The 285,332-nt window shown below is 49.9% G+C and overlaps 5 protein-coding genes and 2 long non-coding RNA genes across 23 annotated transcripts; 5 read left to right on the top strand and 2 right to left on the bottom strand.

Moving 5' to 3' along the window:
* The first annotated feature begins 18,575 nt into the window (after positions 1-18,575).
* On the top strand, positions 18,576-33,864 carry Pvalb (parvalbumin). 2 transcript variants are annotated; one of them, NM_013645.4, is made up of 5 exons: positions 18,576-18,639; positions 20,824-20,891; positions 22,323-22,455; positions 23,641-23,750; positions 33,282-33,864. In NM_013645.4, the coding sequence occupies exons 2-5, from the start codon at positions 20,831-20,833 to the stop codon at positions 33,308-33,310; spliced, it is 333 nt and encodes a 110-aa protein (NP_038673.2). In that variant the 5' UTR covers positions 18,576-18,639; positions 20,824-20,830; the 3' UTR covers positions 33,311-33,864. The 2 variants fall into 2 exon arrangements, with proteins under 2 accessions (NP_038673.2, NP_001317615.1); NM_001330686.1 differs by lacking the exon at positions 18,576-18,639 and having other exon boundaries at positions 20,739-20,891.
* A 17,030-nt stretch (positions 33,865-50,894) lies between these two features.
* Ift27 (intraflagellar transport 27) lies at positions 50,895-65,516 on the top strand. The gene is made up of 7 exons (NM_025931.3): positions 50,895-51,207; positions 56,984-57,063; positions 57,847-57,906; positions 58,943-59,002; positions 59,712-59,829; positions 60,677-60,786; positions 65,268-65,516. Exons 1-7 carry the CDS (start codon positions 51,174-51,176, stop codon positions 65,364-65,366), a joined length of 561 nt encoding a protein of 186 aa, NP_080207.1. The 5' UTR covers positions 50,895-51,173; the 3' UTR covers positions 65,367-65,516.
* Positions 65,517-76,414: 10,898 nt separating this feature from the next.
* Positions 76,415-106,181, bottom strand: A730060N03Rik. 9 transcript variants are annotated; one of them, XR_875458.3, is made up of 3 exons: positions 104,556-105,388; positions 100,105-100,231; positions 76,415-82,242 (listed from the first exon to the last, which is right to left on the bottom strand). It is a non-coding gene; the product is annotated as an RIKEN cDNA A730060N03 gene (long non-coding RNA). The 9 variants fall into 9 exon arrangements; XR_875453.3 differs by having other exon boundaries at positions 100,105-101,988; positions 104,556-104,664; XR_875459.2 differs by lacking the exon at positions 104,556-105,388 and having other exon boundaries at positions 76,415-79,071; positions 79,190-82,242; positions 100,105-102,087.
* On the top strand, positions 104,756-233,057 carry Cacng2 (calcium channel, voltage-dependent, gamma subunit 2). Of its 2 annotated transcripts, XM_006520371.3 has the most exons (5): positions 104,756-105,887; positions 106,150-106,295; positions 211,580-211,663; positions 227,985-228,125; positions 229,292-233,057. In XM_006520371.3, the coding sequence occupies exons 2-5, from the start codon at positions 106,154-106,156 to the stop codon at positions 229,825-229,827; spliced, it is 903 nt and encodes a 300-aa protein (XP_006520434.1). In that variant the 5' UTR covers positions 104,756-105,887; positions 106,150-106,153; the 3' UTR covers positions 229,828-233,057. The 2 variants fall into 2 exon arrangements, with proteins under 2 accessions (XP_006520434.1, NP_031609.1); NM_007583.2 differs by having other exon boundaries at positions 105,696-106,295; positions 229,292-231,353.
* Positions 172,879-212,580, bottom strand: Gm46520. The gene is made up of 4 exons (XR_003951457.1): positions 212,496-212,580; positions 180,767-180,846; positions 177,793-177,954; positions 172,879-173,068 (listed from the first exon to the last, which is right to left on the bottom strand). It is a non-coding gene; the product is annotated as a predicted gene, 46520 (long non-coding RNA).
* Positions 233,058-254,151: 21,094 nt separating the features above from the next.
* Eif3d (eukaryotic translation initiation factor 3, subunit D) lies at positions 254,152-265,978 on the top strand. 2 transcript variants are annotated; one of them, NM_018749.2, is made up of 15 exons: positions 254,152-254,293; positions 256,387-256,519; positions 256,755-256,800; positions 257,537-257,673; positions 258,209-258,294; positions 258,766-258,838; positions 259,961-260,073; positions 260,824-260,956; positions 261,651-261,798; positions 262,406-262,536; positions 263,045-263,130; positions 263,233-263,362; positions 264,880-265,022; positions 265,181-265,464; positions 265,854-265,978. In NM_018749.2, the coding sequence occupies exons 2-15, from the start codon at positions 256,397-256,399 to the stop codon at positions 265,865-265,867; spliced, it is 1,647 nt and encodes a 548-aa protein (NP_061219.2). In that variant the 5' UTR covers positions 254,152-254,293; positions 256,387-256,396; the 3' UTR covers positions 265,868-265,978. The 2 variants fall into 2 exon arrangements, with proteins under 2 accessions (NP_061219.2, XP_006521255.1); XM_006521192.2 differs by having other exon boundaries at positions 254,162-254,517; positions 265,854-265,975.
* Positions 265,979-266,472: 494 nt separating this feature from the next.
* Positions 266,473-284,454, top strand: Foxred2 (FAD-dependent oxidoreductase domain containing 2). 6 transcript variants are annotated; one of them, XR_003951391.1, is made up of 9 exons: positions 266,474-268,409; positions 268,887-269,387; positions 271,442-271,693; positions 272,415-272,681; positions 272,840-273,006; positions 276,457-276,622; positions 277,717-277,958; positions 279,100-279,397; positions 279,798-284,454. XR_003951391.1 is itself a non-coding variant. In XM_017316602.2 (9 exons), exons 2-9 carry the CDS (start codon positions 268,888-268,890, stop codon positions 279,927-279,929), a joined length of 1,833 nt encoding a protein of 610 aa, XP_017172091.1. In that variant the 5' UTR covers positions 266,474-268,409; position 268,887; the 3' UTR covers positions 279,930-284,454. The 6 variants fall into 6 exon arrangements, 5 of the variants coding, with proteins under 5 accessions (XP_006521008.1, XP_017172091.1, XP_006521006.1 ...); XM_017316602.2 differs by having other exon boundaries at positions 279,227-279,397; positions 279,862-284,454; XM_006520943.4 differs by having other exon boundaries at positions 279,227-279,397; positions 279,798-279,884.
* Positions 284,455-285,332: the final 878 nt, after the last annotated feature.

The following is a 285,332-nucleotide window of genomic DNA, read 5'->3' as shown; positions in this document are numbered from 1 at the left end:
TCAGGAGGGGTGTTGAACATCCCTAGGCAGAGGAGTCTAGCTTCCTGGGAAAAGATATCAGGTTAAGCACACACATGTCCTCTGGAATAAGATAATCTTTCTGATCACACACTATACACACACAAAAGCCTGCTCAAAGAAAACACTTGAAAACTATAGATCGGTCACAGGAGAGGAGCCCAGTGGCTGGCAGCAGCTTTGATAACAAAGAGGGGAAAGTGAGTGTCTTAGTCAGGGTTTCTATTCCTGCACAAACATCATGACCAAAATGCAAGTTGGTTTATTCAGCTTACATTTCCACGTTGCTGTTCATCACCAAAGGAAGTCAGGACAGGAACTCACACAGGGCAGGAACTCACACAGGGCAGGGACTTGGAGGCAGGACCTGATGCAGAGGCCATGGAGGGATGCTGCTTACTGGCTTACTTTCCCTGGCTTGCTCAGCTTGCTTTCTTAATAGAACCCAGGACTATCAGCCCAGGGATAGCATCACCCACAATGGGCCCTCCCACCCTTGATCACTAATTGAGAAAATGCCTTACAGCTGGATCTCATGGAGGCATTTCCTCAAGGGAGGCTTTCTCTGTGATAATGCCAGCTTGTGTCAGGTTGATACACAAAACCAGACAGTACAGTGAGCATCCCAGGATTCAGCTGTGTCCTTTCCTGTTGTTCCTTGAAAGCTCACTTCCCCACTTACCCCAATTACCCTCCACAGTGCAGTCTGAACTAGGCTTGTTGACCAGATGGGCAGACACCCAGAGGAACCAGGGAAGAAAGAAAAGAAAAGAAGAGAAGAGAAAAGAAAAGAAAAGGAAAGAAAAGAAAAGAAAAGAAAAGAAAAGAAAAGAAAAGAAAAGAAAAGAAAAGAAAAGAAAAGATAAGATAAGATAAGATAAGATAAGATAAGATGAAGGGAAGACAGGGCCTCTTCAGCTCTCTTGGGGAGTACGGCCATCATAAAAACAGAACGCAGCCTCTCAAAAATGTAAACTGGAGCCGGGTGGTGGTGGCACACACCTTTAATCCCAGCACTTGGGAGGCAGAGGCAGGCGATTTCTGAGTTTGAGGCCAGCCTGGTCTACAGAGTGAGTTCCAGGACAGCCAGCGTTACACAGAGAAACCCTGTCTCGGAAACAAACAAACAAAAAAAGTAACCTGGGAGGCACTGGATGAGGAGAGTGCCCACTAGTGAGTATGGTGAGTATGGTAGCGAAGGGAAGAGCTGTGTGCTGAGGGGATATTTGCATTCTTACCGCCTTGGCTGCATTAAGCACAAGTTCTAGGAGGCTGCACCAACCTGCATCTGTGGATGGATAAGGGACATGTGGTCCAGACATACAATGGAGTCACCCTGATGAAAGTATTGAGGAGAATGGTTACTGAGAGCTGGGTGGGTTTGCAGGCTGAGGAGGGGTGGGCACTAGGTGCACAGATAGTGACAGAGGAAGAAAGTCCTCAGGTGTGTATCTCGCAGCAGGCTGGCCGTACCTCGCACTAACCAGTGCGGCATAGCTTTCAAATTATTTGGAAGAGAGGTTTTTGAGTTTTCATGCCAGAGGGGAGATGAGCACAGGAGGATGTATCCATTGCTTTTCTATTGCCATGATGAAATGCCGTGACCAAGGCAACTTTTAAAAGAAAATGTTTAATTGAGCTTAATGGTTCTAGAGGGCTAGAATTCATGATGGTGGGGTGAAGGCACTGTGGAAGGAGCAGCCGAGTTCAAGCTCACATCTTGAACCACAAGCATGAGGCAGAAAATGGAGAGTGGCTTTTGAAACCCGAAAGCCAACCCCTCTAACAAGGCCACACCTCTTAAGGCTTCCCACACAGTTCCACCAATGGGAGACCAAGTAAATATTTAAACATATGAGCCCATGGGGAGGGGGGTTGTGACTTTAATTCAAACCATCACAGATGGAAATAGCACATGCCCTTACTGACAGCTACAGAAGATGAACACATGCCAAGCATCACCCCATGCCCCAGAAAGGTGCACATTTGTTGTGCATAAATAAAATATAAAATAGAGGATGTGTGTGAGATGGTACATGCCTGTAACCCCATCACTCAGAAGAAAGAGGCAGGAATCTCTGGAGTAAGCTGTCTAGTGAGACTAGCTGTTTGGGGTTCAGCTGGCAGACCTTGCTAATTGAACAAGGTAGAGAGTGGCTGGGAAAAACTCACATGAGTGTACAAACTCATATACTCACACGTGCAAACTCGCATACCTGTACTACGCACATGAGGGGGAACACATGCCAGTTGGGTCAGCATGCATGTGTAATCCCTACACTGGGGAGGCAGAGCCAGCCAGGCAGGTTGGGGGCTGCATGGCCAGCTTAGCCTGGTAGACAGGCACTAAACAACTCTGCCCACTTTGCTCCACTGCTCTGTGGTGCCCTCCTTCAAGGATACTTGTTGCGTCTGGGAACAGCAGGTGCCAAAGTGAGTCACAAAAGATGCCTCAGTAAAAAGAGAGAGAGAGAGAGAGAGAGAGAGAGAGAGAGAGAGAGAGAGAGAGAATATGAATCCAGAAGAGCAGTAAAACTGAACACCCAAGCTCTCCTGTCCCCTTGGAGAGAATCCCAAAGTCCGGGAAGCTGCCTTATCATTTCTTTTCCCATGATGCATTGCATGTTTATTTGGCCTTGATGCTAGATCCATCAGCATCTATATAATGACAGAGAGCTACTTCCACCTGTGCGTGAGCTAAAGAGGCAGGACGGGAGCTGCCCAGTGTTCCCACACCCCAAGTGAGAGTCTACATGCAAGAGTTTCTGCAAGCGTCGTACAGTGCACCCATCAGGTTTCATGGCCATTGTTCACGAGTTGTTCAAAAAGCTGGAAGAGAAGACTGGCTGGAAGAGCCAGGCTTGGTTTTTCTATACTTGGCTCTGGAGCACCTAGTTGATCTAGCAAACAAGAGTGTCAAATGCAGGTTTGATAAGTGACCCTTGGCTTCTCCTTCTCTGTAATGTATGAAAAAAGATAAAGGGAAGAAACGGGGAACTTGGAAGTTGAAGGTAGTTCCTTAGAAGGGTGTTTTGTTTTGTTTTGTTTTGATAACTCCCAACTCCAAAGAGAAACTGGTGCATATATCTCAGCTCTCCACAGGAAGAAACATTCATTCCAAGATGACTGATGAATGACTCTCTCCTTCCTCTTCCTGTTCCTTCTGCTCCTTCTTTGTGCGAGTGTCCATGAACAGGCATGCAAACACATGTGCACAGGCATGTAACTGCAGAGAGGCAAGTCATCTCATGGAGACCTCAGGAAGGAGGCTCCGCAAGCATTGCTCCTCTTGATTCAAAACTTTGTGAATTAAAAAGAGGATAGTTTAACAGTAAAACCCCAAAGCATACAATGGCAAGGTAAACATGGAGACACTCTCATTCAAAACTAAGAGAAAAAAGGAAGCCCAGAGTTGACATCGATCTCTCACAAGTGAGGGGATCCAGCTGAGAGCACAGGGCAAGAAACACTGCTTCACCTTGAAGTAAGTAACTCCCTACTATGCAGCCCTTACCTCCTGACTCTACCTTCTGGTCTCTTGGCTCTAATTTTTGAGTCACCTGTCCTTTACAGTAGCAAAAGTCTCCGAGGGTCCCAAAGACCTCTTTTCAAAAACAATATTACATAGTTATTGGTATATGTATCTTATCTATCTACCTACCCCCCCCCCGTGTGTGTGTGTGTGTGTGTGTGTGTGTGTGTGTGTGTGTGTGTGTACACAACTTGTGGAAGTCAATTCTCTCCTTCCACCCTGCAGGTCCCAGGAACTGAACTCAGGTCAATAGGCTTGGAAGCAAGCCCTTCACCAGCTGGTCTGTCTCCAGCTCCTCAAAGTTTTTTAATGTGAATAGTCTCCATCTCCTTGTGGACGATCCTTTCACCAGTCACTTGCCTTAAAAAAAAAAATCAATGTGGATTTTCCAACGACTCCTGTTGGGATTCCTGTGTACCCCCAAAGTTACACATAAGATTTCTGTGTAGCCCCAAAATCTACCCACATTGTTCTTTCCAGGGCAGAATATTTTGAGCAAGTTAGATGACTTCGCTATTTTCATGTCTCTGAGATGAAGTACCTGATAAAAACAACTTTAAAGATCAAGTTTGGCTCAACCTCAGAGGCTTCAGTCCAGGGTCTCTCAGCCCCAGGCACTTAGGTAGACCATCAGTGCACAGGGATGTGGGCGAGGAAAAGCCGCCTGCACCATAGATCACCAGGAGGCAGAGAAAGAGGCGATCCTGAACCCTGCCCACCTTCCTTCCTGTTCCCTCTTTATTTCTTCCACTTGCCAGTTCATGTGAGGGTACTGCCTATATCCAGGGTAGATCTCTCCACCTAGCCCAGGGGAGGGTACTACCTGTCTGCAGAGGGGTCTCTCTGCTCAGTTGATCATCTTAGGAAACACCCTCCAGACACATCCAGAAGCATGCCTCTGCTGTCACCTAGGTGACTCTAATTCTAGTCAAGTTAGCTGTGAAGATGAGCCATCACAGTGGGCTAACTAGAAAACACCCTCAAGATTTGAAAGCCCTTTTTAGTCTAGCGAGAGGATTTATGAGTGCTTCTGGTGTGAGTCTTCACTCTGAGATCACAGTGCAAAGGTTGGGACTCAGCTGGGATTGCACAGGCACAAGAAAGGCTGGATAAAGCTTATTCTATTTATTTACTAATTTTTTTATCATAATGGATCTGTTCCATTTGTTTTTGATTGTTTATTTGTGATTTGCAACGTTAAGGATCAAGTCCAGGGCTTTATCTTGGTCTGGAAGTGATTTCTTACTTAGATTGGATCCTGTGCTCCGAAAGAACGGTCGGAACTTCTCTATTGCTTGGACTCTGCTTGGAAGCTGAATTACTACCACATCCTTTTTTTTGCTTAATGGAGCCCTGGGTTCCATCTTTATCACTGAATAAAACTGGGTGTGAGCTGGGTGGTCGTGGTGAATGCCTTTAATCCCAGTACTCTGGAGGCAGAGGTAGGCAGATCTCTGAGTTCAAGGCTAGCCTGGTCCACAGTGTAAATTCCAGGACAGCCAGGGCTACACAGAGAAACCCTGTCTCAACCCCCACCCCACCCCCCAAAACAAACCAAAACAAACAAACAAACAAAAAACCAGAACACCCCAAACCAAAACAACAACACAACCTGGGTGTAGTGGTGCATGTCCATAATCCCAGCACTCCAGGGGTGGGAAGGATTGGAGGTTCAAGGTCACTTTCTTGCTATCGTAAGTTCAAGACCAGCTTGGACTCTCTGAGACACCCTCAGTAAAAGACTGACAAAATTGGGTCTCTGTGGTGTAGAGTCTCACAAAGGGCATTCCTTTCTGCAGCCTCTGGTTCCTGACTCCCCAGACTCAGCTGATGCTCTGTACATAGCCCACCCAATTCCACCTGCCCGTGGAAGCCAATGGCACAGTCTCCAAATTTGGAACCAGTCTCTAGGTTTTCTACTGTGGTGATTTGTGGCTTGAATATCAAGCTTGACTCATGGTTCTGTGGACACACTGGTCTACAGTGGGCAGTTCTCCACCTGATGTAATTAGGGGAGTCCCTGATGGGGCTGTGCCCAGCTGTGGAACAGTGAGTGCCAGGGTGGAGCCATGAGCTCTCATCAGCTTGCAGTCTATCTACACTTCTGCCTTGGTGGCTGGGAGAGCATAGATAGAAACTATATCAAGTACCAAGCTCTGGGGTCCAGATAGGCATAGTTCTCCCTTACCTTTCTTAATCAAAGTGAGCCATAGGTCACCTGTGCCCATCACAGGACCTAAGGAGGGGACTCCAGCTTGGCACATATGTACAGTGGGGAGACACTGGGTTATCTTTATAGATTAATCCATCATGAAAGGCTTTGATGCTCTAAGCATACCTGTAAGAAAGGTTGATCTAGATATACTTGGCCCAGTAGACTGACATCTAATATATTGAAGTGACCCAAGGCAACAAAACAATACTGTGCTTAGGGGAAAAAAATGACTGCCAGGAACCATGTAATGACAGTTTGCTTAATGACCCTCAGGATCATAAGTGAGCAAGATATAATGGCACGTGCCTGCAATCCTAGCCTTCAGGAGGCTAGGCAGGAGAACCATACATACATTCAAGGCTAGACTATAATGTACAGAGATTCTATCCCTACTGGGTTGTTGCCACTGTAGTACAGCATGAGTCACGAACACAGCTGAACATGCTGTCACATGAGAGTATAGCACACACAGTTGTGTATGATCTGTTACAGAGGCTGGGGGATAGCTCAGTCAGTAAAGATTTTGCCTTGCAACCACGAAGACATGAGTTTCAATCCCCAAAGACCATGGTGTGGGGTACTGGAGATCTGAAACAAGGCTCATTTGGAGCATGTATTCCCTAAATCTTTGTGTTTTGTTGGTCAGTGGTGCTGAGCTTCGAGTTGGTACCAAGTGGGAGAGCCTCAGGAGGCACTATTAGTATACTTGAAGGATAACACATAGATGTTTGTTTCTGATCAAATATTTGTTCCTTTTATACTGATTCCAAGACAGATCCTACTGAAAGAGATTTTGACTGCAGAAGTTTAATATTGTCAAGTATAGCCAATTCTGCCAACCACCTCATGTTATACATGGGAAGGAAGCGTAAGGTACAGAGCTGGCAAAACGTGCCCCAGGAAAATGGCAGGGGGAGAGACTCACTCCCAGAATTGAATGTTAAAATTTGTGGAACCGAGGCAAGAGACACAACTTTTCCTGCCAGTTATTAGGAATTTGAGGGGTTCAAGTCACTGACTGATCAACCCTCATTCATGTCTGCCTGGCTAAACTGGTAAAGTTCCTCCTAATCCAGAAACAGGACGTTGATGATGCTAAAAGATTTCTGGTTTTAATGCCAATGGCACTCATTAGGTTTACTTGGGCCTCTGGCCAGGAAAAAAATAGAAGCAGAGGAAGCAAGAGTATCATCCAAGAGTTGAACACAAGTGCTAAACAACAATAAAGAAAACCAAGGAGCTATGCTTCAAATGGATCCCAAACGAGCCCCCAGGATATCATGTTTTGTAGGCCATGCCAAAGGCATAGACTTCCACTGTCATCCACAGCAGTCTGGGGTATTCCTCTAGATTTTTAGGAACCTTGACTTTGGGCAATCTAAGATTTGGGGCTTTGAAAAATAAAATAATTTTAGGAGCAGCTAGCTTTCAAAGCACAGTTGGGGATGAATAAAGACATTTTGATATAGATTTAAGCATCAGAGTTGAGGAAAGAGAAGCAATCAGGAGGTGAAACAGACATGTCTGATAGCATAGATGTGGGTTTCTCAAAGAAGAATGTGGAGAGATGCTGTCATTACTGGAGACATCATACCATATATATGCAATAAAACATGTAGTAGATTGTTATGACAAAGATAGGCACCCAAAACAGTGGGGCTTCTTAATCATGAGGTGTCCAATAGCCACGATGTTAGTAAATCATCAAACTTAAGGCAGAATCTAGTGGAGATTTAATTTGTGTGTGTAAATCATAAATGACAAGGACATACTGTCATGGTTGTCTGCTACACACATTGTATTGCTCTAATAATGGGATAGCTTCCTTTTGTGAGAATGTTTTTTAAAATTATTTTACATTTTGTGTATGCATGTGTGTCTGTGGATAGGTATGTGCACATAAAATCAATTTCCCAGGTAGGACAGAAGAAGGCGTTGGATCCCCTGGAGTTAAAGTTGCAGCTAGTTGTAAGCTGCCTGTTGTAGGTACTGGGAACTGAAGTTCAACCTTCTGCAAGAGCAGTATATGCTACTAACTGCTTAGGCATCTCTTCAGCTCCTTTTGTGAGAATATTAAGGGCCATCAAGTCATACAGTACAGCTGTTTGTAATCACCATAGCTTTGAGTTTTAGGGGTGAGATCCCATAGACTGTAAAAGAACATATTGATATTTACATGATAACATTAAGGTAGAACACAAGAAAGCAAAACTTGTTTTTGTACTCTGTGCCCTCATTCGCCTTGGTTTCTAAATGACCCCATTTGAGACCAAGGTCTCTTGGTGCTTTGTGCTGGGAAGCCTCCTTCGTAATAGCTAAACAACCCAACAGAGTTCAATTAGGGTTCTCCACAGGAGCACAGGTAAAGGGCTATTTATAGAAGCAAAGGCAAAGAAAATGACTCTCATTCCCTCAGCAACCATTAACAGCCTATAGATCCTCAGAGAGGGGCGGGGACTTATAAGTCCATTTCTGCTCCTTGCCAGAATTTCATTCTGCCACTGCTGTTGAATATGGTTTTCCAAGTGAAATAGCCACCATTTTTTATCAGATCACCTAAGCCCTACTGGTTGAATTTTAGTGGGTTCATATCTCAGTTTGTTGTTGGGAAGAGGGGGTGAAACCCCTGGAAAAATCTTACAACAACAAAATGTAAGGGAGACTGCTAGGAAGAGGGTTGAAAAGGAATCAAGAGGTAAAAGGTTTTCATTAGTTTTTTGTCAACTTGATAAATAATCCATACTCATCTGAGAAGAGGGAGCTGCAACTGAGAAGATGTCCCATTAGTGACCTATAGGTAAGTGTGTGTGTGGCTATTTCTTGGTTAACAGTTGATGTATGAAGGTCCATACCACTATGGGTGGGGCCACCCCTGGGCAGGTGGTCCTGGGTTGTATGAGAGCAGATTGAGCAAACCATGGGAAGCAAGCCAGGTAGCAGCATCCCTCCATGGCCTCTACATCAATTCCTGCCTCCAGTCCTTGCCCTGGTTGCCTTTGGTGGATTGTAAACTGTGGAGTGAGATTTCCTGACCAAGTTGCTTTTGGTCATGTTTTATCATAGCAAATAGAAATAAAACAGGGCATGAATAAAATCAAAACACATTATATGCATGTGTGAGAATGTCAAAATGAAATTCATTGTGTATAATTAATATTTGTTCATTTAAAAATTAAATGAACTAAGTTAACTAAGAATAGTAAACAGTCTTTAATTATTCATGATTAAAGAAAAAACATTTGCAAGTTGGAGAGGTGGTTCAGTGGTTAAGAGCACTGACTACTCTTCCAGAGGTCCTGAGTTCAATTCCCAGCAACCACATGCAGCTCACAACTGTCTGTAATTCTTGTTCCAGGGGATCCAACAAAACACCCTCACACAGACATGCATGCAGTCAAATCACCAATGCAATGCACATAAAATAAAAAATAAGCAATTTTCTTAAAGAAAGAAAAGAAAAGAAAACATTTGTGAGCAAAAGTTCACCATGGGTGTGGTCACACTTCTCAGACTAACTGAGGAGCTGCTGGGGTCGTGGCGTGTTCTCAGCCTATGGCTCAGGCTGGGTTCAGAGTTCAGTGCTGAGGACCCATGTAATACTACCTGGACCAGAGACCGTCAGCTTGGGAGCCACTCTCCCCTGTCAGTCTTTCAGCGTCACCAGCTCCCAGGCACGTTTGAACATGTTGCTCCCTTGTCCTAGATTGACCGTCTCTCGGGCCTGGACAGCCTACTGGGCAAGTCCCCTGACTCATCGCTCACCACTGCCCAGCACTTGGCTCTGCTCATCGCCTTGGAACCATAGCTGAGTTTCCGCCATTGTTGGACCACTCTGAGAGTCACTGTTTGTTTGCAATACCATTGTGTAATCCAGACATTTGGGAGAGAAGCCTTGTTGGCATCTGAGAGACCAGAGTCCTTGTCACCCTCTCTCGTCTCATGTGGACCAGGCTCTCCCTGACAGTCACTGAGGGTCTAATTCTTCTCATCTGAAGTGAACATGGCACTGCTACCTGTATGCTAGCTGTCTTAACCTTTGTTGGCAGCTGAACCCACCTTTCCTTCCCTCCATCTCTCCCTCCCTCCTCCCCTTCCTTTCATCCCTCCTCCCTCTCTTCCTCCCTCCCTCCTCCCCTCCTCCTCCCTGTCTCTCTTTCTGTCTCTATCCACTTGCCCTTTTTTCCCATGTTTCCTCCTTCTCTTTCTATTTTGAAAGATAATTCATTCCCCACCCACCCACCCCCAGTTTGCCAGAGCTACAGTGATGAGCTGATAAGAGCACTCAGTCTGCTCATCACAGGGACCGGTTTAATGGCAGGCATGTGGCCCCAAATGAGCTATTCTGGATCTGCCTAGAACTTGCTATAAGACTGCCTCATCACAGATTCTCTTGGCTTTGGGATATGGTTCTAAGGTGCAAGCAGCCATCTCGCCAACTATGTAGATAATGACACCACCAACGAGCCCCTTGATCCAGCCACTCTTGATGGATACACACCTGTGCTTCCAGTTACACAACCAGAAAACCCTCTTCCATGGCCTTACTTTTTTTTATAAAAGAAAGAAAGAAAGAAAGAAAGAAAGAAAGAAAGAAAGAAAGAAAGAAAGAAAGAAAATACATTAGTCAAGCTTGTTTTGTGACAACGAAAGAAAATAATCTTGACTGTGCTTGTTTCCTATGGCCATGGCTCCTTTGTGTGACTGTGGGCAGCTTGCTTGAAGCAGTGGAATGAGGTGTGGGGGTGGGGGAGTGCTACAACAAGGCTTGACCTATCCTAAAGTTCTAAGAGCTTCCAGAGGAAACCACAGAGTGGAGCCAGTTCAGATCCCAGAATCTGGAAAGGTGACCAAACAGTTGTTGTTTTAAACTACTGAGTTTTGAAGGTCTTTGTAATTCAGCAGTAGATCAAAGTACTGACCGATGCATGACTTCTGTTGTTAGGACTAAGCAAGGTGATGGTGAGTGTAAATTCCATAGCACAGCACTTGGTTCACAGAGACTGCTATTAAGAAACAATATGTAGAAGTGGTAATGACTTTTATCTTTATTATTTTTATTATTATTATTAATTATTATTATTATATTTGTTACACAACTTACTTTATGAGCTAATTGAAGGTAACAAGCATGTACATATTGATGTCCTGGGACCTGTTATAGAGTGTGCATGTCTTAGTTATTCAGTTAGTGCTGATTCCAATCAATAAATGAATGGACAGATAGGTGGGTGGATGAATAGGTGGAAAATGGATGAATTGGGGAATGGATGGACAGTTTAGAGCAAAGAGATGGATGGATGGATGGATGGATGGATGGATGGATGGATGGATGGATGAATGTTTGGTTGGTTGGATGGATGGTTAGGTGGGTGGGTGAATGTATGAATAAAAAGATGGATAGGTGGATGGATGATGGATGGTAGATGCATGGGCAGATTGATGGATGGGCAGATTGATGAATGAATATATTGATGGATGGAAGAAAGGATAGACAGATAAGTAGATGGATAAATACATGAATAAAGGAAGGGATGGATGGTTGGATGGATGGATGGGTAGGTGGATGGGTGAACGGATGGATGGATAGATGGATGGGTGGATGGATGGATGGATAGATGGATGGATGGATGGATGGATGGATGGATGGATGGATGGATGGATGGGGGATGGATAGGTGGATGAATGGATGAGTGGCTGGATGCCTACACAACAAATAGGAATGTTTGCAAAGTACATAGCACAGAGCTCACAAGTGAGATTCATCCAAAGCTTATGTGGACCCATAATTTGATTGATCACAAGTATAGAAAGACTACAGTTGTCACAGGACCTCAGAGAGCTGTGAGGCTCTATGAGATGGGCTGTCAAGCAAGACTTCTTAGAACACAAAGGAGGAACTCATGAAAACCCTTCCCTCATGCGTCTAGATGGCCTCTCAACATTACTGAATGGGTATGATTTGCTGCGGCTGTGGTCTCTGTGCAGAAGTTGTGGATGCTTAGACAGTGCAGGGGTAGGGGGCTATTTCACACCCTGGAGGCAGAAGTCCACCATTAGAACACAGCAGCTTGCTTCTTGTGAGATAGCCACCAATGATGGTAGGTTGCTCTGGTGACCTCCCAGGACCTCTGTGTGTCCCACTATTCCTCCCATGTGTCCCACCTTTCTCTCATTACAATTCAAGTCACTCTGGACCAGAATCCACTAACATGATCTCTGGTAAACCTGAAAGCTTCCATAAAGACCCTGTCACCTGACACAGTCACTGTTGGAAGCCTTAGGTGTTGGGACGTCAACACTTGGGAAGAGGACTCCATCTGGCTTATAACTCTGGGCACAATGATGGTGGGAGGTGAATCTTTGATTGTCCCCTTGGCAGTGGGAGGTGGGGACACCTGAGCGTTCTGATGCTGATTCACGAAGGTGCTGTCCCTAGAGAGAACACCTGTGCTTTCAATGGGGTGGGGGTGGGGTCTGGTCAGCATGTGTGAAAGAAGAGGTGCTGGCCATTTTGAAAGCGAGACGTGAGTTCCCAGAGATGAGCAGAACCTCCCTTTGCTGCTCCATACACCCACCCAGACATGGGCCAACATGTGAACACATACGAACTCACAGTGCTTTGTGATCTCCCTCCATCTTGCTACATGATGTGGTTTATTAGTGGTGATGAAAGAATCAGAGACTGGGGTAGCAGGTGAGGAAGATGTTCTCAAGTGGGGACATGGCCTTGCTAACCCAGAACACCCTGCTACAGCTAGAATTGTACCAGGCCTCCCAAGTTCATGCCCAGTCTCCTCCATAGCTCCAGCCCACACAAAGCATGGACTAAACCCTCCCCCAACTCCTCTGAGTACTTTTGAGACAAGTGGCCTTTCAGGAAGAGGTCACAGAACCCTGGTGGCCAAAAGACACGGTCACCTTGCTGTTCTTGGCCCTTAGCTCATCTCTCTGGCCCAAACTTTGGCTCCTTCCAAACCCTGGTGACTCTGAGACCCACCCAGCCCTGTCTACGACTCCCATTCTCTGGGTTTCCCTTCTTGTGCGGGTCCTCACTTCCCAGAAGGCATGGGGTTTGTTTGCTCATTTGCTTGCTGTATTGGGACCTTGGAGCTCACATACACTAGGTAAATACTCTATCCCTGAGCAATACCCCCATGCCTTTTTCTTAGGCTTTTAATTCTGAGATACCATCTTGCTAAGTAAGTCAAGCTTGCCTTGAATGTCCTTTGCATCCCAGGATGGTTTTGAACTTTTGATCCTCCTGCTTCAGCCTCCTGGGTCCTATGTTAGAAGTTTATGACCTCTAAATGCCTTTCTCCTCTAACTCACTGCCTCTCACAGCTTCCCTAACCAGCTCCATTCTATATATGAAAACACTGAGGCCAAGAGAGGCCTACTGACTGGCTCAAGGTCACTCAGGGACAGCATCATATCTGGGCTCTCTTCTTACCTCCTGGGCTTTGGACCTCTGTGAGGAAGGGGAAGGGGGAGGGAGACATCATCTTAGGATCTGCCTGCTGGGAATGGGGCAGAGATTGCTTGAGTTAATGTACGTCACCCCACACGACTAACCTCATAAATATCACTGGATCTGCAGATCCACCTGCGGCCAGCGTCCTGGACCGCAGCAGCTCTGTATCCTGTTGCCTGCCACAGCAGGTGGAAATAGCGTGAACTAAGGAAATCTCACCAGCGGAGATAACAGCTGAATGCTTGTCTCCTGGCAGACAGTGGCTAAGAGAATGCTGACCCACACACACATCGGTCCCTGCCCCCCTCCAGGGGCTGGAAGGCAGAGTGGGCTTTGGACATAAGTGCACATGACTGACCAGGCTGTGTGAGCCTGGACAAATGACTTGGCTTCTCTGAATCTCAGTTGTGTTCATCTGTGAAAAGAGAATAGGAGATTCATTTGGGGATCGTATGTATAAATGTAACATGCATGGCTGTGTCTTGCTAGAGGCTATGAGCAATTATTACAGTCTGAGGGATGGAAGGGACAAGGGACGAGGTAGTGTGGGGATACATCATCAGCCTTTGTGACAGGTGCCCGGTCTCTGTCACAAAAACAACAGCAACAACAAAAACCAAGGTCTGGGGAGATGACTGTGTCAATAAAGTGCTTGACACACAATCCTGAGAACCTGAATTCAGGTCCCCTGCACCCACATAAAAATCTGGTGGCCTCAGGAGAGAAGCTGGGGTAGGCAGATTGCAGGAGAGCTGCTCTGACTGAGTCAGCAAGGCAATGACCCTCGTGTTCAGTGTCTCAAAAGATGTGGAGAGCAATTGAGGAAGACAGCTGACATTAACATGTGCACGAAACACACTACACACACACACACACACACACACACACACACACACACACACACACACTGAAGCCAGAAGACAGCTCCGCTGCACGTGGTTTCTGCCTTTAGGATGCCTGCTGGGGGTAGGGGATTAGGGTGGGGGAGTTTCAAGTCCAGAAAAGCCACTTTGTGTCTCAGAGAGAATATTCTCAAGAAGTGTGATGTCCTCAAACACAATGGCTACTCAAGGGACCTCCCTCATCCTGCACAGCTGTCCACTCCAGGACCCTCCTTGGTGATGCTTCCTGGCCTCCAAATGCCAGGACTCCATATGCATCTACCCGGAGCCAGTCTCTCTCCATGTGAGTCTCACAGTGCTGACACATCTCTAAGCTTGCAGTGTCCCTTGAGGCCCAGGCCCAGGCCTCCCCTGCTCTGCACAGTGATGGGAGAACCGAGCCCAGCTCCTCTCAGCCAGTGAAACCTAACCCCAGCCTTCCCCATCAGACCAACCCTACCCAGTGCAGCACCCACTTCCTCTTTCCAACAGGACTTGGACAGGAGAGTTTCTAGTGCAGCAGGGGACTGCCCTTTTGTAACCCTCCAGGGATGCAAGCCTGAGAAGGCAGCCAGTATGACACCAGGTGTGGTTGGGGAATACAGAGGAAGAACATCCTGTGGTGCCACGAGCTGGACTCCATCGGTCCCTCAACCCTCGGGAAAAAGTCAGGGTCCCGGTACTCAAGTGGACAAGGAGTCAGCGAGTGACAAACAGACACGAACACAAGGGATTGTTGATCTGAATATAATTTCTCAAAATGAGCATTAGACTTATATTACAGAAGAAAATAAGGAAGTTAGGTGACACATCCGCCAAGGTACATTGAGGTTACCCGATGCTTAATGATTCTTTACACAAAACAGAAGAATGCATACATAAAGACTGGCAGGAACCAGGCAATGTAACAACTGAGACAAAGTCAGCCCTATCTAAGGTCAGCTTGTTCTTAGAAGCCAGGTGTGAGTTCTTTACACTCCAGGGGCAAGGGCTTTCATACCCAAGCCATAGTTCTAATTCTAATTCATTGTTTAACCCACCACCAGCCAGCTCCTAGTAAATACCTAGCTATGCTATTCTTCTGGGCTTGTGAAAGTATGTGCTAGGGAGAGTCCGTACTCTCTAACCTTTCCGTGAGCAACGTAATACTCTAGTTTCTTCTTAAACCACAGCCCAATCTTTTTCCTAAACCATTGTAAACTCCTATATATGGGAATGACTCAGCTGTATTCTAAATGTTTGTGAGGGACCTCCATTTAACAGAGGAGCCCACCAAACTTTCTTCTATTAAGTAATGTAGTCTGCCATACATAACTATAATAAGAATTCTAAACTTACTTCGTTAAGTTTGCCCTGAAATTTCTAACTCTATTTAGTAGGTTGTAATGCCTGATTTCTTTCGCTATCTCTCTTTCAATGCTGGAGTCAATTTGTCTGAATAAGTAATATTCTTACTAAATTCCAAGCCCAGGGTCGGCTCAAGGCCTGCCTAGGATACTGGAACACTGGTGGAGGCCAGGAAGCAATGTTCAATCTAACTTAGCTATTTGTTAAATCATTCCTTGGGGGTACCTATAATAAAACAATACTGAAAGAAAGCATACAGAACCTCTCACTGACTATCTCAAGGACAAATCTGGAGCATCCGTTCTATGGAGGCCAAAGGCTCTCCAGGAGACCAGTTTCCATGAAACTTTGTGTCTCAGGACTGTGGGTAAGCTTTTGGACTTGTCATGCAAACTCCACTGGAGTGGATGTGGCACTGTGGTGTCCTGGATCAAGCCGTACCTGAACCTTTATAGATCTGGTAAATCTCCCCTCATCTTTAGGCAGACTGAACTGCACTGTCCTGTCATTGAGAGTCAAAAAGTCTTCACTGATAAGTTTAAACTTCTGATTTACACTCTTGTAAAGACTGACTAGGCTAATTAGTCAAGGCTGCCAGGATTAACTCAGACTTGAAGCAGAAGGGCTGGAAATGTCTTAGGATCATCTCTTCAGACTTTAGGACACACCACTTCCTTTCTAGCTGTGTGACCTTGGACAAGGTTCTTTTTTTTTTAAGATTTATTATTACACATAAGTACATTGTAACTGAAGAGGGCATCAGATCTCATTACAGGTAGTTGTAAGCCACCATGTGGTTGCTGGGATTTGAATTCAGGACCTTTGGAAGAGCAGTCAGTGTTCTTACCCACTGAGCCATCTTGCCAGCCCCTTGGATAAGGTTCTAAACATCTCTGAGATTCTATCTCTTAAAATTTCTGAGTTCTGTGTAAGGGTGCAGTGAAGAGATATGCCTAGATCATAAGGCCCCCTGGCAATGTGGTTCACTTAACATTGCTTACTTTACAGAACAAAAGGACATGCTAGTTGTCAGGGTTTTCCCTCATGGTGGAGCCTGCTCCCCTTCCCCACCCCACCCCACCCCATCTATTGCTTTCATCCAAGAAAGAAATTCAAGAAAGAAAGAAACTTTGAAGCCAATGGAACCTGGGTTTGAATCACACTTCTGCTTTTGTGACCTGAAACAAATTGGTCAGCTACTCTGAGCCTTATTCCTTCCTCAGGTAAGTGGGGAAGACATTTCTCACTTTAGAAGACAGGAGGATGAACACTGTCTCCCAGTACAGAGTCCTGTAGGCTATGCAATTATTTACCAGCCTTCCTCAAGATCTTCCTCAAGGAGTGCTCCACAAACCTTGAATGGAGTCCAGCCTCCCTGGGCTCAGTCTCCCCACCCCCATGACTCCAACTTTCAGTCTGCCTTGATGAGATCAAAGCCCTGAGCCTGCGCCCTAACCTCCCTCCGGGTATCCTGAGTGCCTTCTAAGATGTTCCTAAGTCAACGCAAAGTCCTGGCTGCCAGGTCCTCTTAGTTGGATTTGGGTCTGTGCCAACCCTGACCTTAGCTATAGTAGGCTGTGGATACTCATGATATAAGCTATAATCAAATCCTGGTGTCTTCTCCCTGAAGCCTGAAGCTGCTGCCTCTAATCTCAGAACCTTCATAGACAGTCATGGCAAAACTAGTCATTTTGTGAGAGGTTGATTTTGATCGTCAACCTGACCTAGAATCCGCTAGGATTGAAAAAAAAAAAAAAAGCAGCATACTTCCAGAGATTAACCTGGGAGGTTCTGGCCTAGATCCCATTCCCATCCAAGGATCCAGAGCGTGAATGGACTGTCAGGAGGTGGAGGACCTGTGGAAGGAAGCAGCAGGCTAGAAGTGAACCTTTAAAGGGCACCTAACATGGCCTCTTCCTTCTACTTCTCCATGTTTCTTGGCCTCCATAGGTGAGCTTCATCAAGTTCTACCTACTACAGGCCTGGAACTGTGAAGCAGCTAAATGAGGCTAACACCTCTGAAACTGGGAGCCAAAACAAGTCCTCCTCTTAGAGATGGTCTTCTTGGGTATCTGTCACAGGCAAAGGCGAACACAAGGATGTGTCCACCTGGTGTACTGGCTATGTTTCTTTTCATTGTGCACCGAGGCCCCAGCCAGGTTTCCCCACTGTGGGCCCCCGCCCAGTCTTTTCAGCCTGCTGTGGGGAATGGGGAGTGGGGCTTCCTTACCTCCGATCTCCCATGGGACTCTGGAACTCGGAAGCCACTGCCAGAATGGGACTCCATAGCTGACCACGTCAGCGCCCGGAAGTTTGATTCGGGGTAGGGGTGAGGAGAGGAGCCTTTCATGGTGTGATCTCAGACACTGTACCTTTCTTGTGAAACTCATCCATTCATTCCCATGTCTCCAAATTCAGACCTTGCACAGCATCTGTAACCTGACCCTTGGAAACCAGGAAAGTGATTCACACGCCTTTCTCCCTCCAAAGCACCCTTACCAGTGACATTTGGCATACATCATCAAGGGTGCCTATCTCCCTCAAGTTCAAGCTTACCCCTTATAGCAGGGCTACACAGCTGGGAAACTGAGACACTGAAGACGAGGCTTGTCCAAAGGTGGGCTACACCTCTCCTCCCGCCAGACACTGACATATTGCCTGGAAGCTCCAGCCTGGTCCTGGCTGCAGTGCCAAAGCTGTGTGCTGCAGACCCATTGCACTGCCACCACTGCCACAGGAGGTACCCCCACAATGCCTCAGGGTGTCTCTTCACCCCTAGCAACCCTTGTTTCCATCTTTCCCTCTTCCTTTCCTTGCAAGCTTGGAACCGAGTGTGGCTGCCACCCAAGGTGATCATGGAAGGCTTCATGCAAGAGGTGTGCCCTGCTTGGACCTTAGTGCTGGGTGCTGTAGGGAGGTAGAGGCCAAGGGTTATTAATAGGCCTGGCTCAATAGGCCTGGATGGGGGTGAATGTGATACAGACACTCAGCACCGTGGCTGGGGAGTACCTGACACCGGAAGGGGAGGGGGCCAGGGGCTGGGGGAGCGCCACCTCCCAAAATAGCCAGGGCTGTAGACTATTTAAGTGGCTGTCCCACCACGAGTCTCATTTCCCAACAGGATCTCCCACCAGCCCAGCTTTTCTGTATAGGCTCCGGCCTCTGCTCATCCAAGGTAAGCGGTAGCCTCTGAGGTTGGAGGATGGAGAAGGTGGAATCAGGCCAATTGAAAAGGACAGCCAGGCTGCCATTTCTCTAGAATCAAAATGGAGGTTGTGGAGTACGGGATCCCTGAGTTCTCTCCGAGCTTCTTGGGTAGCCTGAATAAATACTTGCCCCCAAGGATGGACCTCAGCTGTCCCTCAGATGGAGCTGAGAGGTAGAGCCATATGTCTGTGGAGGTCTATTGGTTCTATCAGGGGAGCAGAAGGCAGAGGGTGAGAGGCAAGCACTTGGGTGAGGAGTTGATTGGCTAAGCCAACAACATGCATGCTTCGCTGAGGATGTCCCAGTGAGGGGACTCAGCAGCAGAGGGAGGAGCAAGGGGAATGGTGAGAACCTTTACCATAAGAGCCAGTATGTGGCTCAGACGCACTGTAGGACTGAGGTTGGGGCATGAGAAAGGATATCTAAGAGGTTTACAGCACACTAAGTCACACCAATAAGCTGACCCTGCTCTGCCTCTGCCTCCATATGGATGGGTCTTCGGGCATTTAGAGACTCCAGGCTCACTATAGCACAAGGGTCTCCAGTTGGAGAAACAGATGCTGTAACTGGGGCCACAGTATAAAGAGAGCCCAGACATTGAACTGTCAACACAGAAGCCTGGCACACTGGAACTGGCAGTCCAGCTGGGAACAAGGGGTAGAGGCTGAGGCCACTAAGTCAACTGAGGCAGGAGACATAGGAGCTAAAGCAGCTGAAGGGTGCAGGACAGCTGGGGGGTCTGAAGTGGGCCTCATGCCCAGAGCTATGAAGTCAGGGGCTGTAGCCTAGGAGCCTTGGAAGCCAGCTGGCAAGCTGTGGCCCAAAGACGCTGACTCACCAGGAGGGGGCAGCTGGAGCCAGGCACTCCTAAGGTTTCCAGGAAGGGCAGCCTTCCAGGGCTCAGCTAGGGGAGACAGTGTTGACAGCAAGTTGTCAGGCAACTTGAGCTACTGGGCAGCTGGGAAGCTGTCCCTTGGTCCCCAGTATCATCATCACCCCAGACGCTGCCCACCTGCCTCAGGTCCCACACAGTGATCCTCCCATCTTTAACACAACACATGACCAGAGAGAAAGGTTATAGCTCAAGGTCATGGGGGGATTCAGCGTGACTCACATTCAGAACTCTATGTGTATGTCTAGTGCTCATATACACTTCGAAGGCTGCTAGCCACAGTCTGAAACTTTGGGAGACCTGAGGGAAGATGGCAGCCTTGTACTCTGGTCCCGTGAGATGAAAAATGTCCTGTTTCCCAGAGGTGATACTCTGATCACAAAACATGGTAATCAAAAAGTATGGTCTGATGGTACTATCCCTTATCCCCCAAATATGACCAACTTGAAAGGTAGATAGCTATGCTGTGGGGCCTCTCTCACCTTAGCCTCCCTAATGGGAATTAGATGAAACACAACTCAGCTGTGTCTGGCCCTGGAGACTAGAAAGTGTGAGAAAAAGAGTCTTCTGGCAGATAAACTGGTGCCCAAAAGGGTCTTCTGACAGATAAACTGGTGCCTTCTTCCTCGCAGAAACCAAATCAAGTTTCAGAATGTGGTCAGGTGAGGGAGGGATGGAGCCCAGACAGAGAGCCTCTGCACAGAGGAGCTCTGATAGTCCAACAACCTCCTCCCTGGGTCCTGTGGCTCAGGTTTCAAGTTCTTAACATTCAGATTTTTCGCGGCATAAATTTGCATCCAGGACAGAAGACAAGAGGGTACTGGAGGCGTGGAGAGACAGAGTGCATAGCCCAGGGGCCACATCGGGGTGGAGGCTGGTCAGCATCATTTTTTCCCCACGCGAGAGGACATTGTCCGAGATGCCCAGATCGGAGCCTCTCTGCCTCCCGTATGCCCTTGACAGCGGCAGAACGCTCCAGTCTCTGCTGGTGGCCCTTTAGATCAGGAGATGGCCCCTGGCGGCGGGGTCCTGGGCGAGCCTCCTGAATGCCCGGACCCCATGGGCATGTGGCCCGCTCAGCTTGGCGGTGCGGCGGGACTGAGCTGCTGAGCTGTGCGCTGAGCCGGGCGCCCCCTGGCGCGGAGCCAGGCCGAGCGGGCGTGCGCCTGGCGCGCGACACTGCAGCGCTGGTCATATGAGCAGAAAGGATGAGGAGAACACTTTTTAATCTTTTCGCACTTGCTCTGCCCGCTCAAACAGTTGCAGGATGTCGATGACAGACGTGCTCAGCGCTGAGGACATCAAGAAGGCGATAGGAGCCTTTGCTGGTGAGCAATGCACCCCCACCCCACTCCCCGCGCCTGGCCCTGTCCCCTTGCCCTCTTCCCGCTTCTGGGGCACCCCTCATCCCTCTGCGAAGCCTCCCCAGTTTCTTCCCTCACGCATCGGGTCTCCATCCTAGGGGGTTAGCTCCTTGGTCCTATGCTTTCCAAGAGCTGCACGGACTGTGCTCCCTGACTGAGTCTCACAAAGTTGAGGGCTCAGAAGAGTGGCCTCTCCGGGAGAACTTGTGGGGGGGTCCAGGACCAAGTGCGAAGACCAGGGAGGAAGAAGCAAGGACCCAGACATCCTCCTCTGAGAAGTGTAGAAGGGTCTGCAAGCCTGGGCTTTCTCTTCAAGAGACCCCTTTCCTTGGCCCCCATTCCCAACAAGACTTTTCCTGGAAGGTAGCCCATTAGTGGAGATCCCCTCCCAGGACAGACATAAGGGCACAGTGACCTTTCTGCATCAGGCACCCAGCCCTGCCCAGCCCGCTGCAGCTCCCCATCTGTACCCCCAGCATCTAATCCTTTTAGGTAGTCCAAGAGAGGGGTACCCACTCGGCTGTGTGATCTCTTTCCTCTAGCTTAGATGTTCTTCCTCTGTCACCCAGGGAGGGAAACTGAGGCTGGGATAAGATTCAAGCTGTACAAGGTCACCCAGTCCAGCACAGGAAGAATGAGATCTGAGGTGGCCTCAGGTCTCAGTGCCCCACCTTGGTGTGTAAAAAGACAAAGCAACTTTTTTTCCCTCCAACTCTGGGCTGAGGGGAGACCATAGTTCTTAAGAGTTTCTGGACAGAGAGGGACATCTATCTGCTTTTTATATAGCTTCCTTCTCCTCCAGACACATACAGGAAGCTCCAAGAAGCCCCCCACCTCCCCCTGGAGCACTATGATAACCCATTCACAGTGCCTTGAGCCACCTTGTCACCCTGAGTATGAAACTCAGCTGAGTTCTTAGAAGTCCTTCATCCCACCCCCAACCACTGGGATGGGTCTCAGAATCTGTGCAGGACTTCTGGGTCCTCCCCTCCCCCTCCCATGATGTGACCTTGACAGAACTATGTCCTCACAGAGTTGATCTTTCTGATCACAGTATGTAGCCAATGAGAGAAAGCCGCCTTTCCATCCATCCTAGCTAGCATCCATCGCATGCCTGTGCACAGCCCACCCAGCCCTCACCCAAAAGGCTTCATAGAAATACAGTTCTCAGGAGGCTGACAGTCTCCCTGTGGCTCATCAGTGTGTGTATGGGGGAACCAAGAAGGGTCGACCTTGGGCAAAGCATCCTTTCCTAGCTGGGCTCCCTCTGTCCTCCTGTTCCCCACAACCATGCAGGTACCCTTTAATAAATGGTACAACATCTCTTTCCCTGACTTTCCCGGTGCCTCTCCCCTGTCCTTCTTTAACCTCCTCTTCCCCCTCAACCCCCAACAGCTGCAGACTCCTTCGACCACAAAAAGTTCTTCCAGATGGTGGGCCTGAAGAAAAAGAACCCGGATGAGGTGAAGAAGGTGTTCCATATTCTGGACAAAGACAAAAGTGGCTTCATTGAGGAGGATGAGCTGGGGTAAATTGAGGATGGGGCGGGGAGCAGGGCGGGGATGAACCTGGTGATAGCACCCAAAGTTCCCAGCCACCCCTCCTAGCAAGCGGGCTTTGCTTTGTCCCGGGCACCAGGGAAAGATACTTCCTGCTTCCGGGAGGGTCAATCCCTCAGCCTGGAGTGCAGCTAACTAGGTTAAATTATAGCCACTTAATATCGCTAATGGAATGGAGTTACTTAATAATTTAATACCAGTGAAGGAGCACTTATTCTGACTGCTTCCCACCGCAAGCAAGGCAGGAGGTATTCTCCTCAGAGTGTCATTGATTTCTGTGGGGCTGAAAGGCACCTTCACTGGTCTGGTCTGCAGACCCCCCTCGCCTCTGGACCAGAACTGCAGCCAAGCAACTTCTGGGCAAGCCAGGGAGGCAGAGGCGGCTCTGGATCTTTAGGGTCCTTGGAGCAAAGCTCAGAGGAGACTGGAAACCTGCATCAGCAGAGAGCCCTCTGCCCTAGCCCGCCTCAGCCACCTGGCCTGTATCTGATGACCCAGCTGTGCCTTCTGTTACTTTCTAGCCAAAACGGCTTTGAATTTTGTTAGAAACAGAAGGCAGAAGGTGTTCCGAGATGCATTTTAAGTAGGAACTTCCCTCAACCTATCCTGTCTCTCTTCCAAACTCTACCCCAAGGACACCTTCTTCTAGAACCTTCTTCCACCTACTTATGTATGCCCGACAAGTACAGGCACAGGCGTGTACACATGCATGCTAAGTGCTCCCCATCCTCCATGTATCACCATCTCTAGAGGGCCTCCTAACTCCTCCTTCACCATGCTCCCCTCTGCCTCCTCCGTCTGGGTGTCCATCATTCCATCATACATGAGCATGAGGTCTGTCTCTGAGAACTTGCCCTCTTCCTCCTTTACCCAGAAAGCTCATTACAATCACTACAGTGGCCCCAGTATTTTTATGTAGTTATTGGGTAAGCAAAGGCAAGTGTGCCCTAAACTGGTGTCAACCCTGCATAGAGGGCCATCCCCCACCTCACACCCACCAAGGCAAGCCACACAGGCCACCAGGCCAACCCAGCTGCACACAGGTCTCCCACCACCTGCCGCCTGTCCCTACTTCCCTGGCCCTCTGAGGATGCCAGCCCACTGTCCAGCAAGGTTCTGCCTGTGACCTTGACCTGACTACTTTTCTCCCCCAGGTCCATTCTGAAGGGCTTCTCCTCAGATGCCAGAGACTTGTCTGCTAAAGAAACAAAGACGCTTCTGGCCGCTGGAGACAAGGATGGGGACGGCAAGATTGGGGTTGAAGGTGAGTAGCCGTGACTCTAACTCTGGGAAGGCTGGGACTCTGGGGTATGCGGCTGTCAAAGCTTTGGGCTGTTGAAGGGAACAGGGGATGATATAAAAAAGAAAAAGAAAAAAAAAAAGACAACCCATAGGTCATTCTGCCAAGTCCAAGTCTGCTAGGCAGAGAAACTCAGCTATATATGTTTTCCAAAATGTGAACAACCCATAAGAAATGCCCCCCCCCTTTCCCGCTGGGTAGGGGAATGTGGGAGGGAGAATTGGAGATTTTCCCTGTTTTGCTTAGTTTCTGATCCAGGAGCTGCCTACATTGGCTGTGTGACCTTGGGCAGTGTCTGCCCTTCTCTGAACCAGAGGCTCATGTCTGTAATCAGAGGAGATAGGCCCACTGATCGATCCCCCTGTACACCCCCCCCCAAGGACCCTCAGGCCCTTGTAGTGTCAGATTCCAAGGATGGAAATTCCTTATCTACTGCCCTCCCTGGCGTCTCACCCTGGTGTCTTATAACCTCAGATAGGGTTTGGTTTTTTTTTTTTTTTTTTTTTTTTGGCTTCATTCAAATTCCTTCCACCATTATAGGAGAGCCAGGAAAGACCCCCCCTCCCCCCCAAAGTACCCAACTCCCAGCTGGGAGTTAGGATGTGCACTAAAGACGTGAGCATCTTTGCTCTGAGCCCAGGCACGAGTCTGCTGGCCCACTACCCCGAGTCCTTATCTGGTCAGCCTGTCTGGCGAGGCGTGTGGGGCACATCCTAGAACTGTCGGCTTTCTTAGCTTCGTGACACTTTGCAGAGGGGCCACGAGGGTGATCATGGCCTTTGCCTGGTTCAGAGAGCTAGGACACGGGGCGTGACAGGGCTCAGCATGCTCTGGGGCTCATACCCCAGCCTTTTCTAGGGTCTCTCATCATGTAACTTCAGCAGGACTCAGCAATTTCATCTCTGGGGGACGATGGTTCTCCTCTCATGAGGAATCCATGTGCTAATATGTAAAGTACTTAAGACAGGACCAGGCAGAGTATATAGCAAGTGCCTTCTGTGTGCCTGTTAACTGAAAAAAAGTGGGGGGTGGGGCTAGATAACATTTGCTCTCCAACCCCCCAGGGTCCATTGTCGAATTGAAGCAGGTATTACTGAACACCTGTTGCCTGAGGGGAAAGGTCTGACTCCCACACTCCACTTCCCTTCTGCTCCTCACTACAAGTAACCTTGGCCACATCCCCTGCCAGTACATACCTAGGCTCTCTTGCCTGGCACGTGGGTTGTTGCAGGAGCTCACGTTGGGACCTGTAAGTGGTGTGGACACAGATTGCTTTGGGGAAAGTACAAGGTTCCATAGGTACTCAGAAACTTTATTAAGGGGTTTTTAATGAAAGCGAGAATGAAGTTCAGGTGCAGAGGGTGCCTTGGCCACCGGACATAGCTGTTCTTCTTTTGGGTGGCAGGAAGGAGGGGCCTTTTGAGGGAGCTGAGCAGACAGTACAGGAGAGACACTTAGCTCCTTGACAGCTCTTAGTGTGTCTGCCAGCAGCTGCACTCAGAACCCCCTACTCCTCAGTCCCACGCCAAGCCTGGCGTCCCCTACAGCTCAGTTTGATCCTACTCCCCTTTCTGAGATAGGGCTCGGAGCTAGAGGCAGGGTCTTCAAGCTGGTTGCTCCCAGCCAACCTAAGTGATGAAGAAAACCAGGGCAGGCAGTTCTTGACCTGGTTCCCTCCTGCCTCCCCAGCTCTCTGCCATATTGGGTCTTCCAGAGCCAACTAAACTCTTTCAAAATGTCTAGCACCAGGTGAGAGAAAGATAATTAGGACAGGGACTGGTGAGACGACTCAGTGGCTAAGAGTGCTGGCTGTTCCTCTAGAGGACCAGAGTTCAATTCTCAGCACCCACATGGCAGCTCGCACCTGTCTGTAACTCCATTTCTAAGGATCCATCGCACCGGGCATTCATGTGGTGCACATATCTGTACCTACAGGCAAAATACCCATAAATATAAAAATCAAAAATAATGAGGACAAAGGTATAGCACCATCTTCTGGTAAGAAATCCTTGGACAGCAGGCCTATATAACCCTGAGCTGCAGCTGCATGGAGAAAACACTCATGAAAACAGGGGAGCACTGAAGGCAGTGCTCAGTAAGTACCCAATGAATGGTAGCTATGTCCTGTTAGCTACATTCTGAGTATGGCCTTGTGTACAAACACACACACACACACACACACACACACACACACACACACACACACACACAAACACACACACACACACACACACACACACACACACACACACACACAAATGGTCCTTCAGTCTGAGTTAGTCATAATTAAAAAGCTCAGGACCAAAGGATGTATTGGATTCCAGACACGTTTGGATTTTAGAGTATTCACGTAGTGTGGCCATGGTCCTGAAAGGGTTCCAGATTTCCATGCCAGGCAAGTAGAGAGGTTCAGGCAGCTGAGACATGGAATCCAGAGGCTAGAGTGGTACAGGTCAGGATCCAGCAGGCAGAGGTAAGTCCAGGCACACCCTAGCATCAGTGAACCCACTGAGGCACGGATGGTTAGGGAAGGTTTAGAGATTGGTTTTCCAGGAGCCATCAAGGGCTACTCCCTAGGTGTAGTGTGTCTCAGGCTAGAGCTAGGCTGTGTGGTGTCATCTCCTTTTCTCCTGGGATGACCGAGGACATCCATTCAGAAAAGGCAGCTCAGGGAGGCCAAGGTCACACTAGGTTCGAGATCTAGGCTTCAACCGCAGTCTATCTGACAGCACAGTGGAGACCTGGGCCAAGCTATGCAGGCTGCATAGCACTTCAGGCTCCTGGAGGAACAGACAGCAGGAATGAGAGAGGGGACGAGGTGGCATTGTGTCATGAGGACCCTAGGGGCCTGTGCATCCCTAGTGAAGATGCACATGCCCACTTCTGTAACCCAGTTTGAAAAGGATTGATGCCAAACAAGAGTGCCATGGAGGAGACAGAATCCTTCTCTGGGGCCCAGAATGTTTTATGGTCAGAGAATCTTGAACCCCACCTCTAGCTTAAGGATGCTTCAAGTTCTGTTGGATCCAGGCAACTCAAAGTGCCCACCCTGGTCTTTAGAACCAAGACTAGCTAACCATCCTGTCCCGGAGGTTCTTCTGCACGAACGACCTTGAATCAGGACTTGGGCTCGGCTGTGACCCTGAACCATGGGAGCAGTCACAGGTAGCTTTTCCTATGTGCCAGACAGTGCCCTCTGCTGTCTTCTTAGCTGCCTGTGAGGTAGATACCACTAGGGCTCCCACTTTAGAGGCAGGGAGAGTGGGGCTCAGAGGCAAGGAAGAGGGAGATGGTCAAGATGAGTGTTGAGGTCTGCTTGCTTGCAGCAATGGCTCCTGCTGCCTGTTCTATACCTGGGATGCGGTTGGAGCTTAGTCAACGCCTAGCATAAGATGGCATTAGATACTTACTTACCTTGTGGCTTGCTTCTCTCCACCATGCTTGGGTTTCCCTAAAGCGTCTTCTTTTCCCCTTCTTCTGTTCTCAACCCAGCACTAAGAAGAAGGCCTGGTGCACAGTGGGGGAAAAGAGAAATTTGTTTAGTGAATGGATAGGAGACGGGAGAAAGGAATGAACGCAGGGATAAACTAGGAAACGAATGACTCAGTCAGTCATCCAATCAATCAGTTAGTGAGGGAAAGTCAAAACAGATGAATATGTATCCTGCAAGACTGCAGGAAGGAGCAGGCCCAGCTCCAGCATGTAAAAAGACGCTCTGCATGCACAGGGAATAGGGGCTTGTAGCCCCAGGTGATCTGGGAGTGCAGGGCCAGCAATGGCTGCTCTCCCCAGCTCTTCTTGTCTCTCCAAGGAGAAAGATGCTTGCGTGGTTCTTTAAGAGCCCAGTTGCAGGAAGAGAAAAGGAAGACACTGTTATAGCAATGCTCCTTCAGACTCTGGTATCTAGGGCAGCTACTTCCAGGAAGTTTAAAAACATGTATAGATGTGATCAATTGCTAATGGCCACCCTTAAAAAGCTGGGACCCAGCAGGGAGAGGGAGGGGAAGCAGAAAAGGAGTGTGTGTGTGTGTGTGTGTGTGTGTGTGTGTGTGTGTGTGAGAGAGAGAGAGAGAGAGAGAGAGAGAGAGAGAGAGAGAGAGAGCACACAAGGGGGGGAGGGTCAATAGCCCAGCTGTGGCCATGAAGGTCAGACAGAGACACACCAGTGGCATGGTCTCCTTCACTTCTCAGCCGTGGATCTCAGGCTGGGCTGGGCTGGTCCCTCTGGTTCCCATCCCGAAATGTTTGCTTCCCAAATGGAGTCCAAGTACCTGCAATCTTAACAAGTTACATGGCAGTGCTGATGGACCAGGGAGCCACACAGAACTGCGACTTGTAGGGCTGAGCTTGGAGGTCCCACTAGGACCCTGTGCTCTCTACTTCTCTATAGAATGTGTCCCCAGCCTTGTTTTCCACACTTGATACGCAAGGAATGCATACCACAGAGAGGGATGAGGGTAGCATCCAGCCTGCTTCCTGTGTGTCGGGGCGCTACAGCCACATCTCCCCAGTCCATCTCAGACCGTCACAGAGCTTCGCCGAATGTATAGCTTTGTTCTCTGTGCAGACAGGGAGACAGAGCCTTGGGAAGCATAGGTGCTTGCTTCTTTGCCCACTGAGTCTTAGCTGGACTTGCACACCACATGCCTCACAGCCGGGCGCACTTGCATTTGTCACCCAGGCCCAGTGATGATGGCTCTGCTTGCTTTGTGCTTTGTGCCAACTACAGCTCCAGCACCTGTGCCCTGGGTTTTCACTCCTTTAGTTGAACACGTAGTTACTGGGGTTGTAGGGATGGAGCCTTTCTGCTTCCTTCTGGCAAAGTCCTTAGCGGCCTGCTGCGGGGGTGGGGGGTGTTCAGGGGAGTGGTGATGAAGTATGACAGGCGGTGAGAATCAGAACCTTCCTGTGGGTAGACACCAACCCTGAAAACACCCTGGCCTTTCCACTTTCTGGGCATCCATCCCCTCATCCACACCTCTCAGCCTTCTTGCTATGGCTTTATAAACCACCTTGCTCCTCCATTGAAAAGGAATTAAATCCTAATCCACACAGAAATAGAACTGTGAGATAGGGGGAGAGGGGGCAGGAAGGACAAGAGACCCCTGTCTCATTGTGATCCCCACCTGTCTGCTCTGTGGGAGGGTACCCATGAGGGCCAGCCCACAGCCCTTAGGTGGACATTGTCTGGTCCTGTCTCACTGTCCCTCCCAGCAGCCCCAGAGGCCAGGAGACAGGGGTCTCAGTCCTCACTGAGAGATGTGTAAACTGAGGCCCAGTGAATGTTGAGGGCCAGGGCATGCCCTTGGTGGGATGTGACCTGGGTCTCCTTCGCACGGGCTTCCTCCCCGAAGCCGAGCTGAGCATTTGGAGTTTGAAATGTTTCCGTACTTAGCAATCTGCTCCTCTATTCCCGGGCGGACTTCCGCTAGCTCCGGCCTTATGCTGCACTAGATAAGATGGAGCAGGGAGAGGACACGGCACTACTTATGTAACCGGCCTCTTGAAAAATGGAGCAGCGGTCAGGGCGGAACAAGACGTCCTCTCTCTACGCATCCCTCTCCTTTCCCTGCTAAGGCTGCAGCTGGAGTCAGAGGCAGGGCTGTTCCAATCTGTCTTTGATCAGTAACGCAGCCAGCCTCCAGCCTCCGTCAGCCTCCTCATGGCTGAGACCCGGCCTCAGTTTCCCCCACTTACATCCCGAGGATCAGAGCCTGTGAGGATGAAATGGGATAAGGTAGCTGGAACCGTCTGGCAGAGAGCGAGTCCTCAGGACTGTTGATGCCTGTGGCTGCCTGGCTTGACCCCAAGTGACCCCGCCTCCTCATCCTGCAGCAGGAGAAAGTGATCCTGTTTGCGGCACCCATCTATAAGAAACTGAGCCCTGGAGCTATTTTGAGGCGAGGTGAGGTGATAAACCAGGAGCTGGGCCCTTGCTATGGTCATCAGAACGGAGGGAAGGCAGGCCTTCCAGACGCTGACTCCCTGAGTCTCAATTTCACTCGGGGCTATCAGCCTTCGCTGGCCTCACCTGTCAAGAGCTTCTAAATTTGTCCATCCCCACAGCACCCAGGACTGGGGCAGCCCTAATTAGGCTAATTTCAGTTTCCTAAGGGAAGGAGGAGAGTGGCTCAGCCTCCTCTGCCTCCCTCCTGCCATGCTCCCTTGTGTCTCCCTCTCTTTCTGATTGGATAAAGACGACATCAGAAAGTGTCCTCAGGAGGATGGCTTGGGATTGTGCTGTTCCCATATGTTTTGCAGGAGAAAGAATGTTCTAGATTTTCCTAAAGGAAGCATGAGCTTCATACCTCATCAGTAACTGACTTGGTTGTACTCATTCTGCGTGCCAGGTGCCTCTCATCTGTGTCCCGTGAAAGTCTTTCTCATGACCTTATATAGCTGTCCCCATTTTACAGATGAGGAGACTGAGGTGGGGTTCTAACTTGGATTGTGTCAGGTGCTTACACGAGGTTGGCTGTTGGGTGTTTGAGTTTCCTAGATGGTCTGACTCCATCCTGCTTGACCTTGATTTGGGAGATTGCTATAGGAGGTTCCTTGCCAATTGTGCTGTGGAGGTCCAAGGGAGATGGCACTACCAAATGCTACCAACAGCCACCTCCTCCTATGTGCCAAGCACTGTTGTGTGCTTCCTTGGCTGCTCTTCAGGAAAGTGGCATGAGCTGGCATTATCCCCACTTCACAAAGAAAGACAGCACGGTGGCCCATGGCTACCTAGCCAGTAATAATGGAACAAGTCACAGGTCAGGGTGGCTGTGTGGTCATGGGAGGATGCCTCCGTGGGGACAGATGATGACTCACACTAGCAATGGGAGTGACATTGGCAGATGAAGACGACAGACCCCTTCTGCTGTGCCGGGGAGCAGTTGGGCATCTGTAGGTTGGTCGAGCAGTTTGAGGTATAGAAGTGGCTTGATGACAGCAGCTTCCAGGAGCTGAGAGCTTTCTCAGCACCAGACCTGTGACAGGGAGCTGTGGTGCTAGCGGGATGAACAGCCCCAAGAAGCAGCTAATCTCCTGGGTTCCGCTTTGAAGGTGAGGAAACGGAGACAGGAACATCTAGCCAAACTCACGAGGAGAGGAGCTATTGGTTCCCGTTCTCCCCTGCCCGCACCCTCTGCTTGCTCCAAATGCCAAGTTAGACCAGGAAGTTAGACCCTTTGTAGCTGAGATGGGAGGGATGAGACAACTGGTCCAGGGAACCAAAAGGACAGCAGAACAAGATCCCACCTCTACCCTCCTACACCCAGTTTGCTTCTGGGACCCAACTGACAAATCAGTTGACTTAGACTTTCAAGGTCTCTGTCTGTCATTTGATTTTCTTTGGGGTGAGAGGGTATGTTTTAGAGGAGACCTTTGCCCAGAAAGCTGATAGTTGATTGGCAGTTCCTAAGAGCATTGCCTGACCCTGCTTTCAATTTGTCTACAGCGCCCTGACCAGGGTTCTAGGAGGGGATAAAATTAGAATCCCTTCTAAGAGCCAGGCTCCGGGGCCTTAAGGACATCCTAGCGAACTCACAGAAGATCCTGGGGTCTGATGTATTGGGCTTTTGAAAACCTCATAAAGCTAAAACATACTAGCAGGCTCCCAAAAGCCCAAATTCCCACCCTGGGGAGCCCTCATCAGTATCCCTGGTCCTCCACCACTGGCTGCACCCCATCTTGTTTAGACCTCTCCCAATCCTACTGATGCCAGCTCACGGGCAAGAGATGAGAGGACTCTTTCTGAGAAGCGGTCCAGAGCCCATATTCCCTAGTGTGACTGTAAAACCTTGCTCCCCTCTGATATCCTGTGAGCAACACTGGGGAATTTTATTTCTTCCCAGAATCTGGGCTGCTGGCCTGGTCATTGGGCTCACACAGGAACTTTATGAGGTCAGAGGACAAATCATAGCCCTGTCACTTATTTTTTTATCTGACCCTGACTGCTTCAGCCTCTGTTTTCCTTTCTGTAAAATGGGAATCAACTGTGTACCACCCTTCACCCCGCTCCCCTTCCATTCATTCAACGTCCAATTAGTGTCACCTGAAGGGTGTTAGGCCACTGGGAAAGGGATGAACCAGGGAGATGGGGCGGGGATGGGGTGGGGACCAACAAAAATAAGCAAGAAGATAAATAAGATCATGTTGTGGTGTGCTGTGCTGAGGCTAATGAAAGTCATAAAAATGGGCCAATGAGACAGAGCCAGCAGTGGCGATATTTGAGCCAGGACGTCTGTCACTCTATACCTAGGTTAAGGGAGGTCACAAATCTCCCCAGGAAAGAAGGACTATGAGAGTGAGTGAGTGTGACCATGTTAAAGCTGAGCTCTGGGACCTCAGTTTCTCCATCAGAAAAATGCAGGCAAGAATGTGTCTATCCGTGGCAGTCGTAAGAATTCCATGAGGCAACCCTCCCAGGATTCTTCTCACGGAGATGTTTGCTGAATGCCTCGCAGATTGTCACCGTGGACAACACAGGCAGTGTTAATGAGAACTCTAACGACAGGATAAAGACAGATCAAGACCCCTCCCTCCAGTCCTGCAAGCTCTGGAGGCCTGTGGCTAAGAAGGCAGGCCCATTGACCTGCCTGGGGGAGATTCTGTGTATATCTGAGTTCCCATCGATACTTCTTGCCATTAAGTCCCAGGGCCTTTTGAGATTTCAGGAGCTCCTTCATCTGCATGGACCCTCAGGGTCGCCCACCTTGAGTCCCAGCCCAGACTTCCATATTCAGGGACACTGCCTTAAGGTGTGGTGTCTGTCACCCAGGTCCCAGGCTTTGTCCCCTCAGAGCCAGGACCAGGAGAGCTGCATGGTATGGCTGATCTTGCTGGGGTCAATTTGAATATTTAAAGTGTTATTTCTATTTGCACAATGTGACAGTAGGAGGAAGAGTCCCTTTGCCCTTCTCCCAGCCTCCCTGGAGTTAACATTTATGTAACTGCAGTACAGGGTGACACATGAGGAGTGGCATACACGGATGTCCTGTACACAGACTGGGCAGCCAGAGCTGACCTCGGGGGTGCTCCCAGGATCCTCTGGTGGCCTTTCAAAGCTGCTTCACACAGGTCTTTCACTCATCTCTGGTTCCACTCAGGGAATTGGCTCTGCCTCCCGCCGTGGATGTGGAAGGGACGAAAGCATCCTAGAAACTGCTCCAGGAAGGGCCTAAACCTCTCACTGGTCTCATGCCACAATGGTGCATTTCTAGAGGTGATGGGAACTGGAGGCTCAGAACCTCAGGGGGTTCTCAGAGACAATGAATGACGAGTTCTAAGTCTACCCTGACCCCTCCGGTCAAACAGCAGCTGTTCAAAGAAACGGCCAGGCTCAGAGCCTCCATTCCCTCATCCACAGAGCAGGCATGGTGACTAACAACACAGTCGCAGCTGAAGCCCAAGGAGATATTGTACTCGGAGGGTTTAAGATAGCTGGTGCACGGCAGACGTGGGGATGCTTGCCGAAGATAAGAGTGTGTCATTTTTCTTTTGCAGAATTCTCCACTCTGGTGGCTGAAAGCTAAGTGGCGCTGACTGCTTGGGTCCCCCACCTCTCCATCCCCAACGCCCCATCTCAGTCCTTCTCGCGGCCCTCCTGAGTTTCTGTTCAGTTTGTTTGTGTTATTTTTTACTCCCCCATCCTCTATGGCCCTCGGATGACGCCATTCTTCTGGAAATGCTGGAGAAACAATAAAGGCTGTACCAATCGGACACCACCTGTAGGGAGGACCCAGGCCTGGCAGGGTGTTGGTTTGGCAAGTTTTTTTTCTTTCTTTTTAGGGCAGTGGGGGTATAGTAGAAAAAGTGAGATAAGTCAAAGGACAACGCCCCGATATCTCCTGCCTGCTTGGTACTGAGTGCTCATGTGGGCCACCTCGTTCAATCTCTGCACCTTTCCCACAAGGAGATGGGGGTGATGGATCGTCCATCTTAAAGATACAGAAACTGCCTTTTAAAGAGCAGAAGGGAAGGGAAGGGGTTGAGTCCTTCAGGACTAGCTAGATCAAAGGACTCCAATGACACTCTATCAATTGCTTTTGACTTTGCTGTGATAAAATACCTGAAAAGAGAAACTTAAGGAAAGAGCGGTTTCTTTTGGCTCTCTAAGAGGGTGCGGCCTATCATTGGTAGGGAAGCCCCAGGAGGCAGGCTACATTGTGTCACACTGTATCCACATTCAGGAAGGAAAGAGACCAGACTAATGGCGAATGGCAGTGCTCAGCTGGCTCGCTTCTTTTTCTTTAGCCTGGGACTCCAGACCATTGGGTGGCACTGGCCACATTTAAAATAGGTCTTCCTACCTCAGGCTAATCTACGAACTCCCACAGCGGCATGCCCATAAATTTATTTCCTAGATGATTCTAGGTTCCCATCAAATTGGCAGGATGAACCGTCACAGATACCCACAAAAGTGAGCCCTTCCTTGCTTGTCTCTGAGCACTGCTTCCCTTCCTGCTAAAATAGTGGTCCGGTCAGGCTTCCCTCCCAGAGCTAGCAGGACTCCCGGAAAATTCAAAGCATGCATAGGCAAGACCATTAGATGCAGGCTCCTCCTTCCCCATCACTCCCCTGCCCCCAAGGGCCCAAACTCAGCTGCACTATTAACTCTGCTAAGGTTTTGGGAGCACGTTTGCAGAGATCTTTGCAGAATGCCATTTGCAGCAGCCCTGCAAGGAATGCACTGTCACAACACCCCCTGATGGTGGAAGAACATGGGACTGGGGGAAGTTAAGTATTTCTCTAGGGTCAGACAGACAGAAGCAATAGAACCAGGACCCCCAGCCCCAAATCACTCTCAGATTCCTGTGCCCCTGGACCAATACGTCCTGATGGCCAGAAGGGCCCTGGGACTAGCCACTTTGGGTCATGCATCCTCAGAAATGAGGGTTAACCACTTAGCTCGATCCTGTGGGGAAGGAGGAAAGAACCTCCTTGGAAATCCGAAGCTAGGGTAGATGGTTAGTGAGCAGACTTAGCAACATGGCAGCCCTAAACAGTGGGAGATAGCCCTGAGAGAAGTTCCCCTTTAGTGCTGCATGTGGGAGGAATGACTGGAGCTTCCTTCCCTATGTTCTGGATGGATGTGCAGGCTGTAGAGTAGCACCCAGGTAAAATAAGCAGGACAAGGCCTTGGGGGAAGACCCAGAACAGCCCTGTGCAGATGTGCCCAGGCTTGTCTCAGTGGCCAGAGACAGAGTGCATGGGAGTGCTGGCCATCGGAGTGTGCACCAGTGCGTGTGAGCTCACAGGCACATGTGGAGACAGATGGGGCAGTGGTCAGGGCCAAGGCTGAGTGGACCCAGGTTTCCATGAAGTCTTCAGAGTTTTCTACTTAGACCCTGAGATAAAAGGGGCGACGACATATTTATATGCTGGTACCTTTGCCATGTGGAGGTGAGCTGGCTTGTGCCCAGCTCTGAGAGACACTGATGGGACTCTGGTAGTCTCTAAACCACCGCGGGGACCTAGCTTGTCTCCTGCCCTTTTCTCTCTGCTACAGCTGCACACTTGGAGTAGAGGGTGCTTTCTACAATACAGGTCAGGTCACCGTGTTCAGCTAGAAAGTGAGGGATCGCTCAGTCTGTTGAAAGAAACCGCAGTTATGGACACATTCAGGGGAGCCTGGCCTTCCTTGTTCCTGCCTCCTCAGCAGGGGCTTTACCTGGCTCTTCAGTTAGTGTAGGTGGCATCCCACTTGGATCCTCCCCCAACCACCTGTCCTGGCTCAAAAACAACCACCCTGACTTTTGCTCCAGCAGGGAGCAGAACCTAGACTTCTCCTGCTGGTGAAATGGACATAGGAAATGGTGTCCCATCTCTTTCTCTCAGAGGCCATGAGATCCCTGCAGGCAAGGAATTCATGTGGTTTCCCCACTAGAGGCCAGGACTAATCCTATGGAAGTGCAGGGAGCCATCCACTGGGACACAGAGGCACCATGGGAGCTCTCTGATCTCTGACTCAGACAGCACAGGCTGAGGGCTTGCATCACGTGCACAACGTGCTTTTAAAAGCAAAGACAGATAGACAGAGAAGACCAGGGGATGACTTTAAGCCTCTTTCTGACTCTCCTTCCCATGGGGCCTCATCTACAGAGATCTAGTAGCTCACCAAGGAAGGGGGACTGGAGAGGGACCCTTCCTCCTTAACACCTTCCTCAGTAGACCCTGTCACTGGGCTCTGAGGTCCCGAGATGACCCAGCCAGGATGCCTCTATCATCACCCTTTGCACCCTCTCTGTATCCCCTCCCCCCAGATGAACAGGACCCAATTTCCCTTTCCTAATCTCATGGGAGCTTCCTGGTCCCCTCCATCTGCTCCCATCAAGATTGAGTTGGGAGTTGGAAGGAGGGTACTCAACTGGGAGAAGCTGCCAAGCCAAGTGGCTTTTGCAGTATCTCCTTATACATGAACAGTGGGAAGTGACCTAAGCAACCAAACCCACAGTGTCTCAGGACAGGAGGCAGCTAGTATGGACACCGGAGCGAGAGTGGTCAGGAAGAAGAGCAGAGGTGGACATGGCTGGCTGGGGATCCCTGGAATCCTGGGCTTGGAGACTCGACCACCACTGCATTGCTGGGGATGGACAGACTGGTTTCCAAAGCTGCCTCCTCTTCTGCACACCCACCATGTCTCAGGAGGCTTTGTGCTGCTATCCATTATGATCCAAATGCCCCATCCCTCCAGAGCTCCTGGTGGAGTTTAATCAGCAGTTCAGTAAATTAAGAGATAGGGCTGGCAGTCCCGGGAGGCATGCTTGCTAAATAGGCTCAAAGGATGGATGCTGGGAAGATGGTTGCTGATAAAACATTTAATGTGGAAACAGGATACATGAGTTTGATTCCTAGCACATAGATATAGATGTAGATGTAGATGTCGATGTAATTGTAGATATAAATGTCTGACATGGTGCCACACATCTGTAATCCCAGTCCTGGCAAGGGTGACACAGGAGGCTATGCAGAAGCTAAATGAGCCCCAGGCTCAGTGAGGAATCCTACCTCAAAACATAAGAAAGCAAAGGGCTGGAGAAATGCTCCCGTGGTTAAGAGCACTGGCTGTTCTTCCAGAGGCCCTGGGTTGGATTCCCAGCATACACATGGTGGCTCACAATCACCTGTGACTCCAGTTCCAGAGGATCTGATGCCGTCTTCTGATCATTGTGGGCGCCAGGCATGCACATGGTACAAGGACATGCATGTAGGCAAAATACCCATACACATAAAATAATAATAAAGTAGAAACCAATAAAAAGACACACAGAGCAGACTTCTGGCCTTTACCCACACACACACACACACATATGCACACATATATACATGTACCTACACATAAATATGTTCACTAGAGTATATATATATATATATATATATATATATATATATATAACACAACACAACAAAACAGGGTTGATAAGATAGCTCATTGCGTAATGGCACATGCTGCCAAGTCTGACAACCTGAATTTGATCCACAGGATCCCAAGTGGTAAAAGGAGATAACTGACTCCTGAAAGTTATTCTCTGACCTCCATACATGAATCATGGTACATGTGAGTATACTCACACACACACACACACACACACACACACAAAACAAACAAACAAACAAACACATAAATAAACAAAAATTTAAAATATGGAAGAGCTTGTTTTTCTCTTCCCCCCATGGAAGATGCCCCACTCATGAAGCAGAGACCTCAGCCAACTGCTGAGGGAAGGTCTTGTGCACTATGCGTGTTCAGATGGTGATGTCTATGCCCAGACGTCTGTTTGCAACCCAGACCTTGGCATGGTCAAACATCTCTGGTCTCAATGCTATGCAAAAAAAAATGTTTTTCATCATTTCTGGTTGGTTAATAAAGTGATCATCCTATGGCTGATTAGGAAAGGACAGGGGAAGAAGGAGGACAGCCAAGCTCAGTGTGGGAGTCCCAAAGAGATCAAAGAGAGAAAACAAGTGAAAAAAAACAAAAACAAGAAGAAGGTGTGGAGAGACCACATGGAGGGAGCAGGAGGAGTCACCATGAGGTCACAATGAGAGAGCAGCCACAAGGACACACACAGACCAGAGAGAGCCAGGGCGAGACTCAGATGCAGGTCAAGGGCCACATGGCTGGGAAGTAGGCAGCCTTAGAGGGTTAGAATAGCTCAGAACATGTCTAGCTTCCTGCTGCCGGCTTGTTAATAAATCTATTAAGAGTCTGTGTTAATTATTTGGGAGCTAAACCGGGCTCGAGAATGAATGGAAACGCCCTGAAGTTATTTGGGAGCAAACAAGGCATGGAACAACCCCCCCCCCCCCCATGCTATTACAGCTGAATCCCAGTCTGCTAGATTCCTGACCCTGAATTTCCAGCCTTCAGGACAGTGAGAAGCCGATATACACAAGCTGCCAAATGTTAAGTGTTTGCTAGAGCAGCAGGGGTAGACCAAGACATCGCCTCTTAGCCCATGCCACAGGCGCCCAAGGACAAGTCTATTTTACACATGAGAAAAGGGAGATTCTGGGAAATTGGGTAAGATCCCCAAACCACACAGCTAATACGACTGAAAATAGCAAGGCTTTTTTAGCTCGTTCAACCACTGAGCAGAAAAAAATACAGCAGAGAAGAATCCAGGCAGAGATTAAATTCTGCTTGAGGTCGGCGCTGCCCCGGGAGCCACACAGCCACAGCATGGGAAGTGTGGACTCATGATGTGAAGCTGTTATAGGGTCCTCCGAGATCCAACACAACTCAAACACTAAGTCAATACAGAAAGCAAGAATGTATTGTAATCAGGCCTCTACTGATCTGTCAGGGACACAGGGAGGACCCGGAAGCTGAACTGTGAACCTACCCCACCACCAACCCCAGAGCCAGAATGTTACAGAGCATTTAAGCATGAAAACCATAAACATTTGTGCGAATTTACAGTTATGTTTTCCCACCAGTCAGAACTCAGGCATAGGGCACGCCCCTAGGGCCATTTCCCTGTGTGGTACATCTACGCTGTCCTCAGTTGTTGGTTTATTCAGCTGTAGCATCCATGTCTCAACTTGCCAGTCAGGATGTCAGTAACCCACACACTTGTCTCTCCCTGCCAAGCAGGTTATCAGTTACCCAAGGAGGTCTTGGGAACCTAAATTTTATTTGACCCCTACTCCAAATGGAAATTTTACTCAAAATGGCTTCGGTTTGGTTCGTTCTTACAAGGCAAGGGGACACCTCGAAAGACAAAGGTGAGGTTGGGATCACCCCATCTTCTCAAATGGTAGCCCTCGGCCACCATGACTGCAGACAGGAACACTGTCAGGTTAAGACACCCTGTAGGCAGATGTCCTTTGAAAGGTCAGAGGACATCGAAGTTTTCTCCTTCCACCATGTGGCTTCTGGGGGGGAAAAAGTTAGGTCATCAGGTTGGAGCAGCAAATGCCTATAGGTGCTGAGTCATCTCACCAGCTGTTAGACATGTTGCATGTGAAGTGCTGTGGTAGCCTCTGAGCAAGGCTGTGGCTTAGCAGCTCTTTGGAGAAAAGCCTGGTGTGTGCTTATGTACTGCCCAGCATAGGCCAACCTGGGGGCCAGCTGGACCCCAAACTGTATCATAAAGTATAATATAAAAAGTGTACACACACACACACACACACACACACACACACACACTGTGTTTGTTGGCTTTGCATTGCTTAACAGAATACGCTAGAGAAATCAGCTTAATGCCTCATCCCTCCAGAGTTCTTATTGAACCCTAATTGCCAGTTCAGTAGATTACGTGCTGGGCCCTGGGAACTCTGCCTTACGAATAGGCTCAGATGGCCCAGGCTGGGCGATGGTTGCTGGTGAAACACCTGATGCAGAAGCTTGGAGACCTGACTCAGGTTCCTAGCACACATATATAAAAGACAGGTTTTGGCTCGTGGTTTAGAGGATTCAGTGGTGTTTGCCTGACTTCATTGCCTTGGGCCTGAGTTGAGGCAGAATATAGTATCTTGGCAAGGGAGATGTGTCTGAGGAGGATGCTTACACAGGACAGCTGCGGATGCTGAGGACAAGGAGGCGTTATCCAATAGCGCGCTTCCTCCAACTAGGCCCCACCTCCTAATGGTCTGTCCTGCTAGGAACCCAGGAGGAAGTGTGTCCCCCTTACAGGGCAACCGCGTCTCAATAGTGCCACCAGCTGGGAGCCCAAGCTCTTGACACGGGCAGCCTTTGAAGAGGTTTTATAGTCAAACCAAAAAACCGATTCCTTTTCTCTGAAATGTCAGTTACAACTGGCAGAGTATAGATGAGGAGTGAAGTAGGCGGCGGCTACTTTGTAGGTGCAGAGTGTTCTGGGGGGGGGGAGGGGCACAAAAAGTTTTGAGTCTAGAGAAAAGCTGGAGTAAACGCGGACAGGCTAGTTGCTGTTCTCATATGGTGAGCTGACTGTCCCATGATTCCTCTCTGCCATCAGCGTGTACCGTCTCTGTTTGGTTGTTCGGTTCCGAGGTAATGAGACTCTATCGGTACTGGAGCCCCAAGCACCAAACACAGTTACCAGTGACACGGGAGTGCTTAGTTGATCTTATTTGAGCAAATTAATTCTTAAAACAAAGATACCACTCTCGGATCAACCAGGACGTCGTGTTAAGCCTTTCTTGGGCAAGGTGCGATCTGCAAGCTTGCTTTGTGTGGGTCCATGAGCACCAATCAGGACGAGTGATGGCGTTTACAGCCATAGCTCTTGATCGTGCCTAAGAAGCCCTGACTACCCTGGAACCGCTGACCTGGAAGGCAAGGAAGTGAGCATCCTGTCAGCAGAGGTGTGCAGTGGAGAGGAGGGCGCTTGTTGGAGGGATTTAACAGCAGATGATGGGCTGTCAGGAGCGCACACTCCTCCTAGCCCTGAGGCACTCTGTCTGAGCCAGCTTACAGACTCTAAAAACACAGTTCACCTCCTGCTGACCACGGATCCTGGATGGATCCTTCAGGTACTTACCACACAGCAGGCTTCACATGGAGACCCAAAGAGGACACCCTACATCAAGGAGACAGTGACCAGGCCCTTTGGAATTTCTCCTTTCCGACCTGATATAGCGTGGACAGCATCAGCTGGGAAAGGCTCTAGTGTGTGCTGCTGTCATCAGGGTGAGAGGACAGAGTCTATGAGTGACACCGTTTCTGGGGTCTCTCTGTCTGGGAGGCTAGTCGCTTGTGTACCTTTCCTGTCTCCCTGCCCCCGATGGCGATTTCACTGCCAGCCAGTGCTTTCGATGGTGTCTGATAAGCTTCCTGGGTGAGGGGACCTCACAGGGCCAGACTTGGGTAGAGACTATTGCAACCTGGGAAGGGAAGAGGTTAAGGAAAGAAATAGGGTGAGTTCATGGGGGGTAATTGTTATTCCACTAGACTCCTCCAAGGGACCTAGCAATGGCTATGTCATCACCTGCCGCCTCCAGGTACACCAGGTGGACTGTGTGTAAAAGGACTGTCTGCCACTCAACTGTGGTACCTGTTCCCACCACGTTCCCAGCCAGCCTCTCTCTTTCCTCATTTCTGTCCTCCTCTTTTGTGCCCCCTTTCTCTGACCTCATGGCTGTGTCCCCATCTGTCTGTCTGCCTGTCTACATATCCACTTGTCTGCCTCTACCCCTTCCCCAGGTCCTCCCTCCCTCCCTTACCCCCAATAAGCCCTCTTAGACCAGATCTGTTGCATGGTGTAATTGCTCAGGGGCACACCTTGGCAGGGGCCTGACAGGTACCCCCCCCTCATCGCATTATATTTGGTGACAGTGACCTTCAGAAGGTCATAGGTACATCAATGGAAGCATGCACTGGTGATTTTAATCTTTTCTCCCCGGGGAAGTAGGAAAATCAAAGACATTTGTAGTGGCAATATTATATTATTGCCTGCTACTTATTACGGCTGCCGGCTCAGTGATGATTTTTAAATTTTGTTGTTGTTGTTGTTGTTGTTGTTGTTGTTGTTGTGTTTGGGACAAAGTTCAGCTCCATAGTCTAGGCTGGCCTGGAACTTGAGAGCGTCCTACCTCTGCCCTCAACTGCTGGATCAGGTCCATAAGCCCCACACCTGGGTCCCGCCACCATACCCTGCTCCCCTCCTGTCTTTCCAGAAGAGCTCGGCTTGGATGTGGAGCAGTGATGTGCTTTGTGGGTTGGGGAGGACTGCACTCTGAGCAGACAACAGTTTTATCCATGAGACATCCCTAGGTGGAGTGCGGAAGGCTCTGGGCTTGGCCTTCCCACCCCATCCCCCATGCAGCTTCAGAACCCAGAGGTAGAGGGCTATGTGGAGTCAGAGAGTAAAAGGATCAAAGCCACAGCCCAGGATGTCCAGGACTCCCCAGAAGCTGACAGAGGAAAGTGGCCCCAGTACCTTGATCTCAGACATCTAAATTCCAGAGCTCAGAGCCTCAATTTCTGTCACTTAAGGGGGCACATTTGTGGCCGTTTGTCAGAGGAGCCCTGAGAAACTAGCAGGTGAGAGGGAGGACACCGTGCAGGTCGCAGTGTCTTCACTGAAGGATGAAGAGGAGTTCTTTGGCTATAGAGAGTCGTCTTCCAGATAAATGGGTGTGGGTAGCAGTCATAGCCACATTTTCAGTGCTCCTTGGTAGAGGACTACCTGTCCCCCACTGCCACAATTTCAGGGAGGTAGAGAGGTGACATAGCAGATGCAGAGATGTTCCGTCCCTCACATCCCATCCTGAAGAAACAAGCCTACTGTCCCAAGGCTCTTGATCACTAGCTCTGCAGCCCTCACAGCCCAGCAGGCAGCCAGGGGCTGCCCTGGTGGAAAGTCTGTAGTGGATTCTGGGCAGAGAGCTGGGTCTAAATGCAACTGGGCAGAGAGCTGGGTCTAAACGCAACTGGGCAGAGAGTTGGATCTAAACACAGCAGCTTCCTCCTTGCAGCTGGGGTATCCCCACCCCGACTTCCCAGCTCCCTCCAGTTCCCAGTTCCTGTTCCTTGCTCAAATGTTCCCAGCATGGGGTGGGGGCCCTGCCCTACCTCCTTCCCCAGCTTAGTGACCCACCCCCTGGGGTGCTATGGGAACCCCTTCCTTGCTGAGGGTGAACTTAGAGAGGCCCCAGATCAAGATGGTGTTGACCTCTGGGCTCACCCCAGAGCCCAAGATAAAGGGCCCAGAGGCTGGGTGGGTCTCTGCCGAGATGTGTGTCTCCTAGGTCCAGGACCTCATAGGAGAGCTGCTAGCTCTCCGCAGCTGCTATGAGATTGCAGGGACTCAGCAGCTGACAGACCAGCATAGCAGTAGTTCTGATTGTGCAGGCTCAACCGTCATGCTGGGAAACAGAGAATGCTCTATCACATTCTGTATTCACCGCAACACCCGCTGTGCTGACTTGGCCGCTCTCCAGCAAGAACCCAGCTCCCCTCTCTTATTGCTCCTGCTTCTCCAGGTCTCAAGCCACTTGTCACTTGTCTCTCTGTGTGTGTGTGTGTGTGTGTGTGTGTGTGTGTGTGTGTGTGTGTGTGTAAGACTCACATCTGTGAACTCTCGAGAAAGGAGCAGAGAACGATCAGTTCCACGGATTGCTCTGGAGAGAGTTGCCTAAGGATGAGAAATGTCAATGTCGCTGCTGCCTTGCAAAATCCCACGCTGGAGCAGGGGGTCAGCGGCAGAAGGGCTGCTCCCCAGTTGTCACAAGCCTCCACGCTTTGTCAACAAGGTTAGAGAGACCATTGCTGCCGTGTTGGACCAGCCTTAGGAAGGCCCTTTCAGAACGTAGATGTTACAGAGACACTCAGTTCTGCTAAGTGACTCCCTTTCGTATTTTATTTCTGCCCAGAAGGCGTTGCCTCTGGGTCTTACATTCCTGGCAAGGGAAGCTTCCTGTCTTTGGAGAGTCTTCAGATCATGAACTTACCTGCTTGATTATTCATTGGTTTTGGAACAAGGTGCTCTAGAGTCGTAGTCACTGGTGGGTGGCACCTGTCTGGAGTTTACTGTGTCACCATGCAAAGTGTTCTCTGTGCATATTTAGGCCGTGCATCTCCTCAGGGTGGGTTCTGTGATCAATTCCGTCTTACACCACAGGAGACAGAGGCTCAGCCTGGTTTCCAAGCCCTCCCAGGGCCGCCCAGCCTGCAGCTGGGAGAGTGAGGCTCGGGGCAGATGGGAGCACTAACCCCAGTCCTACAGTTTGTCCGCCAGTCTGATGAGTGTCTCAGAACCTCCGTGCCCTCCTCTGGCAAACGGCTGCGCCGAAGGAAGAAGCTCCAACAAGGCCAAGGCCTTGGACAACTTGGCATCTGCATTTTAGCTTTGCAAGATTCCAAATGTTTGTTCCTACCAGATCAGATCTGGTGAATTCTAAAATTCTTCTAGGTGGGGGCATGCAGCAACCCTGACATATGCACCTCTATTGGTTTGCTTTGGTTTTTTTTGTTTTGTTTTTGTTGTTTTTTTTTGTTATTGTTTGTTTTGTTTTTGTTTTTGTGTGTTTTGAGACAGCATCTATGGTACTCAGGGTGGGCTTGAACTCTTAGACTTGAAACATCCCCTTGCACTGGGTCTCTAAACCTCAGTGACCTCAGTACACTCCATTGCCCATGACTTCATAATGAGTGTGTATGTGTGTGTGTGTGTTTTGTGTTTGTGTGTTGGGAGCATGCACATGTGTGTAACTGCATGTGGAGTCTGGAGATCACCTCTGGTGGCATTCTTCGGGCCCCTTTCACCTTATTTTATGAAACGAGGTTTCTTCCTGACCTGGAGCTGGCCAGATAAGCTAGGCTGGCTGAACGTTGAGTGCTGAGAAGCCTCCTGTCTCCCTGTCCCCAGCACTGGGTTTACAAACCCTTGCCCTCACACCCAGATTCTTTATATGGGCTCAGAAGATGAAACTCAGAGTTTCCAAACTGTAGTTTACCAACAGAGCTACGCCCCCCAGCCCTCGTGTTTCTGAGGCAGGCTCTGGCTCTGGCTCCCTGATATGTAATTGTTTACAGTCAAACTCCAAATGCAATCTCCTGATTTAAAGGTCCACCTGTCACTGTGCCACCTGAGAGATCCAAGAATGTCCCTTTGGGACACTTGGCCTCAGAAGGTATAAACTGGGAGGTTTGAAGGACGTTCTCTTTCACTAGCTCCCTTTACAGAACGTGACAGATGCTGTTGTGGGAACTCACAGAAGAGCTCAGAGGTGCAAGGGCTCTGGAATGTTCTGGAGGCTCCAGCCACACCCTACCTCACCCAACCCCAGTAAATATGTTTGGCCAGTCCCATTCATCCTTGAAGGGCCCTCAGCCCTGTCCTGTGGGCCACCAGAAGGCGTCTTTTCAAGCTGCTGTGTGCTGGCCACAAAGGCTCCTTTGTGGTGTTGGTGATAACACTCAAAGTTACCTGGAGGAGGTGCTGGGGAACTGGCCTCAGAATGGAGTCTATCTTGGTGGCAGGGAAAGCTCAGGTTTTTGCCCAGAACTTTATAGTTTGCAATGCATATCGTAGGTGGTAGGAGCTGTCAGGCTGCACCTTCATAGTAGCTATTGGAGAGAGCAAGAGACTTGTGTGTGTGTGTTCCCCTGCCCAGCCAAGAAGTGGCTCCTCCTGTGTGACGATCACAGAAAGATTGTGTTCAACAGGGGGACACTTGGGAAAGAAGGATGGGGACAGAGCCGAGAGGACTGTTACACATTAGAGAAACATCAGTGACTGTGCCAGCTTTGGGGTAGACTGCACAAAAGCCCTGAGGCAGCACAGGCAGGATCCAGTCTGCTGGTCCCAGGAAGCTAACCGTCTCAGACAGAGCACAAAGCACCGAGACATGTGCCACAAGGCTTGTGTAGAGAGGTCAGAGGACAGCGTACAGGTCCCAGAGATCAAACTCAACCTCACCAGGCTTGGCAGCAAGCCTTTACCAACCCACCCCCACCCCACCCACCCTGCACGCGCCCCTCTCCCCTCCCCATGGTCTCCCATGGCTATCTCACTTGGCCCTAAAATGTTTAAGGATGACACTGGCTGCTGAGTGGAAATGAGACAGCAGAAGTCAACAGTAGATTTTAGGAAAGCCAGAGAAAAAGGCTTGTGCTGTTTTTAGAAAGCCAAGGGACAAGCTAAGATAGGGCCCAAGTAATTTCAGGGAACAGGCAACAGCCAGTCTAGGCAGGGGTGTGTCCTCCACACTCAGGGCATTATGGAGTGTGAGGGGATCGCAAAAGGAAGAAGAAAGAAACACGCTTCTGAAGAGTTAACTTTGTTGTAGTGGAGTCTGGCCTCTGACTACTTGAGCCCTCCGAACATAACAACACAAATTTTATGCGCATGGCATAGGAAAGATCAGGATCCAGGGTGTACATCCAGGGAGAGCCAATTGAGTTATCTGCCCACCACCAGTCTCCGAGACCCTCATACGTGCAGGAAAGGACAAGACACACTGAGCATAAAACATGCAAGAGCGTGTCTGAGCTTTCACAGATGAGCTGTCAAAGGGCTGTTTAAAAAAAAAAAAAAAAAAAAAAAAAAAAAAAAAGCCTCGTGTGACTGGAGAGCTGATATGCTCTACTTTAAGTAAAAGAAGCCCCAAAGACCAGGAAAAGCCAAGAGCCCTCAGCACCTGCCTGTGGCTGGCGTTTTCCCCCGGCGACTGCTGCCCCCTGCTGACCAAATCAGCATACGGCAGCCTGCCCAGCAGGCAGGACGCACAGCTATGGGCTCTCTCACTTTGCATTCAGAACACAGGGGAGGTGAGTCAGTCCCACAGCTACTGCTCTTTGTTGAGATGTCCACTGCCAAGCACTGCATCAGCAGAGACACAATCAAGTGGGCCCGCACGGGTGCCAGGCACATAGACCTCAAAGGTCATTGCCACAGGAAGCGTCGCACCAGATGTGGTGTTTTGCCTTAAAGCCAATTGTAAAGCAGAGCATGGCTGCAGCCTCAGGCAGCCCCCTGGGGACCCATCACATCCCAGGCTGTGCATCAGAGCCGGTGTTTATGAGTTCTTCTGCTACACATCTATGTTCTGTCATGGGAACAGGGAGGCCAACAACTGAGCTACTAGGAACCAAGGGACATGGGGGTGGGGGTGGGGAACAGAGAGAGAGAGAGAGAGAGAGAGAGAGAGAGAGAGAGAGAGAGAGATTCAGACCTAAGCAGTGTGGTCCAAAGACCTCAAGATTTCCATTTCAAATCAGTAGCCTTTTCTAAGTGAGCAGTTTCCATCCATGAAAGAGTTTGACCCCAAGGGGACATTTGGCAATGACTGGAGACATTTCATTGTTGTCTACAGAGGTGTGATGATTTGGGTAGCTAGTGGGTCAGAGATACAAGCTCATAGTGGCTCCCCTTCCCCCTGCCCATATTAAAGTATCAGCTGTGCCCAGAAGAAACCTGGCTCAGCCTGGCACAGGGTCTCCTTGTGGGGCTGTGTGAAGCTGATGCCAAGCTCTGCTTTACCGGTCCCCATTCACAAGAGCTGCAAAGTCCCTGCCTTCTCTGCTCAGCACTGGCTCGGACCTGCATGCACCAGTGACTGAGTCTTAGTACCCAGAACTCATTCTTCCTGAGGCCCAGTCTAAACTATACGAGGCACGCCTCCCCTAACCGTCTCTTTTGTACCCAACCATTTTGCTACTACTACCCTGTGTGGGTAAATGGACCCTAATGTCATCTAGACAGAGGGAGTAAGGACCTGGAGCTGTTCACAGTGTGATGATGGAGGAACCTAGGCTATGCAGTGGGCCCGAGCAGCCCATGCCTTCTGAACAGAGTGTGGCAGCTGTCACTGCCTGGCTACGTACTGCAGCTCATGCATACCGCTGTCCATGCTGTCAGGAGTCCCATGACCCCAGAACGATCCGAAGGTTCCTGGGAACAACGTGTCAGCAGCTGCCTCTACAACCCACTCTCAAGCAAAGCCTTCTGTGCAAAGAACCCCCTCCCCCCCACACACACACACACGTCAATGTCAGCACCCACAACCCCGCCTCCAACTTTGGCAGCAGCACTGTTAACCCTAGTAGAGAGAAGTAGAGAAGTCAGCTCTCGCTCAGAGTGTAGTCAGGGGAGAGAGAGGAGCCAGGAGCAAACTGCCCCACATCTGAACAACGGCTGCCCCCTCCCACTGGTAGTATTACCTGCCTGAGAACTGGCGTGAGAATGGGTACTTGTTGGATCTCAGTAGTAGAGCCCTTCCCAAGTGGGCATAGGGCCCCGGATTCAAGTCCCAATACCACAGACAATAAAGAATAAATAAAATAAACAATTGGTGCTTGTCATATTACCAGAAGAGTAAGCCCTATGAGATTCGTCTCTTTTTTATTTTATTTTATTTTTTCGAGACAGGGTTTCTCTGTGTATCCCTGACTGTCCTGGAACTCACTCTGTAGACCAGGCTGGCCTCGAACTCAGAAATTCACCTGCCTCTGCCTCCCAAATGCTGGGATTAAAGGCGTGCACCACCACGCCCAGCTGATTCGTCTCTTCAAAAACACCCCCCCCCCCCGAGTGTCTCGCCGTGCTGGGGACTGTCCTAGAGGCCAATGACCAAAAGCTATTGAGTGTCTCTTCTCATGAGGCTAACTTTCAAGTGGAGAATTCTGCAAAGCACCCTGGCACATCCTTTCCACCAGTGGCCAAGGCCAGGAAGACAGTACAGTAAAGCAAGGTCAAGCTGCCAAATGGAAAGAAAGTCTTTCCATTGAATGGCTAGGGATGGACGGCTAGGGACATGCCACTGGGGCTTCGAGCTGAAAGTCATGGGGAACAGAGCTCTGCAGCCATGCTAGGAACATTACGTGTAAAGGCCCTGGGGTAGGGAAGTTCTCAAGGAAAAATATAGCAGCCCCAGGACCACCTAAGAATGGCTACTTGCATGTTAGGGTACAGTGGAATTGCTCAGGGTGCCCAGAGAGCTCAAGGGTCATAGCATGAGGGCATCTGTGGTCCTGCCCTAAATCTTCCCTTACCCAACATTGATTCCAAATATCTATGGACACTCTTCTCAGTCACCTGCCTCTCAGCTGGGCTTGTTGGCTCCGCCCCCCCCCACCCCCCTGTGCTTAGTACTCTCTGAATATCTATGGAATGAATTCCTCAAAGAAGGCACCACCTGACATTTCCAGAGAAACACCTCTTCATCCAGACAGGACAGACAGACCAGAGAAACCCTACCCATGTTTGCCAGTGTGGCAAACCAATCAGATTACAGGGGTTTGTTACAGAAGCATAGACAAGGGTTCCTAGGGGATCCTGGGTAACTCCGAGGCAGCACTAGCTCTACCAGTTCCTCCTGATACAGGCATCTTTGCAGAGAGACGGTGCCTCTCTAAATGTTCGAGATCAGAATCCTGGGACCCAGTAAACGTTGAGAAAGCAGCAGTGGGGTGGAGAACTTCCCCTGGCCAACCTACAGCAGCAGTGCTGAGCCAGCATGGTGGACACACACCCCACCACACTCCAAAGACGTGTGTGTGGAGAGCCTGGCTCCCAGAGCAGGGGGTGATCAGAACTAAGGCTTTTAGGGGAAGTGATGAATCTCTGACTTCATTCATCAGTGGACTACAGATCCATTGATGGGTACTGTCTTAGTTAGGGATTTTACTGCTGTGAACAGACACCATGACCAAGGCAAGTATTATAAGGACAATATTTAATTGGGGCTAGATTACAGGTTCCCAGGTTTAGTCCATTATCATCAAGGTGGAAGCAGGGCAGCATCCAGGCAGCCATGGTGCAGGAGGAGCTGAGAGTTCTACATCTTCATCTGAAGGCTGCTAGCGGTAGACTGACTTCCAGGCAGCTAGGATGAGAGTCTTAAAGCCCACACCCACAGTGACACTCCTACTCCAACAGGGCCACACCTTCTAATAGTGCCCCTCCCTGGGCAGAGCATATACAAACCATCACAGGTACCTAATGTGATGGGCTATGGGGAGGTGCCTGGGAAATGGAACCTAGTTGAAAGAGAATGTGACTTTGGGGGCATATCCTGGGAACTATTTCTTCCTTTCCCAACATGAGGTGGCTATATGCTTATATGCTGTTGTTGTTATGATGGTCAACCAAATGGCCAAACTAAACCTTTCCTCCTTTAAATAGTTTCTCTCCGGTGTTTTGCTACAGTAACAACGCCCCGATGCATGGACACTCGCCTACTTCCTGTACCCATGAGTTGGTTTCTATCTTCAGAGTTCCAGAGGTTACATGCCTTGCAGAGCCATATCCCACTTAGTGGCAAAGCAAGAGGGGCTCCCAGGAAAGTCAGGTGGCATTTACCCACCCTCCCCTCATGAGGGGCAACACCAGGATAGCATCCATTCACCCATAACAGAGGAATCCGACTGAGAGAGGCGTGTCCTCCCATCCATTAAGATATCACGTCAAATTAGGCCTATTTTAGATTTTAGTTTAATTTAACTGATACATAACATAAAGTGATATATAGTTACATATGGATATACTGTGTGAGTTTCCATCAGGACCTCGCTCTTTCCCCCTTCCGGAAGGTGCACAGCACGGGTGCTGTCCGCAGTTGTTTGCTGTGCAAGCATGCAGGGCCTTCCTGTCTTCCTCACTGCTCAACGTTGCACATTTTTCCCTCCCCGCTATTTCAGTTTTTAGGGTTCATAACATGCTTGGGCTTTAAAGATGGCATTTCGATTCTGGACGTGAAGCAAAGGTTAGGTCTCCAAATGTTCTTTGCACCCGGGGTCGGGGAAAGATACCAATAACATCCAGGACCCGCGACAGCAGCTTCCTTTACTGCGCAGGCGCCATTTCAGCGGCGTCACCCCTCTCAGTGTGGGCGAATCCATTCCCAGGAAGAAGGGGCAAGGTGCAGCGAATCCCAAACTCTTCGCGATGGTTAAAGCCATGCTCTGGCCAATCAGAAAGCCCCATTAATTCCCGCCTCCGGCTGCATCCTGGTTGGGCTGCGTCTCCAGAGACGCTAGGCGGTGCCCAGCGGTGATTGACAGCATCTAAAGCCATTGGCCAAGCTGAGAGCAGTTAAAGAGCAGAAACCTCTCCGCTTTGTTCCGCGAAGGGAACCGGTTTTCCCCGCCTCCTTCTTCTATTGGGTGCCTGGGGTCTCCGAGCTTTTGAGAGCAACCAATCAGGAGACAATATGGAGGGAGAAGGCGGGTTGATGATGGTTGCCAGGAGCCTGTTTGGCGCGACTCTTGGGACCAGAGGACTAGTGGTTGTGTCTCAACTCTTCTTTGGGCCGGGTCTAAGGCTGGACTTGGAACGGGTTCTGCTCCGCCCCACCGGAACCTTTGCAGGCTGCCTGGGGCCTGAAGCCCTCCGTCCACCCAACCCTAGCACCCGGGCCATCATCCATCCCTCCATCACGGCCTCAGGCCCTGGTGTCAGCTGTCCCCGAATCCTAACCCCCTTTCAGCGTCCCCCACCCCCACGTCTCCGCTAGTACCTGGTTACTATGGTGAAGCTAGCTGCCAAATGCATCCTGGCAGGTGAGTGCTATATGTGTTTGAACGCGTGGTCCCCAGAGCCCTAGCCGTCCTAACTCGGGCGGTTTTGGTTCACCATCGCGTCCACTCTCTGTCTCCCTTAGGAATGGCTGTAGTGACCAACAGCAGATTCTAGAAGGCGCGCGGGGCGGGGGAATGGGCTCCACAGGACACTCCCCCCACCCCTAGGGCACATTTGTAGATGCAGCTGTGTCCCGGTCTCCCTCCCATATTTTGAGACTACCTTCACCAGATAGACTTAACAAACTTGAGCGAAGTACAAGCATGGACTTGTCAGGGGTCAGCGTTGCTGGTCCCACTCACTCTGATGTCAGGAAGATGGGGTGGCGCATCTGAGAGCATTAACTTAGAGATTCCCCGGAAGTAAGATGTTTATTATTGTTGACTGTCAGGGAAATAGCCTGCACAGTGCCCAGAGTGTGGATGAGTATTATATAGATATATACAGAGTGATCTGGTGGTGCTCACACTCGTGGGCTTGCCTTGAGCCAGTCTGAACATTCGGAAGCCTATATGCTTAGCTTGTAGTCTGGTTGACAGCTGAGCACATGTGTCTACCGAGGCGACACTGCAGCCAGTGTCATGTGGGGGTATTTCATTTAACCCTTTTGCCACAGCGCCCCCAGGTAGCTTCTGTGATGTGACCTGATGTGACCGAAGCCCTGAGTGGTGTTGCCATGGGTGAACCCCCAGTGGAAGTCGTACACCCCATTCCCAGATTCGCCTGACTTCTGCCTGTGGGTCAGGAGTGTTGGCTACTTCTTATTGTGACAACTTACTGGACCGGAAGTTGGGAGTTTATTGTGCTCACGGGTCCAGAGGACTGCCCATCATGGTGAGGAAGGCATGGTGGCAAGACTGGGAGGCAGGCTGGCCACGTTAAGTCAACAGTCAGGAAATGGAGCATGAGCCTTGGCTCTCAGCTCTCTTTCTCCCTTTTATTCAGTCAGGGGCTCCAGCCTGTAGAGTGGTGCCACTCACCTTTGGGGGCGGGCCTTCCCGCCTTAATCTAAACTAGAACACTTCTTACAGGCATGTCCAGAGGCTTGTCTCTTCCGTGATTCTTCTTTGTAATCCAAAGATTAGCAGGGGTGTCTTTTGATCTTTATTCTACCGAGTAAGAAGGGGGGGCAGGGAATGGAGGGGAACGGTACCCGTGATGACTTTTCTAATTTGAAAATGAAAGCGTCATGCATAGACATGAGTGACAGGTTGTCACTCAGACCCTAGTGCAGCAGAAGGAAGCCAGGCTCTGCAGAGAATCTGTAGTTCTCAGGGTGCCAGGGGAGGCAGTGTGGTGTAACAAAAGCAGCCAGTCCTTGCCCAGCTCTGTTGCTTTGGACAGTGTTCAGCTTCTGCATGGGTAAGTTGGGGACATTTATTATTTTTTTTTAAAGTTAAATTTCGTTTTAAGTGGGCGGTCCTGCCTGCTGTTCTCTTCCTTAGCTGGTTAGCTCTCGAGGAGCTCCTGTGGTGAGCCCCTCTGCTTAGACTTGCTGTATGCTGGCCCTTGTCACTCCCTCACAGTCTTCTGGCCAAATGCTCAAAGCTACCAGCCAGTTCTCATGTAAGATGAGGCAAGCAAGGCCCAGAGCAATGAAGACCCTGATCCACAGGCTACAGCTTCTGGCTAACTAAAAAACCACCTCCAGGCTCTTTTCCCTTAGGAGTATCCAGGGACCACCAGACCCCAATGGAACCACATTCAGATTCCTAATCTCCACACCTCCCTTAAGTGCACATGCGCACGCGCGCGAGGGCACACACACACACACCCTTCCTCTTCCCCTGGCTTTTTCTTTTCACTCCTTGTAGGCTCACATAATCACCGGTCCACACATATAGTCACTCAGCAGATGTTTATTGAGCATCTAATACATTGAGTCACCATGCAAGCTGCAGTCGCCCCACGCCCCCACCAGGAAGAGCCCAGAAGTGCAAGTGTGTGACTCATGGGCCCTTTGTGTACTGTATGAGCCTTTGCTGAGTGCCTCAGACACAGCTGCGGCTTCTTTGGCTTGAGAGGCAGAGAGAGGGAGCACCATTGACAGGCAACTGTGTTTCATTTATTGAACCAACAGCCAGGTGCACCAACACGGCACACACTGGTTCATTAACTCTGGCAACATTCTGTAGTGGGTCCTTCACAAAAGCTGTTGGCCTAACTTACAGATGTAGCAAAGTGGCCACAGAGCACTGAGGCCTTAAGTGGCACAGAGAGAAAGGACAGGATTTGGAGCTGGATTAGAAAGAGGATTGCGTGTGTGTGTGTGTGTGTGTGTGTGTGTGTGTGTGTGTGTGTGTGTGTGTGTGTGTGTGTGTGTGTTGCGGGGGGCTGGGGGAGGTCCAAGGAAGAAAGAGCAAGCACGCCTGTCCAGACTTTCTTTTTCTTTCTTTTTTTCTTTCTTTCTTTCTTTTTTTTTGGGGGGGGGGGGTTCGAGACAGGGTTTCAAACCAGTATAGCCCTGGCTGTCCTGGAACTCACTTTGTAGACCAGGCTGGCCTCGAACTCAGAAATCCACCTGCCTCTGCCTCCCGAGTGCTGGGATTATCTATAAGGGACAGCTGGGGACCGTTGGAGTGGTCACCTAGGAGTTGATGGAAGAGCTACGGATGCATGCTGTGGGAGAATGAGAGGACTCACCGCCGGTCTGTTCTATGACTGCCTCTCTGGTGAGGCTGAGCTGGGCGTGGGAGTCACAGAAAGTTAAAGACAGAATCAGTTTGTGACCGTGAGAGACTGGAGTCAGCCCGAAGGAGCAGAGACATGCAGCGGTGGTGCAGACCCGGAAGGAAGTCACTGAGCTAGGCACAGGCCTCTGGGGAGGGGCGATGCCTGGCGGGGACAGAACTCAGCTCAGTCACACTAGGGCAATGTTACCACGTGCCACACTGCCGCCGCCAGAACCTGTTTCTTCTGGTAGAGGACTCAGCACAGCCCCAGAGCCAAGTGCAAGCCAGTCCATTTCTGTGTTCAGGACAGACGTGAGTCCCGACAACTACGCTCTACATCAGTGACTGTCACATAGAGGCACTGGGGTTAGTCAGGTAGAGGGATCACCACCTCCAGGGCCGGACAGAGAGAAGCCCAAAGAGGGGGCTCCCAGCTCTACAGATGATGTTTGAGCTCCTGGGGCAACCTTGGATTGTGGGGCAAGTGCCCAAAGTGTAGGCTTGAGAGAGAGCCCAGAACCAGAAGGACGGGAGAGGAGACAGCAGGATGGGGAGGAGGTAGTGACCACATCCCCAGCATCCTCGGACAGCGAGGATATCGGGTCCACGGCGGCATGATGAGCAGAAGGAGATAGAGAAATCACTCAGGTCTGTGGTGAGACATGGTGGTGGCTGTGGCCAGTCAAACTACAGAAAAGAGTAGAAGCCCCCACAAGGGCTGAAAACACAGCCAGCTGGGAAGGACCCGGCCTAGGGCAGCAAGGATCAAGGAATGAGAGAAGCCAGGGCTGTGGATGTAGCAGGAGCAGAGCCCTCTCCTCACATGCATGAGCCCCAAACTAAGATGAGGGGGAGGGTCTGAGGCAGAAGAGCCAAGATCAGAGCATGGAGGACAGACCCCAGCAGTATACACCATTGGAAAACTGAAGAGGATGAACACGTGGGGAGGGGGGGGCACAGAGGAGCAGGCAATGGCGACAGAATAGAGCCTTGCAGGGTCCCCACAACTACACGACGGGGGTGGGTTGGGGTGTGGACGGCAGTTGGGGATTGCTGCAGGCTACCACCCCATCTAGAGAGTTCACTAATGAGAGCCCAGGAGTGGCCACCGGACATGGCAGTTAATTACGAGGTCATGAGTAGCCTCCCATGGTGCCTTCCCAAGGCAGTCTGGTCCCCCAGCCCCTGCTGCAGCCCCGGGGAAACCCCCCTGCACCCAGCAACCACGTGGGCTCAGAGGCTCTCGAGGTTTCCCCGGCTCCCTCAGATGCCCTGCTTCTCAGCTGTGCTGTTTGGCTTTCCGCTTGTCATCCTGTTGCTCCTAGAGTGTGTTTATCAGTTCCTCCGCCTCTCCATGCTCAGATCCCTCCTCGCAGCCCACACAGGAGTCCCGCTGCCAGCCTTGGTGACTGGCAGTCAGCAGAAAGATTCACGAAATTAACCAAAGCCAATCTGTGGGGAATCTCCCAGGGGGAGAAAAAGCCAATTCCCTCCCGGGTTTAGGAACAGAATGGGTGTCAGGATGGTGGTGACTTGACTCCCATTCTGGAGTGAGGGGGTTACGGAGGCAAGCGTGGAGAAGGAGATGCTGGGCCATATGCCCCGGGGCAAGTGAGACCTGCAGACCCTGAGAGGTCATAGTGAAAAGAGCCCGAAGGTGGTATTTGGGGTAGTCAGCCAGACCAGCCTGGTGAAACAAGACAGTATTAAAATCTCAGATAAGTTCCCTAGCTTCTGTGAGCCTGGCTGGCTTCACCTGTGACCTCAGTGGTGGTCACAGCACAGGAGGGACAGACTGAGAGTGAAGGGCTTGTGAGGAGAGCGTGGCCCACTGCTGTTCCCTTCTAAGAAGCACCAGCAGGAAACCAAGCCCCTCGTGGCTCACTGGGCCCTCAAAGAGATAAGGAGACACCATAATTGTCTCATATGGGAAGATTGCAGTGGGAAAAGACTGCAGAGTGCCAGTCTGGAGAGGTCAGGCAGAGGGAACCGCTGGGAAGCAAACAGAAGACAGCGTTGTTCCAAACGCTGGGAATCAAGAAACACAGAATGGGTGGTGGCAGCAACAGTGGTGATGGTGGTGGTGGTCATTGTGGCCATGGTCACGCCCCTGAGGGTCAGGAACTCGAGAAAGAAAGCCGGTGTCCTGAAACACCTGGGCGATGGAGTGAGAATCGGCATACTGCTCTCAAGGCCAGAAAGATGCCCGAATATGTAAAGCAACCAGGTAAGCAGAGGTCAGGTGGGACAGAGGAGAGAGCAAGGCACCCTGAGCTGTCCCCATGACCACCCGGATGAACTCTGTATGAAACCACTCCCTCCTATTGTGGAAAAGACCCAAATCTGATCTGGGCCTGAAAACTGACAGGAAACTTTGTTTCGGGGGGTGGGGGGTGGGGGTCGTCCTCCTGGAACTGTTTATTGAACAAAGAGAGGGAAGGGCCCAGGGAGGCAAAGAGGCCATTGGAGATGACTGAAGATGTGTGTGTGTGTGTGTGTGTGCGTGTGTGTGTGTGTGTGTGCGCGCGCGCGCCTAAGTCTGGCAGCTCCCTGTTCACCTGGCAGGTCAAGATGGAGTCCATCACTTGAAAATGAAATTTCTCACAGTGTGTGCAACCTCTTGACTTCCTCACTGCCTGTGCAGATGAGAGATCAGGCAGTGGCTCAGCCAGGTGGGGTCACAGGTTGTTGCTCACCCCTTTTGCAGGCCAGACTCTAGAGTGAATTGGAGTTTAAAAGTGACAGGTTTCCCCACAGGATGTGCTTTTGTGGAAGAGTGTAACTTCTGTTGCCAGGGCTCCGAAGCCCTCCTTCACCCCTGTTACCGCTACCTTCTAGGTCATTCTTCTAGTTGACAGGGCTATGGGGTTTATAGAAACATACTCAGGCCTGGATAAGCTTTAAAGACGGATCTCCCGGACCAGTTGCCCTACTGGCGACCCCTCTGCTTCCCACGAGAGCTGCAGACATTTGCTCTGAAAACTCAGCGAAGTTTCTGATTTCGAGGCAAGCACTCTAGAGCAGGAGGAGGGTTCTCATGCCTCGTGGGATCCAAGCAATGACTTTTCCTCTGCTCTGGCCCCAGGGGACCCAGCCGTAGGCAAGACGGCCCTGGTGCAGATGTTCCGCAGCGACGGGACCCATTTCCAGAAGAACTACACCCTGGTGAGTTGGAGTCCCCACCTGGCCACTACTGTCATGAAACGTGGCAGTTAACCATGAGAGTGTGACTTGGCAAGATCCCTAGACTATGCCCTAAGGGGCCTGAGAAGAGATGGGGAAACGGCCACATGGAGATCCAGTCTCCATTGGCCACTAGTAAGGGACCAACCAGGATAGCACAGGGTTGCCAGGAACAGTGGAGGGCAGGGACTTGTAACCGCAATTGGCTACTTTATTGGATTCTTTTCCCTACCGCCCTTCTCCACCCTTAGCCCCCAACATTAAACAGGAGAGAAGAAGGTTGGGAGAGAAAGGGTGAGTCCCTATCATTAGAAACTACTTCCTGGTGATTAGGGGCATCAAGTTCCTTGGAGAAAGACCTTTCTCAGGACATTAGAGAGCAGGAACAGAGGGAGCAGCAGCCTCCTCTCTCAGACTATGGTATTTTTCTACCCTCTGAATAGTCCCCAGAATTCCAAAGGTAAACTATCTTCAGCTGGCAAAGTCGCGCCCCCACCAGAGCACGAGGCAAATCACAGTCAGCTGCTGAGGACAGACTGAAGCAGTCCCACATCTCCCACCTGGGATTAAAACAACAACAAAAATATGAACGTAACATATCTCTTTTCTTAAACCAAAACTCTCACTAAAGAGATTGGGAAGTCCTGACGGCCTCTGACTTCTGCTTGGCTGGGAACACCTCCTTCAAGGAAGTGGGGACTTGGCTCATTCTGATTGCCCCAGTGTGGGGCCCCCTAAGGCCTGTGATCTTGGTGTCCCCTGCAGACAACTGGAGTGGATTTGGTGGTGAAGACAGTGCCAGTTCTTGACACAAATGACAGTGTGGTGAGTGCTACCCTGGCCCTGAAGTCACTTGGGGCTGCTCCTGTGAGCTGGGGTTCCCTCACTCCAAGGGTAATAGAATCGTGGAACAAGGACACGGGGAACCTTCGAGGGAGGGCCTAGGGTACCGGGGAGGGGATTGGGATGCCAGGCCTCACCAAAAGGAACTTGTTATCTTTTATCTGAGTTCTTAACCGGGTCCCTCCAAAGACTCTCACCGCTCTTGGGGGAGACTGGTGCAGCATCGTGTCATGTTTGTTTGGCCTCTCCCAGGCTGCATTCATCGGATGTGTAAGGAGACATCTGAGCAAAAAGAAAGGCACAGAAGTCCCCCCCCACAGGAAAGGCTGAGACAGGAACCACACTGTACAGGGCCAGTCCGTGGAGCAGGCAGTGCTGCCCTTCAGGGTCTAGAGCCAGGCAGGAGGTTGGGCACCAGGATGGGGCTCAGGGACCTCTGAGGGGGTTTCAAGCAAGCAGCAGCATCTGGGAGGGTCTCCACCCGGGCTGGGAAGGCTCGGAACTCTGTGTACAGAGCCCGTGTTCACTGCCTCAGAGCAGTGACAGGCTGTCCTACTTTAAGCGCCTTCCCCAGGCCTCCTCAGCGACCTCCTTTACCAAGAATTGTTAGACGCTCTGAGAGTCCATTTGGTTAACAAAGTACAGAGTGGCCTTTTGGACACCAGGACCCTTGCCAGCCTGCTTAGCATTCTGTCTTGCCAGGTGGGCAGTCAGCCTCCTCCCCCTCCCCCCCACCCCCCGCGCGCGATTTTTGTGCTTGGGGTTGGACAAGGTGAGCCACCTGCCACCCAGGTCACACCAGGTGGACAGAAGCCTATACCTCTGCCTCTCGGACACTCCGGTCTGTTCTCGCCATCTCTCTGGGGCATCGGAGACGGTAGCGCACGTGTGAAGGCAGCCACGCGCATGGGCATGCTCACTCGCTCTCCACGCAAACCTTGTGTATGGGAAGCTGAGTGGGACAGCTCGGCCCAACTCTCCCTGCACTCTCTTCTGACACGAGCTTTTCTGGTCCCAGGAACTCTTCATTTTTGACTCAGCCGGCAAGGAGCTGTTCTCTGAAATGCTGGATAAGTTGGCAAGTAGTGTGCTGATTTTTTTTTCTTTTCCTTCACTACCCACTTCCGCCCAACCCCTTGTCCCTGTGGGGCTCCTGGTGGGATGCCCCAGGAGCATCAGAAGTGACCAGGCAGGATCTTCTAAGGGGCATCCCTGCTACTGGGTCTTTGAGCCACATGGCAAATATAGATGTTCCTCCTTACCCATCCATCATGGTCAGCCCCAGCTCCAGAATGTGCCAGGAGCTACGAAGCTGGTCAGTCCTTGTAGCTGCCCAATGCCCCCCCCCCAGCCTGCTGTTTTTAATAGCCCTTCCTGAGCGTTTTTCAACCCTCCCCAGTCAGCATCCTCTCTGAGCTGTTTGCTTCGGCTACAAAGTGAGACTCTCCCAGACAACCTTACTGACTGGGGCATCTCAGTGATTGACAGGCAGCTCCTGATGAGCGGTGCCTGCCTCTGCCAGCCACTGCCATCTTCTGAGTAGGGATTCCCCCAACCCAGGTTCAAGTTCCTCTTTCCCTTGCTTGTCCCTCATGAGTGCCACTGCACCTGGCATCCCTTCATCTGTGGTGACCTGTGGCCATCTGTGGGTGGGACAGTTTCTCAGCTCACACCCCTCTCTTACCCACCTCCCCCCGAAGCCCATTTTTCTCCCCCTCCCCACCCCTGTCCCCATCCAAGAGTCCCTGTCACATCCCTAAAGCAGGCTTCTCCTGTCTCTCGCTTAGTGGGAGAATCCCAACGTCCTGTGCCTTGTCTATGATGTGACCAATGAACAGTCCTTCATCAGCTGCACCAAGTGGTTGGAGAAGGTCCGGTCTCAGACTTCAGGCATCTCCCTCCCAGGTATCAAACTGTAGATGGGCCTTTCTCCAACTCTGACTCCGTCCTTCAACTCAAGGGTCTCATCAGGTCACTGTGCAAGCCATGGTGGAAATAGAACAGGAGCCTGAATCCCTGACTCTCTGACCTCAGCGTCCTTGCTCAGCCTCTAAATGTTCTCGAAAACCTACCGAGCATGGGGGTGGGGAGACAATGCCACCCACCAGGCAGAGCTGGGCGGGCTGAGATAAAAAGAAGGGAAGGCGCTGTGTTCCGAATGGATGTTTCCAGAAAGCTAACTCCAGGGAAGAATCCCTCATCTCCCCCTCTACACTGGGTACAAGTTACATTCCATCCCGGTTGTCACTCCTGCACGCTTTAAATCAGGTTCTTTCTCATCCCTGTGTGAGATCAACAAATTCTCCTCATTAGAGGCCAGGGAAAGCGGCCTCCAGAGACGGACTGAGAAATTAGCACAGCCAAGGCAGCTGGGAACGGAGCTCAATTACCTGAGTCCCTGAGTCTGAGCCCAGGCCCGAGATTAGCATTAATGACCACGTCCGATGTTGGCTCCATGAGCTGAGAATTAGCACAAATGCTCTTCTAAACCTGATCCAGGCCTGCCTGGTGCTTCCAGCCCTAAGGAGGTGAGGAATATAGATATATTTTTGAAGCCACGTGTGACGGCGCTGAGCTGAGCTGCCTGTGCACAGCAAAACCAGTCTGTCTTCTGTGGCCTTGGGGGACCTTCCCTGCTGGCACATATTCCCTCAAGTGGGCAGCTTCTGTCACTTGATGTGTCACACGCCCCTCTCTCTGCCGCCACCCTGCCACCTCAAAACCTAATATTGTGGTTATTTCTTTTGAGCAGGTGTTTTAGTGGGAACTAAGACAGACCTGGCTGGCCGACAAACAGTGGATTCAGCTCAGGCCCAGGTATGGGCACTGAGTCAAGGCCTGGAATTCTTTGAGACATCTGTGGTGAGTTCCCCCAACCCTCTGAGCCACTGGGATGGGGGCCCCAGTGCTAGAGGTTTGATCGTGACCTGGGACGCATCAAGTGGTTCTGCCACCAGATGCAAAATCTAAATTAGAACCGATGCTCACATTCTGCCCAGGGACTCTGCTCAGTGTGTGTCAGGAGAGTCTTCTGTATGGCACACTGTGAAGCAGGGCAGACAGCCTACCCTGGGCAGAGCCGTGTGCATCTCTCTTGGAAAGACTTTGAAGTATGGGGAGAGGGAGGGGGTTGCAAGGGCCATTCCATTTTCCTGACCCTTGGACTCCGAGAGCTGCAGAAGGCCATGCATGTCTGTGAGACAGGAATTGGCCCCCCAGTTCCAAATTCAGCATTAAAGTTAAAAAAAAAATGAGTAGCCCCAGGCCCACATGACAGGGTGCACCCAGCCCCGGGATCCCCGCCCCCACCTTCTCTCATACCAGAGGAGCATCTAGTGTCATTTTTTGATAGAGTCGTCTTGCAGTGGGAGACTCCAGATGATGGGCAGCTGCCATCAGAGTTGTGTAGCACAGTGAAATGCCTTCTGACATCTGGAACCTTCAAAGTTGTGGCTTCCGGCCACATGATTCTGATCACACCAGTCAGATCCCTGCCCTGTGTCGTCCGTCCCGTCCCCCGTCCCCCCCGCCCCACCACAGGCATGAGGGTGGCCTAGACACCACTAGTCTCATAAGCAGCCACAGACCTCACGCAGGAAGTTGCCAGAGAGTCCTGTTAGGCCTGCAGTGGCTATGTCGTATGGGGTCTCACTTTAGGGTCTCTAGACCCAACTACATGGCTTTCCAAAAATCGTCAGCAAGAGAAGCGCATACCCTGGGTGTCACCTCCTCCAACTGTAGGCTCTGTCATGCCTACGAAGCAGCCTGAGCCAGCACTCTGTTGCTGTGTGGATGTGGGCATCTATAGTGTCTCTCACTGGCACACTTCCCCAGACAAGGCATCAGCTTCCAGGGCAAGTGTTCTGCCTTCCGAGGGCAAGAAGCTGAACTGCCTCTGGGACCCTGGGCTTGGGATGTGTGCTGTGGGGCCTCAGGCTCTTCACCTGTAGATACAGGGCTAGGAAGCTGCCCTTAGGGCTCATCACGCACAGGAATGAAAAACGCCTAGCACAAAGTCTAGTGCCCCATAAACACTCACCATGCTAGTGTTTTAGACAACGATCCCTTTCTACAGGGTTTTTAACTGTTACTCCTTACTAAACCCCAGGGCCAGCGGCTGGTACAGAGGTGGACGTCACCCCTGTCTCGAGTCCGATTATCACAATGCTGGATTAGTTCAACTGAGATAGCTCCTACTACCCAGGGCACCCTGTTGAGCCAAGCCACACACCTTTGAGCAAGCAGCAAGCCTACAGCTCTAGCAGTAGCTCCCCGTCCCCTCCCTCCTCTGCCTTCTTCTGTCACATCCCCCCTCCTCCGACGCCCCATATTTCCTAGAAATTAAAACCCACCCCAACCCATCATCAGTCAGCCACCCAAAGCTACCGGTCAGCTTCCGGCTCAGGTGTCGGGAAGGATGCGCATAAATTCTGCTTGAAGAGGCTGTGGTTGAGTGCTCCGTATTAACTGTGCGAGTTAACTAGTCCCCCTTGAGTTGCTGCTAACAGGGGCACCACTGGCGGCTCGGTTAAGAAAGCCGTAATTAAAAAGGGAACATAACCCAACGTGGTTTGAGATGCTGCCAAGCCTGCCCATCCCCTCCTCCCTTCTTCCAGTGTGCAGCTGCCTCGGAGAGACACCTCCGTGGTCCTTCCAGTGTACAGCTGCCTCGGAGAGAGACCTCCGTGGTCCTTTGGTTCTCAGACACCTCCAGGCCCCACCCCACCCCCACAACAGTCAAAAAGGATTCCTTTGAACAAAGTTTAAAGGGTTTTCAAAACCCAAATCAAAATCCACGATTTCCCCCACTGAGATGGGATGTCATATAAAGTACAAGAGCAGGGCCAAGCCCTCCTCTTGGTGAGGAGGCGCGCCCTCCCCAGGCAGCCGAGGGCCTACCGCTTGATTGGTGTTGCAAAGATTAAGTTTCCAACCTCATAGCAACCCGACAAGGCAGCTGTTCCTGTCTCTGTTGTTCAATTAGCAGACGGACTCAGAGAGGCCACACGTCTCTCTCTAGTTGCACAGCTAAGGAGAAGTAAAACCAAGACCAGAGTGCAGCCCTGTCCACCTGGAAAGTCAGGTCTTCCAAGAGTTCGAACCCTTGACCCCTGAGCGGACCTGCTCGGGAGCTCTCGGCGACAGAATTCTAGGTCAAATCAAGAGCTAGTCTGAGCCTCCTCCAGACATCATCTCCCAAACAGCCTGCTCCATCAGTGTCCAAACTGTGCACAAGATGATAATTAGTCATCGGATAAAAGGGCTTCTGTCGCTGGCGGGCCCCCTTAATGCGTTTGGAAAATGGTTCAATTTCCATCTATTTCCAGGCTCTCCACGGTGTCTGTCGGGGCTCCTGGGCATTGAATTCCTTACGTTTTTATGATGGGTTCTCCCAGTTATTGCTTTGGAGAGCTTTCAACTCCTGTCTAAAAACCCTCCCACAGGGTCTCACCACCTCCCTTCCCTCCACTTGGTGCTCGAGGAGGGAGGGAAGCTGTTCAGTGACACTGACTGGCCTGGACATGATGCCACACAAGCAGAAGAGAGAGACTCGAGTGCCCGTGTGGAACCTCACACAGGCAGTCACTGGGCACTGCACCCTGCTCAGTGACTCCCTGACCTGCACTTCCTTCTTCCTGGCTGTGGGGTCCAGACAGCTTTCTCCCCCAGGCAGGCCTGGTGCACTTCTGTCCTTTTTACGGCCACATCATTAAACAGTCCCCTGCCCGGGATCAGGGTCCAGTGTCCAGCTGGGCCACTCCACCCTCTTGGTTTCATCCACTCCTCCATAAAAGTGTGGCCACACTGACTTCTGGGATATTCCTCCCGTTCCATCAGGGACACTTCAATGCCTCTTATCCGGGCTGCGCCTTTGCCAGCCGCTGAAAAGCTTTCAGCCAGGCCCTTGTAGGCTCTTAGCTGCAGCTCCTGTGTGGTAGTAGGTTCTGCCTGCCACTTTGTTCATTAAAACGCCAGGCCTTATGATGGTGTGTACCTGTAATCCTACCACTTGGGAGGCCGAGGTGGGAAGGTTAAGAATTCGAGGCGAGTCTGGACTGCATAGCAAGAACCTATCTTAGAATGATGGTGGTGGTGGTGGTGGTGATAATGATGGTGATGACTATGTCATGATGAAGTGTGGTGGTGGTGGTGATGATGATGGCAGTTAGGGACGTGCCTCAGGTGGTAAAATGCTTGGGTAACATGCAGAGTACTCTTGCGTGTGGTCACCAGCACTGTGGTACATACCTGTAATCCCAGAATTCCAGAGGTAGAGGCAGGAGGATTAGAAATCCAGTCAGCCTTGACTATAGTGAGTTCCAAGCCAGCCTGAGTTACACGAGTCCTTATCTCATGAAACAAATGAAAAAGCAGTCTGGGAGATGGGCTCCTGTGTTGGGTCACGTGGCATTGCAACATTAGGCTTGATTTTTGAAAAACTTGGGGAATGGGAACACAGAGAAAACAGACACCCACATTTCAGGTGAGCAGTGGCCACAGTGTCAGGGGGAAGCTGTGTGTGCGCAGGCCCCCTCTCTCCCCACAGCCCCATATGACCTCAACCTGGAGGCCACACCATTGACTCCTCTTAGATGCAGCCTAAGGCAAGCTCCTGAATTTTCCCGATCATCTGGCCAGTAAAAGTGTCCTCTGGGCACCTTTGGCCACTCCAGCTCCGTCAGTGTCACCCCAGGGGTCAGGGATGAGGAAACCTATCAGGCCACCAGCAGACAGCCAGCTCTGCACCTTCTAAGGTGCCTTCACCACTCCCCGCTCCCGTGGGAGGAGCCACGCATTCTTGCTGGGATCCGGCACCATCCCGGAAGTCTCAGTTTATTCCTTTGAAATAAGCCTCTTTACACTCGGCCCTACCGGGGCCAGCCACCCCACCGGCCTTCCTGGTCTCTGGAATGAGTAGAAGGACACTCCTGCAGCCTGGCATCATTGAGTAGGGGCTGGGTGTGCTGCACCTCTCCTGGCTGGGCTGGGGCCAGACTTTCTCCTATAACACATCTGTCTGCTGTTCTGCATCGGCCTTTGGTCCTCTGTCGGGGCTAAGTAAGGGGACTCATCTTCACGTCCTCCACACAGAACCCTAGTGGCCACAAGGATGGTTCTACAGGTAGACTTCAGCCCTGGCTCCACCCATCACACATCATATAGCTGGCAGCCTGTCCTATCTATCTCTCAGTTTCCCTATAAAAGCTACACCGTGACAGCAGCTGCCCAAACTGCGTGAAGATGCTCCGACACCAAGTGTCAGGGGCCCGAAGGGAGGGAAGCCTCTAGCATGTGCCCACTTCCCCGGACTAAACTCTCACGCCCCCTCTCACGTCTTACAGAAGGAGATGGATAATTACGAGGCCCCGTTCCACTGTCTGGCCAAGCAGTTCTACCAGCTGTACCGGGAAAAAGTGGACATATTCCATACCCTGGTGTGAGGGTACAGTGGACTGTCCTGAAGGGCTGCCCACTCTGCCGCTGCTGCTGTGAGCCCAGCAGACCATTGTCTTTTCAGGAGACAGAAGACGGGATCACCTGGGATTTCTCAGTATCCACCATGGTTTTCAATAAAATGAGAAGAGCAACAACGGCTTCTGTTCTTAGTTGGGTGGGGGCTGTGCCTTTTCTGAAGCTTCCCTGCTCAATCACAGAGTATGCCTGACCCCTGTTTCTGCCTTTTATGTATAGGGCCTGCCTGCTCTGCAAGCCCCCCTGGAGACCTTCAGTACAGAGGGCAAACCCCAGGCTGGTTCGGACGTAACCATGAGCTGCTGCGGCCCCAGTACATGGAAGCACCCCTGTCTGGAGGACCTCCAGGTTCCACACTTCCTTGAGGGGCTCCCTGGGAAAACAGTGACCCCTGCTTGCTTCTCTGGGTGCCTGCTGCTCAGCATGGGGTTCAGCCAGCCTCTCCCAGCTATACCACTGAGAACCCCACATTCACAGAGAGAAGAGAGATGGCATCTTCCTGTAAGGGCCACCTCTCTACTCAGGAGCTGGGGAGCTGGGCGGCTGTGTCTCCCTCTGCATTAGGTTAGTCCTGAAACACCATTTAACCCTTTTTCTCCCCAGTGAAGGCCTGTCCACACCAGGGCTGTGGCTACAGGCTGGCACCCAAGGCCTCCTGGGAATCTCAGTCTTCCCTGGAGACCCTGCTTCCTCCACAACCTCCTGGCCCACAGGACTTTGTCTCACCTCCTGTCCCCAGACTTCTCTATTATGGGAGAGTGTGTCATGCCAACAGCACTAGCTAAGGGGGTCCAGCCCCTGGTGTGTCCCCTGGGATAATGGCCATGATGGAATGGGTCTGGTTGCTGCTGATGACCCACCACCGTCCCTACATGAGCTAAGCACATTACATGCATCCACCAATTCTGTCCTTTACAGCATGGAGTCTGTTAATATCCCACTTCTACAAATGACAAGCTGGAAGGAGAAAATGAAGCTCAGCCAAGGGGCAGCAGAGCCAGAACGCTCCGCACCAGAGCCAGCAGCTCCTGGTTCCCCTCTTCCCTCCCCCTGAGCTTGGCGGGAGCTGCGGAGGCCATGCTGCCTGCAGAGGGGGAAGGTCAGACTTGGTGCCAAGGTCACAGGAAGGAAAGACTACTGTGTGCAGGGCATTCTGGCCCAGAGCAGCTGCCAACACCCCAGCCCTCACATCTCCCTCCCTTGTGCCATGACACCTTAGCATGCACTGACTGTGGCCACCACAGGCTGGCAACTTCAGAAAACCACAGCTGAGGGTTGACTGTAGGCCAGGCACATGTCTAGACACCAGCAAGGCCAGGCTACAGAAAGTCCTCAGTGTGCAGCCAAGAGAATGGGAAGCATTTGCCATCACCCTAAAACTGGTTCCTGGGTACCTCTTCTCCTGACTTCTGTGTGATCAAGGTGGCCAATGTGGAATTAAAATAGGCCACTTCTCTTCGCCCTCAGAAGCTAGTGAAGGAAGTCCCCCAAGGATCCTGCAGCTAGGGGCATCGCCAAGAAGAGGTACTGGCACTAGGCTTCCTGGCTGGAGGCCAGGGAGCTTGCAGAGCTGGTGACAACTGCAGACTGGGTGAGGGTGCCCTTGTAGGAGCCTAGGAAATGTCTCTGCGGTTGGACTGCTCCTCTGGGGACTCAGGAGGGGGTGCCTGCTTCCCAGAGCACCAGGTACCTTGCAGAGAGCTCTGATGGGGACATGTGGAAAGGAGCCGTGTTCAAACCATGTGGCACTGGGTAAAAGCTGCTTCCTACCTGGAAAAGGGCTGGGTGGGGCACTGATCAGCTGACAGCTGAAAGGGTCATGGCTACCTCTTACCATCAAGGGGCACAGATGTGCCAAATCTACAGAGACCCTGCAGACCAAACCAGACGGAGATGGGACCCTGGGGAGTGGGTCGCTCCTTCCGTGGCACCCCAGAGAGTGGAAGAGTGTGTGCATGCTTCCCTCCCCTTCCTAGGAAGAGATTTGAACAGACTCACAAGCTTCAAATTGGCTGATCGAAGGCATAATGAGCCAGCATGCCTGACCACGCTGAGGAGCCTTGGCGAACGCTTCAGGAATGGAGATCAGCTAGCTGATCGCCATTGGCTAGAGAAGGCACAGGGCTTGTGTGTTGAGCCCATGGGGCTAGATTGCCTGGCAATCTGGGGTTTTTTTTGTTTTGTTTTTGTTTTTTTTTTTACAGTAAATAAGATCCTTTCAGACAGTACAGATGATAAAATGGAGCAGAGGTCGCTGGAAATTGGGGTAGTGGGGCTGGGATAGATAGGAACCCTAAGAAGGAATAAGAAGGAATATTGGAATTGAGGTCTGTCTTCATGTCGCTATCTTGGGGGTACAGTCATGGGCAGCAAGGACGGAAGGTCCAAAGACGCTGGAGCTTTCCACTGAGGAAAAGCGCCAAACCAATGAAGGCTAGGCTAGGATATGCTGAGGGAGGGAGCAGAGGGAGTTGGGTTCCCAGGGGTCTGGGTGGGAGGAACGTGAGTCTAATACCAAAGCAACAGAAGCCAGTTAGAAGAAACAGTGTATCTCTTCCATCCTCCTCCCGCCTCCTCCCTACAAGCACCACAAGCACCTCTGCAGGAACCTGGCAAGTGGTTTCTCCCCTCTGAAGATCTGTTGTCTGAGCAGCCATTCACAGTGTAACTATGGGTCTAGGTTGTATGGAGAGGGGCAGAGGTCTACATCAGGCATCTTCCTCTGTCTCTTCCCACCTTTGAGATGGGGTCTCTCATTGAACCTGGAGCTCATAGATTAAGCCAGCCTGCTTGCAAGGCCAGCAAGCTCTGGCTATCTGCCTGTCTCGCTTGTCTCCCCCCTCCCTCCACCTCAGCAGTGCTGTGGTGACGGACATGCAGGTCTGAGCCTGGACTTGACATGGGTTTGTGGATTTGAACTCAGGTCCTTAAACAGTAAGCATTTTGCTGAGTGGACCGTTTTCCTAGCCTTGGGCCTTGGGCCCTGGATATGTGTGAGCACCTACTACGTGCCAATCCATTCCAGTGAGTGATGCCCACGCTCAGAGCTTGTATTCCAGTGTGATGGGAGAGGGGTTGGATCACGGAGGTTAATAGTGCCTGTGTCAGGGGCCAGGAGAGCAAGGGAGAACAGAGGCCATGCAGAGTCGAGATGAGTTGTAATATGAACTGGGGAGGTCGTTAGAAGACCTCACCGTGAAGATACTATTGAACTGGATTTGAAAATGGACAGAGCCACTGGTATCCTTGAGACATATAGCTCCTTTGCAACCCTTACAGACGGAGCCTTCCTCTGCAGCAGTCAGGACAGGGATTCAGCCCGGTGAGCAAGAGCCTTGCACATGGATACAGCATTTACCTTACCCTTGTCAACAGTCTGTATCGAATAATGAGCCAACAGTGGGCTTCTAATCTCTGAGGGATACATGGAGTATCCAGCCAGAATCTCTCAAGACAAGCCCAGGAACACAATAGCCAGGGACAGGTGAGAGGTCCTCCACTGTCCTCTCATGGTCTGAGACTCTGTGAAGCTGGCCAGCAATGATGCCTTTTGTTATTGTCGAGACAAGGTCTCACGTAGCCCATGCTGGCCTCAAACTGGTTATGTAGCCAAGGATGGCTCTGGAACTTCTGATCCTTCTGTCTCGGCCTCCAGTGCGCTAGGATTACAGGTGGATGCTAACGTATCCAATTTTTTTAGGTTCTAAAAATTATTTTAGGATCAAGCCCAAAGGAATCAGGCTAGAGATCAAGCTGGAGTGTTAGGTGAGCACTCAACCAACTGTGCTAAATTCCAAGCCTTTGGCTACTTCTTTTCCTCCCACAGAAGACCGCTGGGGAGGCCACACCAGTGGGGTCATGTCTTGGATCCTGTGTTTGAAAGAATAAAACTGTTTCCCTGTATAAACACCCTTGGTGCCCATCGCCCAATGTCTCAGTATGACTCAGACTGGGGAAACAGCCTGTGGTTTGGGTGAGTGCCCTGGGTTACGTGGCCTTCTGCAAGGAGGTAAGCGCCTGCTGGCCCCACTGTGGGCATCGGCACAGGGTGAACTGTCCATCGGAAGGGCAGGGGCACAGAGTTCTTATCCAAAACAGAAAAGTTGATTTGTTCCAGAGGGAAGGTCCCAACAGAAATGGCTCACCTGGAACCAAACAGCCTGGGAGAGTAGACAGAAGTGCTCAGAGGCGAGGTGGGAGGTAATACTGTCAGGCCTGGGAGGAGAGCTGACAGGTGGAGTTGGACAAAGCTCACTGTCTCCTGCATTATCAGAGCGGAGGGAGTGCGGGTCAGTCCTACGTGGAGCTGCTACCCTCGTCTGCACACATCCTTTTCCTTTGGAACACCGATTGATTTTTTTTTAAAGCATGTTACCCTCTATTTACTTTAGAGACAGAGAAAACAGAGGAGAGTGACTTCTCCGGATTGTAAGTCGTTAGCGACGGAGGTGGGATTAAGCGCTCTGCCCGCCGCCCTCGGTGGATTTCGTGATATTTATGTATAATGCCGCTCCTTCCCTCTGCCACCCTGCAGGTAAACAGTGCTGATAAATATGAGGGCGACGGTGGCAGAGAGCTCGCTTCCATCCTGAAAGGCGACAGCCGTGTGGAGGCTCATTAGGAGGAAATATTGAACGGGCAGTTTTCGCCTCTCGCCTGTGATTGGAGTGCAGAACTGGTTCTCAGCAAAGCCATTACTTAAGTGGCTGCGGGGGGTGGTGGGTGGTGGTGGTGGTGGTGAGATTGGAGTGGAACTTGGGGCAGGAGACCAGGAGAACTCTGGCTGTGGAGGTCTTTCCTCCTTGTAAAAGTTGCTGAGGATTGATTTCAAACAAACAAACAAACAAACATTTTCTTCTCCTCTAGAGGGGTTAGCATCCTATCTGTGTGTCCTTAGACAAGGTATTCACCCTCTTTGATCCTTAAGTTCTCCATCTATCACGTGAGGGTATCACCAACTTTTACCAGTGTTTTTTAATGATTCAGATATATACAGCCTCCATCTAGAAGGGACACTCTTATAGGAAATGATGCTCGCATTTTCAATGATAATTATTGCTTGTTTATCAGCACAAATGTACATGTAACTACAAAGAGAGAGGGAGGGGGAAGGGGAAGAGGGAAGGGGAGCGGGAGAAAGAAGCCGGCTTGGTGGTATACATCTGTAATCCCAGCATTCAGGAGGCTGAGGCAGGAGGATTGCTGTAAGTTTGAAGCCAACATGAGCTACATAGTGAAGACTAGGCCACAGGGAGACCCTGTCAGAGATAAGCAGAGAGACAGCACCACTTGAGATATAGATGAGAAAGTGGAAGGTACTCAAACCACTCAGGGACAGATATCCACACTGGGCAGGGGTGTATGGCCCAAATCTTTGCCCTTCTGTATGTAAAATATATACATATTTCAAAACCAAAAACCTGTATCACTGCTATGTGTGCTAATGGGAAGTTGGCTCTTTTTACTTTGACAGTGTCTTTCATTTGTTTTCTTCTCTGTGTAGCCCAGGCTGGCCTTGGATTCAAGGTCCTCTTGCCTCATCCTCTCCAATGCCAGCGCTGCAGGCCTGTGCCGCCATAGCCTTCCTGGTTGTTGAGGATCTTGTAGACATGATTTCAGATGGGAAATAGAGGCTGGAGAGATGGCTCCGTTGGCAGAGTGCTTACAAGCTGATTCGGATCCCTAGCTCCCATGTAAAAAGCCAGGAGCGACTGCGCACCCAGCACTGGAGCGATATAGAGCAGCTGAGACAGATGGGTCCCTGAAGCCCATTGAACCTGGATTCACTGGCCAATCAATGAGCAAGAGACCCAGAGACACAGAGTTCATTCGTGCTGCACAACAGAGTTGAGCAGATGCTCCCAGTCCTCGCCCGCAGCCTGCAGCTCTGGCCTACCATGCTCCTCTTGGGTTATTGTTCTAAGGTTCCAGCGGAATACCAGCCCTGACATCACACCTCTCTGCACCATGGTCATTAGAATCGCTAATGAAGTCAGCCAGGATTCCTTGAGAGCATGTGTCCAAAGTCCACATTCCCTGTGAGGCTCAAGGTTCCCTTCCGGCTCATTTGCTCCTTACTTGACCTTTTCTGTTAATCTTCCATTGATGTCACAAGATTGTGATGCCATTAGATTTTACAAAGCATCCAGGCAATGTCCCTCTGCATATAGCAGACCCTTGTCCAGTGACGTCTACAGGATGGATTCCTAGAAGGGGACTTTCCAGGCCAAAGCCTGTGTACCCTTTCAGCTTTAATAGCTGTCCTCCAGGGGACTATGCTAATTCACACTCCCAGCATCAGGGAGCAGCACCCTGGACAGCGTGCACTTGTTAATGACAAGAAATTGAGAGGAAGGAAGGAACATGCAGAGAAAGAAAGAGAAGGAAGAGGGGCCTGGGCTGAGTGGCCCAGGGGAGGCCCCAGATACAAGGCAGCTTGCCTAAGCAGCGGGATGTAGAGAGAGCCCCCGAGGCACAGCTCACTGGCAACCATGGCGGATTAAATCCTAAAGCAGAGATTTGGAAGGAACTAAGAACAGAGCCTGACTGGAGGAGACTCTTGATCCGTTCCAAACAGCTGCTTCTCCAGAAGAACTGAGAGCCACCTGCCCCAGGTGCCATGGCAGAAGCCCTAACTGCCACGGCCTGGCACTGGATGCTGCCCAGCTCCCTCGCACTGCCCCACCACCGAGAGGATGGATCTGAGAGCTACAGGAGTTACCGCAAACAGCCTCAGAGCCCAGGCCAGCTCGCTCTTGTCTGAGACACAGCTAAGGGCAGGGAAAAGAGGGGTACAAGGGATAGACCTGCCCTTCTCCCCAGTGCCTCTCTTCCTGCCTGCCTGACATTTCTGTCAAGCCTTCCTCCCAGTCTTCCTCTTTTTCCTTCTTCCTTCCTCCTGCCCCCTTCCTCCTTTCTATAGCCTTCAAAATTAAACTCTATTTCAAGTGTGAGGGAAGGTAGGTTTGAGGCCTACCTGGCTCTGCACTGAGGAAATGGAGAGCTGGTGGCTTCTGTCACTGCAGACTGGGCTAGGCTGGCTGTCTTCTGTGGGAGAGAGGTATGTGCCAAGATAGTCTGGTAGCCTCGGTCTCATCCCAGGCTGTGTAGGCATATTTATGTGTTGAGTCTGAACACCCGGACAAAACCCCATGTAAGGTTAAAGCCAAGCATTGCTGCAGTGGGCAGAGTCACACCCACAGTGGCAGCATCCGCTAAGCATATGGCACCAAGTCTAGAGCACCTGCTGGTGCAGTCAGGTCACAAAGACCTGTGTTCAATTCCCTGAATTGGAGAACAGAGAAAAAAGGAGAGAGAGAGAGATGGGGGGGGCTGGGAAGGGGGAGCCAAGCATGGTGGCATGCCCTTGTAATCCTAGCACATGAGAGGCTGAGACAGGCAGATCCGAGGGGCTGGCTGAGCAGCCAACCCAGCAACGTCAGTAAGAAGCTACCTCAATAAACCATCACCCTCAGGAAGCTGAGCCTGGAGAACTTCTAGCTGGCACACAGCAGCACATGGGTGCACCTCTATCCACACACGCTCAAAACCGCAGCGGGTGGAGTCCTGGGTCTTGCACACACTCCACTAAGCAAGCATTTTACACTTGAGCTGCACCCCTTATGCTGCAACGCACGCTAAGAAGCTTGAATAAAAGCCAGCAGAGTCCAGGTCATGGGAGCCTCTTGCTGGTACAAAAGGAAGATCCCAAACCTAGTGCAGTGTCTCCTATATATCCCAGCATATGGGACGCTGATTATGGGTTCTAGGCTAGCTTGGGCTACCTAGTGAGACCCTGTTTCAAAAATTAAAAGTGTTAAGCAGAGGCCAAGTTTCACAAACAAGGATCTAGTTATACAAAAGTAGATGGAAAATTCACACCCCAGATCTCTGTTTTAAACAGCAGCCTTTTGAAGTTAGGGAGAAGAGATCAGGACTGAGACACAGGACAGACACCTGCCGGTCTCCTCGCATCTGCTCCTTGGATGTTTTTGCACTCAACTTTGCAGGATTGAAACATGTGCCTGGCAGATAACAGGGCCTCCACTGGGTTCCCTCCGACTCAGACCCCTTATCCTCAGACATCCTGACAGTTACCCTGCTTGGTTCAGTAGCTGGGACGGGAGAGAGAAGTAGCCTAAAGTCCCAGCATCTTCCCAGCCTTCTCTGAATGTGTCTCATTTAGACTACACACACACACACACACACACACACACACACACACACACACACACACACACCTTCCAGGAGGCTAAGAGGATGCTCCCAGTTACAGTGGAGGCCCATAGCACTGCTGGGCATCTCTAACTTTCAGGAGAGCCTTCCTATCTGGGAAGAGGTTGGGTCCTTCCTGACGTTCATTACCGTGTTCTTGCTCCAATAAGGAGGGATGGCCAGTTCCCCAAGGTATATGAAATCCTGGCCCAGGCTCAGATTCTGCTGTCTATCCTTGTCTGCTAGTGGCCTCTGCTCAGATAAACTTCACCAAAGGGACCTGGTGTTAATTCCTGCCCTGGAGAACCCAAGATCACCTACTTCACCATACAGTGGTCCCTAAAGAATGCCAATCACTTAATGTGATTGCTTTTATTCTCTTCCTCTGAGGTCCCCACCCTTTACTCGGAGCAAGGAGGCCCAGGGGCATGCAAATGATCTAAAGGGGAAGGGAACCCCACAGTTTCAGGAGACTAGAGAATGACCAGGCTGGAGCTTGGAGTCTTGAGTTTAGCCAGCTCCTACCAGTATTGACCAGGTTGGCCAATCTCCCTCTGAGTACGTAGAATTCAAAGGCCTTTGATTCTTCATGCACATAGGCAGGCAAGCAGAGTCGGATAAACAGCCCAGCCCTTGGGTCTGTCTATATAGGCTTCCAGGCACACAAGACAAACCTGGACCCTTGTCCTGATCTGTGGCATAGATTCTGGCATTACAGAGACAATAAACAGTTAACAAATATATAAAACCAAGGGGCAGAAACTCCTAGAAAGAACGGGATTGATCTTTAAAAAGACCCCAGATCTCTTGTTTGGGTTCTTTTGAGACATCCCCATTGCGGAGGAAGCAGCTAGTGTCTTTCCGTGGAGAGGTGCAGGAGAAGGTTTTGATGGGGTCAGACAGGGAAGAAAGCATTCAAAGGTCTTGAGGAAAAGAGGAATCTTGGTCTTAGGAGAAGCCAGTGTCGCTGGTGAGCAGGGAAATGGAAGAGGCTGGGGAAGCCTCATCTGCAGTGCTGGCTTTTGCAGAAGTACAGTGGGAACCACTGCGGAGTTGGGGTTGGAGTAGAGTGGGGTTCTCTAGCTGCAGCTGGGGGGGGGGATGGGGAGTGCTGCTTTGTAGCCCTGCCCACATCTTGCAGCAAATACTTGCATTTTCCTGTGGCTTCCACCCATTTCCCAGACATCCACTGGGACTCTCGCCTTTAAGATCAGCAGTCACTTCATCTTCAGAGCGGCCAGCCACCTGACCATCCTCCCAGCCTGCAGTCTGCTGCGGCTGTGCAGGGCTCCAGAGTTGGCATCCCCCACACTGGGTTCCAGGGCTGGACCACACCATGCCTGGCCAGGCCTTACAGTCTAGCCAGTTGAATTCATCTAGGACAGCAGGCAAAGGCAGTGGAGCCCAGTGGAGGCAGAGGAGAAGGTGGAACCAGCAGACCCTCCTGACCCCATTCACTTGCAAGACCATCTTCTCAGGTGGCACGGGCAACACAGGGCACTGAGGCAGAAACAGTAGCACCTGGCCAGCCCAACCGGCTGCCTCTAGGGCAGATGACTGCCCGCTGAAGCTGCTGACCCTGGCCAGGCTGCAGGGATGCCAGCTTCTGGCACAGACTCTCCCCAACAGAGGCTAGACTCGGGGAGAGGGAGAGAGGCCTTAGGGAAACAGGTGTGAAATGGATGTTAAGAGGATCAGGTGTGTGTCCTCGTAGAGGGAAGTCTCTGGGGATGGAGCCGTGCAGAGAACCTTGAATTAAGTGGCCCCTGCCTTGATGACCCCTTAAATGATCACCAAAGGCTTCTTAATTGGTCATAGTACCCTTTCCCTACAGTTCAGATGACAGCTGATCTACTTAAAACCTTTCAAAGCCTCAGGTGCCCCTGCCTTGATAGCCTAAAGCCCCAACTCTGACCTTATTCTGGCTTATCTACCCACCTCCCCACACACATGCACACACACACACACACACACACACACACACACACACACACACACACTCACACACATACACACATACACACATGCACACAAATATGCACTGTTTTAGTTTCAAAGAATATTTGCTGTCATTTTCTTTAATATATTGTGTTAATTTCTTCATGTCTCAGTTTTCCTGTCTAGTTAATATACACGCAGCATTGTCTTATTTTTGGCTTCTTCTAGAGACATCTCCCAAATAGATGGTCAGGGGCAGAATTTGTTCTGGGAGATGATCTCAACGGCTGTGTGGAGGTGTGAAACGAGCAACCAGTAAGTCCCAGCCTCCACTGCCGGCAGCAGGGCCATCATCACTAGAACACCCAGAGTGGGGTGCCAAGGGGAAAGGGATCTGTAGAATGTGTGACCCAGCTCTGACTGTCTGTGGTAAGAGGTCTGAGGAAGCATGAGCCCCACCACCCAGCACTCCAGCCTGGGCCTTGCGGGTGGGTGGAATAGAACCCTTGCACAGAGCAGAGAGAAACGGTTGGGAAAGGCTGTGTGGAGACCCTAGGCTATGCATCAGATTGACCTCCTCCCTCATCCACCTGAGAAGGACTACATTTCCCAACATCCTTGCAGTTTGTTTAGTGTCATGTGATCAGCTGTGGCCCGTGGGCTACGAGAGGAAGTGAGGAACTGCACATCCTGTCCGACCCAGATGCCCCTCCCCCAAGTCTTCCACACTTTTCCCTGACCGAGAAAGCAAAGGTCAGCAAATGTTTTCTTTATGCTTTCTGAGGCATACAAATGTCTCTGTCACAGCCAGACATTTGGCTGTGCTATGCTAAAGCCGTCTTCTACAAAATGTTACTGAACAGCATGACTGTGTCTCAATAAAACTTTATTTACAAAAGAAACCCATCACAAGTTCAAACCTCCCTCCTAGAAGCTGGGTAGGAGGTCCTGGGGACCACACAGCTTCTTCGAGGGACACCAGCCTCACTATAGCCAGCTTCCTCTCTGTTGTGCTCAGAGTGAGAGAACCCTGTGGTCAGACCCCCCTGAGCAGGGCTTGTAACGGATACGGAAGACTTCCCAATAGAGGTGGCATTCATGTTGGACCGTAACAAAAGCAGCACTGGGCAAGTGGGCAAGATGAGGGAGGGTATTTGGAGGGAAGATAGAACTGTGTGCCCCTGCTGGCAGGAGAGTGGTGTGTAGTGTTTGCATCGAATTAGGAGCATAGAAAGTAGTCACCAGGAAGTGGTCACCAGGAAGTAGAAGCTAGGACCTAAGTGTTGAGTGACAGAGCGAAGCAGAACGAAGGGCAGGGACAGATTGTCAACTGGTGCTCTGCTCTCCGTTTCTGTACCTCTAGCCAGGGTCAGCCCCGTGCTTGCCATGCTCCTTGCTGTCCTTCCTGCTTAAATCCCACCTGTCTCTGGGGACTGAACAAAACTACTTGTCCCACACAATGCCGGGGCAACAGGGTGTCAGCCAGAGCATAAGCTTTGAGGTAATAGTCCTGAGTTCGAATCCTGGCTCTGTCAGTAAAAGAAGCCAATGAGTAAAGAGTGACTATAAATAAACCAAATGGGTTGGGTTTGGATGTTTCCCATTCCCAGACTCCACTGGACTCCAGTTCCCAAACTGAGAAGTGACTTCTGGGTAAAGCTCAAAGCCAGGATAGTTATCAGGGGGATGATTTTCCCAAGGGTGTGACGGTGAAGCCTTTTGGTAAGACCTCACCTCACCAAGACTCATGGCAGTGCCTTCTAGAGCCTTCCAGAGAGACAGAGAATGTCCAAGCATATAACGAAACTCCTTTCTGTTGTACAATAGAGCCTGTCTTCTCTACTCAGGAACTTCCCCTAAGTGGTGTGACAATGCCTGCACCTGACTTAGATGACAAGGTAACGACAGGCCTGGAGGGAAAACTGAGCCCATTTCACACGAGGCGCTGGTGGTGGTAAGTGAGGGTGGCTATGAGAAACTCCACAGCCTGGAGGCTTCAGAACGGGTGGGGTGGGGTGGGGTGGGGGAGTTCCTTCCCTGCCACCCTGAGGTTCCAAAGTCAGGTAAATGTGACACCAGGGTCATGACATGCTCGTCCTACATCTTCCCACGACCTCCCTCCGAATCGTCTTTGTGTTTGTGTGTGGACACACATGCGGTAGCTCACACGTGAAGGTCAGATGGAGGAGAGCCTTTAGTGGCAAATCCTGGCTTCTGATTGATTTGAAAGCCACGTTAAAGCCAGGCCTCAACTTTCTGTTCTGACTGTTGTATGCCCCCCACACCTAACTCTTCTCCAGGACACTCTCCCCCTCCCTGCCCCAACAAAACCCTAATCATATTAGCTGTGGGTCCCTCCACCTGCTCTCATTGGCTGTGTCCTCCCATGTCTTTCTCTGTCCCCTTCAGGGGCTCTCTGTGTCCTCTGATGCCACTGTCCCCATTTCTAGCATATTCTTCTCTGGAATTTCCCTTCTCCCTCTTCATTCTCCATTGAGGCTGCAACTGTTCTTTCTAGCACTTTCCCTCACTCCCTGGTGTGACCTGCCCCCCGGGGAGCCTTTATTAATTCCTCTCCTCTCTCTGTTGCCCTCTTCTCCGCCCTTAGCTTGTCACATCCACCAGCTCCTTGCACCTGCTTTAGCTGCTGCCTCCTTCTTGTCTCCTCCCAGGGGGGTGGCAGCCCTTCCTCAAACTGGGCTGTGAGCACTGTCCCCTTGCCTCGCTCGGAGCAGGGGCACAGGAGGGCAGAGGTTCCCAGAAGGCCGGGTTTAGGTCATTTTATTTTTATAATGTCCTTGGGCTGATCAACGTGTTTGCGAGCTTGTGCAGGGCAGGGTTATGAGCTGGGTGGGAAGGGACCAAGACTGCAAATAGCACTTGAAATTAATATAGGTCAGTTTCTGTATGGTGTCCCCCAAGGGTCCTGGTGTGGGGAAGCCTGCCGTCTGGGGCTCAGCTCTGTGGAGGCAGCTGCTGTTGCCCTTGGGGAAAATGCTTACTGAAGACTAGGAGGAGGCACGGGGCACAAGAAATGGGCCAGCTGCTCTTCTGGTGTCTGGTGGGGGATCTCTTCTCCTCCTCTAGGTCGGAGGACCCTGATGCTGAGGATAAGGAAGGCTCTTGCATCCAGATCTTCTCCGTGTTCTCAGACAAAGTGCTTGACTTTTTCTGGTCCTCAGTGGTCCTTGTTTGAAAAACAAGAGGCCTTTGGCCCAGAGAAGGGTCAAAGGCATTTGTAAGAAAGGAATGGCCACACATATGTCTTCCAATCTCCTGGTCTTAGGAATTCCATCTCACAACAGAGGAAATGGAGACCTGGATGCCATGAGGGTTAAATTGAACCCATGGGTGTGAGCAGAACCTACAGCTATAGCCTAGCACTGTGCCTGAGAGAGAGGGGGACTCCAGGTGTCTTTCTAGCTCAGAACAGGAGGGACACACAGCACCCAGCAAAGAGCTGCAAACACCAGGCTCATCCAACTGGAAATATCAAGAACAACCATCGTGCCAGGCTCAGAGCTGGAAAGGGCAGAAAGAAACAGAGCAAATATAGTGCCCATGTCTGCAGAACATGGGGTCTGATGAAACAAACCAGAGAAAAGACTATGGCAAACTGAAGAGAATGAAGGAAACAAACCTGCTGAGGAGGCAGGAAGAGGAGTTTCCAAAAGGATGACATTTCTGTGACATCTGTGGAGGAAGAGACAGCTGACACCCAGAAAAGGCACGCAAAGAGTATGTTTTCACTTCGTGTAGAAGACAGAGCTCATGCAAAGGCCCTAGGGCAGGAAAACACATGGAGCTAGGTTCCATGTGTGTGTGTGTGTGTGTGCGTGTGCGTGTGCGTGTGCGTGTGCGTGTGTGTGTCTGTGTCTGTGTGTGTGTCTGTGTCTGTGTGTGTGTTTGTGTCTGTGTGTGTGTCTGTGTCTGTGTCTGTGTTATAGGCCAGGAGGTAGAGATGGTCCAATCCAGGTCACCCAGGGTACCGAGCATGTGAAACATAAGGGATTTTAAGGAAGTGGTAAGATGTGATCGGTGCTTCACCACATCTCCGTAGCTGCTGTCAAGAAGCAGAAGAACAGATATGAACTGAAGATGACCCCAGGGACAGGAGTGTCTCAGCCAAAATAGAGACAACGCTGGCCTTCATTTGCACAGCCCTTTAAATTGTCCAGTCCTGAGAGACCTCATCCGTTTGACTGGAGTGAAGGACATCTTCTGGAGATAGAAAGGCATTGTGCAAGACTCAAGCAGTGAGGGCTGGGCTCTGTCTGAAGTCCCTGATTCACTTATGCCCATCATGGTCTCCTTAGGAGAGGTAAAGATATGGCTCAAGTGGTCTCTCAGAGACAAGCCATGGGACTGCGGGAGGTGGCAGTCTTTGGAGTTTTCTCCTTGTGCTTTTAAGGGATTTTTCAACTCTCCAAGTTTCCTGGATCCTGGGTTTTGTTTGTTTTTGTTTTTGTTTTAATGATAGAACTTCTCATATAGCCTAGACTTGCCTTGAACCCACTTTGTAGATAAAGATGACCATGAACTTCTGATCTTCCTGCTTCCATCTCTCAAGAGCTAAGGTTACAGGCACGAGCTACCATGTCATGGCTATTGGATGTGGGTTTCTTTTAATAGTGTGTGTGTGTGTGTGTGTGTGTGTGTGTGTGTGTGTGTGCATACATGTGAGTGAGTGTGTGTGTGCAGGTGTGCACATGTGCACATGGAAGCTGAGGTCAACCTCAGGTGTCCTTCCTCAGGAGCCATCCTCCTTCTTCCCCCTGAGACACAGTCTCTTATTAGGACCTGGATATCACTAATTAGTCTAGGCTGGCTGGGCAGAGAGCCTATCTCCTGCCCTATCTCTCCCAAGCACTGGAATTACAAGCACATGTACCTTGCCTGGCTTTGTGTTCATATATACATGCATGTGTGTAGAAGCCATAGATTCACTTAAGGCATCCTCCTCCATCTCTCCACCTTATTTTCTGAGACAAGATCTCTCAGTGAACCTGGAGCTGACTGATTTGGCAGGTAAACTGACCAGTGAGCTCTGGAGACCCTCATGTCTCCATCCCCAGAGTTCCCGGGGTGACGGGTGCATGCTGCCATATTTAGCTTTTTGCATGGGTGCTGGGGATGTACCCTCCAGTGTCCATGTTTGCACAGCAAGTCCTTTTCAGACTGAATCATGCCCGGTACTCCTCATGCTTGCAAACCAAAACACTTTACCATCTAAGCTGTTCCCCAAAGCCTGTATCCTGGTCTCTTAATCAAAGTGGTGAAAACTGCACTAGCCTTTTTTTTTTCTTTTCTTTTTTTAAATGTGAGGCGAATTAGAGAAATGTAACTGCAAAGCAGGAAGGAGATTCTCTGGCATGTAACAGGCATGTTCTCATTCTAATTCCTGTCGCTGTTATAATATACTCGGATAAAAAGCGACTGAGAAGGGAAAGGATTTGCTTTAAGCTCTCAATTCCAGGTTTCAGTCGACCATAACAGGAAGTCAAGGCAATGACTTTGGTCACTTCACATCGGCAGTCAAAACAGAGAGAAATGGATGCACACGTGCTCACTTGCTTGTGCTCAGCTTGATGTCTCTACTCTTATACAGTCCGGGGTGCGAGCCTAGGGAATGGAACTACCCGCAGTGGACCGCATCTCCCTACATCAATTAAAGACAATCTTCCACAGGCTTGCTCACAGGCCTACCCAGTGTGGACAATCCCTCATTAATTCCAGGTGGTTGTGGGCTATGTCAGATTGACAATAAACTTCACCATCACAGGTGCTGGATGACTTCTGTGTCTTGTCTTTAAGAAAGGGAGCTTTGGGGGAGAAATCAGTTAGCACATAGTACTTGCATGAATAAGGTCAAAGGGGGCTTCCCATGCCAGCGCCCTGCCCACTGTCTCACAGTTGGCAGATGTGACAGGTTTGAGAGCTGCATGCTGCATTCTGGCTTGGTCTCTGGGAGCAGACAGAAAGTGAGCAGCTCTCAAGATGAGAAGGATCCAGCCCCAGTATTGCTACCATCTCAGTGCCCAGCAATGAGACCCTTAGGAACATGGCTAGTGATGGGGCCTGGTCCTGTCTCCTTCCAGTCTCATCACACCTCCTTCTTTAGCCAGTCAGTATGTTTCTCCTGACCCCAAAACATGATGACAGGCAAGAGACCTGTGCCATGCCCACCTGTGCCACAGGCAACCAGGCTGCACAATTCTCAACACAGCAGCACAGACCAGACTGTAGCCTTGTGCCCTGAGATCCGATACAAAAGATGCTCTGAGATTCAGGGTGGTGTTCCCTGGTGGGTTGGGGAGTGACCAGAGCATATCGAGGACTCAGAGCCACTGGATGGTCTAGTTCTGACTCCCTAAGCTCAGCTGACGTAGGTCTGGAGTTACATCATACCTCATGATCCAAACATAGCCAGGACCCCAGCTACCATGGTAAGAAGGACAGAAGTCATTCAGAAGTGTAGACTTGGGGGAATGTCCTGGCCACAGAGACCGGGTTGGGAGGCACAGCTGCATGGAGGGGATGTCACCACAGGAAGACTGCAGTGCCTTGACTCAGAAGACAGATCGGAGCAGGCTTTCAGGACTCGAGGAAGCGCTGGGCGAGAAGCGGGAGAGCTCAAGACATGAGCTTTTGTTTCTGGTGTTGCTCTGCCTTTCATCTTGGGTGCCTCGAGTTCTGCTCAAAAATAGAGTATAAATAAATGATCAAACAACACGACAGTGCTCGTTCCCTGCCAGCCGGCGACCTTGAAAGGGTCTTCGGTATGTCTTTGTTCTCTTCTGGATCTTGTCACACTTGTTCCACTCAGCAACACTGTCTGGGCCAGCTCAACACACTGATAGGAGCCCTGCCTCTATCCTCAAGCAGTTTCCCAGTCCATGGTTCAGTGCGCACCCAGCATGGCAAAATCCCAAGCCTGGAGGCCACAGGAAGCCACTATGAGTCTGGGGCTCCTATCTTGAGAGATATGGGAGTCTGAGCTGGTGAATACAGGTATTCTAAGTCTACTCCGATTATACAGACTCTTCAGTCTTACAGGCTCTGCATTAGCTCAACAGTGTGGGATCATGCAATAGAGTCAGCCCCTTCCAGCCACTGGAGCATGGTGAGGAAGCTGGAGGTGCTAATCTATGTGACATAGGCAGGGACATCTACAGCCAGGAATTAGGGAGTTGTTAATGTGTTGCCAGCATCATGTGGCAATCCCAATTGTCCTCAAGGGACCTGACATGACCTAGGATACGGATGGAGTTCTCACGAGTGTAAGCAGCTGAGATCATGTCAGCATGGAGATGCACTCCCAGGGCAATCACATGGAGCTGGCTCTGGAGGAATCTGGTCTATGTCTCCCTGTAATGAACCAGGAGAAATGCCTGAGCTGTCCTTGAATGAGAGGTACCAAGCAGATACCCTTCTGTATCTGCTAGCAACATCCCTCTGCTTCAACTTACTGGTCCAGAAAATGGGCACATGCCACCTCTCAGAGTGCTGAGACCAATGGGCTGTGACGATAGATGCCTCTGACTACTATCAGAGTCACAGGCTGGATTGCACAGCAGTTTCTCAGAACCCCCACAACCATCTCTCCTAACAACGTTACTATGGATGCTGTGCTGGAGGGACAATGAGTCCAGCAGTCCTTGGCCAAGAGCCACATGCAAAACTGCAGGACAAGAAACACGGTCCCGGAGCGAGGAGGTCATGCTTCCTGCTCTCACAGGCCACCCACCAGCCCAGCCTGCTAATACTGCTCTGTGGCTGGTTCGTGCCAGCTATTGAGCATGCTCTGCCCGAACATGAGTATCTGTCAGGTAAGAATGACGTCCTGCTGACAGCATGGGCCTCCCAACCGAAGGCCATCCTTCCTGGATGCCACAGTACTGTCCTCTAGAGGACAGACATTGAAGACAAAAGGCCACCTGCTGTGTGAGGCCTATTCTGCGTCCCTGTCATAGCACAATGTACGCAGGGGACAGAGGGCTCCCACTGTGGAGAATGGCTCTCCAGACAGGGCACTGGATCACGGACAAGGGGAGCCTACAGGGGCTGGCTGAAGCAGGGGATTTTCAAGGAAGATACCAATGCTGGCATAGGATGAGAGTCTAGGGTATAGCATAGGGCAGAGATGCCAGCTACCTTATCAGGGCTGGGTGATAGTCTTGTTTCTGTTTCCTCTTTTAAGGGAGCAAATTCATCCCTTCTGCTCTAGACAAGGTCCAAGATAGTCTTGTAAGCTGAGTTTAGGTCAAGTGCCTCAGAGAAGGCCTGGCACCTCAAAGAGCAGTACCCCAAGACTTGGCCCAAAGACGAAGAGGACAGCTTCCTGTAAGGTTGCCATTTATATTTCTGAGGTGAGCAAGGTGGGTCTGGTGGTATAGCTCAGTGGCAGTACACTTATGCACACTCCAGGCCCTGGGCTCCATCCCCAACACCACAAGCCCAAAGCAAACAGGTTTTGTGTGTCTGACCCAATCCTACCTAAATAAGAAAGGTCCTGGGGTGGGTAAGGTGTCATCCTTGCAAACACTGTCAGAGATCCCGTGACCTTCCCAGACTAGATCCCCTGCTGCCAACAGGAACCCTTTCCCACTTTGGACAGTGCAGAGAGATGCAGGATTGAGGTCCCTCCATGAAAGACAGGAAAGGATTCGCTTTGCCCCTTGGAGGAAGTACTAGGTATTTTCTGAGCATCTACTTCATGCCCAGGCCCTGCCAACCTTGCTCCAGGGAGCCCTGAGATAATCAGTCCTTCACCCAGCGGCCATAAGCAAGGGAGCATTGCTGGGATCTGAGCTTAGGTCTGTCCTGAGGCTGGAGTACCCTCACCCGCACGTACCATGGTCAGGGCTGCGCTCTTCCCATTCAGCCTGCCCTTACAGCAGGGCCGGGCTCGTCTCCAGGGCTCCGCTCTCAGCATTTTCTGTGGTCATCATTCACTGAGTCTCTTGCCCATGAGTCTCCAATTTCACTGTGAGCTCATTGAGCAGTGGCAACACTCCCAACCCCATTCAGGAATCTCATTCTTCTGCAAGGAGCTGGGGGTGGGGCCAGAGGACACACACACACCCTCCCCAGTGCAACCTCTCTAAGCCATGGGTCTATGTTTCTAAACCACAGCAGGGATGTGACAAGAAACCTGGGACACGGGTGCAGCATAAGAGGGCAAGATGACCTCGGCACAAAGAGGGCACTGTAAGCTGACATATGCTGGCAGCAAGGGCCCTTCTGTGAAGACCGACAAGCCTAAGTCATCTTTCTTGGAACTGAGAGAAGGCTCACGAGTAGTACTGAGCCACCGGGCCCCCTGCTGAGAAACAAGTGGTGTGGGCCTCCTCCGTTGGTAGTCAGAGGCATTAAGGGATGAACGCAGGCTCTGTTGAAACCCCCATTTTAGGGGCTGCTATTAATGGGGACAATGATGATGCTGGCAGTCCCCATCCCATTGTTCCTGTAAGTGACTCTTGGAAGTTTTATCTCATCCCCTCCCCGTCAACCCTCCCCAATGAAAACACCATGGTCTCCTCTAGACAGATGAACACCAGAGGCCCAGGGGACAAGGTGACCCTCCCAAGGCCACACAGCTAAGGGATGCATGGATGCCATCCCCAGTCTCTGAGGGATCCTTCCCGGCTCTAGCTGGGATGTGGGCAGCATGGACCGCAGGGTGCAGCCCATAGAGGTTCTGAGAGCTCAGCTTCTCTTCACTCTCCCTCGCCACACTGAGCCTCACAGAGCAGGCTCAGGGAATCCAACAAGTCTCCAATGTGGAGTCAGCCAGGGTGAACAGCACAGACACCTGCAGCTAGAGGCCAGTGTCCTTCACACCTTCAACCACAGGCAAAATATGGTGTCAAGACACCTGGTGTGTGCCAATAGAAGTAATTACTTGGCAATTAAAATTAAGGGGAAAAATGCCAACCTTGTAACTAATACCTGTAACTAATACCCCTTTGTGAGTTAAGAAAATGCCTGCTGTCCTTCCTGCTAGTGGGTAGTCTGAATTTATCCTTTAACTATATGAGTTCTGGGAATCAAACTCAGGTCATTAGACTTGGCAGCAAGCTCCTTTAGCCACCAAGCCATCTTGCTGGACCTCAACCCCTTTTCCTTCTAATTAAAATGTTCACCTAATAGTTCATTGACAACGAAATTGTTTGGCAGTTGAAAAGCAGAGCTTATTAATGTCATCATACACGGTGGGGGCATCCAGACTTAATATCTGCTTGTGGACTTTGACAGTCCACTCAGTCTTTCCAAGCCAACCAAGATGTCCAAGGACTCAGCTGGGGAGCTGCAGACTCTCAGCTGGAGAGTTGGAAAACCTAGAACTTCACCTAGTAGGCACCAGGGCCCTCTCTGTTAACTCTTGGGCGATCCTTGGCCTTCTCTGGGATTCACTGGACTAGACTGATTTAGAAGACTGGTCTATGTCTCCAGGATTCTGCCCGCTCTGGCTTGGGGGCACTTGGTGAGTCTCAAGCCCAGATCTGTGAATTGAGCGCAAGCCTCATTTGCTCCGTGCTTGACTTGGCTCCTGTGTCCACACAGCTTCGGACCGAGGGCAGCCCAAGCCTGCAGTGGAGAAGCATCTGATCCCATCTTGCAGAGCAGGAAGCTGAGACTTCAAGGGCGAACCCATCTCCCATCACCCTGTCAAGCAGGCTCTGAGCTGTGCCATTCCCTGGCCCTGTCTTCTCCCCTGTAAGTTGCAGAGAGAGGAACTACTTCCTCCCCACAGTGGTACCATGAGGGCCACCATTGTTATTCCTGTGTCACAGGAAGACAGACACTCACATCTTATAAACCCAGTGGTCTGACTAAGCATGTAAACATGATAGTGGTGCTGATGTAGTCCCTCTGCCCACTACAGAGGTTCCCACTGTATGGAGAGGAAGCTCACAAGTAACAAGACAGTAGTTTAGTACAAGATGGAGATATGGCAAGGCCAAGAGTGCACAAGACAAGTCCCAATCTCAGAGCAAGCACTCTAGGAGGAAGCTGCCTGGAAGAACAGAGACAGAAAGAGGAGGGTGATGTCTCAAGAAACTCTAGATGCTATGGGGACAGAGTATGGATCAACTGAGGGACACAAGTTTGGAGTGCTACCCCCTACGAAGGGGCTGTGAGGCTAACAAGGTAGGAGGTGGTGCCTACAACACAAAGCTGCTGGGGACAGGTGAATCACCATGCCATTTCCAAACCCCACCACCTTTGAGCGTCCTGTGGTCACCAAATCTGGAATCCTGCCCTCTGCATCCATCCCTCTCTTGGTGGCCTTGAATCTTATAAGGATCACGATTCCCTGGCCAATGGACCTATGAGTGTTGAGTATTTGTGTGTGTGTGTGTGTGTGTGTGTGTGTGTGTGTGTGTGTGTGTGTTCATGACTCACCTAACAGCCAAGGGGACACACCAAAAGGAACAGAAACTAGTATTGCCTGGCTGAGCAGAATGAGGGCATCTTTGTCAGTACCAGCACATAGTAGGTAGTCAGTGGTTTAATAAAATGAACAGAGGTGAAGCCAGAAGACACTGCAGGTAAGGTTCAGGACCCCAAGAGAGGCTTCTTCTAGCCTATATTCCCTCAGATCTTATTCACCAAGGGTGTTAAGCAGACCTACTATGTTCCAGGCACTTTCCTCCCTTACTTTGTTTCTTAAAGGCACACAGTGATGCTATGAGGCACGGCAGGATAAGAATCTGACCCACTGTCATGCACTTCATGAGAAAGTACAGAGCTGGAATTTTGACTCACATTTAAATAACTCCAGAATTCTTTTCCTTAGTCATTCCTTTTTACTGTCTCTCAAACACCAACCTCAGTAATTTGCCTCTTAGTTTAAGCATCTGTTGTTCAATATTTGAGGTCTGTGTTATGGTATGTCATCAGACATTTCCACTGTAGTATGAACATATATTTTAATAAGAGCGTCTGGGTTATGCATATGTTAATAGAATGCCCACGTTAATATTAGTACTGTTAATGTTACCACTCTAACATCTACTGCTTGTCATGACCATTAAATCTATTCACCTTCACAACCCTCTGGGGCATCAAAGATGACATTTCAACAGAGATTCACCCCTTCTGCCTCCCCCTGCCCCATTGCCCTGACTAAGCTGGTAAGAGCTTTCCATAAAAGGCTACAGACCCAGCTGTCCCAGGAGATGGGAGCTCTGTGACCTTGAACATCTCCCTCGAATGTCCCTGGTGATCAAATAGTCAGGTAAGGGGGATGGCACTTCACATAAAACAGCTGAGTGATTTTCCAAGTCACTTAGAGTCCAAGGAGGTGGCTTCCTAGCAGATCCTCCTACCCCACAGGAAAACTACCAAAGGAAAGGGGAATTCAGAGCTTCCCCATGTCCTGAACAAGCACTGTAAGGATAGCGGGGGACACAGACAGGGGAGAGAATGACCTGTTGGCCTCAGGGTTCGAGTTGAGAACAATGAAGAAACAGGAGCCTGAATGGACCAATCACTGGGCAAGTCAGATGGCAAAGGCCAGCAGGTCATTCTCCCACTAAGACTATCTCATTTCTAGGCATCTGATCCCAGCTACTCAAGAGGCTGAGGTGGGAGGATCAAGAGTTCAAGGCCAGCTTGGGCAACTTTATGAGACCTTGTCTCAGAATAAAAAGTAAAAAGGTATGTACTTGCTTACCACATGTCAATGGAATTCTAGATTCAATCCAAAGGAGCCCCCAAAAGAAGAGACGCCTCTCAAACCATCCTGTGTGCTCACAGCCTTATTCACAATCACGAAGAATGGCCGCACCCATAACACAAGCAGCAGGGACTTAGTCACATGTTCTTTGAACCAGTGTGCCCTGGATTTGAGACCACTGAAATGTTCTCCACCCTGGACAGCTCCTTGGGGTTTTAAGCCTCTGTGTTTCTGCACATCCCGTGGCCTCTCCTTGTCCAGGACTCTGCTATTGTCCATGACAGTTCATCAGTGTGGTTAGTAGGCATTTTGAGGGAGGGAGAGAAAGGCCTGCTTCCATAGCGTTTATTACACTCCATGGTCTCTTAGCATTACTTTCAGAATCTCTTGCGTGACCAACACATACACTGAGTTTTAGTATAGGTTTACAGATGTAAGCAAATCACAGCAATTTAGGGTTTTGGACTATTGCTGGTGCTTTCAAGATTCTGTTGCCTCTCACAGGAAGAGCCACCCATGCTCCCAATGTCCTCCCTTCTGTTGTCTGTCACCTTCCAATGCTCAACTCAAAATTACCCAGAAAGGTAGACAAGTCACCTTTAGAGGGCTGGCATCCAGATCAGACCTAATATGTCCAATGAAAGAAGGAGGGATCCATCAGGAGCCAGGCCAAATGGCTCTAATACTCATCACCTCTGACATTTACCTAAGACTTAAGACCCCAAGCCCCACATTTTTATTTCTTTTTAAAGACATTGTCTCATGTAGCTCAAGCTATACCCTAAGTCCCCTTGTAACCAAGGATGGTCTTGAACTTCCTATCACCTGCCTCAATCTCCTGAGAGCAAGGATTACTGGCAGGTACCACCATGCTAGGTTTATGCAAGTGTTAGGGGTTGAACCCAGAGCTTCATGCATGCTAGAGAGGTGCTTCATCAGCTTATCTGCATTGCCAGAACAAGACAAACTCCTACCTCTAAATCATTGACTTTCCACTAAGCCTTTAGCCAAACTAAAGCTTGTCCAAGCACTGTGTCCAGCCTGCAATTCCTTTGTCTTCACGTGACACTGGAAAGCCAGGACCCAGGTAGTCCAGGCTAAAGGGAGGCAAGATCACTCAAGAACCACAACCCAGCAACCTATGGCTCCTAAACAACTCAGGCTTCATATCCACGGTTCCCAAACTCCATGGACACTGTCCTCTGCACCCGTGCCTCCTACAAGTCACCTTTCTGTCCCCCCACCTCCTATATCACCCCCAGGGTTCTCCCAATACCCCAAGAATCTTCCTGAGGCCCAGGCAGGAGCTCTTGGCTGTTTCCTTCTTCTCTGCTCGTCCTGATCTGTATTCCCAAAGTTTGCCCAACACTGTCAAGCATGCAAATGAAAAGCAGCTGACAGCAGGAAGGAGAGCGAGATGCTTATCCACACACAGCCTGTCCTTCCCGGTGGCTGCTGGAATACACTTAATTTCACTGATCCGCTTTTGAGACCACTGAACGCTCTGGCCTCATCCTTCTGTTCCAGCATGCAGATTCAGAGGTGATTCCTCCTAAAGTGAGCTCAACAGCTGATGGCACCCCAAACCTTGCTCACACACAGGAACACTCTAGGCACCAGCTAAGTGCACTGCCACGCTCCCACATTTATGGGGGTTCTAGGCAGCCTTCCTCCGAGGCATACCCATAGCTTGTATGAAGAGAGGGTCCATTTACAGATTATATGTAAAGAGGGTTCATTCATAGGCTGTATTAAAGAGGGTCCATCTGTAGACTGTATGTAGAGAGGGTCCACCAGTATATCTATTTGTACTCAATGCTGGCAGAAACAAACTCAGAACAGACAGAGTGGCAGGAACTGTGTCACTTGCTAAGCACACACGACCCAAGATTGATGCCAGCGCTTGACCCTGTCAGTGACCTTGACAATTTGCCTCACGATGCTCCTTTGAAGTTTGACCACAGGTCACTGCAGCCAGAGAAGGTCAGCATCTCTGGTCACATGCGTGTCTCCTCCAGCTCTCAAACCTTGCAAACCTGCCTGTGGGGCGGGTGTCTTAAAGCAGCATAGATCAATTGGAAAAGTGGATTATCCCCAGTTAGTGACTAATAATAAGATAATAATGCTATAACCGCCCTCAAAAGTGCGTAGGAGCTGAAGAAACTGTGGCAAGAGCCGAAAAATTGAATTAAGTTATGCAAAAAAAAAAAAAAAAAAAAAAAGGAAGAAAGAAAACCCAAAAGCATGTGGCCTTGCGAAGAGGCAAAGAGCAGTTAATTTAGCGTCAGAATTAAATTACTCCTCGGTTGTAGATGAATTTTCGAGCAGCAAAATGAAGAGAGATGTATTTAAACAATCAGGAGTTTATAAATCCACTAAATCGTCAGAATCTCCCTCACATGTCTTAGTTCACGTTCTTAACCTGTAACATCTTTCCACAGTTCTCAGCGCAGCCAGGCAGTGTGCATTGCTCCTCCGCACGTGTCCCAGCTCTGTCTACCAACTGCTTCCAGTTTCTGTCCCTGGAGTACACACACACACACACACACACACACACACACACACACACACCAGACTGTCAGCCCCAGCCCCCCCCCCACCCCCAAAAGCCTCCTTGTCTTCCATTTGGTCTCAGTTCAGAGGGGCTTTCTCTGGCTACCTCTCCTTCCATCTACTTCTTCCCGTGACTCAGGCCCCTTGTCTGTTGCTGTGATACAACACTAGAGATGAGATTATTTACAAGCTTTTGTTTCTGTCAGAGTGGCTGGGAAGTCTACCACCCCACAGGGCAGGCATCAGAAAGGCCAAGAGTGGCAGAGGAAACAAAGGCCAAACTCTCAAGAGAGCTTCCCCACTTCTGGGAAAGAAACATTCAGCCCTCTGGGCCCCATCATGCACGTTATTTCCAGTGCATGGACTTCTGGGAGCCTGTTCATACCCCAGCATCCTGCTCCCAGCCCTGGCCACATGATACCATTGGAAACAACTTACTACAGGCTTGGTGCTGCCCTTACAGGCTTGATGGGAGGATGCAGTGATGGTGAGTGAGCTGTGCCACTCAGTCACCACGGCCTGGAGCAGGAACCAGACCCCATGGGCCTAGCTCTTCTCATCCGTGAAATTGTCCCCCTCAGGGGTCCATTATGAGCATCTGATAAATGACTGAAGTAAAGGCAGATCCAACAAAGCCTAGACTAGGGCAGTCCTGTGTGCATAGTGTGTGTGTGTGTGTGTGTGTGTGTGTTCACAGCCTATTTGTGAAGGTCAGAAGACAGTTTGTAGAAGTCAGTTCTTCCCTTCCATTATGTGGGTTCCAGGAACTGAACTCAGGTCAACCTGCTTAGCATCAAGCATTTTCACACCTGCGGAACCAGCTCGATGGCCTCTGTGTGCATATTTAAAACTTTCTTTGTTTTTAATGACAGGATGATGTGTAGCCCAGGCTGGCCTCAAGCTCCCTAGGTAGCCAAGGATGACCCTGACCTTCTGATCCTCCTGCCTCCATCTCCCAGGAGCTAAGATGACCACACAATGTGTACACAATGCAGGGAGTTGAACCTGTGGCCTTGGGCATATTAGGCAAGTCCTCTATCAACCGGGAGACATCCCAGCCCTAAAACTTTTTTCTATGGGCTATCTTAGGTATACATCAGGTAAAGCGTTACAGATCCCTGCTAACTTGTCTCCAAGCTCCCAGAATGATCAAACCATGGCCTGTCTCACTTCATCTGCACTTCCCTGGTGCCCCAAACTAGGTTATGTAGAAACAGATTCCTAATGCCATTGCCATATCTCTATACGATACATCAAGTTTCCCTAAAATAAAGGGAAAGATTTTGTCTGTTGGTTTAGAATGCTTTGGGTTTTTTTGGGGGGAGGGGGGCGGGGAGGGAAGAATATCATTATTTAACCCAGGCTAGCCTAGAACACGAGATTCTCCTGCCTCAACCTCCTGAGTACTGGAATCACAGGTGAGTATAATTATGTCCAGCTGGATCCCTTTTAAAAACATAAGCACAATATTATTTTCACACCAAAAAAAAACCCCAAAAACAAACAAACAAACAAACAAACAAACATAGTATCATTGTTGTAACCTGGAACTGACCTATATCTGCCTTAGCCATCTCTACATCCAAACACCTCAGAGAAGAGTTAGCCAATGGGGTGTTGGGGGGGGGGGTCATCGGAGCTCCAGTGTGACAAGCTTCTGGCTCTCTCAGCACTTCAAAAGCATCTTTGTTTTGCAGGCTGCTCTGATCTGTGACCATCTATGCACTGGCTACTTTGTGTTACTATATAATACAGCGGTTCTCAACTTGTGAGTTAAGACCCTTTTGGGGGGTTACATATCAGATAGCCTGCATCTCAGATATTTATATTACGATTTATAACCATAGCAAAATTACAGTTATGAGGTAGCAACAAAATAATTTTATGGTTGGGGTGTCACCATCACAACACAAGGAACTGTATTAAAGGGTCACAACATTAGAAAGGTTGAGAGCCACTGTGCTAAAGGCTCTGCCTCTGACTGGTTACACTGCTCTCTCTCTCTCTCTCTCTCTCTCTCTCTCTCTCTCTCTCTCTCTCTCTCTGTGTGTGTGTGTGTGTGTGTGTGTGTGTGTGTGTGTGTGTGTGTGTTGATGATACACTGGGATGGAGGGCAGCTCTGATTCAGTAGCTACAGCTCTCGGGGTAGAGGATGACTGATTCTGAGAAGAGGAGAGAGCAGCAAGAACATCCAGATATATTTGCTCCCTGGCAGAAAGCTCCATCCATCTTAGATACCAGGATACCATGAGAACTCAGACCAAACTTAACATGACCAATCTAGGTTGGTGTCAAAGAAGGAAGAATGAGGGACAGCTAGACCACATGGAAACTAAAAATACAGCCTGGAGGGTGTTGATGAGGAAGTGGTCCACAGAGCAGGACAAAGCACAGAATTAGAGCTGAGCCTTCAGGAGCCCCAGCCACACACCAGAGCTGCTGTTTCAATTCAATGGGGAAAGGAGGCATTGTTTATTAATGATGTCTGTGCAAGCCGCTATCTTTTGGAAGCAAGTTAAAAAATCTCATGTTACATTATACACGCAAACCCCGGGAGGACTGGAGAGCTAACAGCCAAAAACATTTTTTAAAGCAATAGATATCTTGAAAGAAAATGTTGGAGATGACAAAAAAAAATAGTCTCAGGTATCAAAAAAGTAATGTTTTAAAAGAAAGACACGGAGTTAGGAAACTGACTCAGGGGATCAGAGTGCTTACCGTGCAGGCTTGAGGATCTGGGCTGAATCACCAGCACCCACATAAAGACAGATCTCACACATTCCTAGTCCCAGAGGTAAGAGGCAGAGACAGGAGGATCCCTAGAGCTATGTGACCGGTCACCCTCCAGAAAGCTACAGTTTCTGGTTCGAAGGAAACCCTATCTCAAGTCAGTAAGATGGGGCATAATGGGGCAGGCTTCCCTACTTCCTTTTCTGCCCCACCCTCCCCCCCATGGATGCACACACATGCATATATCACCTCCATCACCACCCCATAATAAATTATTTAAAAATAAAATTTAAAAAGACACTTCATTACACAAGCATTTTACTTTTATGCCAACAGATTTATAAAGTCAACCCAGAAAGTAGCAGTTTGAGTATAAAACTATTTGCAGCACAGTGGTTGCACAAAAAGTTTGCACGTGCCTGTGTAAAGAGCAGCTGCCAACTTTTAATGGACAAGGAGCATTGGAGTTGGGCAAAGATGATTGTAGGTGGGGCATAGCATAAGGCTGAGTGGTCAACACACATATGAACAAAGTTTACCAGAAGTTGAAATTGTAGGGGCTGTGAGGTTTCATGTTGCCTCTATCACCCATGGGAAAATCCTAAGAGGTGCTAGCACCTGCTCCCGAGTGGTTGAAGGGGAAGAACTGGCTCTTGAGTTGCTAAGCAGAGAGTGAAGTGTTACAAGGTTTCCTGGCGATTGATCTGGCAACATTGTCTAACATAAAAAAATACATGTGCCCTTCCAGAGCGTAACCCCAGGATTGGAATGATGTTTGGTGGAGATAAAAGCTCAGGATGAAAAGCCTTAGTCCATGAACGTTACCTTAACATTGTTTAGAGCAGAGGATAAGAACGGGAAATAAAAGTGAGTGCTCTTGGTGAGAAAAGATTCAGTGGAGAGTTCAGAGCAAGCATCACTGTGAAAAATGATGTCTTGCCATCTTAAGACTGGACCTGAGCCAGGCTGTGGTGGTGCAGCCTTTAATTCCATCACTCCAGAGGCAGAGGCAGATGGATTTCTGAGTTTGAGGCCAGCCTGATCTACAGAGTGAGGTCCAGGACAGCGGGAGCTACACAATGAAACCCTGTCTCAAAAAACCAAGAACGAACAAACCAACCAACCAACAAACAAAAAGACTGGGCCCAAGGATGCTACAGACCTGGAGAGAGTCTCACTAATGTGGTTGTTTGAATGGAGAAAGAGATATGAAGTGCCAGTGTGTCCTGTGACCCCTGCGGATGTGTGCGTGGGTCTGTGAGGTTGGCTCCATAGCTAGGACTCTTGTGTGTGTTTTGTGAATGTTTGTGCACATGTAGAAACAGAAAGCTGTCATCGGGACGTGAAAGAGACATGAGAGAGATGCATCTGCAGAAAGGAGGTAAGAAGCAGAAGCAAAAACAGCACAGACTGGAAAGGGACATGCCTGCAAGGCTCCAGTCAATTGGTGGCTGTCCACCAGTTGTCTGGCTGTGCATCACACTTAAGGACTAAGGGGGCTGTGGACGGTGCAGAAATCCAGCAAGCCTGTCAGAGAGGAAGAGGAGTGAGCCTGACCTCTGTTGAGAGCTGGCTGCTAAGAAGTGTAGACTGGGGCACGGTGAGAGCATGGATCAGAATCCACGGCTACATCCCCAGTGCTGTGTGAAGAAACACTGCCAGATCTGTCCTCCCTGGAGCACCCTCTCAGTCTCACAGTTCTGGGACTTGCTATAATTAACCCCCACTGAATCCAACAGCTGTCCCAGTGAAGAAAATGGGGCTCTGAGTATGAGAAGCACCTTCCCACAAGCCTGTGGGGCTCAGACCCCACGTTCTGTCCACCACTCCCTCACCATGGCCTCCCAGGGTTCACAGAATCCTTTTAGAGCAGGGCAAGCCTAGGCTAAGCACGAGAGCCAAGCTCGGGCAGGAAGGGACCAGCTCAGTCCACACTCCGCATCACTCCACTCTGTACAGGACAGAAGAGGAAGGGCAGGTGGCTCGCACAGGCCCTCTACACCATGGAGCACCGATCGTGTACTGGCCAACACTTTCAGACAGGCAGAGAGCAGTGTGCAGACTACGGCTATAACATTTGCAGGCTATTTGGCTCGGCATGGCTACCTCCCCTGAGCCCCAATTGCTACCGAGGTTTCTAGAGCAGGAGAGAAGAGCATACCCAGGACGCAATCGATGATTCCTGAATACTGAGTCCTACGGCGGGAGAAGCTCAGAACAAGAATCTCAACTCTATTACATCTTTGCTGTGTGACCTTGGGCACACTGCTTAACCTCTCTGTGCTTTGATCTGTGCATGTGTAAAGTGAGCAATAAATATGACAGAACTTCCACCAAGGGTTTGTGGTGACGTTTAAAGAGATTTACACGAAGTAAAGGGTACCTGGAGTCCAGCCCAGGCACAGCAAGACTTTGCTGTGCTCGCCTCTCCACTCCTCCTTTGCCCCACCTTTTTCAAATCAATGCTGTATCTTTGGAGCTTTGCTCTGTTCAAATCCTGAGAATAAGGATGCATCTCAGGCAGAGGGCTTGCCTGGTGTGCTCGAAGCTCTGGGTTTCACGCCCCAGCACCTCCCAGCACCTCCCAGCACCGGGTTTGGTGGTGCAGACCTATAATCCCAGCCCTTGGGGGATGAAGGCAAGAGAATTAGAAATTCAAGGTTCAGGGGCTGGAGAAGACAGCTCGGAGGTTAAGAGCACCAGAGAACCCAGGTGTAGGCCAGCACCCACGCGACAGCTCACGACTGTCTGCAACTCAGGTTCCAAGAAATCCAAGACCTCTTCTGGACTTACACACATGTGGCCCACAGATGTACACACAGACAAAGCATATAAAATTAAAGTGATGAGGTAGGGGATGGAGAGATTATCTGTGGCTGCAACTTTGAGGCCAGCCTAGGCTACATGAGATCTTGTTTTGTTTTGTTTTGTTTTGTTTTGTTTTGTTTTAAAAGAAAAGAAAGGGAGGGAGGGAGGGAGGGAGGGAGGGAGGGAGGGAGGGAGGAAGGAAGGAAGGAAGGAAGGAAGGAAGGAAGGAAGGAAGGAAGGAAGGAAGGAAGAAAAGCATATTATGGTACCAAAATCAAGGACTCAGCCTCTAGGAGCCTGGGCTGGATCACCTACAGTGAGGAAGGAAAGCGGTAGATTGAGCCTAGCTTATTCCAAGCCTCCATGGTCTGAGGCCTGAGGGGTCACAGCAGGGGGTGCTGTTTGGAGAAAGCAGCAGTCTGACTCCCCGGCCACCCACCTCGATTTATTTCCTATGGAACCTGATAGATACCAGGGAACGTGCTAGGCCAAGCCTCACAGGTACTCCAAGACCTCGGTCACGTGTCCAAAAAGCTGGGTCAGCTGCGTACATGGGATTAGTCCTCAGAATGACCTAGTACACAGTGGGGAGAGGCCATGAATGCCCCGTCTGCAATCATTGCTCTCTCACCATGGGGTCCAAATTACCTGGTGGAAACAGCTGAAGGAGAGAAAGGTTTGTTTGCACACGATTTCAATCCATCAGGAGGGAGGGTGTGACAGGGGGACCTCCCCACCATGGCCATCCCATCGGAGGTGAGGCGGCGGCTAGTTCACATGATGCAGACCAGGAAAGAGGGAGGCCAGCGCTCCGTGGGCTTTCCTCGCTTCTCTCTTATTCTCTCCAGGCCATCAGCACATGGGATGATGATGCCAGCATTCATTGAGGGTCCCTCCCACGCAGTTGGTCCTCTTTGGGAGATTTTCACCACACGTGCTCACAGGTGTGCCTCAACCTCCTTACTGATTCTAAATCTGGCTAACAGTGAAGACAGACTCTCGTAGAACCCCCTGTCCCAGCCTCAGAGGACTGGAGAACGAGAAGGGAGCCCGTAGGGACATCTGAATCGACGAGCAGCCTACCGCTTTCTTGCGGCCTTTGGATCTACAACTCAGGGTATCAGTACCTCATTCCCTGGTGTCCAAGGCCCAGAGAATGATCTTTGCCTGACTCAGAACCCTCTAAGGCCTTCCGCACTGTGCACTGTCACCCACCTTGCCCGTGGACCTCAACCCTTCATCTTGTTCTTCCTTGAGCTTGGCACACAGTAGACACCAGGCTGCATCTATGGCCTCCCTTGTCTCTTGCCCCTCCCCCTAGCCCCAGTCCCTCCTGGCACTTTGGGGAATCATCTATAGCTTCCACCCACTCTCCACGCTGCCGGCTGTGTGGTCGATTGCTTAGCATCTGCCTCTGGGAAGGTCTGTCCGGGAGGCAGACACCCACTGCCTCATGTCCTGATGGGCTCGGCCGACTTCAGTTCTCTGTCCTGTGTCATGTAACTTCGAGGCCCTCTGCCTAAAGACTCTTTCCAGGGACCCTTGGCTTTCCTATGCCATCATCTGGCTTGTGGTTGCTCGTTCCTCAAGGCCCCTTTGTGAAACCCCAAGTGGAGCTTCTTACCCTCTGAGGGGATGGAGGGCCGGGCCTGCCTCCTCCCTCCTTCCCTTGCTTACATGCTGTCTCCCACATTATGCTGAGTGGCACTGGGCTATGTGACTTCTGCGCGGGGACCACATCTCTCCCACTGTCGTGTTTTATTCAGAGCACTACCGATGGGAACTTAACACGCAGCTAATATTTATTCAGGACTTACCATGGGAGGACGGCAAGTGCGCTTTCACGTTATTTTATTTAATTATCAGAACAAGTACCTCCAGGCAGTCAACACTGCCCCACTTTTCAGACAGGGTGGGAAGTTGTCACCATCCTGGGGTCTCACTGCTAGGAGGCATTAAGATCACAGTCTGATCTGCAAGGGCCGCACCCCCAGTCCATGTGATACCCATCCCTGCCACTCCAGCAGTAACCACCTGCAAGATCTGAGATCCGTTGGCAAGGTCACCTTTGCTCTTACTTTCTTGCCACTAGATAGGCCCCACCCTGCCAAAAAGCTCCAAAACCTTCTTCTCCCATGATGCTCATCCCTCACTTCCCTCCCTACAGACCCAGGGCTTTACCAGTTGGGTCTGTGTGTGTTTATTGAGCACCCTCTGTGTGCCAGACACTTTACAAGAGGCAGAGATCATAACACAGTCCAGCCCAGGACCTAACATTTAGCTAAGGAAATAAAGTCTTATGGGAAGGGGTGTGGGGGCTGTGAGGCAGTTGGGCAGCCTTTACTAGATGGTTGTTTTCTGAACAGATACCTGTAGGAACTAGGGAATGAGCTAACTTCTGAATATGAAGATCCCTGGCAGACAATGCTGATCCAAAGGCCCTGATCTAGAGACACCCAGGAGAAAGGGCAGAGGAAGAAGAAGGCCCATGAGGTGGGTAGCTGGTCAGTCGACCAATCAGGACTATCCCTGTCCTCTCCCAATCTGCTCACCCAGATACTTCTCCTGTGGCAGCTGCTCACTCCTTCTACTGATTGGGTCCTGGGGAATCAAACTCGAGTAGTCAGGCATAGCAGCAGCTGCCTTTACACACTGAGCTGTCAATACTTCTGTGTCTCATCTTCTCTGCCCACAGTGGCCTCTTCCTCCTCCTTCTTTTTCTTCTTCTTCTCCTCCTCCTCTCCCTCCTCCTCCTACTGCTTCTCTTCTTCCTCCTCTTTCTCCTCCTCTTTCTCCTCCTCTCCCTCTTCCTCCTACTGCTTCTCTTCTTCCTCCTCTTTCTCCTCCACTCTCTCCTTTCTCCTCCTCTTTCTCCTCCTCTCCCTCCTCCTCTCCCTCCTCCTCCTTATCCCTTGTGCTCTAGCCCTGGCTGCCCTTTGCTCTCCCTGCCACCCCCTGCCCCACCATGTGCCCTTTGGATTTAAATTTTTCTCCTCTGTAACTATGTTATTAATTTTCTTTCATGATTTTCATGGGTGGCTCAGCTCCTGGGGAATCCCACACCCTCCCTCAGGCTATGATTCATGGCTCTGGCTAGGGGTGGCAGTCCCCAAGAGAGAAGCAACCTCTCTGCAGGGCTTCTTGTCATGGACACCCCCATAGCAGAGCTCAGCTTTCTGATGTCCTCGAGCTCAGAACAAATCACACCCTTGGTCATAAGCTGGGTGGCCATTGCCCCAGCACCCCCCCCCCCACCAAGGTTTGCTAGGGAAGACTTCTTGTCTCTAAGCATCTCCTTTTCCCAGCCCTGAGAAAACTGCCCTGCCTGGGCCTTCCTGTCTCAGGAGCCCCATGAATGGCATCCACCACACCCCAGTGTGGCCATAGTCTGGCCCTGGATCTCGACTTCTGAATGCCTTGGACACTCTGCCCAGTCCTAGTGACCACAGCACACTTCACACATCCTGAAAGTAGTCACTCAACAACTCCATGCTCTAGTAACTTCTAGGTGCCAGGGCTTCCACAAGGGACAAGAGACAGGATTTGACATCCAGAGAAGAAAGTCAGGCAGGAGATACTTCAGATCGTGACTGAGAGTGTGTCAGTCTGCAACAATCAGCACAGTGGAGACAAAACAGGCCTCGGTATCCGTGGCCACTTACTTAAGTGCGAGATTACACCTTCCTGGAGGGGAGAGAAACTGATGCCAAGACCTGAACGATACACTTGGAAGGAAACGACACATACTGGGGATAAGAGACAGCCCCCTTCCCACTTACAGATGAGGCTGAGCCCAGAGAGGTCAAATCCCTGCATGGGACCACACAGCAAATAGGCATCAGAACTGGAGTCTGGGCCAGATGCAGCTAGCTCCACACCTCTTCTTTCCCACCTTCCAGCTTCCTCCTGGTTGAGAACAATAAAGCCAATGGGTGATACCTGTAGCCAAGAGCCTCTCACTCACCTATTGGTTTGTCTTCTGCTGTGGTTGGCCATGTTGCCTTGCTTGGAATTCTCTCCCTCTCTTGATTACTTGTGACCTTTCCTTCTGGCCTTTGGGGGGTCTTCTGAGCCCCTCTAGGATGGGTCTATATGCTGACTACCCTGAGCATGCGTGTCTTTTCCTTTTTCTTTTTCCACTCAGCAAACCCATATTGCAGACCTAGTATGTGCCAGGCAACCTGGATATCAGGCTGAAATACCAAATACAAAATGGAGTGTCACGTGAGTCTGTGCTGACTCTGCCACTTGTCAAGCTTTGAGTATTTAATCTCATCAGTGTCTCTATCCCCTCAGCATATTGTCTGAGCCAATTGGCAAAGGAATTCCTTTTCATTGTGTACCTACTATGTGCTAGGCTGTGCGCCGTAGGTTGGAAATACAGCGTGAACATGGTGGATAAAATCGCTGCCTTCCTGAGATTTGCATTCTGCTGGGAATAGAATGGAATCAAATGAATGATTTGCATCCCTAATTAATTAATTAACATGCAGAGAAGAGAGAGAAAGAGGGTGTGGAGCAGAGAGGTCTCAGAACATGGCAACCAGCACCGTGACAGAGCCAGAGGCCTCAGCTTGCCACTCCTCACACCGGCATGCATACCTACTCCTTCCTCACACACAGCCACCTCAGCATGGGTAACTGTGCTTACCCAGCTCTCCCCACATCCTCCTGACCCCCACTTCCCATCCTGACTTCCCCTGTGCTGCCCCAAGTGACTCCATCACTGGCTTGGGAACCAGCCACATCACCCTGGCTGTCGCCTGCCCCAGAATTGGTTGACTCTTTCCCTTCAGGGTGTTTCTTCTGCCCCAGCATCTTCTCCAAGGCTGCTGGACACTTCCCACCATTGTGTTAGCTTCCGCCATACTGTGTTGTTCTGCTTCCTGCTAACCCAGGAAGCAGGGTTTGTCATCTCGTCTCACACATCTCAACCTTTCACAGACCATTTTCCCAGCTTGGAATATTCTCTCTATTCTCAGATTTCCCCCACCCCTCTCTTGGCCTAGCTACTTCTGCTCCCACAGAAAATATGCCCCCTTCTCTCTCTCTCTCTCTGTCTCTGTCTCTCTCTTTCTCTTTCCCTTTCTCTCTCTTGTGTGTGTGTGTGTGTGTGTGTGTGTGTGTGTGTGTGTGTGTGTGTGTTCACTAACTCTAGCTGGAATCTAAATTCACAGTGATCCTCCTGCCTCTGCCTCCCAAGTGCTGGAATCACAGGCTTTTGCTGAGACTGTCCCTCTCATCAGGAGTTAGCCCTGTACCCAACATGCAATAGATGCTTGAGTTTGGATTTAAAAAGAACTGAATGAATCTTTGTACTTATGAGTGACAGCAGTGTTTTCAAATCTCTGCTGACCCACTAACTTGGCCTGTGACCTTGGGATGTGACCTCTCTGGGCTCTCGCCCACCTAAAGGAAAAGTTCTTAGCACATTACTGAGGATTCCTTGACCTAAGTGTGGTGTCAGTATGCCCACACCCTCACCCAGGAGCTTCTCTGTAAACCAGCTGAGGAGCTGATAGTCTCAAGGCAAGGCCCTTCCTCAGAACGCTCGGAGGTTGGGTTCAGCTCAGGTGATGGATTAGACTCCAGGGTCTGTCACTCCCTAAGTGTGAAAAATGATGCCAGATACTTGCGTCTCATAGGTAGCTCTGTTTCTTCACCTGTAAATGGGAGTAAAATGAGACCCCTTTAGAGGAGGGTTGTGGGATTCAGCACGGGTCAGCATCCAATAAATGTCAACTGGTACCATAGCTATTAACGCACAACATGGGTGACCACAGCCTGGGCTTGAGCCCCTGGTTCTTGACAAATGAAAGGACAAGTTTCCACAGGGGTTAAGTAACTGTCCAAGGTCAAACGGCGAGGAAATGGCAGCCCTGTGCTTCAAGGCCAGGTCTGCTGTGCCCAAATCCCATGTTATTTCCACTCCATCAAAGAGGCGGCTCAAAATAGGCCTGTGGCATTTCAGCTAATTTCCTCTAAGCCCTTCCCAAGTAACAAACTGTAGTCACACAAAGCCGCTCCCTAGACATCTATTCAGCAGCCACTAAGCACAGGTGCCTGCAAATAGACCCTGTGCAGGGCCAGCTCTCCCGCGTGGCCTTTTTGCCTACAGAAGGACCCTGTGACATATAAGTCACTTGGAAAGAGTGAGGACTGTGAGACAGGAAGTGTCCCAAAGATGAAGCCAGAGAGCATTCCGGGTGTTAAATGGGATAAAGAATGGGAGTCAACCATCTTGCTGCATGCCAGGCTCCTTGCCCTTCTTCTGCCACAGGAAGCCCACAAAGTGCTCAGGCATTATTCACCAAGAGTCTGCTACAATCTAGAACGTCCTTGGGTCCTAACATCATAACATTGAGCGTGGCTCAGATCTTGCTATCAAGGGGTTATGAGGCAATGAGGGGGCTATAGCACAATTAAGTGTGATCAATGCGGTGAATTCATAGCAATATGGCAAACAGTGAAGATCAGGGGTAGCTGGGAAGCTCTACAAGGAGTGGACAAGTGCTCAGGGACCCATTTTTCAGACACTGAAACTGAGTCTTCAGGAAGCCAACTTGGATAGAGTATGGCAATTGTCCAAGTACCAAGTGAAGCTGTGTCCCCGGGCTTATTCTCTCTGCAGTAGTCTCTGCTGTCTCTATGCTGGCTATAGAGACAGATTCCCCTCCCCACCCCCACCCCTGTTGTTTTCCCGGTGACGACGTGGCCAGAAGATGAATCAAAGTCTGTGAATGCTACAGCCGCTGTCAGCAGTTCCGAGGTTAGCAGAGTCTGAGGACAAACGGAGGCTTCTGAGGTTCTGGAATGGGTGGGTGCTTTCTGAGCAGAAGGCCCAGGGGTTGATGTGAAGAGGGAAGGGATGAGAAAAAGTGTTTTGCTCCACTATGCATGGGAAGGTCAAAAGCAGCCAAGGTGACAGGCATCACCTCTTAGACACATATGAGACACCCAAGTGTCTCTCCAACCTGCCCTGCTCAAAAGACCTGGGAAATCTCAGAAGCTTTGGTATCTGCCCCTCACATCTTCCTTTAAGGATAGCAGTCCAACAGAAACACCCACGGAAGCCACTACTAAAGTGCACCAGGGATGAGCAGACCATCCACCCCCACCCCTCTCCTCCCCTGCTGCTTTCCTCCCACGAAGGAATCCAAGGCCCAAGAACCTCTTCCATGCAAGCCAGCTCCAGCCTCCACTAAAATCCCTTAGCACAGACTGCAGACGTCTGGGTGCCCTTCTCTAGATGCTGGAACTAGAAAGACAGCTCTCAATCCTTAGGAGGGTCCTTCCAGTCTGAGGAGGGAGAGGAGATTGGGAGAAAAGGAAGTTTTATGCAGGGTAGAGAAACAGGTAGTTTCTACCTGTGACTGCGCAGATGAAAGGAAGAGGTTAGGCTCTGGAATTTACACCCAAGGAACTATTTCTACCTCAGCCATCTTCTGCGTGCACCCGTAATCTCTGGATCACTGAGAAACTATCATGCAGGTCATCTCAAGGCACAATGAGGGGTGGCATTACTAAATTATGAAATCAAATCCTCACTCTACACCCTTCAACTGACCCAATGGATTCACAGCTTTCTCTAGCCCCTCCCCCAAAGGAAAAAAATGTAACCTAGAGTCTCCTATGGTCTCCTTTTACTTAGTCACAAAACTGATCTGAGATAACATGGCATCCACAGCAGTGAGCATCATCTACGTGCTTCGATTTCCAGGGTCACATTAAGGGAAAGTTGCACACACAGTCTGGAGAGGTGACACAGGAAACAACCCAGGCTCGCCGTTCTGCTGAGCAAGAGAGGGCTCCTGCCTTTCCCTGCTCATAGTAGAGAGGTTTAAAAAAAAAATCAATCTCATTTATGAATGACAAGGGAAACTTGGAAAGATCCACAACTCACTTTTCCTGAAAACATTTTTACCTTTGAGATGAGTATCATGTCCCGAACCCCAGTTACCAGCCACCCTTTTCTCATCCTTTCACAAGAATCATCTTCCCAAAATGTCTACTTGTAGAAGCAAGATGTAGAATTTCACAGAAAAACTACAGAGAGTCACAGAGAAAGCTATACACAACCCCTGTTAGCCAGAAAGAAAGATCAAGAGGAAATAAGGCAGGAGATGCGTCTATCCAGACAGTAAAATAAAACAACCTCCCCTCCCCAGAAAGTGTGGAACCCATGAATAGGGGAGGAAGAACAACACATAGAAACTATGTTTGTAATTACCCATCCAGGATCTCTTCCAGGAGAAGCAGCTGATTGAAGTTTTGTGGGAATCTGACTGTGATGGGAGGACTGTATTTGAAGCTCTGGGCACGTAGAGATGGAATGAGAAGGAGGCTGAACTGGAAGAAACACCAAGGGGGGAGGGAAGAGGAGAGAGAGAGAGAGAGAGAGAGAGAGAGAGAGAGAGAGAGAGAGAGATCGCCAGCTACGCCTTCCTCCCAGCTCCAGGAGGCCCCGGCCAGCGCTCATTCCGGAACTGTGGAACAGGAGTCCGGGAGGCCAGGCAGCCCTGCGCTTGGCCCTGGCCTGGCCCGTCCGCGGACGACAGAGGCCCCGTGGCCAGGGCCCCACTCCTGGCCGGCTACAGAGCGCAGGGAGCGCACAGAGTGGGGGAGTTGTCCAGTTCAGCACCACGGCGACGCAGTAGGTGGGCGCTCCTGCTCCGAGAGCTGTCCAGTCCAGCACCGCGGCGATGCTGTAGGTGAGAGCGCCCGGTCGTGGGGAGCTGTCCACTTCAGCACTACGGCGATGCAGTAAGTGGACGAGCCCGGCCGGGGTGAGCTGTCCGTTTCAGCACCACGGCGATGCTGTAGCTGGGAGCGCCTGGCCCGGGGCTGCGCGGCCGTGAGCGGGGGAGGCGGGCGGGCCTGCCTGCTGCAAGACGCCGGCTAGCGCGCCCCATCGCTCGCTCGCTCGCTGGCTTCCGAGGAGCTTTGCGGATCGGGGGAGGGAACCCCGCCTCGATTCTCCGGGAGAAACCCCCTCCCTCCCCCACTTCGCCGACACTACCCCCGCCGCCAACAACAATAACCGCGGCTGCTCGTCCTGCCGCCACCGCGCCCGCCAACCCTGCTGCCGCTGCCGCTGCCGCCGCCGCCGCCGTTACCGCCGCCGGGGCACAACCATGGGAGGCGAGACCCCCTCACCGGTGCAGCTGAGCTCGAGGGCTTGCAGAAGACTGGGCAGTCTCCTCTGAAACGGAGGCGCCTCGAGGACCCCCTCCCTCCCCAAGGAAGAGAACTGGCGAAGCCACGGATTTTCATGGCGCAGGCCGCAGAGCCGCGAACGAAGACCGAAGGTTGCTTCCCAGCTCTTCCAGTCTCTAACTGTCTAGGTCCGGACCATGAGAGATGGTGTTGAGAATTCGGCTGTACCCTGGCGCGCTGTGGAAGCCATCTCCAAATTAGCGATCACATATGGAAACTGGAGACCAGAATTTTAGGAAAAGAGATTAAGGCATCTCACTTGGGGGGGTGGGGGGGTGTCTTTTTATTTATTTTCCCTTTTTTTAAAAAAATCGCTGCAACTGGAACAGTTTTTTGATCTCAAAAGGCAAGCCTCTCTTCCCGTGTGATCTTTATAATTTACACACTTTTCCGTGAGCTTTCTTATCTCCCTTTTTTTATATCTCTCCATATTCTCTATTCACACATATATCCATTATATTAGTAGTGGAATTACCAATCGCACCCTCACACACACGCTCCTGAGAACCAGAAGTCGGTTGGGTGTTTATATAATGAAGAATTATGGGGCTGTTTGATCGAGGTGTTCAAATGCTTTTAACCACCGTTGGTGCTTTCGCTGCCTTCAGCTTGATGACCATCGCTGTGGGAACCGACTATTGGCTGTACTCCAGAGGGGTTTGCAAGACCAAAAGTGTCAGTGAGAATGAAACCAGCAAGAAGAACGAGGAAGTTATGACCCATTCCGGATTATGGAGAACCTGCTGCCTCGAAGGTATTTGATTTCCAACCTCCTCCCCCTTCCCACGCCGCCCCTCCCCTCCACACCCCCCCCCCCGCCTCCAAATAAGTCCCCTCCACATTCCACCATTTTCCCACTTCACTCCCTCCGCCGCTGCCGCTGCAGATCAAGGTTGACTGGGTTAGTTTCAGAGGAAAGAAAATCAATAAGCAGAACCCACACTCTCTACTCTTTGGCTTCCACCCCGTCCTCCCAAACCTCCTCATTGGAATGATCTATGGTATGGTGAAAACAGGAAATTGTCTGTAGAGTTCAGATGTGCTCTGGATGCTTTGGAGTCCTTAGGGTTTGCCTTTGGGTCTGGCTTTGCCACCTATGAGGAGGGAAAAATAATTGCTTCCCTGTGTGCTGCTCAGCCTTTTGCAATGAAGGATTCAGAAAAAAATGCTCTTCCTCTTCTCTCGCTCCTCAAAAGTTACAGGCCCAGCACCATCTGCAAGTCTCCCTTTAAAAAAAGAAATCTGTTGTTTCTAAGAATCCTTATTTGGTAGATTCTAATTATTCTAGGAGCTCAAGCCGAGTTCAAGAGCATTTCGTAATGTCTACGAGCCCCGCGTACCATTCGAGGTGGCTGGCTGTGTGTATGTGTGTGTTTTTAACGTTTACGAAGTCTAAAATGCATGTGTCTCTCACAGGAAACAAGCCCAAGTTCTAATCAACAGCGGTCACTTGCGGGTTAGACCGAGCGCTGATTTGCTTCCACGCAGAGTGACATGTCTGTCACCCAGAAGCAAGTCGAGTCAGCACTGTGCAGGCAGGAGGCGAGGGCATGGAGAGGTTGAGGGGTGGAATGGGAAAAAATGGGGTGGGGGTGTCAGCTGTTGGTCTTGATCTTGCAGAGTCATTGGGGCATGTGCGCCGCATGTGCTGTGGGCTGAGGGGCTCCCACAATGTAAAGGCCAGGACACTAGGACATGAGGAAGGCATGTGCTTTTGGGATACATTAATAAACACAAGAGGGGGGAACTCTGCAGGTCATACAAGCTGCATTTAGCCACAGACTTTAATATGAAGGAGTGAATTTGCATAGCTATATCTGTCTGTGTGCAAAAGCCACCTATAGGAAGACAGACAGAGAGACACATATGCCCCTGTATGGAAAGAGGCTTGTATGTGTTCCACTGATGTGAACCAAGCCTGGAGGCCCTTTGAGGTGGCATCGGGAAGTGAGCACTGCAGAACTGTTTGTTAAGCTCAACATGGGATGGTGCTGCAGGGAGTTGGGGCCAGCAGATGGGGGAGAGGGCAAAACTGATGTGATCCTGGGGGGTTGGGGGGTGTCTAACCTATACTAAGCCAAACACTGGTCTGGGAAAAGAGCTCCCATCACATGCCCCCTCCCGGTGTTCTTGGTGCAAACGGTTGAGTGATGGCTGAACATGTTTTGAATAGCTAAGTGACTTCATTGAGCGATGGTCTGTTTGACGCATACTGCATTTGATACCCTTTCTCAGTCCAAGCGCTGCCTTTAACATTCTGCAGAGGTGCTCTCTGCTGAACACTCCGTGCTCCTCCTCAGCCAGAGAGTCAATATCAGGAAATTAATAGGGACCGTTTTACACACACGCATTCTGCCTCTCTTAAAAAATGAAAAGCCTTTCATAGCGCCAGTCATTTTCAGTGAAAAGGCAGCTTCCATGTAATTAAACATTTATGGCAAGCTTTGATGCCGAAAGAGAAAGAAAGCAAAGGGAATGAGGGTTGCTTTGGGGACATGATCCTGGCAGCTGTTTGCATTCCTTGGATTTTGGTTAGAGGGATAAAAGATCTGCAGCCAAGAAAAATTAGAGAAAAATCTGTGTTTTTATTTTAGGGCAAATGTAGTCAGATATCAGTGACTTGGTATAAATATGCTTTCTAAATCGGGGATTTTTTTGTGTGTGTGACGGATCCTTAGTGTTGTGATCTTCTAAACATCTTGTAATTCGCAGTAGACACGACTGCGATGGCACTGGGTCACTTGTGCATCAAAAGGCTTAAGTATTTTCATTAGACGCCCATCTGTTCCAAGTCCGAAGCTACCCACCTCCTCTAACTTTCTCTCCGAGCTTTACTCTCTTCTGCCTCGATCAACTATAACGTGTTAGAATTGCAGCCGCCGCCCCCCCTCCCCCGCCTCCTAGGGTTGTGTGATGCTCACAGGAGCTGTGGGTTTGGCACTGTCCCCAGCGGCCACCCTGGGTGCCCAACCCAGGCACTTGCCTCCAGGCTGTGAGGGGAGGGCTAGATTAATAGTCTTTCCCACTAGGCTCAGACTGAAAGAGCTAATGAGCTCCAGGGCCCTGTCTGACCAGACCTTTCCATCTCTTACACCTTCCGCCTTGGGGTTCCGCAAACCTGGGACCACCTCACCTTGGCCACTTAGGAAGTGTCTGGTGCTGATTTTCTAACTGCATGCACTTCCTAAAACTAGAGTTTGGGGACTTATGTGAACTGGCATGCATGGGTCCTTATGGTATTGACAAGTTAGCATCTCTGAGTCTTCAGAACAGAGTCAGCTTCATCGAGGGCTGGGTGATTGGCGCTTCTTCAAGTCAGGGTCTGGGGTAAGAAAGACTTTCCAAAAAGATCCCTCCCATCCCACCTTGGATTGCGCTCTGTACCCACACTGAAGACCTGGCGAACAGGTTTCCAGTTTTCTCCCTGAGAGTCTGCCAGTAACCTCAGCTGAAAACCAGGCCTGATCTCCTCTTGTCTCTATTGCTCTCTAGCTTTCATTAGAGTTTTTGTGTGTGATCTCATGAGATGGTTATTTTTCTTTTACCTCTTCATGAAAAGAAGAATTGCGAAGTAGTCCCTTGCCTCTGTGGCTGCTTTTGAAATTAATGAGTCTGTGGAGGGATTAAAAAAAAAGGGACATGACCACCTGTTAAGGCCCCACTCTGGGTAAGGAGAGAGATGAAGGAAATCTTCCCCTCTACAGATAACGGAAAGGTCTCTCAGGTGAACTCTTGAACTCTCTGGCAGGTGGGTGCCTTTCTGGGGATCCGAGCCTGTGGTGGGAGAGGTGATTGGCGTGACCCTGGCATGAACAGAGTCCTGGGTGGAAGCCTTGAATTGTTCAGAAACTGCCTTAGGGGTCCTGGGGTGGGGAGCTGAACTGGCTCTTTCAGAAAATAAACTTAGTCAAATCTCTGAGAAGGCACAAAACGATGTGCTCAAAGCATAGTGTGTCTGGAACACCGTGGCTTGCCTACTTGGAGAATGAGCCTCTGCTGTTACCTCAGAGAAAGCATTATCTCCAGGGACTAGCGTTCTGCCCTCCAGCTCCTGCCTTCCTTCTGTCCCCACTCCACTCTCCCCCAGAGGATTGCCAGCCCTGCAGAGGAAGAGCCAAGGACTGGTACACAAGCCTCCCCCACCCGCTCTGTCGTTTTGTGCCCCTTACCTCAATGTATAGGGAACAACAAAAATATTGCCTTCTGTCTAGATTGGTGCCTTCCCCCTGACGGACTTTCCAGCTCCTGTAGCGTCAGGGGTGTCTCCATCTGCTTGTGCATGGCACCTCTGATGGTCACCCTGCACCTCCACTGCCTTTGAACGACACCTTCGCTGCCCCTGGTTGTCTTTTCTAAGTTCAGAACTGCATGGTCCTTGCCTGGCCTTCAAGGTGGCAGAATGTTCCAGGTCCCTCAGCATGCTCTCTTGTTTCTACCGACAGAAGGGGGTAGAGTTTTTGCTTTAAGGGAGGCCGCCCACCTTTCTGGACACTCTTGCCTTCCCTAATGTTATAAGAATATTTCGAGATAACCTGACATTTTCTAGGCCCTAGAGTCTAGGAACTTTGCCCATAGTAGGTGCACAAGAAATATTTATCAACATCCTGATTCAGAGATTCTTAATATGGTTGAGATGAATGCAAACATTATTAGAATGGAGAGAGAGAGAGAGAGAGAGAGAGAGAGAGAGAGAGAGAGAGAGAGAGAGAGAGATCAGAATAATTTGTTTTTTTTTCTTCCTGGAATTCTTTTTAAAAAATAATAATGAGTCATGAGTCTATTATAAAATACGAGAAGCCAAAGGACTCTGCCACTGGGCTGTGCAGTTCCTAACTGGCCAAAGCGAGGGCCATTTATTCAAGGGAAGGGGAAGGTAGTCTGCACCATCTCTACAGGGGAGGGAGGGAGAGCAGCGGGTTGTCTTCGTTTCTGCCATCATAATTCAATTGTCTGCTGGTCCTCTCCAGAGCAGGGGCCTCAGGCAGACCATGGGCATTGTAACTGACCACACCTAGTCAGCACCTATAGAATTTTCTTTTCTTTAGGAAAACTCTCATCTAGTTCTTCATTTAAAGACCCGGGAACACCCCACGCCAACCCTCCCCTCTCAGGACCTAGGTTTTGATAGCAGCATGTCAGAGAGCAGGCCCAGTGTCTTGGCATCTCTCACCTACTAGGCAAGCCTGACTTGCACATATAGGGTCACATGGCAGAAAGTGGCTGAGCCAGGACTTGCACTCAGGTCCCTGTGACACGTGGAGCTCCCCTGTCTCCTATGCTCCATGGGTTCCAGAGGCCAAAGGAAAGCCCTGGGGGCTGGCACCATGGCTACTTTCATGGTTCCTGCAAGTAACAGGTTCTGTTTTGTTTGCATCGGATAGAGACCCATTGAGCCAGCATGAGTAGTCAAGAGGGCTGAGCTCTTGACCACTCCAACCTGCCAATGTGCCACTCTGCCCCTCTCAGGAGGACATGACTGTAGTCCACCCCTCTTTCTTGGCTAGACGGAGGCTAGGAGATTGTAGTGACCAAGTCCCAACAGAGGACTCTAGGCCTGACCCACTGGGCACCTCTTGCTTTGTGACCCTTTTCTTTGAAGTCATCCTTGGTGCAATCATCCCATGGATTTAGGACAAGCTTCAGAAAATACCCAACTCTACAGCCCCTGTGCATCATGGGAGTTTTCATAGAAAGCTTGATGTTGGGGGGGGGGAACCCTTGGAACCCTTTGGGACTGGGTTCACTTGGTGGGTTCACTTCAACCTAACGAGCTGTGGCATTTGGGGGCCATTGAGCCCCTCTAATAGGTTTCCTTTCCTATAAAAGCAGGAAGTATCCTAATCCCATTGCAAGAGTGGTGGGGGTTTAGAGCTTAACCCAACTCCATGGAGTAGGGGAAGGAAGAGCGTTCCATCTAGAAGGGCAGCTGTTCGCTTTGTCCTCCACCGTGTTTGAGATTTCAATCAACAATTCCTATTCCCCCCTAAACCCCTTCCCGTAATCTTTATTTATTTGAAGTCTTAACTAGGTACTTGCTGCTGTCCGGCTCCTTGTATCGGTTGTTGCTGTTGTCGTTGTTGTTGTTGTTGCTGCTGCTGCTGCTGCTGTTGTGATCTTATCTCTCTCCTGACACTAGACCATCAGTTCTGTGGGGGCAGAGGTACTTTTTTTCAGCTCACCGCTGTGCCCCCAGTGATAGTGACAGTGCAGAATGTCAACCTATGCTGGTGAATGAATAAGTAATCATCACCAAGGGGAGGGCAGCTGACACCTAGCTGCCCCTTCATGCCAGGCAGGGCTGGGTCCCTGAGTGAGCAGTGAATGCAAAACATTGTTCATGACACTCCAAAATAAACAGTGAGCGTAAGACAGGGGAGTGGGTGAAGAAGAGGGAGACAGACAGACAGAAGGCTGCCATGAAAGGAGAATGAGTGACAAAGAGCAGTGATAGAAGTGGAACTTGGGAAGGAACAAGGGACTGGGGAGGGAGTGAGGAGCATGGGCACCCTCAGGAAAGACACCGGCCCCCATTTTTCCTTCTCCACCATCTACAGAGGATGTCGAGGGGCATCTTAGAGAAAGCTGCTATGTCGGGGAGAGGGAGAAAATGTCTACCCAGGCTACTAAGAAGTTTTCAATTTTACCAAACTATCAGGTCATGCTATGGTGGTTCACAAGAAGGAGCTGAGAGCTCAGGAGGCTGAGGCAGGAGGATTGCCCCAAGTTTGAGGCCAGCCTGGGCTACATATGGAGTTCCAGGATGACCTCAACCACAGTGTGCAACCCTGTCTCTAAAAACATAATGTTTTTAAATTTTTAAATGTCAGTGACTCTTTAATATTAAATAATTCTTTTGGCCAAACCCCATATTCAAATGAAGTTCACATTTTAAGTGTCCAGGCTGGTGCTCCACAGCCACACATAGGGCAATCCCTGAACTGGTTTAACTTTTGATTAGCCTCTATGAAGTCTCACGTGCAAGGCCAGGGATCTAGGGACCCCGTGGGAAGCCATGCCATTCAAAGTCACTGATATCAGGGTCCTAAAGCCTAATTCAACAGCTTGTGTGTGTGAGTGTGTGTGTGTGTGTGTGTGTGTGTGTGTGTGTGTGTGTGTGTGTGTGTGTGTGTGTTTTGAGTCTAGATTAGTGACACTAAAGGGTGGCACACAGGGCTGAGTTTCAGAGACTTAGAACTGTACAATTGGTACTTGCTGTGAAGGCAAACCTCTGGTCCTACATTTAATAACTGGGTGTGAGCTGGAGAGATGGCTCAGTTGGTAAAGTGTTTGTCATACAAGCATGAAGACATGAGTTCAAATTCCCAGAGCCCATGCAAAACTGGATGTAGTAGCTTGTGTCTATAATTCCAAGGATCTTACAGTGAGGGAGAGAAGGTGAAGACAGAATTCCCAGAAGCTCCCAGGCCAGTTAGACTGCATCAAACAACGAGAGGATCCTGTCTCAAAAAAACAGATAGAAGGCAAAAACTATCATTGAGGGTGTCCTCTGACTTCCAAACCATGCACAGGACAGAGTCACACTCGTGTGTGTGTCTACAGAGTCAGGCATGGTGGTGAGTGTTTAGAATCCCAATAAAAGGGGTGTAGAAATGGGTGTCTCCTGGGAGTTCATTGGCCAGCCAGTCTAACCACTTTACAAACTCCAGGCCAATGAGAGACCCTGCCTCAAAAAATTAGTTAGATGGCACCGGAAGAACAACACCCAAATTTGACCCCTGATGTCCACATACATAAAAACACCCATACATACAAGTATACATAGAGAAGGAGAGAGAACCACTATAGTTTCTGTGCCATAGACACTTGAAATGTGTGCCTTGGAATCAGAGGAAGATAGCAGCCTCAGTCATTAAAAGAATGGTAGGCAATGGGCCTCTGTAACCAGTAGCTAGTATCCAGACCCTGACTCAAAGCAACACAAGGCTAAGGAATGTGACCCATGAGTTTCCTGGTAAGGAAGATGGAGTGGGGTGCTCCCTCAATGACTATCCTATAGCCACCTCAGCCAGGTACCGCTGAGTCAGGTAAAGAAGATCCACCCGTGAACAGATGATGATGGTGTGAACTATACACAGTTGGCATTCTGGAAGCACAGAGATGGGGATGGGGGTCCTGGGGAAGACTGAGCTAGAGAGAAGGAGAAATGGTATGCAGAGATACAGAGGGACCAGAGAGGAAATGCTGATTATCTGGTGTGACTGGAAGCCAGGGAGGGACAAAGCTAGGAGGTATGTCTGTCCATGGGGACAGACACGCTTTCACAGAGCAGTTCATGTTAGGCTCAGGAGGGTCCCACTGGCCTTCCACCTGCTCTGGTCCCTGAAGCCTAGTGGGTGGTGCAAGGAGTCAGCACCACCTTGGTGTTTACTGGGAGACACAGGGCCTGGAGATGGGGAGGCTGCAGTCACTGAGCGATTAGCACTAAGGCAGTCATGGCGACAGAGTGAAGGGGTGAAGGGAAGAGGTGAAGTGCAGTGTACAGTAGGGATACTTCCATCCAGATCCCCATGTCTCACTTTCTCATGTAGAAGATAAAGTTGCCTCTCTTCCTTTTCTGTTGCTGTTATAAAGCACCATGACCGGAAGCAACTTGAGGAAGAAGCGGGTTACTTTGGGTTCCAAGGCGGGGATGGATGTGGCGTGACTGAGGATCAGGAAGCTGACTGATCACATGGTATCCACATACAGGAAGCACAAAGTGAGCAGGAAGTGAGGCAGGGCTATGAACACTCAAAGTTGACCCCCTCCCCCAATAATGATGTACTTCTTCTAGCAAGGTGCCATCCCTCCCCCCAAAAAGGATCCCATAACCACCCCAAACAGTGACACCAACTGCGGACCGAGTGTTCAGGTACATGACCCTAGGGGGTACATTTTCCTTTCAACCCACCACAAATTAAACACAGACAGGAACTGCTTCTCCCAGAGCCTGGCCCATGGATTAATGGAGAACCCGTCCTTAGTGTATAAAAGGCTTGACTGCTCCCTCAAGTTCAGCATAAAAAAAGAAGACCCACCAGTGACCAATGTTGGCAACATAGCAAGGAATATATATGCATAGGGAATTCTGGGAGCACAGAAATGATGCAAGGGGCTTCCCTCCTTTCCTGCTGGGTTTTCCAACCAATCTCTCAGCCAGTCTTTCATGTCAAGCTTCAGAAAAGCACATTCTCTAACAGCACATGGATGGGAGCTCTGTTTCCCTGGCACCCCGTGTTGGAGGCCCCTTGGGTTGTCTTCCAGCTGCCTCTTTTCTGTATAGCACAGAGAAGGTGATAAGTCAGAGCCACGGGTACTGGACACCTTGGTGTGGGGTGGAAATCCAGGCTGTTCACTGCCTAGCAGAGGTATTGGCATAGCATCCTGCAGCTACCTCCAACCAGCCTCCATCCCTTAGCTCATCCTGCCACCTCCTTGAACCTCCCTGCCCTTGGGTAGGTTTCCAGCTGCTAACAAGATGCTGGGGCTTTCTCAGGAGCAGGTCACTGTGGCCTCATTCCTCTGAGAGCCAACCCTTTAGTTGGTGTCTCCCTACACTTTCAGTACCGATGGCCAGCTTCTCCCTGACCTTGCCCCTACCCCAGCAATGCTCGGGGGTTGAGGGTGGGGCTATGGCCACCTCAGACCTTCCTTTAGCCCAATTCCACCCCTGTGTGCACTTAGTTTATTTTCTCTGCTTAGTCACGTTCTCTCTGCCGCTTCTTTATCTCAGATAAAGGACAGACCTTCTCCTCTGCTACATCCCAGTAATATTGAGCATAGTGATGATGATGATGGTGATGGTGATGATGATGGTGATGGTGATGATGATGGTGATGATAGCCATTGTGTGTGCGTGTGTATTCTTGCACATACCACTGCCACTATTACAGAATAGCAATCATTGTGTGGGGGTAGGTAAGCTGTTCCTCAAGTGCCATCCTCTGTTTTCTGTGACACTGGCCTGAAGCTTAGGCTGGGCTAGCTGGCCAGAGAAGCTCAGGGACCTTCTCTGCATTCCCAGCACTTCCTGGGGAATTAACAAACACACAACACACAGTCAGGCCTTTCATGCGTGTTCTGAGACCCAAACCCAGGTCCTCATGACTACACAGGAAGCTTTTTACTGGAACCTTCTCCCTACCCCCAACCATGAACTTTCCTTGAGTGCCTCTTTTCTGCTAAGAATCGTCGCTGATGTTTCCCAGATGTTCGCTCTCATTTCGGCCTCCCAGAGATAAAGAGATGAAACAGGATCCCCATCACTTGAGAAGCTCAGGAAGGCTAAGAACTTGCTGAGGTCACAGAGTGCTTGGGTTCCAACCTATGCCCATCTGACCCCAACACATCATCGGGTTCAGAGTTCCCTGAACCCCATTCCCCAAGCCTAAGGACAGATCTTTGAGATGTTCGGGACTCCAATGCCTGCGCTCCCATGCATGATGACATCTTTAGTGACCTGAGGCTTAGCTTAGATGAATGCTGGGAAGCCGGAGAAGCTGCTCATCAGAATTCCTCAAAACAGAAGATGCTGTTCCATGCAAGACCATCTTCTTGTGGTTGGGGGCAGAGTAATAATTCCTTGTTCCTTGTCTTCTGCCGAAGGCTGCTTCCCAGCCACATTCTCTATCTTCAGGACTCACAGAGGTTGCTAATTCCTTCAGCTTCTGCATCATCTCCTGCCTTGGCCAGCAGAGCTCTATGCCCCCACCTTCCCTTCCCAGACGTTTCCCCGGCACAATACCAGCCATAGTTTCATTTTCAGTATATTTTGTTTTCTGAAACAGAGTCTCAGGTAACCAGAGCTAGGCTCCAACTCTCTGTGTAGCTGAGGTTGGACCCTGGTCTGCACATCATCACCTTCTGCGTGATGGGCTGGCACACTAGTTATTTGTTGCTACCTGAGACACGGGGCTGAGGAGATAACTCAGCAGTTAAGAGCACTTGCTGCTGCTGCAGAGGACCCTGGTTTCATTCAAAGCATTCAAGCCAGGCAGCTCACACTGCCTCTAGCAGCAGTTCCATGGAAACCGGGGCCCTCTTCTGGCATTCCTTGGCACCTGCACTCACGTGCACATCCCCAAGGCCGCATACACGAATACACATTTTATTTGATTGAAAATAGAAACTAAAAGAAAGAAATACCAGATAAACACAACGTCAGGAAGGAAGATTCATTCTGGATCACCGTTTAAGGGTATAGTCCATCATGGCCTGGAAGGAGTGGTGGGGGGAGCCACAGGCGGTTGCTCACATTGCATCTGCAGTCAGGACACAGAGAGAAACACAGACAGAAAATGTTGCCACTTAGCTTCTCCTTCTCATCCTGTCAAGTATGCGATGATGCCTTCCACATTGAGGGTGGCTTTCCAACTTCTTTGTAATCTAGATAATCCCTCGTGGGCAGGGCCAGAGGCTGATCTCCCATGTGATCCTGCCAAGCTGACTGCACTGATCATGGCAGTAAGCATACACCCTAGGCCAGCCATACCTGCTGTCTTCTACCTTGTCATCTCCACCTCTAGACCACGGGCTTCTCACACATTAATGAAGGGACTTTCTAAATTTTCACTGTGCCCCAGGACAAGGTGTGAGTGAATGGGGGTGTGAAGGGGACCACCAGGGTTTAGACAGTTGTTGGAAGGCTGGATGTAGAAGGGGAGGGTGGGAGAAGTGAATGAGAGGGTTGGGATTAGACAGAGACTCCTTCCCAAGGGATGTGCTAGGTTAGTCATTGTTTGGGATACATTTAGAGGCATGAAAGAACAAATAAATATGTTTTTAAAACAAAACCAAAAGAACCAGCAGCAGGTTATGTTTTGCAAGGAAGACAATGTGCATTTCAGCTTGGATTTTCCCATTGACATCAAAGCCTGAATCCTGTTCCAGCCTGGCCTGGTGTTCCCATCAACTCTGGCTTCCAATAGGCTGGGTTCAAATCCCACCTTATGCCTTTACAGCCATGTAGATGGCTCATTAGCGTAAGTGCTTGCTGTGCAGTCACAGGACATGAGTTCAGATCCCCAGGTCCCGTGTGAAAGCCAGGTGTGACAGTGCCTATGTAAGACTCTAGCACTTGGGTTGGGGGAGGGCAGAAACCTGCAGATTCAGGGGAACTTACTGGCCAGTCAGTCTATCCAAAATAGTGAGTGCAGATAGGTTCAAGGAGAGCTCTGTGTGGAAAATATAAAAAGTAGAAAGACCTTCAGCTTCCATGTGCACATGCGAATGCACTCAAACACACACACATACACACCACAGATATACACATACCACACATGTGTATTAAATCAATCAATCCAAAACAAATCAATCAAATACTTTAAAGACATGTCATTTGATCCAGGAGAATAGCCTGACTTGATCCAATTTAAGTTGTCTTGAATGACCATGACTATGTCAGACTTCGTGCTGGATCACCAAGTCCAGCCAGACCCCTGGGGCTGGGGTGGGGGAATATAATGCTTCCCGTTCCCCACTCTTGGCCTGCTTTTCCTTCTTGCATTGTTTTCTAGCACATTCTGCATACATTTGCACAGAACACACTGCTTCTGTCCTAGTCGGGTCCTCTTCTGTCACTCAGTGCAGTTGCCCCTGAGAGAAGGGACACCATGCCCGTGGAGTCTCAAAGGCGGTATGTTCTAGGAGTTCGGTAGATGTCTATGGTGACAGATTTGTTTCATCTCTGAAAGAGGTCGGAGACTAGAAGAAGACACGGGAAGGCAGTAAGGTCACGACCATGATCCCAGCACACACAAGGGGCAGAGAAGACAGAAGTTGTATATGAGAGAAAGGCCCGAAAGCAGAGGAAGAAAATAAAACCACCCATGGCTGATGTTGGAAGGGTGAGGCCAAGGAGAGAGCAGAGCAAGATCTAAGGAAGCACCTTTCTTTTGCCAATGTCCACACCATCCCCAGGGATCCTGCGGCCATTCGATGCCAACCCCAGGGTCAGGTGGATACTGACAGGCTGGGTTTCCAGCCTGCAGGTGCTGCGTGTCTGTGGGACCACACTCTCAGAATTAAGGCTCAGAGCTCGGCCAACTAGCTCTATGAAAGGGGCACAAGGCGGGGGGAGGGGAGGCGATTTTCCCTGGGAGGTAGCTGGTGACTGGATGCCAGGCCCTGTCCTCAGGACCACACAGGTCACCCTCCGTGAGCAGTCCAGTATTCTGTAACTTAGGTGGTCCCCCAGGAAGCAGGTTGTGTGCTCCCTTCCTGCTGCAGCTATGACAGAAGACTGCAAGCATAGGGGTCGTCAAAGAATGACATTTGTTCTGCAGCTCCACAGGCTGCAAGTTTGCGGATGTTTTGCAGCTAAGGCTGAGTATCCAGCAGGTTCCTTGTGAGGCTCTTGGCTGTCTGCTGTTTCCAGAAGCAGCCACAGTGCTTTCCCTCTGCCCTTCTTTCATCCCCAGAGCCAGACCTGGGCCAGGCTTCTTTTTTTTTTTTTTTTTTTTAGCTGCTTACATTATTCCTCTGTTCGTAGAGACCCTTGTGTCTATGTGAGGCCACCCAGGCAACCCAGCTGTGGACCAGAGGAGTACAGGCCTTACTTCCACAGCAGACTCACCCCACTGCGCTGCATGACACCACAAACTGTCACAGGTGGCAGAACAGGGGTGTGGACAGTTTGGAAAATTGTCATTTTGCCTCCTGTGGGAAGTGAATACTTAAAAGAATCCTAAAATCAGCCAGGGCATATGCCTTTAATCCCAGAGCTTGGGAATCAGGCAGGTGGATCTCTGATCTACAGAGCGAGTTCCAGGACAGTCAGTGCTACACAGAGAAACCCAATAAATAAACAAACAGACAGATAGACCTAATGTCACTGCCCCAGACCAGTTTCCTGGAAGGAATTTTAGGGTTTTTAACCAAAAGGATTACATTGTATTGGACATAAGAGAAAGACAAAATTAGCAAGGGGTTAAATAAGATGGAAAGGTTTCTTCTTATCCAAGCACATGGATCTTAAGCAAGAAGTACAGCACCCCCTGTCTAGAGGCCCACACAACGATTGACAATGCAGACTATCCCTGGATCTCCGCTCTACTACCATAACTGTGTGACTTTTAGTCTCAAAAGCCCAACATGGCCCCCAGAGCCCCAGACACACTGTCTTTGTGTTTCACACAGCAAGGTGTGAAATGGTAGGAAATGACAAGGGCAAAGGACTCCTCAGCCCGTTTCCTAGAAGATACGACACATCTTCACATTGGTCTCAAAGGCCCTAAAACTCTTCTTCATGACCATCCATAAGGTACAAGAAATATTAGCTCATCCTTTGTCCTAGACTTCCATGTAGCCAGTAAATCACTAGAGGTTCTGTGGATCCTGGATGAGAAGAAAGGGAAAGCTAGAAGTGTCTCCAGAGTACCTTACGTGTGTCCCTTTCTCCTGCAAGGCCTTGAGGCCAAGAGAGGGAAAGGACTCTGCAGGATCAGAGAGCCAGTGACAAGCAGTGATTGCAGGCTTGCACCTGAGAGCAGCAGCTAATGGCACCTGTGAGGAGGAAGGGGCTTGGCCATTCCTTCATGCCCTGATTGTTCCTCTGGTCCATGTACTATGCTGGATCTCCCCTTCAGGAGGCTCAGCCACTTGCCCTTCTGAGTCCCTTGGCTGACACCCTATCTGATCTGCCTCTCTTGCTCTCCCCGGTGAACTTCAAGTTCATGCAGTGGTCCATGAAGCCATGTGTGTCTACCTACAACAGAGCAGCACCGCAGGGTCAGTAGCAGTGCAGGGCTTCCTCCTTCCTGGTTTGTATGTTGGCAGGGAGTTGGGGCTTTGTGACAGGCTTCATCTTTGGAGGAGGCTTCCATTGTCTGGGGATTCTGCAGCAGCCATGGTAATGCAGATGGTAGATAGACCTGAGTGGATCCAGAGTGGGTGGCAAGCGCCCCTCTCCCGCCAGCTGAGGGGCACCCTCTGGCATTCTCTGCCCACCAGTTTAGACACATTCAGACATCCATACATTTTCTTGTGCCTCTGTTTTTAAGTAGTCACTATTCCAGCCAGGAGGTACAGCTCTAGGGACAGTGTTAAGTTGGTTTTGCCTCTGCCTGATCAGTAGGTGAGGGGCAGGCCAATGGGTCAGGTGAAGTAGAAGAGACAGTGCCTGGTACACACCAGGCTCCCAAAAGAACATTATAATGTACAAAAGGGGATCTGGGCAGGAAGGAAAGGCAGAGGAATAAACTGACTTCAGTCTGGCTTCCCAATGAAGCCACAGAAGCTGAAAGCAGGGAGCCAGCCATCCTGCAGCCTGGGCCCTGGAATAGCAGAGTCCCTCCCAGGGCTGCCTTCAGAGAATGGCACTTGCTTCAAAGGATTCCTCTGCAGCTCAGGAACACTGTGCCCTGGCACCAGGCTCACAGGCAGAGGCAGAGCAGGTTAAGATGGCTGATGTGTGACACAAGGCAGGGGCACAGAGACCAGCTCTTGTCCTATATCTGCCACCGGAGAATAGGAGCCAGGGGTGAGACCCAGGCTGGTGGGAGACAGAAACACCATGTGAGTGTGGTGGCAGGTGTTGAGGAAGGGTTGAGAGTCCAAAGGATCCGTGTAAGAATGGAGGCATCCCCACTGGGAAGAATGGGAATCATGGGATAATAGAATAATGGAGGTGATCGTGATGGTGAGGGACAGAAAAAATATGATTCATAAAAGGGTCTGCCTCCCCCAGGCAGGGAGAGACCTCTGCTTCTCCAGACAGTCTGCTCCAGGACAGTTCTCTGAAACACCACTGTTAATGGAATAGTAAGGAAGATCCACAAAGCCTGTGGCCCTAGGGCCCCAGCTGAAATGATACCTGAGCCTTGAACAACAGGGCCATACACACAGCATCCTGTAGATTCAGCCTTAGGGGCTCCCTGCCCTAGATTTCTTCACACCCTGACAATCTAGAATCTCCATCCCTGGAAAGAGGTAGACCTGGCCGTGGATCGTAACTGGCTTTGAGGCCTCGGGCTAGCCTCTCTAAACCACACTTTCATCTGCTAGCAAAGCAGAGATGATGCTCAACCAGCAGCCTGCAAGAAGGCTCACACTCAAAAGTTCAAGGTTTACACACCAGCTCTGAAGCTGGCGGGTGCTTCTTTCAGTCAATGAGTTCTCAGGCATCCATCATTAACAGACTATGTGCATTATCCAGACACTTATCTGTAAGTGATGCTCATGCTACAGCTTCATCCTGAGCAGCATCTACAGAAGCCCAGATTTAAGGCTCTCATTATATTTTTAACAACTGTTTAAAATATCCAGCTTAGGGCTAGAGAGATAGCTCAGTGGGTAAAGTGCTCGCCTTGCAAACTCAAAGACCTCAGTCTGAGACCCAGAACTGATGTAAAAGACCAGGCATAGTGGCATTTGCTTGCAATTTCAGTGTTGGGAAGGCAGAGGTGGGAGGATCCTTGGGGCTCACAGACTAGATGTCTTAGCATACGTGGGAAGCTCCTGGCCAGTGACAGACCCTGTTTCCAAATGCAAGATGAATCCTGCCTGAGGAATCACACATACACACACACATGCACTCACACGTGCATGCACACACACACACACACACACACACACACACACACACAAGTAGGGAGAAGGAGAGAGAGTGAGAGCTTTGCCCATTTTACAGAAACCACGTTCTGACAATAGACCATCACTGTGTTTGAAAGAAGAGGGTAGGTGGTCCTCCATCCCCAACATATCCCAGCTTTCTGCCTCAAGTGAGCCAAGGAACAGGAGGAAAGGAAGCAGAAAGGTTAAACATCAACTCATGGAAGTTTCTGGATCTTTAAAGGTCTTTCAGGGGAAGCCAGAGGACTCAGTTCTTAGAATTGGGTCTGTTCTCCCATCAAGACCATGTTATAAACAGCAGTCTGGGGCAAGATGGGGTGACCTTCCAGATGTGTGCTGAGGATTTCCCATAATTCCTTATGAGTCTTCAGGAGGCTGTTTCCTGATCCCCCACTAGAGATAGGGAGATTAACTTCTTCCTCTACATCTGTGGTGAAGTGATTACTCTCCCTGCCTTGGTCTATCAAACCTAAAATTTAACTGCCTACTATGAAGTATAGTCACGCTTCTGTATCCACATGGGAATGTATTCAGGACCCTCCCCAAGTCTCTCATTGGTACCAAAACACAAAGATGCTCAAGTTCTTCAGAAAACAAAGGAGGGGGTAGGAAGAGGAGGAGGAGGAGGAGGAAGAAGAAAAGAAGGAAGAAAATGAGGAGGAACAAGAGGAGGAGGAAAAGGAGGAGGCAGAGGAACACAGTATTGACAAATATTCAACATGCGTTCCCTGGTGTGCTTAAACCGTCTCTAGATGACTCATGTCACCGAGCACAACTCAAATGTTGTGTGAAAGTCATTCTGGGATGTCATATGGGAAGTAAGGACAGGGGGACTATCCAGATGAGCTGATGTGAGGGCAGGTTTTTATACCGTATTTAACCAGTGGTTAGTGGAATCTGTGAATGCTCAATCCACAAAGCCGGATGACTGCTGTTCTTGCTCCTGGAGGTGTTCACCAAGAAGGCAGTTCTTGGTGGGGGAGGAGAAGGAGGAATCTGTGTCTCAGAGGTGACAGCCTCGCTTAACCCACAGTGGCAGAGAATTCTGGGGAAACAGGGCTTGGAATAACGTGCCACACACTGGCCTATAATGTGCCACAGGGCCCTCAAGATGACATCTTGGTTTCTTTCCTTGCCTGACATCTTGGTTTCTTCCCTCGCCGCTATGGTACGAAGTACCTCAACAAATGCAACTTAAGAGACAAAGGGTTTACCGTGGCTTGCGGCTCAGGGTATAGCCCATCATGACAGGGAAGTCGGGCAGGAGCTGGAAGCAGCTGATTATATCACACCCACAATCAAGAACTAGAGAGATGGTGCCAGATGGTACTCAGCTTGCTTCCTCCATTTTACCCAGCCCAGGGGATGGACTGGCCCACAGTCAAGATGGTTCTGCCCACATCATTTTGTCAGGGGTCCACCAGGACAGTCAGGTACTGAGGTGGGGCACAGATAGGCAGACCAGAGGCTGATGGCTTCTGCTATTAACTTTCTCTTACTGAAGGCTTCTGACAGTTGACTCCTGCTGATAGCAGTAGGCAATTAGGAAAAGAAACTTAATTACTTGGGTTCTTTACTTTTGAACTCAGGGGCCTCTCACTGGCCAGAGAGAGGCTAGGAGCTCATTAACTCTTTGTGAGCCAAAGAAAAGGGAAAAGGACAAAGAGAAAGTCATACTATGCACACATAGTCAGGTCTGACCACCTGCTTCATCAATTTCACGAGTGCACATGTATATTTATATATAGACCTGCATATGTATATTCATGTATAGGCATATAGACATATATATATATATATATATATACACATACACATTTTGTGGATGGAACAGAGCCCCAACAGCCAGTTTATTTTTTTCTCTCAGCCTTTTTCTAGCTTCTTAGACAAAAGTTCTTCATGAAATTAAAATGTTATACAAGAAGATAAAATGTTACACAAAAAGGAGTTACAGAAGGATGTCGATTATAAACTCAAAGCAGTGTTTCATTTTATAAGCTCATTATAAGCTCAAAGCAACAGTTTCCCATGGCCTGGCTTTATCATAGTGAGCACCAGTGGCTTCATCCTTGGATCTGACCTAGAATGAGTGTTTTTCCTTGATCACAAATCTGTCCTAAGCCTATTTTTCTTCTTGGTGTAGTTTATGAAAGCTCATTGTATTCCTTATTATGCAGCCATTACTTACTATTCTATGAGGGGGCACATTGTGTTCTTGATTTTAACTTCATTACATCTTCCTGGCTAAACAACTAAAACCAGCTCCATAAACTTTCTTCCCAAGATTATCTGAATCAAATTAGGAATTCTATAAAATCATCAATACATCTAAGCAGCATTATTATATGAAAGTACATCTTCATATTGATCTGCAGGAAATTTTCCCAATAGTGTGGGCTGATTCATTAGGCTCTGTAATAGTGGCATAAAAATCATATCAGCTTCGAGAAGCAATCCTGGGATGAAGTCGTTGGGGTCCATGCCTCTCAGAGAGTGCCATCGCAGCCATGCAAAACGTGGGCCATCTCAGGAAAACTCGCTTGCCATAATGTTTTCTACATGGCTTGTGCTATCAGTTGACAGAGGAGAACCCTTCACATTCCCAGAGATCCATCTTCCAGGCAGCTGTAGATTCTCACGTTGACATTTCTAGCATGGTAGCAGTGCAGAAGCTTGCTGGGTCTAAGAGAACACAGGTCCCCCCTCCTATGATTCATCCTGGCTGGACCACTTGGATTCATGAGCATCCCCTCCTGTGCCATCCAGAAAGAACATGCTGGACTTGGAGAGTTGATCTTCACCCCAAGAGTGCTTCTTCTGTAGATTAAGCACTGTCTTGTTAGACCCTAACCCGCTGACAAGAACCATCATGATTTTTTTTTCCACCACAGAACGTGTCCACACATTAGTAAGGCTATAAACTAATTACTGGGCATTAATTCGGGGCCAGAAAATAAATCACGGAGTCTCTTGTCGATTTAGTATTGAGAAGCCAGGAAGGGAAGATGAGGTGGTTCCCAACAAGAGGCCAGAGTAAATGCCTGTCCTTCAGAGGCACCCAAGTGCTGTGAGCTCACTGGCTCCAGGCGCCCCCTTTTGGGATGTCCGTTTGGAGAAAGTGAGTATTCTCACACTGAAGCTGATGAGATTTTAATAGTTGGACAGATGGCCTGAGGGGGAGGGGAGACCAAAGGAAGAACTGGAAAAGGAGAGAAAACACTTGCATAGCTTTCCTTCAATTAAAGCAAGTGAGAGCCACCTCCCGTGCAGGGAAGAGGCACCATTGTCACCAGCATTGTCAAGTTGGCACCATTGTCACCAGCATTGTCAAGTTGGATGTCTTCTTTTTAATAACTGCATGATTTAGCATCAGTTATAAACTAGGGCAGTAGTCACAGACAAATCAGAGGTTGGAGATGCCCACTGGCTTCCCGTACAACTGCTGTTATTTTGGTATCATTTGTTTTTCTATTTAATAACGACCCCACACAATTACCTTGCTGTCCTTATTCAATTTATGTAGGGTTCTTTCCTGCCTATCTTCCCAAGGTCACTTGGCTCCAGTATCCCATCTCTGAGCTGGCAGCATTTCTAAAAATCTAGATCAAGAAACCTGGGAAGAAGGGGGACATGCAAAGAAAAGGAAGAGGGAAAGAACAGCAGAAAAAAAATCTATTAAAATTTGTCTCATTATATCCTCACTATAACTATATGAACCTGGCTTTAAGATCTCATTTTACAGATGTGGAAACTGAATACCCAAGAGACTGGGTAACCCCTTGCACAGCTCACAAGTAGAAGTGGCACAGTGTTTGGGATACCCTCAGTCCACTTCCTCAGCTCCAGCATAAACTTTGAGCCCCGTGTCTTCCCAGGGCATAAGCCAAACTGCAGGACCTGCCCCCACACATGGGGACTTGAATTGTCTCAGGGTGGTTTTAAAATGTTTAAAAGCCAACCAAACGCATGGGAATTCTTTCTCTTTTCCTGCCTGTGTCACAGTTCCTGACAATTGTCAACCACCCTCCATGGCCGAACGTGGTAAAGATTAGCTGAGAGTAGAGAGGACTGGGCCCCAGGGATGGGCAGCTGTAGTATCCGTCCACTGAAGAACACATGGAGCCTGTAGGGAGATGGGGTCCAAAATAACGTTCTTCAAAAGCCTAAAGATGGACAGAGAGGCACACCATTTCCTTCTCGCTTCCCTGCCCGTCATGAAGACTGGATCACTTAGATTTGTGGGCAGTCCTTCCTCCACCATTCATAAAGAAAGGTCTGGACTTGGGGTATTGAATTTTACCCCCAAGGATGTTTAATGTGGGCCCTGGGAATAAGTAAGAGTTTCTTGTCTGAGCAGCAGTGAGTGGCCAGCAAGGGGTTGTGGGACATGACCCAGGAATGCCTTGCCCTTTCAGGGAATAGGTGAATCCAGTGCCCTGGCTCCAGGTGCTCATTAAGAATGACATGCTGAGAGAAGCAGGCACCCAGTGGGCATTCACCTAACACGGACTGGACTCCCAGGAACTAATGCAAAGACCGTATTCCACTGGATTCTCACTCCTGCTGTATGGTGAGAATGGAACTCCCATTGATTGGGCGAGAAAGGCAAGAGCCACAGAAGCTGGGTGATGTTAGCACAGTGTTTCTCTCATCTGATGAGAAATCATCAGAGGCACTGGGTGTTAAACCCTGGTCCACAGATGGATTCCCAGCACAGACGTCCATCAAGGTCAGAGTTTGATCAAAAGGAAACAGAAGCAGTGGGTGTGGCCAGGGATGTGTCCTGAAGGGACAGCCTGTGGGTTTACTCCTTCACTGCCTGAAAGCTGAGGGCCAACACTGACATAGTGAGCACTGAAGAGGCGGGCACTGTGCAGCTCCGTCTGTGAGAGACTGCCTATCGGTTCTGATTCGCTGTCCACTTGGATGGACACATTTGGTTGTGAGGACAGAGAAACGCCCCTGGCTTCGGCTGCCCCCCTCCTCCACGTCGTTTCTAACAAGCAGGGTCGGCATGTCTTGTGGAGTCTTTGGAAGTGTGCTGCATGTCCTCTGAGGCCGTAGGGTCAGGGCGGCCTCGAGGGAGGCAGAGGGATGAGAAGAAGCACGGAAGAGCTGGAGGACAGGAAGGTGACAGAAAGGGGGGTTGCTAAAGCACACTGGGCTAGCATATTCATAAGGGAAACAGATAAAAACCTCAAAAGCAAAACCAAGGGAGCTGAGATGTGGCTCGCTTGGTGGAGTGCCTAACACAAAGCCCTGGGTTCAAACCCCACAGCCACCTAGAAACCAGGCATGCTGGTCCATGCAGATCTGTAACCCCAGCACTTCAACAATAGAAGCAGGAGGGTCAGAAGTTCAGGGTCATCATCAACTAGGTATTACGTTTGAGTCTAGCCTGGGACACGTGGCTACATTGTCTCAAAGATAAAATGAAGTAAATAGGGGATACGTTTTTTCTGGGTTTCATCCTTATTCTTTTCGAAGACTTCATTCATAAATGAAGGGGTTGCCATCGGCGGCGACCAGACAAGGTGAAGATGAGAGTGACTCAGTAGTAGTTGTGATGACTGTGGTAGCTCTGAGTGTGAGGAGGGCGAGGAACATGGTACCTCTGAGTATGATGATGGTGGCAAATGTGGTACCTGTGAATGTGGTGCTGGTGAGGAAGGTGGTGCCTGTGAGTGTGATGCTGGTGAAAAGGTGGTACCTCTGAGTGTGATGATTAGTGACAATAGGGATGATGACTGAGATGAAGGCCAAGGTGAAGAAGGCGGTGATGGCTTCTACAACAACTAGAACTACCATCATCATAACAATGAACACTCAGTAAGTCTTCAACATGTCCCAAACCTCTCATCTGCAGTCACTTCATTTTAGAAGAAAAACTCTGCACTCTCCCAAACAGTGGCTCTGTCTAAACCTAATCCCACCCTGAGCATCACCTGGACTCAGGTGAGAAGGGGACTGACCGCCTCTCCGTCTCCATCACCCACATAGACATTCACAGCAGGAGGAAACAGGAAGCAAGATGAGCAGAACATCACAAGGCCTTCCTCCGGTCTCCACCACTTACCTGCTTAAGTCAGTCCCCAAAGTGGCAATGCTTAACAAACCGTCTGGTAGCTTTTCCAACTGTGGGTAAATTAAAATCTTTGTGATAATTGACATATTTACTTAATGAGAAGGTTATGGAGAGCTGTCTTCAGTCTCCTCTTAGAGAATCCTACTGATGTGAGGACGAGGACAGGAGAAGCCACTCTGGGTGGGGTACCCGAGCCCCTGACCCGTCACACTTCACCATAACTAATCACAGATCATTTTTAAGAAAAAAAAATGCAAGCGCTGACAGATAGGCAGCGAACAAAATGATTTCTTTCAAAATAACCTAATAACAGAATCTCAGTTGAAGGCAGAGGCAGCTGCATGGTTTCCTCTGGCCATAGCAGGTGCGTCGGTAATTGCCTGCGCAGGGCCAGCCTGCGAACTGTAATTGGGAACGCTGGCATCGCGAGTGGCCTTGACATTTCGGTGGTGACCTGCCAGGCATGTCCTTGGGAAGAGGCTGTGTGGTGAGGTCCAGGGTGGGAGCAGGATTTGAGGAGTGAGGGAATTGGGTCAGATCCCTGGGAACACACCTGGGAGAGAGGAGGCCGTGCCAACGTGGAGCTGGGCCTTCCCTGTGCTGGAGAAGGGGGGCGTGGCCTCGGGGAGAAGACTGCTGGTCTAGTTCCAGTCCATGTGGGGGAATCGGGGAGGAACAGGTGTGATGTGGAGCCCGCGGGTGGAAGCGAGGTTGGGGCTGTAGCGTGAGAGCTGAGGGTGGGGGGTGACGGTATGTGCATGAGGAAGGATGAAGGCAAATTGGGTCATGTCTTTGTGGAAATGGCGAGAGAATTGGGTCAGAACTGTGGGGGAGAAGGCTTGAGAATTGGGCCGAGTCTTTGGATAGAAGGGGGAAGTGGGTCAAATGTGAATGTGCGTGGATGGAGGGTAGGAGAAGGTGATATTGAAAGTGCGCTAGCTCCCTCCAATCAGCCGGCAAAGGGGGCGGGAGCTTGGATCAGCAGCCTAGATAAAGGATGAACCATGAGATTCCGGCCACTTCCTCCTGACTCCATTGATATGCTGACACACACACACACCCCTCCATGGACCATTAGGTTGAAAGTAGCGTTGCTCATTCTTACCCAAAATCACATCGTGGTCAGCCACAGTGTGCTGCTCAGACTTCAGCTCGTCACAAGCCAACCCAAATTTGGATTTGGGGAAGTAAAACTTCCAGAACTTTCTGTGGCCTTATTTAGTCTAGGACATCAAGTCTGGATGCACTCGCTTTACCCTCAGCCCCCAGCCTATCATCACGTCCACGACCTACTCTCCTCCCTCCAGCTGTTGGCATCGGAGCCTGACTTGCAGCCACAGAACTCATTGTGTCAATAAAAGCTGAGTAACACATTGATTTTAGCGGCTTCCAAACTGGCTTTGTTCAAATCCGCGCAGTCACAGAACAGTCAGACCATAATACTTAAAACGACGCTTAAAAGAAATGGGCTTTTATTAATCAGCTTGACTCCCATTGGCTGCTTGACTGAATAGAACCGTTCTCTGAGCACAAGGAGACCGTGCAATTCACAACTTGGCTGTAGCACTCCACAGAGGCACCGTCAGGAACACAGACCTGCCTTACAAGTGAACGGAAGCAGCGGTGTGGGGAGGCCAGGGCCTGCGGCGTATGGTTTTTGGTTTGTTTTTGTTTTTGTTTTCCTGGCAATTTCAGCGTCACTTGTAGCACATGTGGGTCAAGTAAGTTTCTAACGAAACACACCCTCACAACGCTTGGTTTCCTTGGGGATCCATGTATAGAGCTGTACTAAATCTAATCGGATCAGGGCACATTGATTAAATCTGCATCTCAGCTTCTAAGAACTGTCTTGATTGATAACCATCTTGGTGATGAGCAAGATCAAGCTGTAATAGGCTTGTGTGGTTATGCAGACCCATCTGACCTACCCCCTAGAAAGATGCTCATCAAGACAGGACAAGGATACAAAAAGCCATACCTTCTCCTGTGGGCCTCGGAGAGCAGGATACTGGATATACGGTGTGAGTGTTTGGTGATGTTCCGGAATTGCGGGGATGGGTGCTGGCTAAGTGGACACTCAGACCAATCATTTGACTCTGACTGCTCTTGTCTTAGAAGGACCTTGTTGATTCTGCAAGCCTCCTCCAGGAAGTACAGAGAGGGGGGGGGTGACTTAAAAGGAATGGCTTCCTCTGTGATTCAAATCAAACCTGTGTTTTCTTCGGCGGAGTTATTTTGAGGCATTCATTATGGTTTTCCCTCTGAAGCAGAGGCCGTTTGATACAGTGAGATGTTAGCACCAAAGGAAGGAAAGGAGGCGCCACTCAAGTCAGCCTCCTTGTGATTTTACACACACACACTTGAGTGCATACAATTGTACTTACACACAGCTCACACACATGTGCGCACACATAACACAAAAAGACGCGCTTGCACACACACACACATTCATATTAGCAGATACAAAGATTGTTCCATCAAACCACACAAGGGAAATGAGGTTCCTGCCCTTTCCCCCCACCCCAGGACATTCTCTAAGATTTCCCCAGCGGATGCTCCCAGGCAATGAGTTAGGGTCCAGGAAACAGGGTCGGATTTGAAGGCAGAGAATCTGGGCTAGAAGCTTTCTGCGTCTTCCACTTCTGAGCATTGTGACCCTGGCTAAGGCTCTTACTCTCTGAGCCTCCTTTTCATCCTCTGTGAAAGAGAAGAGGTAGATAATGCCTGTCTCTGTAGCTAGCCACAGTTTACAAAGCCTGTCCTGCACTGGTCACACCCCCTCGCAATCCCGTGTGTGGAAGGCACCTAACTACACCCCAGGCCTGTGCTTCCTAGGTTGGTCCTAGCAATGCAGGGCTAGAATTGGGGTCTGCTAGGGCCTTAAAAGAGTGGCTTAGCTCTCAGAGCCTAAATGTCACTCATTTGCAAAAAAACAAATGATATGACTATTTTAGTGATCATTTCCGGAGTGATACCTGCCTAGGACAGTGAACGGAACAGTTAGTACGGAACAGGTGGCAGACACCACTGTCCTAAAGAGAGGTCCTTAGTCCCAACCAGAGCAGTCTCTTCTGCCACCACTAAGTCCGGGTTGGTCTCAGACCCAAACAAGGAAGGGTAGAGTGTATGTGTGTGGTCCTAGTTCTAGGAATGGCAAGGCCTTTGCTGCCTCACAAGCAAGAGGACCTAGGCTTGGTCTCCAGACCTAGGCTTGCTGGGAACCAAGCATGGTAGCACACACTTGTAACCCTATCACTAGGGAAGCAGAGAGAGATGCACATCACTAAAGCTCGCTAGACAGCCGGCCTGCCGTACTTACAAAGCTCTAAGCTGGTGAGCAATTCTGTCTCAGAATTTAAGAAGTGAATAGTGTCTGGGGAATAATACCCGAAATTGTCCTTTGCCCACCCCCCCACACACACACACATTTCACATCATGACAGCACGTAGTCCATAGACAACCTTCGTAAGAGAGAGTATTATGGGAGCCTGGTCTTTGAAGGTTGAAGTGAGACTCTACCATGGCCTCTGGTGTCTCCCAAGCCAAGAGACCACTGACTTTGACACACAACCTTTCCCCTCTGTCCCTGTGGCTGTGAGTGGCAGGGCCATCCCTCCCTCCATGTATGGAGCTCTTGTGGTCATAGGAAGAGAGGTGTTGCAGCGGCCCTGCTGTTAGGGGTAGGAAGAACAGTCAAGCCGCCTCTCTTTTCTCCCTCCTCCTTCTCAAATATCTGCCTGAGGAAGCAGTCAGGGCCAGGAGACAGGAGTGAGTCACAGCTTAGGGAGCTGAGAGCTGAGCCCTTTGGAGCCCACACACTGCTCAGGTGGGCCAGGCTTTAGCTGGCAGGTCAGTGCAGCCCCGCAGGCCTTACAGTGTCTGATGAGATGTAACCCCTGGGTCTATTCTCCATACACCTCCTCCTGGAAGCAGTTAGCATCGCTTAACACACGAGAGCCGTGGATGGAATCCACCCCCACCCTGGACTCTGTTTTGAGGTAGTGAAAGATGAGAATGAGGGTTGCCATCTTTTGATTGATTGGCCTCCTCATAAGCCACCTGACCACCCTCCTCCCTCCAACCCTGAGAAGAAAAGGCCCCACATCATGCTTAGGAGTCATACACTGTTGTAAGTGACTAATTTGAATCCTGTCACTCTGACCTTCAAAGCAGTCCTGGGAAGCAGGTACTGTCTCAAACTTGATCTTATATGGTCCTTAACTGAGGACCAGAGAGGTCAATTCACCTGGCCAAGGCCACACAGCCAAGTCACAGAGAGCAGAGACTGAGGTGTAGCTTCTCCGTCACGCTGGCCTCCGTTTCCCTCTTCCCTGTAGTATAGTATAGAAGCCAGGAACTCTGGCTCGGGAAGCACCACCCGTGCCCAGCCCAGCTCTTGTGGTGGACTGCATTAGACCTCAGTTTCCCCATCTGGAAAATGAGGCTTTAAAGCAATTCTCTCATGGGTGTGGTTGTAGAGGTCAACAAGTTCGGCCACAGTCTATGCTATGCAGTGGGAGCTGGGAGAGGCTCCGTCATTTAATTCCTGTGATCACCCTTCCCAGATGGTCACTGCCCCCTCTGCTCAGAAGCCAGCCTGGATATGAGGCCACCACATGGTACCATCAGCCAGAACAAAGGCCATCCCTCAGGGGGAAGCGACAGTACAGATTCTAGAGCCAAGCATGCTCATTCCCAGGTCAGAAAATATATAGCTATTCTGTGCCCACCCATAATCACGTGCAACTGTGAGATGTACAAGGGCCAGGTGACCAAGTGGCCCTGTCCTTCCTCACACAAGGATGCTTTCCTAGTCCCTGATGTCAACTTTCCAACAGGCCCAAGTACTTTGACTTCCAGACCTGATAAGTGGTTTGCTCTGCAAACTGTAGAGTGCTCTGCTCGGGAGAGGAATTAACATGGAGGCTGGAACCTGTGGAGAAGCACACACACACACACACACACACACACACACACACACACACACACATAGTGCCCAGTTTGCTCTGCCTCCTGCTGCAGTGTTGACTGGCAGGAAGTGGCTACTCTCCTTTCCTCTGCTCTTGAGGCCAAACTCCCATGATGCAAGTGGTCTGACCCTTGGCTTCTCTCTGCCTACCTCCCATCTACCCTTCCACCAGAGTTGTCTCTCATTGGACACACCCATTCTGCAGCACTGCAGAATTTGTAAATGTGATCAGTGTATGTATTCTGTGAACTGCTCTCACTGTAGGCAGGCTACTATCCATGTAAAGGTTTTAAGGACAGTTGTGACATCATTAAAGTTCAGAAGGTTCCATCTCCAGCCTTTTCCACCCTCTCCTAGTCCTTGCTACCTTCTCAAATGTGTCAATCACCTCTTTCTCTTTTGTTGGACCCTCCACACTCCTTCCCCCACCCCACCCCACCCCCGCCCTGTTGTCTCTGCTGCTGGGAGATTTCATAGCTTACCTCCATACACATTTTGAATATCCCACTGCAGGAGAAGTCCTGTGCTTAGGAATTAAAACTAAACATTAGACATTATCCTGAGCCTGTGAAGTGCTTCCTAATCCTCAATGTGCACACATCAGCCAGGGTCCAGTGGAAGACTGGGGCTCAGCAAGTGTAAGTAGGATATCACTGTGGGGAGCATCCATACCTAGAAGAAAGTCCTTGCCAGGCATGGTGGTGCACACCTTTAATCTCAGCACTCAGGGAGCAAAGCCAGGCGGATCTCTGGGAGTTCAAGGGAAGCCGGTCTACATAGTGTCTTTCAGACCAGATGATGCTACACAGTGGAGCCCTGGGACTAACAGTGTGAGATGAGGCCTGAGGTCACCTGTCCCCAGGCTTCACCCTGCCTTGCAGGGGCTGCATCTAAGCACCCTGCAAACTCCCCAGAACCTTTGAGGAAACGGAAACACTGTTGCCTGAAGCTTCTCTAACTCTCTACCTCATTCCATCCCATTCAAAAGGTAACACACCTGCCACCTTTACCCAGCTCCATCAACCGTGACAACCCAGGTACCACAAGCCTGAGCTCGCCTGCCCTCTCTTGCCCTGGGTCTAAGAATGTACTACGCTTCTGTCACCTGTCACTTGTGGCTGCCTTTCATTTCCCCTCTTTGACGCCTTTTGTGGAAGTTGTCACTGACATGTCCCTGTCTCCCTTCAGTCCTATACCTTACCTCTCAGCTGCCTAAGTGCCCTGTTCCTCTCCTCTCTTCAAAAGGGCAGGTCACTCTGCTCTGTGTCTGAAGGCCTGGAAGAAATCGGGGTCCCCCTTTGATAGCAGAAAATCTGAGTCCTTGATAGGCCTGTGAAATTGATGGACCCCTGTCTTAGAGACAGAGGAGGCCAGAGTCCCTGCAGACACTAGGGCCAGGCGTGCAACTTAGAACTCATGGACTTCCATGTGTAACAGGGAACACAGCCAGCCCTGGCCTTTGGACAACAGGAAGGTTTGAACACCCCTCCAACTGCCCATTGGCGAGTCAATGCTCTGGAGAAGACCATAGGCAGGGCTGGGGAGATGGCTCGGTGAGCCAGGTGCATGCTGGGAAAGCATGAAGACATTTCCACTGCACAGCCCGTGCCAAAGCCAAGCACAGAGAATATCCCTGTGAGTCCAGCTCCAGTGGTGGCACAGGCAGAGATAGACAGATAAGGCCAGTGAGATGGCTCAGGGGGATAAAGGTGCTTGCAGCCAAGCCTGGCAGCCTGGATTTGATCTCCAGTACCCACATGACATAAGGTGAACAGACTCCTGAAAGCCCATGCATATTGCGGCATGCAAAGTCCAGGCCCACTTCGGTGGGTGTTCTCTCTCTCTCTCAATCTCTCTCTCTCTCTCTCTCTCTCTCTCTCTCTCTCTCTCTCTCTCTCTGTATGTGTGTGTGTGAGAGAGAGAGACAGAGAGAGAGAGCAAGAGAGAGAGCACTATTGGGGAGGTGGGTTTGAGCCTCACTCTAATGCTTAGTGAAGTCAGCCTGTAATCACCTGTCAATCACAACCCTTCCTCAAGCAGGTGCCACGTGGAAGCCACAGGCCCTGAAAAAGGCTATGAATTATTTAAACCAATCATCTGTCAATGAGGGGAACGGTTCTGGGGTCAAACCCAAGGGGAGGGCAGAGTGGCATTTTTTTTTTTGGCCTTCTTAGAGATTGTCAGATTAATTTTTACTTATTTATTTCTGACCTTACAGAAAACTTATTACCACAAGGTCAAAACATTTCTCTCCATATATAATTTTAGAACTTCAGAAATAGAGAGGCAGAGACTAGTTGAGTAAAGACCATGGACGTGGGCTGGGCCTGTAATTGTGGCTGCCCTGCCTGCCCTACGGGCAGACAGCTTAAGCACTAGAGTGAAGAGTTTATCAGGGTCCCCTTGGAGCAGCGGGAGTGGGGAGCTGCTCTGAGTGGGTGTTCATGCAGCAAAGCACAGGCAAAGCCCGGGACCAAAGCTAACCTCACGATCCTGTTCCCAAAACGGCCGTTATTTTCTCCATGCGTGTCTCTCCCTCTCCCTCCTTCCCATTTCCCCCCTCCCACTTCCCTTTTCTTTCCTCCCCTATCTCTCTCTATTTCTATCTCCAGGGTCTCTTTATATAGCCCAGGTCAGCCTAAAATTAACTATGTAGCCAAAGCTGGCCTCAAACTTACAGTAATCCTCCTGCCTCTGCCTCTAACTGCTGGGATTTCAGGAGTGCGCCACCAAACCCAGTTTGGAAATCATTTTCCTAACAGCCCAGTAAGATTACCATTCTATAAAGATAATAGCTTTTAAAAGCTCCCCCAAAATAGCCAGCTCCTCAGAAGATGCTACGGTGATGTTGGTACTTATATCCTGCCACGTTATCAACTGACAATGTTGTTTGTTTAATGAGGTGGGACTGCAGAGCCTTGGGTTTTGAAAGATGGATCGGGCTGACCTTGGTGGTACAAGCCTGTAATCCCAGCTACTTGGGAGGCTGAAGCAGGAAGATCACAAATTCAAGGTCTGCCTGGGCAGCTTAGTGAGACCCTGCCTCATAATAAAAAACAGTGTTTGATTTGGATTGGTTTGTTTATTTTAAGGCACTAGATGGCTGTGTGGCTTTGGAAATGGCTCACTAAGGATAAGTGTTTTGGGCACATGTGTGAGGACCTGCGTTCATATCCTCAGACTCTATGTAAAAAGACAGGCACAGTTGGCTATACGTAACAGTAATGCCAGCATTGTGGGGGTAGAGATCAGAAGGCTGATGTGGCTTACTGACTCCCAGCCTAGTGGGACATTGGTGAGTTCCAGGTTCAGTGAGAGATCCTATCTCAAGGGATTAAGGCAGAAAACAACATCCAGCATGTGTGCATACCGGAAACACACACACACAGGCTCAGTAGTAGCATGTCTAGTATATGGGCAGCCCAAAGGTTAATCCCAAATGCACTCCTGTAGTGCCTCCAAAGACAGAGTTGCCTGGGATATAGGGCAGTAGTAGGGCTCTGTCTATTATCCCAGGCTAAGTCCCTGGCTGCTATCCCCATCATAGCCCCACATATAAAAATGGAGACTGTACCTGGTCTACCTGAGACACACACATACACATACAGAGAGAGAGAGAGAATGAGAGAGAGAACGAGAGGAGAGAGAGAGAGAACGAGAGAGAGAACGAGAGAGAGAATGAGAGGAGAGAGAAAGAGAAAGAGAAAGAGAAAGAGAAAGAGAAAGAGAAAGAGAAAGAGAAAGAGAAAGAGAAAGAGAAAGAGACAGAGACAGAGACAGAGAAAGAGAAAGAGACAGAGACAGAGAAAGAGAGGTGCAGTTGTATCAGTGAAATGGGTATCCCTACATTTTCCTTAATTCTCTTTCCATAGCTGCTTCCCGGTCCGCATCCGGGGTAGCCACAGGACCTGATGCATAATGCACAGAACCTGAATGGCTAATAAAATTTTGCTCTGAGTGGTTTGGGTGCATGAAGGCTGTAAAGAGATGCTTACAGTTAGATAAACATTCCTTAGCAGCTCAGCAGGGAGAGAGGAGGGAGGCTTGATCCCTGCTCCACTTTGTAGTCTAAATACAGGAAGAAAAGCCAAAAAAGCAATCTCATGAGCACACACACACATGCATGCATGCACACGCCCACACACAAACATTCCTGAGCACACAACCACTGGACAGCCAAACATTGGTTAGGGCTCTTGAGTACAAATTAAAAGAGCATTTTCTGGCACAGTCTAGACCTCAGCACATCTTCAAGGAATAGACCTGAGGCTATCTGGGGGAGAGAGGGGGGAGGATGCTGTCTAATTTTGTGTTCGAACTTCACTGAGACAAGGGATACCCACATCACTGATACAACTCTGTGTGTGTGTGTGTGTGTGTGTGTGTGTGTGTGTGTGTGTGTGTGTGTTTCTAAAAGAGATAAGAGATTCGCATTGGAATCAGTGAGCTCAGGTTTATCAATGGTGGGTGGGCACCATTCACCAACCTATAGATGGACCGAATAGGAAGAAAAGGCTGAAGTCTCTTCCCTTGCACTCCTGGGTATAGTGGGCACACCCACTGTCCTGGCTTCACTGTGTTACTTGACCAAAACAAAGACCTTGACCAAAAGCAACTAAAGGGAAGGGAGGGCTCATTTGTCTTAGATTTCAAGGCCCCAGTCTCCTGTTGAGAGAAGTCAGGGAATGTGCAGGCTGGCTCACTCACTCGCTCAAAGACCTCATGTTCAGCCAACTTTCTTCCATCTTCAAGATTTATTTTAGGATTTATGTATCGTGTATTTAGGTATCTCTCTTCCTGTGTGCATCTGTGCACTACATGTGTGCCTGACACCCACGGAAGCCAGAGAAGACATCAGATCCTCTGGACCTGGAGTTACAGATGGTTGTCAGCCTACATGTGGGTGCTAGGAACTGAACCTGGATCTGCAGCAAAAATAAATGATTTTATCGACTGAGCTATCTCCCCCAACCCTTAGTTATCTTTCCTATACAGCCCAGAATGGCCTGCCCAGGATGGTACATCCCACAGTGAGCTGGACACTCCTATATCAATTAAAAATCAAGACAATCTCCCCCAGACAGCCTGACTTAGGCAGTTCATCAACTCAGGCTTCTCTAAGATGACTCTGAGCTGTGTTAAGCTGACAGATAAAGCTAAATAGGGGGTTTGTCTTCCCCTCCATGGACACAGGAGCTGCTGGTGCTTGGGTCTTTGGACTCAGAACAAGGCTGATGCCACTGGCCCTCTGTTCAGCTCAGACTCAGCTGTACCCCTGACATTTCCCATTCCACCATGCCAACTGTGCCCGTGCAAATGGATAGATGAAGATTTTCAACCTATCCAACTCGTCTCTTCTTCCTCTCTCCCTCCCTCTCTCTCCTTCTTTCTCTCCTCCCCCTTTCCTCTCTCCCTCCCCCTTTCCTCTCTCCCTCCCCCTTCACCCTCTCTCTTCCTCCCTCCCTCCCCTGTCCTCTCTCTCTCCCTTTCTCTCCCTCTCTTCCCTTTTCTTCCCTCCCTTCCCTTGCTTTCTCCTCCTCCCTCCCTTCCCCCCCCCTTTTCTCCCCTCCTCCTGCCTTTTCTCCATCCCATTGGCTCTGCTTCTCTGAAGAACCTTAACACAACTGAGCAAGAGTGCAGGAAGAGACCAGATCCTTGTGCCACCTGGAAGCCTGGGGTTGTCCTGGGAATCCACCCACTGCACATGCCCGGGACCAGGCAGCAAATGGAGCAAAAGGGACAAGGCAGTGGGCAGGGAGAGGGGCCTGTAGCTACAGAAGCAGTGGGCCTGGTGCCGTCCTCTCTAAGCTGGGGCAATAGTATGATTCTATCCACCTCAGAACTGCAGGGAGATCTAAGGAGCCCATGTAGGTTAAAGGCTCAGAACAACATGCGCAGGAGGCAAGGGCAAGGCTGCCTTGCTGTTTGATGGTGGTTAATATCCTGCCAGAGCTCGAGCTGAGACGTAACAGTGCGGATGAACTGTTTCAGGAAGCCAAGTCTAACAGAGCAAAAAACCCAAGATAATTACCAGATATTTAGGCCAGAAGAGAACTGATTAGCATAGCTCTGAGAGGCACACTCAGCGACACCCAGTGACCTGATTTCTCAAAGGAGAAACACAAACTCTTGCTCTATCCCTCCTGATCCTGGAGCAGAGAGAAAGGCAGACCAGAGTGGCCCTCCATTGGCTGTCTGAGGGCCTCTACTCAGGGAAGAACAACCTCCAGGCTTGGGCTGGGATATTCTTTATTACAGCTTGGGAGACATGAGAGCCCCTCGGACCAGGGTGTCCTTGCTTGCCTTTGTTTTTATTTGAGAAGCAGGAAAGAGAAAGGGAGGGAGGTCCAACAATAATGGCCTTGAGAGCCAGGCTACAAGTGTGGTTGCCTCTGAAGGCCAGGAAGAGGCTCCACCCACCCACATCTGGGGGAGGGTTTCCATATGTATTTTATTGTGATAAAAGCACATATGACATAGCATTTGCCATCCTAAGCATTTTTTGAGTTTTGGAAATTCAGTGTTTTGAAATTCATTCAGTGGTGTGAGATATGCTCGATCCTATGAGATATGGTTATGTGCAACAGTCTCTACAATCCACCTCTCGAATGAGCACCATATTGTAAAACTGAAACTCAGTGCCTGCTAAACACTAGTTCTCCATCCAGCCCTTGGCCATGCCCATTCTATTTTCTCTCTGAAGTTTTGTCTTTCCTAGGGATCGCATATAAACAGAACCACACACTATCTCTTTGAAGTATGCTCATTTATGATGCGGTTTCTGAAAACTTGGTGCCATTCCATTACCTCATGGCAGTACCGGTGAAAGAATTTCCTCTGTTTTCAGGATGAATAATATTTCACGGGATAGATACACCACATATAACCACCAAGGGATGTATGGGCTGATTTGGGGTTTTAACTATAAGCAAAGATATACAAATAGCTTTGGCCCCTTCCATTCTTTAGACTATGTACCCAGAAGTGTAATTGTGAGTTGTGCGGTCATTCTATTCTTAACTTTTGGAGTGACACCTATATCATCTCCACATTGACAACACCACTTAATACCTTATTCACAGTGCGCAGGGTTGCCGTTTCTCCACCTCCTGCCACCACAATTTACTTAGGTTTCTTAAAAGCAGCCACACTGATGGTATCTTCTCATTGAGAGTTAGACTTGCACCCCTTGGGTTAGATATACCAAGCATCTCCCTTTATATGTGTGGCTGCTTCTTGTGGGAGATGTTGATTTTAGTCCTTTGTTCATCTCTGAATTGAGAAGAGTGTGTGTGTGTGTGTGTGTGTGTGTGTGTGTGTGTGTGTGTGTGTGTGTTTATGTGCATATGTGTATATTATGTATGCATGCATGTGTGCATGTATATATGTGTGTGTATGCACATGTGTGTGGTATGTATATACACATATGCATGTGCATGTTTGTGTGCATGTGTGTGCTTATATTTACATGTGTAACTATGTGTGTGCATTCACATATATGTGTACATGTGAGAATATATATATGCATGTGTGTGCATGTGTGCATATGTGCATTTGTATGTATATATGAATGTGAATGTATACATACACTTGTACTTGTATAAACACATGTACATATGTGTATACACATTTACATGCACATATACACACTTACATGCACACACATACATATATACATTCTCACATGCACACATATATGTGAATGCACACACTTAGGGATACATATATATGTGTGTGCATATGAGAGCATTATGTATGTGTATGTGTGAATGTGTATAGATGAGTATGGGTATGGGTACATGTATTGTGTATGTTGTTGTGTGCGTGTATGTGTGTGCTTATATGTGCATATGTGAGTGCACAAGTGTATGCTTACTAGTGGAATTTTAAAAGGGCATAGCATGAGAAGACCTACAGTGATGACAAGCTAGCATATGACAGCGGGGGAGTATGTGTCTAACAGGCTCAAGGCTCTGGGTTCGGTCCTCGGCACTAGGAAACACACTGCAGTAAGAACAGAAGCTCTCATTTGTTAAACATACCAGCTACCGTGTGATCTCTGTGTGCACTGGCTCCTCAGTGACAATCCTATGAGTCTCAGGTGGCTCGGTTCCTTACTCAGAGATGAGGCCATGGGCATGCAGGACAATTAAGCAACCTACACAGGACACAGGGCACACAAGTGGGCTGAGCACGCATCAAACCTAGGCAGAGTCCGAATGCTAACCATGGGGCTCTGCTGTGCTAGAACACTCCTTTTGGCTGCATGGGAGGGTAGATATTGGGGTGGGGGAGCAGAGGGCTTGGGACGAAGTAAGGAGATGCAGGAAGTGACCATGTGACCATCCACATGCCCCTGCCACATGCCAGCCCCACCTCCCTTCCTTTAGGAACCTTTCCCATGAGCCTCTCCATGCCCTGATATCCTCCTACACGGATCTTCTTCCCTACCAGCGCCCGGATGCTCACCTGACCTTCTGAAGGTTCTGACTCCCAGGGCTCCCGCCTCTCTCATCAGAGCTAAGTGTCGATCAGAAACTCTGTTCCCAGTCCATTCTCTCTACACTTCAGCTTTCAAGCATGTGCCCCCCAACACTGAAATTTCTGCCTTGACATTTTCCTTTCTTGCTCTGTAAACATTAGGAGCGGGTGCGATAAGAGACGGCCCCCTTTATTCTACTCCAGTCTAGCAAACATAATCGAATTAGGCGAGGCCTTTAGTGAGCACACCCCAGCTGCTTCCTCCTTCCTCCTCTGCCAGCCTGCCCAACTCAGGTCTGTCAGGAGGCTTCAGAGAGAGTCAAAAAGCCAGCCTGGAACAGAAGTTAAATCCTGGTCAGTCCGCAGCCCAGTGGGAGGCCTGGATGGGCTGATCTCTCTGAAGCTGTGTGATCTGTGCCAGGGAGGGAGAGGGCGTGCCACATCTACATCACCAGAAATAACATTGCATTTTCATGTGGCTTTGGTGACATTAACCCTGTCCAGGGTCTGGCACCCAGAGAGGCACCAAGTAGGAGATCAATAAATACTTTTCAATGAATGAATGAATGGATCAATGAATGTTTTGGTGGATGAATGAATGCACACATCTCTTGGCCTCTTATGTGTGTGTGACCCTGACCTACCTTGGCCCCTCCTTCCTTACTCTCCCTGTCACCCTGGCAGCTTTGGTGTGTGAGGCCCTTGGAATAACATCAAGTTCCAGATTTTTTTTTCTGCTCTCAAGCAAAGTTTAATATGAAGATGGGCAAGTTTAGGAAGCTTTTAGCTAGGTAAGGCGGAAGAGAGCTGAAATACCCAGGAACAAATGAGCAAGGGAGCTGCCATTCCTTAATGAACTCAGGTGTGGCCCCATAGGCGGAATGTCTGCTTGTGCCTGCCACTCACAGCCCAGTTCCTTCTGAACCTCTTCAGGGCACTGGTGCCCTTGGTTAGAAGCCAGGCCATGTGACCGGGCCCTGTGTCCTGAATTCCCCTGCCTTCCAGCCCCCTACAGATGGGAGCCAGCTTAGGACTACCTTGTTCTTGCCCAGGACACAGCAGGTCCCCATGACGCGGCCCTGCTCAACTCTGAACAGTACCAGGCAGTCATCTGAAGCACCCGGGGATGCTGAGAACGGGGAGCCATTCGAGCTCTTTGGAAGTCTGCTTCCCACAGCTTGCGGGAGAGGCCCCCTCGAGACACATTAATAAAGATTAAAGGTCTCTCTCGTCCCTGTGATCTTCGCCGTGTCAAAGGGAAAGAGTCGCTTTGCTCTCCTTCTCTCTGCCGTTTATTAATATTACAGAGTTTGCTCCAGAAAGGAAAACGCTTCAGGTGCCTGGAGAAGACGCGGCCTTTGGAGCCCATCGCACTTCCGCGTCCTCTTATCAGCTCGTTCCCAGCTCCTGCACAGCACTTACCGGAAATGCACCGCCCCAGAGTCTGAGGGGGCAGAGGTGGCTCTTTCCCCGAAGTACCCCTTGGCATGTACCAAAGGCCATTCAGCTTAGGAGATCTGGCATCATCTTGGTTCGCAGAGCAGTGTGGTCTAATTGTCAGGTTGGTCGGGGGAAAGGCACCTGCCTATCCACACTGCGTCCACCGAGCACGCTGCCCATGGCAAATGCTGGCACCTGACAGGATGGGTAGGACTCCCATCTCACAGGGCTTTTTTGCTCCTAGTGAAGCAAGGGGATAGAATCCTGGAGACAGGAACCTGTGGTCTCTGTGTGTTCCAGCTTTTTCTTTTTCCCTTTCAATGGTAATTGTTTTTAGCAATGCATTACGGAGCCTCAGGATCAGCTCAGCCACTCTCGTTCGCCTCCCTAGATGGCACAGAGCCCTGGGGACACAGAGCTAAGTACATCAAGGTCCAGTAAAACAGAAATGCATAACTGGTGCCCTAGGGAGAACAGAAAGCTTAGGACTTATCTGGGTTTGAATTCAAGCTCTCTAGGCATGGGGATTGTCTGCGAAGGACTCATCCCAGTGCCCAAAACACAGACACACAATCATTTTCTACACGCTGCTGACTGGGGTAAGTGCCAGGCACTGGGGTCCCAGACCTGAGGGTGCCCACCTCTGGTACCCAGGAGAGAGGGCATCCTGAAGGAGGAAGAGATAATCATCCCGGCACATTTAGAGAATGATCTGAGTGTGTGAGGTATGAGCCAGGGAAGAGAACAAGAGTTGGGGACAGGGAGTGACTGATGAGAGAATGGGTATATGAATGAGGCCCAGCCTCACCAATAACTCCATTATTCCCATTCTCCAGATGAAGAAATGGAGGCTTAGACAAGTTGAGCATCTTGCCAAGATCCCAAAGGATCAGGGTAGAAACTCGGCTTGTATTCAGTGTGTGCCGAGGCTCATCAGGCTGCCTGACCTTCAGCCTCACTGCCTGACCGTCAGCCTCAGGGAAGGCAGGACCATGTGGCAGGGCCAGGTCCCCTTACAGCCTTGGGACTGTTATCCTCAGGTGTCTCTTTCATGTGCTGACCACTACATAGAGCCAACTATGAATCTCTGCCTTCTACCTGGGATGCCATCGTCGGTGACATAGCATGCCTATGATCAGGCACGAGAGAGGAAGAGGGATGCCCTCCACAACATTTGTTCACGGGGATGGAGTAGTACCCTCAGGCCCTGGAAGCCCACAGTGCCTCCTCCTAAGACCTTTGAAGAAGGCTCAGTGATCAGCCCCAGTCACAGGCAAGATAGCATACCCAAGGATGGCTGATGTGTTCCCAAGCACTCTGATCAGATGGGGCAGAGCTGGGCAGCTGGTTCCACCCCTCCCCCTCTTTGGCAGAAGAATGGGTAATAGGCCTCCACCTCAAATCTGCCCTGAGAACCCGGTGTTAGCCTGAAGAAGAGATAGGAGAGCTACATCAATAAAGCCTCCAGAACCACATGGACGTCTATCCCTGGCCCGTGCCATTTCCTGGCCCTGATGGAGGACCAGAGAAGACCTGACTTCTGCCCTCTTTCAAGCATTAGGGAGGTCACTTCACAGTAACGAGGACAGCAGTATAGGAACGTATAGCTCATATGCCTGGAGCACACATCCAAGCATGAGCACACACACCCACAAGCATCAAAGGCAGCAGTCACCATGTTTCTTTATCAGAGGCTCAGCAAGCACCATGCTCTGCGCCAGGCACCCAGAGTCCATCCCATTCGATCCCCCTGATGATCCTGGGTTCAACATTGCTTTTGTGTTTCCCAGATGGGGAAACTGAAGCCAGAGAAAGCGAGTCACTTTACTCAACTTCCTAAGAAGTCGGACTTAACAGCAATTAAGAGCTTATACTGTTCCCTCAGAGGACCCAAAACCGATTCTCAGCATCCATATGGAGTGGTTCATAACCACCTATATCTCCAGCTCCAGAAGGCCCAACTGGCCCTCTTCTGGATGCTGTAGCTACCTGCCCTCTCACACGCACATTCACATGCACATTCACACACACACACACACACACACACACACACACACATACACACACACACACACACATACACACACACACACATACATACACACACACATACACACACACACACATATACACACACACACATACACACACACACATACACACACACACACACACACACACACACACACACACACACACACTGTCCTCTCTCACCTAGCCAGAGAGGGACCCAGGCTGGCAGAGAAAGGAGGCCACTGAGCTGAAAGTAGCAACATCTCTGCTCGTGTAGGGACTCAGCTCCATGTACTCAATTCCACCCAAATCACACTGGCAAGAGTTCTGAGAGCAGCATGGAGTTTCCTTGTGATTTTCCAAGACAGAAAGTGAGAATGGGCTGGAAGGAACCCAGCAGTGGGAAGCATGGCTCGGAAGTGTGACAGATGTCACTGCGTGCCGCACCTCTCTCAGATGTGCTACCCATAGAAGCCTGGTCACAGGGCACCACCAGAGATGGCCTGCAGGCCAGGGTGCGGTGGGAACTTCCTGTTTGATTTGGAAGGGACTTCACCAAGTATTTGCCAAGTAGCCACTGCGTCGTGCCAATCCCTGCCACGAGCACTGGGAATAGGAGATGACTCAGGAGATCCCTGACCCGCAGGAGCTCACAGCCTGGTGAGGGACAATGACACAGAAACACGCAACTCTGTGCAGGAAAGCTAACTGCGTCTGGGTCCAGATAGAGGTGAGGTTAACCTGGGAGGCTGAAGCCTGTGCAGCGGGGAGATCAAGAGCAGGGGCATGATGGGAGTGTCCCTGCCTGTTCCCAGAGGAGGCTGGGCATTCAGACCAAGAGGGGAGGTACCAGGCCACTGGGCCACTGTCGTCCTGCAGTTCCACTGGCAGGGAGCCGAAGTGAGTGAGTCAGGCTCCTCTGGGGGCTGCTCACTCAGGCAGTCTATGGCAAGGCGAGCTGAGCTAGGGGCCTCCTCTGGGGGACAGCTGGGGAGGTACATGGACAAACAGGGTATCCCATCTGCTCCTGAGATCTGGCAGTTGGAATCAGCTGGCATTTGAGCCCAGATCTTCCTTACACCCAAAGCAAAGCCCTTCTCAGCACACCAGCCCCTCTGTGACATGGGGGTGGTCTAGGGACCACACCCACCCAGTCCACCCTGGATGCTTTATTGAATCTGCAGTGGTAGGGAGCTCTTGCGTGGTGGCCTTAATGTTGCCCTGGAGGTCTGTGGACAGGCCCATACCTGTGCCCACTGGGACACAGTAGTATGCCTAGACCGTACTTGAGATTTCCAGGGCCCGAGCTTCATGCCATTGTTCAGAGCGGGATGAATGTGCTTCCTCTTCCAGGGAGTCAGGTATCTGCTGGTGTGAATGGGAGACTGCCAGAGCCACACTCTCTAACTCCACCAAGTTAGAACTCAGGCTGCCTGCATCAACCTGCAGGGCCCTTCTCTCCTATCCCTGCTGCTCCCTGCCCCCTCCCCCACGTGGCATTCCAATGAGAACATGCTGTGGTACATACACACACACACACACACACACACACACACACACACACACACACCACTGCAAACTCCAGGAGAACAGAAAGGGTCTTGCTTTGATCGCTATGGGCACATGGTGCTTGAGCAAGGTCCTGGAAAGGAACATAAGGAAGGAGGAAGGAAGGAGGAAGAAAGGAAGGAAGGAAGGAAGGGAGGGAGGGAGGGAGGGAGGGAGGGAGGGAGGGAGGGAGGGAGGGAGGGAGGGAGGGAGGGAGGAAGGGAGGAAGGGAGGAAGGGAGGAAGGAAGGAAAAAAAAGACCCATGTGCCAGGCAAACTGGCATCTGCATCCTAGCACAAAGCCCAGACGCCAGAGCTGCTCTGTACACTGTCTGCACAGCTTCTGACCTTGATTTTCGTCTCCTGGAAACTGGGAGCAAAAGCAGCCACTTAGTGATTATTTTACAGATGCATCTCTCCATCTCTGAGGCCCGTAGTCCACCCCGCTGTGTGTGGCATTCCCTGTCCCTTCCAGTTCACACTGTTACAATCTGCCCTGACCTACGGATTTCAGGTCCCATCTTCCTCACATAAAGTTTTACCTTTTCACCACATGCTCAAGTTTACAGGCCAATTTTTTGTTCACCCCTGAAAACGTTCAAAGTTTTGTTCATAGCAGTTTTCAGAGTGATGTCTTAAGAGATTCTCACAAATCCCTCCACAGTACTAACGTAAAACCTTGTGCCAGTGGTGCAGGTGTGGTCTGCCCAGGGACTTCCCGTGCAGGGGTGAGGCATCCAGGAAGGACCTCTGCTTCCCATGCAGGGGTGAGGCAGAGAGGAGGGAGCATTGCTTCCCATGTAGGGGTGATGCAGAGAGGAGGGAGCTCTGCTTCCCATGCAGGGGTGAGGCATCCAGGAGGGAGCTCTGCTTCCCATGCAGGGGTGAGGCATTCAGGAGGGAGCTCTGCCTCTGATGAGTCAGCAGAGTGTGTTGAGCTGAGCCATGGAATGTCCCCCATGATACTTTAATGTAGCAATTCACAGCTACATGCTTGCATATCACAAGTCTCTAGGCCTGTCCTTAGCAGACTGAAAGTGCTTGTGTAATGTATGTTCCATGGTCCTCTCAGACACTTGGAGTAGTGAGAGAGTGCAGAGAACCTAAGGCTTCAGTTTTACCACATTCTGGGTTCCCAAGGGGCCAGAGTTCTAGGAACCCACTTGCTATTCCAGAACCAGACGCTTCCAGCTGCTGCTCATGATGGAGGAAATACAAGCCTCAGGATTGTCCCTTCCCGTCATGCGTCTGTCCATCACTCACCAGTCAAACTTACTATTCTCTGTTTTTTAATAAAAATTACATTTTCTATTTAAGTTAAAAAGTTACAGTCATGGAGTGTGAGTCCTAAATGAAATCTTGGGATAACTCTGGAACCATGAGACATATCCCAATAGAAGCAACTCCAGACCCTACAACCTCTCCGCTGGCTTCTGGTACAGCACTCACGGCCCTTCTCCCAGAGCCTCCCAGAGCTGGGACCCCATTCCTCCCTCCTGAACCCACAAGTGGTATGTGCCTTTCTTGCTAATATATTTTTCCTTTTGAAGCCCCTGCATTTGTTTTCCAGTGTTGACCAAAGCCAGGTCCCGCTCTATTTTGTCTCATTGACCTCCCTATCCCCCAAAAGACAAAAAAACAGGGAGTCAGCCCTGGTCCACACACACACACACACACACACACACACACACACACACACACACTGGCCATGAAGCCAGCAGCATTTTGCACAAAACCACGGCAACACACGGCATAAACCCATCATGTGTTCTGTGAAGGACGACACTCACCACCCTGGTAGAGTTCTGACACTGACTCCTCTAATCTCAAGGGGCTCCTTGGTGTTCCCAACATCATGATTCAGGAGTAAACAGAGCAAAGAAAACCCAAACCAGAGGACAGTCCTCACTCTCCTGGAGAGAGGAAATAGCCAACCAACCCACAGAGCCGAACAGAGGCCAACGGGAGAGGAGCACTAGGAAGAATTAAACCAGATGGGGTTGGGACACACTAACAGGGGAGGTCTCCGGTGCTTTAGTGAGAAGATCCCCAAAAGAAGAGAGGGAAAGAGCCCTCCCACGTCTAGAGGATGAACCATGGAGATGAGTGTGGCTTGCTGGAAGAAGTGTAAGGGCATAGGGTCCCTAGAAGCTGGGTACACAGGGAAGGGGACAGGTTGGGGCCAGGCTGAGATGTTGGCTTTGTTCCTGAGCACAGTGGGAACCCTGAGGGATGCCATGGGCGTCTGTGATTGGCTGGTGGGTGGAGAGCAGGTGATGGACCCCAGTGGAAAGAGGGAAGCCAGTGAGGGGCCATCACCTCATCCCAGGCACAGGAGCAGGAGGGAGATGTGGGAGGCTTGAGCCTGGGTTTGGAAATGGGAAGGCTAGAGCCTGCTTATGGCTCAGATGTGGGTTACTGGGAAAGAGAAGAAGTCAGATGTGAGTTCAAGACTGGGGGGCAGCTTTGTTCAGAACCCCTGGCCCAGGCCTCATGCCTCCCCTCCACTAACTGCCCTGCCTCCTTTTGGGGGACTTCACGGCTTAACTCTCTTAAGTTCCTAGTTTAAAAGGTTTGAGAGTCTTGCATGAATGGCAGGAAATACAAGCCTCAGGGTTGTCCCTTCCCATCATGCATCTGACAGGAGGGATGCTCACTTACCAACTCCTGGGGGCGGGGGGGGGGGGGCGCGTGCATTTGCTAACCACTGTGAGTTTAGCTCTGGGCTGAATCTATAGAGCTAAAACCTACTATGTTACTAGCTTCCTACTATGCGATGGCATAAGCACAAATATGGAAACTTATGTGGGGACCCCAGGAGTCCAGGGAGGCTTCAATGCAGAGGTGATATTATTATTATTATTGTTATTATTATTATTATTAATTACTTTTTCTTCTTTCATACAATACCTCACAACCAGTTTCCCTCCCTCCACTCCTCCCAGCTTCTCTCCCATCTCTTCTCTTCCCCCAGATCCACTCCTTCTCTGTTTCCCTTCAGAAAAGAGAAGTGAGTCTTGATCTGGACCTCCCATAACCCACCAAGACCTCTGCAGGAGCAGCTGGTAGTTCCAGAGCCTGAGCCACTGGCGTCACAAGCCCAGCAAGCTCAGCTTGTACGGCGCAGACACATTACAGTCCCCTTAGTGGTTCACTTCTGCCAAGATACATGTAGTGAGAAGCCTGTCTGAATGGCAGGCTGATGCTCACCTAAAATCTCAGCACCCGGGGGTATTATCCAATGCACTTGTGAGCTCAAAGCCAGACTGGGCTCCATAAGACAAAACACAGGGAAGTAGAGAAAGACAGAGAGTAACTAGGAAGCAATTTCCCATTTTAAAAATTAGCTCTGAGATGTAGTTCCCATTTCCAGAATCTCCTCCATCAAAAGCATCCATTGCCCTGCCCTGCCCTGCCCTGCCCTGCCCTGCCCTGCCCTGCCCTGCCCAGCATCCTGCCCCATCCCACCATCCCTCATCACACATACCCCACCCATGAGGACCTTTCCATTCAGCCCTGGGGCTCCCCTGAAGGCCTTTCTTGCACAACTAAGATTCAGCGTGGCAAGAACTCAACCTGAGCAAGGTGCAGCCAGCTTGGTCCCACCACCAGTGATGCCAAGTCCCCTTCCGCCCCGTAATGAAGTTGCCCAGCTTGGGAAGAGATCAATACGCTGGCATCCTAGCTGATCCTCGGGGATTCTTATCGATAGAGCTGCCCCAGGAGGAATGCTTGTACCAGCTCGAGGTTCCATCAGCTTTCATCCTTGATTGTCCCATCTGGCTTTTGACTTCTGATTCCTCAAAGTCTTAGCTTCCCCCCCCCCCCCAGAACCTCCCAGGGCTTGTCCCAGCAAGGGGCAACATTGTAGAGTTTTACAAGCAGGGTTTGAAAACTTCAAGAACAAAAGGCTATTTGTGGGCCAAAGTGTGCCAGCTTTCTTGGCTTGAAAGCGAGAGCACAGAAGGTCCCACGGAGAGCTCGATCAGCTGCTTTGAAGAGAGAGAAACTTTGTTATCTCTCTCCCAGCACACAAGAGTCTGAGAGCTTTGCTCACGGTATCCGTGACTCCCTGATTCCCGCTAGCTGGGCTGGGAGACTCCTTCCTTCAACAAGTCTGACCTGAGCCCTTGCCCTGGGCTTTAGGTGGGAGGAGAGGGAGCATCAAAGAATAAAATAAGTAAACCTAAATGCTTATAGCCAGGAGCCATGGACACAGTGTGCCAGGTTCCACTCAATGAAGTTGTGAGCGTATTGTTCAATGTGCACTGCACATGTGTTTATAAACATATAAAGAGTTTCAAGGCAGAACCAAGCCAAGCACAGCGATCTAGGCACAAGGCCCACGTAACAGCCCAGCTTAAAAGCTGCTTGAAGCCAGCCATGTAAGCCACATAGAGACAAATACATAGGAGGAAAATTAATGCAAAATATGGGGTTTCTGGGTCTGGGGAGATGGTTCAACAGTTAAGAGTACTTGCTGCTCTTCCAGAGGAGCCGAGTTCAATTCGCAGCACCTGGATATTGAGACTCCCAACTGCCTATAAGTCCTGTTCCAGGCCAGAATGCCTCCTCTGGCCTCTGCAGGCATTCTAGGGCAAGTTCATTCATGTGTACACACACACACACACACACACACACACACACACACACACACACACACACACACTTAAAATTAACAAAGCCTTTTTTTAATGGGCTTTCTTTTCCAGGGAAAAGAAATTAGCTATACAGGTTAAACAGGAAAGATCTTAGTAACACTGAATAAATACATGTGAAGGAACAAATAACATCTGGGGAATCACAAATCAATGATAAATAGTAAGGAAAGGTGCATGGGCAGAGGAACTAGCAGGCACCAAGGTCCTGGGGTAGTGTTTCAGAGCATTGTGGAGGTGTCTAGAGTGACATCACCAACACAGGGATTGGACAACAGTGGTAACAGTGTCCAAAAAAAAAAAAGCAGTCATGTGAGGAGATTAGCATTGATTCCGCATGAGGTGGCAGCCACCAGCAGGTGTGCCTAGCCTACCCCTCACAGGCTGATCACCGCTAAGGACAGCTATGAAAGCTGCAGAACGTGAAACTGTGAACTTGCTCAAAACATGAGATTTTTCTTTCTGTAACTCAGTCGCACCATTGTGAAGCGTGAACTTTGTAGACGGCAATGATGTGTCACAGTGCCAAAATGCTGGACACCCCTGCTTACAGGGACTTGCGGCAAGGTGGCCCGGCCTGACTCGAATTTTAGCCTCATTCTTCCCCATGTTTGATGAAGAACTGAATGAAGGGGTGTGGGAGAGGAGGCACAGCGGGAAGGGGACAAATTTAAGAAAGGAGACAAGTCGGCGACTGCCACTATGATAGAGCTACTGGCTGGGGAACCTTCTGGAGGGGCAGGCGGGTGGCTGTTCTGACTACTGGGAAGCTGGGAGTGAACTGGGAAGGGAAACGGGTATCCAAGTCTTTCAACCTGATCAGCAGAGAGAGGGTGGTGTGGGTTTTCTAGGGAGCAGGGTGTGGGGATAAGATGGCCATCTGCGATACCCTAAGAAAGGTGTCAGGTTGGGAGGGAGGGGAGGTCCCCAGAGCATCACTGATGTGGGAAGTGTGAGCCAAGTCTTAGGGATTGTGTGGGACTGGAAGGAATTTTGAATGGCTTTTTTTTTTAATTTTAAAAATTACATTTCTTTACTATCCTATGTCTGTCTGTCTGTCTGTCTGACTGTCTGCGGACATGTGTGGTTTGTGAGAGCACAAGTGTAGAAGTTGGTTCTCTCCTCCCAACATGTGGGCCCTAAGGATCAAACTCGGTCACCGGGCTTGATGGCAGACACCTTCACCCACTAAGCCATCTCTCTGGCTCCTTGAGCTGTTTTTCACAGTGAAAGGAGAAATAAGAGGAACCTCCCTGTTACCTGGACCTCTGAGGGCAGAGAGGAAGTCACAGGGATACAACAGGGAAACTGTTGAGATCATTGTGGGGGAGTTGGAGAAAAGGGACAGCTTTTGGACAAAACTTGTTAGGTGAGATACCATGGATACGAGAGAGGAAAGGAAACCACAGCCTTCCATTTCCATCCTGAGGAATTGGGGCGGGGTCAGGGGTAGGGGAGGCTTCGGCAGTGCTGTTCAGTGATGGGTCAAAAGAAGAGTATTTCATCACTCAGAAAAGCCATGCTGTGAGGTCCAGCCAGGGCAGGGGAGGAATGTGCACCAGGAGACCTGGAGAGGAGGGGGAAGAAGGAAATGGGAAGCAGCCTGTGTCTCGAGGCACAGAAGCACATGCAGGCAGTGTGTGCACGTCAACTGTTCTACGGAAGGAGGTGTGATCTGACTGGTGGGTCTCAGGACAGACCAGCTTCTCCACTGGGAACATGGTGATGGGCATTCATACGATGTCGTGAGGACAACAGTTATGTAGGACCAGCCAGAGTACTCAACTCTGAGTGACCACTTTCACCATGAAAGAGGACCGGCACTGTCTGACTTTTTCAGTTGCTTGACTTGGAAATTGGATGGTCTTTTAAATGTTTTTTTTTTCATTTTGTGATAGGCTTGCTGGACACTTGCCACAAGTAGATGGGAATGTTTTATAAAGGCCTGGACTTCTGCCGGGGGAGGGGGTGACCTTGCATAATTTCTCAGGCTGAGACCAGGGATGTGCTCGTAGCAGAGCTGGATGAAGCTGTCATGCTATGCGGCTGACGCACACCTTCTGTGTGGCCAAAAGGGTGGTGTGCAAGGACAAAGATTGCTCTCCCAGCTCTTGCCTCAACCGACAAGGATCTTGTTTTTAACCTCAGAGTCACTTAGCAATAGTTCTTAAGCCCTCCACTGTGTGGCTGACATGCCTCAGTTCTGGGGGGGCAGAATGGGAAATGAGAGTGGATCCTGTTACTGGGTTTAGTGCATACCTGCACATGTATACACACATACATACACATGCGTACATACAGATGTACTTACACACGTGCACACACAGAGGTGTACATTATATGTACATGTGTGCACACATGGTCATATATACACACATGCAAGTCCACATAGAAATATACACACATACACAGATGTACACACATGTGCACACACATGGTCTTACATATACACATGCAAGCATGCACACACAGATATACACACATGTATACACACACAAAGATATACATATACACATAAGCATATGCATACACAGATGGACATACATTCACACACAGAGACATATATACACACATGCAAGCATGCACACACACACACAGATGTATGTACACATGTGCACACACACAACTATCTCATGCACTGACCAATTTGATTGAAGCACAGAGAGAACTGGGAGGAGGTGCAGCTGATAGGTTAACGATTCCAGCAGAAGAAGGCTGGTAAGTAAGTCACCGATGAGCAAGGAAAGAATGGTCCTGATTAAGGTACCAACGTGTGCAAAGGTCCTGAGGCAGGAGAGTAAATAGAGATCATTAAGGACCAAGTAGGCAAAGTGACTGGAAAGAAGCCTAGAATAGATACCATCAGGTCTGCAGTGTGTATGTGTCATTTGGCTCTCATACCAATAATGAGGTTTAAAAAGAAGGACTGAAGGGGGTCTTTGAGAAAGGCACCACCAGTGTCCAGACAGGAGATAAAGGTGGGTTAGACGAGGATGGTGGTGAGGAGGGAGGCAGAGTCTCCAAACTCTTGATGAATACTCTTGAACCCAGGCAGTAAGTGTGAGATCCGGAGAACTGAACCTGAGGACACAACAGAATCAACGCACTGACTCACCACCAGAAACAAGCCTCATGCACGAAGGGATGGAGGCCATCCACAGATGCTCAGAGCCAGTTAAAACCTGACAGTAATTCAAGAGAACTACTGCCTGACCCTGGCATTGGACCAGGGCGGCAAGCCTGGGAGAGAATCTAAAACCGGTGGCCTCTCCCTCAGAAGGCAAGATCCAAACACACTCATGCATCTCCTCCTTTGTTCATTATGTGAGAGAGAACAGTTGTCAGACATGCCAGGACATCCAGGGGTGCAGCTGGAAATAGGGGTGAGTGGGGAGGGCTGTAGGGTGAACCCCACCCCGAATATTAGTTCAAAGTGTGTCGCTTGGAGCTGTGTGGAGTGACTCAGCCTCCAGGCGCCTGTTGGAGATAAGAAAATGGCTATGTTCCAGGTTTTCACAGAAAACAAGCAAATATCTATTCAATTTTCCAGATTGTAATAAACTTCTTTGATTTACTGGGAACACACACATGCACACGCACACCTGGTTGCCAATCCGTTTGCGTTTAGTTGATTGCTAAAACATGGCTGAAGCACTATGGATAGCAAAGGGCCTTGTTCTTATCTCATTCAGACTCCACTCAGCCACAGATCCTGCTCAGGAGCCTGACGTTGTCCTCCATGTCCCGGAAAATGTAATTCCAATGCACTTTGTTGTTCTGCTGTGGTCAATGTCCTTATTACAGATTTGAGTTAGGAAACACACTTGCCAGAGAAGACATTTTCACTAGCTGCCATCAAACTGACCTATTACATAGAAATTCTCTACAAAAGCGGGGACAGTTGAGACCAGGGAAGGATGGCTCCGTTGGTGTGGCACTTGCTATGTAGGCCTGAAGCCTGTGTTTGCATCTCTAACTGGGTATCATGGCGTTTGTCCCTGTGACCTCAGCATTATGGTGCACAGAATCCCTGCAGCTTGCTGGACAGCCAGTCTAGCTGAATTGGTGAACTCTGGGCTCAGAGAGGTCTGTCTCAGCAAACAGTAAAATTTAGAGAGTGATGAAAAAAGGTAGCTGGTGGTGACCTCTAACTTACACACACATGTGCACACACACACACACACACACACACACACACATACACACACACACACTCATCTCCAAACACACACACACTCCATAATCAGACACCCATCACACACACAAATGAAGACCACAGACACTGAAGACGAAAGTGACTGTGTGACCATAGCAAAACCTCTCTCAACTGCAAAGGCAGTCATTATACGACAAATTAAGCCAAGCAAAGATTTTTTTTTTTTGAGACAGAGAATCACTATGGAGCTTGGGCTGCCTCTCTGTCTCCTAGATGCCTGGCTCACAAGCAACTCTCTGTGCCTGGCTTTAGAGGATTTTTCTTTTTTATAAGAGGCCCACCATGTAACTTTGAAAAAAATCAAATAATATTATGAGATCATACTAGAATTCTATCATTTCTCCTTTCTTTTTCCCCCTTCCCAACATTCACAAGGAAGTCCCTTGCTCACTTTCAAATTCATGGCCTCTCTTTCTTCTATCGTTTATGTACACACATAAACACAACCTTCTTGGTCTGCATAATGTCACTTACATGTGTATGTTTGCAGGACTGACCATCTGGTATTGGGTAACCAATTGGTGTGCTCTCCCTGGGGGAGGCTATCTCTCCCTGACTCAGCAGTCTTTAGTTGCTTGTGGTTCTTTGTCTAAGGCTGAGGCCTGGTGAGCTTTGTCCCATCCATGTCTATGGTTGCTGTCCTTGTCCAGTTCATGTTTAGATGACAGTCCTGTGGGTGGAGACTCCGTGGGTGTAGCGCTAGTAGAAGACACAGTCTCACAGCAAACTTCCTGCTCTTCTGGCTCTTCCAATCAATCTTCCTGTTCCCTCTCCTGCAGCGATCTCTGCAGGAGTTGGGTTGTAGATGTATCAACCCAAAATGTAACTGTAGCCACTCGGGTTTGCATCATCCCCAGTGCACTGGCTACTTTTATGTCACTAGAGAGGAGGGAACCTCAGTTGAGAAAATCCCTCCATAAGATTGGGCTGTAGGCAGGCCAATGGGGTATTTTCTTAATTAGTGATTGATAGAGGAAAGGTCCAGCCAGCCCACTGAGGGTGGGGCCATGCTGGTTGGTGGTTCTGGGTTCTATAAGAAAGCAGACTGGGCAAGCTTGATGAGCAAGCCAGGAAGCAGCACCCCTCCATGGCCTCTGCTTCAGCTCCTGACTTCAGGTTCCTGCCCTGTTTGCGTTTCTATCCTGATGTCCTTTGATGATGAACAGTGATATCAAAGTGTAAGCCAAATAAACCCTTTCTTCCCCGAGTTGCTTTGATGGAGGTGTTTTATCACAGCAGTAAAAACCCCAACTTAAGATGCCCATATTCCTTCATTTCTGTCTCGAATTTTGATTTTTAGCCTCGTGTTTCTAATATATTAGCAAACATTGACAGAAAAGTTATATCCAGAAGAGCTGGCTCTCTGCAGGGCGTCCCATATTGAAATGTGTATTGGGTCTTTTAAGTGGAGCCACAGTGTCATGCTCACGCTTCTTTTCCTGGGAACTTCTCATCCCACAGGATGGCTTAACACTCACAAATGCCCATTCTCACATCAAAGCATCACCCACATCACTACCACCAAGGGAGAAAACAAAGCCCCTCCTACTCTTCTTGCCAATACATATACTTTGAAAACAAATACAAGCCCATGTAATAATGGTACACGGCTCACATTCCTACAGAAACTTTCACTAAAAAGATTCTCAGGCGTTTTGTAAACAGTGGCTAATTAGACTGCTTAACATCCCCAAAAGGGGCCAAGAGATTTGGGGACACTTGTTCATGTTCACTTCTGGGTCCCTGCACAGCTGTTTAAAAACCATACAGCACACAGAACCTGGGACCTTAGACCGCAGAGAAATCACTTAGGATTCTAAGACGCAACAGAAAGCTAGATGTCGGGCAGGCTTCTGGCTTGACATGTGGGTGTGATAGGGAGGAGAGTTGGGTTGTTTCCTATGTCATCAGTCATAGCTGCTTCCCTAGGGTTCAATCTATCCATGGCATGGCATAGTTCTGCCAGGCTTGTCATCCTAGAGATGACCCCATTACCAAGCAACTTTGCCTTAAGGAATGTAACCGAGTTTCTCCCTCTCCCTCCCTCCCCCATTTCTCTTCTTTTCTCTCTTTCTCTCTCTCTCTCTCTCTCTCTCTCTCTCTCTCTCTCTCTCACACACACACACACACACAGAGAGAAAGAGAGAGAGAACACAGAGAAAGAGAGAGACAGAGAGAAAGAGAGAGGCGCTTTTCAGATATTGCTAGGTTCAAGGGAGGTAGCAACTCAGTTTATCTTTGCAACGACTCTTTTGAAAACCTGAACTATAATTATAATTAATCCATCACCACCACCACCATCACCGTCGTCATCATCATCATCATCATTTTACAGGTGAGGAGAGGGAGGTGTACAAAATCTAAGGAATGTATCCAGGATAGGCATAGTGGCACAGTCCTTTAATTCCAGCACTCGGGAAGCAGAGGCAGGCAGATCTCTGAGTTCAAGACCAGCCTTGTCTACATAGTGAGTTCCAGGTCAGTTAAAGTTGTATAGTGAGATCCTGCCTCAAAAACAGAAAGAAAGAAAGAAAGAAAGAAAGAAAGAAAGAAAGAAAGAAAGAAAGAAAGAAAGAAAGAAAGAAAGAAAGAAAGAAAGAAAGAAAGAAAGAAAGAAAGAAAGAAAGAAAGAAAGAAAGAAAGAAAGAAAGAAAGAAGAGAAATGGGGCCCAAAGTCACTCAGCTGCCCATCTGTTTCCCAGAAACCATGTTTCCCCGGGAGAAGCACGTTGGCCTGCTTCAGCACCTTGGAGAGCTCCTTCCGCTGCAACCAGGGCGTTCCAGCTCTGCTGGCTGGGCCCAGGAGCAGGCAGGACCAAGCAGATGTTTTGTTTTGTTTTTCATCTTCTCCTACTAGGATTGAGCTTTTGTGAGCAAGAACTAGCTGTGACGCTTTCAGACCAAGGGAACCAGCCAGCTCCAGCTGAGACTGGTCACTTCTGCTTTTCCCTTTCTCAGGAGTTTCAGAGGTCTCAGGCCCCAAAGTTAATGGATTTCAAGGCTGACTTTGGTTTCTCCATTGCATGTGGGCATGCCCTTTTCTCACCATCACTTTCCCACGACAATCACACCTTTGCCAAAGGGGCCACTATGTGCCTCTTCTGATTGCCCTGCAAAAGGGGTAGGGTAAGGAAGAGCTGGGCTCTGAGTCTGTGCTACCTGGGGAACTCTCTCAAGGTTTGATCTTGGGCAAGGTTCTTAAGGTTTTTAATGTCCGGTTTTTTAAGTCTGTGCAAGGAAGCTAGTGATGGTAACTGAATGGTGAGATTATCCTGAGGCTTAAATAAGGCCTTATGATTAGAGAGCATGTTTTAGTTAGGGGGGAAATGGGGTGCAGAAATGCCCCTTATGAATAGTAATACCCTGTACCTGGTAAACACACATATACATACACACACACACATGAGCACACAGGCACATACATATATGCATGCAGGCACTAATACACACACACACACACACACACACACACACACGCATGCATATAGGCACTAATACACATACACACATGCACACACACATACACCATACACCATACACACACACACACACACACACACACACACACACACACACACTGCCTTGAATGCTTCCTCCCCAGCTCTCACATAGCACAAGCAACTGTACAGGCCACTGGCCTCCTGCTGGTGTTTGCTTCTCCTCTGGTCCTGACCTTCCCTCCTGATTGACATTCTTCGATCCCGACTCCCTGTGACTTTTATTGTCTATGTCACAAAAGATCACTGTGTGAGACAGATGGAGAGAGATAGATCTTTAGAGTCAAAGAAGCCAAGCCCGGCAAGCTTTGTCTGTTGCTGTGGCCCTCGAAAGAAAGACACGGACAGCATAAGGTGTGAGCCTAGGGTTCATGAAATAGTTACTGTAATAAGATTAGTAGGCAGATAGACAGATGAGTGATAGATGACAGAAAGATAAAGGATGTATGGATGATAAACAGGTAGGGAAAGAAAGGAAGGAAGCAGAGAAGGGAGAATGGAATGAAAGGGGGATTGGAAAAAGAAAAGGAAGCAGGGTCGCGGAAATGGGAGCGAGAAGGCAGAAAGGATGGGTGAGTGGAGAATGAGGGAGGGAGGAAAGGATGTAGGGATGCAGGGAGATAGGAAGAAAGGAAAGAAGGGAGGGGGAGAAGAGAGGCGGAGAAAGTCCCAGGTGGCTTGCACAGCCTTAGACATCTGTTCTCTTTGTCACATCTGTCCCTGGCTGAGACTCAGAGGGGCCTGGGTAGAGTGGACGGGACTCACCTACCCTGCAGCTTTACTCTAGTGACACAGTTATAGCTGCCAGCACACTGCTAATCACCCAGAATCACAGGAGCCCTTGCTAGGCAGCCAGGCTGAAGAAATCTTGGGGACTCCAGGATCTTGGGGACCATCCTCTTTGGGGTACAGGCTACCTTCCCCCCTTCTAGGACCGGTCCTCATTATCAAGATGGCCACCCTAGGTCGCAGCCCCAAAGAACAAGCAGGCATTTACGGGTGCAGTGGAAAAAATAGTAGTAAAATTAGTCCCTGCAAGGCGTGCCCTCCTAGCTCTGGGACCCAGCCTGAAAGCAGAACCAGCCGTGCCTCAAGAGAGAAGGATCCAGCTGAGTGGGCTGGGTCCTTCCCTGGGCTACAGCAAAGGCTCCAACACTATAAGTCAGTTGTGACAAGTTACTGGGCAATGCAAATGTGCTGAGTCAGGAAGGAGGAGATGAGTTCGAATCCCCATCCCTGGCATAGCAGCTAATCTCCAAACCCTCACCAGCTGGGCCCATTATGCATTTCAGCCCTCCAATTCCCAGGCTTCTGATTTTAGAAGACACACTCTCCTCTCTCCCCTGCCTCCCCGGGTCTGTCAGCCTTGGACTCAAGATTTTAACACCTTCCCAACTTGGACTGAGCTTCCCTTCCGGTTTCTGGAGGGAATCCAGTCTGGGCTCTTCTTTGTCTCAGCAGGTGTGGTACAAACAGCAATCGCAGCCAGGCAGGGAGCACTTGTCTTCCTCCCTCCTCAGGAGCTTTTCCAGCTCTGGTCTTGTTATAAGAATCTTGCCTCGGAAGCCTCCCTGGGAATAAGCAGGCGTTTTCTGAGTGCCTCTAAAGATTAAGCCAATGAAATAAAAATTCATTTCTGAGACATAAACTAAATGGCCAGGGTTTTCCGTGGAAATGCTGGCACGGGGGCCGAGGCGCAGCAGCCCTCTGGTTGACAGTAATTTGCCGCAGTGAGCCAGGCAGTCCCAAAGCCAGCCGATAGACAAGACATCATCAAATACTGCATCTGAATTCTGTTCGTATTATAAGAATGAAAAGGGTAATGTAATTCAATTGCCTGGAGAATCAGCACACACAGAGACACAAACAGAGCTGGCCAGAGGCAAGATTGCTTAGCAAGTGATGTTGGTCCACAGGGCCCCTGGCTTGCTTTCTCTGGACACCCACTAGGTCTCTTTTTCCAGGAGTTTGGTGTGAATTTAACTTTTTTTGTGTATCTGTTCGTGTTTGTATCTGTATGTTGCTGTGTGCGTGTGAGTGCAGGTGCCTTTGGAGGCCGGGGGGCATGACATCCCTCAAAGCTGGCAGTTGGTATGAACCACCCAATACGGATGCTGGAAATTGAACTTGGGCCCCCCACACAATCAGTAGGGAGTCTTAATCATCCTGAGCCATCTCTCCAGCCTCTGGTATGGATTTAACACAGCAGGTTACCCTTCCACAGGGAGCATGCTTCTTAAACAGCCTCCTTAGTTTGATACGAAGGGATTAAAACCTCACATGCAGAGCTGGGAAGGTGGTGCCATCACTAGGCTATTTTCCACACAAGCATGAAGATCTAAGTTGGATCCCTAGGACCCACATTAAAAATTTGGGCATGATAGTGTGTGCTTATAATCACAGGGCTAGGGACACAGGGACAGGTGCGTGGATACCTCAGAGGTGCTGGCCAGCCAGTTCAGCTTAGCAAGTTCAAAGCCAGTAAGAGACCTTGTCTCACAAATAGATGGACAACATTCCTGAGGAACAAAACCCAAGATTGATTCCTGGCCTCTCCACTCATGCACACACAACATACACATACACCGCCATGAACAGCCATTCACACACATGAAAACATATCAAATACCTACCATGAACCAGGCACCTCCTCACAAATATCATCGGGCTTAAATGCACTTAAATATATAATAATGATATAATTATTCATTCATACAAAAGCATTTATTTCCCATTCTGGGGTACACACCTGTAATCCCTGCACTTGGAAACAAGTAAATGAGCTTTGAGAAATGGCCTGTGAGGAAGACATTCCAGAGTAGCATAATTGCAGCAGGCAGAAGCATCCTGGGAACCCTCGGTATATATTGAGGCGACTGGGGAGAGGGGGAGTGGAAAGAGGGGGGAGAGAAACGGAGCGGAGGACAAGGCAGAAGGGGGAGGTTTGTGAGCTGAGTTGGGGAGTCTGGTAATAACACTGAACAGAGCTGTCTGTTGGGGACCCTCGAGGTAAAGGTGCAGCTGAATGCTTAGGTGTCACTCTGTGGGGTACCTTTACGACCCTACCCTGAAGATGGGGAAACTGAGGCACAGGAAGGAGACGCAGCTACCAAGGGCAATTGAGCCCCCACGGGCCGCCTGCTGCAGAGTGCTGGCTGTCTTAGCTGTCACAAGCTTGTGTCTCTCCACGTGATGGAAGGGCCTGCTCTTCATCAAGGGGATAGGCAGAGGGAGGGTTTCTGGAGGTGGAGATCTCTCAGTCCTCCCGCTGGAAGCGTTCCAAGAAGGAATAGGAATAGCCAGCCGTCAGTAGCTCTTCCAAGGGTGCTGTGGCGTTCTCTCTTCTCCCACACAGCCCGCGCCTGTTCTCAGAGCAGCCGGGGAGGATACTGCTGCTGATACCATGTCCTACACTTGGCGGCAGGTGCAGCTGCGCGGTCAGGTCCCAGCATGGGCCTGGGTTGAGGCCCCCAGTATTTGAGTTCCTCCTTCCACTTGGGCTTCCTCCATCTGTTTACCTTGAGAGACTGAGTGGAACTGGAGTCGAGAGACTGAAGCTCACCCTGGTTGCTGCCTATTCAAACCGCCGATGCACATAACTTCAAAACCACTGTAGAGAGTCCACGCAGGACTTCATCTCTCTCAGGAGTGCCGCAAGGAGCTTCCTAGCCAAGGTGGGCAGCAGCTCCTTGGGGTGGTCTTAGGCTGCCCATCTCTTCTTTTTTTAATATTTTTATTAGGTATTTTCCTCATTTACATTTCCAATGCTATCCCAAAAGTCCCCCATACCCTCCCCCCCTCCACTCCCCTACCCACCCAATCCCACTTTTTGGCCCTGGCGTTCCCCTGTACTGGGGCATATAAAGTTTGCATGACCAATGGGCCTCTCTTTCCAGTGATGGCCAACTAGGCCATCTTCTGATACATATGCAGCTAGGGACATGAGCTCTGGGGTACTGGTTAGTTCATATTGTTGTTCTACCTATAGGGTTGCAGTTCCCTTTAGCTTCTTGGGTACTTTCTCTAGCTCCTCCATTGGGGGCCCTGTGACCCATCCAATAGCTGACTGTGAGCATCCACTTCTGTGTTTGCTAGGCCCCGGAATAGTCTCACAAGAGACAGCTATATCAGAGTTCTTTCAGCAAAATCTTGCTAGTGTATGCAATGGTGTCAGCGTTTGGAGGCTGATTATGGGATGGATCCCTGGATATGGCAGTCTCTAGATGGTCCATCCTTTTGTCTCAGCTCCAAACTTTGTCTCTGTAACTCCTTCCATTTTGTTCCCAATTGTGTCCACACTTTGGTCTTCGTTCTTCTTGAGTTTCATGTGTTTCGCAAATTGTATCTTATATCTTGGATATTCTAAGTTTCTGGGCTAATATCCACTTATCAGTGAGAACATATCATTTGAGTTCTTTTGTGATTGGATTACCTCACTCAGGATGATGCCCTCCAGGTCCAACCATTTGCCTAGGAATTTCATAAATTCATTCTTTTTAATAGCTGAGTAGTACTCCATTGTGTAAATGTACCACATTTTTTGTACCCATTCCTCAGTTGAGGGGCATCTGGGTTCTTTCCAGCTTCTGGCTATTATAAATAAGGCTGCTATGAACATAGTGGAGCATGTGTCTTTCTTACCAGTTGGAACATCTTCTGGATATATGCCCAGGAGAGGTATTGCGGTATCCTTCGGTAGTACTATGTCCAATTTTCTGAGGAACTGCCAGACTTATTTCCAGAGTGGTTGTACAAGCTTGCAATCCCACCAACAATGCCCATCTCTTCTTAAGGACCTAACCAATCCCCACGGTGGGTCTCAGCTTTGTACATCTGTACTAGGAGTCGGGAGATGCTGAGCAAATAGCAGATTTAAGAAACCCTGCCAGCTCCTACCCCACACGATGGGGGAGAGATGCTCCCAGACCTCCATTAGTCCCCATCTGGGGGGGGGGTCTCTGGAAACTTATGTAGAAGTGGCAAAGATGGAGGCAGGGATGGAGGGTAGGAAAGAAGAGCGGATAGAGGAGGGTATGGTCACCTGGACATAAACAGAAGAAAAAAGACTTCATGTGTCCTCAAGGAGGAGGAGGAACAGAAGGCTACACACAGGTGCGCTAGGCTCAGGGCCACCATAGGTCCTGCCTTGTTCTTGCTCTGACCCACCTCAACCACCTGCCTCAGTCGTACCTAGTACCTACTCGGTTGCAGGAGCTGGTGACACCCCCTCCCCTGTCTCAGTAGACTTGTGCCCCACCAACTTGAGCACTAACATTCTGCAGGAACCTCTGCAGCCCCTTCTCTAAGGTGCACCCTGCCTGTAGAAGCTTTCCCACTCAGGGAACTACAGGTTGGCCAAGTAAGATGGAAACTGAGGCCTTTTAATGAGAATGGCCCCATAGTTAGTTCCCAGTCTGTGATACTACATGGGGAAGGATTAGGAAGTGTTGCCTCATTGAAAGAAATGTGTCACTAGAGGTGGGCTTTTGGTTTCAAAGGCCCAATCTGCGGCCTCTCCCTCTCCCTCTCCCTCTCCCTCTCCCTCTCCCTCTCCCTCTCCCTCTCCCTCTCCCTCTCCCTCTCCCTCTCCCTCTCCCTCTCCCTCTCCCCCTCTCTCTCCCTCTCTCTCCCTCTCTCTCCCTCTCTCTCCCTCTCTCTCCTTCTTTCTCTCCCTCTCTCTGTCTCTCTCGCTTCCTCCTCTTTCCTCCCCTCCCTCCTTCCCTCTCTCTTTCTCTCTCATTCCCTCACTTCCCCATCTCTTTCTCTCTCTCCCTTCCTCCCTCCCTTCCTACCTCCTTACCCCCTTCTCTCCCTCCCTGCCCCCTCTCTCTCCTACCATTTTTCCACCATTAATGTCATGGACGCACCCTTTGAAACTGTAAGCAACCCCTCCCCCCCCCCCCCCCCCGCCAGTTGAATGCTTTCTTCTATAAGCTGCCTTGGTCATGGTGTCTCTTCAGATATCACCATTTTCTCATTCTACTAATGAGATGACCAGATAAGTAAAGTGACTGGCCCACTGTCACACAGCTCTATAACAAGGTCCACAGACCAAACTTGGAAGACCTGAGTGGGAGATGGAAACTAGGGCTCTTGACCTTCGGTGTCTCCCTATCTGCTGTATCCATCCGGAGCTGCTGGTGGGCTGGCACGTTTTCCTCAGCCACTTTTACATCTTCAACACCCAGTTGGTGCTTAGTAAATATTGATGGAAATGACTCAGGGGTGAATAAATGGAAAACTGCATTAGGAGAAACTGGATTCTATAAATACACTCGTGGGCACCACACTGCCACAATCCCGAGGAACCAAGGATTCATTCAACAAACTTCTCAAATGCTCATTGAAAGTCTGTCATGTGCCATGCAGGGGGTGGGGAGCAGGAGGTGCCACGCTAGTCCCTAACCTTGAGGGGCTCTAGAGAAGACCAAATGCAAACAGGGGTGAGGCTGCAAAGAAAAAGACAGCAGGAAACAATAAAAAAAAATTACTGGCAGGGGCTGGGGGGCAGACCCCAGAGGCTCAGCGCATGCTCAGCATGTGCAAAGGCCTGGAATCCACTCCCGGCACCAAAGGAGGAGGGAGAGGAGGAGGGAGAGGAGGAGGGAGAGGAGAAGGGAGTGGAGGAGGGAGAGGAGGAGGAAGAGCAGGAGAGAGAGGAGGAGGGAGAGGAAGAGATGGTGCAAAGCAGGAGGGTGAGAGGAAGAGGTGGTGAGGATGAGGGAGAGGAAAATGATGAATCAGAGGAAGAAGAACAGGTGAAAAGGAGGAAACACAGGAACAGCCAGAGGAAAAGGTGAAAGAAGGGGAAGAAACGAGAGAGAAAAGGGGGCAGGAAGAGATGAAGATAGAATACGGACTTTGAGGGAAAAGGTATGATTGGAAAATGAGGTCCAGGGACATATGCATTTGTGTGTGTTTGTGTGTGTGTGTGTGTGTGTGTGTGTGTGTGTGTGTGTGCGCACGCGCGCATGTGTGTGCATATGTGTGCAAGTATGTCTGTGTGTGTGCCTGTGTGTATGTGTGTGTATGTGCATATGTGTGTGCGTGTGTGTGTGCAAGTATGTCTGTGTGTGTGTTCCTGTGTGTATGTGTGTGTATGTGTGCATGTGTGTGTGTGTCTGTGTGCCTCTGTGTGTGTGTCTGTGTGTGTCTGTGTGTGTGTGTGTGTGCGCGCACGCGCACATACTTGGGTGAATGTGTGTGCTTGTGCATGTGCCACAGCATGTGTGTGGAAGTCAAAGGGTAACTCTGTGGCCAGTTCCTCCCACCTTTACTTGGGTTCCAGGAATGAAACTCAGGTGACCAGGTTAGGAGAAAAGAGGCTTCGTCCATCAAGCCACCTCGCTGGTCCTCGGAGACATTCTTCAAGTAAGAAAAAATAAGTCATAAGTTGAGTAAGAGTCACCGAGGAGAAAATTGGGAAAAGTGTGCAGGTCAGAAGGAATGCCATCTATTGAGGCCTTAAGACAAAGCAACATTCTTGGCACCTGCAAACAGCTACCAGAAGTACACTGTGGTCAGAGCAAGAATGGGCAGATGGGGGGAGGGTAGGAAAGGAGGGTGCAGAGCCCAACAATGCATAGCTTCTGGGTCCATTGTAAGAGTTTGGGGTTCTAGCCTCACTCAGTGAGAAGCCTTTGAAAAATAGGAGGCAGGGAGGTGAGCCACACTGATTGTCCAGGAGAGGTACTCCTCCTGCTTATGGTTTCCTGGTGGTCTCCCAAAGCAGTGAGGAGAGAGAGGCAGACCTGAGACCTCTGCTGCTAGCAGGCTATCGAACACAGTGATGACAGTAGCGTTGCTCTCCCAGAAAGGAAAGGCTGTGTGGATATGGCAGATGGGTGTGATCTTCAATCCCCACCCCACCCCCGCCCACCTTTACTGGCAATGTGATCTGAGGCAGGTCATTCGCCCTCATCAGGAACATGAATACAGAGAGCCCTCCCTGAGAGGTGCTTATCAAACTGAACTGGTGGCTTATTGAGACACACACACACACACACACACACCCCAAGCAAGCCACTGCCAGATACAGGCAATCTGACCTCCCTCTGCCTCCTGACTTCTGACCTCTACAGCATCAAGAAAATCTTCAAGGGAAATAAATAAACTTGGCTGGAGAGATGATGGTAAAGCGATGGCCATGCAAGTGTAAGAATCTGAGTTCTAACCCCATCACCTACACACACACACACACACACACACACACACACACACAGAGGCACAATGCCGGGAAGGTGGAGACAGGAGACTCCCCTAGAGCTTGCTGGCCAGCCAGTCAAGTTGAATCAGTGACTCTAGATCAGAAGGAGACTTCAGAAAATAAGTTGAAGAACAATACAGAAGACATCCACCATTGACTTCAGCCTCTACATACATGTGCACAACTAGGCATGCATAGTTGCACATCCATGTGCGTGCCATACACTCACACAAACATGCACACACAAAATAAACTCCTCCCACATCCTGTGTGCCAAGGGAAAAGTGCACACAGCCCACACCACCTGCCAGTCATGTGCCACAAATACCTTATACCAGTGACCATAGCCTCTAGCCACTTAGCAATAACTCAGTCCCTGGGCACCGTCGGGAACGGGGCCAAATCAGATGGATCTCTATTGTTTTCTTGAGAGACACTGAAGGTGTAAGTCAATCACCTGACCCTAATAAGAGCTTTTTATCACTTGACAGCAGCCACTGAGCCTGCGCTGAGCTCAGCCTTAAGGCCACCCAGGCTGCCTCCCAAGACAGATGCTCCAAAAGCCAGAAGGTGCCACATGAGCCCTGGCACCAGAGCCTCACACAGCAGATGTTGTCACCTTCAGCACTGGCCAGATCAGGACATTAACACCCTGGATGTTAATCCCTGGGTCCTTGCCAGCCCACAGGGACTGGCTATGCTCTCTGCTGTTGATGACAAGGTCCATTGGAGGGGTTGAGAGAGGGTCTTGAATTCTAGGCCCCCACTTCTTGCCATACCTGTTTAAGACCTGAGATTTCCCAGTCTTTTGGCATTAGGAATGCCTGTCCATATCACTAAGGCTTGCTGTTACAACTGAGACCCAGAAAATGAAATGTCTTACTCAAGGAACTAAAACACATCTGCAGGAGCCAATTGAATACAAATGTACTCAGAGCTCGGGAGCTCGTTAAATAAGAGCTAAGCTCCACAAGAGTCCAGGAGACGGCACAGCCACAAATGACTAGTTTCGGCTCAAATTCAGCATCACAGCTGTGATCTGGCACCCCAACACCTCACATCTAGAGGTAGGATGCCCAGGCTACACTTTAGGGGACAGAGGTTTGCTAATGACTGGCTCCTCCCTTTACCACACACCCCAATCTACCTCTCCTCCCCTGTTCAGACTGGGTAAGCTGGGTCCCCAAGCAGCCTGGCTGACCTCCAGATGGAAGAGGGCTGTCCCAGGGTAGCTGAGTTGATAAAGAAAGCAAGGACATGGAGGTGAGAGCCTGGGGTGGGTGCCCGTGGAAGAAAGGGCTCAGAGAGGGTCACTCAGGGAATGGCAGTTCTCCGTCATGTGGACTGTGAGGAAGGAACGTTGAGGAATGAAATGGTTTGAGAGCAGATGGAGGCTCAGGCTTGTAAGTGTAGGTCTTCTTGTCTAAGAGTCATGAAAGGCCATGGGGAGACTGAGAGGTGAGAAGCGCTGGTGGTGAGGAAATCTGATTTGATCTCGACTGTGCCAGAGAGGATCCTGGAGGAAGGAGGATCCCAGCTGGGAAGTTTAGCCACTGTGGCAGTGTGGGACCATGGCAACAGAGATCAAAGAGTCGGGTGGGGGGGCGGGACTTAAAAAGCATGCAAGGTCTGATAGATTGGACACAGGGAAGAAGGAAAGCAGGGATCCAGGAAAATTCCCACAATCCTGATTTACACTGGGATGAGGAGACCAGTGGCATCCGGAGAGGAGAACGTTCTGTGTGATGGGGCAAGAGTATGAGAGTTAATATTATCGGCCTGCTGGGATCTAGAATCACCTATAAGACAAACCTCTGGGCAAGCCCATGAGAGATTGTCTAGATTAGGTTAACTGGGGTGGGAGACCCACCTTAACTGTGGGTGCATCCTTCCCTGAGCTGGGCTGAGCAAAAGGGAGAAAGCTGATTCACATTCATCCCTCTGCTTCCTGCCAGCCCGTGCAACGTGACCGGCTTCCCCCACTGTTATGGACTGTGTGCTCTCAGACCGAGAGCCAAAGTAAACTTACCCTTCCTTAGGTTGCTTTGGTCAGAGTATGTCGCCACAACCATGAGAGCAGTAATTGATACAAGCTAGCGTATGCCTTTAACAGCACTTGGGAGACGGCAGCAGGTGGATCTCTGTGAGCTGGAGAGCAGCTGATCTACAACGGCAAGTGTCAAGACAGCCAGGGCTGCACAGGGAGATCAGATCTCCAAAGGAGAAAATAAAAACCTAAGGATACAGAAGGGAACATGGTCAAGCAATATGGATGCCAGGCCACTTTTAGGATGTTTGTGAGACCCCAGTGACATACAAGCAGACATCCTGTCTTAGTTTGGGTTTCTATTGTTGTAAAGAGACACCATGACCTAGACAACTCTTATAAAGGGCAGCATTTGATTGGGGCTGGCTTATAGGTTCAGAGGTTTAGTCCATTATCATCAAGGTAGGAAGCATGGCAGCATCCAGGCAGGCATGGTGCTGGAGAAGAAGCTGAGAGTTCTACATCTTGATCCAAAAGCAGCCAGGAGAAGACTGTCTTCCAGGCAACTAGGAGGAGGGTCTCAAAGCCCACCCCCACAGTGACACACGTCTTCCAACAAGGCTACACCTATTCCAAAAAGACCACACCTCCTAATGGTGCCACTCCCTGGATCAAGCATATTTAAACCACCACACACCCTAAGGGACGAAGAGCTATAGAGTAGAATTGGAAAAATCAGGTCTGTGACTATGACATAAGAGTTGGTCATTGGTGTGACCATAATTAAGATGGGGAACTGCTTCTGCTCAGTGAGGTTTGTTAGGGACATGGCACATCCAAGGGACAGACCACAATCCACTTATGTATCCTCTCCCCATTGGCCATCTGAGTTGCTTCTGTCTTTTGACATTATAAAACAGCTCAATAATGAGCACCCTAGTCCCGTTTATAGCCTTTTCCATATTCTAGGTTAATTTTCTAAGGAGCCTACATCACTAACATGGTTAGCAATGAATATCTGCTAGGGGGATGAATACATCATGCTCATTCTTCTGAAAATGTAATAGAAATTCTTTCTAGATTGCCCATTATCTGTGGTGGCCCATGTAGCTGCTGTCTTCTGCTGTCTGGCTGATTTATGAAGTCTTTCCTAACTGACCACAGGAACCTCCTTCCTCTGAATTCTAATGGTTATTACTGGAGACACTCACTCTGACCTTGTCCTGCAGAAGCCTCGTGTCTTAGAATACACACACACACACACACACACACACACACACACACATAAGACAGTTTCCTTGTCATGAAAAGGACAGGGAATAAGAAATAGGGCCCTGCTTTGTGTTTTGTGTGTGTGTGTGTGTATGTGTGTGTGTGTGTGTGTGTGTGTGCATGTTTGTGTGCATGCAAGTACATGTATGTGTGCATGGATGTGGAAGCCACAGAACAATCACGCCTCAAGGATGGCCCTCTTACTTTTAAGACAGAGTCTCTCCTTGGCCTGAAACTCACCGCACAGGGTAGACTAGCAGGCCAACGAGCCCAAGGATCCATTTGTTACCATCTCCCCAGTCCTGGGACTACAAGAGAATGCCACATGCCAGCTTTGGTTTTATCTGTTTGTGTGTGTGGTGTGCATGTGTGTGCATGAACACACATGTGTTTGTGTGCGTGTGAAGGCCCAAAGCCAATGTCACAATCAGTTGCTCCTCCTCCTTTTTCCCTGAGGTAGATTCTCTCAGTCAACCCCAGGGCTTGCTGAGACGGCTAGTCTTGATAGCCAGGTTGTCACTTCTATCTTTCCAAGCTAGAATTACAAGCAGGCTGCCACACCTATTAGCAAGCATTCCATATGGGCTTTGGGGATTTGAACCCTGGCTCTCGTGCTTAAGAGGCAGACGCTTAAACTGCTAAGTCACCTTCCCAGCCTACTAGCCAGCTTTTTTGATATTCCAAAGAAAAAAAGGTATTTTAATGTGTTTGTCTGGTGCTTGTGGAAGCTGGATGAGGGTGTTAGATCCCCTAGTACTGAAGTTAGACATCTGTGAGCCACCTTGTGGGAGCTGGGAATGGAGTCTGGGTCCTTAGGAAGAGCAGCCAGTGCTCTTAACCACTGATCCTTCTTTTCAGCTCCTTGACTTTTAATGTGACTTCCGCGGACTTAACTCATCCCTGTGCAAGCGAGGCAAGCACTTTACCAACCAAGCCATCTCCCCGGCCTCTTTCCTGTGTTTCTGGAATCCCCTTCAGAGATCAGCAAAACACTGTATAAGTTTATGTGGACTGACTATTGTGAATATTAAGCAAGAAGCTTGGAAGCACCCCCTCCCCCCGCTATAAACCCAGGTCTGCCTGGGGGCTCTAAACACAAAGAGTTTCATGCACTGTTTTTCAGAGGTATCAGAGTGAGGACATCTTTTATAACAACCAAGTTCCTAGACTGCAGTGCTCAGTACACACATTTAATTCTTACTTTAAGTCCAAACAGGGACCTCTTCAAGCATAAGTTCAGAGACATGTGGCTTTCAGTCTTGAGACGCCACTGTCGTTATCACATGACTTCAGAAGTTGCCATGACCCTCTTCCTCAAGCCAGAAGGGAAAGAGAAAACTGGTCACACCAGAGTGGCCCTTGAGGGCCAGGCCTGGAGGTGGCACACAACTTCCACAGCCCACTAGCCAGGATTCAGTTCAGTATGCATGGCTGTAAGGGAATGTGTAAAGTGATCCATCTGAACATGAGAATGTAAGAGAAGCAGATTTGGGTGACCCACAGTAAGGGAAATGGGTTTGAGTGATTCAGTCTCCCTGGCTCTCTCAAAGGTAGGAGCCAAAAATAAGCTGTTCAATGAGTAGCCTGCCGGTGCTTAGCCTGTGTGATGCAGAGCTGGGACCTAACCCCTGACTCATCTGAGCTAAAGTCAGTGTTTCGCCTACTGTATACACACTACTGACTAGTGACTAGTGACTATCGTCAGCCCTGTCCTGACCTAAACCTCCTTGGCGCTTGTTTAATTCTGTGTTTAACCCCTCTTCAGACTCCAGTGAGCATGTCAGGCAGTCCCCACTCGGAGACTCAGCTGTGGTTTGCAGACATGTCCTCCGCTTCTGGGGTGCTCTCCTTCAGTGAGTCCATTCGCTCATTGGCATACCCTTGCACCACATAGGCACGTGTTCCTGTTCGTAAGCCCAAGCCTTATGAACTTGACATATTCCGATGCTATGGCTTCTATCTGGAGTAAATTAAAGCTCTTAAAATGTCAGAATGTTTTCAGTTCATTTGACATTCTCACCATAGGTCAAACTGCCTCGGAAACAGATGTGTCTAAACGGCCGTCTGCCCGTATCACTCAGAACAGCATTTCAAGAAGTTTGGGATGTGTACTGATCTGAGGCCTGTCAACATCAGTCATCCTGTTTGGATCTATTCCCTTATAAACTTTTGACATCCGTTCTCTTTGCCACTGATTGGGTACCTGGAGACTCCAAATGGAGCTTGGGAAGTCATTGTTACTTCCTATTGCTTTGTAAACACAGACTCTGGGTGGTGGTGGGGAAAATTAGTCCATTTTATTTATTTTTCTGTACAATTTGAAGTATGGGGCAGTGTGAAGGCCAGAGGATCACTCACAGTAGTCAGCTGTGTTTCCACCATGTGGGTCCCAGGAATTAAACTTAGGTCATCAGTCTTGGCAGCAAGCATTTTCTGGGCTGAGCCATCTCCCCTGCTTCATCCCTGCGATCTTACAGCTTGGGAAAATAATGACTTTGATAATTCTGGTCGTAGTCACCCTGGGTGGAAGCTGAAGGTGTAGGTGCATTCGGCAAGTTCCCCAACCTCACAAAGCAGATGTTTCACTGGGACAAAGAATGAATGTAAAGATAGATAAATAATGTATCCATGATGAATGCAATATATCCAGTGATAATGTGTGCAATGAATACAATGTATCCAGGGACCATGTGTGTTCTGAAGGCAGAGAAGGGAGGCTTGAAGATGCAGAGAGGTAAAGCAGAGACATGCTGGGTCACTGGAAGTCAGGAAAAGTCACTGTAATGATGAGCAAAAGACTAGAAGATGGAGCAAACGGTCTGGAGATAGAGGGATGGCTTCTAGGAGAGATTTGAACCAGGAATCTGTTTTATGCTTTCCAGAACAGCAAGTAAGACTACGGGAGTGAGGAAAAGACTAGGCTGGCCCTGGGGACTGACTGGATTAGGGCCTCCAAGCCCATAGTAAGGATGTTGGCTTATCAGGAGACTTGAAGGGTGAGTATAGCTTGGTAAGAGAGGAAGTCAGTTAATCTCTGCAGATCTGGAGGATATGGGGAAGAGCACAGAGAGGCTGAGAAAGATAAGCCAGTGAAGTGGGAAGAGTGCCAAGGGGATGGGAGAGATGAGGACAGGTGAAGCCAGAGAGAGTCAGTAGCATGTGTGATGTCACCAAGAAAAGGACAGGGAACTGGCCAACACAGGTGGCAAGCAGAAGTCTTGAGTATTTGCAACATGAGCCATGAATATAGAGATGAAAGACTGAGGAGGGAAAGCTTGGGAGAAATGGACCAAGTACGGGAGAAGAGAAGAGTACCTCTTTCATCCTCAGGCCTATCACAGGCTAGTGGACAAATGAGTCCTGGGACCCCAACCAGTAATGGCATGGGAACTGAACTTCCCCATAGGTGCCAGTCCCCAAAAGCTCCCAGTTGTCACCTCAGGGCTATTCTATGTCTCTTAGAGGTCACCTAGGGCAATTGACACAAAACGAATTTCCACTTTTAAAAGAATCTCAGAAAATAGGTCATTCTGCTTCTGTCGGAACAGCGTCTGAATCATTCTAGCAACGAGTGTCTCTCCCGTGGGTTTCTAATTGCAGAAGCTCCATAGCCCACCTCTGCACACGACTACACAGTGCAGCGTGCTCTGCAAGAAAGAGCTGCCTTCCGCTACTCTGCTTCCTCATTTAAAAAGAAGAAGAAGAAGACATATGGGAAATAGATCTAATTGATACCAACTCCTGGGAGCATCTGAGCCACAGCTCTTTTGTATCTCAGACCCTGGACAGAAGCTGGTACAGCCGCTGTCGTGTACACATTGAAGTTCTCACTGTTCCTTGTCTCTCCCAAAATGCACAGAGCTAGAAGTAGAGAAACACTCCACCAGCCGGGTTCCCTATAAAGAAGTGGGTCACTCACAGAACAGGCCAGCTGTAGCCTGTTGGTCTGTTTTTCTGATTGTCCTCAAGGCTGGTAGAGGGACAGGTACAGAGTTTGGGGGCTGCACAGTCACAAGGACAATACCCATGTGACCAGAAAGAGCTACTCTAGACTCTAGCAAGGAGGCTGCTTTTTCAGACATTTTGATCATGAGACCATCCCTACTATTGGCCAAGATTCTGCTAGCTACCTAGTCAGGAAAAGTGTGTGGAACCCAGTGGGTCATCTTCCCTATGAGGGATAAGGCTACCCTGACATGTCCTATATAGCACTCCTATACAGACACTTTGGGCTGGGCTTTGCCTTGCTCTCTCCTGCCTCACATTGCTTTGCAGGAAGTGCAAACCCTACTCAGGAGTAGGTAGAACAGTACTGACTCCTGTGTGCCAACCCAGCATCCTGCACCTCCCAGCTGGGAAGCAGCTCAGGCACCTACCCACCTCTACACCCACCTTCCTGAGGTTCTCACCACCCCGCCACACTTTATCAATCACTCTTCCTGCCACCCCTACCCAAAATGTCCACAGTGAGAGCTCGTGTCTAAAAAGATAGACACTGACAGCCTCACTCTGATTATGGAAAGCCATCCAGAGCTCCTGTGGTTTTGAGTTTGTGTCCAGCTCTCTTACAGGCCAACAAAAAAGCCATCCTGACCTTGGGCTGCCCTCTTCACTATTTCCTACACCCAAACTGATGCCATGATGAACCACCTATTAGCTTCTCCAACCAGGTTCACAACTCCAATAGCCCAGTCCTTCTTACCTTCCTGCTGAGCTGCACAGAGAGTTGGCCAACTGGTCTACCTCCCACCCTGGCCCTCTTCCAGACCATTCTTAATATCTTACTAGGATCAATATACATACATAATCTGTCTTCATCTTATCTATCTCATCCTGTCAAACCCTATCCTCTGTCCCCAGACTCACTGCTACCTCCTGACCCTCATAGACAACAAACTTTCCCCTACCTAAAAATGCTCACTAGTGCTGATCTCCTCTGGGATATTCTTTCCAAGAATACTATACCACTGATTCAGAGAGCATCAACCCTCTGAGTTGACTTCCAAGCCTTCTCCATGCCTTCATTCACATATTTTTTTATGGTCTCAGTGACACATCCCTATTAGAACATATGCTTCAGGAACTATCTACTCTGAAGCCAGAGCCATGGTCTTCACCATGCCCTCTTATCCCAGGAAAACAATGGAGCTTGGGTTCTAGAAGCTGTAGGAACTTAGTGAATGTGGTAAATAAAGGAAGGGTACCCATCTGACTTGTGTGCTCCCTGTGGCCTGGCCCCTATCTAACTCTTCCATGTCCGCAGCTCTGACAGTCATCAGCTCATCTATATACAACACACACATGTATGAGGAACAAGTAGCTGCCTCTCTACCTCCTACATTGATGCCTAGCACTTACTTCTATCTCTGGCTTGACAATCTATATTATTTCAATGGTCCCTCTTCCATGCTCTAAGCAACTATTGCTAGCCCAGTAACAGCATCAGGCAACTGCTGTATTGATGGATATAGGTGCATGGATGGATGGATGGATGAGAGATCAATGTTAAATGAGTGAGTGGGTAGGCAGACAGAAGGGTGGATGGACAAATATATTGAAAGAATGAAAAATAGATGGATAGACATATGAACAGATGGATGGATGGATGGATGGATGGATGGATGGATGGATGGATGGATGGACAGTTAGATTAATAATACATTCCTTGATAGGGCCTAAAGCTTTATGTATCCATTAGTTGTTAAAAATAGACCTGAGTTACTCCAATTCTCTCAATCAACCCCACATCTGAGAATGGGGACAGGGAGAAGACATGCCCATGTCCCTGTCTCCTATCTTATGTCTCCTGTCCCATCTCTTCTGTCCATGTCCCTGCACGCACAACTCTCATGGTGATGGGCTAGCTCTGCTCCAAACTATGGAACCAGAGCCTTCTTCCACAGTGTTTTTGATCCATTGCTCTTTGTTTTGATAGTTGTCTGATTTCTTTTATTTACATCAATTTCCTCTGGGGTCTGGTTTACTGGAGTCTCTAACTTTCATGCCTAGGTAGAAGAATGACTTATCTGTAAATCTTTTTTATTGAAAGTATATCATAAAGCAAATGTGCCTTCGCCTCCTTACGATGCCCTAAAATTGAAGGATTCTAGCTTTCTGTTGTTGCCTTTACCTTTCCTTTCAGTGAGGTATGGAGGGCTCAGAGCTCCACCCAGGACAATGGTTCTCAACTTTCCTAAGGCTAAAACCCTTGAATATAGCTCCTCGTGCTATGGTGACCTCAACCATAAAATTATTTTCTTTACTACTTCATAACTATATTTTTGCTACTATTGTGAATTATAGTGTAAATATCTATGTTTCCAGTGATCTTTGGAGGTGAAAGGGTTGATCAACCTCCAAAGGGTTGCAACCCATATATGGAGAACCACTGTCTCAGGTAGATCCCAAGGTCCATAGTCTCCTGCTAACCTACCTAGTCCATGGCAGTTTTCAGTGACACTCTTGGCAGTTACATTCCTGAAGTACAAGTCAAGCTGAGGACGTTTAGTTTGTAGCACCTACTCATACAGCTTAAACTGCAGGTCATTTCCCCTGCCTGCCTCTTCTGTTTGATTTCTGCAGATGCCTGTGGGAAAACCCCAAAACTTTCACTAGGAAAGCAAAATAGAAATAAGAGAGCACTTTTGGGGCTTAGGAGATAGTGCATTCAATGAAACAAGAGTCTCATAACCTATGTTTTAAAAAAAAAAAAAAAGCCAAGTGTTGTGATGCACACATGTAGTTCCAGGGCTAGAAAGAGAGGCAGGAGCATCCTGGGGACTCCCTGGCCAGCCATCCTATCTTAGCCAGTGAGAAACCCTATCTGGGAAGAAAGATGGCATGCAAATACCAACACTCAAACTTGTTCTCTGGCTTCCACACACACCTACACACACACACACACACACACACACACACACACACACACACACACGCATACACACAACAGCTGGTGTTTTATCAGAAAGGTTGGTTACTGAGTTGAGGCATCTTTAGATGAGGACTGCAGAAACACAAGAAAGCATCTTCCTTGGCTCCCCAGCCCTCGACATCCACAAGGACCAGAGTGCTGACAGAGGTAAACAGGAAATTGCTGCTTTATTTTGTCTCTGTGCACACCAGTCACTCTGCTCCTCTCAAAAGCATCTTGTCCTCAAATGTCTATTCACCTTTATAAATAGTATGCTTTGTTCTCCAATCATACAAGCAAAACATCCCATTACATTAAAAAAAAAAAAAAAACCAACTAACTATAGTAAATACAGAAAAGCACCAAGAAGACAGTTAAAATAGCTCACAACAGTCTCACCTGGAAGTTCAGTGAACATAGGAAAACAGTGGAAGTCTCGCTGGCATTTTGTTGTTGTTGACAGATGCAGGCTCCCATCTGAAGAGTCAGATCATGTGAGCACGTGATTTTATATCTGCTTTCTTCTCACCATCATGTCAATTTTTTTTCCAAGCCGACGATCTGGGAAAAGGTAGCCCAAAGACTTAATCCTATTTTGGTAGCCATAAAATCCATCCTAAAGACAGAAGAGTCAAAGATGTTACCAAATGCCAACAGCCCAGCTACCCCAAGCACCCAGACTTGCCAACAGGTAGCTCCTATGTACTGCTTTCTGGTTGTCTCCATGACAACTTGCCAATAGACAAGAGCAGGTGAGCCTAGGAGGGGAACTCCCTGCCCAGCTGGTTCTGCTTCCCATTGAGTGTGGGAAGAGCAGGTCCCTTCCTCTGCCACTTGTTTCTGTACCCACTGTCGGCATTGCCATGAACATGCCCTGCTCTTAAAATCTAAAATAAGCTTTAATTATATATTACCCTGGTGCTCTCCCTCATTCCTTGAGTGCACACGCACATGAATATACAAGTTCCCAAGTGAGCCCATTTCCCATGGGGAGGGGGAGGGTCTTCTCTTGGCCCTGTCATCTTTCGGTCCAGCTCTAGTCTCACTGGTCTCAAGCCTGCTGCTTTCAAGCATTGCTCAGCAGAATAGAGTTGCTCTTAGGTGGCAACGTACCAGTGTGTGATGTCAACTGTATTGCTTCTTCTCTATGTGGCCCTGGCCACGTTTTGTAAGCTCTCTGAGCCTCAGTTTCCTTGTCTGTAGCACAAGGAAGAGGGTAGATAGCCTGCTTGTGGGGTGACACCGGGGTCAATGGACACACACAGATCGCCATGAATTCATTAACCACTTAGGGGCTTTTAGTTTACTCTGCAGCCATCTCTCCTTTTTCCTCTGGCTGAGATCAAGGCTGAGTGCTCCTTCTTTGTACCCACGGACTCTTCATTAGGTGATTTTACTGCTTGGATAAAGTGGTGTCTTTAAATGCCAGAGCCAGAGTCTTTGGTGGAAAGGGCTGGTAAGCCAGATTTTGAAAGCAAACCATTGAACAGACTAGAAGCAAACATGACTCAGCTCCTGTGAACGTGCGCCCCTGGCTTGCCTCTGCAAAGCACAAAGACCTTCCATAAATAGTGTCTTCACTGAGACAGCGTGTAAAGCACCGATGAGACCCAACAGTTCCATCCTGAACCCACATTCCAGCCACTAAAAAACTAGGCGGGTGGAGGTGGGGAGAAAGAGGAGAGACAGGAGAGGGCACAAGTGCTTAGGAGTCTATGGGAGACCACGGAAGTTGAGAAAGGGGAGGGGAGAGGTGGGGAGAGGAAGGAAAAGGGAGGGGAAGGGGTGGGGAGTGAAGGAGAGAGGAAAAGAGAAAGGGATGGAGAGAGGAAAGGAAGGAAAAGGGAAGACAGAAAAAAGGAAGATGAAAGGGGGGAGGAGAGGTTGGCTGGAGGGAAAGAGGGGGGAAAGAAAGAAGAGAGAGAGAGAGAGAGCAGGCGCGTGAGTTAGTCAGCAATGAATTAGGTCACTGGTGTCCTGCTTGGCCAGAGCTACAGATCTTGGGTCCAGCAGAAGCATCTCTTTGGAGACTGCCGCAGACCAGCATCAGCAACAGGGCTGGGGTTGGCGCTCCCTGTTAGCCTGGAGCTGACACAAAGCCGCAAGGTACTGTGCACAGCTCGGGCTAGCCAGCTGGGCTGCTGTTCCCGTGCTGCCTGCACCTTTAAATTCCCAAGCAGCATACCCTGCTGCTGTGAGCACTTGTTCTCATTTCTCCCTTTCTTTTTTTTTTCCAAGAGAATGACTAGAGATAGAAAACCCATATAGTCAAATTACTGTCGGAAGGTTTTACTTAAAAAGAAAAAAAATTAGCTGCAGTTAAAGATAAACATGGTTTCTCTGAATCTGAGCTCTCTCATCAAATCAGACAAGACCTAGTCCCGTTCCTTTTTAAAGATTCCAATGAGCATCTACCACCAGTGATCATCTGACGTGTTACCCTGTGCAGAGCTGAGCCGCCCACGGCACTGCCAGGAGCTGGTTCATTCAGAAGGACATTGCTCTCAGCGTCAGAGTGCGTAAAGTCTGTCCAGACCCTAGACTCTGACTGAGGGAAGGAGTCAGTGCCCCACCCCAAAAACACCCTGCCCTCCAGAGGGGCAGACTGAAAAGCAGCCTCAACACAGACTAGGTTCTCCTATGACAGAGCCCACAAAGGGTGCACCCTCATGTCCTCATTTAAAATGTGATCCAGAATGGGGGTGGAGCTTCCCCCAGAGTCACACAGCAAGTGAGTGGGAGAGCCAGAATGAGTTCTTAGATTCCCTATCCAGAGATCTTTGCTCTGTGTCGAGAATGGATTCGAGGGTCTGGGAAGATGGTGTAGCAATTGAGAGCATCTGTACTTTCCAATCCTCACAGACATGGTGGCTCACACAATCCCAGTCTAGTGTGCTTGGTGACCTCCAGTCCAGTGAAAGACCCTGTCTCAAAGAAAAATGGTGGTAATGCCTGAGAAATGACACACAAGGCTGACCTCTGACCCCTCCACACACATGTGTACACACAATGTCAGACATGAGCTTGAGTTTTGAAATTCACTGCTGACCTGTTCCTGAGCAGGTGCCAAGCCCGGTGGCACTGTGAGATTCCTTGTACTGCATCCCAGAACCCTAGCAGGGACCCTCGGCTTAGTCAAGCCACTGCTGCCTCCCGAGTACCATGCTCTCTGGGGTGGGGTTTCTGAATGGCTTCCCAGCCATCTTAAGGGGAGCTGGTAAACTGTTTCCAAAGCCCCAGCAGGACTGGCCAGATGAAGAGATGGCTGGGAACCAAAGTAGAGAGGTGAGGAGAGGCAGTTCCTAGTGGCCTTCCCTGCAGGCCCTTTACTCAGCCTCCAGCTGCATGGCTGAGGGCCAGAAGCTAGCCTTACCTGTAGAAAGGAGTGTCGTTCCTCATCCCTCCCATGGGTTTACTATGGGGCCTGGAAGATTCGTGGATGAAGGAGCGCACCTGAAACACACAGATAACAGGGTTGTCACAGTGGGGGATCTTGACGTTTAAGGCATGCCTTAGCATGCCTCTTGGCTTCACCTCTTACACAGACTCACAACATCCACAGCCGCCACACCCTTCAAGATGACTCCAGAACTGTCTAGAGTTTCAGGTTCTAATTGCATTCCAGCTATACGCCATCCCTGGACGTATTCTGCCTCTCATAGCCACCTGTCAAGGGCAGGTGCTCCCACACGGCTGGGCTTTTCTCATATTTAGATCCATTCATCCGGTGGATTCCCAGTGCTGACCCTTGACCCCCTACACACAAAGCTAGGGGCTTGAGGAGCTCCCATGTCGGGGTCATCAAACCCCAACAACCCAAATCTATGAGCTGGAAGACCCTCAGAGGACAATGAGACCAGCTCTACGCTGGAAGCCTATGGAAGTCAAGAAGGTTGCCCAGATTTTCTAGGACCCCTCACCTGACAGAGAACTCTAATTTGGTTCACTGAGAGGAACCATAAGATGTTTGCACAGTGACTGGCCCACTAACGCTTCTGTGGAGGGATCTAATAGCAGCTGTGACTTTGGGGGACCATCACCAGCCAGCCTGCTTCTGTCAGATGGGGGCGAGGTAGATGGCTTGGGGCTCAGTGTCAGAGCAGGGTAGCAAAACAGACCTAAAAGATGTCCACCCCTCCCCCACCACAGAATTCCAGAGTCAAACCCACCCTATGACTAGATGTGTTTTCTCTCCCACGCCCACCCATAAACATGGGTGTTGGCAAACGTGGCTGAAGTGTCCTTTGAGATCCACTAACTCAGCAGTTTTCTAGGGCCATCAGCTTTTGGAAACTTGTTAGACATGATCCAGTCTTGACCTTCTGAGTCAGAAACTCCAAGGTTGGCCCCTCATCCCAACTTCTCAAGCCCTCTGTGAACTCACACGGAGATCTGCCCATTCCACGGGTTGTACCATACCTAGAACACGCCTAGTACGTGTCCATACTAAGACACAGAAAATGTTGCCTGGACAAACAAACTGCTTCCGAATCCTGCTCCCCCACTGATGAGTTGAGCAACCCAGGGCAGGGTACTTAACCTCTCTGTGCCTCTGAGTCTTCCTCTGCCAAGGGAGACAGGAACCTTATGGGCTTTGCAGTTGTGCCTGGAGGGCTGCACCAGAGCGCAGGCCTACCAGTGTTGAACAGATCGAGCGCCAGACAGTGAGTGCTCGGTGAATGTCACCTGCTGTCTAATTGTTGTTGCGGCTGGCAAGTACACAAGCCACCATGTGTGCTTGACATGACTTACAGGCAAATCATCCTTAAGCAGTGTCTGACATGGCGGAAGCTCCAGGTGCCTTTCAAATTCGGGTCCAGTCAAGAATCTCTTCCTGAGCACCTACTGGGGGCCAGCACTGCTTGGTTCTGTGACACCCAGATAAATCGAACACTCTCAGAGGAGACTTGTAGGGTAAAGGCTGAGGAAGGCCTGTGTCCTACAACCTTTGTGTGGCACACACAGGAAGCTGCTGCTCTGGGGACACTTGCTCATGTAACACACACATACACACACACACACACACACACACACACAAACACTATTCAATTTGGGGCTGTATTACAGAGTCAAGACAGATGTTTGAATAGAAAATCACTTTGTTCTCTTGACTTTTTTGATGTGTTTCACTCAATAATTAAAGATGACTACACGCAGGAGCCTCACACCGAATCCCAAACAGGTCATCTCTGACCTCAGCTTGCTCCCATCACATGAGGTATAAAAGTCTTTTATAAACAAAATACAGACCAGAATAGTGAGGTATGGATGGATTTTAGAGCCAACAGGTGGGAAAAGGCTGCCTAGATGAAGGTCACAGCCATTCCAGCTATCTAGATGAAGAAAGGGCTATAAAGTTGGGTCTGCCATCCTTCCAGAGCCCAGTGGTCTCAGGCCACAGAATGGAGATTCTTGAGCTATGCAGATACAGCCCAGCCCTGTCAGTGAGCATGTGTTCAATACTTTTCTCCTGTGCGGACACACATTCTCACCAGGGGAGCTCACAGATGAGCAAAAGGAGATGTGTATGGCTGGTTCCCTCAGCCTCCATGATGGAAGGAGTAGAGGCTTATGGGTCCCCTCTTCTCCCTGAGGTTCCATATGCAATTAATGGTTGAAGGGAGAGGGAAAGAGAGGGGGAGGGACAGAGGGAAGGAGGGAGTTAGCACCATGGTTATGGAACTAGTGAAAGGCTGGTGGACAGAGGCTATCACCCCTATTGGCTGAAATGCACTTGGGGCTTTTGTGTCTTGTGTCACCCATTTGTCTGTGGCCTGCTGTGAGCTGGAACTGACTGCACTGAGCCCCAGCCCGAGCTGCAGGGAACAAGACACCGAACTCTGGAGGCAGAGCTTCTTCTTCTCCAGCCTCCCTTGTCCTGTCCCATCTCGCCATTAGTGCTAGGCGATCAAGGGTGTGGCACCCAGAACGTTGACTCGGATTACCTCCTGTCTTCCTCTAAGTCTAGAGGAATGCCTGCATTGGATTGGGGACCACATGAGTTCTGTTCACAGTGCAGCCCCATCACCTGACCAGGTGCTTTTTAGCAACCTGGGGGATGCTGCTGGCATCAGCAAAGTGATCTTTGAAAGGCCCCATATTGGGTGAAAGGGGTACAATGATACATTTGCCCAGGATGTGACAACAGTGACATTTGTCAACTTTCACCCCAGTTTCAGCCTGTAAAAATTACATCAGCAGCATCCGGGTGACAAGACATTGCAGTCAGTGGAAGAGGGTTTCACTAGTGGGCAGCTGTGGGAGACAGTGGGGCTAACAGTCTTGGGGATGATGGAAGTGTGAGCTTGGAGGGAACCACCCCGGAGGAAAGCTTGTATCAGATGAACAGGAAGGCACCAGTCAGGACATCCAGAGGGTGAGCAGAAGGAAGTGGGAGCAAGGCTATGAAGAAGCACAGAGGAAATGCCAGAGGCAGGAGAGAGAAGGGTGGACTCTGGGGCTCAGAGCAGCTTGTGGCTTCATTGTATAATGGTTAACACTCTAACTCTGAAGAGCAAAGTGATGTGCAGGCTGTGATAGATGCTGAGGGGGTTAGCAAACTGTCCTGGAGGAATCAGGGTGGCCGCTGGGGGTGGGGGGGCAGGTCAGTAGCTCAGAGGTCCCCTTCTGTGATTTATGACTGCTGTGGGCATGGGGAAGGTTGGCTGGGGGCGAGAAGCCGCTACAGCAGTGTAAAGAAAGCTCACATGGTCTGGACCACAGTGTGGTACATGCAGGGTGTGCTGAAGACCTGGGAGCAGAGGAAGCAGGGCCAATGAGGTGGAAACCAAGGGCAACTCCCAGGTCTGCAGACTGGGAAACAGGCCAGATGGAGGTGGGGCTTGTTCAGAAAGCCAATAGGATGCAGACCCACAGAGAAACAGATACACCTGCAAGGTGCTATGGGAGACAGTTACAGCTCCATGAGATCAGAGGGAAGTCCTGTCTGTGTTGGACATACTAATGGCAGGGGAGGGAGGAGGGAAAAGGGAAGGAGGGAGGAGGGAGAAGGAGAAAAGTTATGAAAACAGAAGGAGATCTAGTTGGGGAAGGGAGGAGGGAAAAGGAGAAAAGTTATGAAAAGAGAAGGAGATCTAGTTGGGGACTAAGAAAGGATAAACAAGAGTAAGAGGGAACAAAAGAAGGAACAGGGTTGGGGTAATATGACCATGATACATTATGTACATGTATGAAGATGGCATCATGATATTATGTATATTTAAAATACATGAATAATAAAAAAACTTTTAAAAAAATAGGTACAGAGAGGTTAAGTAATTCATTCAAGGCCACACAGCCAATGAGCATTACTGCTGGAGTTGCAATCTGCAGAACCTTACTCCAACATCTGTGCTCCCAAATGTGCCACTCTATTACAAGACAAGTGACCTGACAGATAGGAACAGAAGTGACTTTCTACATGGCAACTTTATTTGAAAGAAAAAGAAAGAAGCCATAGGTTCCTTTTTTTTTTTTTTTTTTTTTTTTTGAAATGCATCTGGTAAAAGGATCCTGTCCCCACTGCAAGACCTACTATAGAGTATGGCTTTGCTGTCCCCTAGGTGAGAGTCATTCCATTGCGTCCCAGAGGACATGCTGTCCTAAGCCCTTGTGGCAGTCAAGGGATGCTTCACAGAGCCACCCCACTGCAGATTGGAAAGAGCAATGTTGAACGTGCAATTACAGGCTCCACTGGCCAGCTCAGCCTAAATCCCAGGGAAGTCACAAAGGCAGGACTTTCCATTAGCTGTCCTCTGACCCTGAAGCCTGGGCACTGTGGCAGAGCATACCCTGATGTTTCTACGTGAACATAATCTCTTAGAAATCCACATAGGCAAAAACTGCAAAGGGCTGTCCAATCCCAAACAAGCAAGCCACTTCGGTGCGAAAGTGTATCTTTGTATTCATGCAAACCATTGAGGCCAATGACAACATTTAATTCAGTGTGCCTGGCTGCCACACAAGGGTGTGTACACCCAACTCTTGGGTAGACAATCCTCACTCAGGTTGAAATCTCCTTAGGAAAACTGAAGTTAGAATCAGAGAGAGCTCTTTGGTAACGTACCTCCAGGCCAAGCACAAACCAGCGCCCAGGCTCCAGAACCCACATAGAAACCGGGGCATCCCGGTGAAGGGTTAAAATCTCAGTACTGAGGGAGGGGGCTGAGACAGACAGGTCCCTGGGCCATGCTTGCCAGACAGCTTAGCTTGCTTGATGAGCTCCAGATAGTGAGAGATCCTTTCTCACAAAACAAAGTAAGATGGTGCCTGAGAAACAACACCTGATGTTGTCCTCTGGCTTCTACACATGGGTGCACATATGTGCAGGTACACCCTTACATACACAATCAATAACATGTACACACACACACACACACACACACACACACACACACACACATATATATATATATATATATGTCTCTCTCTATATATATATATATATAGAGAGAGAGAGAGAGAGAGAGAGAGAGAGAGAGAGAGGAGGGAGCAAACTTCTCTCTTGCAGTCTGTGTTAATGAAAAGTCAGACTCAAAGATGGCTCAGTGTGCACTGCTCACGCAGTGATCCCAAATGTGGTTCCCAGCACCCACACTGGGTGCTCACAATCACCTATGGCTCCAGCTCAGGGGACCCCACCTCTTCTGGCTTCCATGAATACTGTCCTCACGTGCACATGCCCACAGACAGACACACACTTACATACTTACATATAACTAAGAAAACAAACCAAACAACAATTCTACTTAAAGAAAAGTTGGACTTGAAATATAGCATGTTCTCTCATCTCACAAACCTGGACTTTGGTTTGCAACCACAGAAGAAGTGTCATGGAGAAAGGAGTGCACTTCCTTGCTTTTTACCAATTCATGAGTCTAATTATGGACCTGATGGGCCACCATCCGTGAAGGGCACATGACTCTGTGAGGGTCTTGAATGAAAACACAGGCCCAGAAACAGCACCAGCAGGGAGCAAATCCCAAAGCCACTCCAAGCCAGCAGCATCCTCCACTAATCCTGTCAGTGCCTAGCATTTGAATTCTGGTAGGGCTGTGACCCTGAATCTCTCTGGAATTTTGTTTATATTTATATATGTTACAATTGTATAAGAGCTGGGAGCATAAGGGTGAGGAATTCTTCGCACACAGTCTTGACTCTGCATTTTAGGCATCAGAAAATGTCAGCCTTCGGAGCCAAAAGGATTTGTCTCCACTTAATACACACATACACACACACACACACACACCACTGTTGCATGAAAAAGAAATCCACGCCATGTCAGCAGTATACTGGCTGGCCGGCCAGTCAGGCACCGGTGGGCAGGCTAACCTGTTCTCATCTTTTCAGACTCTCTGACCTGGAGATACAAAATCTCCACCCAACTTGCTAAGTTCTCATGGTGGGTTGCTGCCACACCAGTCCCACGCTTCCAAATTCCCACGGCCTTTTGGGGTGCACCCTCAACCCATGCTTTTCCTTCATAGCTTTCTCTCTGGAACCCAGTTGGGTCGCCACATGAAGGAAACGAAAACACCACACAAACTTAGTTTAGAATTAACATGTAACACAATCGTTGGGCGCAGCAACTCACATCCTAATTTGTAAGCCATTCTAAATTAAATCCTCCTGTAGAGGATCCCAGTGGATCCGCCACCTGAAACGGGGCCTTTGCAAGCTACGTTTTGGCCTCCTTATCTCCCGTCCATCAGCCAACTCTCTTCTCCTGCTTCCTCCTCTTCCTTTCTCCAACCGGAAGTTCCGCCTACTCCTCGTCCAGTGATTGGTTCCCTGAAATCTTTATTCATTAGGGGAAGGTTCTTCCACACACCACAGACACACACACACACAGCCACCACATGGGCATACACACATGTACACACACACTGCTCCACACTGAGAATCTAATGCAGAGGACACACTATGAATTGGGGCCCCGGCACAGTGGAGTATATGCCCCACCTCTGGTACCTCCATGCTGTGTGGTCTTGGGTCATCCCTTCTCCATACTGGACCTTGTTTTCCTCATTTGGATAGGGGAGACAACCTGGCCTCACACACTGACTGTGTGGAGTTGACAAGGTCTTTTTGGGAGTAGAGAGAGGACTCAGTGGTTAAGACACAAGTTCGAGTCCCAGCACCCAGAGGGTGGCTTACAACCATCTGCAATGGTCCCAGGGAATCTGATGCCCTCTTCTGGCATCCTCAGGCACTGTGCACACATGGTGCACAGACATACATGCAGGCAAAACACTCATGCACATGCAATAAATAACAAATACAATTTTTAAGAAAATATTTTTGCTGGGCTGTAGTGATGCATGCCTTTAAGCCTAGTACTCAGGAGGCAGAGGCAAGAAGATCTCTGTGAGTTTGAGGCTAGCCTGGTCTACAGAGCAAGTTCCAGGACAGCCAAGGCTGCAGAGAAACACTGTCTTTAAAAGGGGGGATGGGGAGACATGAAAGGTCTGGGCATCACTGGATACCCATTCCCACCCCTTTCTCTCATGCACACTGCACGTCCCTGTGTTCTCTCCTTCCTCTCAAGGGCAGGGCGCAGGCCTCACTATGCATCAGGAACTTCTTCCTCAGTCTATTTTTTTTCCCTCTCTGGTCTGTTGGGCCTGGGGTTGAACAGGCCTGCCTGTGTGTTGCCAGCAGAAAAGGAAGAGTTGGAGGGCCCCTCAGTCCCTTCAGCAGCCACCTGTCTCTAGGAAGGGAGGAGCCAGTCTTTGGTAAGAAGGCAGCAGGATGTCCTGGCAGCCGGTTGGGGCAGCCACTGCAGCCAGGCTGTGACACAGGAGCAGCTGTCTCTGAGGGCCCCCACAGGCACACTTGGCCACTTGCCTCTGGGCTTCACCCAGTTCCGATCCAGCTGAAGACATGGCCATATGGCAGATGCTCCTAAGCTGGGAAGAAAGGGAAGGTCAGTTCCATCATGACTCAGGGGGGCAAAGTATACAGGGAAAAGACTGGCAGTGTCTGGGACCCAGCATCCTGGAACCTATCCTAGAGTCACTGGTGGCACCGGCACACCACTCACAACTCCCTTGCCATCCCTTCCTGCCTTGTCCTCCACCTCCACCTCAGATGACGTGTGGCCACACAAAATCAGATAGTCAGTCACTGCCTGCTTATTGATCAGCTACTATGGCCAGGCGGACCTCGCCCAACCCTAGTTCATACTCAGCGAGCAGCCTCTTGGGGTGAGACCGATAGCAGCCATTACCAGCTCCTAGAACATGGCAGGTGCTGGACATAAATGGTCTCAATGAATCTTCCTTGCCCAAATTCCTCAAAAGCAGGAGCAATTACCCCACTCTACAGACAAGCACACAGTCCCGGAGAATCAAAGCACGGCAGTGACGGTGATGGTGTCCACGTTCAGTCCGTATGTTACGTCACCCCACGGCTGGCTATTCCATCATGTGAGGCTGCCTAACAAAGTCCCAGTGAGCAAGCGGAATACCAAGGTCTTGCTGAACACTTACTAGCTGCAGGGAACAGGGATTTTTCTGTGATTTCTTCCTTTCATCTTCTAAGCAAAACTATGAGGTCAGTAGGTTGACACGTCCTTTTCAGATGAGGAAGCTGAGCTGAAACCCAAGAAGCTTTGGAAGCAGGCTCACGGTGAACTAGCTGTCACGGGACAAAGCCAAGATGGTACCAAGTCCTCGGGCCTCCAGAACTGGGTGTGTGCTCTGCCCATGAGCAAAGAGCCAGGTTCTAACATCGCTGGAATGACTAGAAACAGGCTGCTGTCACCATTCCACCCTCCATGGGCTAGCAGGCATGGAGCACCTACCCAGCTTCCACCCTGTGCTTAGCTCTGAAGTGGAGTTTTTGAAAGCTAGCATCTGTCCTAGTCCCTAAGGGATGCCCCACTGTCTAGGGAGATACGCTATAAAGTGTACCAAATAGACCAGTGTTCTGCAAGTTGGGGATATGAAGAAGCGACGAGCTTCCTGGCCCCCCGTGTCCTCTGTTGAGCAAGTCCCTAGGTACCTCTGAGGTTCCCAGTGCAATATGGATTCTTCAGGAAGGATCTGTTGGTGACAGCCTATTTACACCTCACTGGGAGGCTTTCCTTTCTTCTTCAATGACTCTGCCTCCCCCCTCTGACTCCCTCTCCACTCTCTCCTGAGCACCCGGCATGCCCAGTGCCAAACACAATACTTGAGCTGGGTGCCCCAGCCCCTAGGTGGGGCCCAGTGGACAGCGAGGGAAGCTTGCATACCACTCTCACAGCACCCATGTCCTCTGGCATACCACATGACACAAAGCAGAGGACTCTCACAAACTCGTGGAACTCCAGACAGGGCGGAGGCTGTTTCCCTCCATCTTTACGGAAGTCCCCTCGCGTGCTGGCAGCAGGGCACCTCCTCATAGTGACAGTGGAATGGCTGGCCACTCCAGAGTGCCTATCAATTCCCCATTGGTCCAAAGACTGTATAAAAACCCTTGCTGCTAGCAACACAGTGGATCTGCATCTCAGTGCTGGTCTCCAGAGTTTCCCGAGTTGGTGACTCCGTCTCCCTCACCCCAACCTGGATCCCGGTTCCCACACTTGACACATTATAGAGACTGAATGTGTACAATAGATGAATAATTACTTGGTTGGGGGATGCTTTGAAGAGTGTAGAAGGTCGGGAGTCGATGAGAAGTACCAGGACAGTTGGGCCAGGTGAAGCAAATGTACCAAACAAGAGAGCAGAGAGCGGGGTGGTGCTGGGGCAGCTGGGTATCTCCATGGAGACACGATGAGCCTCAATCCCTGCCTCACACTGTACAGAAAAAGTCAACTTGGATAGATCACAGACATCAACAAGAAAGGGCAAACCGCCAAAGTTTATCTAGACCCCTGCTAGCCAGACTCTCTCAGTCCCCTGTGTCCTACAGTCTTACAGGGAGACACATTCGCCAAATTAAGGGGAGATGGTAGAATCCAGTAAATTGCCAGCCCCAGAGAATCTCACGTAGCCTTCCCGGGATAATCTCAACTGAGAAAGACAGATATTTAACCTAGTCTTTTTTTTTTTTTTTTGGTTTTTTCGAGACAGGGTTTCTCTGTGTAGCCCTGGCTGTCCTGGCACTCACTTTGTAGACCAGGCTGGCCTCGAACTCAGAAATCCACCTGCCTCTGCCTCCCGAGTGCTGGGATTAAAGGCGTGCGCCACCACGCCCGGCGTTATTTAACCTAGTCTTATCTAAAACCCAGCTGCCTGGGAAAGGCATCTGGAAGACAAGGGTAGAATCTTCAGGGAGGAAGATTGCCACTGACGCTCCACACTGAACAGACCCGAGAGCATGGATACAGCTCTCCCGGGGGCCTGGCACTTTTTAAGTGTATCTGCTGATCTCTCTGACCCTCGCTCCATCATAGATGAAGCATCCCTTTCCTACCTCCTTATTCTTGCTGAGAAAATCAAGGTGCCCAGAGGTTACATCACTCAGGGATGTTGTCACTCCCGGGAAACCAAACTGGAAGATCTTTTATTCTTCTGAGTTCTGGGTTTGAAAGAATGGATGTGGAGGCTCCACCTACAGGACTTGAAGTTGGGCGGAGCAAACAAGGGCACGAATGTAAGCAGTCTCATACCTTACAATTCAGCCCTGGAGCACCTCAGGGGGCTCCTTGTTTTAAATACGGTGATCGTGGCATTTTCCTCCTTTTGGAACATACGAAGCTAAGCCAGAGTTAATTCTACAGATTAACTCGTATGTTCCACAAGTATTTCCTGGGTCGCTATGAGCCCAGCATTGTATGAATGTGGAGACCATGACTGTCCCTGCCCTGAGTATCTCCAGTCTGAGGGGTGTGTGGACAATAGCAAACACATCAGCAAAAATAAATAAATAAATAAATAAATAAATAAATAAATAACTGGAGCTCAGTGAGAGGCTAGGAGATAATGTGCTTATAGTCCCAGTACTCAGGAAGCTGAGGCAGGAGGGTTGCCAGAAGTTCAAGGTCAGACTATGTATGCTAAATAGTGAGTTCCAGACCAGCCTGGGCTATAGAGTGATACCTTGTCTCAAATATAGAAAGAAGAGAAAGAAGGAGGAGAGATGAGGATGTGGAGGAGGAGGAGAAGGGGGAGTAGTAAACCCAGCTGATAGATCAGAGAAAGATGGTCAGGTGATATTTTTCAGAGTGCTAATCTTTATTTGATCAACTAATTTAAATAAAAATACCAACAGTAGATATAATCCTATAGATGACCAGTTTCTTTTTACATTTGTTTAGTATGTGTGTGTGCATGTGTGTATGCATGTGTGCATTTGTGTGTGTCTGTCATCTGTCTGTGTGCATGCTCGGACATGAGTGTGCATGTGGAGGTCAGGGGACAACTTGTAGGGGGTCTGTTGTCTCCTTCCCACGGGAGGCTCCAGGACATCACGCACAGGGCAGCAGGCTGTGCAGCAGGTGACTGTGGCTACTGAACCATCTCCCCAGCCCACCCAGATGATGTTTGATTAGCGATCCGAGTGAAGACATGGAGACAGCTGCATGGTACAAGGCAAAGGAGACCCAGTGCCAACACCCTGTGGTTGAAGCCTATTTGGTAATTTAAGGGTAAAGCCAGTGTGGATGAGACAGATTGCATGGGAGTGAGGGACGGAGTGTGTCAGCCATTGCAGACTGAAATAAACACATCTCTGCAGACACAGAGCTGTTATATACCCAAACTGTCTATACCAGGTACCACACTCTTCCTCCTGATCAATCAGACAGAGCCTTATAGACTGCAGTGCACCTAGCTTTAGAATGAAGCCATACAATTGACTCATCCCCCAGGTAGTTACAAAGCACCTGGTGGGTGATGGGGCTGCACTGTGAACAGAACTCATGTGGTCCCCAATCCAATGCAGGCATTCCTCTAGACCTAGAAGACAGGAGGTAAACCGAGTCACCGTGCTGGGTGCCATGCCCTTGATCACCTAGCACTAATGGCGAGATGGGACAGGACAAGGGAGGCTGGAGAAGAAGAAGCTCTGCCTCCAGAGTTCGGTGTCTTGTTCCCTGCAGCTCGGGCTGGGGCTCAGTACAGTCAGTTCCAGCTCACAGCAGGCCACAGACAAATGGGTGTCTGCAAGACACAAAAGCCCCACATGCATTTCAGCCAATAGGGGTGATAGCCTCTGTCCACCAGCCTTTCATTAGCTCCATCAATCCAGCAGTCATCACCACTTGCTGATTCCTGGGCCCTCTTTTAGCTTTGCAAATGGGCTAACAGCAACTGAGGTGTGATCAGGAGAGAGCAAGCTGGCTGCCTTCTGCCTAATGACTGACAGCAGCTTGCCAGTGGCTGAAGCCCCAGTGGAAGGGCTGGACAAGGTAATGGGGTGATAGGACATTGCAGACAGTGGAAGAGGGATTAACTAGTGGGCAGCTGTGGGAGACAGTGGGGCTAACAGTCTTGGGGATGATGGAAGTGTGAGCTTGGAGGGAACCACCCTGGAGGGAAACTTGTATCAGATGAACAGGAAGGCACCAGTCAGGACATCCAGAGGGTGAGCAGAAGGAAGTGGGAGCAAGGCTATGAAGAAGCACAGAGGAAATGCCAGAGGCAGGAGAGAGAAGGGTGGACTCTGGGGCTCAGAGCAGCTTGTGGCTTCATTGTATAATGGTTAGCACTCTAACTCTGAAGAGCAAAGTGATGTGCAGGCTGTGATAGATGCTGAGAGGTTCAGCAAACTGCCCTGGAGGAATCAGGGTGGCATGGGGAGGGGGGTGGTCAGTAGCTCAGAGGTCCCCTTTTGTGATTTATGACTGCTGTGGGCATGGGGAAGGTTGGCTGGGGACCGGAAGCTGTTACAGCAGTGTAAAGAAAGCTCACATGATCTGGACCAGGTCTGCAGACTGGGAAACAGGACAGATGGAGGCGGGGCTTGTTCAGAGAGCCAATAGGATGCAGACCCACAGAGAAACTGACACACCCGCAGGGTGCTACGGGAGACATTCTATGTTGGATGTACTAATGGCAGGGTCCTCCACACATGGATGCAAATTAGAGCCTGGAGAGGTGAGTGAGAGAGAAAGCCATGGGCATCCGAGGATGAGGATCTTGCAGAGGAGCGAGAATGAGCAGAAAGAAGCCAGGCGCTCAGTGCAGAAGACAGGAGAAGGTGCCATGCCAGTTAGTCATATGGACCAATTGTTAGCAGAGGCTGGAAATAGGGACACATGTAACAGTGCCTCTGGCACTGACACCTAAAGAAGAAACAGGTGTTGCAAACCTAAGAACCCTCTGTTTCAGTGCCCTCTGCACTGGGCAAAGGCACAGGTGTAAAACCCAAGGCTCACTTAGTGAAGTGTCTATCAATGGATAACCAAGGAATGGAGCCTGATGAGATGGAAACCACACATGCACACACATGCAGATGCACACACACACACTCACACACACACACCTACACCCGCCTGTGCATGCACATGTACACACACAAAGTGTCCTTAGTGGAATAAGCCTTTGTAGACATTGTGCTCTGTCTGCATTTTCGTGTTAGCCTTGAGACAAGAAACTACTCTGGCCTGTGTTCCCTTATTTGTTCACTTACTTAAACGCTACGAGATACCTACTGTGTGGCAACACTGCCAGTTAGGTACAAGGGTGTTTTGTTTGGGAGACAATGACTGAGAAAGACTGCACAGGGAGACATTTTTTGCACAGGTATTCTTGTGATGAAGAATCCGGTTACTGCAGTGATCAGCCAGGGGCTGGAAAGAAAGATCACACTGTGAGTCACCCCTCTCAAAATGGGGAGACTCGGGGGGTTCTCAGCAATAGCATGTGATAAGGGTCAAGAACTCTAGTAAAAAACCCATGAGAGTAAGGGTCCTTCCTGCAGGCAACGGACATCCATTTTAATGTGGTTATGGTTGCCACCATTTATTAAGCACCTACTATGTACCAGTCACTTTACATAACAGCAGTATAGTTATTGATAACATGAGCTCTGACTACGCGTAAGACACTCTTCTAAGTTACTTATACTTGCAAAATACTGGCTCACATAGCCTTCCAAGAGCCCAGGAGATACTGATGTAGTCTGATTTCCACAGCTACAAAAAAAAAAAAATAGACTGTTTAAGAGAAAGGCTGGAATAAAGGGGCAGGGCGGGGGGATTAGCCCATTGTTTTAAAGGCTTCACTCCATGGTTGCTTGGGTACGTTATTATTTGGTTCATGGTGGGGCAGAGCATCATTCGTAGCACTATGTGGATAGAAGTGGTTCACTTCTTCTCAAAGAGAGAGAAAGGAAGAATTATGGTTTAATGTCTCCTTGGCAGGGATGCAGATTTAAGACAGGCTTTTACCCCCAGCCCAATGACCTCACTTCCTCCTACTAGGCCCCCATCTCCTAAAGTTCCAATCACTTCAGGCTACGACCAAGCCTTCAACAGATGGTGTTTGAAACGTGTTTAAGACGCAAACCCGATGCCAGGCATGCTGGTGCATGCCTGTAAGCCCTAAATTCGGGAGGCAGAGGGAAGCAGATTAAGAACAAGTCTGCCTAAGCCAAACATCTCGTTCCCAAGATAAGAAAAGTAAGGCCCCGGAGGATGAGATTTCCTGCACAGGGGCAGCGCTAGAGAGCAGCAGGGTTCAGATCTGGTCCCAGACAGTCTGGTTCCCCCCAGTGATTACTGTTTTAGATGCTGCCTTCTCAGACCACTTAAAAGATCCCGCTCGTGCTTGAACTTGGGTTGCTTCTGTCTGGACCTGACGGGCCACTGATTCTCAGGGAATATAGGCTCTGACCAAGGTGCTGAAAATCCATTCCACATCTTTTGGTTGATTGGGAGGTCAAAAAGGTCCCTGAAGAGGGGTAAATCAAGCTGACTCATAGGGAAGAAGGGGATCTTGGGATGTCTGGGAAACATCACATCTTTGTCAAGCCATACCCATCAATCGGTGTAATATCAGTACATATCAGCGGAATCTCAGTCCTAGCCAGAGTCACAAATGTATTTGTTTACCTGTTTCCAGCAGTTTTGCCCTTCAGTGTCCCTGGGCTCGGGGCCAAGTGGACTTAAAGGCAGTTCTTCTGTTCAACATTGGCCTCTAAGGAGTCTTCACCTGACCTGGGGTCATGGTCTTGAGTCTCAAGTAGGTCAAGTTCATGGGCATTGTTTTGAGATCACATGCAGCAGCCCCAAAGCTAGAGCTGCAGATTTGCAAGCACAGAATGGCCAGGATCTCCTCACCCCCACCCCTACCCCCACCCCCACACACCTATGGACAGGATGACCAAAAAGCAGTGCCCTTGATCTAGAATCAGCAGAGGGCAGACCTCCAGCTAAGAGGCATCATCCCAGCCCCCACAGCCTCTTGACAGAATTGCAGATCCCCACACACAAGACCCTTAAGTTGCTCCTAATTGAAGGGCTCGCCAAGCCTTCTGTGTATTGTGGATCTAATTAAGTTCCACTATCATATCAAATTAAATCCTTTTATTAAACGTTTATCTTCAGATTCCAGAGTGTCACAACACCACATTGTTTTAAGTGACAGAATTGTAAACAGTCTTTACCATCAGCAAAGTGCAGGTCAGAGGCGGTGGCAGGGCACCCTTTCCCAGAGACCAGGCTTCCTGAGCAAGGGTGGCAGAGGTTGGGGGTGCTGCTGCCCTGAGAGCCTGTCTCCATCTCTCCTGCACATATGCAATGACCAACACAACCAGCTCTGCCTCCCTGGGCTCTCTGAACCGGCAGCATTCTTCCTCGGCAGTGCATCACGTGCCTCAGGAACCCTTTTCTTCTATGAGGTCTATCCTCCTCCTGTCTGTACAGGGCTGGTTCTGGAACCAAAGCTCTCTGAGTCCTCCTCTTTCTCTTCATCCCAGACAGTGAAGCCTGCAGAGTGAAGAGTCTCCATTTCTTGTCTTAGCTCTATCCCTAGCCTGCTGCCTGGTTTGGAGAGGGTGGCCAATGTACATTTAACCAGCTCACAAATCAATAATGAAAGAGCAAGCCTTACCTTCTGTCTCTAGACCCTTGCACTTGTCCCAAGTATCGTGAGCTCCTAGAGACTAGTTCTTACCAATGACACTTACAAATGACCCACTTTGATGGTATAAATGGCTATGGGAGCAGAGAGGACAACCCTGAAGACACCATGAGCTCTTCAGGGGAGTCAGCCTTTCTTCCACCAAGATGGTCAGTCTAGAAGGTTGGTTGGTTAGTTGGTTGGTTAGTTGGTTGCTTGGTTGCTTGGTTGCTTGGTTTGGTTTGGTTTGGTTTGGTTTGGTTTGGTTTGGTTTTCAAGATGGGATTTCTCCATGTTGTCTTGGCTGCCCTGGAACTTGATTTGTAAACGAAGCTGGCCTTGAACTGTGATCTTCCTGCCTCTACCTCCCCAATACTGGAATTAAAGGCATGTGGCACCATGCCTGGTTGACTAGTGTGGATTTTTTTTCGAATAATTTCTATTAAATGTTTTCTTTATATACATTTCAAATTTCAAATGCTATCCTGAAACTCCCCCCTATGCCCTCCCCCCCACCCTGCTCCCCTACCCACCCACTCCCACTTCTTGGCCCTGGTGTTCCACTGTACTGGGGCATATAAAGTTTGCAATATCAAGGGTCCTATCTTCCCAGTGATGGCCGACTAGGCCATCTTCTGCTACATATGCAGCTAGAGATACGAGCTCTGGGGATACTGGTTAGTTCATATTGTTGTTCCACCTATAGGGTTGCAGACCCCTTCAGCAATCACATGGAGACCCTGTGACTTACATTCCTGTCATTTTTTTTTCCTAGATTCAGCAAGGCTCACCATTCTTGACGTAAAAAGTATGATTTAGGTCCCCTAAGAGATCAGTTTGCATGTATATTCCCTTCATTAGTCCTCCCTCACAATAAACTGAGGCATTCATAATACTATTCCACTTTACAGTAAGGAAGAAAAGCCTCTTAAGGGGTTAAGTGCCTTGTGTATGGCTCCATGCCCTGGTGTTTCCCATATGTGGGCCCTGATCCTGTTAAAAACCAGTAGCTAACATTGTCAGCCTCTCCAAGCCCACCATTCCTCACCTGACGAGTGGACTCACTCATAATCTGAGGGACTGATGGCGCTATCAAGTCTGGTTCTATACAAAGCATTGGCCCAGAGGGGGGTTTAATAAGCATTAGAGAATCTCCCAAACCCACTGAGAAGGAACAGAGCGTGGAGTCCAATCTCCGTCCTTGATGTGGTTGTATTAGGGAAATGACACGTGAACTTTGAAATAACAAGACAAGACAGGAATTCAAAAGCTGTCCCCGGGCTGCCTAGGATTAATCACTAGATCAGTAATCTTGAAGGTAAAAGCAGACACGAAAGGAAGGAGATGCAGCCCCAGGCTATGAGGATTGGGGAGGGCTTCTCAAATCAGGCTCATGGATGGATAAAAACACAGATTCCCAGCCGCTGTGGAGACCTTCTCTTCCACACCTCTTAGAGGCAAGCAGTCACCTTCTGCTAGAACCTCCCCTAGTGATGGGTAGCTCAATACCCTAGCACTGGTCCACATACTGACCTGACTTCTCCTTGCCACACAGCCATGCTAAGGGAGCTGATGTCCACTTCACTTCTTAAAGTCCGCACCCTAAGCACCTCACCTAGCCGCAGCTCTGCCTGAGCATGCCACCCGAGGTTCCCAGCTTTGCTCTCCAGAAGGAAACAAATGTTTGAGGTAGAGACCAGACAAGAGTTTCCCTCATCTGGAAAAGAAGGCCACAGAGATGGGGTTGGGAAAAATGGAATCCCTCGGCCTTGCTGAGCGTAGCCCTGTGCAGGAGGCTGGCCATGCAAACCCTGGAGGCTTGTAAGCCTGGGTGGGTGGGTGTCCGTGGCTCGAGAATGCTATGTGACACTATTCCTGGGAAGAACAGATGTCTACTTCCCCCAAATAGGATACCAACAGCAGACTGAAGTATGAGTCCCACTGGAGTCCAGTATGCTGAGCCAATGAGTTCTATGGTGGTTACCAGAATACGAGTGAGGGGCTACTTATAGGAGCAGAAATGACTCAAAGACAGCTGCATCACTCAAACCCACCCCGGCCTGGGTGACAGTTCGTGAGACGTGGAAACCAAAGCACACTGAACAGCCTGCAGGCAGTTCATCGGGTTGGAGAGTGTTGGAGCCTCTTCTAGGCAGCTGGTCTGGTCTCTGCTGCTTCCACAAGGCTCAGCTTGCCTGGGAGTGTCTCTCAGCAATCCTTACTGCTTCTATATGCTTGGGGAAGGTGGTCCGGTGAATCTGGCCATTTTTAAGGACTTCCTGAAGCCTTTGGGTTGTTGGCTTCTTAAGTTTAAGGAGCTTTCCTGTAAGATGGGATGGCTTGCCTCACTTGAGAACAGCCTATACCTTAACGAGCTTCTATCCAGAATGGAATTTTTATCTTTGAGGAAACCCCTAAATAACAGAGAGTGTGGTCAGATAGGCATGCCAGGCTTTGTGCCCTCACTGTATAAAGACCAGTGGTGTGGGTGGTGTCTGACCATGGCCTAGCTCTCGTGAATACACAGAGCAATGGAAATGAATGGAAGAGTCTGTGGTCTGAGGTTTAGGGTGGAATAAGCAGGGGAAGGCCTCTAGCAGCTTCTCTATCCATGGAGAAATCTAGCTTGTGATTCCAAGTCTTGTTCCCCATTCAAGCACCAGGGTACCATCCCGACTCACAACTCAGGTCATGTTAACTCGGAGGTTCCTTCATCAGGCCAAAGTTTATACTCAATAACACTTTAGGTCCTAATAATCCTACCTCTGCTGCTGTTCCCTCAGAGTTAGTACACACGTGCACAGAGAGAGGGGGAGGGGGAGCAGAGAGGAAGAGGGAGGGGGAGGGGGAGGGAGAGGGGGAGGGAGAGGGAGAGAGGGAGAGAGGGAGAGAGAGAGAGAGAGAGAGGGGGGGGGAGAGAGGGAGAGAGGGAGAGAGGGAGAGAGGGAGAGAGGGAGAGAGGGAGAGAGGGAGAGAGAGAGACTCAGCCAGGCATGGTGGCACCTGGAGTCGCAGGACTCATGAGCCTGGAGCAATAGCTGGTGAGTTTAAGGCTAGGCTGAGCTTTGTAGTGATACTCTGTCTCAAAAAAAAAATTGTTTTTGAGGACTAGCTGTTGAATTGAAAGATGGATGGCCTGTCCAAGAGTATTTTTAGTTCTAAAATGACAGAGGGTGTTTCAACAAGTTGGTAAAACATTTGTCTTAAGATGTAATGTCACCTATTGCTAACTCTGGGATCTGAAGTGTTTCGCTGTCTGGCCTGGATTCCTTAGTAGACCAGATCACTTGTCACTGAAGTGCTCTGAGATGTAGCTTCATGCCTGAAAGGGGGGAATGTTGTTAAAAATGGGATTTTAAAAAAATAGGAAGGACGGGGGGGGATGGCAGACTCTATCTCTCTTGCAAGGCCACAGCTGCCAAACCCCCAGCCTCCCATGACAGATCTCAGGCCATTGATATATAATAGCATCTGTCTAGGATCTGCCTAGCCTTGGGACTCTGGAATTGACAGAATCATCAGAACAGGCCTGTTCATAGGATGTTGGTGTGCACCGGTCTTGCGGCTGCCTGGCACCTAGCATTGTGATCACTGGCCTCCTCCTGCCCACCAGGAGCTGGCTGAGGAGAACTCCAGGTACCACTACGGAGCCTCTGCTAGGTGACAGGCTCTGTGTGGAGCCCTTGCGATGTAAGGTTCTGTGCAGTTCTTACAATCCCATCAGGTAGGTCTGCCAGTCTCAGAGTTTAGAAGACAGAGACTCAAGGAGGTGCCACATTCTAGCTGGAGCACAGACTGAGGCAGTAAAGCACCAGGGATCGCCAACCTTCCCGTGGTAGGCGCTGAACTGAACAGATCCCGGTGTGGAGAGAAGTGGCCTAACGTTCCCTCATGCCCGTAGCAATGCCAGACTTAGTGAGTGGCCTCGTTGGTGTGTTTTCATCTGTCTCCTACCCTGTGTGAATCCCCTTCACCTCCTCAGGCTGGGGTCTGAGGTTGTCTGGGGTTCAGCTACCCATGATGTGAACTTATTCCTGTTCCTTGGGGGCCAGTTCAGAGTCAACTCCACCCCTAGGCTGTATTTGAGATCTCAAAGTTCAGAATCCTGAACCCAGCAAGTTCTCAGCAAGACCGGGCTCTGATCAACCCACAGGTCCCAGAGAGCAAGGCCACGGGCCGACCTCTCTTCTTGTGTACACACACAAGCCCCGCCCCTGCCTAGCCTGCAGCATGTACTCTGACTGCCATCTCTAGGAGCCTCTTGAATAATCTCTAAGATCATGTTTGGCTATGAAGTGTCTCTTTTAACTAGAAGGAGCTTATTTCTCTCCCACTGAACAAATAGGGCTGGGTGGACACCCCATAGTGAGGCCTGGATAAACTCTCTCATCTTACCATGACACCACAATCCATTCTCAAGTCGGCCTGAGGAGGTCCAAGATGGCAACCAGAGCACTATAGTTCACAGGTCCAGAGAAAAGGGTTGACAAGGGCCTATCCTTACCCTGAAGTTATCCCTACTTATATCTCACTGGACGGAATCAAGTCACTTGGCCACCCTTAACTGCAAGGGAAACTGGGAACAAAAGTTGGAGAAGCCATGTGTCAGGGCAAGTCTTGGAAAGATGGAGACCACAGGGTGTTGACAAATAGCCATCCAAGTCGGCCACAGCAAGGATAGAGACTGAGTCTGACATGCTAGTCATGGGTCAAAAGATGGAGCAGCCCTGACACGCCGAAGTTGCTGAGAACCCTCCCCCGACTCACACAAGCACATCTGCAGTTCAGTGACTACTATCCCCCTGCCTCTCTCTCTAGATTTACCATTTGGAGGGACTTGGCACTCTCTGGAGTTGGTTACTCACAGGAGGTCCTGGATCCAGTCACCTGTGAAAACCCAGGGGCAACCAATATTTCTAGACAGTTCTAGAAATTAGTCATACATGTTCCTGTTTTTAGAAAATACAACCATTATAGATTGTTCTGTAGTTTGATTTTATGATAAATTCCATTTTAAAGTTTTTAAGTATCGTGTGTGTGTGTGTGTGTGTGTGTGTGTGTGTGTGTGTGTGTGTGAGTAGTAGTAGTAGTAGTAGTAGTAGTAGTAGTAGTAGTAGTCTGCATGTGTACTGCCACGCATGTGCCTGTGGGTTACACGTGCACGTGGAAGTCAAGATCAATGTTGGGTGTCTTCCTTGACTGTTCCCCACCTTAGTTTTGTGTTGTTTAATTAATTTTTTTTTTGAAACCAGATCTCACTTGTAGCCCTGGCTGTCCTGGAACTGGCTCTGTAGACCAGGCTGGCCTCGAACTCACAGAGATCTTCGTGCCTCTGCCTCCCAATGCTGGGATTAAAGGCGTGCCCCACCATACCTGGTTCTCCCACCTTAGCTTTCGAGATGGTCTTCTCACTGAGCTCAGAGGTCACCAACTCGTTCAACTAGCAAACTCCAGGGAAGTGCCTGTGTCTGTCCCCTACACCCGGATTTTACATGGGTCCCGGGGACCCAAGCTCAGGCCTGCCCGCATACTTGTGCAACAGGCGCTTTACCAACTGAGCCCCCAATTGTTTAGTTTTAGTTTGTTGGTCTGTTTGTTGGTTTGTTACTGGTACCTACCAATGGTACCAAAATAGAGTGTTTCATTATGGTGTTTGCACACACATCATGGGCTGTGCTCCCATCTACCTCCCAGTCTCTTCTCATCTCTCCCTTTTCCCATCCAGGGCCACCTCTTTCATGCCTTTTTTTTTTAGTTAGATTCCACACATGAGATAAAATACGTGTTATCAGCCGCTCTGCCTCAGTCTTATTTCGGTCACCCAGATGATCTCCAGGGCCGTCCACCTCCCTGAAAGCCACATCATTTCCTTCTTTTTTACGCCCAAGGATAGATTCCCTCGTGCATACACATCACACCACACACTTCATACCACACTGTCCATCTTCCTCGGATGGACATCTGGGCTGAATCCACGGCATGGTTATTGGGAATGGCGCAGGTACTGACACAGGCATGTGGGGTGTACATGCAGCCTGGTTTGCGGGTGTCAATTCTGCTGTTTGTGAAACTTGTCTGCCTCATAAGTATGACACCCAGAGCCCATCCATTCTCATTGCTGTCTAGTCTGACATCCCATCTACTGAACTATAAGGTGATAGGGAAGGTGGTTGATCCCTGGTTTGCTTCAGTGACAAGCAGGGCTGTTAGAGACACTCTACCGGAGTCTTCCTGTCCCTTCACACAGGGTTGCCTCAAGCCTTGCTTCTGAGGGAGTTGCTGGGTGTGACATGCACACACATTCCAATTATGCCGAATATACTTTTAGAATCAGACATACATGAGCTCCTCACACCCCAGAGATCTAGTGTCTGACATGGTGTTTATTTGTTTAGAATAATAGCTGTCCTGGAACCAACTCTGTAGACCAGGCTGGCCTCGAACTCACAGAGATCTGCGTGCCTCTATCTCCCAATGCTGGGATTAAAGACATGCCCCACCATACCATGTCAGCATGTGTCCTGTGCTATTTTCCTGCTTAGGCATGTGGGCACACTCGTGGATTCCCTAATGTGTTTGACAAACTTTTCCCAAGAGAAAAAAAATCAGATTTATTTATTCTTATTGACTATGTGTATTTTTATTTACTATGCCTGCGTGTATGTATGTGCACCCTATGGGTGATGCCTGTTGCCCTCAGAGGTCAGAGAGCGTGTCAGATAGCCTGGTGCTGGAGTTACAGATGGTTGTAAGCCCCCGTGAGGGTGCTGGGAACTAAACCCAGGTTCTCTACAAGAACAGCCACAACTTTTCAACAGTGAGCCATCTAGCCCCAGAGACAACATTTTCCGGAGGAAAGCCAAAAGCCACATGCTGCACTCAATGAACCCAACAGTAGTAAAATGTGCACAGGAACATCTTAGAGTCAAGGAAAATAGGGCATCCACAGAGAACTCTCGGAGAGTCTGCCCTTGAAATCACAGACTTGACACTGTGTTGCTATCATACCAAGACAGAACAGCATGAAAGCACGTCCAAAAGATCCCTCACCCCCCCCCAGGCCCAAGTCTGTCCACTGGGATCCCTGCCGAGTGGGTATTCCCTGGGAACATATGAGAAACGCTGTGCTCTGGCCCCTCCCTGTCCATCTTAGAGGATGCTGGGAAGTCCCTAAGCCCACTGAGGACTACACAGGAGCACAGAGAAGAAAATGGTCTTTTCATTTAAGGACAATAAAAACGGTCATTCGAAGAAGGCACAGACCCAGGCATGGAGACACACACCCACCATGTCAGCGCTCAGAAGGCTGAGGAAGGAGTTTTGTGAGTTCAGGACCAGCCTGGGCTACATATTGACTGTGCCTCAAGAAAGATAAGGAGAAAAGAATAAAGAGGAGGAGAGAAAGAGAGGAGGAGGAAGAGAGAGAAAGAAGAAAGAGGAGAGACTGCAGCATTTCTTGGGTGCTTGGGAACTAGGGACTCTCAGTTTTGTTATAGCAACAAGTCCTAAGAGATGACCCCCAAGATCTCCACAAGGATTAATGCCCCTTTCTGACGCAGAGAGTGGTCACACAACCTGTTCAGATTCACACAGCTGATCACCGACAGCGCCAGGCTTTAGGAGCCAGATCATCCTGAGTCCAGGGCACCAACCTGGAAGAAGTTCTTTACGGTGATAAAAATCAGGACCAGATTCAACAGGACAGCATGTGGGCCGCTGTCCCCTGCTGCGATCAGTGCTGAGAGCTGTAGAGAGCAGAACACACAGAACACATAGAAAAGAGCAAACAAGGAGCCGGGAAAGCAGAGCAGGCCACAGGGACCCTACCCAGAAACTGCCCAGCATTTAGAGGCTGCCAGAATGAGAACTACCCACTGAGTGAACAGGTGAATAAATGAATGAATGAATGAATGAATGAATGAATGAATGAATGAATCTGTGAGTGAATGAATGAATGAATGAATGAATGAATGAATGAATGAATGAATGAATGAATAACCAAACGAGCAAACTCACATACTACCACATGAGATAAAAATCACCTACACCAGCTGGTACCCAAGCTATACTGAGAGCTAAAGACGTACCAATTGTGCATGGCCGCCATCTCCTGAGGTCTCTCAAAACCCCACTTCCAGGGAGCACCCTGTCAGAAAAAAAACAAAACAAAACAAGAAGCAAAAAACTAGGAGCAGAAGAGGTTGGAAACAGAGAGCAAGCAGCTCCCACCAAACCTTTCATTTACTTCACTTAAAAAATTACTTGGGCAGCCTCCCCCTGGCTCCTCCTGTGCTTCCCGCCCCTCCCCGCTCTGCTTTTTTAGACAACTCATGCATGTGTGAAAATAAACCGGCACCCGCCGCCCCTAATGACCAGGTTTACCAGAAGCTCATTGTACCTCCAGAAAAAAAAAGGCAGCCGGTGGCATTTTTATGGAGCTGCTAAAACCACCATTTAAACCACTTACTACCAGCCAGCCTGAATTCCAGGGGACCCACCAAGTGCCTGGCAGCCCCAGGCTCCAGCCCCCACTTGGCATGGAACCCAGCTTTAGGGTCAGAGAAGTTTTCTCTGTGGAGATTCCTGGCTGCTGAGCCCCTGGTCTGAGTGATCCCTCACAGCTTTGAGTGGGAGTCCCTCCCCACTCCTTCCTCCCAGTGCCAAGCCAAGGGTGTGGTGAGAGGTGGGGCGGGGCAGAGGTGAGATATCTCCTCCCTGGGTCAGACTGATCTGGGTGGGAACTGGCCTCTGTCCCTTGTCCAGCCACCTCCTGTCCTCATTATACTCTGCCAGTCCTCTAAAGGCCACCCATCTCTGCACAGCTTTTCCTCACCACCACCCTCTGAGGTCGGGGTAGTTCGGAGAGGAGACAACACTATAGCATTTGAAGATTCTTGTGTAAACTCCTTCATCAGAATGGGCACTAATGCCGGGCGTGGTGGCGCACGCCTTTAATCCCAGCACTCGGGAGGCAGAGGCAGGTGGATTTCTGAGTTCGAGGCCAGCCTGGTCTACAAAGTGAGTTCCAGGACAGCCAGGGCTACACAGAGAAACCCTGTCTCAGAAAAAAAAAACAAAAAAAACAAAAAACAAAAAACAAAAACAATACAAAAAACAAAAACAGAATGGGCACTAAACTCTTGAGACCTAGGCAGATACATATTACCAAGTGGCCCCTTGAGCCTGAGCAAATGGATTGTGACATGCCCCTGCGTCCGGGCTTTTCTCCAGTACTTCTGCTCCCCCCCCCACGCCCCTCTCCCCACAACATCTCAGCAGCGGTTATTCTTCCACCACAAGCTTTCTGTCTCACACCATAGCCTTCAAGTCCCTGGGATCAAAACTACATTTCTTTTTTCCCTCAGCAAGTTACAAAGAGTAGAGTATACAGTTGGTGCTGCATAAATGTTAGCGGAGGGGTTTTTACTCCCGATAGGCCTTGCATACCCCTCTAACAAAACATTTAAGGCACTACCCTCTACACTCTGTATTTTCTGCATTGGGGCTTTCTTATCTGTGCACTGGGATCCCACGGAGATCAGGTGAAGTCTACCCTAGCCATCCCAGCCCCATGAGCCAGTCCTAAGTCTCCACCATGGAGTACCTTATCCATCAGGGGCTGTCCCACCCACAAGTCTCTGATGACTATCAAACAGGAGGAGATGTGGTGTGCCGGAGGGGAACCAGGTCACACTACTCCCCGCTCCCCATCATGATGTGTGCCCATTTGAATTTCCTATGTGAGAGACATCCGTGTAGACGGAGCGTTTCTAGTACCCACTCCTAATGAGCCTCTATGCCAGCACAGGATCTGAAGCTAGGACTCCTGGACAGCCCAGGCCCTGTTCCTTGCCCCTTACAGCCTCATCATCTGGCTCAGGACAACCAGGCACACCACTGCCTGTGCTGCTATATGCTTGTTCACTCCTCACTTGCCTGTCTCCTACATCCCTCCATTCCCTAGGCTGACCCAGCTCCAACTCCCCAGCTGCCACAGTCCTTGCCCTAGTGCCCTCTAGAACATGTGTCCCAGTGAGGACAAAACTCCCAGACTCTCATCCTTTGAGAGTCTTAGGGACTCATCTCTTTGAGTCCCTAAGGATACAGTTCCTCTGGCCCTCGCTGGTGCTCACTATCTGCAGGCAGAGCCTCAGCCTCCTCCCTAACTCCCCAGCCTCTGAGACTCGCTCATTGGACTCCCCTCCTCACTCTGGCTCCCTTCACTCCCTCACCCTCTTAAGAATGTAGCTCTAGCCTGCTTCTTCCTACTCCTGAAGGAATCTTAAATTGTTCTAGGAGATCCTAAATCCATTGGATGGTCCCTCCAGGGACAGGCCCTAGCCACCTCTCTTCTAAGAACCTTAACCCGGCGTGTAAGGTGTGTGAGGGTGTTTGTTCTCCTAGTGGCTGAATATTGAAATCCTGCTGGGCTTCTGCACTAATCACTCCCAATAACTGAAAGGAGACAGGCTGGTAGAGGGGCCTCCAGGATAGGACAGGCAAAGAGGAAGGAAGGGCTGGGTGACACCATCTTTCCACTCCTTCTCCCAAAGACAGGCCAAGGGCGGTGTTCTATTCACAAGCCCTCAAGCACTGCAGACTCTGAAGCCCCTCCAGTCCCTGTGGCCCCAAGAGGTAGTGGGCATGGAGTATAGCTCCTGGCTGTGCTCCTTACCACTGGTGAGGATGTTTCTTCTAAGCTGTCCTACACACACACATACACACACACATACACACACACACACACACACACACACACACTCCTGCTCCCCTTGTCCCTGGTGCCATCATCCATTCTGAGGTCAGACCTCCTGGGGCTGTGTGGCTCCCAGGGGCCAGTTCCACAGAGTCATAGATAAGGAGGGAAACCACAGTGACTGTGGCCAAGCCCTCTTCTTCCAACCAGCAGGCTGGGAAGCATCTGCTGAGGCTCCCTATGTCAAAGCGTGGCCAGACAGGGCCATCATTGAGTCCGCAGAAGCCTCATCAACCAAAGATCACACCAATAATTTCTAAAAACCACCCGATGATTTGGGGCCCATTAGCATAATTTGATGTATCATCTGCGCGTCGACTTTTCACTGGGTAGGCAGTTTCCTAACACACTTGGCGTGTGGGGAAGCTAAAGAGGAGGCATTTGTCTTGTCTCGAGGACTCATTTGTACAATCTTCCCTGTTACCACGGACTTTCAGTGCCACCCCCTCTCCCCGAGACACCTTGGCCTTGGCATGGACTAGTCACCCCACAGTCTACTGGTCACATCCCACTCTCTGACTACCATGTCCCTTCACCCCAAAAAGTACTTTACCCAACTCCCATCTACCCAAGACTTCAGCTGCCCAGTACCCTCAGGACCTCAGTTTCATCTACACACATACACACACACACACACACACACACACACACACACACACACACTATGTACAAAACAAAACAAAAGCCCTAGTCAAAGCAGCTCCCCCAGCTGTATCCTACATACACCCTATATGGTGCCAGAGAAGATCAAAGAACCTAAAAGCAACCTTCAAGCCAGTGGTCATAGGCCAGGTCACACGCATACCTGGCAGCCTGGTCCATCCCTCTCCCAGCTCCTAGGCAAAAGAATCCTTCCCCAAATCACCAAGCCTTTTCCCTTCTCCTCTCCAGTGGATCCTGCTTTCCACCACATCAGGAAACTAGAGGCAACCAAAAGAGGGGAATCCCAGACACTGTCAGTGCTGCTGTCTGTCCTGGTATACCATCACCACACATGTACACACACATGCACACACTCATACACAGACAGACACACACAATACACACACACACACACACCTTAGCTTTGGTCCTGGGACTTGCTCTATTACAGTGTTCCCTCATCTCATCTCTTCCCTCACTCCTGGAGCATTCCCAGATAACCCATACTAGCCTTAATACACACACACACACACACACACACACACACACACACACACACGCACGCACACAGCAGTGTAACCAGACCCTCTAGCACCATGGCTCCCAACCTACCTAATGCTGTGACCCTTTAATACAGTTCCTCAAGTTGTAGTGATCCCCAACCATAAACTTAATTCTTGGCTGCTTCATGACTGTAACATTGCTACTGTTATGAATCATAATGTAAGTATCTAATAGGCAGGGTATCTGATGGGGTCCCGATCCACAGGTTGAGGACCACTGCTAGCCCACTGCAGGAGGAAGTTAGGAGGATTCAGTGAGGGCTCAGACAGCAAGACAAGCAAATGTACAGAAGGAAACACTGCAGGTGAGAAAACAGAGATGCACCGAGAAGGGGAAGGTAGATAGGCGGGGAGGTCAGAGATAAAGGGCAGAGAGCATAGCCTGTCAAAGATGCACGATTTTCCTTGTGCGTCTGGGAAGGTGCACAAGTTGGAGAGGTATGACGTCACTTGCATTTTCAAACCTTGGGAAGGAGAAGGCACAAAATGTTAAAGTGGGTGACTAGGGTATCCTGCGCGGGCTTGCCTGGTGTTCTGAGTTCGTAGACAGGGATGAAAGGCACTGAGGCACCAACATGGGTGGCAAGGACCGATCAGGATGATGACAGTGCTTTCCTGGGAAAAAGGGAGCCAAAGAGAGACTTTCACTGCTCTCACTGCAGCTTCTAGAGGCCCAGGCTGGAAGGAGTGAGTGTGAGCACAGGACTGAGTTCTCTGTAACAGCCACCAGGACACGGGCGGGAGTCGGCCACTCAGGCACGGGCCTTGGAAGGGAGCCTTGAGAGAGGGCAGGCTCTTCACACCTCACGGCCTCCACTCTCATCCTCTGGACATTTCTCTCATGCCTGGCCCTATCCTAGGAGCCACTAGGTCAAGCAGGGGTGACACGCAGGAAGAAGCATCCAGCAGGAAGTATGTATGGATAAGGCTCAAGAGGAAGTGTTGGGCCCTTGGGTGGGACTCCAGGAGGTCCCACCTCCAGTCCTGGGCTCCAGACTCAACTGTCCCCATGCTCTTAGGAACCTTGGTCTCAGGAGCTCTCTGCGTCTCCTGTGCATATTCCTCATCCAGTCGCCTGTCACAGAGTTGTACTGATGAAATATTTGTCAGATCAAATGAGAGTGCTTTGAAAAGCACTTCAGAAGGGCTGGGGCTTAGAACTGAATAGGAGGGAGAAGTTTGGCAGCTGGTGCAAAGGTCTCCCTAGTGGAGAAGCGAGAAGAGGCACAAGCCTGGATGCTGGGAATAAGGTATCAGGGTGGTACAGGACTCTTGTTAGCATCCTTAAATGCAAGAGAGTGGAGAGGAAGAGCAGGGGGAGCATAAAGAAAGGAAGACCAAAATCCTTAGAGAAATTACCTATCCAAAGAATATGCATTCAGGGATCATTTCTATAGTTCCGTATTAGTGATGATGGATCGATTTGGCCTTACAAAGCTAGGTTAAGTAGCCAGAAGACCCAGTTTGCTCTTCATGTGTGTGCATATGTGTGTGTGTGTGTATATATGTGTGTACATGTATGTGTGTGCACATGTGTATGTGCTTGTACATGCATGCCTGTACATATGTGTGCACATGTGTGCGCACGTGTCTTTGTGAGCATGTCTGTGTGTAAGAGTGTGCATATGTGTATATAAGTATGTGTGCATATGCATGTGCACATGTGTGTGCATGTGTGTATATATGTCTGTGTGCATATGTGTGCATGCCTGTACATGTGTGTGTGTATATCTGTGTGTATGTGTGTATATGTGCATATGTGTGTATATGTGTGCAAATTTCAGAAAAAAAATTTGCTAAGTTGGGCATAGTAGCTCATATCTGTTAGCTCAACATCAGAGAGAGAGAGAGGCAGGAGAATTGTCATGAGTTAAAGGCCAGCCTGGACTAAATAGTGACTTCCAAGCCAACCTGGGCTTCACAGAGTGATGCCTTGTCTTAAAAGTAAATAAATAAGACATAGAAAATAAATTTGAGTTTTTGAAATTGCTGAGTTACTGGGGACTGTATTTATCAGGTAATTCTAGCAACCGTCATAGAAAGAACACAGTGGCTGATCGGCTTGTTGTGTCCCCATCAGCCACCACACTAAATACTCCACCAACTGTTCAGAACATGTGTGTGTGTGTGTCTGTGTGTGTGTGTGTGTGTGTGTGTGTGTGTGTGTGTGTGTGCGTGCGCACTCCAGCAGAGAAACTGAGTCAAGTGTAGAAAGCTGAGCTGGGTAGGGCAGTCTAGGCCATCCTTCCTCCTGGAACTGGAACTGGACTGGAACCAGCCTTGCCTCCACTGCTGATGGGGACAGTGCTGGGTAATACACAGAGCAGACCAGAGCCAAAGCTGACACTCTGGTGCCAGCAAACTGGATCCCAGCTGTCAGTTTGTCTGCAGGTCCCTTCCTCCCATGGCTCCTTGCCTCTCTGTGTGAATGCTGTTGAAAGGCTACCTGGCCCTGTCCTGGCACTTGCCCAGGACCAGTTCTCAACCAGCAAAAGTATAGAGACAAAGGCCAACATTTGAGTCCTTGTTGCGCTCAGTTCCAGCCTGCTAATCTGTTCCTAGTCCTGAGGTCCTTGAGATTCAGTTCCTCCCATCTGCAAAATGGGCTGATAACACTTCTCACATGGGCGCGCCTCATTGCTATGGTGAGCTGTAGTTCACAAACTAAAAACTAGCATGGTGGCTCAGACCTGTGACCCTGCACTTGGAAGGTTAAGACAGGATGAACATGTGGCAAATCTGAGCTACAAAAGAAGCCTAGAGTCCAAAAAGGAATGTGGTAGATGGCCAGCCCCCAGCTCAGCACTGCTGGGGTATTGTGTCTGTATGGGAGGTGAATACTAGTGCAGAGGGAACATGCTCTTCTAAGGGGTTGTCTGTCGTGTGTCTGAGGTCTGCCTTCTTGGGAAAGAATCTGCAGCTTGCAAAGAATTGGGTGACTCCCTGCCAAGCTGGAACACCCTACTACCCTGCTGATCTACTGAGCCCATGCCCCACCCCTCTCAGCATTGTCCCCAACCCAGAATCAAACTCGGGCTCCTCAGAAGGCAGTGAGGGAGGTGGGGATGGATAGCAGGGGTTGGTTCTGAGCCTCAGCTCTAGGCTCAGGACTGTGGGGTGTGCTGTGATCCAGGGTAAACATGCCTGAGAAGATTGTGGCGTCCAGAAAGGACAGGTGGGTCCTGAGCCAAGCCACCCAAGCACTCACCCACCCCTTCTGCATTATCTTGCAGGGAACTTCAAAGGTCTGTGCAAGCAAATCGACCACTTTCCGGAAGACGCGGACTACGAAGCTGACACCGCAGAGTATTTCCTCCGTGAGTCACACACGGTGTTTTAATCTCCCTTCAGCTGAAGGGGTCCCTCAGTTTGTCCCTTCTGAGGATCAAACGTCAGGCCTACTTGGTACCCTGGTTACGACTGGTTACAATGGAGGGCAAGCAGAAACCACTGCTCCCTGGACTGGCCAACTCCTACTCATCCCCCAAGTCTCTCCTGAAACCTCACTTCCTCCAGGAAGCCACCCCTCTTTCTCAAAGGGTTCCCAGGCACAGCCCTTCCTATGCTGAGGGCAGGGGTGGGGGAAATGTCCTTGTCTGCTGGGTAGCATTCCCCCAGTTCCGGAGATGAGGGACATTCTCTTCCAGCACAGGGCATGGCCCAGAATAGGAACTCAAGAAATATTGCTCTCAAATAATAATGAAACCAGTTTGTACTAAAGAGACAGAGAGAGGGGAGAGGATTTTTCCTTCCCCCACAAGTCAAATCAAAGTTAAATCCCTCTGTAACCGCTGTGATCTTTAAGTCCCCCTGAGACATATTATCAAGAGAAAGCATTTTTGAAGACCCAAGGAAATTTCTCAAGCATCCCTAGAAACCAACACAGACCTTGTTAGTTATCGAAAGAGATTTCCCAGAGAGGAGCTGAGGGTCCTTGAGGCTTGGGATAACACGCCGAAGGCTCTCAGGACACTACACTTTATGGCGGGGGCCGGGGGCAGGGAAGGCGTTGCTTACACAGTCCCAGGAACTGCTGCCCCTGCCTCTGTACCGGGGTTCCTCTCCTCTTCCCCTTGCCAACAGCATCCCAGTTAGCATCACCCCGATCCCGTTGATGAAAAAAAAAAAACCTAGGAGGCATTTTCTTACCTGAATTGCTCCTGTCTCTTTCAATAATAACTACTCATATCAGAGGTGGCGCTAGCAGGTCAGCCTGGGATCCGGTTTTCCTGAAAAGTCTGTGGAAAGTGGAACCTGTGAGGCAGCCAGAAAGGGACAGAAAGAGAGCAGGACATGATTTATAGATTATTTGTTTATTTATTTACTTACTTATTCATTGGTTTGGGGTTTTGTGTTGCTGTTGTTTTGTTTTGTTCTGTTTTGAGACAGGGTTTTTCTGTGCAACAGCTGAAGCTGTCCTGGAACTCCCTTTGTAGACCAGGCTGGCCTCACACTCACAGAGATCTACCTGCTTCTGCCTCCCGAGTGATGGGATTATTTATTGTTTTTTGTTTTGTTTTGTTTTGTTTTGTTTTGTTTTTTAAGATAGGGTTTCTCTGTGTTGCTCTAGCTGTCCTGGAACTTGCTCTGTAGACCAGGCTGGCCTTACACTCAAAGATCTGCCTGCCTCGGCCTCCTAAGTGCTGGGATTAAAGGTGTGCGCCACCAAGTCCAGGTAGTTGAAAGGAAGTCTTGGGGAGAGAGGTGGAATATCATAAGAGAGTTATCATTGCCCTTTCTCATTTCCCTCGAGATGTTGATCTTAAGCAGAATTCCCAAAGGACTGTCTGAGTATCAGTCATTAACTGTCACTCTATCTGGAATCAGCCAATGCAATAATGCCTTGGGTGCCTGCTGTATACTCATCCTATACTGAGTAGTCGGGAGGCCAGGATGGCCATGTGAGACAGTCCCTGGTGCCAGTAAAAGCAGGCACTGTGGTGGGGAAGTGGGAGGGTGTCTCAGGGAGGGTGTCAGGTGTGATAGAAGCAAGACCTGAATATGGAAGTGGGAAGTCAAAGCCAAGCCCCACCCTAGGATACACACACTTGGGCCCCAGGTCTAACCTGGCCAATCACAGTGAGGGAGAGCATTATACTTCATCCGCCATCCTTCAACCTGGAGGCAGTTTATCTCATTCAGTACAGGACCCATCATATAATAGTTCCTCATGAAATACAGGACTTCTCTGGAGCACGCTCTGATGTGTTGAGTCTCCGTTTCCTTTACATTAAAGAGGGAAGTGTCTGGGGTATGGATTCACCTTCCCCCTGCATCAAGGGTGGGATTTGTATCCCATGGAAGCCAAGGCCTGACTTGAGTTCATTGAGCAACGTGGGGGTTCTAGAGCATGTATAACAAATGAGCAGATGTTTTCTGCAAAGGATGAGACAGGAAATGTTTTCAGCTGTTTAAGCCACACTGCCTCCACCCCAGCAACAGACAGTGAAAGCCATTGACTAAATAGCCCTTTTCCTTTCTCACGTAGCCCAGGCTGGCCTTTAACTTACTATATAGACTCAACCAGTTTCTGTCTTAATTAGGGTTTCCATTGTTGTGAAGAGACACCATGACCAAGGCAACTCTTAACAAAGGCAAACATTTAAGTGGGGCTGGCTTACAGTGTCAGAGGTTCAGTCCATTATCATCATGATAGGAAGGATGGCAGCTTGCAGGCAGTCATGGTGCTGGAAGAGTCAAAAGTTCTACATCCTCTTCCGGAGACAGCCAGGAGGAGGCTCCGGCGAACATAGAGACCTCGAAGCCCACCCCCATGGTGACACACTTCCTCTAACAAAGGCACGCCTCCTCCAATAATGCCACATCTGCTGATAGTGCCCTTGCCATGGGTCAAGCATATTCAAACCACCACAACCTTACCATCCAATTCCCTTTGTTTGTTTGTTTGTTTGTTTGTTTGTTTGTTTGTTTGTTTGGTAGCCCTGGCTGTCCTGGAACTCACTCTGTAGACCAGGTTGGCCTCAAACTCACAGAGATCCCCCTGCCTCTGCCTCCCAAGTGCTGGGGTTACAAGCATGAGTGACTTTGCCTGTGTTTATTAGATGTCACTTATTAAGGGAAAATAGACACAGGATTTTTAGTCTAACTTCCCATGAAAATCCATTCACAAAAGCATGCAGCAGCCTAGGGTGGTGTGGGCGTGCTGGCCCTGAGCTATATAATGTGGTAGTCTGAGCTAGAGACAACATGGTTCTGGAAAGGTCAAAGCCATCACTCCTGTCAATCTATGCAGCCAGGGGAGGTGGGAGGCAGGGCTAGTTTCTCTAGAACAATCCCTGACCTCCTACATTCTCTCTGGTTCAAAAGCCCCTCAGGGGATTCTCTCACCTCCTGTCTGTGTCTCCATCTCACGCCTGCCTTATCACCACACACTGCAATTACCCACCCAGCAGTGTGGAATAAGTCTTGGTGAAAAATTACCAGGGACAAAGCCTTGACTGCTGAGAGACAGCAAGATGGGTGGGTCTCACCTGGAGGTAGGTGGAGCCTGAATCAGCCCAGAGCCCAGGTCAGTCAAACCTACCACCTTAGCTCACCTGGCACTTGACAGGCTGGGAGAGGCATCCCTCTTCCAGAGGGCGAGCTATCTGGGGAAAGACTAGGGACCTGTCATAGTTAGGGTTTCGTTGCTGTGAAGAGACACCATGACCAAGGCAACTCTTACATAGGAAACATTTCACTAGGGCTGGCTTACAGCTTCAGAGATTCAGTCCAATATCATCAATACCTGAAACATGGCAACTTGCAGGCAGACATGATGCTGTAAGAGCCGAGAGTTCTACATCCTGATCTAAGGACAGATAGGAGGAAGTTCTCATTCCACACTGGGTGGAGCCTGAGCATAGGTACCTCAAAGCCCACCCCTACAGTGACACACTTCCTCCAAGAAGATCACACTTATTCCAACAAGATTGCATCTGCTAATATTGCCATTTCCCAATGGGTCAAGCATATGCAAACCACTACAGTAACTTATGTTGCTGCAGAATTAGAAGGCAGCCTGCAGTGCACCAGGAGCCTGCTCCTCCTCTCAGACTTCCCATAGGGGCATTTACTAAAGTGTTACCAGAGTGTAAACTTTGTTTCTTAAGCGATCATTCATTCATTCATTCACAGTGACACACTTACTAAGTCCTCACTCCATGCCAGGCTTCCCTAGGTACGCTTGCCAGTACTAGGGGTCTCTGGTGAACCAGAGACAGCAAGGCCCTTTGGGAAAGCTGTGTCCTAATGGAGGCAAGATGCAATGAGCAAGAGCCTATGTTCCTGCCTGAGATGGCCTCAGAGAACAGGGTGGGGAAAAGGCAGAGGAAGGGCTGTCACCTAGACAAGGGACCAAGACAGCCTTTCTGGATGAGGTCAGGAGAGATGGTGAGAAGATTTCTTAGGAAGAGATGACCTCACAGAGGCAACCACCAAGCAAAGACTTTAAAACAAGAACAGTACCCCATCTTCAGGCAACACCAACAAGGCCAGCCTAGCTGGAGTCCAGCCTGCAACCAAGAGAAGAGAGACCTAGTAGAAGGGTCCTAGCCTGGTGGGTCTGGGGAGAGTCGGGTGTCCTTCTGAGTTAGGTGGAGCCTGATCTGGAAAGGGAACCTAGCTGTCAGAGGCAGGAGACTCAAGGGAGAAAGAAACGGATGCATGGAGGCCAGTTTCAGCTTTAAGGGGCAGACACGGTGCAGGCCAGAGAGAGGTAAAGGAGGAACATGACAGAGTTGGGATAGTGAGAGACTGGGGTGGGCTGAAGGCAGGACAGCTGGTAGAAGGCTCAACCTTGAGTCCAAAGTAATGAACTCTGAACAGGACAGGGTAGAAGGCAGGGAGGGAAGATACTCAAGGCAGTAGAAGGGGCTCAGCAATAGACACCAGAGCTTGCACTTCACGGCAGCTCTGCCTTTGGACCTCTGGATTTGAAAGGACAGTAGCCACGCAGGGTGGGATCCAGGAAGGTAGTGTGTACCCCAGTGATTACAGAATCACAAACCTGCCTGACATACTTTTCCTGTTGATATGATAAAATACCCTAACAAGAGTACCTCAAAGAAGAAAGGATTTATGCTAGCTCATAGTTCAAGAATACAGCCCATCATGTCAGAAGAGTCATGGCAAGGGGAGCTTGAAGCAGCTGGTCCCTCATATCCACAGCCAGGAAACAGATCGATAAACACATGCTGCCGCTCAGCATCTTTTCTCCAGGATCCAAGCCAGGGAATGGTGCCACCCACAGAGGACAGCTCTTCACTCCTCAATAAAATCAGGATGGCCGGGCATAGTGGCGCACGCCTTTAATCCTAGCACTCGGGAGGCAAAGGCAGGCGGATTTCTGAGTTCGAGGCCAGCCTTGTCTACAAAGTGAGTTCCAGGACAGCCAGGGCTACACAGAGAAACCCTGTCTCAAAAAAAAAAAGAAAAAAAAAATCAGGATGGCCGGACAAGCACACCCAGAGGCTCATCTCCTTCAAGATGACAATTAACACTAACCATGACACCACCTGACCCTGCTCCACTCAGAGCAGGATCAGATCTATGCCAACCTCAACTCCTCACACCCACGTGACTACAGTGCCAGGGAGCTAGAGGAGTGGGAGGAGGGGACATGGCTGTTTTCATACGGACCTGGGAAGGCCACTCAGAGAAACTGGCATTCAGGGTGGTGTGTCCCACTTTGCCTCCAACAGACGCCAGTACAGTCCATGCATGGGGCTGTTCAAGTTTAACAACATTGATAGAGGTGAAAGGAAAGGGGCAGAGCTGGCAAAGCAGCCCCCACCCTGTGTCACGTTCCCCTCGACCCCCAGCCCCGCCCCCAGCAGCTCTGCCCAATCCACAGAAAGAACTGCTGACTGGTGAGCCCTTTCTCCATCTTCTTCTAAACTTGCTCCAAGGAAAGCAGAGATGTGAGCCGTGGTAGGGATGGGTGTGGCTATGTCTGTACCTTTTGTCACTAGCCTTTAGGCTCTTCCCAACCCATGACCACTGTCAAATGAACCACACAGAGCGGCTAGGGGGAGCTGAGCCCTGCCAAACCTGTGCTTCCCGGAGGCCTGAAGCTTCCAACGAAGCTGCCACCCTAGAGACAAGTGTATCTTCTTTCTTCCCTTTCAAGTGTGAACGACTCACAATCTTCCAGTCCTCCTGGAGGAGCAGCCTCCTTCCTGTATACCAGGCCCTCCTCCAGGTGCTGAGGACGTGGAAGCTGACAGCAGCGGAGGCCTGGCCTCGGGCACTTGAGATTTGCAATCAACGAAATTAGCAAGTTCATCATAAAGCATGTTAGACTCCGCTGTGCCGCAGCGCTACAGAGAAAGTCAAGCAGGAAAATGGGGGAGGGGGGTGCTCCTGCCAGAGTCAAGGAGGGGCTCACAGCACTCACGGGGGAGTTTGAGGGATGATCTGAAAGACAAAGCAAAATGAACAAAGCCAAAGGGGCTGGCATGCCACCTCTGACCTCCTTGTCCCTCCAGGGTGACATGGGACAGGAGGGGAGTACAGAGAGTTCTAGAAGGCTGTGACTAGACAGGAGTCTTAGAGCTCAGCTCCTGGTCAGCGAACAAAACAGGGTGTGCCTGCTCATAAGCTCACAAGCCTTCCCGAGGGCCTGGTACCAGGAAGGGTCTCCCTGAGAGGACAAAAGGATGCCTGCATGGTACATGCATGCCTGCATGGTCTTCCTTCCTGACCCACCATCTATCCGGAGTCAGAGCCCAGGTCTCCTAGTAATGTGAGAATAGTTCTGGGTCCCCTCCCCCTCCTCCTGGCTCCCATCCCCTTAGCTGGGTGTGATGCTGTGGGCCTGGCCTCACCCACCACTGCCCCCACTAGAGTTGAATGGTGGCTACACTGTTTGTCCCACTGAGTACTGTAGGCCATAGGATGTGCCTGTCATGGTGGCCTCTGCCTCTTCTTCAGTCTGAGCGAGAAAAAGGAGGTGATGTCTAGTGACCACCATCATCTTTCGAATGCCAGCGTATATCTCTGCTAGGATCTGCATCTGTGCTGTGTTCTGTGTCTGGTACCTGTGTGGCCATGCATCTAAGTGTATGTGTGCATGTATGTTCATATGTATGTATCTACACATGTCCCTTTCTGCGTCAGAGACAGGTCTTTGTGTGCTTGGGGTGTATCCCTGCTATGTCCAAAAGAAGGAAATTTGTGTTTATTAGATTTCCTCATGCAGCTTGGAGTGAGGGGGAAAAAATTCAGGGCAGTTGGTTCAAAGCCACAATCATATAGTAAGCACCTACTGTCTGCCAGACACCCAAACAAATCTACAACACTGTATAGAGACTTTCATAGTGCAAGACAAAAGGGTGGGCTCAGATCTCCTACTCTAACTCTGGAGCTAAAACTTGGGGGAAAGAACTAATACAATTAGATCTTACACACACATACACACATGCACGCATGCACACAACTCACAGACACAGGAGAGCAGGGTACCAGGTTCAGCGTGCCCATTACACCCATGGCCACTAAAAGGAACTGACAGAGAAGGAAATGGGGACTCCAGACACAGCCACTTACCACCTCCCCTCAGCATACATAGTCACAGCTGAGGTAGAGAGCCTCTTGCCAGAGACTGAAGCAACAGCCCCTCCCCAAAATCAGTCATGCCACCATTAAGGAAGGCTATCTGACGGAAAGGAAAAGTAAGCCCCAGGCGGCCATGAGGGGTTACCCAGGGATGAATACACTGACATAGGCCACCAAGAAACAGGAGAACAGAAGAGTCACGTGGGTCAGCAGCCTGCTCTAGGCTGCCTCCCTGGCTTCATTTTCAAAGCTACCTCCTGAGGTTGGGATGAGGGTGAAGGGAGCTGGCTTAGGACATCACTTCTGAGCAGCCCGGAGCACAGTAAGCACTCAGAAGACATTAGCCATTGTGGTTGCTTGGTGTGGCAGTGTGTGTGTGTGTGATGACTGTGGGGCAGAAGACAAAGAGGAGGAAGCAGGCATGGGAACAGGGCTGATGAGAGAGCTTCACTTACCAGTTGGCTCCTCAAGCCAAAAGTAGTCTTTGAACAGAGACTCAGAAGCAGGGAGCTATAAACATTGTAGACATTCTCCCACCCCCACCCCCAGCGGGGAGGCGGGAGGGGCTACCTCTGGCCAAGAGCAACTGTGGCATCTCTGACTCCTGCAGTCTGAGACATCAGCTTAGCCCTGAGATGGTACCCTGCCCACCTTGTGTGTGGAGGAGGGGTAAAAACAGAGAACACATCTGATGCTCAGGCTCAAAGCCTGGCTCTTCAGTGTGCAGGGCACAGCCAGGAAAGGAGAGGCCAGCTGGGCGGCCTCAGGCCATGAGAGCCAGGAGGTGCAGCGGTAGGTGGGTGGAAAGGGTCCTGGGAGGGAGTGGGTGTGCTTACCAATAGCCTGGAGGGTAGAGAAGAGGAGGTCATCCCAAATGGGGTGAGAGGCAAATTCCCATACCCTTCTCTAAAACCCACTTGCAGGTTGGGTCTGTTTTTTTTCTGTTTTCCGTTTTGCTCTGTGATGCTGGGAATCAAATCTCGGCAAGCCTCCACTTGTGAGTCACAACCCCAGCTCTGGTCTTGGTTTCTGTTAAGATCTTCTCCTTGGGGGAGTGGGGGAGGCACACACCTTGGCTCCCAGAGGCAGAGGTATCTGGATCTCTGTGAGTTCAGAATTTGAGGATAGCCAGAAATACACAGAGAAACACTGTCTCAATTTTTTTTTTCTTTTCCTCACTGGAACATGCAAAGCTTGAGGATCCCAAGAGAGGAAACTGTATGGTGTCCTCCCCTAAGCCATGCATCTCAGGGACTGTTTGCTGTGTGAATAAACGAGCGAGATACCTCGATCCCTAAGTGTGCCCAGCAGGCTCCCAGTACTTCTTCCTGCCATGAGGAAAGGGCTGGAACTAGGTTTTCAGCTGATACAAAGCCACCCTCCTACCTTGGAGGATGTCCCCTCCCTACTTTTCCTTCGGTCCCTAGGGTGCTGGGCTTGAAGTGACACAGGGAGATGAAGAGTCAGGGTCTAAGTTGTGAAGTTAGAACAAAAACGCTGACGTTCCAGACGCTGTTCTCTGTGTTCTTGGGCAAGTCACTCAATGTCCCTGAGTCTCCGAGGAACGACTAGGACGCTGATGGCCCTCCCCTGCCACCGTGAGGAAGGAACATCATGAGGGAAGTCCCTGAGGCGAGGTTTGCCCCATAGTTTTGGAAGAAAAGAACATCATCAAAACTCTTGAACGCAGGCCTTGTAGACACCAGGAGAGCCACCCGGCCCTGTGCCTCCGCTTTACAGACAAGGGGAAAACTGAGGTCCAGAAAATGGAATGCCTAGCTCTGTGCAGGACACTTTCTGGGAACGAGACCCAGGTGCATTCTCCATCCACACATTCCCTGCCCAACGCTTCAACGACCTTCCTCCCAGAAGTCACAGCGACCAGGGAGTCTACTTGTCTTATCACACAGCAAGGAAGTGTCTCCCAGGTCCTGGCTAGCAGCCAATCGGTGCTTCCAGGCCCCGCCTAGCAGCCAATCGGTGCAGAGCAGGGCAGGGCCAACCTTATGGCCCTGGCCCAGGCAGGGTTCACTCAATCCAAGCGCATACTTCTGTGTTCCTTGGTTTTGTAGCTGCTGTGTTGCCGCCTACACTAGCAAGCACCCACCTCAGGACTCCCACATCCCAAGACAGGGCTAGCAATAGGACTCAGCCCATCACCAAACCTGACAGCCTGAGTTCAATGCCTGGGAAGGAGTCTCCCACAGGTTGTTCTTTGACCTCTGCTCATAACTCACAGCAGCACACACAGGCTCTCCCCCATCCTCACCACCACCGCACACACCATAAAAAGTAAATGAATAGGTAGGTGGGGTGGGGGGTGTGATACCAGCAGCTTCTCCTGACCCCCTTGAGATCATATGCTGCACTTGTTGCCCAGGCTCCTCCCCGCAGCAGTTGGGAAGCTGATCCTTCCTGATCTCTACATATAGAACTGGGGAAACTGAGGCAGCGCGGCCCAGGCAGCATGGTGAGCAGAGATGCTCAGACAGCTGTCTTCTGAACCTGAGTGATGGTCTCTGCCTCCACACACAACAGAATATGGAGGAGTGCCTGGCAGAGTGCTCCCCAACACAGTCAGTGCTCCCCAAGTAGCCCCCTGTGTCCCCAACAAATCTCCCATAAGGCATTACAGAGAACAAATGGGTGCTTGACTATATCCCCAACCTGAGAGCAGCCTGACTCACCTTCACAGTCACCCTGAGGCCAGTATGGCTATTTCCCTGTCACACAGATGGGAAAGCCAGGCACAAAACACATAGGCAGTGAAGCGGCCTGCTCTTGCTCGCTCTCTCTCTCTCTCTCTCTCTCTCTCTCTCTCCTTTCTCTCTCTGCCAGTCTCTCTACATCTTTCGCTTTCCAGCACACACTCACACACACAGACACACAGACACACACACACACACATAAACACTCACATACACACACAACTTCCATTACCCATCCACTTTTATGGTGATTGGCCACACTAACCAACTGGAACAAGAAGGGGGTAAAGGCAGGGTACAAGAGACTAGAAAATTCCTCCCAACCTAGCATGTCTGACACATGAACCCATTAAAAGGGATCAAGTCCCAGTGGGTTAACACTCATAGATTTCAACACTGTGCAGAAACTGAGGAGTTACCCTCAGTGTGCTAACCACTGTGACTATTGGTGTACAAGCCAAGAGAAGACGGTGCTCTGACCTGGAGGAAGGATCCTAGGGATACAGGGTGATCACAAAGTTGGGGTCCACAGGTATCCCCTAGTACAGTGCCAGCAGAGTACAGACCTGAGGCCAGAGAAGAGAAAGAGAAACAGAAGGGCCAGCAGCAGGCCGGATTTCCTATACCCCTGTTTCCTGAGTGTCACCCACCCACTCTGCCAGATGGAGAAAAAGAACAGCATGGCCTCTGAGTGCCGCTACCCACCGGCTGTGCCCACCCCCAAGAGCAACTTTTCAGTGTGATGGCCCTAAGAGCTGGCTCCCTGAGGCCCAAGATCATAACCATGATTTGCCAAGAGGAGCAGGCAAAGCAGACTAACAAGAGAAATGTTGGCTCGAATTACCTAATCCTTATTCATCCACGTACCCCAACTCACCTCTGTCCCACTGAGACAAGAGGCCACTTCCGAAGCATGGCCCTTCCCCATCGGTCAGGACATTAGTCACTTCTGCCACCAACACAGAAAACACGAAGTTAACTTTGGTATGCCTGTAAATCCCAGCACCCAGAAGGCTGAGGCAGGTGGATCAGAGTTTGAGGCCAGCCTGGGCTACACAACTAGCCAGTCTGCGCTACAAAGACCCTGTCAAAGGGGGAAGGAAAGAGGTAAAGAAAGAGAGCCATAAAGGGCCAGAAGGCTCAAACACTTAGCTTACAAAAGCACCCTCGAGTCTCCTGGTTGCTGCGGCTTGTGAGAGAATCCATTGGGATTTACATCTTCTCTGGACAGTGGCTACACACTGGGGATCCCCAAGCCTCAGGTATTAGGGCTAAGGACAGGAATTCCTCCTCTGTGTCTATAAAATCCACATAAACGGCCTAACACACATGGCTTTTCTGAGCCCCAGCTGTCTGCTCTACAATCCATGGATGTAGCCCAGGAAGACTTCAAACTAGGGATGGCTAAATGTGGAGATTCTCCTTTCCCTCCTCCTTCCTCCCTCCTTCCTCCTCCTCCCCTCCTTCCTTCTTTCTCCTCTCCTCTTCTCACCCTTCTGGCCTGGCTTCACACTCCAAAGTTTATTCTCTCCTTGTCTTCATATAGTTTTTCCAGCCAGCCTGTAAGTCTAAAACCACAAGGGGAAAAAAAGTTACCTTCTCTCTCCCACTTAGCCGCTTGAGACACCCAAGAGTCTGTTAGACTAACTCCCCTCTGCTGGTAACCTGGAGCTCGCCCACACTGGAGCAGCCCCATTGCTGTGGGCAGCAGCTTTCCCCTCAGGCCTGCAATCTTGCTTGACTTTGTTTCTTGTGATGCAAATCAGATCCTCTACAGCCCTCCCAGATCTAAATGCCCGTGAATTCCTTTGCTCTGAAGACAGAGGCACACTCTTTTACCTTGACCCACAAGTCCCCTCGTGACCCAGGAGGCTCCACCTGGCTCTGGACCAGGCCTGAACCTTCTCAGCTTCCTCTCTCATGGGTCCTCAAGTCCCTCCACGAGTGCCTGTGAGCCTGGCCCTGTCCGTCACTAAACAAGCCACTTGTCCTACACACCACTTGGTGCTGTCTCTGTCCCACAGACACTCCTAGCAGCTGCCTCCGCTCTCTTGAGAGCTGCTCCCCACTAATCCATATCGCTCTCTCAGGGAAGCTCACCCTGATCCAGCTCAGAGAATGTACGAAGCCCAGGCAGGGGAATGCCATGTGTTAGACGGACAGGCCTGAGATCACAACACTTGGACAGACAGCCAAACTTTTCTAGGCCTCAGTTTCAGCCTCTGGACAATAGAAGTAAAGTGTTCTTCATTGGCTGAGGAGACAGAGAAGGCCTAAAACTGTGTCTGTCACACACTCAATCCTCAGGACATCTCACACACACACACACACACACACACCACACACACATATATACACACACACACACCACACACACACATATACACACACACACACACACACACCACACACACATACACACACACACACACACACACACACCATGGTGCCTCATTGGTATCTTTCTGTTGGAATATATAATCCTGGCTCTGTTACTATTACTATTATTATTATTCTCTAATCTTTTTTACAGTCCAGTCGCTATTCCCCTCCCGGTCCACCCTCTGACAGTTCTTCATCCCATTCCTCCTCTCCTGTCTCCAAGAAGATGTCCTCATCCCCGCCCCCACACCACCAGAACTTCCCCCCTCCCTGGGGCCTTAAGTCTCTAGAGGGTTAGGTGCTTCTGCTCTCACCGAGGCCAGGCCAGGCAGTCCTCTGCTGTATATGTGTTGGGTGCCTCAGATCAGCTAGTGTATGCTGCCTGGTTGGTGGCTCGGTATCTGAGAGATCTGGGGGTCCAGGTTAGTTGAGACTACTGGCCTCCCTGTGGGGTCGCCCTCCTCCTCAGCTTCTTCCAACCTTTCCCTGATTCAACCACAGGGGTCCTTGGCTTCTGTCCATTGGTTGAGTGTAAGTATATGCATCTGGCTCTTTTGGCTGCTTGTTGGGCCTCTCAGACCAATGGTTGAATGTAAATATCTGTGTCTGTCTCAGTCGTCTGCTTGTTGGGCCTCTCAGAAGACAGCCATGCTAGGCTCTTGTCTGTAAGCACACCATGGCATCAGTAATAGTGTCAGGCCTTGGAGCCTCCCCTTGAGCTGGATCCCAATTTGGGCCTGTCACTGGACCTCCTTCCCCTCAGTCTCTTCTGCATTTTTGTCCCTGCAGTTCTTTTAGACAGGGACTCTGTTACCGTTTGATGATATATATCTCTTTCATCAGAACACAGTTTGGTAAAGATGGGGCAAAACTTGTTTTCATACACCCCAGAACTGGTACAGGGGGTGTCACTCCAACAAAGATCCCTCTGTCTCAGATAAACATCCCTGTCTCAGTGCAATATGTACTGGCTACCGGAAGGGCTCAGCTACAACCAGCAAGCAGAATCCACCCGCCAAGGCTCCCAGGGGCTGCATGAGCTTTTAAGAGGCTGGCCCTGAAAGTCACACAGGGAGAATTCTCACAGCAGAAGCAGCAGAGCTGGGTATGTAGCCCGGGCTGTCTTGAGCCCCTTTGCATCAGGCCAGTCTTCTTTGATGAATACAGGCATGCTGTGGGCAGGAAGAGCCATTTCCTTGAAGAAAGGGGACAGAGTCATCACTCTATATCCATTTGGAAGGAACAAAATCATCCATGGAGCAGTTCACATAGCAAATCTACAGCACAGATGAAACCAGAGTTCAGTCCCGCCCACCTTCTAGCACCTTCCTAAGCTCCTTGGAACAGCCCTGGTGCTGTTCTGGATTAGAAACCCTGCTTACTAGCTGGGAAGCCATAAACAAGTTGCCCCGCCTCTCTGAACTCAGTTTTTTCGTCTCTATATCACAGCAAAGGTATAATATTGTGTGTTAGGTCCCAACTCAGGACCCTGGCCAGGCTGTACATAAGAGCTCACCGTTCTCATGTGCTTGAACCAATGGGAATTGAGGAAGCTAAGAACTGTGTGTATGTGCATGTATGTGTGTGTGTGTGCACGTCTGTGTCTGTGTCTCCATGTCTGTGTCTCCAGGGTCATTTAAGGACAAAGTACATTTTCTTAGAAATAGCTTACAAGAGAGCACATCTTCCTAAGACCTGGGGAATGAAGCAGCCCTGTCCTCAGAGTGCTGAGACTTCAGAGTAATCCTCTGGCCCAGCATCTGTCTGCGGCCCAACTGGACATGGAGCTCTGCATACCTTCAGGTCCCCTACCCCTCCCTAAAACTGTCTACTCACCAAATAACAGTAGCAAGCAGTTAGACCCTACCATAGGTAAGGGAGTACAGTTACAGGAAACTCCCTAAAATTCTGTTTGAAACCCCAGGTCTGTCCCCGAGCCAGGTTTAGTGGTACATGCCTTTAATATCAGCACTGCAGAAGCAGGCAGAGCCCTGTGAATTTGAGGACAGCCTGGTCTACATACTGAATTCCAGGATAACCTGGGCTACATAGAAAGCCTGTCTCAAGAAAAAAAGGAAAAAAGAAAGGGGAAGGAAGGGGAGGGGAGGGGAGGGGAGGGGAGGGGAGGGGAGGGGAGGGGAGGGGAGGGGAGGGGAGGGGAGGGGAGGGGAAGGGAAGGGAAGGGAAGGGAAGGGAAGGGAAGGGAAGGGAAGGGAAGGGAAGGGAAGGGAAGGGAAGGGAAGGGAAGGGAAGGGAAGGGAAGGGAAGGGAAGGGAAGGGAAGGAGCTATCCACTAGTCGGGCATAGCAAGCCTATAATCTCTGCATTTGAGAGACTGAGGTGAGAGGATCCCTGGTTCAAGGCTAGCCTGGGCTACATAGTAAGACCCTATCTAGAAAGAAGCTTTCCCTCTCAGACCCTCAGCCTTCGGCTACCCAAAGGGACAAGTTCGGGGACACACATGATATCTTTACCCCCAAACTATACCATAACCAATCACTGGGCTTAGTTCAAAGGCCCTGTGGTTCGAAGGCCCCTACTTTCTTAGAAGCCACTGAGGGAGGCCAGGGCCTAGTGGCACAGACCTCTCATCCCAGTACTCAGAAAGCTGAGGCAGACACATCATAATTTCACTGACAGACTGAGTTCCAGGACAAGCTAGACCCTGTCTCGAAGGGTATAAAGAGAACTGAGGGAGTAGGTGGTGGTAGGGCACTTCCTCAAATGTGGAAGAGCTTGGATTCAGGCTTCAGCACTGACAGGGAGGGGGAGGTAGCCACAGAGGAGGCAACCACAGCGTCTAAGCAGGTATAACCCCCATCCCCACCTTCAGCTCTGCCTGGCCAAATCTCCATGGCTGGGGGCAGCTGGGTCATGACGCCACTTGCTATATAATTGGCTTTGGATAGGAAAAGGGCCTATGACTTTGCAGGGACCCTCAGAGCCTCCGTTGACTGGCATTCCTTAGACTCTGATTCTCACAGAGCCTCTCGCAGCCACAGAGCTGCCCCCCTCCCCTCTGGGGGCACTCTCCCTTAAGCTGCTCTTTCTATGCATCTTGCCAGCCGGGCCTCCTTTGCTTTCCCATTCTGAGGCCCTTTTCACTCTCCCTTTGCAATGAATCTGTCTGCTGGCCTTTCTGGGCTGTTTTGTTCGCACTGGAGGTCTCCTGTGTCTTTGAAAAGAGTGAATAAGGAAGGAAGCTATAAAGAGAAGATATAGCCCTTTGGGTTCTATGACTTACCATGAAAATATACATATAAACACTTGCTGAATGGGGCTGAATGGGGCAACTGTCGCTTACTGCCCCATGAACGTATTTTATAAATCCATTCCCTGAACTGACGCAAGGCTCCTTGGAGACAGGCCATCCCTGTCTTACTGAGGTGTGGACGGGCACACAAGATGACAGCTCCAAATTTAAATAGCTAATAAATGCTACGGTCAGGTTCCAGCCCAAGCCCTGTGACTCCACCTGCCTCCTAATATGCTCAAGTGTCCCCAAGCACCGGAGGGGGAGGGTAGGAGGGAAGGGGGGTGGCTGATAGATTTTATATAAAGAAGTCAGGGAAGGAGGGAACTTGGAGCTGGGGCTTTGACAGATGAGTAGACGTTTGTAGAGGAAAGAGAACAGGAAAGACGTCCCAATGAGAAAGCTAAGAGTATGGCGAAAGTCAAGTGTGGACTAATACATCGCAGGAGACTGGCTGTGTCAGGGCAAGAAAACACAGAGACTGAAAGGCTGGAGTCTGGAGGCGGTGAAGCCTGACTATCTGACAGGGTGCTAGAGTCTGATCCTAAAGGCCATGGAGAGTCTTTAAGGGACCCTCCGTCCTCTCCTTACACCGCTAAACCATGGGGACCCCAGAGCTGTATTGGTGAGGCCCTGGCCCCTGTGTGCTGTTCACCCACCCCCACATGGCCTCCCTGTATCATCTTTCACCATCCAGCCCCTGCCCCTCGCTGAGCCCCTGTGCTCTATGTTCTGCAGGGGCCGTGAGGGCCTCGAGTATCTTCCCGATCCTGAGTGTGATCCTGCTTTTCATGGGTGGCCTCTGCATCGCGGCGAGCGAGTTCTACAAGACACGCCACAACATCATCCTGAGTGCTGGCATCTTCTTCGTGTCTGCAGGTAAGGCAGGGGTGTACGGCGAGAGGATGGGGGTGGCAGGGGGAGCAGTAGGGGGAGCATCTCCTGTTCTAGCTACAGCCTGTGCTCAAGGGAGAGGTTGAACTGAGGATCCATGCCCGATGCCCCATCTTCCTCCTGTCTCTAAGGAAAGGGCTGGTACCCCTGTAATTTTCAGGACACCAGGCCCACCCACAGCACTTGCCCTCTGCCCTCCCAGAAAAAGCAAACTGAGAAAGAGACAGAGAGAGACTCCATGCAACCCACTCTTCCCCAGTCTGCCCCCCCCATGATACCCAGTTATGCCCTGGAAGCCAAGGGAAATTGCTCCCCCTCATTGCCCCAGCCAGGAAAGCAAACAGGCAGGCCCACACCAGATAGCTGTATTGTTCCATGACCTGTCACAGGGGCTACAGATGCCCAGGGAGTGACAGGAACTGTATTAGGAGCCATTTAATAAGCCTGGCTACCATCTAAGAGCACCAACCATGTCCAGGGTACACTGTCTTTCAAGAACAGTCACCTGCGTGCCCTTATCAAGTCCTCTCTGGGGTCCTGAAGGAGTCCAAGGCCTTGCCTTAGCCCTGGTTTTCTGACTGGAAAACTCAGACTGTGGCCAAAGCGTTCAGCCTCCTTTGGCCTTGCAGCTGTGGGCTGAGCAAGGCGTGTCTGCTCCTTTCCTGGGCTGCAACCTGTTTGTGGAGCACTGGATAGGGAGGAGTTAGTGGGTACACAGTTCACAGTACTTATTGCTGTCACTACCCCAGACATCATAGGACACCTCTGTCTGCCCAAGTTTGTCACCATAGGCCTCACCCTCCTAGGCCAGCATGATAAGATACTACGGTGGGTCGGGCGAGGTAGCACAGTGGGTAGGAGAGTTTTCCACCAAGCCCAAGGACCTGAGTTCCATCTCTGGGACCCACACTGTAGACGAAGAGAACCAATTCCCAAAAAGATAACCGCTGACGGCCACACTTAGACCATGGCTCACTTTTGCCCAAATAAATGAAGTTTAAGATTTGAGATAGTAATTGTTGGCTTCCAGACCCGCACCACCACCCTGTGCCCCATGTCCATCTACTCAAGGAAGTCCCACCCCACCCCACCACGCCTCTCCTCCCCCTAGCATCTCAGACTCTTCTCTCTGACTCCCTCTTCTCCTCCAGGTCTTAGTAATATCATCGGGATCATCGTGTATATATCAGCCAATGCTGGAGACCCCTCCAAGAGTGACTCCAAAAAGAACAGCTACTCCTACGGCTGGTCCTTCTACTTCGGGGCCCTGTCCTTCATCATCGCCGAGATGGTCGGGGTGCTGGCCGTGCACATGTTTATCGACCGCCACAAACAGCTGCGGGCCACGGCCCGCGCCACCGACTACCTCCAGGCCTCCGCCATCACCCGCATCCCCAGCTACCGCTACCGCTACCAGCGCCGCAGCCGCTCCAGCTCGCGCTCCACCGAGCCCTCTCACTCCAGAGACGCCTCGCCCGTGGGCGTGAAGGGCTTCAACACCCTGCCGTCCACGGAGATCTCCATGTACACCCTCAGTAGGGACCCCCTGAAGGCTGCCACCACGCCCACCGCCACCTACAACTCGGACAGGGATAACAGCTTTCTCCAGGTCCACAACTGTATCCAGAAGGACAGCAAGGACTCTCTCCACGCCAACACAGCCAACCGCCGGACCACGCCCGTATGAAGACCGTGGGACGGGGGACCCTGGGGAGGCTTGGCCCGCGGGCGGGGGAGGGACCACAGCAGCCACGGGGAGACCTTCCATACGCAAAAAACAACAAACAAGCAAACAAGCAAACGAACAAACAAACAACAAACAAACAAAACAAAAAACAAAACAAAAAAAAGAGAAAAACATAGCAAGTAAATTAAAAAAAAAAAAAGAACAAACTACAAGAAGAACAAAATCAAAACCACAGGCTATGCGGGGGGAAAATATAACCGAGGGAAGACAAACTTTAAACAAAGCAAGAGGGATAAAATTAAAATAGAAAATAAATCTAAAAGAAAATGCATGATTTCCCATGTACCATTATTTTAACATTTAATAAAAACCAATTTAAATGAAAAAATAAAAGGGAACCAAGATAATGTAAAGCAAAAAAACAAAAAACAAAAAAAAAAAATAACAAAAAAATAACAAAAAAATGAGGAAAGCAAGAGAGTATTTATTAGGGTTTTATGTTGCCTTTGTTTTTTGTTTTCGGGTTTTTTTGTTTTAACTGCAGGGAGAGTTTAAAAATAAAAAAAATAAAAATAAATTAAAAAAAAAACACCCGCATTCTTTTCCCTTTAACCCCAGCGGGCCCTGCCTCCCGGGGAGAGTAAGGGGTAGAGACTCAGGGCCCTCGGGGCCAGGGGAGCAATGGTCACTGCCAAGCCCCTTGATCCCTGGCTGGGCCCTGGGATGCTGGAGAAGTTCAATGGCTCTGCGACCAACTCTATCCAGCACCAATAAGGCAGTTGCAGGCCTCCAGGTGACTCAAGCCCTTGGTCCGCCCCTGTCTGTTAGGTGCCTGGAGGTGGCGCACTTGGGGCTACCCCGCCCCAGGTTCCCGGTCCTTAATGGTCCTTAATGGCCCTTAACCCACTGTGATGACTTCCTAGGCCTTGAGGAAAGGGAAGGAGAAGGAATGGCTGCTGGTGGCTCACAGAGAAGCCAGACCCCTGGAATCCTCAGGGGGAGCCTTGGGGGGTGGGGGGGCAGTAACCCCGAGCTCCTGTCCTTGGAGGCAGGAGACACCCACCCCCAGGGGATATAGAGCAGCCGTCCCTCCTCACCCCTCACCTCAGGGCCACTAGATGACCCTGGGGCGATGGTGGACCCCCACACTCACAGGCCCCCAGACCCCTGGGAAGGGGACTCTTTGACCCTTTGGGGGTCCATGGACTCACTGATGCCCCTCTGGGGGCCCAGGGAGCCCAACAATGACATTGCAAAAAGGTTTCTTTTTACAAAAGAAAAAGGAAAAACAAGTGGTGATTTTTTTTAAAAAAAAAGAATTAAAAAAAAAACCACAGACTATAAATAAATGTAAATATATAATAAGTGAATTTACTTGCAAGAAAATCAAGTAGTATTTTTTTCTTTTAATTCTTTTCCAGCTTTAAACTGTGAAAAAAATCGGGGTGGGGTGGGGGACTTAAAATTTAGCAGGGAACTTGTAAAGACAAAACAAACAAACAAAAAAACAAATATAGAAATCCATTAAAATAAAGAAACAAAATCCATTGGGAGAGACGTGAGCTGGGCACAGAGCCAGAGAGAAAAGGAGAAAGGCCCCACCATCTTTCTGGGGACTGGAGAAAGAGGCTCTTCTTGCCTGCAGGGAGGTATTGCTAATGGAGAGAGGAGACCCACACATCCGCCACTGTCCCCCTAGTCTCAGTGCTGCAACCGCCACCCAAGTTCCCATTCAATACCCAGTTAGGAATGTGGCTCAGAGGCAGCTGACCTGTGCCCTCCAAAGCCATGGAAACCAGCCCAGCGCTATCGATGGCCCTTGTGCTCCGTGTGCCCCCCACTGTACCTTACCTATGTATGGATGCACCATGTTCTTGTATGTGGAAGGGCTCCTTATCTATATTCTAGATGTCATGTCTGTGTGGCCTCTCTGGGCCTCAGTTTCCCACTGTGTCAGCTTGAGGACAGATTGGCTTGAGCTCCAAAGGCTCTTTCTTATCTTCTGTGTCTGTGACTTTTAAGATCAGCCCAGCTCAGTGGAAATGGCCAGGAGCAATCAAAGCAGTCCTGATGACATTAAGAACATTCCTAAGTCTCTCTCTCTCTCTCTCTCTCTCTCTCTCTCTCTCTCACACACACACACACACACACACACACACACACACACACACACACACACACCATGTGCCTCCTCACTGTGTTCCCCAGACCCCACCCCCACATCCAGTGTCAAAGCAAAAATTCACACATGTGAGCAACCTATCCTCCCATGCAGACAGAGGGAGATGCGCAGTTCCAAACGCCGCTCATTCGCCTTCCCTTTCTGAATGGTATAGCCCCAGTCATTAGTGAGTGGGAAAGGCTTCTTTGAGAGATAGGTCTCCTGCTATCTTTGAGGTCAGTGAAAAAGCAGGCCTTTCTGGGGTGAGAGATCTCCCTGTATGGAAAGAATGTTTGCAGAACACTCTCCGGGGCAAGCATCAACCCCAGTTAGGCCTGCACCCCAGAGTGAATTAAGGGAGCACTCAGGTTTCCCCCTTTTCCTTCCCCAGAGTGGCAAGGGCCAGATCAGACAATGAGAACCTGGCTAACCATTTCCTAGCAACCTCACCCCTCCCCCAACTACAGCAACCAGCCTCCTGCCTGTCTTTGCTACCCTGACACCGGCCTGCTTGGAAGGGAATTGGAGGGCATGCTGAGGAAGGCCTCTATAGTGTCTTGTCTTGTGTCTGGAAGAGGAACACTCGTCTCCCAGGTCAGCAGCAAGACAGACCACCTGCTAGGCCAGCCCAGAAGTTCAGGGGAGGCCTCAGACCCCATGGCTCAGATATGTGGGCCAGTTAAACATGCAGGGAGATCAGAGCATCTTCCAAACTGGGCAAAAACAGCACCTTGTCCCTCCTCAGCCCTGCCCAAGGCCCAGCAGATTCCAAACCATACCAGATAAAGGCCTAGAGACACAGGAAAGGGTCCTACAAACAAGCGCCTCTCTGTGGAGAGCTCCTAGGCTCTGGTCAAGTATTTGAGAACGAATTGGACTTCTTCCCAGGAAGTGAGACCTGGGGTCAGGCCACCCAAACAAGACTCATGGGTGAGAGGTAATATGAGCAGTGGCTGACCAAGGAAGGGCTAGGGGGCCTGGAGGGAAGGGGCGGTGCTTCCTGTGGTGACTGACAGCTCATGCCCAGCTCTGATCAATTCAAAAAACAAAAAAAACAAAAAACAAAAAACAAAAAAACAAAAAAACACCAACTTCCATTTTATTTTCTTGGTGGGTTCTTATTTTTTTCCAGACTGTTAACAGAAAAAAAAATTTTAAAAAGAAGAAACCTAAAAACAAACGAAACAACAAGAAAACAAAATCCTGGTACATGAAATAAAGATTTTTTTTTATAGCTTGGTCCTCACTTCCATGAATTCCTTGAACCGCTGTCCCAGCTCGGGTCATCCCATCTAAAGAAGTTCTCAGAGTTGAGGGATGATGGCCTTAAACCATAGGCAGTAAGGTGTCCCAACATCCAAAGTCATGAATTCTTTCTCTTCAGCACCCCTCAGTGCCTCCAGTAATGGGGGAGCTCACCCCCTCCAAAGGTGGCAGAGGCCAGTGCCACACAGCTCTCTGACAAGTCCCTGAGGTCACTACCCATCCGTTTCCCTTCATGCTCCAGCAACACTGGTCCTTTCCAACATGACTGTCCCCAATATTTGAAAGCAGAGATTATACCATTCTTGGGCTCGCCCCCTTTTAACACCCCCTCGTCCTTGCATCAACATACCACTACTACCTTTTGTGTGCAGCCTGAAACGGACATGATGCTGGGGTGTGCTCTGAAGGCTTTCTACAGAGAGAATCAGAGGTTGGCAGGAATGGGGCAGGTCTTGTAGGAGCTCCTCAGCTTGGTAAAGTGGAAAAAACGGGGGGAGGGGGGGTAGGGCATTGAACTTGACCTTGGAGAGAGGCCCCATTTGATGGCTGGTGGAGACCAAGGCCCACATCCAGCCCCTGCAGGTCAGCTCATCTTGGAAGGAGGGCCTTTAACACCTCTAAAAGTGAACTGCATCTGTTTAATTTGGTTCTGGCTTTAAAATCTGGGATGCCAAACAGGATTAGAAGAAAGCAGGGGTCTCATATCAAATCAAGACTTAGAGAGTATAAACCAAAGCCAGGGGTTGGTGGCGCACACCTTTAATCTCAGCACTCAGGAGGCAGAAGCAGGCAGAACTCTGAGTTTGAGGCCAACCTGGTCTACAGAGTGAGTTTCAAAACACCCAGGGCTGCACATAGAAACCTTGTCTTAAAAAAAGAAAGAGGAGAGGAAAGGAGAGGAGAGGAGAGGAGAGGAGAGGAGAGGAGAGGAGAGGAGAGGAGAGGAGAGGAGAGGAGAGGAGAGGAGACCAAAACCACTAACCTGGTACACAGTTGGTGTTTGGAGAACATTCTATACGCATATCCCTTTTACCCAGTGCTGAGGACCAGACCCAGGACACCATACATGGATGCTAAGCAGGCACTCTATCAACTAAGCCATCTTCCAATCTGATAATCAGTTCAATAACCCACCTGCCTGTCACCTTTCTGGATCTGTTGCCCTTGACCTAGATATAGGTCAGGTGGTTGTGCCGTAGATGAAAACAGGGCCAAGTTGATTTATAGTGGAGCTGTTAGCTTGCCAGACAGAGCTCCAGTTACCACACAGACAGCCATCATCACCATTGACGAAAGAGATGCTACAATGGGTGGTATTTACTTGCCGGCTTTATTGGTATTATTGGAAGGGGGCACACACACCATAAGTCCAACTTTCATATATATATCTGAGGATTCAAGCTCACGTCTTCATACTTGTGCAGCTAGGTTTTTACCCACTGAGACATCTTTTAAGCCCTAGACTATCGAGTCTCAAATGCAGTGCCCACATGAATAGGGGTGGCTGGCTGTGCCTGGGGACTGCCAGCAGGTCTTTGTGAAGCAAGCTAAAGTCTGTGCTAGAGGAGGGATCTCAGCCAGTATCTAGCTCCCGGGACTGGGGAGTAAAAGGATGATGTGAGAGCCACACCCACCCAAGAGGAGCAAGACCCCACACCCTGAGGTCCGGAAAGACAGGACAGCCCACCAACCAGAATGACTGCTCAATGCAGCCCTGAGGCAAAACATTGTCAAGATCCCACAAATCCCATGCTTTTTTTGGGGTGCACCTTCCATGAACATGGGGCCCAAGGCAAGCTCACCAAAGGAGGTTCAGGGATCATAGCAAAATGCCAACAGCTACAAATCAAACTGAGGACCTAGCAACGCAAGTTCTCTCCTGTCCTGACCACACATCTTCATGGCGAGAGAAACTTCAAGTTCATTTGGAGAATTTGCCTCACTGTAACAGCGTGAGCAGTAGTCCTGACCCCAGTTTCTTTACCCCTAGCCTGCCCTCCCTCGCGGTGCCCCTCTCCACTCAGCAGGAGCAGGATACCTTCCACTGAGGGATACAGTCTCAGGGTCCTCAGAACAGCTGCTTCTAGAATAGCTCACCTTTGGGAGCACACAGATGGAAGCTGGTTCTGCAGGACCCTTCTGGCAGAAATTCTGTGTGCCAGGCTCCAAAGGGGAGCCTAGAACAGGGTAGGGGCTCAGGGCAAGTTTATCTTATTAGCCAGAAATCTGTCTTCTTCTGCTCTGAACAGGGCTAGAGTAATGTCCCTAAGGGCCAGCCAAGGCCCAGCAGTGGCAGTTGAGCCTCACTATGCTTTTGTCTGTCTGACTGTCTGTCTGTCTGTCTGTCTGTCTGTCTGTTTTATAAGGCAGATTCTCCTGTAGCCCACAATGGCTTTGAATACCCTATGTAACCCAGGATGCCCTTGAATCTCTGATCTTCCTGCCTACTTCCCCAGTGCATCATGATCCACATTTATGTGGATCAAGGGCTGGTTCATGCTAGGCAGGAGCTGCACTGATACAAACTCCATCCCAACATCCCTATAGCTTTTGAATGGATACCCCAACCCCACAAACCCAGCCTCAGAACTCTAGTTTCAGGAGATCAGTCAAGGACTCAAGAGATTTCTGGGAAGTCCTGTTCCATGTTGATGAAAGGCCCCAGTTGGAGGCCAAAGAGAAAGGGTCACACATGTCCCACAAAGTGTCTTTGAGCAGCCTCAGGCTCCAGCTTCTTGCTCCCTCAACCCTGCCCACCGTCCCATGGGATAGAGGTCTGAGGTCCACCTCCCTCCTCCTCTATCGATACACCAGACTGGTTCCTTTTCCTCACCCTTCCAGCCACCCAGCCACTATCTCTCAGAGCATCCGCACAGTAAGGCAGACTGTGCTGTCTCAAAGAATGTCAAGGCCAGCTTAACAAGGAGCATCAGTTTGGACCAGTTTCCAAGTGACACGTAAAAAGCTGGCTGGTGCCCAGCCACCTCCCTCCTGTGTGACTAGCACAGAGGTTCTGCAGCTCCTGGCCAGCGTGCAGGCTCCTCTCTGCCAGCCACTTGGCCCTGCCTACTGCTGGCAGTCACAGATGCAAATCCAGTTCCCAGATGTCCAGCAGACTTGCACAGCCCCTGCAGTCCAACCACGTGCATATCTTCTCACTCCCATCTCAGGTCCCACCTGAAACCTTGGCAGCCTAATGTGGCCCCTGTGGAAATGTTCATATTACAAACAAAGGCCACAATGTAGGGATTTTTTAAAAGGAAGAGCCAGTTGTTAAACATTTACCAAAGCACATGTGCATGTGTATGCATCCATGCACACAATTGTGCATGTACACTCTACAAACACACACACACACACACACACACACACACAATCACTACTGGAATTTGATCCACACACAAAAGCATATTTCTTCAAGATCTACAAAACTTGATCTGACTCCTCTTTTTTCAGCCTCCCTCTCCTGCATTAGCCAGAGGGACAGAAGAGATACAATAACATTCATTGAAAGAAGATTTTTTTATCCTGGCTTACGTGGCACCATCACTGTCTGAGTGGTTCAATGATGGCTGTCTTGGGCCAGGTGGTGATGGTGCATACCTTTAATCCTGGCACTCAGGAGGCAGAAGCAGGAAGATGTGAGTTTGAAGCCAGCCTGGTCTACAAAGTCGAAAGACAGCCAGGGCTACACAGACAAACCATATCTTGAAAAAGCAAAACAAAACAAAACAAAAAAAGCAAACGAACAAAAAAGGCTGTCTTCTTACTAACTAGAGAGGCTGAGAAGTCAGTAAAATTCCATGTGCTTCAATAACCCCAAACTGGTGATGAAGGCTTGGAGATTCCATGGTGGGACCCACCTGAAATCTCAGCACTCAGGAAGCCAAAGCAAGAGGATCGCGAGTTTAACGCTGCCTGGCCTCTGCTGGCTTTAAAGGCTCAGCACCACAGCTCTGCAGGCAGAGTGGTCAGCGAGGAGCGAGCTCTGAGCTGCTGGCTGTCCACTGAGAGGTGAAGGATGAAGATGCCATACAGGTCAGAGTAGGATGCGAATGATGTGGAGGGAGACGGAAGGGCATGAGCAGTGATTGCTGTGAGAGCGTTAGGACATGAGTTCGATTCCCCCACACCCACATAAAAGGCTGAGTGCAGGGGCAAGGAAAGTGGCTTAACGGCTAAGAGTACTGCTCTTACAGAGGAGCAGGGTTCCATTCCCAGCACCCACAGGCATCCGTAACCCCAGCTCTAAGGCATCAGGCACTCTTGTGGCCTTCGCAAGGACCAGGCTCATGTGCATAAACCCACAGACACATAAACACACACACACATATGATTAAAAATACATTTTCAAATAGCTACATGTGGTCGCATACACACCTATAAACCCGATCACTGGGAGGAGTGTTGAGGCAAGAGGCATGCTGGCTGTCAGTCTAGCTCCAGGCTTGGTGAGAGGCCCTGTCTCAGGGGATAAGGCAGAGAGCAATAGAACAGGACAAGCACAGTCCTCCTCTAGCTTTCATGTATGCATGTGATCATGCACACACCCCCATCTACACACACTCACATACATACACCATATGCATATACCACACACACACATTCATGCCCAGTAAGTAAATAATATAATTACATGGAAAAGAGTCACTGTCTACAAGACACTTCCACGAAATCTCACCAAGCCAGAGGCAGAACAAGGGGCAAACATGCCCACACCCTGTCCCTGCAGCCTGCAGTTTCATTTAAAGTAGTTTACCGTGGCTTGTAATATTACGTCTTCGATTCCACTTGAGCTTATGTCACTCCTCTGTGGGAAGAGCAGCTTCACAGCGGAAGACACCTAAATCATAAGGCAGACGGCACGAGCCGTACAGAAGGAGAAAAGACGCAGCGGGACAAAGGGCACGAGCTTCCCGACAAGCAAGGCAAGGCGGGAAGCATCATGACTTCTGTGGTGCTCGCTGTCAGTGTCACATTACAGACGTTTGGTTGAGCTTTCTCGGAAAAAGAGAAACACAGAAAAAAATCACCATCTTTTTTTTTACATCGAACCATTATTTTAAAAGTTTTAACTCAGCCGGGCGTGGTGGTACACGCCTTTAATCCCAGCACTTGGGAGGCAGAGGCAGGCGGATTTCTGAGTTCGAGGCCAGCCTGGTCTACAGAGTGAGTTCCAGGATAGCCAGGGCTACACAGAGAAACCCTGTCTTGAAAAACCAAAAAAAAAAAAAAAAAAAAAAAAGTTTTAACTCATCATCAGGAAACTATTTGCAATAACAAAAAAACAAAATAAAGGAAGCCCAAATTGGAGGCCAGATAGCCAGAGGGTGGACACCTCAGAGACTTTGCTGTGTGATATCAGCATAGCAGGACCTCTCTGAGCCCACTTTTCCCATGGTTCAATAGCCCTCATACAGCATTGGAAGTCGGAATTCTCAGAGGGATGGAGAAAGTGAAAGTTCCCTATCAGGCACTGGGCACTGGGAGCATGGCTCAATGCATAGAACCCTTGTCCAGCATGCATAAGGCCCTGGACTTGCTCTCCAGAACCACATGAACTGGGCATGGTGACCCATGTCTGTGATACCAATACCCAGAAGTTCAAATTTATCTTCAGATACGTAGAGGGGAGTCGGGAAGAGGACAGGAGAAAGGAGGGAAGGAGAGAGGGAGGGAGGGATGGACAGACGCTATAGCACAAAACAGCTGCACTGTCCCCTGTGCCAGGCCCAGATTTAAGCACTTTGAGTGTTTGCCCTAATAACAGTGTTCCACGGTAACTCTTAATATCGCCCCATTCTTAAAAGTTGGGTTCAGAGAAGCTAGGCTGTATGTTTAGGTCACAAACAAGAAAATGGTGACTCTGTAGTAATAAGCCAGGCAGGCCACCACCTCTGGAGCTTAATCTTTACAGGACAACAGCCTTCACAGGCCACAGGAGACCACCCTTCTCCAGCAGTGGTCTCCTCGCCTATTTGCTGGCCTTCCTCTCTCAAGTCACGCCCACACATCTCTGCTTGACCTCAGCTTACATCCCTTGCCTGCCTGGGACCCACATATTGTCCTACAGGCTGGCCTCTCTCCCACCTCAGCCAATTCCTGTGGCCGGCACTCTTTCACAGGCCAGCCCTTTAAATCCAATGGCTTCCGCTAATGAGTTAGTAGAGGCGACAGTCAGAGATGGCTGTGAAGGATGGTGAGGTCCCTGCCCACTGGCCCCTGCTCAGCACATGGCAAAGCCACGAATCTTAAGAATTCAAGACAAGCAAAATGAATTAGTTGAACTATACTGTGTTGAGTCTAATGAAACAATGCTGAATTGCAGGATGGATGGATAGATGGATAGATAGATAGATAGATAGATAGATAGATAGATAGATAGATAGATGAGTTGATGGATAGATAGGTGGATGGATGGATGGATGGATGGATGGATGGATGGATGGATGGATGGATAGGAAGATGGATGGATGGATGGATGGATGGATGGATGGATGGATGGATGGATGGATAGGAAGATGGATGGACGGATGGATGGATGGATAGGAAGATGGATGGATAGGTGACTTGATAGATAAGTGAGTTGATAGGTGGATGGGTGGGTGGATAGATAGGTGGGAGGATGGATAGATGGATGGATAGAGAAAACAAGGTGGACTGTGAGAGCAACAGATGGATACACAGATGTCTGGAAACAGATTTGGTGGCCACACTTGGTATGGAATTTGGTGACTGCAGGTACAGAGGCAAGACTGACTGGGGCATTTGGGAACCAGGGCTCATGGCTGGGAGAAGCAGGATCAGGTACTCAAGTTCCCGCTGGAGAAAGGTGGCAGAGGGCTTCCAAGTTGTGTGTGCAGTGGGAAGCTGAGAGAGGAGAGGAGTTAACAGCGGGATGTCTCCCCAGCCAGCTGTGCCCAGGGAGACACTGACAGATGACAGCGTGCCTTCGCCCTAATAGCACTGCGGCGTCCTCCTCCCGCTGCTCCAGTCAGCTCCAACCCCAGTGGATCAATACCAAGAGCCAGCGGATGCAGAAGGGAAGGACCTGGGGGATGAGCTTGTTGCCTGGAAATGGTGTTCCTTTGGACCAGAGCTGCTGTGCCATTTGCCTTGTGGTGCCATCATGGGTCCCAGCAAGGACCTCCTCTCCAAAAGTTTGCTGGATGAAGGAGCTGAGCTCCCGGACAGTGCAAAGACCCAGGCTGTCTCTACAGCATCTCAGTCCTAGGAGAAACTCGCATTGCACACACCCCCACACACCAGCAGTCAGAGCTGCTGGATTAAGTCACCATTTGGACTTAATTCCATGTCTTTTGTTTGTCCTTGGGCTTCTGTTTCCCAATCTCTTCACCTTCCCCTATTCCTAACCACACAATAACCGGGGCCTCACGTCTCTGTGATGATGCAGATAAGGGAACCCTCAGCCTCTGCGCTGCTATAATCCCCACGGACATCCCTTAAGGGGGGTCTCTGCGCCCCTCTTCTCATGGATGAGGAGCTAGGGCTCAGTGAGGTGGAATAATATGCTCAGCCTCACCCAGTGTCAGAGATGGCCTGAACTAGTGAGGGGACTGCAGGAGTATGCCATCACCCTCAGCTTGACCTGCTGTGGGGATGGCTTTTTGTGCATTAGGCCAGTACTCTACCCGCTGGGCTACAGCCCCAGGCCTCCTATGTCATCTTCTCAGCCTCAGATCTTTCCAGAAAGGATTCAACAGGTTACACCTCTAAGGGAAGCAAAGGAACTGGCACAAGGCCACTAGAGCATGGGGACTGCGTAGGTCAGGGTTCTTTCTCTGCAGCTGGCATCCTCCTCCTCCTCCTCCTCCTCCTCCTCCTCCTCCTCCTCCTCCTCCTCTGTCAGCAGATGGGTCTCCAAGCTAAAACACTCATGGATAAAAACCTGAGACTTACTGAAAACCAGACATCTATCTATCCATCATCTACCTATCTACCTATAAATTCATCTATCTATTATCTATCTAATCTCTATTCATCTATCTATCTATCTATCTATCTATCTATCTATCTATCTATCTATCTATCTATCTATTTCTCCTTTTCTCCTTCCTAACTCCACCAGAGCAAACTTTCAGAACTTTGGACAGCTTCCACCATCCAAGCCTCAGCTAGCCAATCTGCAAAGGGGAGGTGCGATCAGTACTGGCTTTCTGGCCCTCGGATGTCTGGTGGTCACACTTTGACTGCTCTTCCCTGGGCACATGCTTTCCCCTCTGCTGCCCCTAAGTACCTTTTTTTAACCTAGTGTCTTGTGAACTCGCCTAGCCCTTCCTCATGCAGCTTCCTCCTGCTCAAGGCACTTAGAGTAGCTTTTGAGCCGGGCAGTGGTGATGCATGTCTTTAATCCCAGCACTTGGAAGGCAGAGGCAGGCAGATTTCTGAGTTCAAGGCCAGCCTGGTCTACTGAGTGAGTTCCAGTTCTACACAGAGAAACCCTGTCTCAAAAAAAAAAAAAAAAAAAAAAAAAAAAGGAACAGCTTTTGAGCAGTTTGTCACCAAGCTGTACTCAGCTAACTTGCCCTTTATCCAGGAAGCTACAGGGCACTGGGCTGTGTTTATACCATTATATTCCTACTGTTTACCATGGAGCAGGCCCCTAAAGAATGCTAATTGCATGAATGAATGAATCATTCATTCATTAATTCCTGGTCACTCTACCACTAGCAGCCTTGGGGACCAGATTCTGGTGAGTCACCAATGCCCTATAAATGCCACGTGGAGAAGAGAATGACCCCCTCTTTGCAGTCAATTCCACCAGCTGTATCCCAGAGTCTGCTTCTCCCGGCCAGCACACCCAAAGAGCCTTCCAGGCCAGCCAAGGCAGCACTCACACGCTACACTGAAGCTCAGGAAGGCTGAGCACCTATCAGGGAGCCCGTATCTGCCCACCCCTACCACAAAGGTCCTCCAAAGCCTTTGACCATGAACTGGCCTAGGAGTGGGGCCAGACCTTGTCCTGTGTCCTGAGACATACATAGGAGAAGTGGAGAAGCAGTCTGCCAGGCGGATTCATTGGCTGAGCACCGTGTGCCCTCCACTCTGAGCTACCCTGTCTCCTCTGTGCCTCACTTTCCCCGTCAAAGAGCAATCACTGAAAAGAGCCTCATCTAACAGGCTTGGACTGCGTGGCAGATGGAACCAGCTAAGCAGGCGAGCTGACAACGCAGGAAGCCCTGTACCAATGCTAATGCTGTTGCTCATATTAAGATTATTTATATGTGTTAACACAGCAGTCATAAACGCCAGTGACTCACTTTTAAAGGGTATCCGATGCTCTGAATTACAGCCCTGGAGCTGGCTGTTTTCCTGAATTGAGCAGCAGCGCCATCCTGTGGCCACATTGTAGAATGCATGACCTTCTGATGGGCAGTCCTGAGGTACCCCGTGGAGGGGAAGCCAGTGACCCTGCAGAAAGCGCTGTTCATTCTCCATCTAAGACTTGAACGTGCCTTGTTGCTAGCACACGGTGTGACCTTGAGTGCCGTGACATTTAAATCTCGGGTTTTGTTGTTTTGGTTTTTTTTTTCTTTTTGAGACAGAGTCTATTGTAGCCCAAGTTGGACTACAGCTCATTTACATAATTATCATGAGCTTCTGATCGTCCTGCCTCCACTCCCACCACCCCCAAGTGCTGGAATTACAAATGGGCATCACTGCGCCTAGCCTCCCACTCTTACATCAAGCTCTACTGAAGGGGGACTTGATGGGAGTCTGACACACAGAAATGGATCACGCCTGTAGTCCTGACACCCAGGAGCCTGAGGCAGGAGGATGGATTCAAGTTCAAAGCTAGTGAGGGCTACGTGGTGAGATCCTATCTAGATACACAGACTGGAGAGTGGAGCATGGCTTCACTCCTCTTGTGCACAGCGTCTTGCTTCCCTCACATCCCCCAGTCCGGCCTTTGACCTTGACACCTTCTAAAAGAAGGGGGCCCTTGGTCTCTGCACCTACAGCTCTCCTCTCCTCACAGCCAAGCTCAGAGGATCAAACACACTTTCCAAGGTCCAAGCCTTAAAAAAAAAAAAAAAAAAAAAAAAAAAAAGGCCCTGTGTGCCCTAAGAGGGACCAGTCGGGCAAGTGTGGGGATGGGCCCTTTCAAGGCCTCTGTTAAACAGATGGCACCAAGTCTGCTGGAGAAGGTGGCTCTTTTCCAACTGTCATAGTGACCCTCAAATGTCTGTAGTGTCCACAGGCCACTTTGTCAGTGTTTGGCCCTTGTCCTGTCAAGCCATCAGACTCCCAAGTCCTGTTGGCACAGGAAGACACAGGTTCAAGGAGAGGAAATGGCTAATCAGAGGTCACACTGCCAGTGAGTAACGGGCACAAGCCTCGTGTCCAGGCCCCAGACCTTCCAACCTCTAAGAAACCCGGAGCCAGGGAGGCAGGGCCCTAGCTGCTCCAGTTCCAGCCTGCAGAAGGCTGGACAGCCACAAGCAAGCCATTGGCCTCAGCTCTCCGCACAGATGTCCCTGCCATCTCTGACTTTGTGTCCTTGGTCCCTCTCCTTGAGCCATAAAGAGGAGGGCATTGAGCCGTAGCTGCAGGTTTTGCAGAGCAGCAGCTGTGGCTCTTCTCCCTGGAGGAGCTTTTTCTGACCGCCCTGGCTGACTTACTGTCCCTCTCGTAGCACCCACGGCACAGCACTGCAATTTATCTGCCAATCCCCAGAGGACCTCGGGGAGAGCATACAGGAATATGAGAAAGTCAGGGACTGGAGTGATAGGGGGTGGTAGGGACTGCAGCACATTTGTAAGCCCCAGGCCAAGGGACAAGTCCTCTTCAGATATCAGGAATGACTGAGTAGTCTGGCCAGATTTTAAGGGAATCCCTACCAGGAGGTGGTGGTGCACACCTTTAATCCCAGATCTCAGAAAGCAGAGGAAGATGGATCTCTCAGAGACCAGGCCAACCTGGTCTCTGAGAATCTCTGGTCATAGTGAATTCTGGGACAGCCAGGGCTATCTCCAAAAACAAAGAGACAGAGAGACAGAGAGAGAATATACCAAAACCTGATTTATGTGTGAAATACAGAATTTAGATGTAAACTCAAAGTATACTTCATAGCTAGGAACATGGCTTAGCAGTAGAGCATTCGTCTGTCATGCACAAGATCCTGGGTTCAATCCCCGGTACCACAAGATAAACAAGTTTGTAAGATATAAAATGCATTTCACGAAGCACCTCTCAAGTCTCATATCCCTAGCATGAGCTACATCTCAGGGGCTTGAACTAAGTTGTTAGCTGTGGATGACCAGTGATTGCTTTTAGAATCTCTTTTCAAGATTGCGCCCTGGGCAAAGTTCTACCCAGGCTCCAGTCAACCCACTGACCTGGACTCGCTGTCTGAAGAAAAGTCACCATCCTCTGACAAGATGCTCACCCTCTCCCTGAGAGAGGAGCATTCCAATTTCTTGCGTTCTACAGACAAGGTTCTGAGGACCTTATAGTTTGCCCAAGGTCACGTGGTTACTGAAACCTGGGTCCAAACTCAGTCTGAGCCCCTCACACGTGTAAGAAGAAGATCCTCAAGTAAGGTCTTGCAGTCACTTGGCCTTCATGATTAGGCTCTGCACAAATCTGTCAGGAGAGTCGGAACCAGGTTACACACCACAGCAGAGATGAGTCTAGGCTTGTGCTGCTCAAAGCAGGACTAATGCCCAGCGAGGGGGCCTTCTTAACCCGACCCAACACAGCCAGATAAAGCCGACAATGGCTTGCCTTTGGCCTCAGGACCCCGAACCCTGCTTCCAACAGAGAAAAATGTGGGAGGCCTGGTTGTTGCTCATCCCACTGAGACAGTCCAGCTCTGTAAATGAGCTAGATGGTTCTGAAGGAAGTAGGGTTCTATTTTGTCCCCTGTCGTCAGGGCTGAGCATCCTGATATATCTTGGGCATAACAGAGAAGTGGATGGCTCAGCAGTTGGAGAGATGCCCAAAAGGCAGGAAGTGGGGAGGATGGCCCAACAGGTGCCTCTCTATTCTGAGCACGGTCCTGTGATGGGTGAGTGTACATCCAGCTGAAATAAAAAATAACTTTCAATACCCGTCACCGGCGTGGATGGCCAACAGCGTCCCTTTCTCCTGAGGACAAGGACTGCGCTCCAAGGCTTTGCACCCTTTTGCATTGGCAACTTTGACTGCTTTGCTGGGGCAATCCACCCACCCTGAGGCTGAGGCGGGCTGGTGAGCTGAAAGCTTCTCGCAGCCTCCCACGAAAAGAGTAAATGCTGCATGTTTCTGGGCTGTCTGCCTGGGCACTGTGTCCTCAGCCCTGAGTCTTCTGTAAGGACAGAGTAGGGACAGAGTTCTGAACTCAGAAGAGGGACAGGAAAAGTATCCTGAGGGAGACAGGGAAACAGAGTCTCTCCACTGAAGTCCTGGTGGCCTGATTTGCTTCAAAGATTTAAATTCATTTTTAATGTGTGTGTGGGTGTGTAGGAGTGTGTGTGTGTGTGTGTGTGTGTGTGTGTGTGTGTGTGTACACACGCGCGCCGCAGTATGCATGAAGAGGTTAGAGGACAACTTGAGAGGACTCAGTTCTCTCCTTCCACCATGTGGACTTGGGGAATCAAACTCAGGTCATCAGACTTGGCAGCAAGCCCCTTAACCTCCAGAGCCATAGTAGCCAGCCCTAGAGTTGTCAATTCTTTGGATGGCAGAACATTTTCCAGTGGGCTGACCTCATTGCCGATGAACTCTCGGTGAGTCCTGAGAAGAACTCCATAAGTCTTGGGTCTTTTCTTCAGCAAAAAAAAAAAAAAAAATATATATATATATATATATATATAAACATTCACACTGTGTGGGATTTGACATAGATTCTACCTACTATCCACTTTACCCCAGGGGCATAGTCTAATGCTTGCCCAGTCTTGCGAAGAAGTCCTAGCTTCAGAGTTTGGGGACTTTGATGCCGCAAAGGAGTAACACCTCAGTTCTAGTGGCCTGGGCTCAATTTCTAAATCACCGTGACTAGCTGTCCTTGAGCAAGGCCCTCCTCTTAGAGCTTTGGTTTTCTCATCGATTGAAAAACCTACCCCGCAGCCTTAAGAAGAGCAGAGGAGATGTAGGTTGGCTCTCTAGAAGTAGGGCTGCCCACATCAGCAGTCCCAAGACACATCGGTGAGTCTGCTGTAGAACCTGGGGCCTGTCTGCTTAGGAGGCCGAGCCTCTCAATTAAGCGAATAAGGCTGGCACATAAATACAAGATCTGTCAGTAATGAAGAAAAAATATCTAGCCACAGGGCAGCTGAGACACTTTGTCACCCTGACTAGTCCAAATACCATGACACCTAAAGAGCTAGGAGATTCCCCAGGCTCATAGGGCTGATTGGCAGGAGAGATCAAATTGAGTAGTAGCTTTAGCCCAGGAAGTGTTTGTCTATAGACCAGCATGTGCATGTCCCCCCCGCCCCCGCCCCACTTCAGAAGCACAGCCTTCCCAGGAAACAGTGATGCTAGAGCCATCGGAGCTCATGTCCTAGACAATGGCAGATGGCTCCATGGCTGTCCTGATACTGAGGGGACACCTTCTTTCACAGTGGGTTGCTTTTCTCATTTGAGGCAGCTTGCACACTGCGTCCACAACCTGAAAGCCAGAGAGAGATGAATGGTGACATTCCACTCACTTCTTTTTATTGACACCAGGCCTCCAGCCTAAGGGGGGGGGGTGGGAATGCATCTTTACAGTGTGTCCTCCTAATAAGTCCACGACAGACACACCCAAAACACCCTGAGGCTCTAGATCCTGTCAGCTAGCATCAGTACTAATCACAACACGTGCTTTCTCTAAAGGCGATACAAGCTAAGAGGCCAAGGCTCCCTGGATGTGCTCTGGCCCCAGTCCAGCCTCCTCCCTGGGAGGAACTCCTGATAAGCTACTGTGTCCCAAACCACTCAGTCATGCATTTGCAGACAACCAAACTGATGATTCTTAGGAAAAGCCATATTATATAACCCCAAGCAACACCTCCTGCTCCACCTGCCCTCCAGAGCCTTGTACCTTACACAACATGACACCTTATTCTCTTTTCCTATGATAAAATAATCTAGCAAAAGTAACTCCAGGAAGAAAGGACTTACTTTAGCTCACAGTCTCAGGTTACAGTCCATCATGGCGGAGGAAGTCAAGGTCTCATGGGTTTGAAAGGACTGGACACGGCGCATCTATGATCAGAAGAGACCAGGGAATGCGTCCATGCTGATTGTGATGGTTTGTATATCCTTGGACCAGGGAGTGGCATCATCTGGAGGTGTGGCCTTGATGGAATAGGTGTGACCTGGTTGGAATGGGTGTGTCACTGTGGGTGTGGGTATAAGATCCTCACCCTAGTTGCCTGGAAGTCAGTCTTCCACTAGCAGCCTTTGGATGAAGACATAGAACTCTCAGCTCCTCCTGTACCATGCCTGCCTGGAAACTGCCATGCTCCCACCTTGATGATAATGGACTGAACCTCTGAACCTGTAAGCCAGCCCCAATTAAATGTTGTTTTTTATAAGACTTGCCTTGGTCATGGTGTCTGTTCACAGCAGTAAAACCCTAACTAAGACACTGATGTTCAGTGCTCTCTCTATTTTATACAGTGCAGTATACTCGGGGTACAGTCTCCTTAGTAAGCTGGGCCTTTCCACAGCTGTTAGTATAATCACGATGATCCACCACAGCCCCATCAGAAGCCCATCTCCCAGGTGACAAGATTGCGCCGAGCTGACAGTTAGCACTGCCTTCACGGCACCAGTCTTCATCCCTTTCCCTTGACTCTGGAAAACTGTTGACTCACTTGTGACCTCAAGAACCTGAGAAACTGCAGAGGCTACGTGGTAGAGGGTGGGCGATGCAGCTTCTGGCTTTGAAGTTACCAGTGCCCACATAAGTGGTCTGACCACCCCAGGACGCCATATTGAGGATGCTCAGACCCACATGGACTCAACACACAGGCAGACTCGTAACCAGATGGAGAGAGGCAAACAACCATTATTTGTCAGCTACTCTATCTCTATCAACTTTAACCCAGCAGCATCAGACACAGCAGGCCAGAGTCTATCAGCCAGTGCTCCCAGGCCCCAACCCATGGGAACTGAAAGACCAGGACAGGCTGGTTGCTGTTTAAGTGACCAAATTTTGGAATGGTTTGTTGCACTGTATAAATTTCTATTTATGATAGCAGACCTGGAGGCAGAGAGAGCCAGCTAGGGACAGAGGAGGATATGACCTTCAAGGGTTCACCCTCCATGATCGATCAACATGCCCCAGTCAGATAGATGCCACCTCCGAAAGGCTCCACAGCCTCCCAAAATATTGCCACCATCTGGAAGACACAAGCCTGTGGAGAACAGTCCAGGTTCACACGTTCACACACTACAGATAGCAGAACCTAGGGTGACTACATATTGTGGGAATTCTTTCCATGGGAGACATAAACAAGGATGTACCCCCTCCTTATAAGGCCTCAATAACAAACAAATTTAATTCCACCAAAGTCCACCCTGAGGAACCAATGAGTTGCTGGGGTTGCTTACAGAGCATGGGCCACCTCAAAGTGGTCTCACCCCAACATGGATGACGACTTCCATGCAGCTGCATAGATGGAGCCCACCCCTACTTCTTCCTTCTAGCCACCTTCTATGACCTAGCATCACCTGAGTCCATGAGGCCACCTACACTTAGGGGCAGAATCACCTACGGTCCAGGTATTGGAGAGAGCAGCTGGAACCTCAGGTGAAGGTCCCCACATCCACCTCCACAGGTAACAGACTGGATATCACGGGTCTCTTGTAAGTAGTCACAGCTGCTCTGGTGCTCAGAAAACATCACTTTATACCACCACTCCCCACCCTGGACATCTTTTTCCTAAAGCAGTCATTCACAGTGATATGATCATGAAATATTCTTCTCAACGTGTTCTAATCTGGTTGATAAATTATATGGTCGTCCTTCATTAGGCCAAGCCATTCCCCTCACAACCCAGAATGACAGAATACAGGACACAGCTTGAACGCAGATAGTTTAAGAAATTGATGCTCGGGCTGGAGAGATGGCTCAGTGGTTAAGAGCACTGGCTGCTCTTTCAGAGGTCCTGAGTTCAATTCCCAGCAACCACATGGTGGCTCACAACCATCTGTAATGGTATCTGATGCCCTCTTCTGGTGTGTCCGAAGACAGCTAAACTGTACTCATATAAATAAAATAAATAAATCTTTAAAAAAGAAAGAAAGGAAGAAAGAGATAGAGAGAGGGAGGAAGGGAGGGAGTGGGGATGGAGGGGGGATAGAGGAAGGAAGGAAGGAAGGAAGGAAGGAAGGAAGGAAGGAAGGAAGGAAGGAAGAAAGAAAGAAAGAAAGAAAGAAAGAAAGAAAGAAAGAAAGAAAGAAAGAAAGAAAGAAAGAGAAATTGATGATCTCCTACCCACCTACATGGTGAGTTCTCGTGGGCAGCCTAGGCTTTGAGTGGTCAGGGGACTCCTGTAGGTACTGGCAACCTCAGAGCTGGAAACTGCATTACCCACTAACCACTGTGCAGCCTCAGAAGCCTGTCAGCATTCTTCTATTCCAAAACTGAGCTCTGGTTTCTTGAACTCTGTATGTGATGCCGGAGTGTGGGGGCAAGAGGGAGGAAGGAGGGCAATAAGAAAGAGCATCGGGAATGAATGTGATCTGATCGATGTGTGCTCGTGTGCATGTGTAGAGATGTCATAATAAAGGCCACGGTTAGACAACTGCTATGCACCAGTTAGCATTTTAAATACAAATTTCAAAGCAAGAGCCAGGCATGATCGCTCACACACATCATCTCAGCACTCTGGAGGCCTGAGGCAAGAGGATTACAAGTTCAAGGCCAGCCTGGACTACAGGAGTTGAATCAGCCCCTAGACATGCCAGAATGTCTTCTTCCACAGGTGACACATGCATGCCACCCATAGGACACTCCTACGGAAACCCCAGAGTTCCCTTCCCATTGAATTGCAGCCCCTGAGCCCAGCCCATAGAAGTCACTGGAATTGTTCACAGTGAAGAGTCTATGTGTGGGAGGGAGAAAGTGAAAGGCAGAGGGCACAGAGATAAGAACCACACCACCCAGGGAAGGTCTCCTCCACCACACCACCTGGGAGATTTAGAGTCCATAAAAACCACTGTCTAATCCTGCATCTGATGCCTGCTCTGTGAGCTACCTACCCAAACGCTCAGAGCCTCCTTCTCCATCTATTAGAAAACTCACAGAACGGTCATTTTAAAAGTCATTTGTGGAAAGCACTTAGCACCTTGACTGGAATACAGTCAGCACTCGGTAAATGTTATATCCCTCTCTACGGCACTGTGGGTTCCATTAGAACATGCACTTCCCTTATCTAGACAGATGTTTTATCAGAACAGAACAGTATAGCACAGGCTGGGGCCTCTCACTTCCAGATGTGACTTGTAGGAATGCATAGGAGGGCCTAGCAGGCTCTTACAGTTTACTTCCATCAGCATGGGAGTTCTCTGAAACAAGAATCAGCTCTGCCCAGCGTTAAACATGAGATCCTAATGCAAGGGGGGGGGGGGACTCTTAGCCATGCAGAGAGAATATCTTCTTGCCTGCTGTCTCCAGTCCTTTCATTTCTTTACTTAGTCAACAAATCCTTATTAAGTGCACACTCTGTGCCTAAGGTTCCATGTACTGCCAGAAACACGAATCAAGTAAGTACTCGGGTAATACAAATGTCAAAAGGACAAGACACTGGGAGACGATAGGATCGAGAGTAGACACCTGCCTTGTTTGCCTGCTTTCCGCTCCTGGTCAAACGTCACTTTTTAAAATATTTTTAATATGTATAGATGCTTTGCCCGCATGTCTGTCCATGCACCACTTCCATGTCTGCTATCCACAAATGCCAGAAAAGAGCACTGGATCCCCTACAACTGGTTGTGAGCCACTATCTGGGTACTTCGAACCAAACCTGGGTACTCAGAGAGAGCAGTTGAGCCATTTCTCTGACCCCCAAATGTCACTTCTTAGGAGACACCTTCCCTTCCACGCCAGTCTTCCTCTCATTTCACACAGAACACCCCGAGGGGATGAAGCACACCTCTCTCATTTGCTAGAAGAAACCCTGACGGAGCAGGTACAGGGAGGGTCTGCCTCTCATGCCTTTTGGCCAAGCGTAAGGTTTATACTAAAGCCTGTTAAGCTGTGCTAGTGTGTGGCACATGTCTTTGATCCCAGCACCCAGGAGGCACAGGCAGGTGAATCTCCATAAACAGGAGGTCATTTTGGTCTACATAGCAAAATCTGGGCTGGCCAAAGATACGAATTGAGACCCTGCCTCAAAATAAATAAATAAATAAATAAATAAATAAATAAATAAATAAATAAATAGAATGATGTAATCATAAAACTCGAGGCTTTGAAACATAAATCCCTATGCTAGCCTTAACCATTATGAGCCATAATGAGTTCTTTACTCAATTTCTCAAGGAGATTTTGTGCCTTTCCAAGCTAGACAGACTGTGAAAAACCTTTTGCTAAAAGAGGCCCCAGTTTCCAACTTTCTGACAAGAATGTAAACTTTGGCTTGAGACAGGATCTCATATAGCCCAGGCTGGCCTTGAACCTCAGTCTGAAAATGGCCTTAACTTCTGATCTCCCTATCTCTACTTCCTGGGTGCTGAGATTACCAGTATATACCAACATGCCTGGGTGCTGGGAATCAAACCCAGGAGGGATGTAGGTGAGTCTTTTTTGTTATTTCCTGTCTCTAAAAGCAGGTTCTAACCGCCTTAGGTCCACAAAACACTTCTTGGGCACACTCTAGAAAAATGCCACCCCACAAGAGTGACACAGAACTGCAGAATTGTAGTTGGGGGGGAGAGGTGGCAGGGACCCTCATGAGAGAACAAGCTGCGCGGTGAGCAGAGAATGAGGCAGGACCCTCCAAATCGCTCTCCATCTGAGAGAGCAGAACAGCTGGGCCACAACAGGGGAAAGATGACTAAACTCCAACGACAAGCTGTAGCAGATGGCCTCTGGGAGCCACTGCAAAAAGAAAGGGGAAAGGAGAGAGGCATGATGGGAGCAGTTCAGCAAAGATACATGCCTCTTTATATTTTAAGGCATTTTGATTTTCTACTGATCTGGGCTCTTGCTATGGAGCCCAGGCTAGCTTCAGGTCTGCCCAGGCTGACCTCCCATTTGCAGCAATCCTTCTGTCTCAAGTTTTCAGGTGTTGGGAGCTCAGGATCAGCTGGACAATTCAGTGAGAACTTGCTTAACAACTGTTTAAGTCCGAAGGATGGCTGTTTTCAAAGCAAGTGACTTTTCTCACAATCTCCAACTTCACCAGCTTCTGTCGTTATGATCCCTCCCCTTCAGTTTCAGAGTAGAGGGATCCCAGAACATGCTGCAACTAACTCTTAAAGACATACAAACAAACACACACACACACACACACACACAATAGGACCCAGACAGTGACAGTAAACCTTTGGGGCAGAAAGTACAGCAAGTGTGGGACCTGCTGGGAGAGGAATGAGAGCAGGGTCGTGGTGGCCAGAGCAGAGGTTGTTCAGAAGGGCAGGGAGATGTCAGGCCACATCTTCCCTCGGAAGTGTGGGAAGAGCTTTGAGCATCCTGAGGAGCAACCCACTGGGAGTATGAATGGTTCGAACAATGAGGGAGATGGTACTATGAGGGCAGACAGCACTCAGGTACGGCTGAAGTTACAACACAGACAGGCTAGTCCCAATGTGGTGGGAAATTTAAGTTAATGACGAGGACCCAGCAGGACCCACCAAATCCTGAGAACACAAATTGGGGAAACGGGAAGGCAAGCTCATTGGTAAATTAGTGAAATGGGTAATCCCACCAACATTACCATTTCCAACACAGGTAGAGGCCAAATCACCTGATCAAATTCATCCCAGTGGTATCCACGGTAAGGACCCGAATGTGGAAATGTCCTTTGACAACCATTTATTTTACAATTTATTATCTAGCATTTCCAGTTTCATTAAGGGAGGAGGGGAGAGAGATGTCAGATATGAAGGCCATAAAACTACACTTGGCTGACCCTGGACACCACATGTATCTAAGATGTTTTTTTTTTTTCTTTTTTTAAAGATGTATTTTCTAATCAAGGAGATCTGCTGAGAAACTATCAAGGAAACATAAACAGCAGGCAGAAGGGACCAGCTTTTTAAAAAACGCCCATCCCGAGTCTCTTTCCAGACGGCTGCAGGGGGTGGAAGACGCCAAGAGGTCACACTGACCCGCACCCTGTGAACTGTGATGATCAATTAAGACGTAGCTTGGATAGCCCCGATCTGAATATCGATTTAGAGCGAGGCACTCTAAATCTGCTTTAAAAAATAGCGACCAGAAATCTCCGTTGAAAGACGCTTGTGACCTGTGGGACAAAGGTTTGAGTCCTAGCGGGCACCCCGAAGCTCTAGCAACCCGGACTAGGCAGGTCATTTGCCACCCTGCGTTGGGGCCACAAGTGACAAGCACACGAAACGCGCCGGGCCACTCTCCAGATAACGATCAGCCAGACCGACGACCACGCTGGGGCCAGCGAGCGCGGCGGGGCATTGTGGGAGGCAGAGGAGGCGAGCCTGGCGCGAAGCATTATGGGACACCGCGGGGACAGCTCCGACTCCCCGCCCCGGCTTCTCTGGCCCCGAGCGTGACCACGATTCAGTTCTGAACCTCTCCGGGCGTCCCCAGACGCCACTGACGTAATCCCCTCACTTGTGTCTGGCACCTCAGGGGCGAACGAGGATTTTTTTTTTTTTTTTTTTTAAAGCCGAGAGCTGTGACACACTTCCGGTTGTGTCTCACTTTACGGCTTGACATTTTTCCGCTGACTAAGAAGGAAGTGGTAGGGCCATTTACGACAGCGCTGGTCGCCGTTTACGGCACCGGCCCCTGCGCGCGCATCTTCCCTCCTGCCTTGACTCCTCGGAGTATCCCGGCAATCGCAGTTTTTTCCCCGGGCCATCTGTCGCCATCCGGGCCCGTGAAGGCTTTTGCAGGTGAGCGGCTTGTTTCGTGGGACCCTGCGGACCTCGCGAGCCAGCCTGGGCTAGACGTGGCTTCGGGAGCTCCCGGAAGAGCCTTCCTTTACGTCCTGTCGCCTGTGCCCCTCCGCTGGGCGGGGCGGGAATTGGCCCCCGGTGGTCCCAGGCACGACTCAGAATGCAGGACACCGGACCTTGTGTGTGGATCCCTCGCTCGGCGCTCTGCTCAGCGCCGTGGGGTGGGTTGTGGGGCGACGTAGCCTCCTCTAGGGGTTCGAACAGATTGTTTCTGTGCTCCGAAATGGGGGGCTGAGAGTAGGTTCCAGCTCTGATCGGAAACGGAGCCCAGGAGTTAATGGCCCCCACCTGTAGTGTCCCCAGTGACCCACACTGTATTGTGGCCAATACAGCTGTCGCGCCGTTTTACTTTTCCCCTACTGCTTTCTTTCTGATTCACGTGTGCAGTAGCCGAAGGACCAAACCCTGTCCATCCAGGGAGATAGATGATGATGCACATCAGGCCTTGAGCCATCTTGAACTTGTGACAACTCAAGTTTACAGTTGCTTTGGGGGCAGCCTGTTGGGTATGGCTTAAAGCCCCAGGTGGTCAGGCTGCCAGCTACCCACAGTATAACCAGAAGGAGGTCGGGCCTAAGTAGACAGCCTTGGAAACTTTTTGAAGGGATGGGCAGATGGACTCCTTAAGTTAGCAGAGCTAGCTTTGTGTCTCAAAGATGGGGTGTGTGGTAGCAGTCGGTGGTAAAGCGTCCAGCACAGCACCCCAACATCCTGGGGCCTCTTACTTCATGTCAGCTGTTTGAAGGCCACCACACCCCACCACCACCACCTCACCCTCTCTCCCACAACCCCGTGTTCTTCCTACAACTTAGCATACGTTCATATTTGGAGGGTGAAGCTCCTGGGTTTACTCTTGTCCGTGTCACCTAAGTATCACCAGCTTCCGTGTGTCAGAGGAGGAGGAGAGGCTACTGAGCTCTAATGGTGGACAATTTCAGGTTTCTTGTGTGTGGTCAATGCATGGGTTTTTTTTTTTTCCTTTTGTTGTTTGCTTTGGTTTTTGATGGGAAGTGTCCAGCAAGCCCCTGGATTATACAGCTATTAGCTTTTACTTTCCTAAAATGAGCTGTGGTATATACTATATACTGCGGGGCCAAAGCTACACTGCCTGTGTTCAAATTTTCTTACCCAGAAAATGGGACTGGCCCCACGGGATTGTCCGAAGGGTTTAGTGAGCGCGTGTGCTGTAAGCGGTCAGAACAGTGTCCTGGTGCTCCTGCGTATGGACATTTGACACTCGGCCGCTTTTGCTCTGAAGTTTGTGACCACCTTGGTCACCAATGGTCCTTTTGCTTGGCTGCATGCACTGTACAGGACTTGTGCTGATGGAAAATTGGAAGGGTGGGGTCTGATTGAGGGTTCAGGGGATGGTCTTGTTTGGTTGGTTTTAGTCCTTTATTTTTAGGATTTTGTTGTTGCTGTCTGTGTATGCACGTGTGTGGGAGTTTGTGCTGTGGCATTCTGCTGGAGAAGGCCACGTGTGGGGGTCTGTTCTCACTTTCCACTTTGGTTCCACCTTTACTTGTGGCACCATCTCAGCAGCCCGAGGGTCTTTAAAGCACTGTGTGCCGGTGCCTTTGTGTAACTGAGTGGTAATTGTGCAGGGTGACAATCACCAAGACTTTGACCGAGGCCCTCTGATGGAGACTGGGTTTAGAGACATTTGCTGTTGGGTGCTTTGGTGAAGGTGTTTCGGGGAATTCACTACTCTTACCTCCTTGAATAATTGAAGACACCTTTATCATATGTTCTACTGAGAAAGACGGGACACCCCATCAAGGAAAGGCACAGCTTCATTGCAAAGATGTTCACCAAAGAACCTGTCCTAGAATCAGTGAGACATAGGAAAATGTCGCTGGTGTTGGCAGGGTTCTGCGTTTTGAGTGTTCTTTGAACAGTTTACAGGAAAACCCTGTCCACAGTGCTCGAGAGCCAGGGTGCACCTCTGCAGTGCAGCTTCAGTGGAGGGTGGAGTGTTTGGAACTTGGCGGCCTTCCTTCTGAAACTTCTCACACTGCTTGTGTTCACAGGTTTTAGAAGATGGCGAAGTTCATGACACCTGTGATCCAGGACAACCCCTCAGGCTGGGGTCCCTGTGCCGTTCCTGAGCAATTTCGGGATATGCCCTACCAGCCATTCAGCAAAGGAGATCGGCTGGGAAAGGTATTGGGTCCCTTCAGCTGGGGCAGCTACTCCACAGTTCCCCACTGCCTTTCTAGTCTCTTGATGGATATCCTTCCTTTGGGGCTACCACCTAAGGAAGGCCCTGACCTCCAGAATGAGTCAGAGCCAGGGTAGCCACGTGCAGAGCATCAGAGGCGACACTGATGCCTTTTGTCGCTGTCGATGTCAGCAGAAGTCTACTCGCCTGACCTGTTGTCTTCCTTGTCCCTCACAGGTTGCAGACTGGACAGGGGCCACATACCAGGACAAGAGGTACACAAGTAAGTGGTCCTCGGCGGCCCGTCCACATCTGGGTCTTGGGAAGCTCATTACTTTTTTCAGTAAGCCCCACATGAAAGGTTTTTAGAAAGGAAAGGAAATGGTAATGGTAGTTATTGGAAGTATATTCTGGAATAGAGTGTACACAAACCATGATTTTTAGTCCCAGGATGGCCAGAGATTCCTGAAAGCTACTTTGCATTCTGTTGCTTGGGACTTCTGGAGCCATCAATCCATGGACTCTCGGCTCTGAGCCTTAGTTTTAAGGTTCTGGTAAGGGAGGCCGCTTTCCCTGGTGCCAGTTAGATGTTTGGAAGTGGCTGCCTAGAGTACCAAGTTAAAGTGGATGAGGTCCAAAAGAGGCTGTCGGGGTGGAAGGCTGTGTCCGCAGCTCTGGGTGATGGCTGGGGTGGTGGTACAGCTCAGATTCTTACATGACCACGCAGAGGTACAGCGGGGTAGTGGCATCCTTGGGCTCTTGGTAAGTTGTTTAGACCCAAGCTCTTAAACCTTAAATGTGAGTGTGAATCATGAATCACCTGAGAGCATGTTTAAATACAGGTTCCCATCTGTCAGGTCTGGGCAGGGGCGGTGAGTCTACCCATCTCACAAGCTTCTGGCCAGTGCTTCAGGTCAGGAGCACACTTAGGCGAGTGGGGTCGAAGCCTGGCATGCACCATGAGCACGACACTCACTGTGTAGGTAGCACTTAGCACACACTGTCACCTTTGCCTGCAGACAAGTATTCCTCTCAGTTCGGTGGGGGAAGTCAGTATGCATATTTCCATGAGGAGGATGAGACAAGCTTCCAGCTGGTGGACACGGCACGGACACAGAAGACCGCCTACCAGCGGAACCGGATGAGATTCGCACAGGTAGGCCACGGCTGGCAGCCCACACTCAGCTCTCACTGAGAGCAGAAGTTCCTGCTGCTCAGCCGCCATCTTGGGAATACTGATGAGAAAGGAAAGGCTTACAGACCTTTGGCCAATCCCAAGTGGCAGTTTAGTGACCAGTTGTGTCAGAATAATGTGAAACGGGTCTAGGAATACATTGAAGGAGTTTAGATTTTTGTTCACAGTAGTTCAGACATCACACAGCTGTGCTGGGAACCCAGTGCCTTGCTGACTTGTCATGTACAACCTTTGTTAATTACATGGTTTGGTAGGGTGCCTCCTGCTACATAATGTTGCAAACTTTGCAACTCCAATAAAACTAGTAAACCCACATTAAAGTGGGAATGACAGTCCAAGCTAACACAAGTGCTACTCCCCTTAGCCCAAATTCTGTAGTCGCTGTAGAGTAAAAGTAAAGAGATGTGAAACTTAGAACTCACGCCGTAAACTTACTCTCAAGATACCATGAGCCTTGTCTCCGAGGGGCTAACATGGGTCTCTTCCTGCTCCCCAGCGCAACCTCCGCAGAGACAAAGATCGGAGGAACATGGTGCAGTTCAACCTACAGACCCTGCCCAAGAGTGCCAAGCAGAAAGAGAGGTGAGCGTCCCTTCCTGCCAAGTCAGAGTTATGTTCCCAAATGGGCTGTACTCAAAATCACAGAGCAGGGCAGGGACTGGCTATCTTTCACTCTTGAAAAAGAAAGCAAAACCTCCTCACCTATTGCTGCCCAAGACTGGGCAATGGCAGACAGACAGGAGGTGGGTGAGGCGGACATTTGAAGTGGCTCTGTGGCCTCTACATTCTGGATGCCTGGTTTCAGGCAGCACCACTTATGCTATATCCTGTGGGCCCTTGGGGCTGGGCACAGCAGCCACTGCACCCTAGCCAGGGCTGCCATGGGAGTAACTGGGCTGAATGCTGGTTGATACTAGTAGTGCGCCTCTGCTCGAATCCCCAGTGTGTTCTACATCTAAGCCCCTATTTTCTATCCTGGTAGCAGCTAGGAAGGATGATGCGATTCAGCTAGAAGCCGACACTGAAATCACAGCATTTTGTCTGTCTTTTCAGAGAACGAATTCGCTTGCAGAAAAAATTCCAGAAGCAATTTGGAGTGAGGCAAAAATGGGACCAGAAGTCACAGGTAGTGTCCCTCTAGGGACTCTGTGGGGACTTGGAGGGGTTTGTTTTCTTTGACCTTGAGAGATGTCTCGGGACTCCCCTGATGCCCGCGGGCATTTCATGTACAATAGGATCATACTCTGTGCCCTTTAGTTAGTGTGCCACTTTTAAGATCATATCGCAGCCCGTGTTAGCACAGTCTTTTCACTTTTCCTTCATGTCTGTTAAGGATTGGTTCCAGGTACCCTCAGAGATCAAGATTTGTGTGCACTGACCTTCTCTGCATGTATCTCATGTGTGTCCCCTCGTGGACTTTAGCTTGCCTCTGGATTATATATTTGGGTTGAAAGTATCATTTTAACTCTCGGGTGATCCTCCTCTGTCAGCCACCCAGTAGGTGGGATTTCCAGTATGCTGAGCATCCAAGAATTTTCAGTTTACATGTGACTGGTTATAGACCTGCTGGTATAAAGCTCACAAACATGGAGTCTTTTTGCCCAAGAGTGGTTTTTTTGTATGGGTTGCCACATTTCCTTCAGCCATTCATCTTTCCACTTTGGCACTGTTAGGTATAACACTGCCATCTTTGTGGGAGCTGTGAGCATAACAGACATGACCAGAAGTGGAGTTTGGGCTAGGAGTGTTGCCAACAGCAAAGCAGCTGCTTTTCGGGCACAGAATCGCGGCTTCACTGCCGAGTGTTGTAGGGTGATAAAGTCGTGAAGGTGCAGGTTGACTTAGCTGCTTGCTGTATCGGGCGTGTGCTTGACACCCTGAGAAGCCCCATGCTGAGGCCCTGCTTCCTTCTCTGAGCTGCCAGGAGTCACGGGCCCTGCTTAAAAACAGCCAGGACCAGACTAATGAGATGACTCAGCTTTTTAGAGCACTGGCTGCTCTTCCAGAGGTCCTGAGTTCAATTCCCAACACCCAGGTGGTGGCTCATGCCCATCTATAAAGGGATCTGACGCCCTCATCTGGCCTGCAGGTGTACATGCAGCAGAGAACCCAGAGATCAAATAAATACAATGAACTTAAAAAAAAAAAACATCCGGGACCATAATGATTGAATGAAAGCCCTTCCCATGTCACTCTGTCTTTTGCTATTTGCGTAGGATATGAAGATCTTCCTGTGTTTCCTCTGCAGAAACCCCGAGACTCCTCAGTTGAAGTTCGCAGTGACTGGGAGGTGAAGGAGGAGATGGACTTCCCTCAGCTGATGAAGATGCGCTACTTGGAAGTGTCAGAGCCTCAAGACATGTGAGTAGCTTCTTCCCTGGTGCCCACCCTGTTTCAGAGTCTGTCTGCCTGCCAGGGATCAGTGTCTCCTTAAGTCCTAGCAACTCCAAAGCAGATTTGAAGCCACTTACAGTGCTATGGACTGGTGGGTATGTTTTTGAAAGATCAAGACCCACTTTAAAAAATGCATTGTTTACTAAAAAAGTCCCAGTTTCTTTCCACTTTTGGCATCCGAGAAAAAGCCCAGTAGTTCAGTCACTAAGCTCCTGCAGCAGGAGAGGCGTGACAGTTGTTCAGGAGACTCCATTTTGTGTAGCATCGTACACTAGAGGGCAAGGACATAGAGCTAAGTCAGTGGAGAGCCAGAGCTTCAACCCAGAAGTCGATCTATCTGGGTGCCTCTATAATGGGCTCAGTTTCCCAGGGAAGGTTCACTGTGTAAGGTCTTTCCCTGTGTTCTACAGAGGAACATTGGGAGCTGCGAAGACAGGAAACTAAACTAACACTAAAGATTTGTCTCATTTTCAGAGGGATTAATGCTGTCTCTTTCATATATACTGAACTTCTGGGTGAAGTTTATTTTCTGAGATGGACCCTCCTGTGTAGCTGAGGTTTTTTAATTTGCCATCCTCTTGCATCTGCCTCCCTAACCCTGGGATTGTAGGCACGCACCCTGCAGTGCCAGGCATGCCAATAGATCTGACTTCCGATTCCATGGCATAAAAGAGGAAGAGGATCTCTGTGATTTTTTTTTTTCCCCTCTCCCCGCAGCGAGTGCTGCGGAGCCCTGGAGTACTACGACAAAGCCTTTGACCGCATCACCACAAGGAGTGAGAAGCCCCTGCGGAGCATCAAGCGCATCTTTCACACCGTCACCACCACAGACGACCCTGTCATCCGGAAGGTGTGCACCCTTTGCCCACCTTTGGGAATGTCGCTGAGGCCTCAGAAAGAGCAGGGCACAAGACGTGCAGGTGTCCCTCAGTGTTCACAGGGTCTGATTCAGGACCACCCCATGATACCAAAAGCCATGGGTGCTCCAGTACCGGTGATGTGACTCGCCTGTCGGCCCCAGCAATCCTCCATGCTTCAGATCCTTCTGGATTGCCCACCACACCTAAGACACTGGATGCTACTACATAAGCAGTTGTTACCCTGTTGTTTGAGGCACCTGACAAAGAGAAGGTGTGCGTGCTTGTCGGGCACGTTTTCTCCCCTGAACATGTGGATTGATTGCTGAGACCCCACAGGAACGGCTGACTGCATAGCCCAGCCCTTAGATGAGGTTCTTCCACATCACACTTAGAGTTTGATGGAAGTGGATACACTTAAATATGTTAAGCAGAGGCATGCTCAGATTCCAGCTCTGCCAACCTGACTTTGCTGCCCTGGAGCCTTAGCTTTCTTACCTACAAAGGTAGAGGGGTGGCTCGGCTGGAAACTAATGAGTGGAGTGAGGGCCATGCTTCCACCATGGCCTGCTACAGTGACAGCCCAGCCCATTTGCTGCAGCCTCCATGACTGACTGGGCATGTCTTCTTCCCAAGTGACCTCAGCGTCCTCAGTTCACTCTCTTGTCCCTCTCTCCCTGCTTTCAGCTGGCAAAAACGCAGGGCAATGTGTTTGCCACTGACGCCATCCTGGCCACGCTGATGAGCTGCACCCGCTCCGTGTACTCCTGGGACATCGTTGTCCAGAGAGTCGGCTCTAAACTCTTCTTTGACAAGAGGGACAACTCTGACTTTGGTAGGCATGAGTGTTGTCAGTTCTTAAGAATAAGAGTGAGCAGTGTGATGATCCCGCCCGTCCTCTAGAGTCCAAGCAAAGAGACCACTTCAGTGCTTCTGTGTGCTTCAGCTCTGAGTCTCACACCAGCGCTGTGGCTGTGTGTTATACGCATAGGACTCTTCCTCCTCCTACTTCTCCTCTTCTCCTTCCTCTTCCTCCTCCTTTTCCCATTTATGAACTATAAAGAAAATGCATATGCATACACACAGTCAGTAAACCACAGAATTACAGCTTGAAAACAAAGCAGTCTAATTCTGTTTGAGTTGCAAGCCTGATTTGTTAAAGTATCAAGAGAGACACATTCTCTTGAGGATCCAGAAAGAATGAGAAGGAATGGCTGGCTTTATTACTATATGGCCAGTGTTGTTGGGTCACACCTAATGTTTTCTGTGAGCCACCCACTTCCTGTGCATGCCATGCCCTGGGGGAGTCCTCTGTCAGCAGAAGGCAGTTATTTGCAGATGGGCCCCTATGATGTAGGTCTATACATCTCCCCGTGCCGCTGTGCACACTGCCAGTGGCTCGGCTGCATGAGCAGGTGACATCCATGCTTGGGTTTTTCCAGACCTCCTGACTGTGAGTGAGACAGCCAATGAGCCGCCTCAAGATGAAGGCAACTCCTTCAACTCACCCCGGAACCTGGCCATGGAAGCCACCTACATCAACCACAACTTCTCTCAGCAGTGCCTGAGAATGGTGAGTTCACAGGAGCGGATGCGCTGGCCTGCTGGGTTAGGTCCCTGCTGCTGAGCCTCTGCTCTGCACTAGATGGTGGTGCGAGGTTGGCCAGGCTCGCCCACCTGGTAGCAGGGATCCGAGCCACAAAAAGGTCTAAAGGCATATTTCCTCTCTGTGGAGTTATTGATAACGCCTGTGTCACAGATGGGCTGTGGAATGCCTGTGGATAAAACCATTCGTTACCTTGAGGATACAGCACTGAACAATAGTCCCACCTTTTACTGTGATGGAGGAGGGAGAAAAGGCATTGCTTGCTGTCCTGTTAGCTACAGTCTGCCTGTAGTGAGGAAGGAAGCAGGGAGTGGCATGGTGGCTCTTACTCAGTGATTGTGTTGGGCTTGGTCCTTAATACACAATGAGCCTACATCCTTAAGGACAGAAGTACCAGCCAGGGCAGTCAAAAGCAATGCTGGGTCTGCCGACTTGAAGTCAACCCCAGCTCCTGAAAGCTTTGTCTCTTCTACAGGGAAGAGAAAGATACAATTTCCCCAACCCAAACCCATTTGTGGAGGACGACATGGATAAGAATGAGATCGCCTCCGTCGCTTACCGGTAAGTCGGCTCTTGGGGACAGGTGACCCTGTCCTGTGCTGTCTGGGGTGGTCCATCCACAGCACTGGATCTTGTAGTGAGTGCGTCTTGCTGTCCTTGTAGTTACCGCAGGTGGAAGCTTGGAGATGACATCGACCTTATCGTCCGCTGTGAACACGATGGTGTCATGACCGGGGCCAACGGGGAAGTGTCCTTCATCAACATCAAGACGCTCAATGAATGGGACTCCAGGGTGAGGCACCGCTGCAGTGTGGAGTGGGGTGGGCTGGAGTAAGCTGGCTTATTCCTGGTGGGTACTCACAGCCACGTCAGTCAGTGCTGACGGAGTAGAGCAGTCTAAGTTAAGGTTTCTACCTCTGTCTCCGGTACTTTGGTCTATTCATTCTGGCTCCCAGTGGCTCCTGCGGTCTCCGCATCTGATCTTGACCTCACCTTTTCTTTGGAAGCACAGTCTCTCTGACCTCTTTACTCAGCCTCACTGCCACCTTATGATCTCTTTATGCAGCTCTGTCACTGCTGACCCCAGAATAAGATCTGGACAAACACGCACACATAGTCCTCTGTCCATTGTCCATTTCCAGTGCTGCCAGACCGTAAGGTCAGGCGCCATCCTTTCTCCCTGGCTTTATGTGTGGTGCCCTATATTAAAGCGAAGGGCACAGAGGTAGGTGTTGCCTCTGTACAGGATAAAGAATACTGGTAAGGACAGCTCTGAGGCCCAGGCAGCCTGTGATGATTGGCTTGCTATCAAGAGGAGCCATTATCTTGGGGCCAGTGACCTTCTAAACTTCTACTGTGGTATCTGTGTTTCCTCACATACCTGCCCCACTCATGAATGGGGTTTGCCCTGGTGGACCCTTAGGCTAAGTCCTCATGCAGCATGTGTCCCAGAGTACTTCAATTTTCTCGTGAGTCACAAACACATGACAAGAAATTTAATGGCTTAAAACAGCACCTACAACTGGGCTTTAGTGGGCAGACGTCCAGCATGTTATAGTTTCGTTCTCTGTTGAGGTGTCGTGAGTGGCAATGACCATGGCCATAGAATGGAGTGTGTTCCAGAAGGTCTGCTGGGAGTTCATTCCGGTTGTTGCATAAGTCAGGTCCTTGCAGCAATCCAGCAGAAGTCCCCGTTCCTTGCCAGCTTTTAGACACCCCTTTGCCCCGAGTCCTCACCCTGTCCCCACGCAGTCCAGGAAGCAGGCAGCTCCCATCTCCGGTGCTTTTTCTTCTTAATGCATTTGGGAGTCTCTTCCTGTGCCTGTCATTTGGTATCTATCTTCAACTGACCACTGTCTGCTCTGTTCAGTTCTCTCTGCATGTAATTGTCAGGGCTTTTCAGTATCACAGTACTCTCTGGCAGATTTAAAGGGAAACAGAATCTGTTAGTTGCTGTTCTTGGTGCTCCCTGCCTATGACCTCGGCCCGCCCCACTCCTTGCATCTGGAAGTCAGTATGCCTGTGATGCATCGTGGTGGTGCTGCACTCCTGCCCCTCAGACTCTGACCGTCCTTCTCTGCGTGTTTACCCCTTCCCAGCACCCTTGCCACTGAATTTTACCATCACTTGTCACCATCGGGATGAGGGGTTGCTGTACAGAGATGTTTGTGTCTTTGTCTCTTGGGTGATCACCAGTCTACCTCTGACTCAGGCATGCTCTTCCCTCCTAGTGGTCTCTGTCTTCCATAGGAAGCCCTGGGGCCCCATGGGAGGTGCCACCCTCACCCAGTAACCAGCTTTCTTCTGCAGCATTGTAATGGCGTTGACTGGCGTCAGAAGCTGGACTCTCAGCGTGGGGCTGTCATCGCCACTGAATTGAAGAACAACAGCTACAAGTTGGCACGGTGGACCTGCTGTGCTTTGCTGGCTGGATCTGAGTACCTGAAGCTCGGGTGAGACTCCTGTGCGGGTCTGGGGTGGGCCCGGATGAGAGGCCGCTGCTCCGGCTCTACTCTGGGGAAAGAGCAGCCCAGGCGTAACCATGGTACTAACCCCAGGCTTTGCCGTCTCTGTATGGCCTAGTATGACCACCCATCGTCCTCCCCAACAGGTATGTGTCCCGGTACCACGTAAAGGACTCCTCACGCCATGTCATCCTGGGCACCCAGCAGTTTAAGCCCAATGAGTTTGCCAGTCAGATCAACCTGAGCGTGGAGAATGCCTGGGGCATCCTGCGCTGCGTCATCGACATCTGCATGAAGCTGGAGGAGGGCAAGTACCTCATCCTCAAGGACCCCAACAAGCAGGTCATCCGGGTCTACAGCCTGCCTGATGGCACCTTCAGCTCTGAGGAGGACGAAGAGGACGAGGAGGAGGAAGAGGAGGAAGAGGAAGGTGGGCAGAGCAGGCCTCTAAGCCTGGGGTGGTTTGAGAGATGCTGAGGAAGCCAGGCTAGCTCTGGTCACCTTCACCAGAGAACTGGTGAACACGCAGCACATGGAGAACTCCCTGGAACTTGATGTGGGGTGGCACTCCAGATCAGCAGAGGGGCTAAGGAGCGCATCAAGGGAAGGCGTGGGCAGCTTTGAGAGGAACCGAGGCCATATGGTCAGTTAGACTCCTGAAAGCCTCCCTGGTAGCTACAGAAAGTTACTGAGCCCTGCAGGGGTTAGGAGGGCTCAGCAAAGCGGACATCTTCAGCACTCAGGTCTCTTCAGGGTCCAGAAGGAGAGGGTACATTGCATCATGGGGTGAACTCATTTCTCTTCATTGTTTTCTTTCAGAGGAAGAAACTTAAATGAGTTGGCCTGGCGCCTGCGTGTGTTGCACCCAGCTGTGCTTGGGCAGCGTGTGTCCAGCTCCTGTTCTCTAGCAGAGGAAATAAAATTTCATTCCCTTTGGTTTCTTCCTTCGTCCTGTGCTCCCGTTGTGATCCACAGCCCCGGGAGAGGGAGACCAAAGGCAGCCGCACTCTATGAAGGGTGAAGGCCTTGATGTTAGCTTCAGAACCCCATGACAAGCCCTCTCATGCAGTTTGAGATGCCTTGTGGAGGGAGAGCCTTCACAAGAAGTCCTGTTGCCCAGTGCTGCTCAACCTGTGGGTTATAACCCACTTGGGGGTTAAATGACCTTTTCACAAAGGTTTTCTAAGACCATCAGAAAACATTTACATTGTGACTCACAACAGTAACAATCACAAAGTAGCAATGAGCCAGGCAGTGGTGGCCCACGCCTTTAATCCCAGCACTTGGGAGGCAGAGGCAGGTGGATTTCTGAGTTCGAGGCCACTGGTCTACAGAGTGAGTTCCAGGACAGCCAAGGCTACACAGAAACCCTGTCTCAAAAAACCAAAACCAAAAAAAAAAAAAAAAAAAAGTAGCAATGAAAATAAGTTCATGGTTGGGGGTCACACAATATGAAGTGTCCCAGCCTGAGGAAGGATGAACTGTGCTGTCTGTCCCTAGCGACCTAGGTGTGCCTTTGAAACTCTCTCCAAGGACAGGGTGTGGTTGGGAGGTGGCCCTTGAGGAAGACATCTTCAGAGTGTCTGTTGGGTAGCTTACAAGGGCTGGAGAACATCTCAAGCCAGTCTGCACAAAGCAACGTGTCACGTAAGAACATGTGTTTAAAGGCTGTGGACTGAGTGCTCTGCTGAACACTTCAGTAATTGGCCTGCCTGCCTGGGCATTCTCACCTGCCCCTTCAGAACTGGGGTGTGAGTGGGAGCAGAGCTATGGAGAAAAGGAAACAGGATGGGGATTGCCTTACTAAAGAGGCAGGTTTCAGCAACATAATTGAACTAACTTAAAGAGGCCAGCAAAGGATGCTGAGCAGAAACCTTGGCGTTTCTGAGAATCTCAGACTTGGAGCAGCCCTGACTGAGATTTTAATGTAGAGTGCAAACAACATAAAATAGTGTGACAAATGTCTTGGGCTTCAGGAGTGGCCCAGAATCCAGATCCCTTGGTCCAATCCACCTACAAGAAGCTCCTGTAGCCCTGCGCTGTGGGCTGTAGATCAATGGCTGGGAATCCTGCACCTTAGCCAGGCGTGGGGCTCCTGATCATTCCATTTCCATCACCAAAGGCAGACCAACTTTCTAGTTCCTTTTGGTGCCTGCCCATCCTCTCCACAGTATCTATGAAATGCTCGGCTTTATTTTCGGTGAGATACCTTGTCTACCCAGGATAGCTCCAAACTAAACCTGTGGGCTGAGGTCTCCACAATGACAATAAACTAAAGTTTATGTCTGCCCCCAGGGCGGATTTCTTTAGTGCAGGCTCTAAAGAAAACACCAGCATTCCGGGTGTGCTTTCTTTCACCAGGAAAATCATAAACGTAAATTTCTAAGGGCAAATGAGGGAAGCTGCAAGTGGGCGGGGTTCCGATTAGGCTTCCAGGAGCAAGGCTCCTTTTTAATGGGAAGCAGCTACAGTCACGCAAAGCTGGTAAAGTCCTTCCCAGATGTTTTTCCTAAGAACCCTCAGCTTCTGCATCGCCTTGTGAAGGTCGCTATCCTTTCCTCCAAAAGGCACACAGTATTCTAATTAGCCAGGTGAGTAACTTGGTCTAGGGAGCTAGCCTGAATATTCAAATCCTCCTTCCTACACAGAATTGCAGTTTGAGCCTCTGGGTTGGGGAGTTTGAAGCAGGATTTCACACAGTCCTCTTGTCTCAGTCTCACGATTGCTGGACATACAAGAGTGAGCCACTATGCTGTCTCAAAACCCACTTAGCTTTATCTTTGTTTTATGCAAACCTTGTCACTTTGTATTGACGAGTCAGTTACAAAGTGCTGGGAATCGCTTCCCTTGGCCACCCTTCGTACAACTGAACGATCAAGACTCTAAGACAATAATTGGTTCATCTGTCTTGGCCTCTCCTCAGTCCCACAAAATTGACTGGCCAATTAGGTTCAGTCTTCTACAGTAATAAAGGGATATAAATGGCAAGGTTTTCTCCAAAAATCTCTCATCTTCTGGCACAAGGATTAGTACAAATCAAAAGGAAGGGCCAGGCGTCCCATCATGGACCTGCTGTTCCCCAAGGCACCTCTACCCTCAGAAACAGCGCTCACAGCACGTGTGCGCCACTCGCGCCCCGGCCGCCCCACCAGTCCCGGCGTGCTGCGCGTGGCACACGTGACCCGCCCCCTGCTATTGGCCCGGAGTGGGGAGGGGCGTGGCCGCTGTGGCGCGAGTCAGCCGTAGCTTCCCTCCACTGCAGCCTGTCGTGGGAGCATCGCTGGGCTACCGGTGGCGGCAGCGTGCGGGTCGGAAGCTCAGCCTGGGGACCGCGCACGCGCCAGAAGCAGTGCGGGATAGCGGAGACCGCGGCAGGTGTGCTGGGGCATCCTCACGTGATCCGGGGGGCTGGGGCGGGGCCTTAGAAGCCACACCTCCTTCAGGGTCCCGTACCCCCACCCCCAGGGTGAAAGGTGGGTAGACCAACCAGAACCTCTGAAGGGTCCACCTGGGAAGACCTCCTCCCAAAATGCAGGGCACATCCAAAATGAGTGGAAATTGGGGAAACTGCCTCTCCTTTGGGGTGGAAATTACCATGACAATAAGGGAGTCTGACACCCTAGGAAAGTGGACTATGGAGATGAGCTGGGGATTCAGAATTCCTGTGGGCCCTTGATCCTACCTGAAAGAGATGGAGACGGGATAGATGAGCCCCTAGGTCCCGGGGTTCAGTACTAGCCCCGCTCCAGATCCCTGGGAGGCTCAAGCGCCTGGTTTCTCGTTCCTCGGGAAAGCCGGCTGTCACCAGCTGCCAGCCACGAGGTGCGAGGCCTCTCCTCTACTGTGCTGCAGGATGGGTCCCTCGGGGCTGCTGGTGGCCCTAGCCTTGCACCTGGCAGTGTGTTCCCGTCCGCACCGGGACTACTGCGTCCTGGGCGCCGGTCCTGCGGGCCTGCAGATGGCCGCCTTCCTGCATCGAGCCGGCAGGGACTACGAGGTATTCGAACGCGAGTCCGCACCTGGCAGCTTCTTCACTCGCTACCCGCGCCACCGCAAGCTCATCAGCATCAACAAGCGGCACACGGGCAAGGCCAACGCCGAGTTCAACCTCCGCCACGACTGGAACTCGCTGCTCAGCGACGACCCACACCTGCTCTTCAGACACTACTCGCAGGCTTACTTCCCCGACGCCAGCGACATGGTGCGCTACCTGGGTGACTTCGCGCGGCGCCTGGGGCTCCATGTGTTATACAACACAAACATCACCCATGTGACCCTGGACAAGGATCCACAAGCCTGGAACGGCCATTACTTCATTCTGACGGACCAGAAGGGCCAGGTTTACCAGTGCAGGTAAGGAGCCTCAGGACACAGCCGAATTGGCCTCGAGATTGGAGAGAATGAGAAAGGGGCTACTTCTTGCTCCCAATGGGGTTCAGTGCCAAGCAAAACTTTTTTAAGGTGCGTCCTTACAAAGCTGTGGCTGAGTATGTTTGGGGAAATCTAGCAATTTATCGTACAGGATTTGCCAGGCTCTATTGCCTTCGCCATGGTCCTGTGGTGTTGAATACTGCCTGTGAGCTTAGCTTATAGCCAGCAACCCATGCAGGCAGGTCCAGCCTTTTGACACTACTACACTACATATTCTTTCTTTCACTACTACTCTTTCTTTCTCTCTCTCTCTCTCTCTCTCCCTCCCTCCCTCCCTCCCTCCCTCCCTCCCTCCCTCTTTCTTTCTTTCTTTCTTTCTTTCTTTCTTTCTTTCTTTCTTCCTTTTTCCAAGACAGGGTTTCTCTGTGTAGCCCTGGCTGTCCTGGAACTCATTCTGTAGACCAGGCTGTCCTCGAATTCAGAAATCCACCTGCCTCTGCCTCCCAAGTGCTGGGATTAAAGACATGTGCCACCACTGCCCGGCACCTTTTTATATTTTCATTCACAGGCTTCAAGTTCTAAAACCATGCAACCAAGTTGTGAAACACACATATACACAAATCTCATATTTTAAGTAAGTTTGCAAGTTATACTGGGCCATAATCATAGCTATCCTGGATCCCATGTGGCCCAGAGGCCACGGGTTGGACACATCTGATAGTTTTCTAAAATAAGTGTCCCTAAAACCCATGCTGAGACAAGCAGAGTGAAGTGTCCGGGCAACGTTAGACACTAGCCAGTAGGATTTCAGAACAAAACCAGATCGAAAGGCCAAACAAGCATGGCTTCCAGATACAGATGTCACCTTGCTTTGGTTTAGGAGACATTATGTGGGCACCTCAAACTTGTCCAGTCGTCACAAGAAACCTAGAGAACATGCTCCCTAACACTCATTTAGCAGGCACAGATCTGAGGCTCTGCTCTGAAGACCTTGATCAACAAGCTGTGGCTTACCACTAATGGGGGTGGGGCTACATTGGGCTGGGGTTTTGCTAGTACCTAAGCCTGTGTCCTGTCTGCTACTCCATGTTCCCTTCCTGGCTGTCAGCTTCACTCCTGGCTGCAGACAAGTGTGTAACTATTGTTTGTCTGTTCCTGCAGCTCAGGAAAAAAAAAAAGGGGGGGGGGTGTCTTGACTGAGACTCTTGGATTTTAGGTAGCTTCACTGGAGTAGAAAGGAGTGAGGCGCAGAGAAGAAAGGGGTCAGAAAACAAAGGAGTGTTTGCTGTATGCATCCCTTGTGGCCAAACCGTTCTGCAGCCTACAAAATCCACCCCATTATAATCCCCGCCAGTATAGAGAGCAGAGCTGGGCATGGTGGCACCCATGCCTGTAACCCCAGCATTAGGGAAACTGAGACAAGAGGATTACCAGATCCAAGGCTAGCCCAGGCTATATATCAAGTTCACGTCGCAACAGGACTTTGGAAGCAGGCCCTTCTGTGCTCAGATTGTGGCTTTCCTGCTTTAAGGAGTTCTGATGCCCGGACTCTCAGTGCCCCATGCCTCCTCCTCCCCCATAAAACGGGGCAGGGGATACCAGCTGGGGAGTGGGAAGGTAGAGGAGTAGATAAGATCTAGATGAATGTACCAGCAAAGTGTGGGTAGGAGATGTGTGTGCCTGGCTTGCCAGTCAAGAGAGAAGCCTGAATGCCAGAGTGGAGTGCATACCCCCTGGGGAAAACGGAGCTCATGGCTGTGTTAGAGATTAAAGGAGACAGGTTTGCTTTATCATAGGATCAGTGAGCAAACTTAATCCCTGGGTATGGTACCCCTCCAATAAAGCATGAAGGTCTGTGGCTAGCTTGGAGAGAGGCACACTGGCGTGGGTCAGTAACTGGAAGAGTGAACGGGTAAACATCTGAGTGGACATGTCTTTGAGGAGCCTGGAATCGGGATGAGGTAAGGAGATCCACACTGAGTGGTTGGTTATACAACTGAAGAACTGAGTCGTCTTTCTGTGTCTCCCACCTGCAGCGTCCTGCTTGTAGCCACTGGTCTGGCAGTCCCCAAACTGGTTGACTTCCCCGGCTCTGAGTATGTGGAGGGGTACGAGTCTGTGTCCGTGGATCCTGAAGACTTTGTGGGCCAGAATGTGTTGATCCTGGGCCATGGGAACTCAGCCTTCGAGACGGCAGAAAACATCTTGGGTGTCACTAACTTTGTCCACATGCTGAGCCGTTCCCGGGTCCGGCTCTCCTGGGCCACCCACTATGTTGGAGATGTCAGGTAGGCTACATCCTTGCTTACATATTTTGTACCATACATCCTGTACTAAGCTGTTTCTTGATACTATAAGAAAATGCCTGCAGCTGAGTTCATGATTTCAGAGGCTAAGTCTCCAGTCTATTCCTCTCTCACCAGTACCCCGTAGCAGATGGTATCACAGCAGCAGGCACACATGTCAGACAGTAAGGATGGGAAGCCAGAACAAGGGGGAGGTCGGGCTCCCTTCTATAGCAAACCTCTACCTGAAACTTCCAGGGCTCCCAACAGAACTGTCTTAATCTCTTCTGAGGGCATGACCCAGTGATCTGCCACTAGGCTCCACCTCTTAAGGATCTACCACAGGGGCCTGGTGAGTGCTTGACTCCCTGGATTCAGTCCGCAGCTCCACACAAGTAAGGTGAGCTGATGCACACCCGTAGTCTCAGCTCAGCACTCAGGCGGTGGAGGCTGGAGGATCAGAGTCTAAGGTCGGCCTTGGCTACTTAGTGAATTTGAAGCCAGCTTGCACATCATAGGACCTTATCTTTACCAAAAGAAAAAGAAAGAAAGAAAGAAAAAAGCAACAGAAAGAAAAGAAGCTCACAAGCTCCTGGTGTTTGTCTGTGGGGATGAAGCTTCCCTTGGGTTAGAGAGCCTCAAATGTGGGCATTTCCCCAACCTCGGCTGCACCCGACAGCCCTCCTGACCCTCTGTCTTCTCTTGCCTGCTTGTGGGGCCCCAGAGCCATCAACAATGGCCTGCTGGACACCTACCAGCTGAAATCACTAGACGGGCTCCTGGAATCAGACCTGGAGTATCTGGCCCTCGTGAAGGACAGCAAGGGCAAGTTCCACGTCACCCTGAAATTCCTCCTGGAGAATAACAGCAGCCAGAGTGCCGACTCTATTCCCCTCCCCGAGGATGACAACGACAACTTTGCCATGCGGGTGGCCTACGACCGTGTCATCCGCTGCCTGGGATGGACGTTTGACTTCTCCATTTTCGACCAGTGAGTCTAAGTGGGGTGGATGTGGGGACCCCTCAGGAGCACCTTCAGGCCTCCCTGGGGATTATGGAAGGCTTCAGGAGAGCATCTCAGCGTGCAGGAGGGCACCAGGGGCCTTGTCCCCAGCAGCTCTTGTTCCTAACAACCCTTCTCACTGGCAGGTCCCTCAGACTCTCCTCGGGGACTGAGTTCAGCAAGAAATACCCACTGATCAAAGCCAGCTATGAATCCAAAGGAAGCCGGGGTCTCTTTATCCTAGGGACTGCCAGCCACTCAGTGGACTACCGGAAATCCGCTGGCGGCTTCATCCATGGATTCCGATACACAGGTAAGCCTGGCTAATGGACCACCACTGTCCCAGGGCTCCTGGCTTTCAAACGCATGAAAAGGATGTTTTCTTTTTTTTTGGGGGGGGGGGGGGTTTCAAGACAGGGTTTCTCTGTATAGCCCTGGCTATCCTGGAACTCACTTTGTAGACCAGGCTGGCCTCGAACTCAGAAATCCACCTGCCTCTGCCTCCTGAGTGCTGGGATTAAAGGCGTGTGCCACCACGCCCGGCGCAAGGATGTTTTCATGATCTGGAGATTCGCCTAGAAGCAGCATGATAGTAGATACCTCTGAGGGTGGCTGTCGCATGCTCAGTCCCATGCAATTAAGTTGAAGTGTGGTCAAGGGGATGGGTAGTCTAAGATGTGCCAGTCTCACGGGGCTAGATAAGGTAGTACCCTTCAATGTGTGTACCCACGAGGCAGCTCAGGTACCCGAGTGTAGGAACACCTCAGTGAAAGTTCTAATTGATTATATCAGCTCTTCCTGTGAGACTTTCAGTAGTAAAAATGGCACTGTCTTAATAATGATTGCCTGTAAAATACAAAATTAATTAATTAACTAATTAATTTGAGGACTGAGGACACAGCACAGTGGCAGAGCATTTAGTGTCCCGGAAGCCCTATGTTCAAGATGATGATGGGGGTGATGGGGGTGATGGCGATGATTTGATTGTTGCATGAGAACAATCCCCAACCAGAAACTGATACTTTGTAATGTTAAGGAAAAACAGAAACAGAAAGGGAGGAAGAGAAATAGATTGCTGCATGTTGAGTATCTTCTGGAAGCTGAGCACGGGCATCCCTAAAGAGTCACCAGCACCTTGTGGTGGCTAGAAAGCCTTTGCTTTTCTCTTTTTTATTATAATAATGTGTGTGTGCACATGTGTGTACATGCACACTCACACATGTGCACAGAACCGGTCCCACGGCAGGCATATGAAGGTCAGAAGACAGCTTGCAGGAGTCAGTCTCCTTCCACCATGAGTTCTAGAGTTCAAACTCAAGTTCTTCGGCTTGCATAGATAGCAAGCGCTTTGAGCCACTGAGCCACCTGGCCAGCATAGCCTTTGTCTTTTCCTGAGGAAACAGCTGAGGGCCAGAGAGCGTTGCTTGTGTTTGATTTGGTCTCTGGTTTTTAGAAGGCGGCCTCTCCTGCCCTTTTCTCCCCTCCATGGAGGAAGCGGTGGCCCAAAGCCGCTGAGTGAGCTGTTTGGCTCTTACCCGCATTTCGGAGAGGGTCAGATGCCACGGGCTTGGGATGGAGTTTGCTTGCAGGGCCTGCTTTGCACTCAGTGGGTGGGAGATCCAGTCTGTCCTTGTTCTCAGGCATCCAGGGGAAGCTTTTACTCGGGGGGCCTGAGTGTTGTTGGTCTGTGTATCCTCAACTCCAGTCCAGGGTCCACAGTACTGAGCCAGGGGGAGAAAGATGACCTACAAGAGGTAACAGTAGTAAAACATTTGGAGCAGGCTGTGGTAGCCCAAACTCCCAATCCTCCTGCCTCAGCCTCCCTGGTTCTGAGATTACAGATGTGCGCTACCACACGTGGTTTGTGCTTTGTTTTCTTCATGAAGGCAATAAGGCAGATGATGTGGAGCTCAGAGGAGGGGCCCCTGCACAGATCTTGATGCAAAGAATTATGTGCTTATTGTAGAAAAGTTGAAAAAGACAAAACCCGCACAAAATCTGTAATCACTTACTGGAGTCACACATGTGTCGATGTCTGGGGACAGCCTTTGGGAGTCAGTTTTCTCCTTCCACTATGTGGGGTCTGGGGATTAAACTCAGGAGTGATGGCAGGTCAAGTCTTCCTACCTGCCAAGCCATCTTGCCAGCCTGATGAGTTTCTCTGTAGCATGAGAAGTACGAGGTAATAGCAAACTTGGCATAGACTGGCAGACCCTCGTGCCCCCTGCATGGGGAGATCATGCCCTCGCTCCCAGGTTAGAGTGGGCACTGTGGGGATGACGCTGCTGGCTAATGCTTGAGAATACATCCCCGGCTCTCCTGCCTGGCAGGTGACATTAAATACTTAAGCTCATCTGAGCAACCCTGGAGACCAGCTGTCAGTCCCCTAGTGTGTATCTTTAGAAGCAAAAAAAGGTGTTACTGGGAGATCCTAGCAGGCTCACAGCTCCTCAGGTGGTGACACCTAGAGAAGTCCCTTTAGCCCATGGAGTGAGTGCCACATTGCCTGGCTACCACTACGTGGGCCACAACCAAACCCTAAGGGCCTTGAGTCCACATCCTCCTGTTTCCATTTAGTTTGATGGCTTTTGTCACCTCAGGCCCAGGGTTTACACCTCAATGCCCTTTCCAGCTGACAGGGAAAGCTACATAGTGAGTCCAAGGCCAGCCTGGGCAACTTAGACCCTTCTCAAAGTAAGAAAAGGGACAGAATGTAGCTTAGTGACAGAACACTTGTTTCACATGTACAAGACTCCAGGTTCCTTCCACGGTGCCAAAAGCAATGAGGAAATTTCGCCATTTTCTGAGTTTGATCTTTCGTGGTTTCTCTTGCACCCCCTGGAAAGGCCCCCGCCGCAGCATGCTGTCACCTCAGCTGTCACCTGCTCTGCAAAGGTCTTGCATTCTTGAGGTGCCAGGCTTGTTCTCCATCCCTGGCACCTCCCAGACCCCTCTGTTTCTGCCGCTGTTTCCTTTCTTATGAGCAGCTGGCTTGTGGCCCAGCCTCATTGCATTGGGTGTTTTATTAACTTTGGAAGAACAAGTAATTGTGCTGGCTGGCGCATTCCACTACAGGGAGAGCAGCCCCAGGTGGGAATTAAACCACCTGAGTACTGGCTTGGGCGCCAACAGCTGCCTTCTACCGGAGATCTCACAAGACAGTGACGGGTAGACTTGAGCTAAGAACAATAGAAGCAGCCAGAATGTCCATGAGGCCTTAGAGATGACCTCCAAGGAGGATGGAAAGCTCTGTATCAGGGTTGGATACAGTGTATCTCACCCAGTGTAAAGAAACTTCCATGTACAGATAGCCTCAAGCAAGGGTAAACCACTCACACCCAAATCCACCGCACCCATACTCTGCCTGATACCCAAGAGACAGAATGGAGCAGGGTCCCTGACTGCATGTGACTATGAAGAAGAAATATTTGCCATCTGGCCTTGTATACTCTATATATACGTTTTATATATAGTCTACATATACTCTGTATACACTCTATATATACCCTATATATACTCTATGTATATACTGTATATACTCTACGTATACTCTGTAAACACTTTACATATACTCTGTATACTCTGTGTATACTATATAGATATAGATATATATACTCTACGTATACTCTGTATATACTCTACGTCTGTATATACTCTACATAGACCTATACTTTTAGCTCTCACTGCCACTGTTCCCAGGCCTGGGCCTCTCTCCACTGGGCCAAGATAAAATCTTGGCCCTTCCTCCCTCTGGCCATTTCAGTGCGTGCTGTCCACCGGCTACTGGAACATCGGCACCATGGCATCCCCTGGCCATCCACAGAGTACCCCATCACACAGCTGACCAGCTCCATCATCCGGCGTGTAAATGAGGCTTCTGGGCTGTACCAGATGTTCAGTGTGCTGGCTGACATCATCCTGTTGAAGGAGTGAGTAGCCCTTCCCACTTCATCTCCCCCAACCCTGCTTTACCCAAACACCCTGCCCCTTGCTTCTGGTACTATTCTGTGTGCTAAGTGGTCCCGTTGTTTCCTGTGCAAAGGAGGCCTACAGAGGCTAATCTACTGTGGCAAGGAAGTCAGCGAGGTAAATACCACAAGGTCTTCGGGACAGCCCACATGTAAACCCCGGATTTTAGGCATCTTACTGTATGGTTTGGGGGGAGTTATTTAAGCTCTGCACTTCTTGCCTCGTCTACAAAATGAGCATAATTCCCTTGCAGCATTGAAGGGTGAAGATAAGAGTCCCCTCAGGCAAGGACCTGCTTGGCCCTTTTAGATCAAATGATTACTGGCACATCACAGGACAAACAGAGCCCAAGGATACAGTACAGGACGTGTCAGGAAAGAGCAAGGGAGGACTTTACAGAGGACAGGCAGGTGAGACACAGGAAGACGCCTAAGTCAGGACACCCCTTGATCCAAAGCCCCGGCTGCTCAACCCCTAGTTCAGGGATGTGAGGAGGCCAGGAGCTCAGCATACCTCCTTGCCTTGCCCTCAGCACCCCTTCCGTGAGTGCCAGAGCTGCCTAGATCAGGGGCTCGTGCCAGAACCCAGGGCTCACTCAGCATCCTAGTCCTGACACCCACAATGGCCCAGCGGCCTCCCAGCACAGTCACTCTGCCCTCGGTAGCCACCAGCCACCCTTTTAAAAGGATAGTCATACTGTTGTCCCTGCCCCCCACGCCCCTGGGGCCGACAGCTCCCCTTCTCCGTCCACTTACACGTACATTCACCCCATACCTCCTTTACTCAAATCCCATGACCTCCCTGACCTCATTACTCTCGTCTCTACCTACAGACACCAGCTTCTCCCCCACTTTCCCTCATCCTGGAACACCCTTGCCCCCAGCATGCTCTCAGGTTGAAGAGAGCTCTCTGGAACCTGCCCCAGATATTTCAGAAGGCACAGCTGCCACAGTGGTATTATAGGGTGGAAGGTTCCTGGTCAGTCCACAGCACTACCCCTGTGGTGAACCTGCACCCCTCCCTGGTCCTGAGTGCCTCCGGGTCCCACCCGCAGGAACGCCACAGCCTTTGAGTACCTGGAGGAGTTCCCTATGCAGATGCTGGCCCAGCTGGAGATGCTCACAGGGAGGACAGCACGGCATGGGCTCTTTGTCATCAACATGGAATATGGCAAAAACTTCTCTGGGCCTGAGAAGGATGTCTTCTATTATGACCGGTCTGTGGCACACATAGAAGATGCCTGGATGTCTAACTTCCTTCACCCTGTCATCTACTACTACAGACACCTCCCCACTGGTAAGCTGCCCTCCACCCTTCCTGCACTCAGCCTCTTCAGAGGGCTCTTCCTGGACCACCTCTGTCTATAGAGCAGTCACCACAAGGACATTCAGAACTTCTGCAGCTGACAGAGGGCACGCGGGGTACCCGAGTAAGCCACACATGGTCTCTGGGTACTATGTAGTGAAAGGAGTGCTGTCATGTTGTGGTGTCTCAAAGTGGGGGGAGGTACTGCAGGTGAGTTGTAAGAAGAATGGATGAGGGTGGGTAAGATGACTGAGTGGTTGGAGGCTCTTACCATGGAAGCCTGAAGACCTAGGTTTAATCCCTGGAACCCACGCAAAGGTAGAAGAAGAGAACCGACTGCTCAGATTTGTCCTCTGACCGCCACACAGGCTCTGTGACATGTGTGCCCACACAAACAACAGTAACAATAAACCAGACAAGGACAAGAACCCAGTACAGAACCGCCAGGCCAAATTCACACTTCTGCACTGACATCGCTTTGACCTTGGCCATTTTACTTAACCCTGCTGAGCCTTGCTTCCTGGTCTACAAAGTGGGATGTTGATGGTCAGTCCATGTAGGACTGCAGGAGGGGACACACGATTTGCCGGTGGCCCAAAGGCACAGCCGAGGTATCAAGCCTTTCAGTTCAGAGCTTAAAGGTCTCAGGTTGAAGAGGGTGCTCCAGACAGGTGCTTGTTACTCCAGGGCTAAGGAGGCTGGGGCAGGTTTGCCATGAGCTCAAGGCCAGCCTAGACTATCTAGTGAGCTCCTGTCTCAGAGCTGAGTGTACTGAGATATCCCTCTGTAATCTCAGCATAGGAGAAATAGAGGCAGAACAACCCCGGGCTACTTGAGACCTTGTCCCCAGAAAAGAAAGAGGTGACTCAGCTGGGAATTGTTCCCTAGGGCAGAGGCAGCTTCAGAAAGTGGGGAATGGGGAGTGCAGGTCTGTAGTCGGCAGCCTGAACACTGGCCAACTAGGATTGGTCACCTCCTAGAGTCTGGTTTCCAGGGATGGGCAGTGTTGGTCTAGTGGCCTATGGGGCAGGCGCTTAGAGGGCAGGGTGAGTCTAGATGAACACTATGTGCTAACTGGTCCATGTGAGCACTCAGAAACCACAGGCAGCAGCTCTGGTTCCTCTTCCTCCAGCTACATGAAGGTGGCTGGTGGCCAAGCTGACCACAGCCTGGCAGAACCACCACAGGAAGGCAATCATGAGAGAAGGGGGATGTGCCAGCATGAAGGGCCAGGCCCTGATGCCTCCCTTCTCCTACAGAGCAAGATATGCGGTTCCGTCCTGCACAGTGGCCCCTGCCTCGGCCTACAGCCATCCACCACATCGTGGAGGACTTCCTGACTGACTGGACAGCCCCAGTAGGACACATCCTCCCATTGAGGCGCTTCTTGGAAAACTGTCTGGACACAGATCTGCGTAGCTTTTATGCAGGTAACCAAGTTTCTGAGAGGGCAGTTGGTGGGATGTATATCTTAGTGTTAGAGTGCTAGCATGCATGGGTTTGAGGCCTAGCACAGGAAAAGGAAAGGGAAAAAGAAGGCAGGAGAAAAGTAATGAAGAGCTAGAGAAAACGAGGCAGATAAAACTAATGGAAATTATGCTTGTGAAATTGTGAAATAATTTAATGAAAATTAAGTGAGAGGCTTGATATAAGGAGTTAATGGATTAGACAGAGGTAAAGAGAGAATTGGTAAGTTGGAAGGCAGAAATGATGGCTAAATACAAAGAGGGACCTAGGACAAGAACTCAAATGATCTAGAAGAGAAAATGACAGAAATAAGCCAATATTTTTGTCCTTTGAAACCCCCCCCCCCGGATGTTTTGAGTCCAGTGCTTTTTCTATCATTGAGAGAACATGTCAAACAGCTGTCAAATGTCTGACACCATTCTCCAAGTCAAGCTAGAGACCGACTCCAGCCAGTCAAAGAGCATCCTGCTTTATCCTGAGTCTACTTTGAAATGATAGCTTGGGAGCTGACTTGCTACTATGTGACACGCCAGCCCTAATCAGCTAAGTACTGTCCTATCTTGGTTAACCCACAGAGCAGAGCCCGAGCTGATCACCTCTGCAGTTCCTATAGTCTGTGAGCAGCCAACCTTGATCATACAGACCCCTGAAATGCCTAGAAAAAAGAGCCCTCAGCTTCAAACTGCCTGCCCATTCCCCAAGGCTCCAAGAGTCCACAAAAGACCAGTGGCATATCCCCACCCAACCTTTGTTTGGTACCCTGGATGTGTTCCCATCCAGACCATGCAGGATGTGGGCCAAGACCCCCAGTGAATGCCTGAGTGCATATAGCCAAATCTCTACTTAGAGCCAGGGGCTTGGGGCCACTAACTTTGGGGAATCCCAAAATGAAATCTCAGTTAGATTTGGTGATTGCTGGCAGAACACTTTGATGTCAGAATATGAAAGTGTATCCATGTGTTAAGTGTTCCCGCACAGATTCAACGTCTGTTTGTTTTATGTGATATTTATCAGTGCCCCGAGGATTTCTTTTCCCCTCTCCTGGGTTCCCACATGCAAGATGCAGTTTACCACAGCACTTTGCAGCAGCTGCATACAAGGCAATTTCTTATTCTAAATAGAACTAGCACATTTTCACTTTATGGTTTCCCTTTAGCTTTCCCAAATCGTTGCATCTCTGTTCTTAAGCTCTGAAGCCATTACTAAACAAGATAAGATAAGATGTCCTAGTTTGCTTTCCATTGCTGTGATAAAACACCAAGACCAGCAGTGTGGGGAGAAAAGGTTTATTCCTCCCTCTTACACTTCCAGGTCACAGTTCATTGTGAATGAAAGGCAGGAACCTGGAGGCAGGAACTGAAGCAAGGGTAATGAAGGAGCACCCTTGCTGGCCTGTGCTCCCCATAGCTTGCTCAGACAGCTTTCTTATGCAACTGGCACCACCTGCCCAGGGATGCACCAACCACAGTGAGCTGGCCACTGCCACACTAATCCCCCACAGACTTGCCTACCAGAAATCAGATGAAGGCAACCCTGCAGTTAAGGTTTCCTCTTCAGCCAGCATGCCTTTAATCTCAGCAGCAGGAAGGCAGAGGAAGGTAGATCTTATGTTTGAGGCCAGCCTGGTCTACATTGTGGGTTCCAGGATAACCAAGGCTATGTAGAGAGACTCTGTCTTAAAAATAAAATAAAAGCCGGGCGTGGTGGCGCACGCCTTTAATCCCAGCACTTGGGAGGCAGAGAGAGGTGGATTTCTGAGTTCGAGGCCAGTCTGGTCTACAAAGTGAGTTCCAGAACAGCCAGGGCTATACAGAGAAACCCTGTCTTGAAAAAACAAAAAATAAAAATAAAATAAAATAAAATAAAATGGGGCCCTCTTCCCAGATGACCCTAGCCTGTGTCCAGCAGTCAGAAAGCTAATCAGCACGTAAGGGTTACCCAACTCAGGTATATTATACCACTGTGTTGGTCCTGTTGATAGTGATGGCTAAGTGCAGGGAGTATAGAGTCGTATATACAATATGAAAACCAAGATGACTGCTAGGTAGAAAGTATACTATGTGGTTACCTAGGTCCCCAGCATTGCCCCAGCTCCTCTCCGTGCTTGTCTCCCAAGCCTGGCCTGACACCTCCTTTTGTCTTCACATAGAGTCCTGTTTCCTGTTCACACTCACACGCCAGAGGCTGCCGCCCTTTTGCCAGCAGGGATACCTGAGAATGCAGGGGCTCTCAAGCACCAAGAGCCTTTGGCAGCATGGTGTGGAAAGCAGGCTCCTGCAGGACTACACGGCCATGGAGAACAGCAATAGGTGGCTTGGTGACCACTCCACAGCTCCAGAGCCTCTGACTCAATCCCTTGACAGCAACAAAGAGGAGCTCTGAGCATCCTCCCCCAGACTATGGTGCCTGGCACCTCTCCAGAAAACCGGGGAAGCCTCTTCTCCCACCAGGACCATCACAGAGATAACAGACAATGGGACTGCCCATAGAGTGCAGAAGGCTGGGTTACAGTCACAGAGTGGTGTCCCTTCCTGTGCTGGCCCCTGGTGCTAGATGCAAGGTCAAGAGGAGGGTACCTTCTGTCAGGTATGAGCTGCCTTCCACATCCAGCTTGTGTCCAACTTGGACCATCACTAAGTAAGCACCATGCTGGCCTTGTGTGCCTGCTTCTAGGACCAGCCAAACGCCTTTTCATTTTCCTTCTGGTTCACTCTGCAGATGGCCTTGGCCCTACCTGGGGAACATCTCAAAGCTGAAGGCCCCTCGTTTCCACAGTGGGCATATGAGAGTCAAGGTTTAGAGTCTTCAGCAGTGGGGCAGACAGTTGGGATCTCTGCTTCCCAGTACAGATATGGACCCCAACTCAGAAGCATCAGATATCTCCTAGTGTCCTTATCCAGGAGGCCTGCCCCTATGCCACCCTTCCTTTTCACACTGTGATGCCTTCCCTGGCAGTCAGGCTGGGTATCACAGGCCCAGAGGGCTTGTATGGGGGCAGAGACAGGAAAGTCCTGCAAGGTCATCTGTCCAACTGAGTTCTCGGGAGCAGGGCACCTCAGTGCTGCCCTGTCCCCAAGATCACACTCCCAGGCATTGGCAGCCTGTGTGTCCCTCTCCCACCCTGCTGCCTGGCACCCTGAGCCATGCCTTCCTGAGGCCTGCCTGGGCAGGTTTAAGGTGATGCTGTGCCTGCCGCCGTGGGCACAGAAATGTTGACGCTTGCCCAGCTCTGGGCTGCCCTGATGCTCCTCTCTTCCTTGCTTTCCCTCCCGAGTCCACGCTCAGCCAACAGATTAGCAAAGAAGCCATGGGGAAAGCATTGCCCGCAAGTACAGCATGGTGATCACGTCATGATTTCCCATAGCCCCAGAGTGCAGGTACTGTTCCTCACCAGCCTCCATCAGTCGTCATGGAGGTCGTCAGACGTCCAGGGACACAACCCAAAGCCCCTTCGTGGGATCATCCTCTCTCCATAGGAGAGTCGTGGCTGGGTCCAAGCTCTCTTAGCCATCTGACCTACCTGCAGCCATCTTCCTTTCTGGCCTACCAGATGCCAACAGGAGAATTCAACACCTTCATGTCACCAGGGGGAACTGTGTACCCCTGTACCTATTTGGGGTAGTTTGCACAGTGCCAAACCTTCTAACTAAGTCATCATCCAAACCCAGGATGTCAGTGTTGCCATATTCCACACAGATTGATTGGCAAGCCAAACTGGGACCCTGCCACCCCACCCTCTTCTCCAAAGCATTTTCAAATGAGTCTTTGATTTAGCACAACAAAATTGAAACCTGCTCCTTACATCTCGCCCTCCAGTCATCGAGGATGGCTGAGCCACTTGTTTGGTGCCTTAGCAAGTAGCTGGCTGACACCCTTGTGTAAGACATCTGCTGCTTCCTGTCATCTGCCAGATCGTTGATTCCATCAAAATATCAGGCAGCCTTATTTGTTTTTAACACAGAGTATTCTGTTCTTGCTCAGTTGACTAGAGATGTCTTCTGCTTCCCCCACCCCATAGGGATTCCGTGTCCTGGCCTGGTACTTATTATATAGCCCAGCCTGCACTTGGACTCACAGTCATTCTCCTGCCTCAGCCTCTCAAGTATTGGGATTACAAGCTTGAACCATAAAACTTTCTTTTTTTAGATTTATTTTTACTTATGTGTACTTGTTTGTGGGTTATGTGTACATGAGTGAAGGTGCCCAGAGACCAGAAGAGGGTGTCAGAGTCCCTTAAAGCTGGAGTTACAGGAGGTTGTAAGCCACCATGTGTGGGGCTGAGAGCTGAGCTCAAATCCTCTGGGAGAGCAGTAAGTGCTGAGCCAATTGCTCCGGAACCCCTTCCCCATAACTGTTTTGAAGAAAAGATTAGAAGTAAGGCAAGCTAGATGTGGCACACACCGGTGTCCTAGCATTAGGGTGGCCAGGGCAGGAGAACTGAGGTTTAAAGCTAGCCTGGGCTACATGGAGAGTCCCAGTATGGGCAACTTAAAAAGATCCTCTCTCAAAGAAACTTTAAAAGGACAAAAATAACTGGGCATGGTGGTATATGCCTTAAATCTTAGCATGCCCAAAGCATGGGGTGGAGAATCTCTTGTGAATTCAAGACCAGCCTGGTTGACTCAGTAAATTTCAGGCCAGCTAGAGTTATATGAGACCTTCTCTCAATCAATCAATCAATCAATCAATCTTCTCTCAATCAGTCAGTCAGTAAGCAGGAATAATTATGGTGAAGAAATGGTTGAAATAAGTGAGAGACACAAAAAGGAGTTATGTAACTTCTCATGATCATCCCTTGAGGGTGTAGGGAAGGGCTGAGGAGTTTTCCCCACAACACTGCATACGATGTGGCACCGGTGAGGGGGCAGCAGCTGCTTGAAGCTGTGATGATAGGAAACCACGGTGGCTCTGCTGGGACTGTGGGACAAGGTTCTTTATTCCTCTTTGGATCAAATTTGTGTTTATTTTTCGAATGTGATTATATGCTACTGAAATAAAAAATACATTTATTTTTAAACAATTTCTGCTCTGGCATTTTGGGATGGCTGGGAAAGAGTAGACATGGGAGTCTTGCAAGAGGCTGTGCTCTACTGTGCTGGTCCTTGTGGTGGCCAGAGTAGAGGCGCCCTAGAAGGAATCACTAAAAGGAAAGGAGCACCCTGCATTATGCATTGGGTGCAAGCGTGCCCAGAGACAGAGTAGGGAGAGACACTTGTAATCCTAGCACTTGGGAGGTAGGGGGTAGAGGCAGGGGGGTCAGAAGTTCAAGATCACGCTGGGATACAAAAGACATCTTTTTTTGTTTTTTGTTTTTGTTTTTGGAGACAGGGTTTCTCTGTGTAGCCCTGGCTGTCCTGGAACTCACTCTGTAGACCAGGCTGTCCTCAAACTCAGAAATCTGCCTGCCTCTGCCTCCCAAGTGCTGGGATTAAAGGCATGCGCCACCACGCCTGGCTAAAAGATATCTTTTTTTTTTTTTTAAGACTTACTTATTTATGTCCTTTATGCACATGAGTACTTCGTCTGCATGACATCTGTGCTCCAGAAAAGGGCATCAGACAGGTGTGAGCTGCCACATGGGTGCTGGCAGTTGAAGTTAGGACCTTTGGAAGAGCAGTGAGTACTCGTAACCACTAAACCATCATCTCTCCAGCTCCTATAAAAGATATCTTTAATCCCAGCCCTTGGAAGGCATAAGGAGGAGCAGGTGAGTTTCTGCAAGTTCAAGGCCAACCTGGTCTATGTAAGGAGTTCTACTCCAACAGCTACATAAGGAGATCCTGCCTTAAAAACAAAAACAATAAAATAGGATGTGAGTGGTTGGAAGGAAGGCTAAGGAAGTGGGTGACTGATGCACTCCTGTGTGGAGTCTGAATTCAGAGACAGCATAGCATAGCC

Source organism: Mus musculus, chromosome 15 (assembly GCF_000001635.26).
Source record: "Mus musculus strain C57BL/6J chromosome 15, GRCm38.p6 C57BL/6J".
Taxonomy (NCBI): Eukaryota; Metazoa; Chordata; class Mammalia; order Rodentia; family Muridae; genus Mus; species Mus musculus.
Note: the sequence above shows the minus strand (reverse complement) of the source record. Positions and strands in the feature narration are given on the sequence as shown.

Excerpts from the sequence above, each read along its gene's own strand:
- Pvalb (NM_013645.4), top strand. The coding sequence starts at position 20,831 with ATGTCGATGACAGACGTGCTCAGCGCTGAGGACATCAAGAAGGCGATA. Across the intron at positions 20,892-22,322 it reads GGCGATAGGAGCCTTTGCTG|CTGCAGACTCCTTCGACCAC; the intron begins GTGAGCAATGCA and ends AACCCCCAACAG. Across the intron at positions 23,751-33,281 it reads CGGCAAGATTGGGGTTGAAG|AATTCTCCACTCTGGTGGCT; the intron begins GTGAGTAGCCGT and ends TTTCTTTTGCAG.
- Ift27 (NM_025931.3), top strand. The coding sequence starts at position 51,174 with ATGGTGAAGCTAGCTGCCAAATGCATCCTGGCAG. Across the intron at positions 59,003-59,711 it reads CTGAAATGCTGGATAAGTTG|TGGGAGAATCCCAACGTCCT; the intron begins GCAAGTAGTGTG and ends TCTCTCGCTTAG. Across the intron at positions 59,830-60,676 it reads TTCAGGCATCTCCCTCCCAG|GTGTTTTAGTGGGAACTAAG; the intron begins GTATCAAACTGT and ends TCTTTTGAGCAG.
- Cacng2 (NM_007583.2), top strand. The coding sequence starts at position 106,085 with ATGGGGCTGTTTGATCGAGGTGTTCAAATGCTTTTAACCACCGTTGGT. Across the intron at positions 106,296-211,579 it reads GAGAACCTGCTGCCTCGAAG|GGAACTTCAAAGGTCTGTGC; the intron begins GTATTTGATTTC and ends ATTATCTTGCAG. Across the intron at positions 211,664-227,984 it reads CACCGCAGAGTATTTCCTCC|GGGCCGTGAGGGCCTCGAGT; the intron begins GTGAGTCACACA and ends TATGTTCTGCAG.
- Eif3d (NM_018749.2), top strand. The coding sequence starts at position 256,397 with ATGGCGAAGTTCATGACACCTGTGATCCAGGACAACCCCTCAGGCTGG. Across the intron at positions 263,363-264,879 it reads TCAATGAATGGGACTCCAGG|CATTGTAATGGCGTTGACTG; the intron begins GTGAGGCACCGC and ends TTTCTTCTGCAG. Across the intron at positions 265,023-265,180 it reads TCTGAGTACCTGAAGCTCGG|GTATGTGTCCCGGTACCACG; the intron begins GTGAGACTCCTG and ends CCTCCCCAACAG.
- Foxred2 (NM_001017983.2), top strand. The coding sequence starts at position 268,888 with ATGGGTCCCTCGGGGCTGCTGGTGGCCCTAGCCTTGCACCTGGCAGTG. Across the intron at positions 276,623-277,716 it reads GACATCATCCTGTTGAAGGA|GAACGCCACAGCCTTTGAGT; the intron begins GTGAGTAGCCCT and ends TCCCACCCGCAG. Across the intron at positions 277,959-279,226 it reads CTACAGACACCTCCCCACTG|AGCAAGATATGCGGTTCCGT; the intron begins GTAAGCTGCCCT and ends CTTCTCCTACAG.